Source organism: Nilaparvata lugens, chromosome 1 (assembly GCF_014356525.2).
Source record: "Nilaparvata lugens isolate BPH chromosome 1, ASM1435652v1, whole genome shotgun sequence".
Classification (NCBI taxonomy): Eukaryota; Metazoa; Arthropoda; class Insecta; order Hemiptera; family Delphacidae; genus Nilaparvata; species Nilaparvata lugens.
In genome coordinates this window covers 24,302,058-24,559,694 of record NC_052504.1, presented here as the reverse complement: position 1 = coordinate 24,559,694, position 257,637 = coordinate 24,302,058, and the positions used below count along the sequence as shown (strand labels likewise).

General features: G+C 35.1%; 3 protein-coding genes across 3 annotated transcripts; 2 read left to right on the top strand and 1 right to left on the bottom strand.

The window, feature by feature from the left end:
- The first annotated feature begins 14,652 nt into the window (after positions 1-14,652).
- LOC120350356 lies at positions 14,653-77,825 on the top strand. Its single transcript, XM_039423305.1, has 4 exons — positions 14,653-14,746; positions 36,501-36,602; positions 63,592-63,747; positions 77,748-77,825. Exons 1-4 carry the CDS (start codon positions 14,690-14,692, stop codon positions 77,817-77,819), a joined length of 387 nt encoding a protein of 128 aa, XP_039279239.1. The 5' UTR covers positions 14,653-14,689; the 3' UTR covers positions 77,820-77,825.
- Positions 77,826-83,829: 6,004 nt separating this feature from the next.
- LOC111053933 (chitinase-3-like protein 2) lies at positions 83,830-104,649 on the top strand. Its single transcript, XM_022340875.2, has 8 exons — positions 83,830-84,048; positions 86,819-86,985; positions 87,934-88,247; positions 88,831-88,955; positions 89,888-90,127; positions 91,183-91,398; positions 91,997-92,207; positions 100,565-104,649. The coding sequence occupies exons 1-8, from the start codon at positions 83,987-83,989 to the stop codon at positions 100,703-100,705; spliced, it is 1,476 nt and encodes a 491-aa protein (XP_022196567.2). The 5' UTR covers positions 83,830-83,986; the 3' UTR covers positions 100,706-104,649.
- A 4,119-nt stretch (positions 104,650-108,768) lies between these two features.
- Positions 108,769-152,687, bottom strand: LOC111053927. The gene is made up of 11 exons (XM_039423291.1): positions 152,169-152,687; positions 146,855-146,906; positions 141,305-141,433; positions 137,542-137,710; positions 135,540-135,720; positions 134,522-134,597; positions 126,985-127,206; positions 125,048-125,210; positions 116,511-116,682; positions 115,834-115,894; positions 108,769-108,964 (listed from the first exon to the last, which is right to left on the bottom strand). Exons 1-11 carry the CDS (start codon positions 152,347-152,349, stop codon positions 108,889-108,891), a joined length of 1,482 nt encoding a protein of 493 aa, XP_039279225.1. The 5' UTR covers positions 152,350-152,687; the 3' UTR covers positions 108,769-108,888.
- Between the last annotated feature and the right edge of the window lie 104,950 nt (positions 152,688-257,637).

The following is a 257,637-nucleotide window of genomic DNA, read 5'->3' as shown; positions in this document are numbered from 1 at the left end:
ACCAATCTAATACTCATTTAATTGCATTGGTTCGTTATTGCGAACTCCAAAGATTATATCCATAATTATAAATATGTTTCCCAAGGAACTTTACAGAACATTGATAAAGCTGAAACTTCCATAATCTCAAAAATTCTTAAAAAATGGAATTGAAATTGTAGCAGTAATTGTATAGTTTATATGATCTCAGTATATGTTAAATTTTGAATAAGATAATCATTTGACCCGTATTCTCGTACATTTTACTTCCCGTATGGACATTCTCACTTTATGTGATATCATCACACTTCCCTAGTTTCAATTCTCATATTAGGTTACATGTAGCCTACTCTTATGAGATAATACTGGAAGTCTTAGTATAAAACTCATTGAAGTCTTATTAAACTTTTAATGAATGATAGTAGCTTAACCTAGATTTTGATTTGGACTGTACGATGAATTCGAAAAGGGACAGTTTTGGGCATAAGCCTGTTGTGCATTCCCATATAAGTGTAAGTAATAATAATCGTACATAATAAAATAAACATTAAAAATTCAATTTCATCTTGGAGAAGCTTCCAATAGCAATTTAATCTGTATAATTTTATTACCTTAATTGATAAAATTTGAATCCGTTAATCAAATTATTTTATCATCAATCTCAATTCATGCACTACAATGGAAGTGTGTGGGGCTTGCAACTAACGATGGAACATGCATACATATGCATGAAAAAATTAGTATGAATGTGTTTTGTCAACGGAAAAAGGCTTCTAACAATGGATACACAACTGGAAAATTACAAATTGTAATCATAGAAAAATTATCCAATCTCAAATAGAGCAGCGAAGGCATAATGAACAACAAAAATTGAGGATACAAAAAATGTTGCTGTGTAGCATGCATGTTCAACCGTTAGTGGCCAGACTTACATTTGAATTGGCCGCCATTTAGTAAAAAACCTTCCTCCAAGCTATACATACATGAATCTATATTTATAAAATTCTTATCTCACTGATGCCCAGTTGCAGAGTCGTTACATAAAACCAAACATAGCTATGTGAGACAGAGTTTAAAATCACTCACATAAATGGTTGGTCGTTGCACAGTTGTTTGCGGAAGCCCATTTAGCTATATCTCGAATTAGCATCACACATGAGTCACACTGCAGCTCTATTCACTTTTTTCCGTACATGCTTCTATCCAACCAATGTCTTGGCATCGGGGAAAGTTTTAATCGAAATCAGTGTGAACATATCTAAAAGACCTCACATAAAATTGATAGTCCATATGGCGACCCTTGGCTTTTGGCGAGATTTCTCACCATATTTATTTGGTGCCATAGCGATTTGGAGCTTATAAACAATTTTTGCAATACTTTCCTTACCTATGGTAATAGGGCAAGGAAAGTAAAAAAGCTACCACAACCTCTAGAATGCATGTGGTGGGAGTAGATATTGGTTTTAACAGCACGATTTCGGGCCAATAACTTAAATGACCGGTTTTAGCGATTGGAGACATAAATAAGCTCTATTTGACGACTCTGCTACGAGTGTGATCATGTGTCTTAATTGGGCGTTCTGAGTTTTATGGGAGCTATAGTTTACTTTGACATCTGTGCAACGAAAAGTGGAGTTATGGCTTCATAAATAAGTTAAATGCCTGATTTTAACTTTATGTGACGATTATGCAACCGGCCATGACTCACTCACTCACTCACTGATCACGATTTCTGGAAAACTACTGGATGGATTGCAACAAAACTTGAATTGGGATTTCAAGATAATAAACCCCAATAATAGTTATATGGTTATATATTTATGTCCAACGGATCTCGAAAACGGCTCTAACGATTTTCACGAAATCTGGAACATAGTAGGTTTATGATACAAAAACTCGATTGCACTAGGTCTTATCCCTAGGAAAACTCGCTGAAAGACATGAAAAAGATTATTCATCCTTGGAAAAACAGATGGTAATTTCGTCGTCTGTCGATAACAGAAGATGCGTGTGCCTTTGTGGGAGAGAAACAGAATGTTCAGCTGTGTAATCAATCAGCTTATCTCACGAGAAATATTTTCTAGAAATTTTAATCAACTTGATAAAAATAATCTGATTCAAGTTTATTTATTTGCCATAAAAAATACATAATAATAAAATAAATATTCCAAATTCAAAAAATGGCACTACCTGCAAAGAACAACTTGTGCTCCGGCAGTGAGTTGGAACAACTAGGTTACAGCAAACCATTCTAGATTAAAGTCGATATCAGAATTTTCAAAGTTAATTTATTTATACATTTTACAGTTTTAAGTGATTAGTGAGTGTTACTTTGTTATTCAATTTGGTTTGTAAACAATCTAAACTAGAACTTTTCTGTTCCAAATATTTGGTTGGAAATTGGACTTGAATTCAAGTGTATAGAACATAACCTACTTTTTGGACTATTATAGTGTGTATAAATCGAAATTCGGGGAAGAAATAGTTTTGGGCTGTGCACATTAGTCCTTCCCCAATCATATAAAATAATTGTGCTCTGTATATCAATAAATAAATAAATAAATACGAACTATGCTTTTATGCTTCTATGTTTTTGTACTCCGGAGCGAAGTTCGATGCCCCGATATTTGAGATATTAATTGCATGCATCATTGCATGCAGTTGATAATCCACTCGACAGCTGATTTATGATGAATAATTCTAAAGTCTAATTTTCATGGTCCTATTGGCGTTCGAAGGAGACTCCTTTTCCTTTTGTATTATCCTTAAAATACAAAATTTCCAAAAAACCGTGATATAGGCCTATACGTCGACGCGAAATTCAAAAAGGAACATACCTGTCAAATTTCATGAAAATCTATTGCTGCGTTTAGCTGTAAATGCGGAACATAAATATAAACATATAAACATAAAGAGAAATGCAAAAAAGTCGACTTGAATCTTAGACCTTACTTCGCTCGGTCAATTATTATGAGACTGCAAAAAGCTGTCGAACATTCTACCTATCAAGTACCTTGTAATTGACTATAGAAGGTAAGCCGTTCAAGCAGCCACCTTTTGGTTGCCCGAGTGGCTACCCCCAGTCAAAAAGAAATGCTGTTGATGGACTACTCGACCTGACTGCTTAACAATCAAAACTAAAATAAAAGGTTACTCTTTAGTGGTCTGCTTAGTAAGAGGCCTGTGACTGACATGGACTAACAATAATTATTTTCAATACTCTTTATTTTTAGCTGCTATTTAATAACTGCAATCATGATTCTAGAACAACGGTGACTGGTCTGGCCAGAGCATTTTTTGAATTGTAGCGCCAATCCCAGACTACAGTTCTGCCCGTAGCTGGCTTGTGCGCTAGTGTCGATTCGTCCAGCTGTTTGCCTTGCCATCTTTTCTAGCCCAATCATTCTTGTTCAGTCGACCAGTCGTTCTTGTTCGTTTTGTCTTGTCTTGTTGTGAAGACCGAGTTGTAATTTGTAATGTAATTTCCATCGGAAATTTCTAGTAATTGATTTTTAAGTGTCGTGTGTGTGGATTATAAATATAACATCGTAAATAGTGTTAAATTGAATTAATTTGCATCAGTTTGAATTTATAAAGAATCAGTTTGAGCTTCGTTCGAAATACAGTATACAGAGCCTGCAAGTTGAACACGGAAAACCAGCCTGGAAGCGAAAACCTATCTTTTTCCCAGATTTCTTCCCACCTCAAATCTGACCAAAACACCTAATAAAGGCTTCGAAGGGCGAGTAGACAAAATTGGATTAAATCTGGTGAGTTTTTGCTCTTTTTATTGTTCATTAATGCAGAGTTTAACTGTACCAATAACCTGGCTCAAATTGAAGAGTAAATTTTGCTCCTTGTTTCTATTTGATAAATTGAATAGTAAATTACAGTCCACTGGTAGCTCTAGCCTGAGCTTTGTTCAGATCATTTTGATCCTCCGAACCGGCATGAATTTAAATTTGTAATTTGTTGATTAATTCACACACATTAGATTTAAGCAATTTCGTATTTGTCCAATGTTGGCATGTTCAGAATGGTCTGATCTATGCACAACTTTAGTTTGTTGTAGCCTTGTTCTAGAGCAAGGTTTCTTGTCAATTTGTATTTGTCTGAAATTAAATTTATTTCAGTTAAAATTGTAATTTTCCTGAAACTAGGCTCATTGTGCTCTTTTTCTCAGGAATTTGTTTGTTGGATTTTGTATTGTACATGTTAGTGAAGGTTAATCACAGCATGATTTTGTTTGTTCAATTCAACAAGTTATCGTTTGTTTGTGAGTTGTTGGAAGAACATTATCTAATCATATAGTTTTGTCTTCAGCAGTAACTTGTCTTGTGAATTGATAATCAAAGTTTAACTTTGATAACTTACTAGTCGTGATTTTTCCTTCCATTTAGTTTTGAACTCATTCTTGTTTTTTTGTCTGTTGTTTGTATTGTCGGGGCTGAATTGTTTTGTGTATGAGTTCAAGATTGAGTAAAAATTGTCGTAGTAAAACTCAGTGTGCTCAATGTCGAGAATCTCATCATTCTTTATTGCACTTTTGCAGATCAAGTTCCAATGAAGGTGTTGCGTCCTCATCGAACTCCAAGGCAGGTGGCACATCACCTATTAGTTGTTGTTCTACATCCAATGATGTAGAAAATTCGACCGTTGTGTTGTCGACCGTCACTGCACATATTCGAGATTGTAATGGTCAGCTTTGTGATGTTCGTTTCTTGATTGACACCGGGAGTCAGTGTCATTTTGTTACAGCCAAATTGTGTCGGTGTTTGAGACTACCATTCCAGCCCATGAAAACCGTTGTTCGTGGATTCGGTGGTGGTACTAGTGAAGTTCGAGGTCATACTTGTGTGTCGATTCAGTCGAAGTTGGATCCTACCGTCAAGTTTTCGATGGATGCCACTGTGGTAGATAAAATCATCGACAAGTTGCCTTCTTGTGAAATCGACAGATCCAAACTTCATCATCTTGAAAATCTCACACTGGCTGACGACAAATTCTACCTTCCTAGTAGAATAGATGGCATCATTGGTGCAGAGTTAGTTCCTCACTTGCTACGTGGGAGTCCTAGTACAGGTGAATTGCACGAATTGATGACTGTTAATAGTGTCTTTGGTCACATTCTGATGGGGAGAGCGCCGATTCTCACTTCAACAAAGAATGTGTCGAATTGTTTTACAGCCATCTGTAGTCCATTCGTTAGTAGTCCATCATTGGATAGTTTTGTGGAACGTTTTTGGGAGTTGGAATCGTGCCCTGCACCAAGCTGTCAACTGAAACCGGACGAGTTGGAGTGTGAGGTAAATTTTCGGAAGTCTGTACATCGTGTGAATTCTGGTCGTTTTGTTGTTGCCTTGTCATTTGCGGAGCCGCCCAGCAGCTTGGGGGATTCGTATGCTGTCGCCGAACGCCGACTGCTGAGTTTGGAGAGACGACTAGAGCATGACAGCAATACTCGTATTTCATATCATGAAATATTGATTGATTACCTACGTCAGGGTCACATGTCGTTTGTAGCAGATCAGACAGACCGAGGTGGTTACTACATACCGCATCACGCCATCGTGAAAGCAAGCAGCACTACCACGCCCATCCGAATTGTATTTGATGCTGGTTCCAGAACATCATCGGGTTTGTCATTGAACCAGGTTCTTCATGCTGGTCCCAAATTGCAGACTGACATTTTTGTTTTGTTAGTCAATTTTCGTTTGTTCCCAATCGCACTAACTGCCGACATTAAACAAATGTATCGACAGATATTAGTGGAGGACTCCGGCTGTCGTTATCAGCGTGTATTGTGGAGATTTTCGCCGGAGGATCCGATCGAAATTTATCAGCTCAATTGTGTTGTTTTTGGTGTTTCAAGCTCTCCATATTTGGCACTTCGCACCGTCCACCAGCTTGTAGAGGAGGATGGAAATCGTTTTCCAGCAGCCAAGGCGAGAATACCAAGAGACATGTTCATGGACGACTTAGTCACATCTGTCGCCACAGAGTCAGAGGCCGCGGAGCTGTATCATCAGTCCAAGCAGCTGTTTGAGGGAGGAGGTTTCTCGCTCACAAAGTGGACGTCAAATTCACCATCAATGCTGGAGAAATTCTCGGAGGAAGAGAAATCGTTTTCGTACAAGGATTTCGAAGCAGACAACTCCTTGGCTATCTTGGGATTGAATTGGCAACCTAGTACTGATCTGTTTCAGTTTTCCGTCAAGTGTGGTGAGGTCGTCACTACTAAGCGTTCTATTCTGTCAGTGATGGCTCGTATCTATGATCCTCTTGGTCTCTTGTCACCGTTTACGTTATTTCTAAAATGTCTTGTCCAGAAACTGTGGAAATTAGGAGTGGATTGGGACAAGAAGCCGCCTGAGTCTATATGCACTCTTTGGGAGAATTGTCAAAAAGAGTTGCCTCTATTATTAAAATTTGCTGTTCCACGTCACGTTGGTTTGTTTCAGGATTCTCACATCAGTTTGATTGGTTTTTGTGATGCATCATTGTCGGGTTATGGTGCAGTTATCTATGTGAAGTCGCAGAAGGAGAGCGAGGAGTCAAGAGTTGTATTATTGTGTTCCAAGTCCAAGGTAGCACCATCTAAAGTTGTTTCGATACCTCGTTTGGAGTTGTGTGCGGCACTCTTTTTGGCAGAACTCATGAATTCAGTAGTCACTATTATTAGTGAACGTTGTCATGTGTCTCGTATTGTCGCACTCTCTGATTCGACAGTCACCTTGTGTTGGATTAATGCTCCATCCGCAAAATGGCAAACTTTTGTTGGTAATCGCGTCGCAAAAATACAGGATTCTTGTATACAGGAGTGGATGCATGTTGCCGGAATTGAAAATCCCGCTGACTGTTTGTCTAGAGGTTTATCACCAGTTGAGCTTGTGAACTTTCCGTTGTGGCTCTCAGGTCCATCATGGTTAGCAGAGGACGAATGCGATTGGCCCGTCCGAACTCAAATGGAAGAGATCGTGGATCCACCGGAGGCGAAAAAACCGTCAGTGTTGACAGTCACAAAATCTCCTGATTGTAACAGCAATGCAGTATATTCATTGATTGGTCGTTGTTCGTATTATGGTCGTCTTTTGAGCATTGTAATTCTTGTTCTCAAATTCTTACGAATCTTACCCCAATCAGAGGAATCAGATTTCGATGTTGCTGAGAGGTATCTATGTAAAGTGGTACAGAAGATACATTTTTCATCTGAATTTGTGCAATTGGAGAAGGGAGAAGATTGTTCTATGCGCCTACGTCGCCTGTCTCCATTCATTGATAAAGGCGTGATTCGCGTCGGCGGTCGTTTGTCTCATGCTGGACTGGAATTTGAGACTTGTCATCAGATGATCCTACCAAAATCCGACGCTTTCGTATCGATGTTGATTGATTATCATCACAAGAAGAACTGTCATGCTGGACCTTCGTTATTGTTGTCCTTGATCAGACAGAAATTCTGGATACTGTCTGCTCGCTCTATTATTCGTATTTGTGTGTTTAAGTGTAATCGTTGTTTCCGTGTTCGACCTAGTAATGATGCAATCATTCCAAAAATGGGTGACCTGCCTGCTTGTCGAGTGTCAAAATGCAAACCATTTGAAAATTGTGGTGTGGATTACGCTGGTCCTTTGCATATTACTATGACGAGACGTCGTAATCCTTGTATTTTGAAAGCCTACATTTGTCTGTTTGTGTGTATGGCAACAAAGGCGGTACATATTGAGTTGGTATCGGATCTATCAACGCCCATGTTTTTAGCTGCGTTTCGTCGTTTTTTGTCACATCGTGGACCCTGTCGTGTGATGTATTCCGATTGTGGTACTAATTTTGTAGGTGCCAAGGAACAGTTGCGAAAGATATCTCAACTTTTGAATTCGTCCAAGTTTCAAACCACATTGACTAGTCAACTCGCCGAACACAAAATTGAATGGAAATTCATTCCCCCTGGTTCACCGCATTTTGGAGGTCTATGGGAGGCAAATGTCAAATCTGTAAAGTTGCATCTGTTCCGAGTAATTGGCAATCAACTTCTCACCTATGAGGAATTGAACACGGTGTTGGTGCAGATTGAAGGTGTCCTGAATTCCCGCCCACTGTGTGTACTGAGTGAGGATCCGTGTGAACCGCTCGCTTTAACCCCAGCGCACTTTTTGACGCTCACACCGTTGAAATCGTTTCCCATGCGGGACGTGGACAGTGTCCCTGTGAATCGTCACCAGGTATGAATTGATTGGTCAACTCATTCAATCGTTCTGGAACCGATGGAGAAGAGAGTACCTGCACGAACTCCAAAGTCGTAAAAAATGGTTGAAATCACCCACTTCTATCAGTGTGGGAACGGTTGTGGTAGTGGACTACCAAACACACCTCCAGTGCAGTGGCCACTGGGTGTCATCGAACAGGTGTTTCCGGGAAGTGACGGCGAGGTTCGAGTGGCGAGTGTTCGCCTGAAAACTGGTATTTATAAAAGACCAGTTACAAAACTGTATCCACTCCCAACTCAATAGTTGTTTTGCTTGTTGCATTTTTTTCTTTGTGTTGTTTTTTTTTTGTGTTGGTGTTTTTTGTTCTTCTTTGGCATGTCTGGATTTTTTCCTTTCTGTGGTTTTTTTTCAGTTTTGTAACTTGGCTGAAAAATAGTTTTTCAGAGGCGGGGGTATGGTCTGGCCAGAGCATTTTTTGAATTGTAGCGCCAATCCCAGACTACAGTTCTGCCCGTAGCTGGCTTGTGCGCTAGTGTCGATTCGTCCAGCTGTTTGCCTTGCCATCTTTTCTAGCCCAATCATTCTTGTTCAGTCGACCAGACGTTCTTGTTCGTTTTGTCTTGTCTTGTTGTGAAGACCGAGTTGTAATTTGTAATGTAATTTCCATCGGAAATTTCTAGTAATTGATTGTTTAAGTGTCGTGTGTGTGGATTATAAATATAACATCGTAAATAGTGTTAAATTGAATTAATTTGCATCAGTTTGAATTTATAAAGAATCAGTTTGAGCTTCGTTCGAAATACAGTATACAGAGCCTGCAAGTTGAACACGGAAAACCAGCCTGGAAGCGAAAACCTATCTTTTTCCCAGATTTCTTCCCACCTCGAATCTGACCAAAACACCTAATAAAGGCTTCGAAGGGCGAGTAGACAAAATTGGATTAAATCTGGTGAGTTTTTGCTCTTTTTATTGTTCATTAATGCAGAGTTTAACTGTACCAATAACCTGGCTCAAATTGAAGATTAAATTTTGCTCCTTGTTTCTATTTGATAAATTGAATAGTAAATTACAGTCCACTGGTAGCTCTAGCCTGAGCTTTGTTCAGATCAGTGACTTTTTTGTATAAACTTAATTATTATCTGGTACTTGCTGATTGCTAAGTAGAATACAGCGTACCTGTTTATTATACCTACAACTTGAAACTTATTATTATCTGAGAAATGATTCCGAAGAATATAATAGAGATCACTATTTTCCGAAGTAATAATAGAGATTATTACCATTTTTGCAGTCAGTAAGATTGGAGAGTGAGTCTTCATTCAGAGAGAGAACTGTGAGTGAGTGAGAACTTTCATTCAAATTGGAAAACCCTAGCAGGTTGTTTGGTTGACTTTGAGAAACTACAGAGTAATAATTGACGGGGTGTCAAGTAGTCGACTTAATCACTACTTGATGATTCTGTATGATAGACTATTTCAATATGGCATACCGGCTATCCTAAACCTTCATGTCGGGTGTAACTAAACACCGTGATATGGTATCTTGAATCACTTCACAGGAATTTTGAGGGGATTGTTAATATTTGAATAATATTTGAGGCAATTTTATAACGAAAAAATGGTAAGTCTCATGAATGGTCCAGCTCATAGAAAAAACATAGTCTTGCAGGCCTAAATCAGTCTTTCATATGAATTTATAAATTGGCTGAGTTATATGCAGTATTAACTATAGTCTGACTTCTAAAAATCCATACTGGATCACCACGTTCCAATTCCGTTAGAATCTAATTGAATCAAAAACGTATGAATATGTTCAATTGGATCCCCAGTTGCGCACTAGAGACCGATTTTAAAGAAGTCAGAGATAAGCCCAGAATCAGAGGTTTACTAGCGTTTTCTCAACTTTTATAAGAACCAATGAACAGAAAATGATAAAATATGGTTTAGGTAAGGCTCTATAGATGTATGCCCGGTTGCAGAGTCGTCACATGAAGTTGAAAATCTGGTGTGGCGCACTCACACAACTTTCCTTGCCGTTATGAAAATTGATCATCTGACGCTAGCTTTCAAGCGTATCTCAAGTCTATTATTCAAAGATCTGAGCCAGCTGGTGACAGGACAATAACGCTGGAGACACACGAGGTCAGCTATCTCTTCATAGTGATTTAACTATCTCTATCAAGTGATTTAACTATCTCTATCAGGTGATTTGACTATCTATTTCAAGTGATTCAACTATCTCTTCCATAGCCTTGCGTTCTTGATGATTGATATTTAATAGAATCATCAGTTGCTAACAGTTTGCAATTGAATAATCACATTTTCTTGAATTTCGAGCTTATTTACAATTTTAGCTGAAAAAGTTAAATCGATATTAATTGTAGAAATTTTCATGCTCAATCTTTTCCACTTAAATTTTTTTGTTCAAACTGTATCTGAAGCCTGATAATGGAAATCTAAAATCAACTTTGCATAGATGGGGCGGAGCTCCTGAAACCTTTACATATATTGAACTCGTGGCAGTTGATAGAGCTTATCAATGATTTTTTCAAGGTATAATGATTTGATCAAAATCGTTGGAGCCGTTTTTGAGAAAATCGTGAAAACCCCTGTTTTTGACATTACTTTGGCCATTTTAGCCGCCATCGTGAACTGCATTTGATCGAGATTGTTCGTGTCGGATCCTTATAGGAGAAGGATCTCAAGTTCCAAATTTCAAGTCATTGTTCCAAATTCAATGGGGAGATGAGATATCGTGTACACAGACACACATACACTCATACACACATACAGACCAATACCCGGAACCCATTTTTCGGACTCAGGGGAACTTGAAACGTATAGAAATTGGGGGTACCATAATCTTTTTCGGAAAGCAATTCTTTTCTTACCTATGGTAATAGGGCAAGGAAAGTAAAAACGGTCATTTAAGTTATGGGCCCGAAGTCGTGCTGTTAAATCCAATATCTACACTCGCCAAATGCATTTTTACTTTTCTATACGTTAACAAGGTCCCCTGACTCCAAAAAGTGTGTGTGTGTGTGTGTGTGTGTGTGTGTGTGTGTGTGTGTGTGTGTGTGTGTGTGTGTGTGTATGTGCTCTGTGTACACGATATCTCATCTCCCAATTAACGGAATGACTTGAAATTTGGAACGTAAGGTCCTTACAATATAAGGATCCGACACGAACAATTTCGATCAAATGCTATTCAAGATGGCGGCTAAAATGGCGAAAATGTTGTCATAAACAGGGTTTTTCGCTATTTTATCGAAAACGGCTCCAACGATTTCGATCAAATTCATACCTGAAATAGTCATCGATAAGCTCTATCAACTGTCCCATATCTGTAAAAATTTCAGGAGCTCCGCCCCATCCATGCAAAGTTTGATTTTAGATTCTCAATTATCAGGCTTCAGATACAATTTGGACGAAAAATTTCGAGTGGAAAAGATTGAGCATGAGAATCTCTACAATTAATGTCCAGTAACATTTTCACCTAAAATTGAAAATAAGCTCGAAATTCCACAAAATGTGATTATTCAATTGCAAACTGTTGGCAACTGTTGATTCTATTAAATGATCCACTATGAAGAGACAGCAGACCTCGTGTGTCTCCAGCGTTATTGCCCTGTCACCAGCTGGCTCAAATCTTTGAATAGTAGACTTGAGATGCGCGGGAACACTAGCGTTAGGTTATCAATTTTCATAACGGCAAGGAAAGTTGTGTGAGTGCGCCACACCAGATTATTAGAGGTTGTGATAGCTTTTTTTGAAAGATATTTATAAAAAACCATCTGTAATATTATCGCTAAATATGGTGAGAAATCTCGCCAAAAGCCAAAATTCGCCATATTGTTTATCAATAATATTTTATGTAAGGTGTTCTAGGTCTGTTCACAGTAATGTCGATCGAACTTTCCCCGATGCAAAGACATCGTTAGATAGAAGCATGTACGTGAAAAAAGTGAATAGAGCTGCAGTGTGACTCATGTGTGATGCTAATTCGAGATATAGCTGAAAGGACTTCAGCAAACGACCATCCATTTATATCAGTGATTTTAAACTATGCCTCACATAGCTATGTTTGATTTGATGAACGAATTTGCAACCAGGCAGTAGTGATGAAGGAACCTCCAAATTCCGCTGAATACTTGGCTGTCTCCTGCCTTTTCAATACGATTTTCTAGTTTCTCAGGATGTGCGTGCTAGAAAAAAACTGTTTTGATTCACAGGTCACAGTATTATTAAGGATTTATTCACTATACTAGTTTTTAATGCATTTTCGAAGATTTTCCAAGTATTTTACGACTTGGAGGGGTCTGATATAACTTTTTTTCAGAATTTCACTACAAAAATCTCAATTGAAAAGATAAGGGTCTCGAGCTCATAAAAGGTGTATCAATCCTACTAAATAGAGATTTAATTTCTCTTCCTTTTCTTTCCAACTTTATTCTTCCTTCTTGTTAGAAACTTTCAATTTGAATCAAGTTGCAGGGAATCCTATCTTTCACAAGCTCAATAACTATTGTTTTATACATTTTTTTCAGATTCGGTTGAGAAACACAGTTCTAATGCGCAAATATGTAAATCTCCTGTGATACGACAAAGGCAATCCGTTACCTTTCATACTTTCAGTAATCACAGTTGTTCTCATACTCTCAAATCTTTCAATGGTTCTCATCAAAGAAACGGACAATATCGAAAAGTGTATTCTAGCCGCGAAAGATATCGTTACAATTCTCATACTCTATTCGTGTATTATCAAACGATTCCTCAACCCAGAAGACAGTATTCGAGTAACTAGACTCATAGAGGAAGAGTTTATGATCGATGGTTCTCAGATTGTGAATGAAACTGAATGGAAGAAGATAGAAAAGCATAATGATGAGAGAAGAAAAGTTATGCAATCTTCAAGTCAGACTATAATTGTATTGATTCAAGTTGCGTTCTTGGGAATGGTTATGAGGTATTTATTTTTGGAACTTCTGGGAGCCAGTTCGGTGAACGATCCTAGAGGCTATCCAACTCCCCTCGTCTCCTTCATCCCTTCTCACTATGATTCTTTTTTCATCTACATTTATGCTTTGCACAGTTTACTTATAGTTTTTTTCGCTCTAGAAGGGTTTAGTGTGTATGTTTCGCTTCTACTGGGCGTTAATAGAATAATTACGAATTTTGAGATGATCTACATACTTCTTGATGGAATCGGCAATGATTATCCAGGTTTCAATGAGAGTGGTAGAGTTGATATAAGACAAAATAATAGAATGGATAATCTTGGCATGGAGAGACTTCGAAAATATTTGGGGCTGATAGTGCATCACCATCAGAATCTCAATCGGTAATAATTGATTCGTAAAGTTTATTGGATCACTAACGTAAATAAATAAATAAATAAACGTAGAGCTTCAGTATTTTCAATATATAAAATTAAAATATGAAATATGATTATCGATATCACTATTGATACGGTATCTGTAATAAAAGTTTTATAATTGGAATAATATTCACAATAAAATAATAATTGATATTATTATAAGTATAATTATTATCATTGATAATGGCAGAAATATGTACTGTAGAGGAGAAGAAGCTTAGAGTGAATATTGTGATGACATTTCGAAATTTTCAAAGCCATGAATTATCATGGAATCGATGGAAAAGGGTACTGTACTGGTTATTTTTTATTTATCTCAACTGTTTTTCTTGCCTCAATTAGAACCAGCCAAACTCTACAAAACACAGTTTCTTTATCATTGTTGTCTCCTGTGAGTATTGAATTCTGTGGGTACGTGCCACATGTTACATTCCAGTTTTACATTCCCTGTCTAAACGGAGATTTTCGACTGCCAGGTTAACTGTCTATAGTCACTAGTGAGACACACGTTAAAATGGCAGTATTTGTTCAAGATTGGTGTTATTATACTCTTGTCTATCAATCGACAAAGCAGATATAATTTCTACAGAAGGCAATGGCAAGGTAGAGAATCGGCAACGCTATTCTTCTATCTTCCTCCAGTCAAATGTCCAGTAAAATGTAATAGTAGTGACAAACCTGATCAGATTGAGCTCCACCATGTCAATTCTATAGTTCTTCTGGTATACCGTAGTTATATTGCCACGATTCAAGAAAAGAATATGAGTCATATGTAAAATTTTTTCTACGTAGAAAATTAAAGCGATTGCAGTTGAAAGAGAACCACTATAAAAAAGCAAGTAGCGACTCACTGAAACAAGATCTTAATAATGACTAACTAAAATTGCAGAGGGATGAGCACAAAGTATACTTTTCTCACATCTTTATATTTTTAAACATAATTTCTCCCAGATTGCCCAGTCATTTTATAAAACTAATATCTTAGGATCGTCCTGTTATCAAATCTGTCTGCTATAATAAAAAATTAACTCATTTCCATCGTTTAAAATTGATTATGTTTTTTCATCAGTTTAATGATTTTTTTCAGAATCTTCAATGATTGTGCTGCAGTCTCTTGGTATGGGTTATTGATGATAAGTCTTCTTATAGCGATTGATACGTGCTTCAATATCTACTTAATGTTGCAGGTGAATATCATGCTTTGAAATTATCACTTAAAAATAAGCAGGTGGAATTATGTATTGTAATCACTGGAAATAAGAGAAAACAATAATTATCATCCCAGAAAAACATTTCTATAGCTGGAAATTACTGAGATATTGCAATTATTCAAATGCAAATTTATAGAATTCAGTTATACGTGAAAAGGATAACGGGCAAGGTTATATGAGATTGTCTTTTGGGAAGAATTGATATTGTGGACAAAATAGTTAAAAAAATTTATATTATTGAACGAAAATCCAAATCAGTTGCTGTAATTCACCCCGAAGACTTCTGCTACTGCAAATTTGATATTGACAACAGGGTAAACAGCTAAATGGAAATTCGAAGAGCGCTACTATTCAAGAATCATTTGTCAGCCACGGAATTTCGAATTTCCATCTAGCTGTTCCATCAATATTTGCAGTAGCAGAAGTCTTCGGAGTGAATTACAGCAATTAATTTAGATTTTCGTTTAATAATATTAATTTCTATAACTATTTTGTCCAAAATATCAATTTTTCTCGAAAACCAATCTCATATACAGTATAACCTTGCCCGTTATCCTTTTCATGTATAACTGAATTCTATTAATTTGCATTTGAATAATTGCAATATCTCAGTAATTTCCAGCTATAGAAACGTTTTGCTGGGATGATGATTATTTTCCATTTCCGTACATGCTTCTATCCAACCAAGTCTTGGCATCAGGGTAAATTTCAATCGACATCACTGTGAACAGACCTAAAAGACCCCACATAGAATTGATAAACAATATGGCAACTCTTGGCTTTTGGCGAGATTTCTCACTATAATATTTAGCGATTTGGAGGCTATAAACAACTTGAAAAATCTGGTGTGGCGCACTCACACAACTTTCCTTGCCGTTATGAAAATTATTGATCACCTGACGCTAGTGTTCCCGCGCATCTCAAGTCTACTATTCAAATATTTGAGCCAGCTGGTGACAGGGCAATAACGCTGGAGACACACATGAGGTCTGCTTAGTGAATGATTTAATAGAATCAACATTAATTTGCAATTGAATAATCACATTTTCTTGAATTTAAAGCTTATTTTCAATTTTAGGTGAAAATGTTACTGAACATTAATTGTAGAGATTTTCATGCTGAATCTACTCCACTTGATAATCTTTGTTTCAATTGTATCTGAAGCCTTATAATTTGGGAATCTATCTGCATTGATGGGGCGGAGCTCCTGAAATTTTTACAGATATGGGACTTGTGGCAGTTGATAAAGTTTATCGATGACTATTTTAGGTATGAATTTGATCAAAATCGTTGGAGCCGTTTCCGAGAAAATCACGAAAAACCCTGTTTTTGACAACATTTTCGCCATCTTAGCCGCCATCTTGAATTGCATTTGATCGAAATTGTTCGTGTCGGATCCTTATAGTGAAAGGACCTTAAGTTCCAAATTTCAAGTCATTCCGTTAATTGGGAGATGAGATATCGTGTACACAGACGCACATACACTCATACACACACACACACACACACACCACACACACACACACACACCACACACACACACACACACACACACATACAGACCAATACCCAAAAACCACTTCTTTGGGACCTTGAAACGTATAGAAATTTAGAAATTCGGGTACCTTAATTTTTACTTTCCTTGCCCTACTACCATAGGTAAGGAAAGTATTGCTTTCCAAAAAAAAATAAGGTACCCCAATTTCAAGTTTTCTATACGTTTCAAGGTCCCCTGAGTCCGAAAACATGATTTTTGGGTACTGGTCTGTGTGTGTGTATGTGTGTGTGTGTGTGTGTGTGTGTGTGTGTGTGTATGTGTGTGTGTGTGTGTATGTCTGTGAACACGATAACTCCATTCCTAATTAACCGATCGACTTGAAATTTTAAACTTAAGGTCCCTATACCATGAGGACCCGACAATAAGAAATTCAATAAAATTCAATTCAAGATGGCGGAAAAAATGGCGGATAATTACTAAAAAACCATGTTTTTCACGTTTTTCTCGAAAATGGCTTTAACGATTTTCTTCAAATTTATATCATGGATAGCTATTTATAAGCCCTATCAACTAGCATAAGTCTCATTCTGGGAAAATTTCAGGAGCTCCGTAATATTCTTGAGAAAAATGGCGGAAAATGACTAAAAAACATGTTTTTCACGGTTTTCTCGAAAACGGCTCCAACGATTTTCTTCAAATTTATACCATGGATAGCTATTTTTAAGCCCTATCAACTGGCATAAGTTTCATTTCTGGGAAAATTTCAGGAGCTCCGTAATATTCTTGAGAAAAATGGCGGATAATGACTAAAAATCCATGTTTTTCACCGTTTTCTCGAAAACTGCTCTAACGATTTACTTCAAATTCATACCATGTATAGTTATTTATCAGCTCTATTAACTGGCATGAGTCTCCTTTCTGGGAAACTAATGGGGGGTCCACCCCATCCTTGAGAAATGGACTTTGTAACCTCCTTCTCGTGCATGAGGTAGGTAGGTAGAGCAGTTCATAAAAAGAACACATAGTCGAGATATTTCATCTGTAGAACAGCTGTTTTGACGACTTTAAAAAAATGACGACTAAAAAAATCATTGAATTTCACAATTTACACAAAGGAAAAAGTACTCTGAAAACAATTATATATACACATATACAAAAGTCTGATCGTAGTTTCGAATATGAGCAAGGAAAGTTGTGTGAGTGTACCAAAATAAAAATACTTGGACAATTTCCTGATATTCAGATTACCTCAGATTTGCTAGAGCTATGACCTTCCACTTTTGCTTTCGGAAGTGCTTATAATAGACAATATTATTCTCATATATAAATTGTTTATTTTTCTGTGTGGCGAAAAATAACGTTCTCACCATGGGCAAAAATGTTTTTCCGGCTCTCAATCTTTCTAGTCCTCGGCCTACGGCCTCGGACTTGAAAACCGATTTCGAGCCAGAAAAGTCTCATGTTCGGCCCTAGGTGCGAAATATACTATTACGGTTATATGAGGAGGCACAACAGGCTTATGCCCAAAACTGTCCCTTTTCAAATTTATACTACAGTCCAAATCAAAATATAGGTTAAACTACTATCACTCATCAAAATAAAAATTTATTTACACTTCAAACAAACACAATCATCATCAATTACAAATAGATATACTATGAATTCGATTTAGAATGATATATTATGTTTGCTACACTATTTGTTAATATACTATGTACTATATTCTACACTAACAGCATCTAGTTACCATTTTGGACTTTCTGAAATAAATATGCTTTCTAAAAAGAAGAGAAATAACAAAAATAAGTTTTTCTTGCTAAATTTTTTATCCTTCTCGTGAGATCAGCTGAGGAATAACCCACACATGCACTCGCTCACTCACTTCCATTACGGTATCGACAGATGACAAAATTTCTAGCTGTTTTTCCAAGTACTTATTTATCCTATTAATGTCCTTCAGTTATCCCAGGGTTGAGATCTAGTGCAATCAAGTTTTCATATCATATACCTACTTTGTTCCAAATTTCGTGAGAATCGTTAGAGCCGTTTTCGAGATCAATGCACATATAGATACTAGTAGTTCTGTGAACAGTAGACCTCACGCAGTATTCTCATCCACAAGTACCTGATTGAAACTATAGACTTTATGGAAATACAGCATTAGACTGGCTTCAACTCACATCTGTGTAATCACTTGTCAGCTGATTTATGATGAATAATTCTCTAGTCTGATTTTTACACTAATATTGGCGTATGAAGGAGGCTCCTTTTTCCTTTCATATTATCCTTGAAATGCAAAATTTCCAAAAACCTTGTATATACGTCGACGCGCAATTAAAAAAGGAACATACCTGTCGAACTTCATGAAAATCTATTACCGCGTTTCGCCGTAAATGCGCAATATATAAACATATAAACATTTAAACATTAAGAGAAATGCCAAACCGTCGACTTGAATCTTAGACCTCACTTCGTTCGGTCAATAAATATATACATGAAAACATCTAAACATCTAAACATATAAACATCTAAACATTTTATTAACATCTAAACAGAAATTGCTCGTTCAATAGTATAGGATGAATGATACTTTTATCTCTCTCATCAATTCACCCTGCTTCCAGGAGCTAGAATGATTCACGTGAGTGATTTCAAATCAAGCTTACGAGAAGATATCATTTTAAACTTTCTACAAACACCAGGATTACGACTTTTTGTGAGCTTCAGGTTTATAAAAATGGAAAATTCACTTGGAAGATACCGCATTAAACTTTTCCACTACGACCAGCAAAACGTCGTCCAGCATTGGGACTTTAGTCCAGTTAATATAACATAAAAAAGGGGGTGTGCTTGCAATTTATATTGTAGTTCTGATTTTTTAATATATTATGAGGGTACATAAGAGAAGTCCAGAACCAATTTCTTCATGCAAAATTTCCTTGTGCTAGATAAAGGGTGGCCCAAAAACCTCGTATTTTCGACTCATTTTCCAGTTTTCAGCTATTTCTGCCAATCTCGTAATCGGACAGAACAATTTGCTCTAGCTTTTCTTCTAGATTATGAAATTCTGAATAAAATGAGATCATTCGGAACTCTCTATCACCATTGAGTACGGAGTTATGATTTTTCAAAAATGAGTGAAATTTGAAGAAAAAATCAATTTTGATGAATTTTAGTTTTTGATTAACATATCTTCCGATTGTTACCATTTAGATGTATAATTCAAAATCCCTCTGGGCTTGTTTTTGTGCTCTACAATCTGAGATCAGGGAAGCGCTCTATCTCATTTAGATTTCCAGGTACACCTGACAAAAATGCTCCTTGTATTGTGAAAAACACCTAATTTTCAGCTTCAACCATCATCACCAACTACATTGTCTTCACATTGATATTTCGCACAATGACATAAGTTCATAAGATTATGTTCTATGGGAATCACCCTTTAGATTCACTTCATTTCAGTATTTCCTAGTGGAAAGGCGTGCTTGAGGACACCTCAAGGATCTGAATTTCAAACATTTATAACTTCTGACACAATGTTCAGATTTCATCGTACTACACTTCATTCTTCTCGGCTGGTCAGGGCGGTCCAAAATCATGCATCCATAACTTAATGCTATAGTGGGATCCACGTTATAATGACAGTGGAAAAAGATAGGGGAACAGCGTTGCCGAATCTCTGCCCCTTCTCTCAACCCCTCAAAAACTCCAGCTTTCCCAATTTGTGTGCAAAAACATAGCATAAATTATTGTCAGTTACTGCGCATGCGTAGTACCTACGGAAGAACCGTTGCGTGATGTGGAACTCGATATATAGGGGAGGTCAGAAGATACGCAAGCGGCAAAATAGCAAAATACATCCACCCTTCAAATCCACAAATACACGCACATACACAATACCCACGCAGACACATACACACGGTAAAAGTCGTTCCACTATCGGCTAGAAATCTAATAAATGACTTAATATCATCCAAACACACACACACATATACACACGCACTCTCGTAGACCTACTCCAGTTTATGATTTGCAGAGACAGCTTTAAGTAGGCCTATATTTAGGTTCACTTAAAAGTGTCAGCATACAGTATATGCAACAGCATTGCTCCCCATGCTAGCAGTGCTGATTGGTGAATCCGACAATACTCGACACGCAAGTGAGTTCCACTTTTGCTGACGAAGCTCTCGTTCTCTCTCTCACTGTCTCTCATACTCTCTCACTCTCTCTCTTGTATCGTGAATTGTATTGTGGGTTGAAGTGTAAGAGAGGGCCGGCTGCGCTCCAACTTCGCCCTCTTAGTAGGGTTTGAATAAAGACAGCTATTCAATTAAATTCAATTCAATGTCTTTCTCTCTCCCTATTTCTCTCTTTATCTCTCTCTCCCTCTTTGGTAGAGAGTTAGTGGTGAGGATATTTTGAATATTCTTTCCGAAGAATGGACATTGATATGTCCAAAGCTCCGCCAATTTATGTAGATGCATAACAATATAATTATCTATAGTTATTATACTACAAATTACTTTTTCATATCATAAACAGTTCAATAATTATTTTCTTAGTCTATATTATGTAAATTCATCTTTAATTTTGCTGTATTGTAAGCTATTGTATATAAGTGTATAAGACAGTATATATTGTAATCTACATAAATAAAGTACTCAATCAATCTCTTTGGTAGAGAGTTAGTGGGGATGATATTTTGAATATTCTTTCCGAAGAAAAATAGAAGTCTCTAGACTTGAATCGTACGACTCCAGTCTCTCGACTTGAATCCTATGACTCCAGTCTCTCGACTTGAATCCTACAACTCCAGTCTCTCGACTTGAATCCTACGACTCCAGTCTCTCGACTTGAATCGTACGACTCCAGTCTCTCGACTCGAATCCTACGACTCCAGTCTCTAGACTTGAATCGTACGACTCCAGTCTCTCGACTTGAATCCTATGACTCCAGTCTCTCGACTTGAATCCTACAACTCCAGTCTCTCGACTTGAATCCTACGACTCCAGTCTCTCGACTTGAATCGTACGACTCCAGTCTCTCGACTTGAATCCTACGACTCCAGTCTCTCGACTTGAATCGTACGACTCTAGTCTCTCGACTTGAATCCTACGACTCCAGTCTCTCGACTTGAATCCTACGACTCCAGTCTCTAGACTTGAATCGTACGACTCCAGTCTCTAGACTTGAATCGTACGACTCCAGTCTTTCGACTTGAATCCTACGACTCCAGTCTCTCGACTTGATCGTACGACTCCAGTCTATCCACTTGAATCCTTCGACACCAGTCTCTCGACTCGAATCCTACAACTCCAGTCTCTCGACTTGAATCCTACAACTCCAGTCTCTCGACTTGAATCCTACGACTCCAGTCTCTCGACTTGAATCGTACGACTCCAGTCTCTCGACTTGAATCCTACGACTCTAGTCTCTCGACTTGAATCCTACGACACCAGTCTCTCGACTTGAATCCTACGACTCCAGTCTCTAGACTTGAATCGTACGACTCCAGTCTCTAGACTTGAATCGTACGACTCCAGTCTTTCGACTTGAATCGTACGACTCAAGTCTCTCGACTTGAATCGTACGACTCCAGTCTCTCCACTTGAATCCTACGACACCAGTCTCTCGACTTGAATCGTACGACTCCAGTTTCTCGACTTGAATCCTACGACTCCAGTCTCTCGACTTGAATCCTACGACTCCAGTCTCTCGACTTGAATCGTACGACTCCAGTCTCTAGACTTGAATCGTACGACTCAAGTCTCTCGACTTGAATCCTATGACTCCAGTCTCTCGACTTGAATCCTACAACTCCAGTCTCTCGACTTGAATCCTACGACTCCAGTCTCTCGACTTGAATCATACGACTCCAGTCTCTCGACTCGAATATTACGACTCCAGTCTATTGACTTGAATCGTACGACTCCAGTCTCTCGACTCGATTCCTACAACTCCAGTCTCTCGACTTGAATCCTTCGACTCCAGTATCTCGACTTGAATCGTACGACTCCAGTCTCTCGACTTGAATCCTACGACTCCAGTCTCTCGACTTGAATCGTACGACTCTAGTCTCTCGACTTGAATCCTATGACTCCAGTCTCTCGACTTGAATCCTACGACTCCAGTCTCTCGACTTGAATCGTACGACTCCAGTCTCTCGACTTGAATCATACGACTCCAGTCTTTCGACTTGAATCCTACGACTCCAGTCTCTCGACTTGAATCGTACGACTCCAGTCTCTCCACTTGAATCCTTCGACACCAGTCTCTCGACTTGAATCGTACGACTCCAGTCTCTCGACTTGAATCTTACGACTCCAGTCTCTCGACTTGAATCGTACGACTCCAGTCTCTCGACTTGAATCCTACGACTCCAGTCTCTCGACCTTACGTTTTTTCACTCATTGTCACTATTCAGTTCCATGCTACTCTATTTTCTAACCATACTTTATTGGAAATATGAGATCTAATTCGACACTAATTTGCATGTAGCCTAACAAATTTTATATTAATTATTTTATCAAAATAATTCGTATTATTCATAGAAAATGCACGATACTATGCAACTCAAGACGAGGCTCGACCAACATGTCGAGTCGACGCTCGGCTCAGTCTCGAGGTCATGAGGTCGCGGAGACTAGAATCGACTGGTCTGAGTGTCACCATTTGAAAACAATTAAAAGATTGCTATGATTTTTAATTTGTATAGTACATGCAAGAAGCTTCTATTTGAATATATATAGTGAGATCCACGTTATAATGACAGTATTTGATCAACTTTGGTTTTGCTATCCTTGTCTATTATTCGACAAAGCCGGTGGTACTATCCTTTTCTAGGTTCACAACGATGTCAATTATGTTTTTGACAGTGTTGAAATATAATTAAATAATGCAGAGAATCGGCATCGCTATTCTCCAATCTTTATTCACTGCCTTTATAACGTGGACCTCACTATACACAATAATTTAATGCTTGAATAAGCTGAATGAAATAATATGATGTCTTAAATTGAATGAGTTCGATGAATTTAAGGAGAGCAGAAGGCTACTGTAGAAGGCTGTGAAAACGGAAAACCGGCAACAATTAATTCCTATAATCTCCACTGACTTTAACACGTGAATCTCACTAAGAAGCCACGTGTAGATAAAATTTTAATGTAGGTTGCATGAACATTTTACAAAATTTAACAGTGATTAACTGCTCATTAAAGACGTCATCCTCTACTTAAACAAAATTACTACTTAGACAAAACAAAATTACAAAGAATTACGAAACAAATAAAACACAATAAAATTTTACAAATATAAAAATCTGGTGTGGTACACTCACACAACTTTCCTTGCTCATATTCGAAACTACGATCAGACTTTTGTATATATGTATATATAATTGTTTTCAGAGTACTTTTTCGTTTGTGTAAATTGTGAAATTCAATGATTTTTTTAGTCGTCATTTTTTTAAAGTCGTCAAAACAGCTGTTCTACAGATGAAATATCTCGACTATGTGTTCTTTTTATGAACTGCTCTACCTACCTACCTCATGCACGAGAAGGAGGTTACAAAGTCCATTTCTCAAGGATGGGGTGGACCCCCCATTAGTTTCCCAGAAAGGAGACTCATGCCAGTTAATAGAGCTGATAAATAACTATACAGAGTATGAATTTGAAAAAAATCGGTCAAGTTATTTTGAAAAAATCGTGAAAAACATGGTTTTTTAGTAATTATCCGCCATTTTTCTCAAGAATATTACGGAGCTCATGCAATTTTCCAAGGAAAAAACTTATGTCATTTGATAGGACTTATGAATAGCTACCCATGGCTTGAATTTGAAGAAAATTGTTAGAGCCGTTTTCGAGAAAACCGTGAAAAACCTGGTTTTTGGTCATTATCCGCCATTTTTCTCAAGAATATTACGGAGCTCATGGAATTTTCCCAGATATGAGACTCATGCCAGTTGATAGTGCTTATGAATATCTATCCATGGTATGAATTTGAAGTAAATCGTTAGAGCAGTTTTCGAGAAAACGGTGAAAAACATGGATTTTTAGTCATTATCCGCAATTTGTCTCAAGAATATTACGGAGCTCCTGAAATTTTCCCAGAAATGAAACTTATGCCAGTTGATAGGGCTTAAAAATAGCTATCCATGGTATAAATTTGAAGAAAATCATTGGAGCCGTTTTCGAGAAAACCGTGAAAAACATGGTTTTTTAGTCATTTTCCGCCATTTTTCTCAAGAATATTACGGAGCTCCTGAAATTTTCCCAGAAATGAGACTCATGCTAGTTGATAGGGCTTATAATAGCTATCCATGATATAAATTTGAAGAAAATCGTTAGAGCCATTTTCGAGAAAACGTGAAAAACATGGTTTTTTAGTCATTTTCCGCCATTTTTCTCAAGAATATTACGGAGCTCCTGAAATTTTCCCAGAAATGAGACTTATGCTAGTTGATAGGGCTTATAAATAGCTATCCATGATATAAATTTGAAGAAAATCGTTAGAGCCATTTTCGAGAAAACGTGAAAAACATGGTTTCTTAGTAATTATCCGCCATTTTTTCCGCCATCTTGGATTGAATTTTATTGAATTTCTTATTGTCGGGTCCTCATGGTATAGGGACCTTAAGTATAAAATTTCAAGTCGATCGGTTAATTAGGAATGGAGTTATCGTGTTCACAGACATACACACACACACATACACACACACACACATACACACACACACACATACACACATACACACACACAGACCAATACCCAAAAATCATGTTTTTGGACTCAGGGTACCTTGAAACGTATAGAAAACTTGAAATTGGGGTACCTTAATTTTTTTTGGAAAGCAATACTTTCCTTACCTATGGTAGTAAGGCAAGGAAAGTAAAAAACCATGGGCTTTGTGTTTGGGTGTGATGGAGAAGAGAAAAAATCTGGTGTGGTACACTCACACAACTTTCCTTGCTCATTAAACTGGGAGCCTCATTCTTAAACGACAATAATTTAGAGAAATAACATAATGACGATTGGCGGCAACATAATTATTTGAAACTACGATCAGACTACTGTATATGTGTGTATATAATAGTTTTCAGAGTACTTTTTACTTTCCTTGCCCTACTTCCATAGGTAAGGAAAGTATTGCTTTCCAAAAAAAAATAAGGTACCCCAATTTCAAGTTTTCTATACGTTTCAAGGTCCCCTGAGTCCGAAAACATGATTTTTGGGTATTGGTCTGTGTGTGTGTATGTGTGTGTGTGTGTGTATGTGTGTGTGTGTGTATGTCTGTGAACACGATAACTCCATTCCTAATTGACCGATCGACTTGAAATTTTAAACTTAAGGTCCCTATACCATGAGGACCCGACAATAAGAAATTCAATAAAATTCAATTCAAGATGGCGGAAAAAATGGCGGATAATTACTAAAAAACCATGTTTTTCACGGTTTTCTCGAAAACGGCTCTAACGATTTCCTTCAAATTCAAGCCATGGGTAGCTATTCATAAGTCCTATCAAATGACATGAGTTTTTTCCTTGGAAAATTGCAGGAGCTCCGTAATATTCTTGAGAAAAATGGCGGATAATTACTAAAAAACCATGTTTTTCACGTTTTTTTCAAAATAACTTGACCGATTTTTTTCAAATTCATACTCTGTATAGTTATTTATCAGCTCTATTAACTGGCATGAGTCTCCTTTCTGGGAAACTAATGGGGGGTCCACCCCATCCTTGAGAAATGGACTTTGTAACCTCCTTCTCGTGCATGAGGTAGGTAGGTAGAGCAGTTCATAAAAAGAGCACATAGTCGAGATATTTCATCTGTAGAACAGCTGTTTTGACGACTTTAAAAAAATGACGACTAAAAAAATCATTGAATTTCACAATTTACACAAAGGAAAAAGTACTCTGAAAACAATTATATATACACATATACAAAAGTCTGATCGTAGTTTCGAATATGAGCAAGGAAAGTTGTGTGAGTGTACCAAAATAAAAATACTTGGACAATTTCCTGATATTCAGATTACCTCAGATTTGCTAGAGCTATGACCTTCCACTTTTACTTTCGGAAGTGCTTATAATAGACAATATATTCTCATATATAAATTGTTTATTTTTCTGTGTGGCGAAAAATAACGTTCTCACCATGGGCAAAAATGTTTTTCCGGCTCTCAATCTTTTCTAGTCCTCGGCCTACGGCCTCGGACTTGAAAACCGATTTCGAGCCAGAAAAGTCTCATGTTCGGCCTAGGTGCGAAATATACTATTACGGTTATATGAGGAGGCACAACAGGCTTATGCCCAAAACTGTCCCTTTTCAAATTTATACTACAGTCCAAATCAAAATATAGGTTAAACTACTATCACTCATCAAAATAAAAATTTATTTACACTTCAAACAAACACAATCATCATCAATTACAAATAGATATACTATGAATTCGATTTAGAATGATATATTATGTTTGCTACACTATTTGTTAATATACTATGTACTATATTCTACACTAACAGCATCTAGTTACCATTTTGGACTTTCTGTAATAAATATGCTTTCTAAAAAGAAGAGAAATAACAAAAATAAGTTTTTCTTGCTAAATTTTTTATCCTTCTCGTGAGATCAGCTGAGGAATAACCCACACATGCACTCGCTCACTCACTTCCATTACGGTATCGACAGATGACAAAATTTCTAGCTGTTTTTCCAAGTACTTATTTATCCTATTAATGTCCTTCAGTTATCCCAGGGTTGAGATCTAGTGCAATCAAGTTTTCATATCATATACCTACTTGGTTCCAAATTTCGTGAGAATCGTTAGAGCCGTTTTCGAGATCAATGCACATATAGATACTAGTAGTTCTGTGAACAGTAGACCTCACGCAGTATTCTCATACACAAGTACCTGATTGAAACTATAGACTTTATGGAAATACAGCATTAGACTGGCTTCAACTCACATCTGTGTAATCACTTGTCAGCTGATTTATGATGAATAATTCTCTAGTCTGATTTTTACACTAATATTGGCGTATGAAGGAGGCTCCTTTTTCCTTTCATATTATCCTTGAAATGCAAAATTTCCAAAAACCTTGTATATACGTCGACGCGCAATTAAAAAAGGAACATACCGTACCTGTCGAACTTCATGAAAATCTATTACCGCGTTTCGCCGTAAATGCGCAATATATAAACATATAAACATTTAAACATTAAGAGAAATGCCAAACCGTCGACTTGAATCTTAGACCTCACTTCGTTCGGTCAATAAATATATACATGAAAACATCTAAACATCTAAACATATAAACATCTAAACATTTTATTAACATCTAAACAGAAATTGCTCGTTCAATAGTATAGGATGAATGATACTTTTATCTCTCTCATCAAATTCACCCTGCTTCCAGGAGCTAGAATGATTCACGTGAGTGATTTCAAATCAAGCTTACGAGAAGATATCATTTTAAACTTTCTACAAACACCAGGATTACGACTTTTTGTGAGCTTCAGGTTTATAAAAATGGAAAATTCACTTGGAAGATACCGCATTAAACTTTTCCACTACGACCAGCAAAACGTCGTCCAGCATTGGGACTTTAGTCCAGTTAATATAACATAAAAAAGGGGGTGTGCTTGCAATTTATATTGTAGTTCTGATTTTTTAATATATTATGAGGGTACATAAGAGAAGTCCAGAACCAATTTCTTCATGCAAAATTTCCTTGTGCTAGATAAAGGGTGGCCCAAAAACCTCGTATTTTCGACTCATTTTCCAGTTTTCAGCTATTTCTGCCAAATCTCGTAATCGGACAGAACAATTTGCTCTAGCTTTTCTTCTAGATTATGAAATTCTGAATAAAATGAGATCATTCGGAACTCTCTATCACCATTGAGTACGGAGTTATGATTTTTCAAAAATGAGTGAAATTTGAAGAAAAAATCAATTTTGATGAATTTTAGTTTTTGATTAACAATATCTTCCGATTGTTACCATTTAGATGTATAATTCAAAATCCCTCTGGGCTTGTTTTTGTGCTCTACAATCTGAGATCAGGGAAAGCGCTCTATCTCATTTAGATTTCCAGGTACACCTGACAAAAATGCTCCTTGTATTGTGAAAAACACCTAATTTTCAGCTTCAACCATCATCACCAACTACATTGTCTTCACATTGATATTTCGCACAATGACATAAGTTCATAAGATTATGTTCTATGGGAATCACCCTTTAGATTCACTTCATTTCAGTATTTCCTAGTGGAAAGGCGTGCTTGAGGACACCTCAAGGATCTGAATTTCAAACATTTATAACTTCTGACACAATGTTCAGATTTCATCGTACTACACTTCATTCTTCTCGGCTGGTCAGGGCGGTCCAAAATCATGCATCCATAACTTAATGCTATAGTGGGATCCACGTTATAATGACAGTGGAAAAAGATAGGGGAACAGCGTTGCCGAATCTCTGCCCCTTCTCTCAACCCCTCAAAAACTCCAGCTTTCCCAATTTGTGTGCAAAAACATAGCATAAATTATTGTCAGTTACTGCGCATGCGTAGTACCTACGGAAGAACCGTTGCGTGATGTGGAACTCGATATATAGGGGAGGTCAGAAGATACGCAAGCGGCAAAATAGCAAAATACATCCACCCTTCAAATCCACAAATACACGCACATACACAATACCCACGCAGACACATACACACGGTAAAAGTCGTTCCACTATCGGCTAGAAATCTAATAAATGACTTTAATATCATCCAAACACACACACACATATACACACGCACTCTCGTAGACCTACTCCAGTTTATGATTTGCAGAGACAGCTTTAAGTAGGCCTATATTTAGGTTCACTTAAAAGTGTCAGCATACAGTATATGCAACAGCATTGCTCCCCATGCTAGCAGTGCTGATTGGTGAATCCGACAATACTCGACACGCAAGTGAGTTCCACTTTTGCTGACGAAGCTCTCGTTCTCTCTCTCACTGTCTCTCATACTCTCTCACTCTCTCTCTTGTATCGTGAATTGTATTGTGGGTTGAAGTGTAAGAGAGGGCCGGCTGCGCTCCAACTTCGCCCTCTTAGTAGGGTTTGAATAAAGACAGCTATTCAATTAAATTCAATTCAATGTCTTTCTCTCTCCCTATTTCTCTCTTTATCTCTCTCTCCCTCTTTGGTAGAGAGTTAGTGGTGAGGATATTTTGAATATTCTTTCCGAAGAATGGACATTGATATGTCCAAAGCTCCGCCAATTTATGTAGATGCATAACAATATAATTATCTATAGTTATTATACTACAAATTACTTTTTCATATCATAAACAGTTCAATAATTATTTTCTTAGTCTATATTATGTAAATTCATCTTTAATTTTGCTGTATTGTAAGCTATTGTATATAAGTGTATAAGACAGTATATATATATTGTAATCTACATAAATAAAGTACTCAATCAATCTCTTTGGTAGAGAGTTAGTGGGGATGATATTTTGAATATTCTTTCCGAAGAAAAATAGAAGTCTCTAGACTTGAATCGTACGACTCCAGTCTCTCGACTTGAATCCTATGACTCCAGTCTCTCGACTTGAATCCTACAACTCCAGTCTCTCGACTTGAATCCTACGACTCCAGTCTCTCGACTTGAATGGTACGACTCCAGTCTCTCGACTCGAATCCTACGACTCCAGTCTCTAGACTTGAATCGTACGACTCCAGTCTCTCGACTTGAATCCTATGACTCCAGTCTCTCGACTTGAATCCTACAACTCCAGTCTCTCGACTTGAATCCTACGACTCCAGTCTCTCAACTTGAATCGTACGACTCCAGTCTCTCGACTTGAATCCTACGACTCCAGTCTCTCGACTCGATTCCTACAACACCAGTCTCTCGACTTGAATCCTTCGACTCCAGTCTCTCGACTTGAATCGTACGACTCCAGTCTCTCGACTTGAATCCTACGACTCCAGTCTCTCGACTTGAATCGTACGACTCTAGTCTCTCGTCTTGAATCCTACGACTCCAGTCTCTCGACTGAATCGTACGACTCCAGTCTCTAGACTTGAATCGTACGACTCCAGTCTCTAGACTTGAATCGTACGACTCCAGTCTCTCGACTGAATCCTACGACTCAGTCTCTCGACTTGAATCCTACGACTCAGTCTCTCGACTTGAATCGTACGACTCCAGTCTCTCGACTTGAATCGTACGACTTCAGTCTCTCGACTTGAATCCTACGACTCCAGTCTTTCGACTTGAATCCTACGACTCCAGTCTCTCGACTTGAATCCCAGTCTCTCGACTTGAATCCTACGACTCCAGTCTCTAGACTTGAATCGTACGACTCCAGTCTCTCAACTTGAATCCTACAACTCCAGTCTTTCGACTTGAATCCTACGACTCCAGTCTCTCGACTTGAATCGTACGACTCCAGTCTCTCAACTTGAATCCTACGACTCCAGTCTCTCGACTTGAATCGTACGACTCCAATCTCTCGACTTGAATCCTACGACTCCAGTCTCTCGACTTGAATCGTACGACTCCAGTCTCTCGACTCGAATCCTACAACTACAGTCTCTCGACTTGAATCTCACGACTCCAGTCTCTCAACTTGAATCCTACAACTCCAGTCTTTCGACATGAATCCTACGACTCCAGTCTCTAGACTTGAATCGTACGACTCCAGTCTCTCAACTTGAATCCTACAACTCCAGTCTCTCGACTTGAATCCTACGACTCCAGTCTCTCGACTCGAATCGTAAGACTCCAGTCTCTTGACTTGAATCCTACGACTCTAGTCTCTAAACTTGAATCAGACGACTCTAGTCTCTCGACTTGAATCCTACAACTCCAGTCTTTCGACTTGAATCCTACGACTCCAGTCTCTAGACTTGAATCGTACGACTCCAGTCTCTCAACTTGAATCCTACAACTCCAGTCTCTCGACTTGAATCCTACGACTCCAGTCTCTCGACTTGAATTGTACGACTCCAGTCTCTTGACTTGAATCCTATGACTCCAGTCTCTCGACTTGAATCAGACGACTCTAGTCTCTCGACTTGAATCCTACGACTCCAGTCTCTCGACTTGAATCCTACGACTCCAGTCTCTAGACTTGAATCGTACGACTCCAGTCTCTAGACTTGAATCGTACGACTCCAGTCTTCGACTTGAATCCTACGACTTCAGTCTATCGACTTGAATCATACGACTCCAGTCTCTCCACTTGAATCCTTCGACACCAGTCTCTCGACTTGAATCGTACGACTCCAGTCTCTCGACTTGAATCTTACGACTCCAGTCTCTCGACTTGAATCTTATGACTCCAGTCTCTCGACTTGAATCGTACGACTCCAGTCTCTCGACCTTACGTTTTTTCACTCATTGTCACTATTCAGTTCCATGCTACTCTATTTTCTAACCATACTTTATTGGAAATATGAGATCTAATTCGACACTAATTTGCATGTAGCCTAACAAATTTTATATTAATTATTTTATCAAAATAATTCGTATTATTCATAGAAAATGCACGATACTATGCAACTCAAGACGAGGCTCGACCAACATGTCGAGTCGACGCTCGGCTCAGTCTCGAGGTCATGAGGTCGCGGAGACTAGAATCGACTGGTCTGAGTGTCACCATTTGAAAACAATTAAAAGATTGCTATGATTTTAATTTGTATAGTACATGCAAGAAGTTTCTATTTGAATATATATAGTGAGATCCACGTTATAATGACAGTATTTGATCAACTTTGGTTTTGCTATCCTTGTCTATTATTCGACAAAGCCGGTGGTACTATCCTTTTCTAGGTTCACAACGATGTCAATTATGTTTTTGACAGTGTTGAAATATAATTAAATAATGCAGAGAATCGGCATCGCTATTCTCCAATCTTTATTCACTGCCTTTATAACGTGGACCTCACTATACACAATAATTTAATGCTTGAATAAGCTGAATGAAATAATATGATGTCTTAAATTGAATGAGTTCGATGAATTTAAGGAGAGCAGAAGGCTACTGTAGAAGGCTGTGAAAACGGAAAACCGGCAACAATTAATTCCTATAATCTCCACTGACTTTAACACGTGAATCTCACTAAGAAGCCACGTGTAGATAAAATTTTAATGTAGGTTGCATGAACATTTTACAAAATTTAACAGTGATTAACTGCTCATTAAAGACGTCATCCTCTACTTAAACAAAATAACTACTTAGACAAAACAAAATTACAAAGAATTACGAAACAAATAAAACACAATAAAATTTTACAAATATAAAAAACCATGGGCTTTGTGTTTGGGTGTGATGGAGAAGAGAAAAAATCTGGTGTGGTACACTCACAAAACTTTCCTTGCTCATTAAACTGGGAGCCTCATTCATAAACGACAATAATTTAGAGAAATAACATAATGACGATTGGCGGCAACATAATTATATGAAACTACGATCAGACTACTGTATATGTGTGTATATAATAGTTTTCAGAGTACTTTTTACTTTCCTTGCCCTACTACCATAGGTAAGGAAAGTATTGCTTTCCAAAAAAAATAAGGTACCCCAATTTCAAGTTTTCTATACGTTTCAAGGTCCCCTGAGTCCGAAAACATGATTTTTGGGTATTGGTCTGTGTGTGTGTATGTGTGTGTGTGTGTGTGTATGTGTGTGTGTGTGTGTGTGTATGTGTGTGTGTGTGTGTGTGTATGTGTGTGTGTGTATGTGTGTGTGTGTATGTCTGTGAACACGATAACTCCATTCCTAATTAACCGATCGACTTGAAATTTTAAACTTAAGGTCCCTATACCATGAGGACCCGACAATGAGAAATTCAATAAAATTCAATTCAAGATGGCGGAAAAAATGGCGGAAAATTACTAAAAAACCATGTTTTTCACGTTTTTCTCGAAAATGGCTCTAACGATTTTCTTCAAATTCATATCATGGATAGCTATTTATAAGCCCTATCAACTAGCATAAGTCTCATTTCTGGGAAAATTTCAGGAGCTCCGTAATATTCTTGAGAAAAATGGCGGAAAATGACTAAAAAACCATGTTTTTCACGGTTTTCTCAAAAACGGCTCCAACGATTTTCTTCAAATTTATACCATGGATAGCTATTTTTAAGCCCTATCAACTGGCATAAGTTTCATTTCTGGGAAAATTTCAGGAGCTCCGTAATATTCTTGAGAAAAATGGCGGATAATGACTAAAAATCCATGTTTTTCACCGTTTTCTCGAAAACTGCTCTAACGATTTACTCCAAATTCATACCATGGATAGATATTCATAAGCACTATCAACTGGCATGAGTCTCATTTCTGGGAAAATTCTGTGAGCTCCGTAATATTCTTGAGAAAAATGGCGGATAATGACCAAAAACCAGGTTTTTCACGGTTTTCTCGAAAACGGCTCTAACGATTTTCTTCAAATTCAAGCCATGGGTAGCTATTCATAAGTCCTATCAAATGACATGAGTTTTTTCCTTGGAAAATTGCAGGAGCTCCGTAATATTCTTGAGAAAAATGGCGGATAATTACTAAAAAACCATGTTTTTCACCATTTTTTCAAAATAACTTGACCGATTTTTTTCAAATTCATACTCTGTATAGTTATTTATCAGCTCTATTAACTGGCATGAGTCTCCTTTCTGGGAAACTAATGGGGGGTCCACCCCATACTTGAGAAATGGACTTTGTAACCTCCTTCTCGTGCATGAGGTAGGTAGGTAGAGCAGTTCATAAAAAGAACACATAGTCGAGATATTTCATCTGTAGAACAGCTGTTTTGACGACTTTAAAAAAATGACGACTAAAAAAAATCATTGAATTTCACAATTTACACAAAGGAAAAAGTACTCTGAAAACAATTATATATACACATATACAAAAGTCTGATCGAAGTTTCGAATATGAGCAAGGAAAGTTGTGTGAGTGTACCACACCAGATTTTTTACGGAAAGCAATACTTTCCTTACCTATGGAAAGTGAAAACATATGGAGAGAAAAAATAATTCACTTATATACAGGTGGTTTTTAAACATCTTCCCAAAAAAGGTATCACAACCTCTAAAATGCATTTGGTGGGAGTAGATATTGGATTAAACAGCACGACTTCGGGCCGATAACTTAAATGACCGTTTTTAGCTATTGGAGACATAAATAGGCTCTTTTTGACGACTCTGCAACGAAGTCATGTGTTCAATATGGCGTTTTTACTTTCCTTGCCCTATTACCATATGTAAGGAAAGTATTGCTTTCCAAAAAAAATTAAGGTACCCCAATTTCAAGTTTTCTATACGTTTCAAGGTCCCCTGAGTCCAAAAACATGATTTTTGGGTGTTGGTCTGTGTGTGTGGGTGTGTGTGTATGCGTGTATGTGTGTATGTGTGTATGTCTGTGAACACGATAACTCCATTCCTAATTAACCGATTGACTTGAAATTTTAAACTTAAGGTCCTTATACCATGAGGACCCGACAATAAGAAATTCAATAAAATTCAATTCAAGATGGCGGATAATTACTAAAAAACCATGTTTTTCACGATTTTATCAAAAACTGCTCTAACGATTTTCTTCAAATTCATACCATGGATAGCTATTTATAAGCCCTATCAACTGACATGAGTCTCATTTCTGAAAAAATTGCAGGAGCTGCGTAATATTCTCGAGAAAAATGTCGGATAATTACTAAAAAACCATGTTTTTCACGGTTTTCTCGAAAACTGCTTCAACGATTACCTTCAAATTCATACCATGGATAGCTATTTATAAGCCCTATCAACTGACATGAGTCTCATTTCTGGGAAAATTGCAGGAGCTGCGTAATATTCTCGAGAAAAATGGCGGATAATTACTAAAAAAACCATGTTTTTCACGGTTTTCTCGAAAACGGCTTCAACGATTTTCTCCAAATTTATACCATGGATAGCTATTTATGACCCCTATGAACTGACATGAATCTCATTCCTGGGAAAATTGCAGGAGTTCTGTAATATTCTCGAGAAAAATGGCGGATAATTACTAAAAAACCATGTTTTTCACGGTTTTCTCGAAAACGGCTCTAACGATTTTCTTCAAATTTATACCATGGATAGCTATTTATAAGCCCTATCAACTGACATGAGTCTCATTCTGGGAAAATTGCAGGAGTTCTGTAATATTCTCGAGAAAAATGGCGGATAATTACTAAAAAACCATGTTTTTCACGATTTTCTCAAAAATTACTCGACTGATTTATTTCAAATTCATACTCTGTATAGTTATTTATCAGCTCCATCAACTGGCATGAGTCTCCTTTCTGAGAAACTAATGGGGGGTTCGCCCCATCCTTGAGAAATTGACTTTGTAACCTCGTGCATGAGGTAGGTAGTTAGAGCAGTCTATGAAAATAACACATAGTCGAGATATTTCATCCGTAGAACAGCTGTTTTGACGACTTTTTAAAAATCATCGGATTTCACAATTTACACAAAGGAAAAAGTACTCTGAAAACAATATTATATACACATATACAGTAGTCTGATCGTAGTTTCAAGTAATTATGTTGCCGCCAATCGTCATTATGTTATTCCTCTAAATTATTCTCGTTTGAGAATGAGGCTCACAGTTCAATGAGCAAGGAAAGCTGTGTGAGTGTACCACAACAGATTTTTAGTTTTATGGGAGCTATAGTTTACTTTGACATCTGTGCAACGAAAAGTGGAGTTATGGCTTCATACATAAGTTAAATGCCTGATTTTAACTTTATGTGACGACTCTGCAACCGGGCATGAATGTTGAAGGAGAATCTCATATTTATGCGGCAGCAAAATTAAACAGATATAAAATAAGAAATTCAATTCAATTAGACACCAATAATCCCATTTTTAATAGAATCGTGCAAATCTGAATCCAAAATTTATAGTCCTAGTTCATAAAATCATATGGATATACTAAAATGTGATCAAACATAAGAAGCAGTATTTATTTATTTTCAAATATCTTAAAAATGGCATCAATGTCCGAAACATGTTGTGACAAAGCAATCATTTAGAAGGGTACTGAGATTTATATTTTTATTCATATTAAAAGTAGCCCTAAAGAAAAAAAGACAACTGAATTCTATTTTTTCCATTTATGGAACTCCTATTCCCCACACTTATTACAGTATTTCAATTGAGCAACTATTGCCTTGAAATTCCAATGCACTTTGTTGAATATTATTCCATTTTTTCTCAGGCTCAAGATCCAAAGATTGCCATGAACTATACTGCATCATGTTTCTGTAACAATAGTCTCTTGCTCCTTTGCTACTACAGCGGTCAACGTATTTCCAATCAGGTAATACTGCTTTATGTATACCTATGTTCTCTAATTTATTCTTTTCATTTACACATGCACAAAATCACAACAATGATCGGGAAAGAAACAACTGTTCCAATATTACTTGAAACAATAATATTATTGCCGATTACTTGAACATAAGATACTATAGTCAACCGCACGAAAATAGTCCGATAGAAATTGAAACAGATGAGTCACTTTTTATCCCCCAGCACTAATAGACGTTGTCAATTCGCCAAGTGTATAATGAGAATACTAATGAATTCTCATTTATAATCAGGTGGGGACAATGTTGATTAACTCTTGTTTGGCAATGTTGTACTCATTTTTTCCAATATTTCCATGGAACTAGTTTCGTGTGATTAAATATTTGCTATGAGCACTTATAGGTGAAGGGGATTACAAAAGCGTCGGAATCGCCCGTGGTGGAATTTTCTCTAACTGAATTCGTCAATTGGGTCACAATTTAACACGAGGATGGAAATTTCAATTGAAAATTCAGAAAAGTTCTTATTGTAAAAACACTAAAACTAGTAAGGCCTTTTTTCTTTCACTTTTTTACTCTTTATCTTGATTTTTTACTGCATTATAGCATAGTTAAATCTTGAAGGTATGCAAAAATTATATTGAGGACACATTCATTTTATTTCAAACTGCTATTCACTTATGTTTTTTTCTCAAAAATGTTCTTTCATGTAAGAGTTATATTCTTCTTCTTCTGGCATTACAGCTTGCTGTGAGCTTTAGCCTCTCGCACTAGAGCCCTCCACACATCACGGTCACATGCCTTTCGTCTCCATGCCACAACTCCCATCCTCCGGAGATCATCCTCCACTTCATCTCTCCATCGATTGCGTGGCCTCCCTTGTCGTCTTCTACCCTCCATCCTGGCCATAAATTGCTTTTGGCATTCTTTGATCCGACATTCTCTCAACATGACCAGCCCAGCGCAATCTTTGTGATTTGATGAATCGTACCACATCCTCACCCTTTAGAATTTCATTTATTTCATCATTTGACTGTCTCCTCCAGACTCCATTGTCATTGATGCCTCCATATATGCGCCTAATAATCTTCCTTTCGAAAACTCTCAGTTTGGTGGCATCAACTGCAGTTAAATTCCAGGTTTCTGAACCGTATGTGATTATTGGTCTTACCAGTGTCTTGTAAATGTTGAGCTTGGTTGCTCTAGATAGTGATTGAGAGGTAATTAATTTAACATTCGCAAAGTAGGCACGATTTCCAGCTATCAATCTCTGTCTTATCTCGTCACTCACTTTATAAGCACTATTCACGTCAACACCCAGGTATGAGAAATGTTGTATGCTTTTAAAGGACCATTCTCCAGCTTCGAAGTAATTTACTCTTCAAGCAGCATTTCTTGTTATTATCATGTGTTTAGTTTTTTCTGCATTTACATCCAGGCCCATCTTCCTCCCTGCCATCAGGAGCTCCTCGAACATACCTTTTAGCTCTCTTTAGTTTCTGGCAATGAGTACACTATCAAATGCCTCACGGAAATCCACAAACAGCATGTGTAGGTCAATAGAATGTTCATATGCTTTTTCCATCATTTGCCTTATAACAAAAAGTTGGTCCACGGTTCCTCTTTGCTTTTGGAAGCCACACTGATACTCCCCTACAATTTCCTCTGAGTAAATACTCAATTTCCGCAGTAGGAGATTTGAGAAAACCTTATATGCCATATTAAGTAGGGTTATTCCTCTGTAATTAGCACAATTCATTATATCTCCTTTTTTATAAATTGGGCATATCACACCTACCTTCCAGCTTTCTGGCAGTTCTTCTTCATTCCATATTTTAACAATTATTTCATGAAGCTCTTTAGTTAACGCACTTCCAGCATTCTTTAATAATTCACTGGTCACTCCATCTTCACCAGGTGCTCTGTGATTTTTCAATCCCTTAATTGCACACTCAACATCTCCCAGTATTGGTGCCTGTATATCTGGCTCGACACTTTGATACTGAAACCTTTCCATTATTATATATTGATCATTTCTTTCTCTGTTGAGTAGTTCTTGGAAATGTTCTGTCCACCTCGCTGCCACTGCAGCTTCCTCATCCAGCATTGCACCAGTCTTGTCTTTGCATCCACTAAGACGTGGGCGGTAACCTTTCCTAAACCATTCATTCTCTTTGTAGAAATTTCTCATTTCATTTCGATCACTGAATTGTTTGATGGATTCCAGCTTCTCCCTCCACATCTCCTTCTTTTTCCACTTACATATCCTGTTTGCCTCTCTCCTCAACTGATCATATATTTCCTGTTTGTGCCTATTCGCTCTCTGCAGCAGTTGCTTCCCAGCCTGGCTCTTTGCCTCAACTGCATCCGAACATTCATGATCAAACCATTCATTTCTTGTCCTTCTTTTCTCTCCAATGACCTGCTCCGCTGTCCTCACAATGATCTCTCTCACAGATCTCCATCTCTCCTCAACCTGCATCTCCTCATTATCTTGAATTTCCAGCTCTTCCATCCCTGGAGCAATCCCGGAGTTGAGCAATCCCTGCTCAACTGACCTTCTGTATCTGTCACCTACATCACGGTCATTGAGTTTTTTCAAGTCCCACCTCTTTCTTTCCTGAGGACGTCTACTCTGTGAATTTGACAGCCTTTCCCTTATAACCGCTTTAACAAGAACATTATCAGAATCACAGTTAGGGCCTCGGCAAGCTCTAACATCGATAACCGATGGAGCATGCCGTGCAGAAGCAATCACATGATCAATCTGATTCATCAAATTACTTCCTGGCACTCTCCAAGTTTCCTTGTGTATTTTTTTATGACCAAAAGCCGTACTTTTGATGAGAAGATTGTGCGCTGCAGCCATTTCCGCCATTAATAATCCATTTCCGTTTGTTTCGTCGTGAAGTGAATGCTGACCAGCAATGCCCCTCACAAAGTCCTCTTTTCCCACCTTTGCATTAAAGTCTCCAAGGATGAGGGTCATGTCATAACGCGGTATTCCATCAATAGCCTTGTAAAGCTCACTATAGAAATCCTCTTTCACTAATACTTCTGCATCCTCAGTTGGAGCATATGCAGATATGAGTGTCATGTTTCTATAACGTCCCTTAATTCTCAATTTGCAGAGTCTATCATTTATTGGTTCAAACACCAATACACTCCTGGAGCATTTTCTTGTGACCAGAAATCCAGTGCCACTTTGTCCACTTTTTTGTTCATTTCTACTATAGTAAATTGTGTATCCCCCTTTCCTGATTTCACCTTGTCCCTTACATCTGATTTCCTGCAATGCTACAATATCAATACCAAACTGAATAATTTCTCTAGCAATTTCCTGCATTTTTCCAGGCATTAGCATTGTTCTTACATTCCACGTGGAAAGTTTCAAATCATATCTTTTAATCCTTTTCCTTTTCCATGATTCCGTTTCATTTCCATTCCAGTTATTTTCCGTGAGATCCATCCGTCCGAGGCTCTGTGCGAGTGTTCTTAACAAATTCATTTTTACAAGATGGAGGAGTTAGCCCCATGCTCAACCCCTAACCTGGAGAACCAGGGTCGTTTGTTTAGAGTTGCCCTCTCCAAGGCACTTGCTTTCACCACAGCTCTCAGAGTGTGCCTATCCTGGTGACCAGAAATCCAGTGCCACTTTGTCCACTTTTTTGTTCATTTCTACTATAGTAAATTGTGTATGCCCCTTTCCTGATTTCACATTGTCCCTTACATCTGATTTCCTGCAATGCTACAATATCAATACCAAACTGAATAATTTCTCTAGCAATTTCCTGCATTTTTCCAGGCATTAGCCTGGATTTCTCCTCATCCGGCCACGAGGCCGTTGACCGGGTGTCACCTAGTAACCCTAGGCAGGGGCGCAGTGGATTCTTAAAGTATGTTATTCACACTGCCTCTGGATGTTGTGAGGCTAATACACAGCATCCACCACTTGCTGGGGTTCCCGGGATTGCCACACCCTTTAACTTTCATAATGAAAGTTCCCCTGAGGGAACAAAGAGTTATATTAACAAGAGTAATTTAAGAGGTTTTAACTGACAAATTGTAAGTTATATTGTATTGTTTTTCATGCGGAATAGATAAATTGTTGAATTTTAATTTCTACCGACTCCTAGAAGATCATAGCTAATACAGTAGTGATGGTCCAGTCAATAAAGACATGAAGAAGGGGGTGTGCTTGCAATTCATATTGTAATTATAGTCTGATTTTTTAATAATTGTTTGTATACATAAGAGAAGTCAGAACCAGTTTTTTCATGCAAAATTTCCTTGTGCTAGATACAGAGTGACCCAAATCCTGTAATGGGCAAAAAATTCGCTCTCGCCTTTTTATATTATGAAATTCTTGATTACTGATTTACAATTTTTCAAAAATGAGTAAGATTTTGAGAAAAATTAGATTTTGATGAATTTCAGTTTTTGATCAACAATATATTTCGATAGTTAGGCCTACCATTTAATGTATAATTCAAAATCCCTCTGGACATAATTTTGTGCTCTACAATCTAATACCACAGAATACATATACATCATTTGACATACATATTTGTATTATGTGCTAATACCAAGTAGAGCGCTCTATCTCATGTAGATTTCCAGCTACACCTGACAACAATGCTCCTTGTACAGTTGTAGGTATTTTGAAAAACACCTCATTAAACTTTGAAAAGTATTATCACAATATTTTATTTACAAAATTAGAGGCAATGTAGGATAGAAATTTGACTGAGCGAAGTGAGGTCTAAGATTCAAGTTAACGGTTTTGCATTTCTCTTCATGTTATATGTTTTTATGTTTATATCTATGTTCCGCATTTACGGCGAAAGACGGTAATAGATTTTCATGAAATTTGACAGGTATGTTTCTCTTTAAATTTCGCGTCGACGTATATACGTTTCTGGAAATTTTTTCATTTCAATGATAATATAAGAGGAAAAGGAGCCTCCTTCATACGCCAATATTAGAGTTAAAATCAGACTATAGAATTATTCATCATAAATCAGCTGTCGAGTGGATTATAAATTGCGTGCAATCCAATATCTCAATGTAACTTATTGAAAAAACAGCTGTTGTGTGGACTATTAATTGCATGCAGTGAGGCATGAAGCAATTGATAACTTGAAGTAGCATAGTATTTTCTCCCGACTTTTCTCTGCTTTCAACTTGGTAAGCTTTTAATGATAGTAGCATATAGCTGTTGACATCAAATTATTGGCATTGTCGATACAACAACCCAAACAGCCATTAGTCGTTAATAAACTGATATCTCGCCTACACGACAGGACAGGACAGAATTTACTCTGATTGACAGTAAGAGAGGAGACTGTGGTCTAAAACTGCGCGAGGTCTACTGTTCACAGATCTACTAGCTTAAATAGGTTTTCAAAATAAATTTGTGCTACTGGGGAAATCTACCCGACCTGAATAGAAAATGAATTCTAATGGCTCCGCCTTTAACAATATCAACCAATATCAACAATATTAACATGGATTCAGGGACGATAAATCAACAGATACAGCTATAGCAAATTCCATCCACTTAGTTGCAGAGAACTGGGAGCAAAAAAACAGGGTCTCGGCGGTTTTCCTGGATCTCCGGAAGGCATTTTACTCCTTGGACTGGGCAATTCTGCTTTCAGAGATAGAATATATAGGATACGAGGACAGGCAAAGAAATGGCTGGAAAACTACTTAACAAATATGTACCGAATTGTGAAGCTCAAATATAAGAAATGTGGGAGAAAAATGACTGCTAGGTCTCTGCCCCAGTCTATGAGAAACGGAGTGCCACAGGGATCTGTGCTGGGGCCCTTACTCCTCCTCATTTATATTAATAGCTTGCCTAAAAAACTCCCAAGAGCTTCAGAATGCTTACTTTTTGCTGATGACACTACAATAATAATAAATGAGAAAACCTAGGACGAACTACAGTCACATTATAACACAACAATTGCCTCAACAAGAAAAGCCTTGTTGGGATTAAAATTGAATATAAACAGTTCAAAGAGTACCATAGTAAACTTTGAAGCACAGGCAAGGACCATCATGAATGCTGGTAGCCAGTTGAGTACTGAGGAGAAGTTCACGGGTTGAACAACATTCCTGGGCATAATATTGGATAGAAACTTAACATGGCGGGAGCACATTGAATCACTGTATAGCAAATTATCCACATCACTCTATGGGATAAGAAGAATAAGGAGAATAGCAGATAAAACACTGCAATGATGGCCTATCATTCATTATTCACTTAACACATCAGTTTTGGCATAGCCTAATAGCCTGGGGAAGCGCACCGCACACATACATAGAATAAAAACTGATATTACAAAAGAAATCAATAAGGATTATGAACTGTTTGTCATATGATGCTCACTGCAGGCATTATTTCAGGAGGGGCAGAATCTTTACAGTATTTACAATTTTATATATAAAAAAGTATGTAACGGTTAGGCCATGTAGACACAATATACATGAACATAATACAAGAGGAAAAAACGATTTTGACCTCCCATACAGTAGACTGCTGAAAACGCAGAGACAGCCACATACACAGGGCTTCCGCTTCCATATTTAACTGCCACACGATATAAAAAGTATAAAAGAGCCTAAACCATTTAAGCAAGCTCTAAAAAAATACCTTTTAGACAATCCACTCTATTCACTGAAGGAATTTCCAGTAAAGAATGTGATTGACAAGTAGCGACTTTCATTTTTACCTTGATGCGCCCTTCATCCTTGTGATCAATGTACCTAGAATACAAGGTAGTGGCCACGAAAAGATGCGCAGTAACAAATCCAAACCAGCTGGTCGGTGTGACGTTATTGGTGCTCTAAAAGTCTATTATTTCTATCTTTCCAATGTTAAATTTGGTTAATTTGTAAGTTTTTTTTTCAAAAAGTAAATAATTTTCAAGTCCCATCGACATCTCTTACGATTTGAACAATATTTATCTTCAATTTTTCTAAAAATTCAATACTTTTGGACGGACGGATCTTTCAGAATGATCGATTTTGTAAGAGCCTGCACATCGAATACCTGTTGCTCTCTTATTGAAAATAACATGCTTTCCTGGCTCTTTTATAATTCAATTACTCAATGCTAATGGATTTGATAAATCGATCATTGAATAAGAAATTGAAAACGTGAAAGCATTGATTGTACTATAATATTATTTCTCTCACAATCCTTTATCTTGTCTATGTACCGTATATCATTTATGTAGAATCAATAGAACATCTTGCCGGTTCAACATCTTCAATCCTTTAAGAGTGTACTCTCAATTCAGGAAAAAATGATATACATATATCCACATATTTTAACGAGGTGATAGTTGTCTGTTACGGTCATGTACAATATTTATCTTCATTTTTCCCGAGCAACTTTGTAAGTAATTTTCTAAAAAAGTACATAACTTTCTAGTCCCATCGGAATCACCTACGGTTTATAGGCCTACAATATTTATCTTCAATTGTTTTTAGAAATTCATCACTTTTGAACTCCTAGATCTTCCAGAATGCTCGATAATGTAAGGGCATACCTGTTTGGAGATAGAGAATTTGATACTACTAGGAGGGATACTAGAAGAAGGAATGAATAGATTCAATTTCGCAACATTTGAAAAAAGATGAATGGCTTCAAAGGTTTTCTACTGGTGGTTTTTCACTCAAAGTTTTAATATCTCAACAATATTATAAAGTTGAAAAAAGGTACTGAATTTATTTCTCCTAGTAATACTTTTTATGGCAATATAGGCCTATATTTTTCCAATCACTGTTTTATCATCATAATTCTAGGCTTGGCTTGAATACTTTAATAGTTATCTCAAGCTTCCTCGTTATTTTTTATTAAGTTGTACACATTCGAGCTGTTTCCGTTGTTCATTGTGATATTCTTCCGCAAACTCAACCGATATCTATCCTTTTAATATTGATTCCAATACCAATCTCAATGCAGAAGACATATAAAGGAAAAGCAAACATTGATCTTCTGAAACGGGACGATCAATTTGTTCAATTATACGAATCTATGCTCTTATCTTACGGTTGTAAGAAGGGTGTCTCTATTGTTACTAGGGAAGAATTCAGACAGGATCTGCTTACCCAGTCCTGTATTGATCACTTATTTATTCGACTTACTGATAATAGCCTTACTTGTCATACAGGTGTGATCAACTGGAAAATATCGGATCACTATATCATCAGTTGTAAAATCCTTCACAATTATTTATCAAAAGAAAATCAAAAGTCAGATACTTATAAAGAAATCATAGATAAAAATAAACTTATTGATATGTTGAAACAAAGTGAGTGGAATAGCTGCTTTTCACTCCTTTCACCTAATTTAATTTATGATAAGATTAAGCTGAACTTTGACATAGCAAGTAAACAATGTAAGAAAATAATTCACATTAAAAACATAAAACTCAATTTCAAAAATAATTGGATGACTGAATCGCTTCATAATAAACTCAAAATTAGAGACAGACTGTTTAGGCGCAGTAAGAGTAATCCGTCCAACATCCAGTATAGAAACGAATATCAAAGTTATCGTAACAAACTTAATAAAGAAATCTCTTTAAAAAAACGAGAACACATAATAAAAAAATTTGCCAACTCAAAAAATGACATAAAATCGAAATGGAAATGTATTAATGGAATTTTGGGTAGGGCTTCGGACGATTCTGGTAGCCGAATTCTAAGAGATTTATCCAATAAATTCAACAGTGCATCTGAACTCTGCTCAGCGTTTGCGAAATCTTTCATTAATAATATTAGAAACACGTCACACCTTTGTCCACTCATTCTTAACGACACTGTCCACATTCCACCTAACTCCAGCTTCTATTTAAGGAAGGCCCGGGTTCATGATATAGAAAAAATAGTTGACAATATGGACAAAAATAAATCGCCAGGTATTGATGGTATTGGAGTACTGGAGCTACAACTCTTGAAGGATCATTTGTGTGCTCCACTGTGTCGTATGATCAATTTGTCTATTTCTAAGGGTATATTTCCTGACTCCTTGAAAATCTCAATTATCAATCCAATTTTTAAATCGGGGAAAAGAGACAATCTAGATAATTACAGACCAATTTCGAAACTGTCTACACCAGAAAAAATATTTGAAAGATATTTACTCAAAAATTTAAATAAATATCTGTCTGAAAACGATATTCTGTCCAATGCTCAGTATGGTTTTCAAAAAGGAAAATGTACAGAAATACTTTTATCAAATTTTTCACATAAAATCAATACTTTCCTGAATAACAGATATCATGTGTTAGCCATATTTATAGATTACTCAAAAGCATTTGATACCCTTAACCATAAAATATTGTTAGAAGACCTTAATAGTATAGGAATAACTGGCAACAGACTTAGATTATTTGAGAGTTATTTGAAGGACAGATATTTTAAGGTTAAAATTGACGACAACCACAGTGATTTGATCAGAAATGATGATCTCGGAGTCCCTCAAGGAAGTATACTGGGTCCAGTTCTCTATAATATCTATGTTTATTCCATATCAAGTGTAATAAGACATGGAGAAATTTTTATGTATGCTGATGACACGGCTCTACTAGTCGCGCATAGAGATCCAAGGGCGGCGGAGCAATTACTCCAATCAGATTTCAATCGAATTCTCAGATGGTCTCATGATAGAAACTTGGTAATTAACAAGAAAAAAACAGTTTTAATTCATTTCAAATCACCCCATATTAGATGTGAAGGAACTCCAAAAATCTTTGTTCACAACTGTAAGTGCCTCTTCACTAACTCTTTTGAAAACTGTAGTTGTCCATCTCTGTCTTTGGTCAGTGATACACGTTACCTTGGAATAATGATAGATTGTAGTATGAGATGGCATTCTCAAATTGACAATATATCCAAGAAACTCCAGGCATTAAGCGCTAAAATATCTTATTTACATAAAAACATCACTGTTGATTGCATGTATTTAATTTATAAGTCGTTAGTAGAATCCATTATACGATATGGAGTTCAATCATGGGGAAGTGCTGCAAATTACTTATTATTGAGAATAAATAAAATACAGTTGAGGTAGAAGTTATTTCGTCTAGAATACCCCATCTAAACTTAAATTTGAACAACCTTCAAACCCTACAAATTTTTTATCAAACTCTGACACCAAGAAATTTTTAGACCTTCAAAATAATAGTATTTTTCAAAAATAATTCCCACTATAGACTTCTAGCTCCTCCTGCCCATTACAATTTCAGGTCACCAATAATATACCAAATTCCCCGGTTCAATAATATTTATGGAAAAAGATCTCTGCTCTACATAATACCTTTCCTTTTCAACAAACTACCTGCAAACATAAGAGACTACTCAAAAACGGATGTAATGATCTATGTAATAAACAATCCCAACTTGATTTCAACCCAGTAAAATCGAAATGAGAATAAAACATAGTGATAATTGTACTCTAAATTCTGAAATAAACAATAATTATTTATTATCATTATTTGAATAATAATTTCTAATAGGCCTGTGTACGATGAATTTTCTTTTTCATCTTTCAAATAGCCTAATAGCCTCTAGCCTAAATTATTATATATATGTTGTAAAGTCACTGCCGCCAGCCTGAACGACTAATAATTTAGTAATATTAATATTACATAAAACACTTCCTACTTTATTCCTCCTTTATTCCTTTTAGTTCTTAATCAACTCCTTATTTATTATGCTTATAATGTTATTTATTAACTCTATTACTTTTATTTCTGATTATTATGTTCTTTTTTATTTTCTCATTAATATTGTAATTCCTTTTTTTTCATTTCTTGTATTCACGACAAATAGCCTAATTTTATTTTATTTGTACTTTATGTTAATTTAAAGTTGTGAAAATTTTGTTTTGATATGGCACCTGCTGAAAAACCCATGGGTTTAGCAGGACCCAACATTGTAAAAAATTATTTTCCAATAAAAAAAAATATATAAAAAAAATTGTATGTTGTTTAGACTGCACTTACCACCTACATAACACATGAAATTAATCCCAGCAATTGTTGACATTAGAGATTTTTGGGAACTATGTAGCGTGTAGAGTGACACTCATAACTCTTATTCATGTATCTCATTTACCCAAAACATGTTATTTACCACCTTTATCCACTAATTCGCTTTACATCAATAATTTTTATAAATTGTAAACAGAAAAAGACTAGCCATTTCTGATGTTATAGTGAACGATTCAAGTAAGAGAATATTGAAAAAACAGATTTTGGTAATTTGTTCATTCTTTCTAAAGCCTGCATTATCAATTGGATTGATCAACAATTAAATTTCAATTGAATTTTCGATAAAGAAATCAAGTGACCAAGGCACAATCTAGAAACATAATTTTTATCACATGTACATCACACACACTCTATGTGATAGGAAGCCCCAATATGGACCAAATGAGAGTATGGGGCGATAGTATAACACTCACATCATGAATGCATTATAAACTAAATAAATTGCAATTTGAAAAAACATCTTCAAATATGCCCAACCTCTCCGGTTATAGGAAAATAATGTGGAGATTGAAAAGAATTGGAATTTACCACACATTATCCTGTTTTTTTTAAGTGTATGAGAGTTTAATTTCTGTAATAGAAATGCCCTCCGAGTTGGTTGAAGAGGTTGTCATCCTTTCGTAGTCTTTCAAACAGGCATTCAACCGATCACTACTTGTCTTATAGAATTATCAAGTTTATTAGAAAGAATATACTTTAGGATACTTACAGTAAGAATTCATACGTATACTTTTCAATTTATGATTCATATTTATTGAATACATTATCATTGGATCATGAAGAGTTGGTTCTCCTTTATGAATAAATAAAGAATGGGAGTTTTACAATAAGAGAACAAGTATCAATTGAGAATTCCTATTACATGTATGCATGCTTTGATATATTAATTGATATTTGCCCTTATATTTTGTTGTAGTTTCCAATTAGAAAGATTCAACCAGGAAACTTTTTTCTAATCAAGTATGTCGAAGCCATAATTTTCCTGAAAAAAGAATCCTCCTGAGGGATTAAGCAAGATGTTCTATTGATTCTACATTATATAATATACAGTACACAGACAAGATAAAGGATTGTGAGAGAAATAATTTTATAGTACAATAATAATGTTTTCACTTTTTCAATTCAATATTTAATGATTGATTTATTGAATTCATTAGAATTGAGTAATTGAATTACATAAGAGCCAGAGAAAGCATGTTAATTTTCAATAAGAGAGCAACAGGTATTCGATGTGCAGGCTCTTACAAAATCGATGATTCTGAAAGATCCAGCCGTCCAAAAGTATTGAATTTCTAGAAAAATTGAAGATAAATATTATATGAATCGTAGGAGATGTCGATGGGACTTGAAAGCTATTTACTTTTTGAGAAAAAGACTTACAAAGTTGCTCAATTTAACATTGAAAAGATGGGAAGAATAGATATTTAGAGCACCAATGACGTCACACCGATCATGTGACTCTGATCATTTAAAGATCGAGATGCGCGTGGCCAGTACCTTCATTCTAGGTACCTTGCTTGTGATGTAGGTGGTGAAATAAAAATGAAATAAAATAAATGTTAGAATCGCATCAGGACCCTCGGAGCAGCCCAACCTCAGCCCATTGATAGCAGATAGAATATCATTGGAAGAAGCCCCACTAGCAACAACTCTCTCATCTGACAAAGAGCACCCAGACATCTTCGGAATCCTCATTGGCACATCAGGTGTATTATCCTCATTAACAGACAAAAAGTATTTGAAAAAGTCATCTACGATATCAGCCAAGAGTAAAAATGGTCACGGCTGACTCCACAAAAGAAGTTGTTACTATCTTGAATTCACGTATTTCCAGAAATCTTTCACATTATGTCATTTTCCATGTTGAATTCTAATCAAATACCCATCTTAAGATAGTGAAATTTTAGTGCTAAAAGATGCACGTAAATTTTTCAATATATTGTCATGATAAGGCGAAGTTTTTCTTTTTCTTGAGCACTTATTGACCGAATGTAGTGTGGTCTATGTTTTAACTCGGATTTTCTTTTGTCTGTCGCTGTATGGCGACGGCAAAACGCGTTGATAGAATTGGCAGGAATATTACTTTTCTAACTGCGCGTCGATGTATACACAAGGTTTTTTTTAATTTTTCATTTTAAGGATAATATTAAAAGAAAAGGAGCACCTCCATACTCTGATATCACTATATATATCATCTACTTTGAGGATAGGTTTAATCAGACTATAGAATTATTCATAAGCATTCAGCTGACAATTGGATTATTCATTGCATGCATTACACAGATGTCTTGCCGTTTCTATTTCTATAAGGTGAGGTTTCAATATTTTTCATCTGCAAGCCCATCAGTATAAATATTCTCACATTTGGAAAACAAATTCAATATGTGATTTGAGAATAAAATAAAAAATGATTGAATGAACTAAATAATGCTAAAGAAATTATAATATTCTTGATTGAAAAAATTAATTTTAAAATAGTTGAGAGATATTTTTATTAGATAGAAAGATTATCACGGAACTGGATAAATTATCATATGGGATACAAATTCAAACATGAACTGCGTTTATTAACATATTAAGTGATTCTTTGATCTTGGAGACAACAAATAACAGTTTTTGAGAGTAAATTATAATTCAACTGTGAATTGTGATTCAACTGAATCAACTAGAACAGGTGACATCAGATACTTGTGGATGAGAAAACTGCGTGAGGTCTACTGTTCACAGAACTACTAGTTTTTGACTTTCAAATCCGATACATCAGATGTAAACCAAGGCGGATACTTATTCTTTGTAAGATTCAACCTTTTTCTTGGAATAAATTCATCAAATTCTTGTGAAGTAGGCTACTTCAAAAAATTTATCAAATGCGGAGTCAACATCACTACAACAGATAACAGTCTCAACTGCAATTATTGCGGAGTCCACAGAAATGTACAATACTGAAAAATTCATAGTCCACGATATGAAGAATAATTTAGGCCTTCTTCACAAAGAACGCCCAGGATGAGTATCACCAGGGTAAACCTCACGACCAAGACAGATGATGAGAGCCGAAATGAATAAAGTTTTTGTGATAATTGTATAATATTTTATAAACTATTAGTTCTGTCAACAGTAGACCTCGCGCTCAGTAACTTATATTGACCTGTTGTTATGTTTTCTCAATATTGAATAGTTTATCAATTAAAAATGTCTAGAAAAAATCCTGAATAAACATAGAGCTTTATGTCCTATCGTACCGAGACGTGAGTCCCGGAATGTGAGTGTGAGCGCTGTTATCAGGTCTGGCTGCCGTCGATACGCCAATCCAATCAACCCATCAGAGAACATTCTGTTTTCGTGTTGGCGAAAAATCGGTGTGTTGAAATTAACAAAATAAACTACCATAATGCTGATTTCCTTCAAACTTCATTTCTCACTTTTCATGATTTTAGAAATCAAATTCTTTTCAATAATTTTTTTGCAATTTTAATCATCAGATTAAAAAAAAAATGTATTCTATCAATAACTCCAAACTCCAAACTATAGTTCGTGTAAAACAAGTTGAGACTTGGCCCTCCATCCGAAGAAATTACAGGGTTGCCAAATCGTGTAAAATTGCAAATTTCCAATTCAACGTCAGAATTGGATGTATAATTATATCATCCCCGATATCCTAGTAGTGCTAAAAACGTTTCAGGGTTGAAGGATTAAAAGGAAATTTAACTTTCATGATAAAATTGGAAACATCGCGAAGTTTTGTTTTTCTTTTGAATAACACTTTTCTCAGAATCATGTTGCGTCGTAATGCGTAATAATTTTATATCAAATCAACGGGGAGACTGTCTTCTTTCTATTGGTGTCTGGATCATGTTTATCCGACCCATGGATATTTTTTAATTAATAATTATGTTCGTCAATGTCGAGACATTTCGAGCAGAAAACATGAAATTTTCGACATGTTGGAAACTGTTTGGTTTCGAAAGATAAGTTGGTGATGAAAGCAAGAAAGTTTCTCAGAAATAATTGAAATTGTTTTTTCAATTGTCAAAAGTAGTTGGAAGATCGTATTTTGGTCTTTTAAAGGAATTTTAAAGTTAGAAGAGTGGCTGCATGGTATGCATTGTGTACAAAATTGTATGCTAAAGGCTGGAAATTTACAAGATTATTTGACTGAATTATTTCAAACGCAAGCAGCTGATTGCCTCTAGAAAGGCTGTAATGAAACACCGCTTGGATTATTCAAGGCGAGGTTGTCATTTTCACTATTTATAATCATGAGGCTTGCAGTTGCTGAATTTTTCAATCGTTCTGTATTCTGAATTTGTTGATCCCAGCTATTGATAGCATATGGCGGCTATTATAGATAGCTTTTTTTTTTTTTTATCCCATTGCAATCTAGTCTAAAAAGACTAATGAGCAATTTTTTTCCTAATATAATAACGGGTTAAATATTAATAAGATAGGTAGTTCTCACCAGGACTACTACTTCTAGCAACTAACTTGGAATTAACATTAGATAATAATAGTAATATATATAAATAAAGTATCATGTATTATAATATACACATTCACACTATCAACACTGCTCTGCTTTTGACACTTTCACTCCACAGCACCACACAACTCGAAGGGTTTGGTCCGCTTCAATCTGCGCAGCATATGTGTGTTGTCAAGTAGCTGAGCGACTTCTCCATTTTCATGCCGTTGGATCCTGACTGCATGCTTGCGTGCGAAGCGCCCAATCTCTGTTGCAACGAACTCCACCTCCAGGTCTCTGTGAATGTCGGCGTTTCGGCTGAATCTTGGAGCATCGACAATGTTCCTCAAAACTTTGTTCTGGAATCGTTGGATTACATCGACGTTGCTCTTGCTGGCACAGCCCCAGAGTTGGATTCCATACATCCATATTGGTTTCAGGATTTGTTTGTAGATGAGTATCTTGTTGTAAGTTGAAAGAGCAGAATTTCGGCCTATCAACCAGTATATTTTTCTATATCTCATACCTAGTTCTTCTCTCTTCTTCTTCACATGTGCTTTCCAACGCAGCCTTGCATCCAGAGACATGCCTAGGTATTTGGCCTCGTTAGCAAATGGAACAGGTTTCCCATTGATGGCTAGGGGAATTTGCTCACATTTTCTGTTTGTGAAGTTGACTTGAACAGACTTGGTCTCATTCACTTTGATTTTCCACAGTTTAAACCCAACTGGAGATTTCATCAGCCGCATCTTGAAGTTTCCTCATAGATTCCTGACTGTTGTCGCCCAGAGTTAGTACAGCTGTGTCATCAGCAAATGTTGCCACTGTATCATTTTCCAACTCAGGTAGATCGCTAGTAAACAGTAGATATAGAATTGGCCCAAGAACACTACCTTGAGGTACTCCTGCTCCAATTTCTCTTAGCTCTGAATAGGCGTCTTCCTGCTTGACTCTGAAATATCTTCCCACTAAATACGACTCCAATATTTCAGTGTATTCAATTGGAAGCATAGTTCTTAATTTTGCTAATAGGCCTCTATGCCACACCTTATCAAATGCTTGGGCAACATCCAGGAATACTACACTACAAATTTTCTTCTCTTCAAGAGCCATCTCAATTAAATTGGTGATTCTGTGGACTTGCTCTATGGTGGTGTGTTTCTCTCTAAATCCAAATTGATGTTTTGGTATCAACTTCTTACTCTCTATAATTGGCTTTAATCTTTTCAAGAGCAGTTTTTTAAATAGTTTTGAGATTACAGGTAAGAGAGAGATTGGCCTGTAAGATGTAACATCATGTGGTGCTTTTCCAGGCTTTAAAATCATTATGACTTCTGCAACTTTCCAGTAATCTGGGACATATCTCAGCCTAAAATATGTATTTATGAGGAATGTAAGCTTCAAGAAAATCCTTCCTTGGAAGCTGTTTCAATACATCTCCAGTTATGAGATCAAACCCTGGTGCCTTCCTGGTTTTGATGCTACTATTGATCATATTTTCCACTTCAATTACAGTGACTGGTGTGATCCTCGCTGATTCTTGAACAGTATGTGGAAGATGTTCATCATCATCATAGCTGTCATCAGTTTTTAAGATGTTCTCCAGATGATTTGCAAACCTAGCTGATTTTTGTTTATTGTCTCTAGCCCACGTACCATCCACATTTTTTAATGGATGCATTTTGGCTTGAAGTCTTTTTAATGCACTTTGTAGCTTTCCATAGAGAGTAGTCAGTACTTTTTTCATTAGTCAGCTCAGTGAGATACTTAGAAAATGTTTCATTTTTTAGATTTTTTATTTCTCTTCTGAGCTGCTGGGATAAATTGTTCAGCACAGTTTTGTCTCTTGGATCCCTAGTGTTTTGCCATTTTCTTCTTGCTCTTCTCTTCTGTAATAGAAGATTTTTTATTTCAGAAGGATAGTTGTTGCCTTGAGTCCTCCTTTTTATTTCTGGTGTACTTGCCCAGGCTGCTTGCTGAATGGAGGTCACAAATTTCTCAATTTCTGCTTTAAGCTGATCTTTACTTCTAAGCTGTACATTGAGATCTATGCTTTCCTCCAGTATGAGTCTAAATTGATCCCAGTTTGTGTATCTATTGCAGAGAAATGGAGATGGTTCTCGTTCTATTACACTCTCGCTTAATGTGAGTATAATTGGTGAATGATCTGATGTCAAGTCACAGCTGTCTTCAATTTTGATGTAGTTTGTGGAGAAGTCCTTGATGATGAAAAAGTCTATGAGATCTGGAATTTTTCCTATGTCTGTTGGCCAGTATGTTGGGTTTCCAGTTGATATTGCTTCACATTTGAATTGCTGAATTGCACTAAACAGTTCTCGACCCTTTGTAGTGGTTATCCTGGAGCCCCAATGGGTATTTTTAGCATTGAAGTCTCCTCCTACGATGAACCTTCTTCCAAGATGTTTAAAGAATTCTACGTAGTCTCGATGTTTTAGTGCATGTCTTGGAGGGCTATAAATTGCTGCTAATGACACTTTGCATCCTTTGAGCTCCAGTGATACAACAGAAGCTTGAATTTCATCTGTTTGGTATTCCTTTTCTTCAGTGTGTTGTATTGTTTCTCTCACGATTACTGCACTACCTCTCCTTGCTGAATTATTTGGATGTGTAGTATGGTATGATCTATAGCCTCTGATTTTGAGATAGGATTGGTTTGTCATGTGTGTTTCTGAAATAAGGCAGATGTCTATTTTGTCGTTATGGAGTACTAATTCTAGTTCTTGCTTCTTCTGGAGAATGCCATTGGCATTCCATGTCATAATTTTCAGTGTGTGGTTCATTGCTTCCTTCTGCTCCCAGCCGGGTTGGTGCTGCTTTCCAGTTTCTGTAACCTTTTTTCAAAGGAGGATAATAGTGCTTCTTGCTTTTCCAGCTTGGTTAGTATCAGCTGTAAAGTTTGTAGCACTCCGTCCTCTTGATTATTTTTGTTCATCTTCTTATCGAGACCTTTTTTTGTAGTATCAGCATATGATAAGGGTTTATCGAATGCTGACAATCTCGTAGTTTTTATTTCGGTGGAAGAAACAGGTATGCGTTGAGTTGAATGCTCCTTGCGCGAATCCACTTGCTTGATTGGTCCTGAATGGGGCTTCATATTTTTGCTTCGCATCTTCTGCAGTTCGACAGCAACACTGCACCCACGATAGCTTGCTGGATGATTTTCACCACAATGAATACATTTCGGCTTTTCTGCAGCTGCCTTTGTGCAATCCTTGGAGCTGTGTTTACCAGCACATTTGACACAACGAAACTCTTTAAAGCAATATTTTTATGTGTGTCCATAAGCTTGACATCTTTTGCATTGAGCAATGAGCTTAGATTTCTTCATTGCCTCTATTTCTACCTTGCATCCCATTATGTTGGTGATTTTGTAAATTTTATTTCCATCTTCTCCTGCTTCAAACTCAAGCATGAACATATCTAGGGGCTCTTTAGTTCTCCATTTAAGCTTTATGCTTGCGTTCAGAATTTTGAACCCTTTATCTTTGAGGTCCTCCACAATATTCTCTGCTTCACATGAGTGATGTAGCTTCTTAGCCATAACTCTGATTGGCCTTGATTGCTTGTTCTCATAAGAATGCCAAGTAAACTTCTCTTTATTCAACTCATTTGTGAGCAATCTATAATCCTCCTCATTTACTAAGTTAATTTTGAAACTGTCTACTCCAAGTAGTTTCACACTGAAATTACGACTTGGCAGTAGCTTAACTAACTTTTCATGGAAGTTATTGTATGATTTAATGCCATCCACTATTACTGGTGGTAATGGAGGACTCTTTTTGACTTTGTGTTGCTGTACTGACTCATCCTTATTATAGTTGGTTGTTTTTCCTTCTGATGGAGGGGTAAGCGAAGTATTCAGCTTCCTCTTCTTAGATCTCCCATTTTTCACTCTCACCCATTCCGTCTCCTTGGCAAGTTCCTCCTCATCTGTGCAGTAATCTGTACATTACGCGATGTATTTTTAGCTGTAGCAGATTTTTCACTCTTGAGCTGATTTTTCCTCATTGGAGTTGATTGATGTTGATCAGAATTACTACTCTAAACAACTTTCGAATTGTCGGAAGATGCAGGGACCGAGTTGACGTTACAGCTCTCCAACTGACACAGCTTAATTTGAAGTTCATCTAGTTTCTTCTCAATCGAGTTGTTTTTTCTTTCTGCTGCCCGCATCCTATTATCAGCTTCTTTCCATGCATTATACAGTATTTGCTCTGCAGGAGTTTTAAGCTGGTCTGGTTGGATGAATTTTTCTGGAGATGCATCTCCTTCATTCATGGTGATTGTTGGTGGTGGTGATGATTCGCAGCTATCTTCAACTTCTTCAAATTCTGGAATTAAGAAAGTTGAAGGTTTAACTAGTTTCCAATCCTTTCCATTCATTCTGGTTGGTATCATAATTATTACGACGGCTCAGCAGTTCTTTTTCGCCAGTTCGTTTTTCGCGAGGTGACCGACCGCGGCAGGCGACGCGAACGCACGGACGCGAGCGCGCACACGCGAACTACTTCCACCAGAGAAAACTCCTATAATGAGAATAACAACGTAGTGCATTTATAATATCACGCATAAGTTAGCATAAGTTAGTTCTGCATTGTCCCACCAGATCGCATAAGCATGTCAACAGTCGCTTGTAACGGCTTGAAATGAGTGGAAGGAGAAAAGTGGGCTGGCATGGGAATATGGAAGGAGAGTGTCAGTCTTTTGATCCGGTTTTTTATAGCTGCATCTGGCAGCCTGCCAGGCTTTCAACTCATTTCTGAGGAAGCCTCAACAATAATAATTATTGCAAGCACAACCAAAGGCCAATTAGTGGCCTATTATAAAAGACAAACAATTTCATTCCTTTGTGACATGTAGCTTTCTGCTCTGACAACACTAGAGCTGAATTATGAATATATATAATTTCTATTTTTCTATAATCTGTTGATATGATAAGTTCTTTAATATGATAAGGAGAAGAAAAGGAGGATGATAAGAATAATGAGAAAAATAAGAAGATTTTATTATTATTCTCAGCTCTTCATCTTCTTCACGTTCTCTTCCTCTTCCTCCTCCATTCTCATCTTCATTTTCTTCTTCTTCTCCTTATTCTTCTTCTGCTATTTCTTTGTTTCTTCTTTTTCTCCTCCTCTTCTTCCTCCTCCTAGAAGAATAAGAAGACACGAAGAAATAGCAGAAGAAGAATAAGATGGAGATGAATAAAATGAAGATAAAAATGGAGGAGGAGGAGCTGAAGGAAGAGGAGGAGAAGGAGAAGAAGAAGAAGAAGAAGAGGAAGGAGAAGAAGAAGAAGAAGAAGGGGAAGAAGAAGAAGAAGGAGGTGATGGAGTAGGAGGAAGTGTGAGTGTTAACTATTGTTAACTATTATTAGGAGGAGAATCTCTTTTTTCAGAAAAATTATGGCTTCCATATACTTGATCAGGAAATAGTTTTCTGGTTGAATCTCTCTAATTAGAAACTACAACAAAATATAAGGGTGAATATAATTATATTAAAGCATGCATACCGCGTGGGGAATTTTCAGTAATTATTGAGAATTGTATTGAATACTTGCTCTCGTATTGTGAAACACATATTTCTCATTTATAATTTGTGAGAGGAATTCTCAAATGATACTTGTTCTCTTATTGTTAAACTCTCATTCTTTATTTTTTATTTGTGAAAAGAAAAACCAACTCTTCATGATCCAATAATAATGTATTTAATAAAAATGAATCATTAATTGAAAAGTATATGTATGATTATGAATTCATACTATAAGTACCCTACAATATATATTCCTTCTGAAAAAATGATAATTCTCTAAGACAAGTGGATTGGTTGAATGCCTGTTTGAAAGACTACGAAAGGATGACAACCTCTTCAACCAACTCGGAGGGCATTTCTATTCTAGAAATTTAACTCTCATACACTTAAAACAGGATAATGTGTGGTAAATTCCAATTTCTTCCAAACTCCACATTATTTTCCTATAATCGGAGAGAATAGTTGGGCATATTTTAAGATATTTTTTAAAATTGCAATTTATTCAGTTTATAACGCTTTTATGATGTGAGTGTTATCAAATTCAAATTCAAATATTCTTTACTCCATACAAAAAACAGATTACATTGTAATAAAGAGCATGTTTTACTGGAATACCCCTACAAGACTATTCGTCTGAGTGTAGGGGGTGGGTTCCTGTTACAGTGGGTAGCCAATAGTCTATTCATAATATTATATAGGTAATAGAATGTCCGACTTTAACAAGAAGAAGGTAAGTATAAGATAGTTTGTATTATAATTATGAAATTAAAAATTACCTATTACATTGTACATTGACGAAATTTCATAAACAGAAAAGAGTAACATATATATTATACAGATTCGAGAATTGGAATATGAATAAATTCTTGAGATTGCATGAGTGGAATATATTTTGTATATACTTATTGTAAAAAATAATGGTAGCTTCTCATATAAAAAGTTACCGAGGAACAGAAACCAGCCGATTCCACAGTGACTATTGAAAAGAATATAGTAATGAAGATGTGTAAATCTATAAACGATTAAATAAAGTATGTGGTAAATATAAAGAGAAGAAAGGTAAGTTATGAAAATTTATAAGCTCTCAAAAATGAAAAAAAAATCTATGTATGTATAAGAAAAGCTATCAAATTAATAGAGATGATCTTAGTGCCAATAAACAGACTGAAGCAGGCTTTCTGACGACTCCCAGCCCAGGCGGTATAGCCACCCCTCCACCTTACTCTTGAATGCAGCCACACTGCATTCATCCATATCAGTTCTTATCTCAGCGGGCAAATTACGATAGACCATTTGAGCCAAATAAAAAGGTGTCCTCAGCTCCACTCCATGAACCACCTGCGGCGTCGCAAAACCGAAGTTAGCTCTATACCGTGTAGGATAGGTATGTAAAATATCTGATAAAATTTTAAGTTTATTAGTTTTTATGTAGATCAATAAAGATTTAATGTACAATTGCCTTACATTTAAAACTGTAAATTCTGTAAAAAGTTGTGCTTTTGGATATCGGCATTCCTTATTTAAAACAGTTTTGATCATTATTTTATCCTAATAAATAGGATGCAAAGAACTTATAACAGCTCGTCTGGGCGCCTAGATGTCTTCTGGTTTTCTCGCGCTAAATTCCGGAGAGCGTTATATGATAATTAAATCTTGTGTAAGCATGATCTGATCAAATGAATAGTTGGTGTATAACTGCGCGAGGTCTACTGTTCACAGAACTACTAGCAGTTTTGTGAACAGTAGACCTCACGCAGTATTCTCATCCACCTGATTGAAACTATAGACCTTATGGAAATACAGCAATAGACTGGCTTCTCCACACATCTGTGTAATCACTTGTCAGCTGATTTATGATGAATAATTCTTTAATCTGACTTTTACTGTAATATCGACTTATGAAGGAGGCTCCTTTTACCTTTCATATTATCCTTGAAATGCAAAATTTCCAAAAACCTTGTATATACGTCAACGCGCAATTAAAAAGGAACATACCTGTCAAATTTCATGAAAATCTATTACCGCGTTTCGCCGTAAATGCGCAACTTATAAACATTTGAACATTTAAACATGTAAACATTCTAACATGTAAACATTAAGAGAAATGCCTAACCGTCGACATGAATCTTAGACCTCACTTCGCTCGGTCAAATATCAAGTTATGATGTTCATTTCTCTTCTTTTCTGATACTTTTTTAGCAGTCAGTCCAGTAGGAAATTCATAAACTAAAAAAAAACTACTCAAGTTTCATGATATTACGTGATAATAAATATTAATATGTTATAACAATAAAATAAATAATAATTTTATTAAGTGCAATGAAAGTGAAACGAGCTCTAATGTGTCTCCAAATTTATTATTAATCTTGGTAAACAGATCTTAAAATTAGCATTGCATTACGTTGATGATGTTTATTATTGTTATAAAATAATGATATTGAATGTTGATTGGCGAAATGGAAACATGGGTCTGATTTCTGATTACAAAGTTTCTTCCTTTAATTGACATCTAATGAATTGCGTGTGTTTTCTGTGTGAGTTTACCAAGGTTAATTGAATGGAACAATATGCCCACAACCCGGATGTTACACCGTTAGAGTTTTCTGTTTGGGGGCATTAAGCATTGGGGAGTCCGATGGTAGCAAGCATTCAAGAGAGACATCAGTGTTTTCAACACCACCATTGAACGATTCTTATAATCAACCGTGACAAGTCCTTTCTGTGTGAAACACAAAATGCAATAGCCAAAAAGGTATCAGAGAAACGAAGTTCTCCATTATATTATAATGGTACGATACTCAGTTTTCAAAAAAGTGACCAGCACTGATGCCGACTCCATAAGGTCTGGGTAGGTAGGTAGGTAGGTAGGCTGTGGAGCCCACCCAAAAAATATTTTGGGGGGGCTGAGTCCATAAAAAATTCTGATCAATTATATGGAAAAAACCCCTCCCTCCCCAGACCCCTAACCAATGAGCCCACCCAAAGATTTTGATAAGTCGGCGCCCATGGTGGCCAGGGTATAAAAGTGATAAATTCAGAATCTTCATGTTCAAATGCATGTTAAACATATGCATGTTAAACAATGAATAGCTCATTAGTTAATAATAGTCCAGTTACGAGATAGTAAAAAAGGGCAGTTTTGATAATTAGTTCCGAAAACGCAACATTTTTCGGGTAATGATTCTGGAGTATTGGATATCTTTACAAAAGTTGACCTTATAGAGCAAGTGAGAGAAAAATGAGTATATTGTAATTCCAGGCTATTAATTATGTATACTAACATCCTGCAAAAATTCAGCTTCACCAAATATTATGGATAAGGTGACTTATGTAGTTTAAATGAATGTAATAATAGTAATACATCAGCTTCTTCTTCTTTTCTCATGTTATCTTATTCTCTTCATCTCCTACTTATTTTTCTTCATCATCATGTTGTAGCTCTTCTTCTTTTTCTCCTTCTTCTGCTTCTTACTATTATCTTTTTGTCATCATGTTCTATTATTTATTCTTCTTCTTCTACTCAAAATCGTCATTTTATTCTTATCATCTACTCATCTTCTTCTTTTTCTTCTCCATCATTCTATTCTTCCTCTTCTTCTTCTTATTTTTTCTTCTTCTCATTGAAGAAAGAGAAGAATGGGAAGGAGTAGCAAGATAGAAATAAGAAGTGGTAGAACATGAAGAAGATTAGATAGTGGAAGAAGAAGGAAGAAATCTTCTTCTTCTTCTTCTTCTTCTTCTTCTTCTTCTTCTTCTTCTTCTACGAGGAGGAAGAGAAAAAGAAGAAGAAGGAGTAGCATATGAGAGAAATAAGAATTAGTGGATCATGAAGGAGGAGAAGAGGATAAGAAAGATGAAGATATACTATACAATAGTGATAGAAAATAATAAATATTTAGAAGATGATGAACTGAAAACTTCATATTTTCTTCTTCTTCTACTTCTCTTTTTCTTATTCCTTTACTTCTTCTTTACATAGAATTCTCATTCTTACAGAACACAGAGTAATATAAATGATACAGTCATGATTCAGCTGTGAGAATGTTGGGATGAAATGCAAAGAAAACAGAAGGCGGTTGAATAATATTATTATCACAATAGTCCTATAATTGCTATAATTGCTTCACATGTTGACAGGTGTCTGGTGCCGAGTTGACTGTGTGTTTGCATCTGTGTGGTGTGTGTGTGTGTGTGTGTGTGTGTGATAGTGTGAAGGAGTGAGGGGCGACTACCTGTCAGTGGAGTGGGTGATAGAGTTGTTGTGAGGACGGAGTGCGGAAGGGGGGTGAGCGAGACCGGAGTAGGGTTCTGAGCGCAGTCTACAATCTGGCAAAGGAACTACCTCGATTACGCATGAACAGTATGTCCTATTCCGCTAGCCTTCTGTAGTAATTCTGTGCTTCCACTCACAGCCGGCTCTATTTTTCTAGCGTAAGCAAATCTATTGTTCTATTGAATATATAGAACGACACTAAACTACACTAAACGACACTACTATAACTATGTATACTATTGCTGAAATACTATTAAACACTCTCTACATGTTACCGCTTCGGTGTCTAACCGCTGACTGACGATTATAGATAGCTACCAATATTTAATAGTATTGAATAATACAATATCAAAACTATTTGAATAAAAGATTAAAATACTTATTTAATTTTAATATTCAAGCTCAACTGTCAACATTCGCACGGGAAGGGAAACACACACACACACACACACACACACACACACACACACACACACACACACACACACACACACACAACACACACACACACACACACACACACACACACACACACTACGCTCCTTGACTTTGAAACTCCTGAGAGGCCAAAATACGTTCTTCCGAGTACGTTTGACAATTGGAAAAATAATTTCAATTATTTCTGAGAAACTTTCCGCCACCTACTTATCTTTTGAAACAAAAACGTTTCTAGCATGTCAAAAATTACATGTTCTCTGCTCGAAATGTCTCGACATTGACACAATTATTAATTATTGAAAAATAACTATGGGTCGGATAAAAATGATCCAAACACCAATAGAAAGAAGACAGTCTCCTCGTTCATTTTATATAAAATTATTACTCATTACGACGCTACATGATTCGGAGAGAAGTGATATTCAAAAGAAAAACAAATCTTCGCGATGTTTCCAATTTTATCATAAAAGTTAAATTTCCTTTTAATCCTTCAACCCTGAAACTTTTTTAGCACTACTAGGATATCGGGGATGATATTATACATCCAATTCTAACGTTGAATTGAAAATTTGAGAAAGTTTCAATTATACACGATTTGGCAACCCTGTAATTTCTTCGGATGGAGGGCCAAGTCTCAACTTGTTTTACAAAAACTATAAAATCATGACCTCAGCTTATGGACAAAGTTAGTAGACAAACTGTCTACTAACGTTAATGGAAAGATACATTTTCAAGATGTTCGATGCTTTTGAATGGGGAGTATTATAGTATAGACAGCTGATTTATGATGAATAGTTCTATAGTCTGATTTTTACGGTAATATTGGTGTTCGAAGGAAACTCCTTTTCCTTTTTTATTATCCTTCAAATGTAAAATTTCAAAAAAAAACGTATTTATACGTCGACGCGAAATTCAAAAAGTCGACATAAATTACTATATAAATATATACGTCGACAAAAATTCACATACCTGTCAAATCTCATGGAAATTTTTATTGCTGCGTTTCGCTGTGAATGCGCAACATATAAACATTTAGAACATAAACATAGAGAGAAATGCAAAACCGTCGACTTGAATCTTAGACCTCACTTTGCTCGGTCAATTATTTAACTGAGCAAGCGGCGCTTTGCGCTGTTTAGAGCAAATGCTATGCTGCTACCTAATATGCTGCTGAAAGACTTGCTAAATGAATGTATTTGTTACAGAATGAAATACTGCGTAGATGTTTAGCAGATCTTCCATGGACCAATAAGCCACTATGGTTCAAGCAGAGCATGCTCATAATGATGACAAGAGCTAATGTTGACACTGAAATCAATCCATATGGAGTTTTCGTTCTCAACCTCATGTCCTACACAGATGTCAGTAATAATCTATTATTTTATAAATTCATTGTTTTTTTGTGGTTGACCAGTTCTGGGGCTGTATTCATCCTCCTTAGCACCTCATGGTTGGTAATTCTATCTGTCCATGGAATCCTCAGGATTCTTCTGAACAGCCATAATTCAAATGCATTGAGCCTGGATACTGTGTCCTCCTTCAGGGTCCATGATTCTACACCATACAGAAGCACTGAATGCACATAACATTTAAGGAGCCTTAGCTTTGTACCTAGGGTAAGATCATGGCTCCTGAAAACTGAACGCATTGTTAAAAAAACACTTTTGGCTTTCCAATCCGACATCTGATCTCCTGAGAACTGTCCCATGACTCATTGATCATAGTCCCCAGGTAGGTTTATTGTGAGACTCGTTCAATTCTTGTCTGGTTGATGTACTGGTTGACCCCTCCGATATTTCCTTTGCTAATGACCATGAGCTTTGTCTTGTTAGTATTTATATCAAGGCCATAGACTTTACTTGTTTCTGTGATCCTATTCACTCTGTTTTGAGGCCATCCATTGAATCAGAGAACACTATGGTTAAGTTGTTAAGTTCGACTCCATTTATTAAGATTCCTTCATCTATGTCTCCAAGCACTTCCCCAAAAATGTGTTCTGAGTACAGATTGAAAATAATTGGTGATAAGATGCAACCCTGCCTCACTCCACGCAAGATCCTCACTGGATCTGTATGCTCTCCATCCACTCTGAGGACCGCGGACTGATTCCAGTACAAGCTAGCTATTATTCTCAGGTATTTTCTGTCAATTCCAGTTTTCTTCAGTACATCCATCATTCGCTCATGTCTAACACGGCCAAACGCTTTTTAATAATCAATTAGACATGCAAAAACATTACAACCTACATCTCTGCATCTTATGAAACAAAATCTACAAACCAAACAAAGGCTCACTCGAGCCCACAGCTTTCACAGAACCAAATTGATTTCGTGCAATTTGCTCCTCACATTTGTGATAAATTCGTTTGTGAATAATTCTTAAAAACAATTTGAGCATGTGGCTCATCAAACTGATAGTTCGATAGTCCTCACAAGATCTTGCACTTGACTTTTTCGGAATTGCAATAAACTCTGATTCTAGCAACTGTGTTGGAATTTGCCCAGTTGAGTATATGTTGTTAAAAATTTTTGTTGAAATCTTCAAATTCTCCTTGTCAAGTAACTTCAAAAACTCTGTTGGAAATTCATCTGGGCCTGTTGCTTTTCCATCCCTCATCTGTTCAATAGCTGGAGTTACCTCCTCCAAGAGAATTTTGGGTCCTGTGCTGTCTTCCATGGCAGGTGGTTGTACTCTGAGGTCATGTAATATATCTTGCAGATATTGCTCCCAAACTTTCTTCTTATCTTCCTTACTTATGAGCAAATTACCATCCCCATCTGCTATTCGGCCAATATTACCATTCCGGAACTTCCCAGCCACCTCCCTCACCTTGCGATGGACATTAAAACTATCATATCTGCTTAGATGGAACTCTATCTCCTGACACTGTTCACCCTTCTCCTTTTCATTGACTTCTCTTATCTTCTTTCTAATGATTATCTGTATTCTCCTGTATTCAGTGAGATTGTCCTTGTGCCACTTCCTCTGTTCCATGAGTTCCAGTATTTCATCAGTCATCCATGATTTCCGTTTCCCTGAGTGCTTTTCCAGATATTGATCTTTTATAATCTTAACTACTTCCTGCATGGTAGCAAGTCCTCCCACTATACTCCTCACATTTATAACACTTGCAAATTTTCATTCAAAGCATTCTACACCACTTGCTGTATGGTAGGATCTTTCAGTTTTCTAAGATTATAGCTCTTTGCTCTCCGGGATGTAACTTTCTTCAATCTGATTTTGAACCTTCCAACCAAAGGGGTGTGGTCAGATTGTATATCTGCGCCTGGGTATGTTCTGACAGATAAGCAACAGCTCCGAAATCTTCTATCAACCAGTAAAGAGTCTATCTGGTTTCTCACAATTCTTCCTGGTCTATCCATTGGAGATTTCCATGTGTACAACCTTCATGGGTGGAGCTTGAATCAAGTGTTCATCACCACTAACTGGTTCGATTCAGCAAAAGTTTCCAAACTATCTCCACGAGCATTTCGATTTCCCAGCCCAAAAGGCCCCACGGAACTTGATGTTCTGCCTGATCCAAGTTTTGCATTAAAGTCGCCCATGACAATTGTCGAGTCTTGCTTCTTGAGTTTACTAATTATTCCATTCATACTATTGTAAAACTACATAAATGTTCCAAATTTCGTGAAAATCGTTAGAGCCGTTTTCGAGATCCGTTGAACATAAATAACCTGATATAAAAATACATACAAATATACAGAAATTGCTCGCTTAATATAATAGGATACATACGCCTCATTAAAAGAATCCATTAATGAATTTTCAAATTTCTGGATACTTTTCATCCTTCATATTTTTTTTATTTGTTTAAGCCTACTAGTAGTTGGGGAGTGAAAGAGGAAAATCTCAATGGTAATGAATCCTATACTAATATGGCCGGGACACAGGTAACCGCACCGAGCCCGCACCGCGGTACGGCCGAGTGTCGGACATACTACGGCGAGTGAGAAAACAGATGCTTTCAAACGTGCTTTCATACTACCGCACCACGTCAGCACCGTCGCCGTGTTTGTTGCCCAAGCCGTGCGCCGTGCCCGCGCCGTCACCGACTAGCTCAGTTTACTTTTTGACGGTGACGGTGTGACCTCGTGTAACATGGAGAGTAGAGAACCTATTGAAGAGATACGTAATCTTCCAGTTATGTACGATAAAAGTGATAAGAAATATGGGTGAACGGAAAAAATAAGTTAAACCAAAAGAAAAAGTATAACCAAATAATAAGTTAAGCCAAAGGTATAATGGACATAATATAATAAATTATAAAATATACAACAAAAAGTATAAAAGAAGGAGCCCGTGACTGTGTCTTAAATTTTTAATTTAAAACTAATTACGTTTAGATACATTTTTTTTGTTATTTCTATTAAAACTAGTCACTAGGACTAACCATTAATTTTGTTCTGTTATTTCTTATCCTAAATTCATTTTTATTGCTAAAGTCTTCCAGTAAAGCCTACAGTTCCAATCTATAATTTCACTACTTTAAATTATTTCACTACACTTTTATTCAATATACTTTAATCACTCCACTAGCACTACACCAACTCGAAGGGCTTTGTTCTCTTCAACCTCCTAGTGAGTTCAGTGTTGTCTAGTAGTTGGATGACTTCGGTGTTGTCGTGTTGATGAAGACGTGACTCATGTTGGGCTGCCAATCGTCTTATCTCCCAGGTCACATAGGGGATGTGCAGATCTCGGTGCAAATCGCTGTTCCTTATGTACCAGGGCGCATTCACCATGTTCCGCAGTACTTTGTTTTGGAATGTTTGAATCTGACTGATGCTAGATGTTCTAGAGCAGCCCCAAAGCTGAATTCCATACGTCCAGACAGGTTTTAGAATTTGTTTGTAAATCAATAACTTGTTGTCCAATGAGAGTTGTGATTGACGGCCCAACAGCCAATAGATTTTACTGTATTTGAGTCCTAGCTCGCTCCTTTTTATCTTGATATGCTCTTTCCATTTCAACTTGGCGTCAAGAGTCATTCAAGGTATTTTGCTGTGTTGCTGTGTGGTACTACATTCCCATTCAGATTTATTCGAATCGGGTCATTGATAATTTTGTTTGTGAAGTTGATATGAATAGACTTCATCTCATTTAATCGAATTCTCCATTTTTTGGTCCAGTCACTGAATCTGTTGCTAGCATTCTGTAGTTTTGTGGCTGCTTCTTGTACTGTTTCCCCTTCTGCCAGTATTGCAGTATCATCAGCAAAAGTAGCTATTGTCACTGCATCCAATTCGGGAAGATCGCTTGTGTACAGCACATAAAGAACTGGTCCAAGAACACTACCCTGTGGAACTCCAGCCCTTATTTTCTTCAATTCGGAGACGTCGTCACCTTGTTTTACTCTGAATAATCTGTTGTTGATGTATGATTTTAAAAGTTTTACAAGTTGAGTGGGGAGAATTTTATGAAGTTTAATGATCAGTCCTTCATGCCACACTTTGTCAAATGCCTGTGCCACATCAAGGAAGATTGCTGAACATATCGATTTTTTTCTCTAATGACTTCTCTATTACATTGGTGATTCTATGTACTTGGTCCAGGGTTGAGTGCTTCTGCCTGAAACCAAATTGATAGGCTGGTATCAGATTCCTGCTACTTATGATGGGAGTCAATCTCTTCATTAGCAATTTCTCAAAAAGCTTTGAAAGTTTGGATACATGAAGCAGAAGATAACAATTTTATTTCTGATATATATTTACGATACATGACTGATTGTGGTATTGTTAGGCACCGAAATATATATACCAGCACTATGATTCTCATCTTCTGTGTCTACAGGTAATTAGTTTAAAATTGAAAAATATAAATTTGAATTGGATATAACAAGCCGCAATAGTGTTATATTATTGACCGAGCGAAGTGAGGTCTAAGATTCAAGTCGACGGTTTGGCATTTCTCTTAATGTTTATATGTTCCGCATTTACGGCGAAACGCGGTAATAGATTTTGATGAAATTTGACAGGTATGTTCCTTTTTTAATTGCGCGTCGACGTATATACAAGGTTTTTGGAAATTTTGCATTTCAAGGAAAATATAAAAGGAAAAAGGAGCCTCCTTCATACGCCAATATTAGATTAAAAATCAGACTATAGAATAATTATTATTATTAATCATAAATCAGCTGTTTGGTGGACTATAATACTACCCGTTCAAAAACATCGAACTTCTTGAAAATGTATCTTTCCATTAAAGTTAGTAGACAGTTGACTATAATACTACCCGTTCAAAAACATCGAACATCTTGAAAATTGTATCTTTCCATCAACGTTGTAGACAGTTGTAGACAGCCAGACCTGATAACAGCGCTCACACTCACATTCCGGGTCGACACGTCACGGTACGATAGGACAGAAAGCTCTATGTTTATTTAGGATTTTTCTAGACATTTTAAATTGATAAATTATTTATTAATTTTTGAGAAAACATGACAACAGGTCAATGTAACTTACTGAGCGCGAGGTCTACTGTTCACAGAACCACTCATTAACATGTTCAGAGTTTAACACATTCAGAAATAAGATCACAGTAGCACTACAGAACTGAGATACCGCTGCCTCTCGGCTGTCGCACGGATATGTGTGTTCTCCTACCACCATCACCGTGTCGCGGGCGTAGCTCGGCCGTACCTCGGCACGGGCTCGGTGTGGTTATATGTGTCCCGGCCTTTAATCGAACAATTTCTGTTTATATGTTTAGACGTTAATATGTTTGTATTTCACCAGATCTCGAAAACCTCTCTAACGGTTCTCACGAAATTTGGAACATAGTAGGTTTATGATATAAAAATTCGATATAAAAATTATTTAAATATGTGATATAAAAATTCGATTGCACTTGATCCCATCCCTAGAAAAACTCGCTGAACGCCATTAAAAAGATAATTCATCCTTGGAAAAACAGCTGAGACTTTCGTCGTCTGTGGATAATGGAAGTGAGTGAGCGAGTGCGTCTGTGGAAAATCAAAATATCTCATCCCCGAAATTCATAAGCTGACGTATAGCCAGCTTTAAAATATAAACACGACCTAGAAGATGAACAAACCTTAATAGTTTGAAAGGTCAAATTATTCATAATTAATAAAAAATAATAATAATATTCAAAATAAAAACATATTCTTGCGATGTTTTCAAATTCATCATTATTTTCAAAGTTAATGACTATTTAACAGTTTCAAGTAATTAGTGAATGTTAATTATAATTCAATTTGGTCTTTAAACAATTTTAATTAGAAATTTTCTGTTTTCAAATGTTTGGACTAAAAATTGGACCTTAATCCAAGTGTATGGAACATAACCTAATTTTTGGACTATTTATAGTGTTAAATCAAAACGTTTCGGGAAAGAAACCGTTTTAGGCTGTGCCTGTTAGTCCTTCCCCAATCATTTTGAAGAATTGTGTTCTGTTTATCAATGAATAAATAACGAGCGAAGCTCGGTGCCCCGATATTTAATACTATAAGAAAAAAGCCTATTGCAATAAATTAATATACTAAAAATACTGTACACGGTATTCTAGACATAATACATGGAAAAGTTACAATGAAAATAGAAGGAGGGTCCAGTTACTTCAAAATAAAAGTGGATGCAAATTGTTGAAGATAATTATCATACTGCATCTCAAAAAAAATGATTAAATTATGATTGTGAGCCAATTTTGTAGTTTGGATTAGAATTGAATTCCAATATTCTATTTAACAAATAGTACTGTTTATAAAACCAATGATTATATTTCATGATACTACTATGAAATCAGAATGATACGGTGCTCATTGAAAAGCAAACAAACACGAACACAAACCCATTCTAGGTTTAATTCAAAATTAAGCTCAAATTCTTAATAGGAGAAGATCTGATTAAAAATAATTACGAGATATCACACCTTCTATACAGTTTGTAACAAGATGACAATAAAGAGTTTTTTTTAAAAAAAGGCAGGAAACCAGCAGCATGCTCTACTCTCTGAATACTCTCTGTATAAACACAAGTATCAACCTTTTAATCCTAAATTCTATATATTCCACGATAGGTGCTCAAATCGATGAGTTGAAATAAATTATGCAAAAACTGTATGTTTTGTACAGTACTGTACTGTATGTATGAGCCGTTTCGGAGCTCGGGGCTCTAAGTACTAGACTTTAAACTCTGGAATCAGAAAATTGGCTTTCCGAGTCAGAGCATTAACGTAGTCGAGAACTTGAATACACCCTGGAATTAAGGATTGGATTCCGAGCTCGGTATCTGTAAGTTCTGGACTTACAGAGTCCAGGACTGAAATAAGCGCTCAGATCTGAATTGACTTTCTGAGTCACAATTTTATCTTCTAAACTCCGGGGTCTATTAAGTTCTCGACTTATTTGAGTCCAGGACTTTAACGCAGTAAACATGAGGGAAATTCACAATATTCTGCTGTTATATTTTTGGAATTATAGCAAAACGGAAAAAGTTTATTGCAGCGGAATAATTCAAATGAGCATGCTCTCCAAACTATTTTGTAAGAATACGCTTCGATTTCTTTGTAGGCCTATTCAAAGCAAAACCTTTGAAAGGCGAATGAATAAGCTTTTCATTTTACGTTATGCTATTATTGATCATTGATCCTAACCAGTGATCTTTGAATAAAAATTTCATTAGGCTATTGAGTTTAAAAACGTATTTGTTTTGAAAAAAATTAATAATAATTTTTTATTATTGTTATATTATTACCAGTAGTTCAGTGAACAGTGGACCTCGCGCTCAGTAAGTGACATTGACCTGTTGTTATGTTTTCTCAATATTAAATAATTTATCAATTAAAAATGTCTACAAAAAATCCTGAATAAACATAGAGCTTTATGTCCTATCGTACCGTGACGTGTCGCCCCCGAATGTGAGTGTGAGCGCTGTTATCAGGTCTGGCTGTCGTCGATACGTCAATCTAATCAACCCATCAGGGAACATTCTGTGTTGCCGTGTTGGCGGAAAATCGGTGTGTTGAAATTAACAAAATAGACTACCAAAATGCTGATTTCCTACAAACTTCATTTCTCACTTTCCATGATTCCAGAAATCAATTTCTTTTCAATAATATTTGTTGCAATTTTTATCATCAGATTGAAAAAGAAAAATGTAAAAAAATGTTCAAACTGAATCATGACCTCAGCTTATGGACAGACAAATTAAGTGGACAAACTGTCTACTAACGTTAATGGAAAGATACATTTTCAAGATGGTCGATGTTTTTGAACGGGAAGTATTATAGTTCACTAGACAGCTGATTTATGATGAATAATTCTATAGTCTGTTTTTTACGGTAATATTGGTGTTCGAAGGAAACTCCTTTCCCTTTTGTATTATCCTTAAAATGCAAAATTTTTAGAAAACCGTATATGTATACGTCGACGCGGAATTCAAAAAGGAACATACCTGTCAAATTTCATGAAAATCTATTGCTGCGTTTCGCTGTAAATGCGCAACATATGAAGACATAAACATAAAGAGGAATGTAAACCCGTCGACTTGAATCTTAGATCTCACTTTGCTCGGTCAATTAATAATATGTTGAATATGACATTGATTATTAACATCCAGATTGGAATATAGATTCTAAGGCTTAAACATACTTTTATTATTTTTCTTGAACATTTTTAGGTTATGTCACAGTCGTAAAATGAAGTTAGTTTTTTACACATAATAATTATGCTTCAATTTTATTCCAAAATGAACTTGCAAATTATAATATTTTGAATTTAGATGGACTACCGTAATCCAAATAATTTAGGTATTTCATGACATCTATTTGGCTTTTTATCTACTCTAAATTAATAACTGAATTGTGTTTGCTCAGTCAAGTCAAGAACTTGAATTTAATCCCTACCGAAGTCGAGGGTTTAAAATCATGCTGTTTCAAGTCCTAGACTGAACGATTTTTGATAAATCATTGACTCGGAAAGATGCGAGACTCTAATTCAAGTCCTGGACTTATAATCCCTTCACTCAGAAAGCGAAATTATTATGAAATCCAGGGTCTAACGTGATCTCTAAACTCCAGAGTCTATTTAAGTCCTCAAATACGTTAACGCTCTGACTCCGAAAGCCAGTTTTCTGACTACAGAGTTTAAAGCCAGTTAAAGTCTAGAACTTAGCTAAATCCGGCGCTCGGAGACCTGCCATAAGAGATCACGTTAGACTCTGGAGTTCATAATTATTTCGATTTCTGAATGAAGGGCTAATAAGTCCGGGTCTTGAATTAGATTCTCGCCTCTTCCCGAGTCAGCACATCTCAGTTATTGTTTTGGAGTAGATTAATAGCCAAATAAATGTCTTGAAATACTTCAATTATTTGGATTTGTATTTCTAAATTCATAATTTGTAGTTTGCAAGTCTATTTTAAAATAAAGTTCTATCAGAATTATTATGCGTAAAAAACTAACCTTATTATACGACTGTGACATAACCTTAGAATTTTCAAGAAAAATAATACAGGGATTGCCTTGGAATTTCATTTTTCAATGTGAATATTATTAATGAAAGTCATATTCAGCATAATATTAATAATACAAATTTAACAATCATAGATTATTATTCCAGTTTTTTCAAAACAAATACGTTCAAATAGTTCTCTATTTATCATTGCATTCATACAATATATATATAGTGTCATAAAACAATAAAATAAGATAATAATAATTTACAATAATCAGTTGAGAAAGTCTTGTGTAGAATAAGGACCAATAATTGAAATTGAATATCTTTCCAATCATTCTTGAAAATCGCACCATCCTTCTCTCTGATATTAATTGGTAGCTGTTTGAAGAACTTAGCTCCCATGTAGGAAGAACGTTTCTCGAAGAATTGTCTCCTATGTTGTTGAAGTCCATACGTTCTTCTTGAGAGTGTATTATATCGATGATTAACATATATTTCATTTTTATATTTTAGAGTCAGAATACATTCCATTATATAGAGTCCATAAACGGTCAAGATGTTGAGGCTTTTAAATTTCTCTCGTACAGTCTCTCTGAAACCTAACATCAAGATTATCCTTACTGCTTTTTTCTGTAACATAAATAATTTTTTTTTAGTTTCCAAGAGATGTTCCTCCATAGAGACCTATTCCAAGAAAACACATACGTTTTCCAACTCAATAGCCTACTAAAATTTCCATTCCAAAATTAGTGGTTGTAGCCCAGGCAATGAATGCTCAAAAGAGGGTATACAATAAAAAGTTTGGGAGACATTTTTCGACCCCGCAGTTCTTATAAGGGTAGTAAGGAGGTAAACTTATCAAAAGTCCCCACCCCAATCTCATGTGCTGAGAAGGTGGGGGTGGTTTGTAGGTACCATTTTTTTGTTTCTCGGATATAACCCGAAAACTAAGTATCATACGGAAATACCTGTTTCATACAAAATGAGAGCTTACATAATTATTTCCCTACAATATTCATCTCTCAACTTTTTCCATATCTTTTCTAGTTTTCGAGATATCCGCTATCGAAGGAGTGACATTTTTGAAAAAACGCGTTTTCCTCCATTTTTTTTTTATTTCTGCTAATATAACTTTTTAAAAATCGATGAAAATCGAAGAAATCTATACTGATTATGAGCTTATAGAGCATTGAATTCTCGTATAATATTTCACACTTTTACGCATTTTCCTACAACTATTGCAGCAGCTTTATTGTTGGGTGTGAAATATCCAGTTTTTCCACAATAGACCAATTTATTGACAAAGGAAGTCGGAGGGAATGTTTTGAACACAATTTTTGACTTTTCAGCTTTGTTGAGACTAGTTAAGAGGAGAACATATCAAAAGTCCACATTCTCAACTCATGTGCTAAGGGGATGAGGGTGGTTTAAAAGTTGAGATTTTCAGCTTTTTGCTTCCTCACTCATTTCTTGAGAACAATACGTTCAACCGACATAACTAACTGTACAAAAATTAAGATTGGAAATTCTTTGCCCCAAATTCAGTGGAATTTTGTGGTATTTCCCACAGTTCTCGAGATATTCGCTCTTGAAGGTGTGTAATTGTTAAAATAACATGTTTTTATCCATGCTCATTTGAATCAGCCTACTACAATCAGCTGTTCTGCTATAATGCCAACATTACAACAGTAAAATGATGAAAATTTCCCTCATGATTATTTCTTCAAGACCTGGACACAGTATACATACAGTACGGAAACTTGGCTATACCCTGACGCCAAAATCCGCCATCTTGTTAGGAAGCGCCGCATTGTAATAGTATTGATGGTAGGTTCGGATCACTTTAATGATCCGGATCAATTGATCTCGTTCACTGCCACGAGCCAATCAGAAGACCAGGATTGGAACTTCTCAAGGTCACGTAACGTGTTTAGTATTGGGGTCATGTAAAAAGCATTGGTTAGATAGGCGTTTGATTACAAGTTTCCATTCTGTATCTATTCTGTGACCTGGACTCAAATGAGTCGAGAGCTCAATAGACCCCGGAGTTTAGAAGATAAACCCGTGACTCAGAAAGTCGATTTAGACACGAGCGCTTATTTTAGTCCTGGACTATGTAAATCCAGAAGTTATAGATCCCGAGCTCGGAAACCGGCCCTAAATTACATTTCAAGCAAGGAACTAATATCGAATGAAGGCGCTGTTTATGCAATCCGCACTACACTAATGTTGGTTGCAATAAAAACAAACTTACCATATTGATTTTCAAACTTGATTTTATCAAAATAAATTGATTTTTTAAACATTATTGATAATTTAATATTGGAAAATCGATTTGTTAAAATATTTTTGTAAAGCCAGAACTCACTTATTTCAACAATATTATTCCAATCATCACTATTCACTATACGTTTTTTGTCTGGGAAAATATCACTGAGTGAATTTTTTGAGCAATGATTCAGGGGTGTTGAACTCAAATCAAGTTCACCTTCAGAATCTTTTAGTTTATGCAAAGTACCACAGAAATCTCGAAATTTTTGTAACTGCTTTATTCTGTTTGACTCAAATTCCAGCCAAATCCAAAGTATAATATTTCAAATAAAACCCCCCTTTTCCATTATACTTTGAATCAGTAAGGCAATGGATTATTCTATTAAACTCTCTGTTTAGGAGTACCAAATTTTAATTTTCCAAAAACATCACGGTCCTGCTCTCCCTCAGCTCTGATTTTGTTTTCTATGTTGGAACTGAATACTATTCAATATATATTTTATGCGTGTTCAAGAATATTATCAAATAACAGGAAATCCAATTCATAGACTATTTCCAAAAATAGGTCATAAAAATATTTTTTCTTTATAGCAATATTACTATATCTACCTGGTTTTTGTTTGACTTGGTTCAGTGAGTTGACCTTCTGAGCCTTCTGGCTCATATATCTTTGAGTGTCCAAAAAACCACAAGATTTTTATTTTTAGATGATATTATTTAATTGAAATTTCTATCAAATCCACCCTATGAACGAAAATCATTCCTGCTGGGATGATCCGTGTGAATACTGGAGTGATCCGTGGTCTAGTGAATAGACATCCCGTGTTCAAACCCTCTGATTACCAAAAGTTTTCTAACCAGATCATTTCTGTGTTATTGGATAAGCACGTTGAAATGTCGGTCCCAGCTAAAGTATAATAGTTCTAAGGCCCATTGACGGCTTAAATTATAATTCAATTTACGTTAATTTATTTCTGCTTTTTTTGCAGTAAACTTTACTTTATCCCTGCTTTTTGCTATAAACGTATAAGAGAATGAGATCTGATCCATCTTTCTATAATTATGTTCTATGAGTAGTGCATTTGTATGCTTTCAAGGTTCAATACGCTTGTTTTAAAAAATCAAAGAATTGATGAAATTCTTAACCATTTCACGGTTCAAGCAATACGTCAATTGAAAAGAAGGATCGAAGACGAATTCATGCTAACTCAGCTTGTAGTAGAAAGATTTGCCTGCAATTGAAAAATTAGTTTCAATCTTGCATCAATTCTCATTTGAAGGCCGTTTATCAATAGTGAAATCTTTAAAAGAACTATGTCTCATTTTTCATAATTGGGTATCTTCAATGCGAGCTCATCTATGAAGTTGTGCATTTGTGCTCAAAAAAGAAGAATTTCTACCCTACAATTTCAAATTCTCAATTCCGAATTTTCCAACAGCATTATTCACAGAATGAGAATGAGGTAATTATGTGTACTGGAAAAATTGTAATTATGTTTGAGTATTCATGTTCATTACTTCTCATTAGCTAAAATAATAGTTTTGAAAATGTCGAGATAAGGGAAAGGTATCCCTTTCAAACTTCTTTCATCGTTTCTATTGCGGATGATGTCCACATGAGCTTTTTGCTTGTGCGTGCCATCGGCGATATTCGAATCCACGAACCAGGCGATGCTAGCAGACCTAAGTTTGTAAAGCTCATAGCATCAAGTTCTAATTTATTAGCCATGAAATTGCAACACAAATAGGCACAGTGCAATAATTGAGATACAAATATAGGAGACTAGCCAGCAGTTTCTATACATATTAATCACTACTACTACTATTTCCTATACTATTATTTCTACTAAAGCAACCCGGCCGGAAAATGGTTAAATTGATGGGAGGTTTACATTTGAAAGTTACACCTGAAAAATATTGAAATTTTCATTACTAAATTCCCTGGATGTGAATAATTCAACATAAATAATACCCTCTAAATAAAGGCACCTCGGAAATTCTTCCTCCCAAACTATTTGAGGGCCATAATTGGACTACAGTGGACATCAGTGGTTTGCTCATTTCAGGAGTGTGGAAGTGTCTCTCAACCCGAGAACGAAACTCTGACGAGTTATCTATGAAGCTTTAAAGAAATTAAAATTACAAATATCTGGCTTCATCAAGAAAAAGCCACAGAAAGCACAAGGCTTAATAAATACCTTTATGCAATCTCGCAAGGTCGTCTTTATTTTGGCTCTATTCTTCAATTGAGAGGCGTTATTTGGACCTCTAGCTTTTTCATTGAACACGGAATTTGCTCGAAACAAGAAGAATATTTTGCATCACCATAATTTTTTACATTCCAATGACTCTGCAAGAAGTAGAGAAAAACTTCAATAATCAACTTCCCCACCGAATGCTCAATGGATGTCTACTCATTTTACTGATGTAATTTTGAAAACTGGAACTAAAATTGGGGTATAGTTTTTTAATTTTGAATGCATTTAATTCAAAATACCATTCAAAAGAGAAAGTTCATGAACAGTTTTTCCATGTACGCATTTCTCAGTACAAACGCATCCCATTCAGTAGTATTTACAGTTTGAAATGAATCTCACTGTTATAACATTTCTCTCAGATAGTTCATAAATAATGAGACTTTTCGTTTGTTACAGTTGATGAAAGCTGCTTTCTCTTTTGGAAACATTCTATACAGAAGAAAAAAATTGGACTCGATGAAAACTTGAATTTTTTGTAACATTCCAACTTTAATAAATATGCAATCATTTGTCACATTATTTTCCTTCATTCCAGAAGTTTTCTTCATGCATTATTTTCTCTAATTGAGATCACTGACTGAATTGATCCAATGAAATTAATAAATTGTTGCTAGCTGAATATTGTCCAGTTTTGATAACACAACTTATTAAATATTTTTTAATATCAAACTCATAGATTCAATAATGAACATAATGAATCATTTGATTTGATAAGTATCCCAGAATCCGATACTGATTTAATAATACTCATTAAACAAGCATAGCGATTTCTTACTTTTGAAGTTTGAATCGTCATTGGTCGTTTGTGGGTTCGTTTCTTTGTATATTCGGCAGTAACTTTTAGATGCTTTCATAAATAAACTTCAAATTTTCAACTCACATATATTTTGAACCATTATATAAATTGACTATGTTGGCCAATGGAATCGACTCACTCCTTTGACATTTTTTAAGATACTAGCTCACCCGGCGAACCGCCAAAAAGTCAATGTATCTCATGTCACACGACTTTATTTGGTGGATCATGAAATTTATCTGACAATCAATATCTTCATTCACATCTCAATACGGACTTCCTATGTGCTTAGTCATGCAGCATTTATTATTCCGAAAACATATTCTTCTCAATCATTTGGTACTAATATCTATCAGTAAAGTTTTGAATTAAAAAAGTATAGATAGGTTAAATCAGTGTTCAAAGATGAATTCAATGTTTTCATAGCTGCTGATTGTCAATAGATGGTCAAGAAAATATGCGATGTACGATGAATGACACAGAATTCCATCTTCTATTTTATGATGAATATAAAAATTCATACAAACAAACAGACATAGATAGATTACAATGATCCATAATAGACATAGATAGATTACAATCCATGAGACAATACTAAAGATTTTTGGAAATGTCAACTATTAATAATAATTATAATAAAATGTGATTTTTTTCACTTAAAAGTTTTATTAAATACGATAGTGATAATAATAATAATAAATTAATTAACTTGATTGCAAAATTTTTCATTGAATAATTATTTGATTAAATTCAAGTTCAATCGTAATGAAAACAACTTCCTTCAAAAAAAATTATAAAAGGTTTCGAGGGAAGAAATTAAGAACAAAAAAAGTTGAAGTCTTGGGATTCGAACCTAGAAACTTTTGCTTTAAAGCCGACTGCTTTACCAATACGCCACAACAGCGGTTGGAATCGGATGTCTTGTAACAACGCTATAACCTCCATCAAATTGCATTATCCTAATTCTTATTTTGCTACCTATACAGGGTGATTCATAATTATGGTGAAATAATTTTATAAGTTATAGAAGAGGTAAAAATAAGAAAAAAAGTTCTAGTAAATATATATCCATAAACGCTTCATTAGCGAGCTATACAGAGTGAAAGATTCCGCCCGGAATTCAGTTCCTCTGGTGAAATACACCGATGCTGAATTGTTTGGGGACTAGTTTTTGAAAAACTTATGCTGGATTCATATGGAAAAATATCTGAAAAATTGAATTAAACTAGTCTGGAAGCTGTAGTGTGAGTAGTTTTTGAGAAAAAAGTTGAAGTATGCAGAAAATTTAAGTAGAAAAACACAGACTTTCACATTTGATGTCCAATAACTTTCTTTAATGACCAGTGAACAAATAATTTTTCGTGATAAAAATTTTAGAGAATTTAATTCTGAAAAGAATTATTATGTAAGCTGTGTGAACTAAATTTAAATAAAAGTTGAATAAAATGTATTCTTATGTAGTACATTACACCACAAAAATTTGCTATTTTATGAGGAGAGAACTATAATAACTCATAGGTTGTAGCTGATTGCAAATAGAACATGGATTCAAAGAACAGCTGTTCCAAAACAGCTGATTTATTTTGTTTTGAATAAGAGAATATTTAAATAAAATTATCAGCTAATTATTAGCTTTACTTCAACTTTTTTCTCAAAAACTACTCACACTACAGCTTCCAGAATAGTTTTATTCAATTCTTCAGATATTTTTCCATGTGAATCCAGCATACGTTTTTCAAAAACTAGTCCCCAAACAATTCAGCATCGGTGTATTTCACCAGAGGAACTGAATTCCGGACGAAATCTTACACTCTGTATAGCTCGCTAATGGAGCGTTTATGGATATATGTTTATGAGAACTTTTTTTCTTATTTTTACCTCTACCATCACGTATTGAATTTTTTCACCATAATTAAGAATCACCCTGTAGATAAGAATGAAAATAGTGGTATATTTCATTACAAAAAAAAATTCAATTCGTTTCTGTCTTATAATTAATATAATTCATTATTTTTCATTATTTATGAATTATAATTAAAATTATTCATTAATTTTTGCATCTACTTGTAAAGTGATACAAATAGCCAAGAAAATGCTGGCAATATTCGAATAATATGCTGTTATATTTTAGGATGGACTGCGATTGAATTCGCCCCCAAAATAGAAGGAAAATGATTATTCATAGAACTTTGTTAAAAATAATTCGACACATATTATTTAAAATGATTGTTCAAAGAGCTGAATAATTTAGCTGGTAATTGGGTTCAACAAATTTTCGTTTCTGATACACGGATTTCAGTAGGCTACGTACGGTAGCCTACTGTACCTAACCTTCATCATACTTTAAATACATATCTTATGTTAAGAGAAAGTTGTCAATATTTCACCAATTTAGGAATTTGTCAGCGGAACAATATTGTATGTTAGATATATTATAGTATTGATTCCATTTAGAATCTAAATTCTTACATAATTTTATAACATAGGTAATTTAACTCACCGCTCGTACCGGCGGCGGTAGTGTTGTATGGTAGATGATTTTCAGTATTTAATATCATATTTAAAGATGAAAACAGCTTTTCGAGAATTTGAAAGATTGAGAATCAATAAAATGTTGTTATTCAAAACTTAACAAATTACAATAATATAATATTATCACAATCGCTATAAGCTGCCAGCATTTGTATCAAAACTCCTGTATCTAAACATGAGCATCCTGTATTGAAACACATCATATTGCTACACATTATTATCAGCGTATCAATTTCTCTTCCTTTATACAAACAAATTCTACAAAAATAGGTATGCCGTAATTATGATGTTCCATAAATGAAATTTCAACATTATTTCTGAAAAATCTGGAAGGAAAATTGAAATTTGGGCTACTAGGTGCACGAAATTGATATTTTAAGAATCTATGTGCAAAATTTGGAGATCTGAATCATTCCCGTTTTTTTGGTATACAATCCACAAGTTGACATGTTTTGATGCGAACAAACACAACCCGACTCTCTCTTATTATATAGATTATATAGATAACAGGATGTCATAGAAATAGCATAAAGGTGAAAAATGAATGCTAAACATTGCAGAATTAATTCTGATGAACAGTAATAGAGGAGGCTGTAGTTTATAACTGCGCGAGGTCTACTGTTCACATAAGTACCAGTATAGTGATTAGACTATTTCCATCCTTGATGTAAAGAACTAATCCCAACTCGCCCTCTAATTTATAATAACATCATTACTTGAATACTGAATTTTAATTATTTCAATACTTACTATGTTAAGAGTACATTACTGACCAAGTACTTCATGCATTTTGTCATTTTTACAACTGACATCAAATTAATTTATCACTTCAGGTGGTACGTGGAGCACAGCTGATGACTACAATTATTGCAAATATTGTAAGAAATAATGATAATATTAATTTTATGATAAAAATCGCAGGCGATTGAACTAGCTATAACTAGTAACTTGTAACTAGATTGTCTGCCAACTAGTAATAACTTCAGAATCATCACTAGGGCCCTGACCAACAATAGAATAAGAGATATCCAGTTGGTCTTGCTAGAGGGGCCGTTTGCATAAAAGCCTGTTAAATTTTAATCATAGGATGAAACTCAATGAGGACAAGTCATTTCATGTCAGCTTCACCAACAGGAGAACTGATGAGCACCATCCAAGATCCGATCAGCTTTAATAATATCGTCATACCACATGCAAATTCTGCTAAATAACTAGGCATGACACTTGATGCTAAGCTTCGCTGGAAAGAGTATATCAAGAAGAAAAAAGAAGAGCTCACCATAAAATACAAGAAAATCTACTGGCTTATTGGAAGAAACACATCACTTTCAATACCAAACAAAGTTCTCCTGTACAAACAGATCTTCAAACCTGTCTGGACCTATGGTATCCAACTATGAAGGTCCTCCCGCTAAGGAAGGGGTGGCCAAGTTCCCTCTAGGGCGCCCGGCCACCCCTGACTCAGCCTCTTGATTTGTGCCTGGAGTTTCACCCATCTCTGGTCTCTTGGGTTTTTCCTTTTTGCCCCTCTGAAACTTCGCAGGGCCAAAAGCCTCACCTCTCCAAAGACATCTTGCCTAAATAGCTGCCCTTCCTTGAGCAGTGGCGAGGTTTGGTCTCTGCACCCAAAACTCATGAGTTGGACTACTAGTTTTTTTATAGGTCCTTCCACTGAGAGAGGGGACGCCAAACTGCCTCTAGGGCGCCCAGCCACCCTTGAATCAGCCTCTTGACTCACATTTGTGCCTGGAGCTCAGCCCATCTCTGGTCTCTTAGGTTTTCCTTTTTGCTCCTCCAAAACTATGCAGGGTCTAAAGCCTCACCTCTCCCAAGCAGTTTTGCCTGGATGGCTCCCTTCTTTGAGCAGTGGTTTTCAACACATTCTTGAGTACAGTGTTCGATTCAAAACTCCCCCAACCCACAGGGGACTGAATCAGTGTAGTGCGAGTGGTTTCAAGTGAAAAAGCAGAGCAGTGATTAGTACAGTTATTTAATTTGAGTACATAATATTATAATTAGCAGTAAGAGTTCCTAGTGAGAGTTGCACTCTATTTTATTTTCATTTAGTAGGTTAAGTTCGATAACATTTTCTCATTAGTCTCATGACTAGATAGCAATAGTAAATTTAAAAAAAAATAATAATCATTAAATTCCATGAGAGCCGATCAGAGAATGTTTTCTGGGGTGAAGGCTTCTCTGATTGGCTCTCATGGAATTCAATCGGGATTTCCAACTTTTGTAACAGCCCATAACAATAACTATTTCAACTTGTATCGACATGATGACTGGAATACTGAGTGGGACCCATAGACCCCACAGAGCACTTATGTTAGAACAAGAGGCACAAGTTGTACTAGAGAGAATAATTATTGAGAATCTCGTAGTCTACGCATCTGCATGAATATATGATACTTCAGAAATAATTTTCTATCTACAATCTCCATTCAGTCCAATCAATTACCTTATCTTGAAAGACTCAAAATAATCTCAGTTAACTCAAACTTCTGGTGAACGGGCCTTCAAGTGACATGAGTGAGCACGTGCTGCTATTGCAATTCCTCCACCTCAAACAGAGTGGACACTTTCCTATAGTTAGGTCCACGTTATAATGGCAATGAAGAAAGATAGGAGAACAACATTGCTAATCCTCTGTCTTTTCAATGCCTTCTATAGACTGTAGCCGATACAGGTTTAGTAATGTGATATTAACTGTTCAATTTCGTCTAAAATAATCAACTATTGGTCTATTTTATTAAGCAAGAAATTATATTTTCCAATAATTTAATAATTAAGATAAAATACTTTGTTAATTTTTCATTAACTCTACATTGTTGAAAGATCTGGCAACAGAACAAAGCGAGAAAGAGATAGCACTATCCTCTTTGATGAATGTTAGACAAGGGTAGCAGCTAATCAATCACTGCCAATTACAACGTAAACCTCATTATAGCTAACATAACACTCACCTGTGGCTCTGTTTATATTATGCAGGTAAAGTTCAAAAATATGAATTTTTGGTCAACTTTCACGACGTAAAAATGACTCCACAAAATCTTTAGCTTACAGACAGGATGCTCTCAGAAAGTTTATCTTATATCAGTAGGTTGGTAATACGCATCATATTGGTTGAAATGAAGTTGGCGAAAGTGAAATAAATCATATGATTCAGTCGCAAAATCTGTAATTTTTTCATGTCTTCAAGCAAGTATTGAACTATAAACAATGGACAAATTCAGTAACGTTAATTTAATGTACTTGGAGCAATCTTATTGATTTTTTGTCATTCTCCACAAATTTAACACCAAAAATGTCTAATCAAAGACCAAATGCTGAAGTCAAGTATGAGCTATTGGAAGATTATTATTCCAGGTAATGTTCAATATTAACTACCTAACCTATAAAGAATTTTTGGGTTTGTAGCTAAACGAATATCTTTACACTGTACAATAAATTTGTTATTATTAATTTGTAGAAAAATACTGGTATGTTATCATAATTCTACTCAGCTTTGGCATTAGGTCTTCATTATTAGTTTATTTAAATTTGTTTGTTTTTTAGGCTTGTACCCAAAGCTTATACCTAAATTTCTACAAACATCTCTTAGTTATACTTATTATTTTATAAGTTCATTAAACAATATAAAATTGTAAATTCATTAAACGCGCGTCTATAATAACTAAACCGATTCGTTCAACAGTAATTTTTGTTACAAAACTGGTTTTCAATGTTTGGCTTTTTAAACAAATAGGCTACTAGGTCTATAATATGAAGGCTAAATTTGTTTTTTTGTATCGTTACAAAAGTGAATTATTATGCCTTTAGCCTTTTACCACACAGTGAGTAGTCCTTATTAGAAGGACGATTATTTTGACCTTCCACAAACGGACAAACCATATCTTCAAATTATTTCAAGATTTATTCAATATTAATAGTTTAAAAAACGATGGTCACGCTAGTAGGTTATCGCTCAGATAAGTTGAAACTCGTGCGTCTACTACTCCTGTTAAAGGAACAGCAACTCGAAGAGAAAACTCCTCCAAATATGATCTATTAAGGTGCGTACAGAAGATATACATGTTATTAATAAACACTAAAGTGTACGTCCAATGCCAAAATAACTGGCATCAAATTTTTGTTTGGGATCGATTTAGTATGTCATTTTTAACATAAAATCACAATAAATAAACGGCGGTCACTCATCATAAATTTTTAAAAAGTAATTTAACACCTCTAATAAATTAGGTTAGGAAAAGCTGTAGGTTAGAAAAGTTTTGGTTAGGAAAGTTTAGGTTAGAAAAAGCTTTAGGCTAGGAATATCATAATTTGAAGATTTTGAAGATCAAAATGGCTGCTACTTATAGGTTAAATGCATGTAAAATTGTGCTACTTTGAACTTGGTTTATTTTAAAAACAATAGTGACCGCCGTTTAATTTTTGTGCTAAATCGATCTCATCCAAAAATTTGATGACAGGTATTTTGGCACTGGACGTAGACTTACACCAATAATTATATCATTCATATTCAATATGTAATAATTATTATATTCTTGGAGCACCTTCAAAACGTTCCGCAATCGCTCCGATCATGAACGTTACGCGAGATGTTACGCAAGAGTTCGATAGAGGTTCGAAGGATGATCGCTCCGCTCTTTTTTTATTGACTTCAATAATAATAAACTTTTTGTCCATAAAGTGACCATGCAGGGCATGCTCACAAGAGACAAGTCAGGAGAAAAACATATAAGGCAAAAACCAGCAGCGGAAATCACAGCGCCAAAAAAGTCAAAAGTATCTACTCACCAGTGCACTGTCACATTCAAAGAATTCGTTAAGTGAGTAGAAAGGATTCTCCTGCACGAAGTGCTACAAGTGCTTCGCTACAACCTAACCTCACAAATGTGAAAAGTTCAATTCAGCTGATCGGAGGACAAAACTGAATGAAAAATTCTGACCAGGGGGTTGCTGGGTAGCCTAATAATGCATTATGATTATTGCATTTATTTTAATGTTTTATTATAAACAAAAATAACATTTCTGTCAATGTTTCAAAAGGTGAAAGGCTTGGTTGGGAGTTCGGCTTCTTTCTTCTAAATGCTAATATGCCGGTACCTAATATAATAAATGCTTTTATAACTTTATATGATATTCTTTAATAATTAATTATTGATTTTATTTGCTAACACAGAGATCGTAACACTACTATTAACAAACATTACAAACAAAAACGTTGATCACGCATGCGCAAGTATTGGTTAGTTCAACGTTCGACCTAGAAGCTAGACAAGCTCGAACTCTGTTACACGCTCTTCTCGCGTTCCACTCTTGCTCCCCCTTCGATCATCAAACGATCTGCTCGAGTGACGTTCGATTGCGGAGCAGAGCGAAAGTCTGTACGCGCCTTTAGTTTACTGGTGGTTTGGACATGGCTTTAGGTTCATGTAGCATCCATCTCTCATCATCCTCCCCCTTATTCATGATTGATTCATTCATTTCATTTAGAAAACAACTGGATCAACTTTATAAAAATAAATTTATATATTTTAAATCTACTTATTGTGATTTTTACTTCAATGCCGTAATTTATGTTTGTAGGCTATTTTCTTTTCTTAGCCGATCAATTTTAACATCACACTATAGTGAGGTTAACGTTATAATGGCAGTGTTTGATTAGTAATGGTACTGCTATCCTTGTCCATCATTCAACAAAGCGGATAGCGCTATCTTTTTCTCGCTTTGATCTGTTGCCAGAACGTCTTTTAACAATGTAGAATTAATAATTGATTAGCCTAACAAAATAATATTTCATCTTAATTATGAAAATTCATTATGAAATTATTAAAAATATAATTTCTTGCTTAATAGAATATAATTGATTATTTTAAACGAGAATGAACAGTTAATATTACATGAATAAACCTGTATCAGCTACCCTCTATAGAAGGAATTGATAAGACAAAGGATCGGCATCGTTGTTCTCCTATCTTTCTCCACTACCATTATAATCTGAACCTCACTATAGTAGACCAAATCGCGCGATTTTTTATGCATACTTTTGTATCGTGCAACGTGTCAACATTTTTTATCAAGTCAACATGTCAACATTTTTTAACGGTGAATACATTTCATGTGTTTGTTTTAGACCGGCTGTTAGAAGGAGTTATGTGTGGTCGGCGGGTGGTTTATTGCTACTAGTTTCATGTGTTTCAATTATTTCACTCTATGTCACCATAGACAGGATGTTGGCTGGCAAGGAGAACATAGGAGCTTTGGATTTTATTATGACTGGACCAGATAAAGTCATGACAGGTACTTTTCTTTGTATTTCATCTTAAACAGTAATCATGAATCATCATCTTAGCTTCGGCCTACAATAATTTTTTATTACTAGGTGTCAAGAATTTGTCTATTGTTCACCATAATGTTGAAATTGATACAGCCAGAGCAATTTCCAAAAGAAATCTGTTATTGATTTTGTCACGTTAACTTATATTACAAATAAGAATTGAATTTTTATCTCTATTTGTGTCTCTATTTGTGAATTTGTGTCTCTATTATATCTTGTGTAAGCATTGTCATTGGTGTATTTCTTGTTTGATCACTGGCATAACAACTTAGTTGTGAAACTGACTTGATTTGATTAGCTAGAGAGTATTACCAGAGATGAACGAATATCTTTTTCAAAGAATATGAGTTATCGAGTATAAGAAGTTTTCTTCTCTCTGGTATAAACATCTTGATAAGAGCAATATTATGCATGAGTTCAATTCATTTTATTCAAAAACTTCATACATTACATAGTATGTAAGAACGAAGTAAAGCGATACATTAGTTTGTAACATTAATATGAAAAACAAGTAAAAAGTTCATGAATAACTCCATGCGTGGACGATAAGTCCGTGTCCATGGAGGAGTCTTCTGACAATCGTGACAATCGATAAGAAAAAGAATAACTATACTTTATTGACACTAGATACAATAAAAAATCTAGTAACTAAAAAAATACATTAATTTAATTTGCGGCATTTAAGGTATCATACAATCGAAATATAGGTAAATTAAATGCTATGATAGATCAATATTATCAAACAACCACTTTAGCTGAATTTTTATTTGAACCTTTTTCGACAAATCAATGAATTTTATTCTTCTCTCATCAACTAACAGCATCTGAGCATAGGTTTACCGTTCTAATTGAAAAAAGGTATTTCAGTAGTTGAATACGGGGGAAATGACAATGCTTGGTTCCTTTTCTAGGACACGTAGAAATGTCGAGAATGAGAGGAGAGATGTATGCAACGGCGGTCTACCACAGCATCAATGCCAGTGCGCAAAGTTTTGCGATTCTTGGTAACACTGTTACTGTAGACAAAGAAATAGATGCTGTTTATACGATTGTGGAGGCAGCGCCGTTGAAGCTAGTCTGCTATTACTCGCTGCCTGACAACGAGTCGATGACCGATCAGCTGTGGCCCGAACTTGTCGACCCTCTTCTTTGCACGCACATTCTCATCGCGTTTGCAAATGCTGATAACAAAACAATACAACCAACCCATACATCCGATGTCGAGGTTGGTTGAATTTCGATGTACTTCTATTGGAATATGCTAATCACAAAATAATATAATACAGTAATAATATGCATGGAAAGTAACTCGAAATTATTATGAATAATGTATTATTGTCCTCAATATAATATACCATTTTCTTCTAACGTTACAGTATGTTGAATATGTACATAATTACTATTTCATCTTTGTCTGTTCCATCAAAAGTTGATCATTCGAATCTCAAAATGTAAGCAGTAATTTATAAACATGATGTCAGGAAATGAAATAGGGTTTCCACCCATTTATTATGAAACAATTCATATTCTGAACGGGATATTGATGACACACAATCCTAAGAACTGGAATTCCCATGTCCAATAAAATATAACTATAATTGTCATCAGAGTAAAACACTGGCGTTTTTACTTGAAAATCATGAATTCTTCAAGATTTTTTGAAGAAAACCAATAATTCTGTTCACAATAATACAAGTGAATGTCCTTTATTTTCTTTTCTATTCATGATCGTGAAGTCACTCCAATAATTATGATGTTTTTCTTATATTATTTCTGTGTTCTAATTGTTCATGTCGAATTATTTTCAGATATATCATCAAATAGTTGATATGAAGAAGCAGAATCCAACTCTTAAGGTAATGATATCCATTCAATGTTTCTCAAACAATGGTGAACTAGCTGCAGTTGTTGATACCAAGCAGTCGAGACAAACGTGAGTTTATTTCATTATGAATATTTTTAATAATATTAACTCAAGTTGAAAAATGTCTGATTCTTTTAATTTTCTCAATATATGTCATTTAGAGATTTCCGATTTAGATGCCATTTCTTGAGACACGTCGCAATCTATTAGCATCTGTCTTGTCTGTGTCAATGATTTGGTTTGAAGGGATAACAACTGAGGAGAAGCCAATTAATTGCTCATGCAGTTGGATAAAATATAGCATAAGAAGATATTGCATAGTATGGGTTGTTTATGCTACAAATTTCAAACCGAATTTGTTAACTCAACTTTTGTGTCTGTATTGCAATAAATCTTAGTTATTGACTAAGTTTCTTTAGTTTGATTATTTTGAATATTAATTTTTATTGAATGCATCATTTTAATTTTGTCATAGTGGTTTTATAATGATTTAGTGTTGGCTTAAACTTATGTTTAGCTAAAACATAGCTAATATTATTAAGAAATATTTACCACTGTAAATCATATATTATAATGATTTACTATAGTATTAGTGGTGTTATAATGATTATTAAGCAAAATAATTTAAAAAAGCATCTTTTCAATCAAAGATAATTAAAAAAATACACAACTTGAATTGAAACAAAATTGCCATTAACAATATTACTCTCTGTCTTAATTCGTGTTAAATTGACACATAGTCGATTACTGTAGACTACTATCTATTATTACTGTTTTGTTGGGGTGAGAGTGTAAGAACGGCACAGTATGAGAGACTACCAGCGAAACGAAAAGAACTACCATGACCATCGACTCGAGTTAACAGTGAAATATGGAAGATAAACGCTCTGCTCTATACCATGGGATATCTCCTTGTGTTATCTTTTCTCCATGATACTAGGTATCGCTTGTAATTTTTTCAACGTGTATTTCTATTGTATTTCTATTCGTTGTTTGTTCAGGTTCATCGCTAGTGTAGTGCAATTTTTGGTGATGCACAACTTCGATGGCATCGACATAGACTGGGAGTTTCCCGTGTGGCCGGGATCTGATATGAAACAGCTCAACGACTTCACCGCGCTGCTGAAAGAGCTGCGCACTGCGCTCGCATCCATCCAAGGAGACAGGAAGCTCATCAGTGTAGCTGTGGCTGCACCACAGACAATAGTAGATGCAGCCTACCAAGTACAGAAAATGGCAAAGTAATTAACTAACCGCATCCACCATATTGGCTCCATACTTCTATCCACTTCAAGATACTGTTTGATAATCCCAAACAAATAATAATAAATTACCAGTATTATCTCAAACCTGAATGAATGGTATTCATTCTTATTTGGAAAATATACCTAACATTTCACTATGCATGTCAATATTATCAGTGTAGGCCTACTATACATGTCAATATTGTTGTAAATTTGTGAAATGTTGTTATAATAATTGTAATTATGTACTTTTCATAAACAGTTTGTTTCCAGAACAATCACCTTGGCAACTGTGTTCACATCATAAGTATCCATGTAGGGCTAGCCTACATCAATATTATATATAGTAAATATTAATGAAATAAATTGTTAAAGGTTCCTCGTTTGAGTATGTAAGTTTTTAACTATGAATTCTTTCATAATGCTACATTAAAATGTTATTAATGCATAGTTTTGTACAAATTTTTATGAAATAGATTACTATTCATTTTGATAATACTTTGAAAATGATATACTAATATTCCCGGAGAAATTTACAAACATTCATGGCATGAATAATGTTTTTTTTTTTTCAATACAAAAATGATTTCTTAGAAACATTCTTTTCGTGTACAAACGTGATTTTCTTTCATTTGATTCTTTATATTCTTATACTTCTAATTCATCATAAATATTATTTCACTTATAATTCTATTGTCATCGAACTAGATTGACAATGATATCACTTATATGGTTTATCATCATCCCAATTCTACTTAAAACTTATTACTTTTTTCAATAATCTTGTATAGTTTGATGAATATAGTTCACCTATTTTTACGAAACAGTGGACTAGCAAATTCAATTTGAATTACCCTAGTTCCAAAATAGGATTTAAATCATATTTATCATACTATTTTGATCAATAAAACCTAACCTACCAGAAAACCTACTAGATAGTTAATTTGTGAACATTTATCTCATCAGCAGTTGAATCTCTTACAAATAAATTTATTTCAATTTAAAACAAGAATTTCAACAGATTGGACTAATATTTTTCAATATTTCAACAGGTACGTTGATTTTGTGAATTTGATGGCCTACGACTTCCATTACTTTACTTCGTACTTGCCAATAACCGGGCCGAATGCGCCACTCTATCAGGCATCGTTTGAGCAAGGAATATTTACAACTTTAAATACCAATTGGTCGGCCCATTACTGGCTCAGTAAGGGGATGCCATTGGACAAGCTAGTAGTGGGAGTCCCCACATATGGACATTCTTTCACGTGAGTGAATTTAGTTGGTTGACTGGAATATTATATTCAAGTATACTGTGAACTCTAGCCTATATGAACATTAAATCAATCAGTGGCTTTATATTGATTATTCAGCTAGAGATGGTGGATATATGGAATTTGAGCAGCAATACATTTTTCTTCAATACATGTACTGTATTTACATGTATAAATCTTGATAAACTTGCTTTTTTTTAATGGAGGTCCTTGGAACTCATAACCCGCATGGATGTATTTTCAGCAAAAAAATACTTTAAAAACATTTCTGATTGCACAGTTCCTAGATGTGAGAAATTTCAATGTATTCTGTAGTTACTTCAAGTCTATATTATTAACTCAACACCGTCCTTGAGGTCCCACCTAGCCGGATTATATGCTTCAAGCTAATACATAATATTCTATAATTCACGTTTTCAATTTCCATTCCTCCCTGAAACAGCCCACTCTTATATTGTAAAAAGTACTATCTTGAATTGAGAGTTCGTCTATATCTCTCAAGCATTTAGAAATATTGAAATTATTAATTATACATTTAGAAATTATTGAAAATTTTGAAATTATTAATTTCATTATTTGGTTTCAATTGCAGGTTATTGAACGAGGAAAACACTGGTTGGGATGCGCCCGCCACTGGTATCGGAAAAGAAGGATTGGAAGGATTCGTTGTTTATCCAGATATTTGCAGATTTCTGGACAGGGAAAATACAAAGTATGTTTTTGATTCTGAGTTTAAGGTGCCTTATACCTACAATGGTAGAGAGTGGATCTCGTACGACAATGAGCAAAGTCTGCAATACAAGGTAAATTTATATTTGTTCGACAGTTGTTCTTTCTAAACGAAATTGGATATTGCTATTTCATTAAAAAAATAATCAGGTTTTCTAAGGCTGGGGTTAGACAAAATGAACTTAGAGCTAGAGCAAGTTTGTGAAGCATAAAGCACACAGGAACAACCCAACATATGAGAAGGATGCGGGATGCATCAATAAGTGGAAGTGGTAGTTGAAGCAAATCATGTATCAATAGTGTATGAAAAGTGTATATTAAATTGGTTTTATCAAGATTGTTAATTATTTTTGTTCATAAAAAGCATTCGCTCGTTTGGTCTAACGCCAGCCTTAGAAGTATCGTTCAACAATCACTGATCTTGTGTTTGAAATATATATGTATTATTAATAAATAATTATATGGTTAAAGTTTTTGCGTACCAGCCTAGATGTTGTTATACAGAGTGACCACGAGAAACATTTACATTTTAAAAATGAAAAAACAATATCAATTTTCCAAGATAATATTCATTTAATTTGAATAAAATAAAATAGTTGTGAGTATATGTCATTCACTCTACGTAGAGAAAATTATGTCAGGAAGTTTACGTCCTTCCCCGAGTCAATTTGCTATTCTGTCCAGGAATCTCTTCCGCACTCGTTCCAGTGCGGGATCCATGCCACCTCAGTATGTAAGTCCGCTTTCAATTCATCCAAAGTACGGGATTCATGTCGATAAACTTGCTCTTCCAAATGTCCCCACAAACAAAAACCACACATGTTGAGGTCTGGAGATCGAGGAGGGCAGTGCACATCTCCATAAATCTTAAATCAGATGGCCTGAAAACACGTTTCGCAGCAGGTTCATTGAAATTCTAGCAGTAAGAGAAGTTGTTCCATCTTGCTTAAACTCCATCTTGATGTCATCTTGCAAGTTGAGCCTGTGCAGTTGTGGAAGAAAAAATTGTTATTATATCCATGTACCTGTTCGAGGTAACTGTTACCAGTGCTCCACCCTCTTGAAAAAAGGGCACCAATAACATGCTTTCTTGATATCACACATCATACGGTTACACTGCCTCCTCGATCTCCGGACCTTAACATATATGATTTTCATGTGTGAAGAGATTTGAAAAAAAACACGTTTATCGACATAAACCCCGTACTTGGATCATTTGAAAGCGACCATACGTACTGAGGTGGCATTGATCACTGAGGATGCACTGGAACGAGTGCGGGAGAGTTTCCTGGACAGAATAGAAAATTACCTCAGGAAAGAAGGACGTCACCTTCCCGAATGGCATATACTGTACTAACTTTACTCGAGTTGAATAAATAGTATCTTGAAAAATTAATATTGTTTTTTTATTTATAAAATGTAAATGTTTCTCGTGGTCGCTATGTATGAAATATGGTAGACATCCCGATTTATATGATAGAAAATTTAGCATTTTTAGTTCTATTGCTTACTCTCTCATTCTCCCTCTCGCTCTCCCCCTCACTCTCTCTCACCCCCTCCTTGGCCTCTCTCTATCACTCCTGCGCCTTTCGCTCTCGCTCTCACTCTGTCTCACATCCTCTCTCTCTCTCTCTCTCTCTCTCTCACTCTCTCTTCTCTCCTCTCTCTTACCGGTTGTGTGCTAATGTTCTCCTTTCTTCAAAACCCCTCAGGGTTTTGTTATTATTTCATAGAATGCTTCAGACATATTATCTTCAACCTATCTTGAATTTGACTTTCCCATGCCTAGTTTGTAATTTTTTTTGTGTCAATAATATTCATTACTATCAACTCTTGCTTGTAATATTGTGAATTCCCTCATTCCACTGAGTAGGATTGTATAATATAGTTAATGTAGCATCGTACTGGAAGTTTGATGGTTGAATGTGAGAGAGGGCCGGCCGTGCAAAAAAACTAAAACTGCAATTCAATTGAATCCTCACTTCTTCACTTTCTCACTATAGGCCTATATCCCTCAGAAACACACTCTCTTGTAAAATACTCAATCCCCTACACTGAAATAATTTGACTCCTTCAAGTTATGTGCTCCCAACTTGATAATACCGCCCGTTGTTCTCTCAATAATATTTGTTGAACGAGAGCTAGCAAGTTCTTACTTTTACTCAAGTTCAAAATGTTGCCAGTCTGTGGGTTGCTTGTTGTTTGAATGCACTACAATAACTTCAGAAAGAGTTGATCGATCAGCTTCAAATTTGAACACGCACTTTCGAACCTTTTTACAGATCAAGTTCGTTGAACAACAAATATTTTACTCACTTCTTCGTCCTTTTTCAGGATATAAAAGTAACATTGAAAGTACTACATGAGACAAAATAACTTGCTCCTGAGTGTCTGCCTGACTATTATCTTTCAGTAGCATACGCGTAATATTAATGATACAAATTGTGATGGCAGTTGCTATGTCGTTGGTATTATTAATTTGACAAACTTTGAATTTTGATTCTGAATCATCTACCCATACGGAGAAACCTATGAAGTTCTATGGATTCACGTAGGCCACAGCGTATTAATAGGAAAACAGTTTGATGATCCTTTCCCAAGATAATTTGACAGTGGGCTCCACTGGGATTCCTATTCAAATTAAAAAAATTCTGTAGGTAGCTTCATAATTTAGGTCTGCCATCTTCGTTCCGCCACATTGGATTAAACATTTTCTTTGGGAAGGTTTAATACAAGATTCAAATAAAGAATTTCAAGAGACAATGAATGGTGGAAATCGCTCATCAATGTATCAAACCACCGTTTCAAGATATTCACATTTAGTGTTGAAGTTTTGATATCTGTGATACAGAAATATTGCTCGCCTAGAACAGGATAGATTATTCATCACATTCTTATTATTATCGTTCCCTAGCAACCTATGTTAAGCGTTTATGTAGTCGCTGCTAAGAGAGATTATGTGATAGCTAATACTGAATAATAGTCAATAGTCAAAATTCTTTTACATATTCTTCAAGAATAGCAATTGTTGTCAAGAATAAAAAATTATATATATATAATTAAATATATTTGAATTGTTTGTATTCACAATTATATTTTTGTTCACTGCCAGTCTGTCTCCTGTTTCAAGAAATTCACATAGTTCGTACATGGGCCTTCCTTTGAGAAACTCACTAAGTCTTTTTTTCAATGTCACACAATCCAGCCTCTTATCTTCTCCGGTAGATGATTCCACAGTTTTCTGCCCACGTATGAAGGTTTCTCTTCGAAGATTGCAGTCCTGTGCCTTGGGAGATTTAATTAACAGACATTTATGGGATAGTATTTTCTGGAAAACACTGTTAATTGGCAATAATAATTTAGCAATATTGCACTAATAGTTTTAATTTAGATGACTCTCTCCTAGATTATTGAAATCTGTGCTGGAGATTCCTCAGTGATTGCTGCATCATCTGAGAAAACCCCGTGAAAGTGAGCTCTGTTCGAAATTAACAGAATGCTCAAGTATAGACATTTAGAAGTAAACAACCATTTCATTTAAATCGTTTAAATAATTAAATAAACCATTTCATTTAAATAATTTGTTCATTGAAATCGACCCCATCAGTATTTACTCGTGAATTACCGGTAGTGTATTGTTAATGTATCAAGATTTGAGAAGATAATATAAGCATCTTATTAGTTTTTCTCTCAATGATTGTAATGTATGGCTTAATTTCTTTTATATAATTATAAAATATCACAGTTTATTACATTCCAGTTCAATTATCTTGTTTCACCATCCATTTCTAAGTAGAGCTCATAAGTATCGTAATCTTGCCATACAATACCATACAATAATTGAAGTTGATTTCATTCAACTTTAGTGGCGCCATTTCACCAAACTGCTAGGGAGGGGGAGGGGCAAAAACCAAAAGGTATTGGGGGGGGGAGGAATACCCCCAAAGGATAGAGGGACCTGGGTTTTTCCCCATAAACGTTACATTCGAAGATGTTATTATATGCTTCATTTTTTTCCAGTTTTATATAAATGTGGTTGAAGTATCAATACAGACATATTATACATTATTACTTATTAAATTCAATCATGAAATATTTATTAGAAATTTAGGTCTACAGAGAGGCCCTAAAGTAGGAATACACTAAACAGATTTCTTAAAAATCATGGAAAAAGATAAATTTTTCTGTTACAATGACAATTTCATTGGGGAAAATATTCTTATTGGAAAATAACTTTTAGTTAGAAAGCTAAAGATACATCAAGCTGTTCCCATAATTCTCAACAACTCTTTACATACATTTGATTGTCTGATTGTTCCCTTTGTCTTGCTTTCACTGTGACATCTTGCAACTTGTTAATTCTCACATTGAAATTATTCAATAACTCACTTATTGTGCTCTGATCAATAAGTGTACCCATTCTGTATTCAAACTATACCACAGAGAAACATATATTCTTTATTACTCTGTACCCATACTTTCAAGGCAATTTTGCTACATTGTTTATACTGTAGAAGGAACTATACTACTGCTGTTAAAAAAAAGTATTACATTTTCATGAGACTCTAAGGATTCGTGTATTTTCATTATTTTTCATTATTATTTACCCGCATTTTCATTATTTATCTGATCCTTGAGGGGGGCTTAGGACCCCCTTTTCACTGTCCCCCTTATGACTGATCAATTTCAAGGCCTCTGACATGACCTAACGACTGTTTCCAGGCAGCTGGACTGGCAGTTTAACGTGTCCAACCGAAACACGGGAGTGGTATGAGAAACATATCTTGCCCGGGCCGGAATTTGTTATACATTTATAATAATAATAATAATAATTCATTGGATATTCTAATTTGTTATTATTATTATTATTATTATTATTATTATTATTATTATTATTATTATTATTATTTTTTATTCTAGCAGTTGGTCCTCGGCTGCGAGTTTTAGGATTGGTGATACCGCCGTTGTGCAAGAGGCGGATGATGTGGAACTTGCACCAATTTAAAAGAATATATTCTAAGTTATTTATTTTGTTGTCCAAGTTGTTTTAGGTAGTTTAAAATCTCTCAATTATTTTTTCATCCCATATATATTATAATAATTACTTTAAAAATGAATTGGTTGTTCACTATATTATACATTATTTTAAATATACAAGACCGTATGAAAATAGTCTCATGAGGGTAAATGCAACGTTGCCAAATAAGATTTGATCAACTTCGTCCGCAGCTGATTATAAGTAAGAATTAATATTGATATTTTCATATACAGTACACCTGAAGAATTGGCATAGTTTATGGTAAGGGGTGAGGAGGTACTCAGCTCTTCCAACTAACATCGGATTAGTTTTATGCAGTCTACTATAACAGACGTTCCCATATGGATGTTACTATAGACATATTACCATCGTATTCCATTTCTGTTTGTTAGTTTGTTTGTCAGTATGTCTGATGGAAATCGAAAACGGCTTTAACGATTTTGGTTAAGTTTGAAACATAGTATATAGTTTGAAATATAGTGAGTTTGTGATACGAAATCATCATTTTAATTAGGACTCATGTTTAGGATAACTCACTGAGGGAACTTAAAAATGATCAGGTAATAATATTCATCAACCGAGTAGCAGCTGACTGAGAGAGTTTTCCGTCGTCAGTTGAATACAGTTGATCAAGAGAGTTTTTCATCATCAGTTGAAAACAGCTGATCGAGAGAGTTTGCCATTGTCACTTGAAAACGAGACAGATGTGTTGAGTCACCAAGTTTGTTGACGTCATGTTTTAAAGTTATTGCATGATTCGAGAAAATAGTTGCAGAGAGCAGCCGAGTGTCAGCAACGCAACGCAAATTTGAATTTGTAACATAATGATGCGGTAATCAGGTAATGCTAAAGTAGTCAGTTTTAATACACCTGGGTAATTGAATTATAACAATCATTTACTTCTAAATTTCCATCTCTATGCCTTTGCAATTTCAACTCTATCCTTTGATATTGTTATATTCATAGACGTGAAGTAGATAGATAAGGGTGGGTGTCTACCATAAGTAAAATGAAATGTCTATTTCCGACTTCTGTAGTTGAATACTTGTAGCTAGTAGTTCTGTGAACAGTAGAGCTTGTACAGTAGTTATAAGTTTATAAGATCTCATTGTTTAACAGATCTCATTGTCAATATGTCACCCCAATTAGCCCTTCGGACATCGGAAAAAAGAAACCGGTACCGTGACGAGAAATCGGTAAGTGTTGAAACGGCCAATGACTGATTGGCGTGTATTGACGATGACAATATTACCTGTTATGAATGAAACCGAGAGCAGTGCCAAGCTGTAATCATCAAAAGCTAATCTACAAACATGCCAACGTACATATACTGACAAAAGCAAATCCCGTCGTTGAAACGTAGAAAAATCAATCATCAAATATTATCATGAAAAAATAACATTTTCCCGCTTTTTTGGGAAACGATAACTGTATATCTTCCAGTATTGAAAATGACATTCGAAATGAAAAAACAATACTGAAAAATTTTATTATATTCAAAATTCTCAATGTTCGAATATATTACCCCCCAGTAGACTACATTCAACACAGTAGAACCACTATAATTTGTAGCTTACGGGACCAAGCATTTAATACGAATTTTGGAGGGTGACGAATTATATATCAAGCTCTGCAATATCGAGGCTGATAAAATAAAATACGAAAAAATATATCATGGACACTGATCCCATAATTAATTCATGATATAGCCTGTATGAATGGATATTAGAAAATATTGTTAAATATTAATTTGACATACTTGTAAAGATTTCAGAGATCAATACAACCGTTCATGAGCGAGTTCTTCAACCAAGGGTGTCTCTAGTTATATTATTATATTGAATCCATAGAACTTTAAAGTTCACTCCGTATGGGTGAATAATTCACAATCAGAATTCAAAATCCCTAAACTAATAATACCAATTACTATAACGTTAAATGTATTGCTATCACAAGTTGTATTATCTAATACATGTGGGTGGGCTATGTTGAAAACAAACAATACCTAGACAGGCAGACAGACATTAAAGAAAGCGAGTTGATGTAAGTTTCGTATATTAATCAGCTGAATTCAGTGGAGTTATCAGTTACTATGGCATACCGGTACTAGTGTATTTATCGTTATAGGAATACTAGTTACAGTGTTTTTGATGGCAAAACTACGAATTATAGAGTTATCGAGAAGTTTCAGTGTACTCACTAATCTAGACTATTGAACTATTAAGTGAAGTTATTTTGTTTTGTGTCAAGAAATTTACTAATAGTTATATTATTCAAGCTCCAAATAACTGCAGAAAAGAGAGACAACTGCACAAAATAGGAATGATTTATATAACGAATTATACAGTTACAAGATAAGTCATCGCCTGATATTACTACGAAGAGGGATAGAAAAGGTGATAGGTTTCAGAAATAAATTGTCAATGGTCTTGTTAAGAATAGCCTACATGTGGGGATCCATCAGAAATAACCATTGTTTGAAAACCCAGACAGCTCTGCGTAGTACAGTCCGTCCAAGAAGTATACCTTTTGGAAGTGTCAGAGATTCGATGTGTCTGACTTTGTCGTGTCTGTACGAATGTAAAAGTGTCCGGTTTTGGCGCCTAACGCACACGCCAATTCGAGACTCTTTCAAAACAGTCTTTCCCTGTCGCTGGCGTACGGTGTCGATGGATGAGATAGTCGCTGTCCACTCCTGTCAGGTTCTGGGTGTGTCGGAGGACTAAGGTGGCGCGTTCCCCATCTTGCAAGTTGAGCCTGTGCAGTTGTGGAAGAAAAAATTGTTATTATATCCATGTACCTGTTCGAGGTAACTGTTACCAGTGCTCCACCCTCTTGAAAAAAGGGCACCAATAACATGCTTTCTTGATATCACACATCATACGGTTACACTGCCTCCTCGATCTCCGGACCTTAACATATATGATTTTTATGTGTGAAGAGATTTGAAAAGAAACACGTTTATCGACATAAACCCCGTACTTGGATCATTTGAAAGCGGCCATACGTACTGAGGTGGCATTGATCACTGAGGATGCACTGGAACGAGTGCGGGAGAGTTTCCTGGACAGAATAGAAAATTACCTCAGGAAAGAAGGACGTCACCTTCCCGAATGGCATATACTGTACTAACTTTACTCGAGTTGAATAAATAGTATCTTGAAAAATTAATATTGTTTTTTTATTTATAAAATGTAAATGTTTCTCGTGGTCGCTATGTATGAAATATGGTAGACATCCCGATTTATATGATAGAAAATTTAGCATTTTTGGTACTGTGTGCTGTTACAAAATTGAAAATAACCTACAGTTCAAGGTAAAATGAAAACTTGGAAGAAGAAGAAGAAGAAGAAAATATTTTTTAGAATTATAAATTCGATATTGTTGTTGCAGGCTGATTACATAAAGAGCAAAGGATTTGGAGGCGTGATGATCTGGTCGCTGAATGTGGACGACTTCAGAGCGTCGTGTGGCAAGAACGACTTCCCACTTGTGCGTCAGGTGAAGAACATCCTCGAGGACGACCAATTGTGACTCGTCGAGCAGGGCTTGTCCGAGGCCCTGCAGCATCTGCCATCAAAGTAAATGACAATTACTACATCTAGTCACTCAGATATTAGACAATCGAGCCTCTTTTCTTGTTAACACAATACCGAGCTTATCTTGTTCAAGTCAACAATGTAATTCTACATTCCATCCAGTAAATCTTGCTCAAAATAGTACCAATGATCATCTCGTAGCATAACCTGTTACCAAAATAACAAACTTCTTCGATGAAAACCTTCAGTTTACTGGATAAGTTGTCTACTCTTTTAAAAATATTCCAGTTCGATCCCCTACACACTTATTCTACATTAGAAAAATTTAAAACATCTAACAGTGTTGACTTTTACTGTTGATTGAAGTCAGTCATGAAATCCCACGAAAATTCAAAATTTCACCATCATATTTATATTATAACTTAGATTTGACTTGAATTATTGTGTGAAAAGAACAAGAGTTGTGTAAATTAGCTACATTATTGTTTGAAGTTTATGATTTGAAAAATCTTAGTCAATTGATTAGAATTTGTTCATTGATCGGTTTAAAAGTTACTATCCCATTCTGATACATTATTAACCAAAATTTCATGTCTTATTTTAATTTGGAGTTTTCAGAATGCAGCTACTAGATCTATAGTCATTCGCTTCATGCGGATCTCACTTACTCGTAGTTATACTCCGGAACTTTTCTAATCCTCTATGGACAACGTTTTGCAATGTAGAGTTGTGTGTGAACAACATTAAAAATCAATGAGAAACCCTATTATTTAATTTTGGGGGAATTTCGATTAGGAAACTTTCCTAAAGACTCATTCCAATAGAATAAAGCCAGTGCATCATTTATCTTTATTGGTTTGGAGCTGTGTTTCGTTAACCGATGCTTCATTATCTCGCTTACCCGGGTGTCTTTCAAATTGCATAGGAAAAAAACATAAAATTTATTTTGCAATCGGTATTGAATCCGATTGTCTGTTGGAAAACACGCTAGATCATCCAGTTCTTTACAGGTGTTGAAAGTGAATAAACATATCTGATGACAATGGCATCTAATATACTCCCGATCTATCACAAATTTATTTTAAATAGTTCTCACTCTCTTGGATGAACCCGTTTTTCTTTAACGTCAGTTCATTCCAAGTCAGGCCACTTAAGAAGCATCACTAGTTTTTATAGACTGTTGGGTAAAATTATTCGAATGTTTCACTCCTTGCAGTGCCCTTCCTATGTATTTGGCATCTTGTGACTTAGCAGCATCCGATGTATGTATAATTTTTTTTCTCAAGCCAAATTCTTGCCGAATTTATTCTCCAAAGCTAATCCTCTCTTATAGGTACAGTATAACATTCGTATTATTCAACTTTTCATTAATTACTATGCAAAGTTAATAGTATTTATTCTCAAAAACCTTGCACTTTCAGTCAGTTCCAAAATAATTGTTATGTTTGTAATAGTTTCATTGTTCAACTATTGGAGAAATATGTCGATTGTTTCATCATCCAAAACATTGTTTTTATTATTGCGTTATCAATCTACAATATACGTTAGGCAATTTCTTGACTATATTATTGAATATTCTTTTGAAATTATTCTCAAGGAATGTTACACAAACATCATGTTTTTGTGTGTTCTATTTATACGATTGTACTTCTCACATTCCTTTATGGTATAATCGCTGTATAAATAAATTAGTTGTTTGCAATTAATTTTATCAATGTCGATTGCTTGTAATGTATTGGTTGTATTACTAGTTACCTATTTATTTAGATGTATGCATGTAACTTGTTTTTGTTTAAGAAATTAGTATTAACTGGAATTCACATTTCCGATCTTTGGCATTGTGCCAAAAATACATTGTCGCTAACTACTGTACATTATAATAAATTATCTCTGTTTTCGAAATTATTGATTAATTAAAGACAAAATACATTGTCGCTAACTACTGTACATTATAATAAATTATCTCTGTTTTCGAAATTATTGAAATTAAAGATCTGAAACAGATTTATGTGACTTCAAAAATGATTCTAGCATTTTTGTCACGTTGTCGAAAACGCCAGCATGCTTCTCTGTGTACATTTACGTTTACATTTCATTTGGAAACTTACTGTTTAGCGTATTTTTTACTTATTCAAGTAATGATTGCTTGGATTTCCAATTCTAAGTGGTGAATCACAATGTTTTAAACTCTTCTCAAAGTGCTTCAGACGAACTGAATGTTCCTACTTCTTCACGAACAAACACCTTATTTAATTCAAACAAGCTAATAAACAATAGGCTATTTTAAAATGAGAAGCAGAAAATTTCAGAGATATACAGCCAGACAATGTGAATTCTGATTTGGTATCCAAATGAAATGACTTTCGTCCCTTTAAAATTTCAATTTATCTGTAAACACATTGCATTTCTGTATTTTTTAAGTAAAAATATCATTCTTACCCTGACTAAAAATTACATTACGAGTATGTGTTTGTTGCTTGCTTTAGGTTAGTTTCGAGTTGAACCTACTTTATATTGCTGAAGTGTGACTGTTGTAAGTAGCTTTTATAAGGGAAGTATTCTTATATGAGAATAACAATTTCAATTTTTTCATTCTCAATCTTCTCACATTTTTTCCATAGATTTTCACTATTCTCTTATCACGATAATCCACCTACATTGAAAAGTGTCTACTGTATTCTTAGAATAGTCGAAAAATAACAGCAATATCTGATAGCATTGCTGACTTGAATTATTTCCAGTCGGATATTATACAATTCCTGAAGGGTACTTAGTCAAAAAAGCTCAGTTTTAACCAATTCGGTACGACTAAATTCCATTTTTCTCATCTACAAAATTTCAAACCAACTTTGCAAGCTCTTAACTAATCAATTATCTCTAGAAAGTTATTCAATATTATTAAATAGCTCATGATATTCTAGAAAATCTCGAATATCGCCCTAGAATAAAACAATAGAATATAATGGAATATTAAACATGAGTTTGGAAGCAGTTGGGTCGATGGTCAAGCTGGTATCGTATGGCTTAGATAGGAGACTTGCGCCTGCTACTTCCGAATATTATTTATGAGCTCCACAATAATTGTTTAGAACCCACCTCAAATTGTAGGTCGTTCCATCTCTCATCATCATCCCTTCATTACCCACGTTCAATTTATAACTTGTGTGGGCATCACTTTCAGCAAAAAGCAAATGATTTGACGACCGTACTTTAAAATAAAATTAGATACTTGTAGTACCTGTACTCGTGAACTACCGTAATGTTTTCGACAAGTGTTCTAAGCCATCAGAAATTAATGGTTTTTCACTCTGCTGTATATTTGTTTTCCAAGGTAGTAGAAGCTTTAATTAACTTATGATTTACTTAATAATATTAGATTTTTATTATGTGAATGAATTCGATTAAATATATTTGAATATACATTGATGTTGAAATTCTATTTCAAATATATATATGTTCGAGTCTGTAATTAATGACGTTGTGCAATTTGTTCATGTAAGCAACAGAATGGTTCTAAGTTGCCATTTTTCAATAATATTATGTATCCAAAGGACTCAAATCGGTGCAAGTGAAAGAAAAATGCAATTCCATTCTACATTATTATAACAGCTGAGATGCAGATATTACTAAAACATGGCATACCAATTCCCTAATTATTACTCAGAGACAAATAATAATTAAGCGGATTATAAGTACTATTCTCAATCTTTGGTTTGTATGTGGTTGGCTAACGAACGTGCAATTCATTTGTTCTATTGATGTATTGAAATTACTCGTAGCTATCTTACCATTCTGTTGTTGCATTAGATTAAGTATATCACAAGAAGGCTGACAGTGGACTTTGAATATTGAACATAAATAATATATATTCTGTACAGTTATGTTAGTGCTTGTAAAAATATTATTGGTATAAATTATATTACTCGATGATTTCAAATATCAAAGTGCGTATTCAATATTTATTACTATTACCATACTATACATGATCTATTTTTTACTGAAACTATTTGCACGTTGAAGCTTGCCTAATTAAATAATTTGCTGCGAAAATTGAACTAATAAGTGTAACATAGGTTACTCAATTGAGTAAAAATAGCGGAAATCAAGAATGCAGTGATGATATTTTGGACTTGAATTACACATGAAATATTTCTTTACACTGCAGAAATAAAATAAACTAATCGTTGACTAAGGAACCCACACCCTCATATATATGTTCACTATCTATGCGTATAGTACACATTAGTAGTAGACCATGCTGCGCACTGCGCAACTGTCTGTAGACCGACTATAGACGGTCTAGATACGCAGTCTATAGAAGATCTATTTAAATAAGTAAATTGCCATTGCAGTTGTGTCTACGACACATTTATACACAGACTATAGATGGTCTAGAGACAGCACTGCGTCCACACTACAATGTATCGATTTAGACGAGACAAAACAATTATCATCATTCCTTACTTTGATGTTCACTTAGATGGACATTGCATTCAATAAAATAAATTGTTAATCAAGCAGTTCTTGTATTTAAGGATTTTTTTCAATCGATCAGAATTGAACAACTTTCATAAAATTACCACATACTCAAGCTCAAAACGTTTTCAATCTTAATTATGTATACAACAGTCCAAATGTAGCTAGGTAGGTTATATGTCACTTCTACATTACACGAAAATTCACAATTCAAAACAAACGAAAAACCAAGATTCTAAATTTTAAAATATTCTCTCATGAATTACAAACATTTAAAAGATTTCAAACTTTGCTCGCTCATCAAATATTCAATTTGGAATTTCAATTTCAATACACATCTCATTAAATACAAAATTCATATAATATATTTTAATCCCTCTAGCTTTAAGCTATTTGAGGGATATTAAAAAAATACAATTCCCATTTACTATGTTGCAATAACTTACATAATAAACAAATTAAATAAATATAAGTATTATATAAACAAATAAATATATAATATATTGAATGAATGTTATTAACAAAGCAAATTAGAAATTCATAAATAATAAAATGTAAAACCTTCCCATATAACTATTAAATGATCGCTAGTCTGACGAAACTATTGTGAGCTTGCATTTTTACTGTAAATCCTACCATTATGTCATATGTCAATCATCAATTATTGTAATGAAAAATAATTTCAATTTTGTTTGAACTTCACCTTTTCTTTGTAAATTTCGCAATTCCAAATGAAAATCTTATCTAACTAAACGTAAATGAACTAAAAAAATTTCTATCAAACTATTATAAACTAAAACAGTTCATCGAGTAAAAGTTTTATCGTATAAATAGTGTAACTATCCATTTTCTTAAGGCCTCAAATAATGAAAAGTCTTCAACTCGAACTATTCCCCTGAACTATTCTGGCTTGAAAAAATGAGACAAACTTTCAAGAAGAACTTAGTTATTGACAGAGGGAATAAAGATGAAGAGTTATAATAAGCTATGTTTACACATTCTTTAGGAAACCGTGTTGTTGATTATTTTATTGCCGTAAGAAGCAAACAGTTTTAGGTCTATTTTGTCTTGTTCAGTGGATGATCATCTATTTTGAGACGTTTAATCATCCCAAATATATCTTCACCACTGTATCCACAAAAATGACTTCTGCTACTGCGTGTGAATAATTGAGGGAATGAATAAAATACTAAAATTCTACAAAAATGAATGGTATACATGATTGAATTCATTGAACTTTGAACCAAGTAGCAGCAATTTTGAAATATTGTTAAGACATTTTATTGCACTTCTAGAATTCAATAATAGCAAATTGAAATACATAATAATTAAGTTAATGTATTATTTCGATTTACTATTCGTTCGAATTATCTGTGTCAACAGTGAATCAATAGCTTAGAATGCAACATGCACTAGATTAAAATAGAATGTAATAGTATTTCATAATGGATACCGTATTCTATTATAAAGATTTTAAAATATTACAGATGATTTTCCAACATCAATTATCTATTTATAGGCAAAGAGTGAGAGATTTATTGATTGATACATTTAATTATAATATTGTACATTTCAAGAAGCCTTTTCCTATTACTAGATCTAATAATAGAACCCCCGTTGTGATTTCGAAGAAGGATGATTGTCGATCTTGGAAACTAAACTCCCCTTCTGCAATCCCTCTTTGCTGAGCCATATTATGTGGATTGCATATAATATTAAAATACAGAGTGGGTGAAAAGTCCGAGAACGGCTCAATATCTTATACTCAAAGATAATTTGACGGTGGGTGTGATTGGGGATTCTACTTAAATTTGAAATACTACTTTACTATGACTTTGAAAATCTGGTCCGCCATCTTGGACCCGCAATATTGAATGCAACTTTATTTTTTCAAATGGGAAGGTGGTCATGCGACACATTATTTCGATACGAAATTTCAAGAGAAAATGAATGACGAAAACCGCACATCGATATATCAAACCGTTTAGAAAATATTCACATTATTAATCAATACTGTTCAAAGCAGAAAGGAGAGAAAAAAGTATAAGAACAGCTTAGTATCTCATTATAAAATGTGATTTCAAGGTGGGTGTGATTGGGCATCCAACTCAAATTGAAAATACTACTTTACTATGACTTAGAAAATCTGGTCTGCCATTTTGGATGCAATTTAATTTTTTTTAATAGTAAGGTGCTCATGCGATACATGATATTGAAACAGAATTTCAAGAAAAATTGAATGGCGAAAACCGCACAACGATATCTCAAACCGTTCAGAAGTAGTCCAGTCAAAGAAAGATTATAGAGGGAAAAGTTTGGAACACAATTTTCAACTCAACAGCTCTTTTAAGGATAGTTAGAGGATTAACATATCAAAAGTCCTCACCCCTACCCACTGTGCTAAAGGGGTGGGGGTGGTTTGAAAGTACCATTTTTTAATTTTTCGCATATATCGGAAACTATGCATCTTATTAACATTTATATCTCTTGCAAAATTGAAGCTTACATAATTACCAACAAGTTTTGTCCTTTACATTTTTTCCATATCTCTCATAGTTTCTGAGATATCCGCCCTTGAAGGTGAGACATTTTTTGAAAAAACACTTCTGCCTTCAAGTTTTTCATCTTTTCGGCCTTATAATTTTAATATATTTATATTTTTTGGCCGCTGATCAGCATTCAAAAATTATAAGGCCAAAAAGATGAAAAACTTGAAGGCAGAAGTGTTTTTTCAAAAAATGTCTCACCTTCAAGTGCGGATATCTCAGAAACTATGAGAGATATGGAAAAAATGTAAAGGACAAAACTTGTTGGTAATTATGTAAGCTTCAATTTTGCAAGAGATATAAATGTTAATAAGATGCATAGTTTCCGAGATATATGCGAATAATTAAAAAATGGTACGTTCTAACCACCCCCACCCCTTTAGCACAGTGGGTAGGGGTGAGGACTTTTGATATGTTAATCCTCTAACTATCCTTAGAAGAGTTGTGGAGTTGAAAATTGTGTTCCAAACTTTTCCCTCTATACCTTTATTTGAACATTCGTTGCCTGGACTAAAGATATTCATATTATTAATCAATACCATACAAAACAGAAATGACATACATAAGTGGTAATGATTAATAATGTGAATAACTTCTGAACGGTTTGAGATATCGATGTGTGGTTTTCGTCATTCATTTTTTCTTGAAATTCCGTATCGAGATCATGTATCGCATGACCACCTTCCTATTTAAAAAAATAAAGTTGTATTCAATATGGCGGACCAGATTTTTAAAGTCATAGTAAAGTAGTATTTTCAATTTTAGTAGGGTCCCCAATCACAACCACATTGGAATCACATTATATAATGAGATACTAAGCCGTTCTCATACTTTTTTCTCCTTTCTGCTTTGAACAGTATTGATTAATAATGTGAATAATTTCTAAACGGTTTGAGATATCGATGTGCGGTTTTCGCCATTCATTTTCTCTTGAAATTCCGTATCGAAATCATGTATCGCGTGACCACCTTCCCTTTTAAAAAAATAAAGTTGCATTCAATATGACGGATCCAAGATGGCGAACCAGATTTTCAAAGTCATAGTAAAGTAGTATTTTCAATTTTAATAGTATCCCAATCACACCCACCGTCAAATTACATTTGTATATGAGATATTAAGCCGTTCTCGGACTTTTCACCCACTCTGTATATTAATTCTAATTTCCCGTATTAACGCCAAAACATTGAAGAACTGCACTAATGACTTTATTCCTCTTTTTAGTTGTAACAGCACTGTAAAACCAAAAAATCAAGTATTAATCGTAAATAACACTGAAAATCACGAATTGAGAGGAATCATAAAATGTCTTTGCTCTATAGTATGTGAGATTCACGTTATAAAGTTAGTGCAAATCATGGAACAAACAGGGATACAGATTCTTTTTCTCCATTTATTAGATTAGGTGTGATTTAAGCTATTCCAGTATTGATTATTGATTCTTGTTGATAATAATTAATTCGATTATTGATTCTTGTTGATAATAATTAATTCTTTTTTATCCGTGAAGAAAATAATTATCATTTCTCATGATTTAATGATAAACTTTCATAATTGATACGAAACGATTTGGCAACAGCGCGGAAGTGGAGATGATAGAGCTAGCTGCTTTGTCTAATGATATACAAGGATAACAAACCAATGTTAATCAAGTGGCGACTTTTAAAACATAAGGTGAATCTCACTATACAGTATACGCTAAACCTCTAAGGGCCCCGGCGGCCAGGCCACACAGGCAACGATCTGCGATCCCATGAGTTTCTATATCAATATCTATATCGTAAATCGTAGATATAGCTAAAGAAACCTATAGGATCGCAGATCTCTCCCTCTACATCACTCTCAAAGTATATTAGTACATTATAATAGTTTCCTCACCTCAAATTTAACAGAACAAAAATACAAAATTTCATGAAATGAAAAGTACGCTTCATTATGTATCATTGAATGAGCAAAGCAAATTAGGCTAGCTTCACACGCTTTCGGTTTCTTTCGGTTCGGTTCGGCTCGTTACCGAAAACGAATGAGGCTTTCATACATGTCAGGTTTTAATTTGTACGGTTCTAATTAGTATTTTCTTCTCAAACACAGCTGTGTTTGGATTTTCACAGTTCATGCTGGTATATTTAAATATAACAGTTGGTGTCAAATTGTAAGATGTTATTTCTTGAACAACAAAATTTTAAAGTTAATTAAAAATTCTGAATTATTTGAATAGTTTCTTTTTGATCATGTTAATTTTGGAAGTTCAGAGAGATGTTTTTATAATTGAAAATTTGTTCCTTGTTTTCACACATGGTATAAAAAACTTCATATCTTCTCTCCATTGATGAAATCATGTAATATTCGTGGAAAAATATAAAAAAATAAAAATTCTCACCAAGTTTTAATTTATATCTTCCATATTTTTATAGCAAACTATTCATTGAGAAAAAATGTTTCTGTGAACTAACAGAAATGAATTGACCATATGATTTTGACTTGGAAAATTTTGAAACAGATAATCACGATATCAGGCTAAAATAAAAACAAAAAAGGCAAGCGTGTGTCAAAGACTTTATTTTTTCCTGTTTCCCTAGCAACGAATTCGAATATAATGAAACCTATTCGTGTCGTGGGGGCGTTCGGTGCTATGCGGTTGCTATTCGGTACCGAATTCAAACCGAATCATCGTTTCACACTTATCGGAATTTGCCGAATACGAAACGAACCGAACCGAAAGTGTGTGAAAGAAGCCTCTCGCTAGCAACGAATTGAAACCTGATGGAATTTATTAGTCAAGTGGGCGTTCGGTTCTATGCGGTTTCTATTCGGTACCGAATTCAAACCGAAATACCGTTTCACACTTATCGTAATTTGCCGAAAACGAAACGAACCGAAAGAGTGTGAAACTAGCCTTACAGCTTAGAGATGATTATTACTTTTCATATGTTTCACTGTAACTGACAGAATACTTTTACCAATCGACTTGAATTTTGAACATATTCTTGGACCATTTTCGCAGATCAAGTTTGTTGGCCAGCGAAATAGACTCAGGGCCTTCGTACTTTTTGAGGATACAACAGGATAACATTGAAAGATAAAAATGTAGAACATTACATAATTACAACATCATATCATATCATTACAAATCACATGTTTTGTAATCGAGTCAGTCTAATATTGTTGCATTATAGTTCGGTCCAATCACCAGGTACCTACTGGTAAAGGGTCTGTTTCAGTACTTGTAACGAATCAACTGAGTTTTTCAAGCAATGATTCCGGAGTATTGGACAAAAAAGGTGACTTCCAAGCCCTAGAGCTTGTTACAGGGGTATTTTGCTTTTTACAGATTTTACAGACAAAAAAGTTGACCTTCTAGCCTTGAAGCTTTTCACAGGGTGGTGCCCCGAAAACCTTGAAATGTAGTTCACAAATCTCTATTTTAAATGAGTACTGAGTTGAAACTTTTCAAAAACTAGTTGAAATTTCCGTTTTTGATCGACTTATCTTCTGATTATCACTATTTGAATGAATAATTCAAAATCTCTCAGTGCGTAATTCCGTGCTCTTAAACCTAGACCAAGCAGACGTTCATTTCTCAGATCCTATCAAGCGCGAAAAATTTGCACATAATTATTAACTGATCAATCAAGATTATAAAACATTAAAAAAGAAATAACTCATAATAGGCCTATACCATTTTGAATGTTTTTTTTCGAAAAGAATGAAGATCTTTTATACTGTACCACAAGATTTTAAGGCGGAAATTTCATATTGAATGAAAAAGACTAAGAAATTGTCAAAAAACCACTGATTTATTGATAATTAGAAAGACCGGTTTCGGTTATTACACCATTGTCAATCTCTGATAAACTCAACTACACAAAAAGCGGAAATTTCATTTTTCTTATATCTTATTTATTAACTTATAGGATAAGTTCCTATTTAATACGATAGGATAATATTAAACATTAATATTGCAAATATTAGTTGTAATTGAAACCCTTGTAGTTTTAAACTTCTGGGTGGTGGGGGGGGGGTCCAGAGGGAACGATGGAGACTATGACTATTTATGATGTACCATGCACACCGTGTCTGTCCCACGAAGAGGTTTACACGTTTGATTTTATATTACGTGCCCATTCATGCACCGAACGTTTTTAAATTTTACACAGTTTACAACCTAAAAGATTTTAAAAATATTCTGGTGTTTTTGGTTTTATAAAATATTTTTAATGCTGCACTTTAGAGCAATATGACTTTTAAATTAAGAAGCTTGAACAACCTAATGAAAAACCTCAAAGTCCAAAATTATTAAAAATTTTAATTTGCACTTACTTTTCTTAATTGAAACCCGTCCACAGCAACACACTGATAACTGCTCTTAGGAAATGATTCGAAAGCTTTTACAACGAAACTCCACGCTCCACGGTAGCGGTACCGTATCCAGAGAAGTTTCTCTTCTATTGATCGTTTCAGTTCTTTGTCATAATTGAAGCTATGGGTATAAACGTTTTCATTCAAGTAAGCCTATAAAAAGTAGTCACAAACAGTTAAATCTGGTGATCGAGGTGGCCAATCTAAAAAATCACTTCCACGACCAGTTCAACGGCCATGAAGTTTTTCATTTAGTAATTGCTTAACATGATTTGCGAAATGAGGTGGAGCTCCATCTTGTTGGAAGATTACTTGATCCATTTTTGGTACCATCAAATGAGGCTAGACTACCGCAACGTAGTAAACAAATCAGGTAATAACTCATGAAAGTTTTATAGTTTACAAAGTTTTATAAGTTTTTATAGGAAGCGAATTGATAAAATTTTGTTTCTACGAAGGTTAGGAAGCTGAAATTTTCCTAGAATATTTTCAGAACCTGCTTAGTAAACTTTAAAATTTAGAAATCTTCTCCGCATGAATGGGCACGTATTATATAAAATTAAACGTGCAAACCTCTTCGTGGGACACGGTGTATATTAAAACCCTGCGATAATTTAGCTTTTTCTTAATTAGTTGAGCAGAACCCTGTTTTTTATCCTCATTTTTTGACTAGACTAATTTTGAAAAATCGAGTCTCTGTAATATAGTAGATTTTAACAAAAAATCGCATACAATTATCAAGCACAACAAATATAAGTACTGTATTCATATACCGTGCCTTTGGGAGAACTCATCAAATGTTAAAAACTACAGTTTTGAGTTATGTACTTTGAAAAGTCTTCCTGGGAGTAAAGAAAAAAGAGCAAAAGCCTTTGCTACATATCATTCTAATTTGATAAATCACTCATATTTTTGTTCGCTATTCATATGGAAGAAATTACTACCTAATGAATATAGCCTACCAACTCATTAATAAATTTAATTGAAAAATAAATTGGAGTCCGTGTGGTTTGGAGTGATCCGTGGATAAGTGCTTGCGTAGCAGCCTTATTAGAGGTCCCGGGTTAATATATACGAACAAAAGTTTCTAGCTGGGTCACTCCCGTATCGGATGAGCACGTTGAATTTTTCGTTCCTGACTGAAGTATGACAGTCGACAGGCTCTTTGACGGCTCAAATTATAAATTCAGGCGAGGTGGGACCTTCCCGCAAAAGGGACTCCCCACCAACAAAAATCAATTGGAAACAAAGCCTGTATGTGAAACGGTAGATTTCTGAAAGGCAAAACTCACTAGGGCCCGTGTGCAGATACTCGGTTTTGACAAAGAAATGTCAACTGTTAGTTTAAACCCCGAAGTGAACGTGGTTTAGCGTTAGCCTAAACGTAGTGTTAGCATATGGCCCTAAGATGGCTAGTGAATTTCGCTTGCTGTGGCACGCAAAAAGGCATTTGATAAAACTACATTTTTGAAAATCATAAACTTATTGGTGATTGTTGATGCATTTTTCAGGAAAAATATATAATAGGGCTACATTATTATGATGTCTTTTGAGTCTATTTACCTTTGGTGAAATATACCAGACAAGAAAAGTGAATCAACTCAGTGATATTTCATAAACATAGAAAACGAGAGAGAAGTTAGAAAGGTATGACAGGTATTAGAAAGGAATTAAAGGTGTTAGAAAGGTGAGTTCTGTCTATTGTGAGAACTTAGTATTTCTAGCCTATTAAAAAGCTTAACATTTATGATGACCAATTTTTACTTTCCTTGCCCTATTACCATAGAATTTCTTTCCAAAAAAAATTAAGATACCCTAATTTCAAGTTTTCTATACGTTTCAAGGTCCCCTGAGTCCAAAAACATGATTTTTGGGTGTTGGTCTGTGTGTGTGTGTGTGTATATGTGTGTATGTCTGGGAACATGATAACTCCATTCCTAATGAACCGATTGACTTGAAATTTTAAACTTGAGGTTCTTATACCATGAGGATCTGACAATAAGAAATTCAATTCAAGATGACGGAAAAAATGGTGGATAATTACTAAAAAACCATGTTTTTCACGGTTTTCTCGAAAACGGCTCTAACGATTTTCTTCAAATTTCTACCATGGATAGCTATTTATAAGCCCTATGAACTAACATGAGTCTCATTTCTGGGAAAATTGCAGGAGCTCCGTAATATTCTTGAGAAAAATGGCGGATAGTTACTGAAAAACCACGTTTTCCACGATTTTCTCAAAAATGACTTGACCGATTTTTTTCAAATTCATACCCTGTATAGTTATTTATCGGCTCTATCAACTGGCATGAGTCTCCTTCCTGGGAAACTAATATTAGGGGTCCACCCCATCCTTGAGAAATGTACTTTGTAACCTCCTTCTCGTGTATGAGGTAGGTAGGTAGAGCAGTTTATAAAAATCTGGTGTGGCGCACTCACACAACTTTCCTTGCCGTTATGAGAATTGATCACCTCACGCTAGTGTTGTCGCGCATCTTAAGTCTACTTATGAACAAAGATCTGAGCCAGCTGGTGACAAGACAATAACGCTGGAGACATACGAAGTCTGCTATCTCTTCATAGTGAATCATTTAATAGAATCAACAGTTTGCAATTGGATAATCACATTTTCTGGAATTTCGAGCTTATTTTCAATTTTAGGTGAAAATGTTACTGAACATCAATTGTAGAGATTTTCATGCTCAATCTTTTCCACTCGAATGTTTTTGTTTAAATTGTATCTGAAGCCTGATAATTGGGAATCTAAAATCAAACTTTGCATAGATGGGGCGGAGCTCCTGAAATTTTTACAGATATGGGACTTGTGACAGTTGATAGAACTTATGAATTTCCATTTTTGGTATAAATTTGATCAAAATCGTTGGAGCCGTTTTCGATAAAATCGCGAAAAACCCTGTTTTTGACAACATTTTCGCCATTTTAGCCGCCATCTTGAATTGCATTTGATTGAAATTTTTCGTGTCGGATACTTATAGTGTAAGGACCTTAAGTTCCAAATTTCAATTCATTCCGTTAATTGGGAGATGAGATATCGTGTACACAGACGCACATACACACACACACACACACACACACACATACACACACACACACACACACACACACACACACACACACACACACCACACACACACACACACACACACACACACACACACACACACACACACACACACACACACACACACACACACACACATACAGACCAATACCCAAAAACCAGTTTTTGTACTCAGGGGACCTTGAAACGTATAGAAATTCAGAAATTGGGGTACCTTAATTTTTTTCGGAAAGCAATACTATCCTTACCTATGGTGATAGGGCAAAGAAAGTAATAATTTTTTTCGGAAAGCAATACTTTCCTTACCTATGGTAATAGTGCAAGGAAAGTAAAGATACATTATAGTCATGATATTTCATCTGTAGAACAGCTGTTCTAACGACTTTAAAAAAACATCGAATTTCATAATTTACACAAAGGTAAAAGTACTTTGAAAACAATATTATAATATTATACACATAATACAGTACAGTAGACTGATTGTAGTTTCAAATATGTAGCCGCCAATCGTCATTATGTTATTGCCCTAAATTATTCTCGTTCAAGAATGAGGATTACAGTTCAATGAGCAAGGAAAGTTGTGTGAGTGTACCACACCAGATTTCTACTTGAGTTTCGCCAGAGTGGGCATGATGTACTGTATAATGATTTAAAGCGTCTTACCCTTTCTTGGGCATGGGCATGGAAGTCATTGCAGGTGGCTTCACTATTTTTAGGTTCCCATCTGCGAAAACAGAATTCAAAGCAGAAGATCAGACTACAATCATACAACTGAGAAAAATTATGATACATCTTCATTTCTTTTAATTGAGAATCCATCCCATGTAGTGATGTTGTGGTTTGGAACTCACATGCCAGTCATAAATAATAGTAAATAGTCTAGTCAAGATAGACATGAGTTTATTTCTGTGTTTGCAAAAATTATTTGTTATTAAGTTATTATTATTACAATAATTATTTTCTATAAAATCGTCATTCTTATAGAAAATTGAAAAAAAAACTCAGTTTCCTCTATTTCTACGAATATTTTATAGATAATATATTCCGCTCTACACATTTTTTGCATTATAATCAAAGCAAACTAAATATTAACTAAAACTCAGCATTCCACATCAGAGTTCTTTATTAATAGTCCAGTCAAATGATCATTTTTCCGTAAGTAGACACAAAAGACTTTCTCGTCTGTTTCAATGTACCGTATCTGGTTTTCAATGTATTTTGGGGCGCTGAATTGAAATTTGAAATTTGCTGACACGCCAGAGGGCAACTTCACCCCTGAAAAAACCCTATGAAAACGAAATGAGTTCATGAATTAAAACAATAATATACGTTTAACTCACCATATTTTAAAGCCTTGGAAGTTGATGCACTCAAATATATTATCTCTTTTATTTGTACAACTTCAATACCATCACTGTTTTTACGAATATTCACACTGACACCATCAGCATATCTGATGGCATAAATTGGCTTCTTCATCTCCAAAAATGAGACCACTCTGATGAATGTATTCTGTGACACAGAAAGATAAACAAGATTTTCTGACTTGGGATATCAACTTTTCATTAATATTAGCCTATTTCTTAATCCTGAGAAACTTCTAAATCCCCGTCTGATGTTAATTTCTGTTTAGAATGTTTTAGTGTGTTAATGCTAATTACTATATAGTAATTGAAGTGATTATTTTGATAGATATGGTTTGGAAGAGTTTTCAAATTGTCATACATCACATCAAAACCCATTCAATTTTATTGAAATAATATTTTGTGAGTTGGAAATCTAGTCGCGGATTTAATTATTAAATGTAATTGATAAAGCGAGAAGATCTCCAATGTGCAAAGATGAAACGTGTGTTTTATCACGTTTTGTGAAGGCAATATTATGAATTTTAGCTCCATGCTATACAAACAAGAGTGAGTCGACTTATGGTCTTTGAATCAAGGCTGCATGTTTTTTTCACATAAATAGATTTTGAATTTTTCTTTTAAGGCCCGTATTCTTAAAACCGTTTGTGAAGTATAGTTGTTGAGTAAAGGCATTGCTTACCTGAAGAATTCTGTCTTAGGAATTCCATTATAGGCTGTCACAGTTCGTGCAGTTTAATAATTGTGTTTTCAGGATTTGAATCCTGTAGGGAAAGATGGTGCTTCTAATTCAATCAGCTGGCAGAAGTTTTTTTATATATTTATTTAAAGTCGGGAGTGGTTTAACCGGACCTTTGAGGATCAGGCCAAGGGACAATTTCAAGGTAAAGTTAAGATAATAGTTCATTCTTTTTCCAGACCTATAATTTTAAATAATAATTTGTTTTAATTTCCAAAAACCTGAACGACCACAGATCAGCTAGCGAGTAGCCCTTAAATCTTTATTATATTAAAGCCTCTTATTATAGGTTATTAAAGCTGCAAAAGACAAAAAATTACAAAAAATTCTCAGCCAATACGGCTAATTATATCGGAGAGCCAACCTCGAAATCAGTTAGAGAACACACTGGAGGCTATGGGGAAAACCTCCAAATCACAAAAATTTTACCCCCCTGGCACCCCTAGAGACCACCAAATTTTTTCGACACATTCAAATAAGCCTCACACAGAAAATTCAATAGAAGCTTTTTTGTTCAGCTCCCGGAGATAAACCTATATCCATAGTACAATTTCGATCAAATTCAAATGACGACCCGGAAAATGAGTTTTCATTGAAAATTTGAAGTTTTTCCAAATACCAAAAATTCTCAGCCAAAACTATGAGTTCGCTGTGAAAACTGAACACCAAATCTGTTGCATACTACTCTGGAAACTACGGGAAAACCTCCAGACCTTCCAAATTTTTCCTCCCGGCACTCCTGTACTCAACCAGATATTTGGGACACATTTAAATTTTTTTCCCACAAAAAATGTATTACAAGCTTTATTGATCAGCTCCCGGAGATAAGCCTGTAGCCATATTTCAACTAAATTCAAATGGCGACCCGGGAAATTGAGTTTTCATCGAAAATTTGAAGTTTTCCCAAATACCAAAAATATTCTCAGCCAAAACTATAAGATCGCTGTGAAAACTGAACACCAAATTCAATTCAATTCAATTCAATTTATTAAAAACACACAAAACAAGACAAAACAAAATTACAAAGATTTACGAAACAAATAAAACACAATAAAATGTTACAAATAAAAAAAAAACCATGGGCTTAGTGTTTGGGTGTGTTGGAGAAGAGAAAAAAAAGAGAGGAAGATACCTAGCCAACTATGGTTTCCCATGTAATAGGCAGGCAAAGAAGAGAAGAGAAGTAATGAGGAAAAAAGGAAGGGAGAAATGGGGGGAAGGAAGAAAACAAAGGAATAGGTACTAAAAATAAAGGTAAGCGAGTCCACTGAAAAATGAAAAAACTAATGAAGAAAAAAATGCTGGATCAGAAATCTCGATTTATATATCTAAATGGAAGAAGAAATTACTGTATGTCCAGTTTTTTATATCCAGTTTAATTTTTCCGCTGATCTTATTGTCCATGAGAAAGTGATTTGGAATGAGGTTTATTATTTTAGTACCTATGTAAATTAATTGCCTCCTTATACATTCAATATTAGTGTTATAGGTTACATATTTGTTAGCAGTGGCCCTTAGATTATAATAATTGAGAGTAGAGTTTATTGTGAGAGGAAAATCGGATCTATATTTTATTAAGTACTCAATTACGGTTTTTATGTATAATTGACGTATAGTCATGACCTCAAAATCACTAAAAACCATATCCGTTGGATAGAGCCTGGGTTTGCTTAATATAGTTATAATTATCAGTTTTTGTGCTACAAATAATTCAGCAATATGACAGGTATTTTTGAACTTATATTTTTGAACTTATAATATTTGAACTTATCTAACCACTTCCTTATTAAAAGCATATTATTTTCAGCTATAGTACGAACTTCATTCCATGAATTACCGTGAAAAATAGCTGCAGTATCATCAGCAAAGGATATCACAGTTGAGTTTAAAGTCTTAAATTTAAAAAGTCATTCACATAGAGTATGAATGACTATTTGAATTTAAGACTTCTAAAATCAACTAAGATATCCTTTGCAGATGATACTGCAGCTATTTTTCAAGGTAATTCATGGAATGAAGTTCATACTATAGCCAATAAATATGTTGCATACTACACTGGGGCTACGGGAAAACCTCCAGAACTTTCAAATTTTTTCCCCCGGCACCACTAGCCACCCCCAAATATTTGAGCCACATTTAAATTTGTTTGCCACAAAAAATGTATGAGAAGATTTTTGTTCAGCTCCCGGAGATAAGCCTAACACCATAGCTAAATTTCAACCAAATTCAAATGGCGACCTGGAAAATTGAGTTTTCATCAAAAATTTGAAGTTCTCCCAAATACCAAAAATTCTCAGCCAAAACTATGAGTTCGCTGTGAATACTGAACACCAAATCTGTTGCATACAACACTGCAGGCTACGGGAAAACCTCCAGAACTTTCAAATTTTTTCCCCGCCACCCCTGTGCTCCCCCAAATATTTGGGACACATTTAAATTTGTTTCCCACAAAAAAGGTATAGGAAGCTTTTTTGTTCAGCTCCCGGAGATAAGCCTATAATCATAGCAAAATTTCTACCAAATTCAAATGGCGACCTGGAAAATTTAGTTTTCATCAAAAATTTGAAGTTCTTCCAAATTCCAAAAATTTTCTGCCAAAACTATGAGTTTGCTGTGAAAACTGAACACCAAATATGTTGCATTCTACACTGGAGGCTACGGGAAAACCTCCAGAGCTTTCAAATTTTTTCCCCCGGCACCCCTAGCCATCCCCAAATATTTGGGCCACATTTAAATTTGTTTCCCACAAAAAATGTATGAGGAGATTTTTTGTTCAGCTCCCGGAGATAAGCCTGTAGCCATATTTCAACTAAATTCAAATGGCGACCCGCTAAATTGAGTTTTCATCGAAAATTTGAAGTTTTCCCAAATAGGAAAAATTCTCAGCCAAAACTATAAGATCGCTGTGAAAACTGAACACCAAATATGTTGCATACTACACTGGAGGCTACGGGAAAACCTCCAGAACTTTCAATTTTTTCCCCCGGCACCCCTAGCCATCCCCAAATATTTGGGCCACATTTAAATTTGTTTCCCACAAAAAATGTATGAGGAGATTTTTTGTTCAGCTCCCGGAGATAAGCCTGTATTCATATTTCAACTAAATTCAAATGGCGACTCGCTAAATTGAGTTTTCATCGAAAATTTGAAGTTTTCCCGAATAAGAAAAATTCTCAGCCAAAACTATAAGATCGCTGTGAAAACTGAACACCAAATATGTTGCATACTACAATGGAGGCTACGGGAAAACCTCCAGAGCTTTCAAATTTTTTCCCCCGGCACCCCTAGCCATCCCCAAATATTTGGGCCACATTTAAATTTGTTTCCCACGAAAAATGTATAAAAAGTTTTTTTGTTCAGCTCCCGGAGATAAGCCTATAACCATAGCTGAATTTCTACCAAATTTTAATGGCGACCTGGAAAATTGAGTTTTCATAGAAAAAAATTGAGTTTTCTTCGAAAATTTGAAGTTTTCAAAAAAAAAATGGCGACCTGGAAAATTGAGTTTTCATGAAAAAAATTGAGTTTTCATCGAAAATTTGAAGTTTTCCCAAATAGGAAAAATTCTCAGCCAAAACTATAAGATCGCTGTGAAAACTGAACACCAAATATGTTGCATACTACACTGGAGGCTACGATAAAATCTCCAGAACTTTCAAATTTTTTCCCCCGGCACCACTAGCCACCCCAAATATTTGGGACACATTTAAATTTGTTCCCAAAAAAAAATGTATAAGAAGCTTATTTGTTCAGCTCCCGGAGATAAGCCTATAACTATAGCAAAATTTCAACCAAATTCAAATGGCGACTTGGAAAATTTAGTTTTCATCAAAAATTTAAAGTTCTCCCAATTACCAAAAATTTTCAGCCAAAACTATGAGTTTGCTGTGAAAACTGAACACCAAATCTGTTAATACTACACTGGAAGCTACGGGAAAACCTCCAGAACTTTCAAATTTTTTCCCCCGGCACCACTAGTGACCCCCAAATATTTGGGCCACATTTAAATTTGTTTCCTACGAAAAATGTATGAGTAGCTTTTTTGTTCAGCTCCCGGAGATAAGCCTATAACCATAGCTGAATTTTTACCAAATTCAAATTGCGACCTGGAAAATTGACTTTTCATCGGAAAAATTGAGTTTTCATCGAAAATTTGAAGTTTCCCCAAATTGGAAAAATTCTCAGCCAAAACTAAAAGATCGCTGTGAAAACTGAACACCAAATATGTTGCATACTACACTGGAGGCTACGGGAAAACCTCCAGAACCTTCAAATTTTTTCCCCCGGCACCACTAGCCACCCCTAAATATTTGGGCCACATTTAAATTTGTTTCCCACAAAAAATGTATAAGAAGCTATTTTGTTCAGCTCCCGGAGATAAGCCTATAACCATAGCAAAATTTCAACCAAATTCAAATGCGACTTGGAAAATTTAGTTTTCATCAAAAATTAAAGTTCTCCCAATTACCAAAACTTTTCAGCCAAAACTATGAGTTTGCTGTGAAAACTGAACACCAAATCTGTTAATACTACACTGGAAGCTACGGGAAAACCTCCAGAACTTTCAAATTTTTTCCCCCGGCACCACTAGTGACCCCCAAATATTTGGACCACATTTAAATTTGTTTCCCACAAAAAATGTATGAAAAACTTTTTTGTTCAGCTCCCGGAGATAAGCCTATAACCATAGCAAAGTTTCAACCAAATTCAAATGGCGACCTGGAAAATTTAGTTTTCATCAAAAATTTGAAGTTCTTCCAAATTCCAAAAATTTTCTGCCAAAACTATGAGTTTGCTGTGAAAACTGAAAACCAAATCTGTTAATACTACACTGGAAGCTACGGGAAAACCTCCAGACCTTCCAAATTTTCACCCCCGGCACTCCTGTACTCACTCAAATATATGGGACACATTTAAATTTGTTTCCTACGAAAAATGTATGAGTAGCTTTTTTGTTCAGCTCCCGGAGATAAGCCTATAACCATAGCTGAATTTTTACCAAATTCAAATTGCGACCTGGAAAATTGACTTTTCATCGGAAAAATTGAGTTTTCATCGAAAATTTGAAGTTTCCCCAAATTGGAAAAATTCTCAGCCAAAACTAAAAGATCGCTGTGAAAACTGAACACCTAATATGTTGCATACTACACTGGAGGCTACGGGAAAACCTCCAGAACCTTCAAATTTTTCCCCCGGCACCACTAGCCACCCCTAAATATTTGGGCCACATTTAAATTTGTTTCCCACAAAAAATGTATAGGGAGCTTTTTTGTTCAGCTCCCGGAGATAAGCCTATAACCATAGCAAAGTTTCAACCAAATTCAAATGGCGACCTGGAAAATTTAGTTTTCATCAAAAATTTGAAGTTCTTCCAAATTCCAAAAATTTTCTGCCAAAACTATGAGTTTGCTGTGAAAACTGAACACCAAATCTGTTAATACTACACTGGAAGCTACGGGAAAACCTCCAGACCTTCCAAATTTTCACCCCCGGCACTCCTGTACTCACCCAAATATATGGGCCACATTTTAATTTGTTTCCTACGAAAAATGTATGAGTAGCTTTATTGTTCAGCTCCCGGAGATAAGCCTATAACCATAGCTGAATTTCTACCAAATTCAAATGGCGACCTGGAAAATTGAGTTTTCATGAAAAAAAATTGAGTTTTCATCGAAAATTTGAAGTTTTCCCAAATAGGAAAAATTCTCAGCCAAAACTATAAGATCGCTGTGAAAACTGAACACCAAATATGTTGCATACTACACTGGAGGCTACGGGAAAACCTCCAGAACCTTCAAATTTTTCCCCCCCGGCACCACTAGCCACCCCTTAATATTTGGGCCACATTTAAATTTGTTTCCTACGAAAAATGTATAAGAAGCTTTTCTGTTCAGCTCCCGGAGATAAGCCTATAACCATAGCTAAATTTCAACCAAATTCAAATGGCGACTCGGGAAATTGAGTTTTCATAGAAAACTGTGTGTGTGTGTGTGTGTGTGTGTGTGTGTGTGTGTGTGTGTGTGTGTGTGTGTGTGTGTGTGTGTGTGTGTGTGTGTGTGTGTGTGTGTGTGTGTGTGTGTGTGTTTGTCTGTGTTTGTGACAGATCTATGTAACGTGTTGCGCCTCTCCTGGCATCATTCCAAGTTGTTACTGACCAGCTGCTGTGATCAAATTGAAGAAAAAGAAAAGAAGAAGAAGAAGAGAAGAAGAAGAAGAGAAGAAGAAGAAGAGGAAGAAGAAAAATAAGAAGAATATACTAATAGACTCACTGAGTTCATAGAAGTTTGAGTTTTGTTTCTTCAACCAAAAATAATAATACTTTTGTAAAAAAGCTAAAAGTTGCTCTGTCCAAGATTCAACAATGTGAAGACCCAAAGCAATTTCCCCTATTCTCCTATTCTACGGTTTTTAGCAAACCATTCTGGTTCATTGCGGACGAATACTCTACCTAATCTTCACTTACCTAGCCTACCCTACCTAACCTTCCCCTAACACCCCTTACCTAATTAACCTTCCCTTCCTCGTACAGTCGTAAAAGGCAATTGCCCGCCAGCTGGAGCGCGAAGCGCGGAGGCTGCTTTCCAACCCTATATAGTCATAAAAGGCGATTGGGAGAGCGTAGCCCGCCTCCGAGCCGGAGCGCGAAGCGCAGAGGCTGCTACCCAACACTATACAGTCATAAAAGACGATTGGGCGGGCGAAGCATTACAGCTCGCTATACCGCCTTCCAGCCGGAGCGCGAAGCGCGGAGGCTGCTAACCCACCCTACTGGAGGTGCAGGGGGCGAAGCCCCCTACCGAGCGCGAAGCGCGAGTTATTATCTGATTATTATAATAAGAAATCTCGATTGTTTGTTATAGTAAATTTCATATTATTTTAGAAAAAAAAAATTATTTGCTTTTTGTACCAGTAAATTTTGATTGTGTTAAATGTGAATATATGATATAGTTTTCATAAATTATATAGTAAATTGTTCATATTTCATTTCATCTTTACACCCCACTAAAACCTGGTATTTAGTTTTTCTTTTCTTTATATAAATTACATTATAGTAGTTCTTTCCCCACCATCACATATTAGGTGAAAGCACATTAGATTACATATTATTTTGCCAACTGCGTTTACACCAAAGTTATTAAGAAAATGTTAATAACTTAATCCTTATTAATTCTAATAGATTGAACATAACTTATCATACACAATGATGAACATATGTGTTTGTCAAGTTCCATTCAATCTATAGAATCTATAAGGATTAAGTTATTAACTTATTTTGTTAATAACTTTGGTGTAAACCCAGCTTTAGAGGCGTCGCAAATTGCTTACAAAATGATTTTGGCGAATATCTAGAGGTGGGGAAAGTGTTATAGAAAAGTAAAATTATAACCTTATTGCTTTGAAAATTTTTTATACCTATCATAATTTGGGAAAGAGTCGGCAGTTTTGTTTTTTGTGTTCAATCTTGTTGTCTCCTCCCAATCATATAATACAAGAATACAGTATTGTATGAAATTATGACTGTTAATGAATAAATAATACCTAATAGTGAATGATATCCTGGACTTTTAAATTTGATTATTATTTATTGATGGTTATCCAGTTGGCTTTTTGAGGTATAATTATTCAATAATGGTTCTCTGACGAGTGACAGCTATAAGGGCTCGAGGCACTGCCCGCCCCACGTCAGCAGCGCATGCATGTATGCCAAATGAAATGTAGGCCTATACTATTATATGGGTAAAACGTTCCACTGTATTATATCAATCCATCTTACCATTTCGTTGGTACATATCCATACTTCGGTTTTATTTATCGCAAAATTACTATGGAATCCAACTTCATCCAATTCATACAACTTGTCATCAATATACTCCACAACTTTGGGAAAATATATCTCAGTATTCCTCAGTTTGGTATTGTATTCATCCAGTAGACACCTGTTTAAAATATCATGAATTTAGGTAAATTCTGAATTTATGTTAATTTAGGAAAATGCTTCAACCTTCGTTTACACTAATAAGTTGAGGAAACTAGCAGATTATTTTGCTTAATAGGTACATTTATAATTATTTTTAATTGCGATTTATACTTCCAGCCACTCTTTTGTGCAACAATAACAATGTTAAAGAATGTAAAACTATGATTTGATAAATCTAAAGGCGGCTTCATAATCCACATGTGAGAGCTTGCTGGTCCAAAGGTGGCTTCAATATTTAAGTAGGTCTAAGTATGCTTATTTTCTAGTTTTAAATATTAATAGACGACATGATAATCATTTTCATTTGATCAGTTGCATTATATCACGCTCAAGTTCTAAGTCAAAAGATAAAAAATATGACTCATGAAAGATCAGAAGCAGTTTTTATATAAACGATTCGATCAAGTATTAAGTGAAATAATGAATAAGAATAATGAAAAATTAGGAGCAAAGCAGTATTATTTATAAAAACTATTTGTAAGCGTGCTTATTAGTCAATAACGCTTTGGTGTGAATCAATCAGAACAATGCTAAAAGTCATGATGTGGCATAGTCTCCTAGAATGAGCAGGCCTACCCACTTATATAATTCTAGCTACCCACCCGCCAATAATACCAATTCAAAGTTTCAATTTACATTCCAATCGATTTATTATATTATATTATTTATTTAATATATTATACAAATAACTACTAGGGAAATGGTGGATGATTCATATAAGAGAGTTTTGCCTTGACCTTCCATTATTGGCTAAGCCTGATCAAACAGCAAGAGAGAATAAGACCTGAATCTTCAAGGAAGATAATCGTCAATCATTGACGTCCGCTATTAAAAATACCTTCTAGTTAACTAGATGAATGGTAAAAGTCGTTCATGGGTCGTTCATCCGTTTCCTTGTATAGTAGGTTTACCTTAATCCCACTCAATACCCACCCTGAATCCCAAAGGCCGGGGGCTGAATCGGCCGGCAACACGGCACGGGGAAACACTCTTCCCTTAAACTTGAATATCTCGCGACAAAAGCAGAGGGTACAGAATCAGGATAAGGGGAGAAATGTAGGTCCGGTATCCCCACCAGTCAGTACGGCTACTGACCCCGACCCATACCCGGCTGAAGCTAGTCCGCGTTGTAGTAATACTTCGCAATTATTAGGTAACCTAGGGGGTGGAATAGATGTATCTGATAAGACTTCAATCTTTCAAAAAATATTTATTATGACTATTATTACACTTGATTCTGAATCAATGAAGAACAGTACCGGTAATGTGTTTTAAGATAAATTATATAATTATACAAAATATTTTATACATATCAACTTGTTTTTCACAACCTGTGTAAACGCAGTCCACAGACGGGTTGATTACAACACACGCGGGAAGCTCTCTCTTCAGTGATGATTAAAACATTTTCTCACCCTCATAAACATATTTTTATGCTTTACAAACATAACAATTAGGTAGGCCTATATGTTATTTTGCAAAATAATGAGGACATTTTTAGGAAGGAGGCTCTCACGAAAAATATTTTTACATCTGCATGATAAATTATATTTTTTTCATGCATCATTCATTCTATCTGTTGACGTAAATAATCATTAGATGAAATCAATAAATAATAATAATATAAACAATTGAAATAATTCATTATTAGAAATTAATTATTAAATGATTAATAATAATAATATGAATATAATAATAAATAATCATTAGATGAAATTGAAGAGACTTATTACTTCATTTCGCCGTGTGTGGTTGAAAGTTCTGCCTCCCAAGGAGTTCCTATTTGAAGTATTTTGAGACCAGTGTTAACAATCCAGGTATTGAATCTTCTCTTAGAGTACGTCACTTTGTCTCCGATGTATTCTAAAGAAGCACTGTTTGTGAGGGCGAAATATCTCAAAGTATCTAATGGCCAGTTTTTGTTTGTTGATTTTGCATCACTCTGTAACACCTTACTGTGAGGGAAACACAACATTTATTGAAATCTTATTGTATGCAAATGTGAAAATTGAATTCGGATTATAAAACTTCCCAAATTATCTTGGATGCAATAAATTCACATGTACAATTAGTGCATTTTAAAACATCAATTCAATCATTTCATGTTGGCTGGAATGTTTTACCTCAGTTGAACATATTTATAACAGTATACTTTTTATCCGAGTTAATATGTATGTATTGCTTATTAAGTCGTAGAGGTGAATTTTGGGGAGACAAATTATTTTAAAAGATACCTACCTTCCTGCCTTCAAATACCACAATTGACATTTATTTGATATTTTGGCTGGAATTGTGATATTGCAGTTGTCATGATTAACGATATTTCTTATCTTTTAAATTCGAATAGTATTATAGCCTTTGCTCACTTATAAGTGAATAACGGAAAAAAGCTAGGTTTTGGTAACATTAAATCAACAATTTTTATACAGTAGGCATAAGAAATATCGATGATTCTCATAGACTCTTATCGAGACTCTGTCTCAAATAAAGCACCAGAACCAAGATAAGATATTATTACAATGTAGGCCTATAGGATCCGTATATTGATCATTCTCTTTTCACTGATCAAATCAATTTTATACATTCATTCTCACTCCTTGCAGCGATTCAAATAAAGGCGAACGCCCGCGCAGCAATGAGACAGACGTATGTAGACAGACGGATAAAAATCTAACGTCTGCATGCAGACGTGAGCAGACGGAAGGACGTCTGTGCACTCTAAAGGGCCCTACACACCTACAGATTTGGCTCGCTGATTTGGCCTGTGTTGGCTCGTTCCCTTGAACGACTCTGAGCAAAATCACTTCACACTAGTAGTAAGCAACGCGAGCCCGGCCTGCCCTACTAACAAAACGCTATCTATACTCTCCACCAGAATTTAATTCGTCCAATAATGGAGATAGACGAACTTTGATTTCAGATTTGAATTCAGCTACCCCAAATTCTTAGAAACGTGAGTCCCATTTTCCAAAAACCCGAAAACAAGGGAGTTATGGCTGTTTTTAATATAGCTTTCTATTATCATAGTACAAACGTACTAGGTTAATAAGATAATAATTTTTTTGCTCACAAAGGGAAAGAATTTTAGAAGTGTTTGAACACTTGAAAGTTTAGGTCTGAACATGAAAATTTTTAAAACTTTTTTTAAATTTTAAACTTTGAAAAGATGAATCCAAATATGAAATCAGAAAATCAAAAAACAACTATGAATATGAAAAGAGTTGAATATGAATTCAACTCTGACCATTTTCACTTCCATTTCCTCCTTATTGTTATCTTATCTGTCTCTCTCTACACACACACTCTCTCTCTCTCTCTCTCTCTCTCTCTGACGGATGTGAATTCAGTAAGCTTTTTGAGGTCCGCTGAAGTGCAGTTTCATTAACATATCTTTCAACGCCACTTAAAAGTAATTGTTCTTCATTTGTAGTTTCTTTTCATATATGTTTTACTTTTATTCTTCATCTCTTCTCCCTGTCCCCTTATTTTTCTCTATTCTCTTTTCCTCCTGGATAGAGCTTTCTGCCATCTTATAATTTTATTATAACAATTAATCTGTCATTTTCCAATTATCTACTAATTTCTCTTTTCGTCTTACTATCGTTTATTTTGTTTAATTATCTGGATATATATTTTGTAATCCTGTTTTTGTGCAATGGGTCTGTCGAAACCTATCACACTATCAATAAAATCAATCAATCTCTCTCTCTTTCTCACACAGACATACACTTAATTCACTCTTAATTCAACTCTTAATTCACACAGCGTAGCAGTAGATAGAGAATTGAACCCTCTATACTTAAAATATTGTAAAGCCTCAACCAGATCCCAATAAGTACGGTATAGAACTCTTTACATCTCATGTAAGATAGGATTTAAAATACTATGCCAATTCATTGATCGAAAAAGGTTATCATACTCAATATTAACCTGTTAAAAATAGACACAAAAAAATTGTGATTCAATTTCAGCTTCCTCAATAAAATTTCCCACAAGTAGACAAAAATAACATAAAAAAGTTCATTTTTATTAAATAAAAAATTGAAATATGTTTATTCTTCATTAATAACATTAAAGTGCTCACAGAGTTTTCATTTTCGACTATTTTTGAGCTCCCGCGAACCATTTTACTAATTCGAGGGCGCTGAATCCGAATCTGAAATCAAAATTTTTCTATCTCGATTTTTAAGCGATTTAGGTTTTTGGTAACTACACGCGCGCCCGGCCGGGAGAGCCTATACACACTCACGGATTCCTCCCGAGCCGAGCCGAGCCGAGTCGCGCCAGTAGCCCTGGACGGATTTGGCTCGGCTCGGCTCGGCCTGGCTCGGCTCGCAATAAAATCGCCTACACACTCACGGATTTCTCCCGAGCCGAGCCAAGACAGGCCAAATCCGCGAGCCAAATCCGTAGGTGTGTAGGGCCCTTAACACCTTGGAAAGGATTTATCGTCTGCATTCGTTCGGCTGTGTGCTTTCGTCTTGAAAAACTTCATGAAACCAAATATGGAGAGTGCCGACCTTATTGCTAGATTGCTTTTGAAAGATTTTAATTAATTGAGCTTTGTGCTGTGTTGAGGCTGTTTCTCGTTGAGAAACTACATTTTCATATAATGTTGATTTCTTCGATGAAAATTGAAAATTGTGAATTGTGTAGGACAGGTGTCAGAATTTCCTAGAACGCATGCATGTTTGCGAGTTGAACGCTGGGGAGAAGGCAGAACTAGTAGTTCTTTGAACAGTAGACCTTGCGCAGTTATAAACCGCAGCATCCTCTTATACTGTCCATCAGAGTAAATCCTGTCTGTATGTCATGTCGGCGAGATATCGGTGTAAAAACGGCTAATGGCTGTTGGGGTTGGTGTCTCAAAAATGCTAACATCAAAAGCTAATCTCCTTCAAGACATACTGGCAACAGGACAGCCCAAGTTCAAAGCAGAGAAAGTTCGAGAGACAATACTATGTTATTTTAGTTATTAATTGCATGCCTGTTTTGGCACGCAATAAATAGTTCACTATTTTATTTATTCATTCATTTATTCGTCACAATGGAGACAACAAGTTTCCCTAAATATGTCTCCTTAAAAATAAAAATTGTACAGATACAAATGAAAAAAGAGAAATAATGATAAAAATAATACGAGCTTATGCAATAATAAATAATACGAACAACAAAAATACCACTTAATTCAAAAATAAAAAATACAAAGATTTCAAATACTTATGGAAAAAGTAAAAATAAAACAAATTGAGAATTCAAAATTCTAAAACTTATATAAATTAAAGAATATAATAACAAATAACGAACAAAACTTATCAATAGAATAAATAACATTTATGACTGAACGACGTCCCAAACCATATGCACATCCACACTGATACAACAACTATTTATTTGATCAGATCATGCTTACACAAGATTTAATTATCATATAACGCTTTCCAGAATATTTAGCGCGAGAAACCCAGAATACATCTAGGCGCCCAAACAAGCTGTTATAAGTTCTTTACATCCTATTTAATAGTGCATAAAACTTGCATTCAATGAGGCATGCCTTTTATAGTCTACCCAGCTGCTGATTTTTACTTTCCTTGCCCTATTAACATAGCTAAGGAAAGTATTGCTTTCCGAAAAAAATTAAGGTACCCAAATTTCTAAATTTCTATACGTATCAAGGTCCCCTGAGTCCAAAAAAGTGGTTTTTGGGTATTGGTCTGTATGTGTGTGTGTGTGTGTGTGTGTGTGTGTGTGTGTGTGTGTGTGTGTGTGTGTGTGTGTGTGTGTGTGTGTGTGTGTGTGTGTGTGTGTATGCGTATGTGTATGAGTGTATGTGCGTCTGTGTACACGATATCTCATCTCCCAATCAACGGAATGACTTGAAATTTGGAACTTAAGGTCCTTTCACTATAAGGATCCGACACGAACAATTTCGATCAAATGCAATTTAAGATGGCGGCTAAAATGGCGGAGATGTTGTCAAAAACAGGGTTTTTCGCGATTTTCTCGATAACGGCTCCAACGATTTTGATCAAATTCATAACTAAAAAGTTCATTGATAAGCTCTATCGACTGCCACAAGTCTCATATCTGTAAAAATTTCAGGAGCACCGCCCCATCTTTGCAAAGTTTGATTTTATATTCCCAATTATCAGTCTTCAGATACAATTATTAAAACTAAACAATTTAAGTGGAAAAGATTCAGCATGAAAATTTCTACAATTTATGTTCAGTAACATTTTCACCTAAAATTAAAAATAAACTCAAAATGCGAGAAAATAGGATTATTCAATTGCAAACTGTTGGCAACTGTTGATTCTATTAAATCATTCACTATGAAGAGATAGCAGACTTCGTGTGTCTGAAGCGCTATTGTCCTGTCACCAGCTGTCTCAGATCTTAGAATAGTAGATAATGATATGCGCGGGAACACTAGCGTCAGTTGATCAATATTTTCATAACGGCAAGGAAAGAAGTTGTGTGATTGCGCCACACCAGATTTTTACTTTCCTTGTCCTATTACCATAGGTAAGGAAAGTATTGCTTTCCGAAAAAAATTAAGATACCCCAATTTCTAAATTTCTATACGTTTCAAGGTCCCTTGAGTCCAAAAAAGTGGTTTTTGGGTATTGGTCTGTATATGTGTGTGTGTATATATGAGTGTATGTGCGTCTGTGTACACGATATCTCATCTCCCAATTGACGGAATGACTTGAAATTTGGAACGTAAGGTCCTTACAATATAAGGATCCGACACGAACAATTTCGATCAAATGCGTTTCAAGATGGCGGCTAAAATGGCAAAAATGTTGTCAAAAACAGGGTTTTTCACGATTTTCTCGAAAACGGCTCCAACGATTTTGATTGAAGTTATACCTAGAATAGTCATCGATAAGTTCTATCAACTGCCACAAGTCCCATATCTGTAAAAATTTCAGGAGCTCCGCCCCATCTATGCAAAGTTTGATTTTAGATTCTCAATTATCTGGCTCCAGATACAATTTAAAAAAAAAATTCGAGTGGAAGACATTCAGCATGAGAATATCTACAATTAAAGTTCAGTAACATTGTCACCTAAAATTAAAAATAAGCTCGGAATTCGAGAAAATGTGATTATCCAATTACAAACTGTTGGCAACTGTTGATTCTATTAAATGATTCACTATGAAGAGATAGAAGACCTCGTGTGTTTCCAGCGTTATTGCCCTGCAACCAGCTGGCTCAAATCTTTGATAGTAGACTTGAGATGCGCGTGCACACTAGCGTCAGGTGATCAATTTTCATAATGGCAAGGAAAGTTGTGTGAGTGATTTTTATCCAGATTACACCAGATTTTTTATCAAGTTACTTTGAGATATTGAATTGCATGCGTCATTGCATGCGATTTATAGTCAACTCGACAGCAGATTTATAATGAATAATATTTTATAATCTGATTTTTACTCTAATATTGGCGTATGAAGAAGGCTCCTTTTTCCTTTAATATTATCCTTGAAATGCAAAATTTCCAAAAACCTTGTATATACGTCGACGCGCAATTTAAAAAGGTACATACCTGTCAAATTTCATGAAAATCTATTACCGCGTTACACCGTAAATGCGCAACATATAAACATAAAAACATTTAAACATTCAAACATTTAAACATTTGAACATTTTAACATTTAAACATTTAAAAATTTAAACATTTGAACATTTAAACATTTAAACATTTAAACATTTAACATTTTAAAAATTTAAACATTTAAACATTTAAACATTTAAACATTTAAAATTTAAAAATTTAAACATTAAACATTTAAACATTTAAACATTTAAACATTTAAACATTTACATTTAAACATTTAAACATTTAAACATTTAAACATTAAACATTTAAACATTTAAAATTTAAACATTTAAACATTTAAACATTTAAAATTTAAACATTTAAACATTTAAACATTTAAAATTTAAACATTTAAACATTTAAACATTTAAACATTTAAACATTTAAACATTAAAAATTTAAACATTTAAACATTTAAACATTTAAACATTTAAACATTTAAACATTAAACATTTAAACATTTAAACATTTAAACATTTAAACATTTAAATATTTAAACATTTAAACATTTAACATTTAAACATTAAACATTTAAACATTTAAACATTTAAACATTTAAACATTAAACATTTAAACATTTAAACATTTAAACATTTAAACATTAAACATTTAAACATTTAAACATTTAAACATTTAAACATTTAAACATTTAAACATTTAAACATTTAAACATTAAACATTTAAAATTTAAACATTTAAACATTTAAACATTTAAACATTAAACATTTAAACATTTAAACATTTAAACATTTAAACATTTAAACATTTAAACATTTAAACATTTAAACATTTAAACATTTAAACATTTAAACATTTAAACATTTAAACATTTAAACATTAAACATTTAAACATTTAAACATTTAAACATTAAACATTTAAACATTTAAGCATTTAAAACATTTAAACATTTAAACATTTAAACATTAAACATTTAAACATTTAAACATTTAAACATTTAAACATTTAAACATTTAAACATTTAAACATTTAAACATTTAAACATTTAAACATTTAAACATTTAAACATTTAAACATTTAACATTTAAACATTTAAACATTTAAACATTTAAACATTTAAACATTTAAACATTTAAACATTTAAACATTTAACATTTAAACATTTAAACATTTAAACATTTAAACATTTAAACATTTAAACATTTAAACATTTAAACATTTACACATTTAAACATTCAGACATTAAGAGAAATGTCAAGCCGTTGACTTGAATCTTAGACCTCACTTCGCTCGGTCAATTAACTGCCTCAAACTCGATGTTTCCAGAGCTCCGGTGTTTCGTTGGATGATGTAAATTCCTGAGTTTAGTGATATTTTCACACTTCTGGAATAAGTTATTCCATAACATAGTCAAATTATGTCCCTGTACGATTTTCTGAGGAGGAATTTCATAGACAGTGTGGAAGTCACTTCGGACCACTGAGTGCAGCGATCTTACGGCAAGATTCTTTCTTTGGAAAGGAACCATTGCTCTATAAACCAAAGAATTCTGGCAAATGACTATATGGAAGCCTGGGGGGGGGAAACCGTCCCGTCAGATGCGCATCTTCAAATAAGTTCTCTGACTCACCCTGAAGTTGCTTTTGATATATGTTTGTGTGAAGTTCTTTATGTTTAAAAAGTTGAAAAGATAACGTTCTCTCACCTTTGCTCTTTTTTAGATTCAGAATTCATTCTGAACAATTTTTCAACAATGTTTTCAGCTTCAGCCAATTTCCCAACTGGAAAAAAATGTTCGTTGCATGATAATAACGTAGAGAAAATAATAATATAGCATAAGTTATGCTAAGACAATATGGTAGGTTGCAAATTTCACTGTTAACTCAAGCCGATAGTCCTAGTAGTTCTTTTTCGTGGAGCTATGTGATGCTGGTATTCTCTCACACTGTCCCTACAAACACCCAACAAGACAGTGATAATAGACAATTGTCGACAGTAATCGGCTTGAGTTAACAAAAAAACGGCTTGCAATTTGGGACATAAACGACCTATACCATGAGATATCGTCTTATGCTATCTTTTCTCTATGATGATTCTCTATAGCTCACAACATTATTGTTGTTATATTATGCAGCAAAATCACTCATTTGGTAAATATACCACGTAGCTTACCATTTCTCTTTTTGCAAAATTCATTAAACTATGTATATAAATGAGAATATTCGACAAATTTGATAGCTGCCTTCACAAGTTATATTGAGTAGGCCTACCATTACCAGTATAAACCAGTTGTCAGCACATGGTTATTGAATGAAACGCAGGTATAATTTTCACGATTTTCAGTGTTCCAACGCTTGATAAATTTTTAATACTGTGCACGTTACGATAATAATAGTCAATTATAGTTACTGATTTATATTATACTCTCTCGAGGATGGAAGGATTTTCTAGTATATATGGCTAACCAAAATTGGAAACCCTAGAAATCCTCCCCTATTTTTTAGCTCACTCCACCACGTAGCCTGTTAATTTACTTTGTGTTTAATATTTGTTTGAATCTTTTTGTTATCATTTCGTGTATGTGAATAAATTTGAATTTGATTTTGAATAGTGAGGCAAAGTGGGTTTCTTAAGTACCGTACTCTTGTCTGCAAGCTCTTAAATAATGCTAGAGCATATAGTTTTGCTGATTTTGTTGAACTATTGATAAAGCAAAAACTCACCATAATTTACTAATCCCTTTGTTTTGGGATCCAAAAATTTCACTTGTGTTATTTGTAGAGCTGCTTTTTTGTTTGGAAACACTATAGTTTCAACTGATACTCCCGCAGGATAATATATTCTTCTCGGTTTGAAAGCATCACGCATAATCATTTTTTTCACCACCTTGTAAAATATCAGTGTCTGTAAAGAATTTGAGATTGAAAGTTATTTGTGTAGGTAAGCAATTTAAACTCTGACAAAAAGTGTATGTGGGCATTATCCGCAATGAAAATAAATTGATAACTTCTGTTTCAATATTATTGATGATGGTTTCACTATCCTGTCACGTGAATGTCTAGCTTATAGCCGGCTAGACTCTGCTGGAGGAGTTGGCTCGAGGCAAGGTCCGAGAGGATTCGCGGTTCTCACTTAATATCAAGCCTTATCACCTTTGCTCGGCTTAAACCGTTATCTTTCTCTGAAGGTGGCATTTTGCGTTTTAGTTTGGGGACAGCCGAGTGAGTAGCTGCTGCTTCACTGAGAGCGTTGTCTCCTCCCTCTGCCTAGATTAGGATTTTGGGGTACGTGATGAAGAGTTGTGAGGGGTGAGGATGATAGTTCACCACTGCCTACTCGGCAATGATATTTTCCTGTGCTGAGATTGAAGTATGGGGTATAGGATGAAAGACGGTTGGGGAGTAAAAGACAATAGGATACAAGGTGGTAGAGGACTGAAGAATTATAACACTATAGGAATTCTACTGGGTATGGTTGGAATGGTTTGGGGTTGGGCATGGTTTGTACACTAACCGGGAAGTCAATCACAGTCATGGTAACGAGTAACGAGTTCGAATACAGTACTTCCAAGTAAGTTGGTATGTTGATGCCCTATCAACTGGAGAGTGCATTTACAGCGTATCTGCTCGCTATGAGGGAACGTCAACGTCGACGATCTGTTTACTAGGCCTACCACTACTACGCGACCAACCAACTACTCGCTCTCAGCTCTCTTCCAAGAGGTGGTTCCACTCCTTCCTCTAAGATCAAAGTCAGAGATATTGACAACAGAACGTGCCAAGCTCCCATCCAAATTTGGTGAACGAGATTCTCAGCTTGAGCTACATTGGCGAGCACCATTCAGAATTCATAGGTGAAGAAGTTTCCATTGATGAATGATAACATAATTATGCTAATACTATTTATGTGAAATCAGTTAATATTACAAGTATTATTAGCTTAGGGATTTTGAGTTTTGATTCGGAATTATTCACCCATATGGGGTGAATTATTCAATTTCTATGTATTCACATACGATAATGTAATTACAAGTTACTGATTCCAAAGATCAAATGTGAGAGCACACTGCAAACAGTTATTTGTCAAAACTAGATTCATGACTGTCATTTCTTTGTATATAATACGTTGCTGTTGTATATAAAATTGAAGGGAACATCCTTGATTGTAACATTAATGTACACTATCATAATACGAGGAGCTATAGAAATGTAGGCTACATATTCCTCAAGCTACATAGCCTCAAGGCTATCAAGAACTTTGAGAAGCCATTCTAATGTGGGAATAAGACATTTTCTTTTTAATCATTTGCCATCATATGTTAGAGATCTACCTTAAAATCCTAGTTTTAGAAAAGCAATAAACAATTTTCTAAGTGACAACCTGATTTTATATTTTGACTGAATTTCATGAAAACTCCTTCATTATAAATGTTTATGTCTTATAAAATACTGTACGGTACATTATACTAATAAAATATGTGTATAAAATTGTATTTGTTACTTATGAACTACCTCTAGATGGTATAAGCTTGTATTGAGTGGGGTTTCAACCCAAATTATTATTGTAATGTTTCTATTAAATACTCTGACATTGTCTAATGCAGTTTTGTAATTGTTATTTGACAAAAATAAATTATTATCGATACAACAATTCATGGGCGGGTTCTCCAAGCTAGGGGGTTACTAGAGTCTAATCAATGTTTCATAGAAACTGTTATTATCTTACCTTATTCTTCATACATTGCGAAACTTCTTGAGCAGTATACTCAACAATTGTTGAAAGTATTTCCATTTTTTGCCATCTATTGGATTTCTTAACATCATTTGAATTCATTGTAAAGATATCTGTATCGATAGTGAAAGATAATCCAGCATTTTCTTCCTTTGAACATGATCTGGAGAGAATGTATAATCGATGTTTCTATTATTCAATCCACTGTCAACTATAATAACACAATGTAGCCTTAGTAGCCTTGGTCATTTATGTACCAGATGGTTCACTTGGACTATCACATATTTGTAATAGTCTCTTCATGAAAATACCGGTAGCATAGATTGAAACTCGAATAGGGTTATGAAATTGTTAGGTACTACTCCCATGTCTATATCAGGTTATAGTTCCTTATATAATAATTATAATCCTAGTGGCCGATCAAACACACTTCTCAAAGTTCTGTTTGAAAAAACTACAATTACTATAGTCCAGGCAAAGAATGCCCAAAAAGGGTATAGAAGGAAAAGTTTGAAAGACTCTTTTTGACCCAACTTTTATGTTTAGGAGGTTAACATATAAAAACACAATATGAAGTTTGCGGTTTCCGCAGTCTAAGGGGGTGGGGGTGGTTCAAAGGTAACATTTTTGGTTTCTCGTATATAACTATGCATCTTACAGACATGACTGTTCTAAACAAAATTTAAGGTTAGTGAATTTCCTTCCGTCATTTATCTCATTATACGACATATTTATCTCACATTCAGGCATTCCTATATCGTCCATAGTTTTCGATATAATTATATCCGATTTGGTGTGTTTTTTTCGAAAAAAACACGTTTGCTTCAAATTTGTTGTTATTTTTGCTCAATGTAACTTTTCAAAAAACGATGGGAAAAATCCTTGCTAATTATGAGCTAATAGGGCATTGAAGTTTCTCTAATTTGATGTATAATTTCACACTATTACCATAGCCACCTCTAATACAAGGCCCCGGCCTACGATATTGCAAGGTCGCAGTGTAGGCCTAGAATCTAATACATGATTGTAGAAAAGTTTTTTAAACATACCAGCTGATCTTTTTCACCAATCATGTATTAGATTCTAGGCCTACACTGCGACCTTGCAATATCGTAGGCCGGGGCCTTGTATTAGAGGTAGCTATGCTATCACGCATTTTCCTATGACTGTTGCAGAAGCTTTAGTTTTGAATGTGAAATCTCCAATTTTTCAACAATAGATCAATTGACAAAGGAATTTGGAGGTTGTATTCATTCGAATACATTCATTCATTTGTCATTTGAACACCATTTTTGACTTTACAGCTTTGTTGAGACTGTTGGGAGCAGAACATATTATCAAAAGTCCCCATCCTACCTAAAGCTAAAGGGATGAGGGTGGTTTAAATAATGCATTTTTCAGCTTTTTGCTTCCGAGCTTATATTTTGGGAACGATGCGTTCAACCGACATGTATAGCTATTCAAAATATTAAGTTATAGATAAATTCTCCACAATTGTTGTTCTGGAGTTTTGCGATACTTCTAACAGTTTTTGATATATCAGCTTTTGAAAGTGTAGAGTTGTTGAAATACGGTACGAGGATTTTTATCCGTTGTTGGTTATCCATCTTGTTTTCACTGGAATTATTACTATTGTATTCTTATAAAACTTCAAAGTGAAAAAACAGTCACATTCTTCGGTGTGGCGACGCGTTTCGTGCTGGTGTTGCTCATTCTCAAGCACAAAAACAGAAACTAAAGTATTTAAGGTTATGAGGGTGAGTATTTGGTCAGGGTGGGGGTGGAGGGGAGTTTTGGCGGTTGATGGAAGAGGATTTAAATGAGTTGGGAGGAAAAGTTGATTTGGTCATTGAGAATATTGTTTGGCTGTTGTTTGGTGTATTTGTATATACAGTATGAAATTAATATACTGTATATAGAGGTGCGTACAGATATACGCGCCGCGAACATGAGCAATTCACTTTTAATCAGCTGATGCCAAGCTTTTTATATCTGTGTCTTACCGTTTCTGTAAATATACAGATATAGTCAGCTGATTAAAAGTGAATTGCTCATGTTCGCGGCGCGAATATCTGTACGCACCTTAGTATGCAACACCAGCACGAAACGCGTCACCACACCAGAGAATGTGACTGTTTTTCCACTTTGAAGTTTGTATTGTATAAGAATACAATAGGATTCTATCCAATTTTTTGCTCTTTCAGAGCTTATAATTCTCCAACAATACATTCTAAAAAAATGTTCGATGTTGCGTTAGTAGAGAATTGAATTCTCCTTTATATGATGTACCGTATTACTTTACTATTCCAAGTTCTCCTTTCATTGTTATAGCATCTCTAATTTAGGGGGTAGGTGTCTCCTCCCAACTAGTTCCAACAAAGCTGCAAAGTTGAAAATGGTGTTCAAATTACTCCCTCCAAATTCCTTTGTCAATTTGTTTATTGTTGGAAAACTGGAGATCTCACACTCAATATTAAAGCTGCTGCAACAGTCATAGGGAAATGCGTAAAAGTATGAAATTATACATAAGATTGGAGAAAATTCAATGCTCTATGAGCTCATAATCAGCAAGGATTTTTCCATCGTTTTTGAAAAGTTATACGAGCCAAAAATTGGAAGCAAACTGGGTTATTTTAAAAAATTCCACACCTGAGCGGATATCTTGAAAACTATGAACGATATAGAAACAAATGTGAAAAAACATAGTTTAGGAAATTCTGAAAGCTTCAATTTTGTATAGATCAGTCATGTCTGTAAGATGCATTGTTTCCGAGTTATATGAGAGAAACCAAAAAATGGTTTGATCACCTTTGATCACCCCCACCCCCTTAGAAACAGCGGGTAGTGGTGAGGACTTTTGATATTTTCACCTCTCCACAACCCTAAACAGAACTTGAATGCGCTAGGCCTCCGCATTTGATTGCAGGAATAAGTATCATTTAATGATTTAATCACTAATATTAAAAAATTAAGTTTTCAAATGCTGTTTTCAATGAAAAACACAGTTTTCCGGGGGGGTGTTGAACGGGTTTCGTCCCTGGACGACCACCCCAATCGCCCCCCCAGGTTGGGGTCCTGGATCCGCGCCTGCACCTGCGCCTAGGAAAAAATGACCACCGTAGTCGGTGGACTTATAGGAATTTCGACTAAGAAAAATCATTAATCAACTGTTTGGAAGGGTCTCAGTATGCTGAAATCTCAGTTCGTCTAGTCCTCGTTTGCCGGCCACCACCTAAGGCGGCCATTTTTTTCTAGGCGCAGGTCCAGTAGTATATAATTATATTGAGGTACTAACTATAGTAAACCTCATGAGAATAATACAATGGAAATTGGAACAGATGAGTGTGACTTGGCCAAATAAGAGTTGATGGACGTTGTCCACACCTGATAATAAATGAGAATAATGAAATATTTTCACAATACTCCTAACGAATTGGCAACGTTTTTGAGTTCAAGGGGGGTCAGAAAATATTCAGCCGTTCCAATTTCTATCAGACCATCTTCGTGCAGTTGACTATAGTTACTTGCGCTTGTCTGATGTTCAATATACTGATGACATTAGGATATTATGATTTTTCAAATGGAGGATTCAACCAGCATTGGGTGAATTAAGCAGCATTTGAAACATTGACACATTATGTACAAATCCAGTTCTCAGTTCTAAATCACAACAAAGTTATGATTCCGATTTGACAATAATGAATAAGGCATTATAAAATTCGATGATAATTAAATATGAAATGTGTTTCATACTGACACTCTAATACTATCGTCATCATTTCTAATAGTTCTCTCCCATGTTGAATCAATTTCAAAAGTGCCTTCACCATCAGTATTTGGATTGATGTAGTTCAAACTTTTTGTATCCAAAAAATAATTGATGACCCTGGAAATATGAGTTATGACTATGAGATAATAATTATTGAAAAAATTAATGAATTCTTGAAATTCACTACAAATTAGCATTTTGCTTTACAGATTTTTTCATTTGGTGACTATTCCAATCACTTACAGTCGCACATTATATTATATTATTTTATTTTATATTTTATTATATACTAGCAGGTAACCCATGCTTCGCAAGGGTCTATTTTAAAACTTTACACACTGAAAACGTAACGTGAAAGAATATTGGAAAATTGATAATAGGCCTATAACCATCCTCGGGTCTATAACATTCCTTGGTTAATTAAGAATCTATATGCAACATTTCAAGTTAATTAATCCAGTAGTTCAGTCAGACGTGATGATGCGTCAAACATAACTTTCCTATCCTTTACGTGTATAAGCCAGTTCTTTACTTCATTTATTATAGATATATAGTTAATGACTGCAAGAGATAGGACTGTGGAACAGAATAGTGGTGAAACTATGATAGCGCCAGAAGTGGCTCAAAAACAATAGTAGGTAAAAGCTACATTAACTTTTTGAATGTGATTTGAAAAAAATGTTAAAACAACAGAACTGAAAGTAGTCAACCTTATCATTCTACCTCCATTTAGAGAGGCTTTCATCTGAATGTTAATCTATATAGATAAAGATGAATGTATGTTTGTTCCCTATAGACTTGAAAACTTCTTGACATAACGGCATGAAATTTTGGGAATATGTTGTGTGAATATTGGGGATGGTTTCTGAACAGAAATTTTAATTGAAAAATTATTTTCAATCATACGTTTCCAGGGAAAAAATGAAGAACAAAAAAAAGTCGAAAATTCGGGAATCAATTCATGAACACTCGCGCCAAAGCCGAGCACTCTACCGCTAGACCACGGCTGCATTCAAAATAATTATGATGTGTTGTACTAACGTTATAAGTTCCTCACTTATAAACAAACACATTTTACAACAATGTAAGCTATGCTGGCTGTATAAAATGTCATGTCTCATGAATGAAATTCGAACATTAATTCTGGAAAATCTAGGAGAATTAAAATTTGGGCTTCCAGGTGCATGAGTATGATATTTTTAGAATCTATTTGTAAAATTTGGCGATCTAACTCATTATCCCGTTTCTCCAGTATGCAATCCACAAGTTGACATGTTTCGATGCGAGCATACGAACAAACAAACACAACCCTACTCTCTCTCTTAGGGCTGTGCAAAGGCTAAAAATAAACTTACTCGTGATATTTTTCAAAGTTTTCTGATTCGTATATCATCAAGCTATCAAAATGAAAAAGTTATCTCAGGAAAACACTTTTTTCCGATCATTACTTTTTGAGATATGAGCGCTTAAAGTTTAAATTTTTGGGACAGAACATTTCAAATTCGGTAAGAGATAAATAAGCGAGGAGATGAGTTGGAAATGTTTGCAGCAGCCAATGAACTTGTCATTTTGAATACCTTTTTCAAGCAACCAAAGAGAAGACTCCAGACAAACTAGTACGGAATCAGATTGATTTTATCTTGATTAACCAACGATTTAGAAATAGTTGCACCTCAGTACGTGCATATCCAGGAGCAGACATTGGTTCAGATCACAATCCGTTGGTTGGAACATTCAAATTAAGGTTGAAAAGAGTCTATAAAAAGAAGAAACTCAGCTGTGACATAAGGAAATTGAAACATGCAGGTGTCAGAGAACAGGCAGCCAGGATGTTAAATGCCCAAATTCAAGGGAGTGAAAACATGAGTATTGAGGACAAACTTCAAAAAGTGCAAAAGACAATAGATAGAATCAAAAAAGAAAACCTTCAACCAGATAGAAGTTGCAGAAAATCCTGGATGACTGATGAAATTTTAGAGTTGATGGAGGAACGAAGACTTTGTAAGGATGATGCAGTTCTATACCGGCAAGTTAATAGAAGGATTAGGAATAAAATTCGTGAAGCAAAGGAGGCTGAAATCAAAGAAAGATGTGTGAAAATAGAGTACCATCAAAGTAGATTCGATAATTTCAATGTACACAAAAAGGTTCGAGAATTGAATGGCATTTATAAGAAGAAAAGTTGCAAATCTCTCATGTCAGAAGAAGGAAATCTAGTCATGGGGATTGAGGAAAAGAAAAAAGAATGGAAAAAATACCTTGAAAAATTATTTAATGACACAAGATCTGAGAATGAACCAAGGGTAGAGGAGCATAGTGGTCCAAATATACTACAAGAAAAAGTCAATTAGCTTAAAAATGGCAAGGCAGCTGGTCCAGACAATATCCAGGCAGAGTTTATCAAGCTGATTGATGAAGAGGGTGTGAAGTGGCTTACAGACATTTTCAATGTAGTGTACAGGTCAGGGAAAATTCCTCAAGAATGGCTCAAGTCTGAGCCATTCATTGCACTTCCCAATAAAGCTAGTGCCAAAGCATGCAACGATTACAGAACAATAAGCCTCATGAGTCACCTACTGAATTTGTTTCTCAAAATAATCCATAAAAGAATCTACAAACTGTGTGAGCAGCAAATTTCTCCTAATCAGTTCGGTTTCCTTAACGCTGTTGGAACGCGAGAAGCTCTGTTTGGTGTGCAGGTTCTCTTCCAGAGGTGTCGCGACGTGAATTGTGATGTGTTTGCATGTCTCATTGATTATCAGAAAGCATTTGATCGTGTCAAGCATGATAAAATGATAGAAGTGCTCAGAGACAGTGGCATTGACTCAAGAGACCTGAGCATCATCATCAATTTGTACTGGAACCAGACAGCAGTTATGAGGGTGGGAGATGAGCAGACAGAGGAGGTGAAAATCTTGCGAGGTGTTAGACAAGGATGTATCTTGTCGCCCATCCTTTTCAATCTGTATTCGGAGCGTATATTTGGAGAGGCACTGGAAGATCAAGATGAAGGAATATCAGTGAATGGCAAAAGATTGAACAACATACGGTATGCAGATGACACTATTGTGTTTGCTGACTCCATTGAAGGTCTGCAACAGTTGATGGACAGAGTGGTGGAAAAGAGTTTGCAATATGGTTTAGAAATCAACACTAATAAGACAAAGCTCATGGTAATAAGCAAGGAGAATGTAGGTGGAGTACAATTGTTTATTAATCAAAATGCAATAGAAAGAGTCTCACACTATAACTACCTGGGTACCATCATCAATGAGAAATGGAATAACACACAAGAAATAAGATGCCGCATAGAAAAAGCAAGAGTTGTCTTCAATAAATTGAGTAAGGTGTACAAGAGTCACGACCTTACTCTATTAACTAAATTGAGACTATTGTGTTGCTATGTGTTCTCCGTTCTGTTGTATGGGGTAGAAGCATGGACCCTCACAAAAGAAACAATGGTAAAGATTGAAGCTTTTGAGCTCTGGCTGTACAGAAGTATGCTGAAAATATCCTGGACGCAAAAAGTTACTATTCAAGCGGTTCTCAGGAGAATGAATAAAGAACCGGAGCTCCTGAATTCCATTAAAAGTAGAAAACTCCAATACCTCGGCCACATTATGAGGAATAGCTCAAGATACAGACTTCTGCAAGAGATCCTTCAAGGAAAAATCAACGGAAAAAGGGGACCTGGCAGAAGGAGAAATTCATGGCTGGCAAATCTGAGGCTATGGTTTCACCAGTCATCTGCAGAGCTGTTCTGTAGCGCCGTCAACAAAATCAGGATATTATGATCGCCAACATCCGAAACGGAGCAGGCACGTGAAGAAGAAGAAGAAGCGATAAATCCATGAGATTCAAAAGATGTTGATCTCTAGTAAAATGAAAAAAATCTTAAAATATCAATTTTTGAAAAAGTTATATAATTTACCAAAAATTATTCAACTGAAAGTTATCTTCCAAATCTCATGGATGTTGATCATAGTATTGTTGATCTCTAGTAAAATGAAAAAAATCTTAAAATATCAATTTTTGAAAAAGTTATATAATTTACCAAAAATTATTCAACTGAAAGTTATCTTCCAAATCTCTTACCGAATTTGAAATGTTCTGTCCCAAAATTTAAACTTTAGGCGCTCATATCTCAAAAAGTAATGATCAGAAAAAATTTTTATTTTGATAGCTTGATGATATACAAATCGAGAAACTTTGAAAAATATCAAGAGAAGAAAGTTTATTTTTAGCCTTTGCACTTCCTTAATAAAGTGCGTACAGACTTTCGCTCTGCACTGTAATCGAAAGTCACTCAAGCAGATCAATTGATGATCAACAAGAGTGGAACGCGAGAAGAGAGTGTAACAGAGGTGTAACGTCTTGCATAACGTTCATGATCGGAGCGATTGCGGAGCGTGCGCAGGGCGTGTTGGAGGCGCGTATATCTGTACTCACCTTTATAGAAGTCGCCCAGGAGGGCTACAAGGATAGAGAAGCGAAAATAATAGCAAACATCACACATGATACTCATATCCCATTAAGGAGATGTTACAATGTCGTTCCAGTTAATTGAATGAGTGTTAGCATTGTCCGTCTGTTTGTATATTCTACAATAACTTGAGAAAGAATTCTCTGAATTCTTTGAATCTGCTTCAAATTTTTAACACATATTCTTCGAACCTTTTTACAGACCAAGTTCGTTGAACAGCAAAATTGACTCACTCCTACGTCCTTTTTCATTATATAAAAAACATTTAAAGTGCATAGGAAAGAAATTGTTGTAATTTATCATTTATAAATTTAGTCAGCTGGTATTGATCGCATGCTATTTATGTAATTTTTCAATTCCATCCATTTAAAAAAGCTAATTCTATTTGGGAGTTATCACACAGACTGTCCCTTACGCTTTATACACATGATTTCAGCTGAATAATACACAACATATTCAATTCATGAGTAATTCTATATTAACTCGCTTCTGTCTGCCTGTTTATTTTCTGTCTGTAACATACACGTAATTAATAATACTACTTGTGATAGCAGTTGCTATGACGTTGACAAATTTGATATGACAATTTTTTTGTTCAAAGTGTTGAATTTGTGAGTAGAGATGAGCATATGATGGATCCAAGATAGTGGACAAAAGTTTTGAGGCGACAGAAAGAAGTTTTTTCAATTGGAATAGGATTCCCATGGAACCTACTGTCATAATATGACATCATACTTGTAGAAGAAATATTCAGCTGTTTCCATAATAATCCTGTATAATTACAATTTGCGTATTTCAGAGATCAATACAACAGTTCATGAGCGAGTTCTTCAACCCAGGGGGTCACTAGTATCTCTAAACAAGATATGTATATGTATATGTATTAGTTAATCTTATAAGTTGGTATATCTTATTTGATTTTTGATAGATCTTCAACTCAGTTGATAATTAATATCATGAAGAGTTCACAAGCCAAAAGTAAGGATGGAATTGAAAGTATTTTGTTCAAAGCACAATGGAATGAAATTATTCAATACTATAAAATGTCAACTTACTGATCTTCATTTTTATCAAGCTGCACATCTTTATTCAATTCGAGAAGACTATCTATGGAAACAAAAAGAAAATTGGTATCCAATGTAACATATTAAAATTTGATAGGCAAGCAAAATCCCTATTTGGAAGAATTTTATAGGTCAGAAGTAAAACAGCTATTCTATTATCACCAAATGCGATAACAACAATTGAACGATTAGATAATAACAGGTACCATGGCTAAAATTAGAACAGCCGAATAGAAAAGGAATGTTATTTGCTACTTATTATATTATATAAAGTATTGGAAAATGTGAGGTTAGGCTTAAAAATACTTACTGATCGACGACCTAATAATCGATCAAGTCGCATAATGTGAAATCTAACCAGACACCTTGGCAAAAATTTATTGTAAACAAATGGTATTCAACTAGAGGATTTTGGAAAGCACATGGCTAATTGTTGTAGAGGGAGAAACAACTTATAAATCCCAAAAATATTTATTATCTGTAATGAACATACATAAACCACCAAATAAAAATAAATTAGAATATTAAGGAAGTAGGATGTTCCTAGGCGCATGGATACAGTAGAGAATTTGCATGAACCAATCAAATTACAGTAATCGATGGGCGGCAATAGAGAGCCGATTCAAATGTATATATATATAAATATTTCTATAAATAAGAATTTGTAAATGATCACTACTCAGTTTATGTATCGGATATGGTCCAAGAAATTATGAAATGTTATACCTAAGATATAGGTAATAATTTAGTAGATTGGCACGGACTGATCCTTTTAATGGCGTAGTAGTGAGTTATTTGAATATATGTAAATTTGTAAGTCGGAAATGAAATTGTAGAAAATAAGGGTAGAACCTGCCCACTTGCCTGCCAGACGCCACTATGACACTAAATTTTGTAGAGCACAAGACCCTTTGTTAAATTGTACTTTTGAAAGACTCAAAGTTTAAATTCATTAATTAATTTTTTTATAAGACTTAGTGATGCTGCTTTAAAGAGAAAGTCATTAAAATATTTATTTATTCCCTTGGAGAGGACGACTTCGGCCACCAAAAATCCAGGACGACCAGGAAATTCAGATCACCACCAACATCTTGTAAAAATTCAGCACGTGAGTGATAAATTATCGAAATATATAAAGTTAGGGCGCCCTCAGTGCTTCGAGTGAAACAAATATAAAAAGCTAGCTCGTCGGAAAGGTTATAAATATTAAAAATTATTATAAAACTTGCGCAAGTCTTAAAAAGGTACAAAAAATATATTTTATTGGATAAGAGTTGTATCAAATTTACATATCCAAAGATGCACAGATTAAAGGAATATTTAATTTTAATCTTATAATATACATATGCCCACTCAATCATTGATTTTATTTAATAATTTGTAAAGATATAATGTAGCTCTTGTTCACTGGATAAATTGATTTATCTACTTCCATCAGAGGCCGAACCTTAAGCCCTGAGAGATATATAGACTATATTATTGAGGGATATACTGAGACCTATAGATATTAATATATTCATAATTTATGATTTATCAATTGATTTATTTTATGATTTTTGGAAAGAAGATATGCACTGAGATTTTTTAAATCGACAAGCAGCAGCAAGTCGATACCAAAGCTGCATGAAAATAAATGCATATTATTAATGAATTAAAAGCACATGGTAACGTTTCGTGCTAAAGAGTAGTGAGCCAATCTGTGAAATTTTATTTTTGATATGTTTGTTCTTATATCTATTGTGTGTGCCTGTTGCTCTATAATATGTATCCACATTTATTTGGTTTTTGATATTTACTTGTACAATATATGTATCAATTTTTTCATGGTGTATCCTTTATTTGATTCTCCACTTCCATGCATGACTAATCTCATATTTATTTATCGAATTATCAGTATTGAAATATTAAGGAAGTTACCATCCGATTTTATTCTTAATAGAATAAGCTGGTTTACTCAGCAATATTTTGCATTGATAATCAAATCTCTGGAAATAATACGTTCCAGAGATTTATATAAATTGTCCATGAGCAGTGAACTGCGGGAGCTCCTGAGCGAGCTTATAAGAATTTTATCTAAGTTGTATTCTAAGAACCATAACCAGAGTTATATATTTTTGCACTCATGCTTTACCGACTGCGACCAAGCCAGGCAAACCGTTATTCACAAAAATAACGTCAGACTAATAAAACCAGAACATAAAACATAAAACCAGAACATAAACCAAAACATGAACATAAAACTAGTATATTAACTAATATATTGTGGCTGCAATGATAAGGAATGAACATATAGGCTATGCTACATGCGAGTTTTCAAGTGTCATCAAGGCGATTATGGGCCAAAGACTGGGCGAGGAGAGGAGATTAGATTGCTGACTAGCATTAGTCAAAGTTTAGCTTCAGATAATAATGGATTCGGGAACTGGTTGTGGGTGGGTCTCGTAGCTGTTGCCACTGATTAAATTATAGGGCAAAAACATCTGAATAGATCGAGTATATAGTCCGGGCGCAAATGTCATGAATAAGGTACTCCATGGTCATTTTTGAGTTACAGCCGTGGAAGATGTCTTAATTTCTTTGTTAGGTCTATCATAATAAGGATCGTGATGATGATAAGTCGAAGTCACAGGCAAACACCTCGGAAACAAGATGGCCGCCACAATTCTCAGAGTTTTGCTATATCGCTTGTATTTACTGATAGTGAAAGTTGGTGGAATTGGATAAATCTTTCAGATATTGTAGTATGATTAATATGGAACATATTTGTTTAGTTAAAGGCCATTCCACACAGCACGTGGCGTGCGTGGCTGGACGCACGCTAGCTACTTTTCAAAACATCGCTTCCTAGCTAATCAAATGAAGCAATTCACATAGCAGCCACGGCCATGCGGCAACGCTTGCTATACTAGCCACGCGTGGCTACCGTTCGCTCTCTGAGCGATCTTTTCAATCGTGTCCGGCCACGTTTTGGTCCGAGCATGCGCAGAACGTATACTAGACGTATACTATCGTAGATAACGTATACTATCATTGTCAGCCTCAAGGTCGCGCATTAAATTATGGAATTCGCCATAGGTCTTCCTTTTTTTATTGATTGGATGTACGGACCCACTGGTTAGCTGTCACCGAATACAATAAAACCAGCTCATTATCACTACTACTGCTGCTGCTGGAGTCATCAAACCAAGGTAAGCCACAAGAAAATCCAGATTCACACCACGGGACCGTCGGAGTTGACATCTTCCTGCATACTGACGGGAAACGTGGCCGGTATAGCATCGCAACAGTCGTGGCGGTGCGAATTGGCATGTGGCTAGCGTAGCCGGAGTGGCGTGCGTCCAGCCACGCACGCCACGTGCTGTGTGGAATGGCCTTAAAGCTTTCAAAAGCCCAAAAAACTTTTTTTCTTTATTTGTTCAAATTTCATTCCATTATAACTTTTTTTAGGGAAAGAGATACAGAGAAATTTTGAATCTATAAAATTTAGAGCGTTTTTCAACTTTGGAACGATATTACTTCATGCGCTGTACGTCAAAATATGAGTTTTCCAGCACCCTCCAAAGAAAACCCTGCATGATTTCTGGTTTCGTTTTTCCATACGCCTGAGGTAACAAGCTAGAACTATAAAATCGTTTTTTTTCATGACTACTTTAAGATGGAGACATGCAAAAATGGTCTCAATCTCTTCGTTACAACAAGACGAATAAGAATATTGATGGAAACAACGGAAATATTCCACATCATTGAAAAATAACAGATGGCGGTCATTATTGACAGAAATTTTTAAATCGCTTGTTATCCAGTTATTGTGAGAGATATCGGATTGATTTTACCACCAAAGTGTTTGGAATCAACCAAACAGTGATGCTCGAAAGAATCATCAAATTTCGACCACTCTTTCCATTATTTTTTCAACTTCAAAAACTTGAAACATACATTTTTCGGGGACAATATTTCACTTTCCACTCTGTATATGTATTCGCAGTAGACAAAAACTAGTATATTTGGCACAGTGTTGTAGAATATTTCCAAAGCTTCGAAATGACATCTAGTTGGAGGCTGTAAGTCCATATTTTACGGCTGGAGCGTTATCGGAAAAAAGTAAAAAGTACTGTTGAAGCGGAAAACACGCTTTTTCCACCAAATGCCAATACCAACAATTAGAAAACCGTGTAACTCATGACTCCTTGAGGGTACAGACTTGGGAATGGTATCAATCTTTTTATAATGATGTGTGGAAAGAGATTATCCATGATGGCAATCAAAAGAGCAAAAGAGAAAAATCTACTGTTTGCAGTGGAAACCTGAACAATTAGAAAACCATGTAACTCATGACCCCTTGAAGGTACAGACCCGAAAATGGTATAAATCTCTTCTTAAAGGAATGTGAAAATAGATTATCCATGATGGCAATCTCAAAAATGTTTGTCATCATAGAAAAATTCAAGATGGCGGCCAAAAATCTGATTTCAAGAGTTTGAAGTTATATTCACCATAGTAAAAGTTGTTGGAATTGGACGTCATGACTCCTTGAAGGTACAGACTTGGAAATGATATCAATCTCTTTCTAATGATGTGTAGAAAGAGATTATCCATGATGGCAATTTCAAAAATGTTTGTCATAAAAAAAAACAAGATGGTGGCAAAAATATGTCGATTTTCAAGAAATCGTCTGTAAGTCTAATAATGTCGAGGATATCGGATCAATTCAGCCAGTTGGAATCTCCTTATTAATCATACTACAATATCTGAAAGATTTATCCAATTTCACCAACTTTTACTATCAGTAAATACAAGTGATATAGCAAAACTTTGAAAATTGTGGCGGCCATCTTGTTTCCGAAGTGTTTGCCTGTGATTTCGACTTATCATCATCACGATCCTTATTATGCTAGACCTAACGAAGAAATTGAGACATCTTCCACGGCTGTTACTCAAAAATGTCCACGGAATGACATTTGCGCCCGGACTAGTATAGAATAGACATTAAACTAATAAATTATCATTCACTAAAGGCCGCGAAACAACGAATTATTAATGTAGATAGTTAATGCCATACCATGCGACTTTTCTACAAGAGCTGCTAAAAACTACAGAAACCGTCTTCAACAATGTATTGATGCCAATGGCAGCCATCTTTAAGACATTGTTTATATAACATAATCAATATAAAATGTGCAGTCTTACAGATTTAGAAATAAAAACTGCATTATCAATCCACTCGAATCAAGTCACAAATTATAGCTCCTTAAAACTCCTTAATCGGTTCTGCCGCACTCTGTATTAATATAGGCTACACATTTACCTAATAACTTGATCAACGTGTACTTGTGAATGTTATTGTAGTAATATTTTGTCTCCTTGATGCGAACTCCTCCACTCTTATGAATAATGACTCCATCATAATGATAGATATGGGCCACTGGAAGATCTGGCTTCACTTTCAATTCATTCACTACTCTTAAGAACTTCATTTCATCATTCATTGTATCCTGTAAACAATTTTTTCACATAATGCATGTTGAGAAAGTAAAAAGATAAGCGCAGTAACAATATTGGAAACAATATCAAACTACGTTTAAAATGAAAATGATGGAAACAAAGTTCAATTTCCTTGAAACACTCATTCAAGAGAATCAAAGAATGCGTCAGTTGCTTCAGGCTCTGAGCACAGAGGCGTTTTTTCAGACAAGTCGGCACGGCACGACAGGAAGCTCTCCGATTGACTGACGATACACGACACGCCAACTCAATAAGCCAATCGGATAGCTTCCTGTCCTGTCGTATCGTGCCGAAAAATGGTTCATTTTTACCCTCGTTTCTATAAGGCCTCCAACTAAACTCTGGCTAAACTTAACTAAACTAGACTACTAAACTCTGCAACTAAAGATTCAACGCAGCAATATGAATAGAGGTCGAATTTCGGGAACTTGTAGAAATGGAGACTGTCTAAAATTTTGAAACTCAGCAGTTTTTCCACAACAAATGCGCCAGGAGCCTGGTTTCCATTCTGGCAATTTACAATATCACAACACGAAGAGCTGTGCTCGCTAGCTTATTGTTGAGCGATTTAACAACTTTTCCTGTATTGTTTCTTTTTCGGCGCAAACTGCATGAGGCTGCAATGACAACGTAGAGGCTAACTTAGCACTAACTTGATACCTTGCTCTATAGACCTTGAGCACTATAAAGATTTATAAAAAGTGACCAAAATTCACCTATTTTTGGGTTATTTCGAAAATCTGACTTACACTTTTAGTTTTTGAGGATCCAAATCTGAAAACAGAATCTTTCTATCTTCATTTAAAAGGAAGTTAGAATTTGAGAGAAAAATATATGAGTGACTTAATTAATTGGGAAATAGGCTACGAATCCGGCTCTGCAATAACACTTGCGCCGCATCACATTGGGCTGGTGCAAGGAAATGTAGAGTTAAAAATGTTGCAGCCTACCTATAAACCATTTCCAATATTACAAGTTCCCATCACACAATCTCTAATCATGTTGCAACTCTGAATCCGTTGAAGATTAAAATTTGGATCCAACACTCTCAAATACTAAAGGGTAGGCCAGGGATTTTTTTGTAAAATAGGCTAGGGTACCTTCAATTTGGTGCGATGTTACACAATTAAATTCGAAAACAAGCAACTAAATTAATATTTTTTCGTGCTCAGTAGGCTACTATTTCGAATTTCTGTTGAAAATAGCATTAGACGAGGTAATTTAGATTAAACGGTACCTGCGCTTCGCAAGGGTCCCAATTAAACAAAAATAGATTGAATTTATAGTTTTATAGATCTATACTATTTAGAGCGGCTGTGAACTGCCATGATGATTGCCATGATGATTGCCATGATGATTGCCATGATGATTGCCATGATGATTGCCATGATGATTGCCATGATGATTGCCATGATGATTGCCATGATGATTGCCATGGTGATTGCCATGATGATTGCCATGATGATTGCCATGGTGATTGCCATGATGATTGCCATGGTGATTGCCATGATGATTGCCATGATGATTGCCATGATGATTGCCATGATGATTGCCATGATGATTGCCATGATGATTGCCATGATGATTGCCATGATGATTGCCATGATGATTGCCATGATGATTGCCATGATGATTGCCATGGTGATTGCCATGGTGATTGCCATGGTGATTGCCATGATGATTGCCATGATGATTGCCAAGATGATTGCCATGGTGATTGCCAACCTCCGAAATGGAGACGGTACTTACAGGAGAGAGATCTATGCTGAAAATTGAAAGTATTATCCTAAATTCTACTAGGTTAAAGAATTTATAAAATGACAGTTATAATTAGATAATCATGACAGTTTTTACAGTGTGATGTGTGATATTTTTGTATGTTTTTTTCAGTTTATTGGGACAAAAGAACACTTCGAGCGTATAAAAAACCAATAAACAGAAAGAGGATACAGAAATATCACACATCATACTGTAAAACTGTCATGGTTTCCAATAGATTTCTTTATAATAAATATTTTTATCTCAGGGTGCGAGATTCGGCACCTGACGGAATAGATAGATCAATTCATCTAGTGAATCAGAGCTACATTATATTATCGCAAATTATATTGCAGAAATTAATGATCATATGAATATTGTATTAACAGCCTAGAACTTAGTATTCTTTGATTGATGGATCTTTTGATATATGGATTGATTCGTTACTATCTAATAAAATACCTTTTATACTATCTTTACTTGCGCAAGTATTTTTACCAAATTCTTAATTATAAAAAAACCCTTTCGACGAGCTAGCTTTGATTCTTATTTCATTTCGAAGCACTGAGGGCGCCCTATCACTATTTCGAATATTTTTCACTCACTTGCTGGAATTTTCTATGAGCTGCTGATGTCGATCCAAACTCCTGGTGATCCTGGATTATTTGTAGCGGAGTTGTCTCTTCCAAGGGGTTAAAAAATTATTTAAAATGACTTCTGCTTTACATTAGCATCACAAAGTCTTATGAGAAAATTTAGTAATTCAATTTAACTTTAAGTTATTGAAGGTATAGTAAGATATTACGCTCTATAATTTTTGGTGACATCTCATGGTGGTCGCTGGCAGGCAAGTGTCGAAATTCTCTTTTCTAATTCACAATTTTCATTTCCGATTTCCAAATTTACATGAAATTTAAATACTCTGTTCCTCCGCCATTCATGGCTCAAATAGACTGTACCAAACTATTAAATTATTACTTATGTTACATCTTTAATAATTTATTTGCCTTCAGGCCGTATCCAAAACATAAACTGCACAATAATAATTTATAAATTCTTATCATTTATAGAAATATATACAATATATTTGAATTGGCTCACTATTGCCGCCTATCAATTGCTAACATTTGATTGGTGCATGCAAATTATTATAGTATTCATGCGCCTAGTAACCTCCTACTTCCTTAATACATTTAATTATTTTTGTTTGGGTTTTTAATATGCTTTTTACATGCAAAGTAATTTTATAAAGGTTCTAGATTGATTCTTATATTACAACAATTAGCCACGTGTAACCTTTGTTTCCTCAAGTTGAATACTGTTTCGCTACAATTATTTTCATTCCTATTCGGCTGTTGTACAATTTGGCCATGATGCCTGATATTATCTAATCTTTAACGTTATCATCTTTGGCGATATTAGCCTATTATTTCACTTAGAACTATAAATTTCTTCAAATAGGAATTTTTATTTATCCATTCGGATTTTTGAACGTTACAACTTTTAGTTTTTGAGGATCCAAATCTGAAAACAGAATCTTTCTATCTTCATTTAAAAGGAAGTTAGAATTTGAGAGAAAAATATATGAGTGACTTAATTAATTGGGAAATAGGCTACGAATCCGATCCGCAATAACACTTGCGCCGCGTCACATTGGGCTGGCGAAGGAATGTAGAGTTAAAAATGTTGCAGCCTACCTATAAACCATTTCCAATATTACAAGTTCCCATCACACAATCTCTAATAATGTTGCAACTCTGAATCCGTTGTAATGAAAACGAGGCTAGATCACACCAATTTACCACAAAACAATAAGGTTGCTGTGGCTTCGTACCTATATCACTAGAGCTAGGCAATTGATCACTTATCTCTTTGTTCTTAAATTTCATATTCTTATAAGTATTGCCGTGCTACCAATTTATCCTAAATAGGTTGAATAGCATTTCTCACCTATTAATCCAAAGGAAGTTATCGGCTCCAAAATGGTAGATTCTTTATAAATTATGAATGGATCTATTGCTTAGAATGAGAAATCTAGTTTTCAGAGCAAATCAACTTATAATCTTCATAAGAATTTTGCAATATACAACACAAATCCACAAAACAATACCTTACACACTTAAACATCTAGCATCATTACAAGCTGAAAATACTTATCCATTATATAGTTGAAAACAATGGCTATAGGCTTGTAGACACACAAATCAAATTACAGAAACTTAGAACACCATAAAACTGTTCAAATCTCAAATTAAAACATTATAAACTTCAATTAAACAGAAAAATATTCAGAGAGCACAAAATTAGAACACCATAGCCAGCCATCATTTTTTAGAGAGAAGCTAACAAGTACAGAGCAAAGCCACACCTCAATCAGTGACGACGTTATGAACACGTCATTGATATTAAATTCCAAAAAATTATAAATTACAAGTTTAGAATTTACATTTTACATTTGTTCTCAATAAAACTTTATTTCGAATCTGTTATTTTAAATTTATATATCCTCTATATTTATAATGATCTGTTAATTCTGTTAACTCTGTTTCCAGTGATACCATGGAATGTGCAACACAATTATTTACAATAAATTCTCAGTTAAAAGTTGTCCGCATATCGATTACTCTCATATTTACTATCAAGTTTTATAGATCTCGAATTGAAGATTCGATTTTAATCAAGAAAAAATGTAATATTACAAATACCCCCTCTTGACATGAAAAATTTTACTGTTTGAGAATTCAAAGAGAAAAAATTACATTGGAACAATTGGAAATTGTTGAAATTAAATTCGAGAACAGTAACAATTTTTTCTATAAAAACATTACATGTCAACTATAATTGAAAATTATCATAAAAATTCATCAATAGCATTTGTTATATATTTCTAAACAATATTTCAAAATATAGAATATCAAAATTACTTTTGATTTAGCTTTATAATATCTCAATGGAAAGTTTAATATATATAAAGAATAGTTTTTGAAATTGCACATGAATTTAATAGATAGAAAAATTCAATTTTTTATTGCATGAAAATTTAGTATGTTGAAAAAAAAATTTTTTTTTTAATGAATTGATGAATTGTTACATTTAATTTTCACATAAAATTTCAATAAATCAAAAAATTTTCATTTCTTTCACTATTGACGCGGTTGATTTTATCAATGCAAATTTTGGAAAACAGTCCGTTAAGGCACTCAGTATGAATTTCAGTTAAGTGTGACTCCAGTGTGATGACATCAGTGTTGGGCTGATCCGAATACTCGTAGTGTTGGGCTGATACTTGTAGTCAACTGATGCATACCAAACTCGATACAGGTGACATCTCAGTTAGCATTGCCTCATGCTTGTAGTAGACGGCTGCATACCAAACTCAATACAGGTGACATCTCAGTTAGCATTGCCTCATGCTTGTAGTAGACGGCTACATACCAAACTCGATACAGGTGACATCTCAGTTAACATTTCCTCATGCTTGTAGTAGACGGCTGCATACCAAACTCGATACAGAGTCACGTAAATTTTGTATCATATAATTATACAATGTACATTTCAGGCTTGAAATGACAATGTAATTTGTTTTTTGGAAAAGAGATAGACGCTGCATACAGGATTAACTTAGGTGAGGATTAATTTAGGTGAGGTTTGGTTTTTTGATATTTTCAGCTTTCAAGGTTTAGAGTTCTGCATACAGGAATAATTTAGGAGAGGATTTTTTGAATCAATTCTTTCATGATACTGTGACTGTTATTCTGAATTCAAAGTTGTGAACGTGAACATGGATGGCAATCACCTCCAGGTAATGTGGTAGTGTTGAAGTTTGAGTTACATGGTCAGCAATAGGCGTTGGCATTGTCATTGGCGTATGCATTGTGTCAGCATTGGCGTTGGCATTGTCGTAGGCATTGGCATCAACATTGGCGCAGGCATTGTCATCGGCATTGTCGGCGCAGACATTGGTGTAGACATCAGTGTAGATATCGGCGTAGTTATTGGTGTAGATATTGGCGTAGATATTGGCGTTGGCATTGGTGTAGGCATCAGCGTAGATATTGGCATAGATATTCAATTAATGAGTCACACTAGTTCGAAAATCACCCAAATGTTCTTAACACTCTTCATGGCGTTCACTTGTTGTTGATTTCGAGATTCACGTGATAATTATTTTGATGTTAATGTCCATGCTGTACTTGTTATTTTAAAATGCTTATAAACTGAAAAGAAAATTTTGATTAGGCTACCAATACAAACTAATACACATGAAAATTATTTCTAAGTATATAATCAATATGAAAATGAAATTTGTTAACAACTTATTATACAGTCAGCAATACATAAATTGTGAAATTTCCTCGAACTCTATAGAGATATCAATTACAAAATTTTAATAAAAAAATAATTTCATTTTCATTTATTCACTGTTCAAATATTTTATAAAAGCAAATTATTCAATATTATTAATCATCGTTCATTGGATACTATAGTTTATTTTGACTTTTCAATGTTCTAAACACAAACTACATTTCATGACAAAACTTTACTATCAATCATTAAACAAGAAATCTTTCAAAACATCAATAATATTCTGCTTCAAAGGCAATCAATATTCATAAGTAATCATCTGCATCTATGGCAATCAACATAAGTAATCTGCATCTATGGCAATCAACATAAGTAATCTGCATCTCTGGCAATCAACATAAGTAATCAACACAAAAAATATTATCTCATTACTGCCTCTCTAAGTCATAACCTCTGTTATTCCTTCTTTAGGCAATAATGGGTTCCCATCTCAAAAAACAATCACATACCAGCAAAATTCTAATCAACAAACCCCACTAAAAATTCTACATACACTCCAGCATCCATTTCAAACGATAATCAAACATATCAAAATTTATAGAACAAACAGTTTTTTTTTAATTTAGAAAAAGACATCAATTACAAAAACTTTAGAGAAATTTCAACCTTTAACTCATTTCAATTAATAATATGACAATACGTTTTTGTTTAGTTAAAGGCCATTCCACACAGCACGTGGCGTGCGTGGCTGGACGCACGCTAGCTACTTTTCAAAACATCGCTTCCTAGCTAATCAAATGAAGCAATTCACATAGCAGCCACGGCCATGCGGCAACGCTTGCTATACTAGCCACGCGTGGCTACCGTTCGCTCTCTGAGCGATCTTTTCAATCGTGTCCGGCCACGTTTTGGTCCGAGCATGCGCAGAACGTATACTAGACGTATACTATCGTAGATAACGTATACTATCATTGTCAGCCTCAAGGTCGCGCATTAAATTATGGAATTCGCCATAGGTCTTCCTTTTTTTATTGATTGGATGTACGGACCCACTGGTTAGCTGTCACCGAATACAATAAAACCAGCTCATTATCACTACTACTGCTGCTGCTGGAGTCATCAAACCAAGGTAAGCCACAAGAAAATCCAGATTCACACCACGGGACCGTCGGAGTTGACATCTTCCTGCATACTGACGGGAAACGTGGCCGGTATAGCATCGCAACAGTCGTGGCGGTGCGAATTGGCATGTGGCTAGCGTAGCCGGAGTGGCGTGCGTCCAGCCACGCACGCCACGTGCTGTGTGGAATGGCCTTAAAGCTTTCAAAAGCCCAAAAAACTTTTTTTCTTTATTTGTTCAAATTTCATTCCATTATAACTTTTTTAGGGAAAGAGATACAGAAAAATTTTGAATCTATAAAATTTAGAGCGTTTTTCAACTTTGGAACGATATTACTTCATGCGCTGTACGTCAAAATATGAGTTTTCCAGCACCCTCCAAAGAAAACCCTGCATGATTTCTGGTTTCGTTTTTCCATACGCCTGAGGTAACAAGCTAGAACTATGAAATCGTTTTTTTCATGACTACTTTAAGATGGAGACATGCAAAAATGGTCTCAATCTCTTCGTTACAACAAGACGAATAAGAATATTGATGGAAACAACGGAAATATTCCACATCATTGAAAAATAACAGATGGCGGTCATTATTGACAGAAATTTTCAAATCGCTTGTTATCCAGTTATTGTGAGAGATATCGGATTGATTTTACCACCAAAGTGTTTGGAATCAACCAAACAGTGATGCTCGAAAGAATCATCAAATTTCGACCACTCTTTCCATTATTTTTTAAACTTCAAAAACTTGAAACATACATTTTTCGGGGACAATATTTCACTTTCCACTCTGTATATGTATTCGCAGTAGACAAAAACTAGTATATTTGGCACAGTGTTGTAGAATATTTCCAAAGCTTCGAAATGACATCTAGTTGGAGGCTGTAAGTCCATATTTTACGGCTGGAGCGTTATCGGAAAAAAGTAAAAAGTACTGTTGAAGCGGAAAACACGCTTTTTCCACCAAATGCCAATACCAACAATATTAGAAAACCGTGTAACTCATGACTCCTTGAGGGTACAGACTTGGGAATGGTATCAATCTTTTTATAATGATGTGTGGAAAGAGATTATCCATGATGGCAATCAAAAGAGCAAAAGAGAAAAATCTACTGTTTGCAGTGGAAACCTGAACAATTAGAAAACCATGTAACTCATGACCCCTTGAAGGTACAGACCCGAAAATGGTATAAATCTCTTCTTAAAGGAATGTGAAAATAGATTATCCATGATGGCAATCTCAAAAATGTTTGTCATCATAGAAAAATTCAAGATGGCGGCCAAAAATCTGATTTCAAGAGTTTGAAGTTATATTCACCATAGTAAAAGTTGTTGGAATTGGACGTCATGACTCCTTGAAGGTACAGACTTGGAAATGATATCAATCTCTTTCTAATGATGTGTAGAAAGAGATTATCCATGATGGCAATTTCAAAAATGTTTGTCATAAAAAAAACAAGATGGTGGCAAAAATATGTCGATTTTCAAGAAATCGTCTGTAAGTCTAATAATGTCGAGGATATCGGATCAATTAAGCCAGTTGGAATCTCCTTATTAATCATACTACAATATCTGAAAGATTTATCCAATTTCACCAACTTTTACTATCAGTAAATACAAGTGATATAGCAAAACTTTGAAAATTGTGGCGGCCATCTTGTTTCCGAAGTGTTTGCCTGTGATTTCGACTTATCATCATCACGATCCTTATTATGCTAGACCTAACGAAGAAATTGAGACATCTTCCACGGCTGTTACTCAAAAATGTCCACGGAATGACATTTGCGCCCGGACTAGTATAGAATAGACATTAAACTAATAAATTATCATTCACTAAAGGCCGCGAAACAACGAATTATTAATGTAGATAGTTAATGCCATACCATGCGACTTTTCTACAAGAGCTGCTAAAAACTACAGAAACCGTCTTCAACAATGTATTGATGCCAATGGCAGCCATCTTTAAGACATTGTTTATATAACATAATCAATATAAAATGTGCAGTCTTACAGATTTAGAAATAAAAACTGCATTATCAATCCACTCGAATCAAGTCACAAATTATAGCTCCTTAAAACTCCTTAATCGGTTCTGCCGCACTCTGTATTAATATAGGCTACACATTTACCTAATAACTTGATCAACGTGTACTTGTGAATGTTATTGTAGTAATATTTTGTCTCCTTGATGCGAACTCCTCCACTCTTATGAATAATGACTCCATCATAATGATAGATATGGGCCACTGGAAGATCTGGCTTCACTTTCAATTCATTCACTACTCTTAAGAACTTCATTTCATCATTCATTGTATCCTGTAAACAATTTTTTCACATAATGCATGTTGAGAAAGTAAAAATATAAGCGCAGTAACAATATTGGAAAGAATATCAAACTACGTTTAAAATGAAAATGATGGAAACAAAGTTCAATTTCCTTGAAACACTCATTCAAGAGAATCAAAGAATGAGTCAGTTGCTTCAGGCTCTGAGCACAGAGGCGTTTTTTCAGACAAGTCGGCATGGCACGACAGGAAGCTCTCCGATTGACTGACGATACACGACACGCCAACTCAATAAGCCAATCGGATAGCTTCCTGTCCTGTCGTATCGTGCCGAAAAATGGTTCATTTTTACCCTCGTTTCTATAAGGCCTCCAACTAAACTCTGGCTAAACTTAACTAAACTAGACTACTAAACTCTGCAACTAAAGATTCAACGCAGCAATATGAATAGAGGTCGAATTTCGGGAACTTGTAGAAATGGAGACTGTCTAAAATTTTGAAACTCAGCAGTTTTTCCACAACAAATGCGCCAGGAGCCTGGTTTTTACATTCTGGCAATTTACAATATCACAACACGAAGAGCTGTGCTCGCTAGCTTATTGTTGAGCGATTTAACAACTTTTCCTGTATTGTTTCTTTTTCGGCGCAAACTGCATGAGGCTGCAATGACAACGTAGAGGCTAACTTAGCACTAACTTGATACCTTGCTCTATAGACCTTGAGCACTATAAAGATTTATAAAAAGTGACCAAAATTCACCTATTTTTGGGTTATTTCGAAAATCTGACTTACACTTTTAGTTTTTGAGGATCCAAATCTGAAAACAGAATCTTTCTATCTTCATTTAAAAGGAAGTTAGAATTTGAGAGAAAAATATATGAGTGACTTAATTAATTGGGAAATAGGCTACGAATCCGGCTCCGCAATAACACTTGCGCCGCATCACATTGGGCTGGTGCAAGGAAATGTAGAGTTAAAAATGTTGCAGCCTACCTATAAACCATTTCCAATATTACAAGTTCCCATCACACAATCTCTAATCATGTTGCAACTCTGAATCCGTTGAAGATTAAAATTTGGATCCAACACTCTCAAATACTAAAGGGTAGGCCCGGGATTTTTTTGTAAAATAGGCTAGGGTACCTTCAATTTGGTGCGATGTTACGCAATTAAATTCGAAAACAAGCAACTAAATTAATATTTTTTCGTGCTCAGAAGGCTACTATTTCGAATTTCTGTTGAAAATAGCATTGGACGAGGTAATTTAGATTAAACGGTACCTGCGCTTCGCAAGGGTCCCAATTAAACAAAAATAGATTGAATTTATAGTATTATAGATCTATACTATTTAGAGCGGCTGTGAACTACCATGATGATTGCCATGATGATTGCCATGATGATTGCCATGATGATTGCCATGATGATTGCCATGATGATTGCCATGGTGATTGCCATGGTGATTGCCATGATGATTGCCATGGTGATTGCCATGATGATTGCCATGGTGATTGCCATGATGATTGCCATGATGATTGCCATGATGATTGCCATGATGATTGCCATGATGATTGCCATGATGATTGCCATGGTGATTGCCATGATGATTGCCATGATGATTGCCATGATGATTGCCATGATGATTGCCATGATGATTGCCATGATGATTGCCATGATGATTGCCATGATGATTGCCATGATGATTGCCATGGTGATTGCCATGATGATTGCCATGGTGATTGCCATGGTGATTGCAATGATGATTGCCATGATGATTGCCAAGATGATTGCCATGGTGATTGCCAACCTCCGAAATGGAGACGGTACTTACAGGAGAGAGATCTATGCTGAAAATTGAAAGTATTATCCTAAATTCTACTAGGTTTAAGAATTTATAAAATGACAGTTATAATTAGATAATCATGACAGTTTTTACAGTGTGATGTGTGATATTTTTGTATGTTTTTTTCAGTTTATTGGGACAAAAGAACACTTCGAGCATATAAAAAACCAATAAACAGAAAGAGGATACAGAAATATCACACATCATACTGTAAAACTGTCATGATTACCTAATTTCAACTGCCACTTTATATTATTATTCTTTAGACTTTTAAGGATAAACAATTAAGGATAATTAAGGACAATTAGACAATTAAGGATATTACCATAGCCACCTCCAATACATGTATATTAGAGGTGGCTATGATAATACTCGTACTAATACAGAACTATAATTCTATTTATGTTTTAATTGGCACCCTTGCGAAGTGCGGGCTATTCCGTTTTATCTAAATTACCATAGGCTTATACTATTTTCGAGGGAAATTACATATTAGGTGTCCTAATGTAATACAGGCCTTCATACACACCTTGAAACAAAATAGGTCATTCTCCAATTTCAGGATCAACATAGGTACTCGTATAAAATATTAAAATTGCAAATGACTAAAATTCAAAGTCAATACTACTTTTTCCTAGTAAAGACTCCACATTAAACAAACATCAGTAAGAGAGGACACTGGAGGCTGAATAAGTCATTAATTAAATAATGATGTTATTTTATCTATTCTTATGCTGCTTTTATCGGCAGAGAGATCCTTTTGGATGTTCTGCCTTGCCGTATTACCCAATGGCATTTCCTATCAACACTCAAGTTAATAGGTTATGTATTCGGTTCTTCATGTTTTCTCACTAGTAATAAATTGCACTTTAACTTCCTGATTTTTAGTCCAGGCAATGAATGCTCAAAAAAGGGTATAGAGGGAAATGTTTGGAAAACAATTTTTGACCCCGCAGTTCTGTTGAGGGTAGTAAGGAGGTAAACATATCAAAAGTCCCCACCCCTACCCCCTGTGCTAAGGAGGTGGGGGTGGTTTAAAGGTATCATTTTTTGGTTTTTCGCATAAAACTCAAAAACTGTGTATCTCAAGGACTTGACTGTCATATAACAAATTAAAGCTTACATAATTTCCTACAATATTTATCTCACAGCTCTTTTAATATCTCCTCTAGTTTTCGAGATATCCGCTCTTAAAGGTGTGACATTTTTGAAAAAAACTCGTTTGCCACCAATTTTTTTTTTGAGCTTATGAGCATTAAATTCTCTCCAATTTTATGTATAATTTCACGCTTTTACAAATTTCCCCACACCTTTTGCAGCAGCTTTAGTGTTGAGTGTGAAATCTCCATTTTTGCAGCTTTGTTGAGAATAGTTAGAAGGAGAACATATTAAAAGTCCCCATTCCTAACTCATGTGCTAAGGGGATGAGGGTGGTTTAAAAGTTGCATTTAACAGCGTTTTGCTCATATCTTGAGAACAATGCGTTCAATAGACATAACCACCTATTAAAAAATGAAGCTTGATAAATTATCTACAATTTTTTTTGAGTGGAATTTTGTGATATCCCTAACAGTTCAGGAGATATTCGCTCTTGAATGTGTGTAATTGTTAAAATAACAGGTTTTTATCAAATGTTTTGCTCTTCCTGGGCTTATAACTTCCCAAAAATGCATCATAAAAACTGATGCTCACTGTAGGTTTGTAGAGCATTGAATTCTCTTTGATATGATGTATTATTTTACCATTTCAAATTTTCCTTTCATTGTTATAGCAGCTTCAATGTAGCGGGTGAAATTTTCATTGCTGCAACAATTGATCGTTTGACAATGACATTTGAATGGGGTGTCTGTGACACAGTTTGGAGCTTGATTTGGACTAGTTCGTAGGTGAACATAGAGGAAGTGCGCATCTTTATCTCATCTGTTGAAGGTGTGGAACCGCTGAGTTGAATTCTCTTTGAAATGATGTATTATTTTACCATTTCAAATTTTCCTTTCATTGTTATAGCAGCTTCAATGTAGCGGGAGAAATTTTCATTTTTGCAACAAGTGTCAACTCAGCGGTTCCACACCTTCAACAGATGGGATAAAGATGCGCACTTCCTCTATGTTCACCTACGAACTAGTCCAAATCAAGCTCCAAATTGTGTCACAGACACCCCATTCAAATGTCATTGTCAAACGATCAATTGTTGCAGCAATGAACATTTCACCCGCTACATTGAAGCTGCTATAACAATGAAAGGAAAATTTGAAATGGTAAAAAAATACATCATATCAAAGAGAATTCAATGCTCTACAAACCTACGGTGAGCATCAGTTTTTATGATGCATTTTTGGGAAGTTATAAGCCCAGGAAGAGCAAAACATTTGATAAAAACCTGTTATTTTAACAATTACACACATTCAAGAGCGAATATCTCCTGAACTGTTGGGGATATCACAGAATTTCACTTAACAAAAACTGTAGACAATTTATCAAGAAGCTTCATTTTCGAATAGTTTAGTTTTGTCTATTGAACACATTGCTCTCAAGGTATGAGCGTGGAAGCAAAACGCTGTAAAAGGCAACTTTTAAACCACCTTCATCCCCTTAGCACATGAGTTAGGAATGGGGACTTTTGATACGTTCTCCTTCCAACAAGTCTCAACAAAGCTGCAAAGTCAAAATTTGTATTTGAAATATTCCCTCCAAATATTCCTTTATCAATTGTCTATTGTTGCAAAAATGGAGATTTCACACTCAACACTAAAGCTGCTGCAAAAGGTGTGGGGAAATTCGTAAAAGTGTGAAATTATACATGAAATTGGAGAGAATTTAATGCTCATAAGCTCAAGAAAAAAAATTGGTGCCAAACGAGTTTTTTCAAAAATGTCACACCTTTAAGAGCGGATATCTCGAAAACTAGAGGAGATATAAAAAGAGCTGTAAGATAAATTTTGTAGGAAATTATGTAAGCTTTAATTTGTTATATAACAGTTAAGTCCTTAAGATACAAAGTTTTTGAGTTTTATGCGAGAAACCAAAAAATGATACCTTTAAACCACCCCCACCCCCTTAGCACGGGGGGTAGGGGTGGGGACTTTTGATATGTTTACCTCACTAACCTCAACAGAACTGCGGTGTCAAAAATTGTCTTCTTAAATTTTCTCTCTATAACCTTTCTTTCCATGACTGGACTATTTCTATTTTATAAAGTTCAAAAACGAGATAACTATTTTTAAACACAAATTCACATTTGAATAATGATGTTACAAAAACTTGAAAAACAGTGGCTGTTACTTTTGAGCTTCAAATTGGTGAGCTCAACTAAGTTTAGGAACTCAATAGGCTACTGCAATTTCACTCCAGCTGAAATGCGCCGGGGGGGGGGGTTGATTGACAATGGTGTAACAACCGAAACCGGTCTTTCTAACTTTCAATAAAATCTGTGGTTTTGACAATTTTTCAGTATTTTTAATTGATCTCCAGAAGACATTCTATCTCTCATGTCGGAACATAGGCGCCGACTTCATGTCGAGCCACTCGGGCCCCCCAAAAATTTAGTTGGGGGGCTGAGCCCCCCCCTCCCCAATAATTTGTCAAGGAGGATAATTTCATTTAGCTTGTAAGTTTAAGGCATTCCTTGATACTGTACATAAAACTCATTAAACAGTTCTAAACCTATTACTCCCAACACAATGTCATATACTGTGTTATACTTTCACGAACTTAATACGTCGTAAAACTGAGTATAAGTTTAGCCAAAGAGAGAGGAGTTACAAAGCATGAGGATAAGGGGAAGCAAAGTTATAAGAATTTGGAACTGTGCTGCGCTCACAAATGGATCTCACATGATGTTCAAAATGAGGTAATAATCGATATATTGGGCAAATCTGTTGTGCGCTCAGTGCTAGCTCTAAAATCAAGAGCAGTGAACACTTTCCAATTATTGTGGACGAAGCAAGTGATATATTGATTCATGAGCAAGTGTAATTTTGTGTTCGAACTGGAGGAACTCTGAAGGAGCTGTAAAGCTTATTAGATCTTACTTATCTAACAGAATGCAAGCTGTTTGCTTCCAGGGAGTCATATCACAGAGATCGATATTAGTGCCCTTATACTTTTCATAATTTATATGAATGACTTATCATCCAATATTGAAGATGAAAATACTACGTGTTATATGTACGCCGACGATGTATGTTTAAACATTAAAATTGATCAGCAATTGAGTGAAGCTTTTCTAAAAGAAAAAGTAGATTTTATGACTGACTGGTGTAACGCCAATAAATTAGCTCTTAATCTGAACAAAACACAAAGTCTATCAGTGTCATTATAATGATATGAATTTTTCGCACTCTGCTGTCAAATTTTTAGATATTTACATCTTGAAATGGAAGTCTCATATCGCCTATACTGTCTCTAAAGTTACCAGAGTGTCTTTATGTTGAAAAAATTGAGAGAAATAGTATCAGTTGAAATATTATTGAATGTACATCATGGATTATGTCCATTCACATCTGCTTTATGGCGCTAGTATAATGTGGGCGAATTGCAGCTACTCCTTAAACCTTTTTGTATTACAAAAGAGAGCAGTTAGAAATATTTGCAATAAACCACCTCTCTCCCATTGCAAGCCTTAATTTCACTATTATAGATCTAGTCATACTATAGTTTTAAGTCCTGGGCAATCAGATTTTATAACCACCTACCATTAGATATAAGAGAACTACTACCACAGAAGGAATAATACAGAAGATTAAAAAGCTCCTATTGAATATAATTATGTTTTCATAGTTTAGAACAGTAGTTTAGCATTAGGTTGGACAGCAAAGAATGATGTGATACTTTTTATTTATGCTTAGTGTTAAGTTGTAAGATTTTCTATGTTACAGTATTAACATTGACAGTGCCTGTACAATATTCCATTATAATGTGTCTTGGGCAATGATGAAGTTCGATTTTGAATTAATTTTTGTAAGTGACGATTTAATAATCAATGAAGACTTTATTGGCTTATATGAGCTAGACTCCTAATCCCGAGGCAAAAACTCTTTTCAAAATTGTTAGGGACATTTTTGCACGCTTTAATTTACCAATTGAAAACTTTAGAGGACAGTGCTATAACGGAGTGCCAAACATGAGAGGAAAATGTAAAGGCTTGCAAAAGTTACTTTAGGATATTCAGCCCCAGGCACACTACGTGCACTGTTCAACCCATAGTAACTTGAGCAGTGCAGGACAGCCTTTCTTGCCTCTCACGCATGAGGGATGTTATGGTCTTAGTCAAAGATCTAATAAATACAGTTCAGGAATCTTATAAATTCAAAATTATTCCGGGGGAGGACCTTCGGACCCCCCGGTTAGAGCCCCCCTAATAATTTTGTCGGGACCCTTTTAGTCCCAAAAAGCATTGGTCCCAAAGTTCCTGGCACCTATTTTTCAGATTCAAATTAGTGCTTTCGATTTCCATCAAGTTAAAGAATGGCTGCCTCTTTTGTCAAGAGCTGGCCTGATGTTAATCTGAATCCATCTTAAAGCGAATGATTCTGCAATAGTTGAAAACCATGTTGTACATGTTCCTACTCCCATCCAATTGATTCTCCATAAAGATTTGGCACATGGATCATTCAAATCTTTCATCGGCATGGCTAAAATCCTCGACTTTTTTAACCAAAACCAGACTCAAATGTAGCCTACCCTTTTCAAATTCCAAATGGCTGCATCCGAGCTAACCAACCAAAGATCTAACAAACATACCTTGAAAGTAATTATGCGGCTTTCCTCCAATCATTCCTTGGCCAAAAATACCGTACTTTTAAATTTCATCAGAACAAAAGATAAATAAAAGAAAAAAGATAATTTGTGGAAATGTCAGTATTCTGAAGACATTTGAACTGACACTCACCAGCATAAAATATTTTAGAGAACTATTTTACGAGCGTCAGCGAGTTCCACTTTTGACTTACTGAAGGTCAATAAAGTCAAAGTCGTTATCCGTCTGTTTGTATGCTATAAAATAACTTAAGAAAGAATTGATCAATCAGCTTCAAATTTTGAACACGTATTCTTCAAACCTTTTTACAGGTCAAGTACTTGTAAACCAAATTTTATCCAAATCGGACAATAACTGTGACTGTAGGCCTAACTGCGGTAAAAACAAACAGATACAAAAGCCGATCGAGTCGAAACTATGGGCCTGAGCTTCGCTTCAGTCAATGAGACAGGCCAAAGAATTAAAGAATTGATACAGGCCAAAGAATTGAATTACAATTGCAAGAAATAACTTGCTTTACAAAACGATGAAATCAACAGGTCGATAATTCTGGAATATCTACCTATGTCTAGAAGTATTATACTATACAGAGGGTATGCTTCAGATGCAACGAGAAAACGTAGTAAAATGAGCATCAGTAATTCATCAAGATGTGTACGTAGCAATTAACAATAAATTTCCAAACTGCATGAAGCACTTCTTTCATTTTTACAATAGTAATCTCAACTTACATTTTTAGTCTGGACATTAATTTGATATCACTTCTGTAAAAATAAAAGAAGTGCTTCATAAACTTTATTAATTTATTGCTAATTGCTACGTAAAATGTATGATGAATTATTGATGCTTATTTTACAACGTTTTCTCCTTGCATCTGAAGCATACCCTCTGTATACTATAATACTTTTGGATATACTCCAAGACAGCTGGATATTTCAGAATTCTCGACCCCTTGATTTCATCGTATTGTAAAACTAACAAGTTCTTTCTTGCCTTTGTAATTCGAGTCTTCAATTCTTTGGCCTAAAACTCATTTTTAAATATGAATTCAATTTCTCAAATATTGAATTGAATTGAGTTTATTTCGGCAAAATTATACATGATTGGAATATTTTGAACAGGGCACAATAATTAATAGTAAGACATCATGACAATAGTTGAAGTAATATGATAAGTTTATATAATAATCATAGTAAATATTATTTTTATAAGGAATAATAAAGATTGGACGATTATATTGAGATTGAATCAATGCTTGGTACCGTCTGTTATAGTACGGTACTGTGAATATCTGTTTAAAAGTCTTCAAAGTACTGAAATTTTCACAAATTATTTTTTAATCATCTATTCATCTTTTGCTTTGATGAAATAAAATAAGTTCGGTATTTATTGGCCAAGAAATGATTGGAGAGCCGCATAATTACTTTAGAGGTATGTTTATCAGACCTAATAATATAAAGTTAGGATGAGAACTTCTGAAGGAAAAACAATGAATTGATAAGAATTAATTAAAAAATTTGATGCTATATAGGTAGGCCTACTAACCTTATGGCGACAAGAGCAGTGTATGTATTCTCATATTTTTCCTGTCCCACCTCTAAGATTAATCCTTCCTCTCCTACATTCGTCTTATGAATTTCGTTCTCATTCAAGATATATTTTATATCTGTTATCGAAATGATTTGAGACCTGAAATTTGATTTCATGACTCCTCCATTTACAGGATTGGGCAATAAAATACGGATAATTTGAAATAGCAGTTATATACACACTCATTTCTGAACGTGAAATCGTAATCGTTTGGTTTTGAATTAAAACTTTTTTCTTTTTAACAGTGATTTTCTTAAAATATTGAAATAATTCATAAAATAGTGTTGATAATGAATAATCAATAACGAGTCCCATCACTAATAATTATTTAGAATTCTCATTCTATGGAATGAACTCAGAAAATGATTCAAAGAAACACAATAAATTGTTTAAATTCATAGTTTTAAAAAGAGAATTATCACTTCACAAAGTATCAAATACATGATAGAAATATTATTCAAAATTAAGAGATGGATCCACATTCGCTTGATAGTCATACATGATGATATTATATAGATGATGGGTAAATATGAATGCTCATCCACATTAACCCAGTACCTAAAGTTACGTTACGTCGCAAAGTAGATGATTGACTATTTCGTAATGTGGAATACGGTACTATAGGCCTACAGTTTGGCAATCTGATCTGGTATTCATAATGATGGGCCAGGAGTCCCTCATCTCCTAGTCATAATATGCCATAGACGGTTAGCATGGATACTAGAATTTAATTTTGTTAGAAAATTAGATAGCGTTATCCGGCGCTATTAGCAGTTATTCTAGGACCCAGGTCATTCTCTTTTCCACCCTAGGGTTGAAAGTGAACATTTTCGGCCCTAGGTCTGTGAAACGAATTTTGATATGAATCAAATTTCATTTCCCTTTCTTTTATAATATGGCAAATAAATATTAACATTTAGGAAGAAGAATAAGAACAAATAGAGCATTTATTTATTTCAGCTTACTCAGCCAGCTGTGGGTGAGTACCCAGCTAGTGCTTGTATTGGTAGAGGGGAGAAATCATTATTCTCTCCTAAGCTATACTCAAACCCGCTATGAAAGGTAAACTATTTGTTATACTTTTTTATTATATTTTAGGTACTTTTCATTGTTACTTTCATTAGAGCAGATTGATAGATTATATGCGAAATTGATATTAAAATTCTTGTTCATTCTGAGAGTTGACTAACTTCAAAAGTAATTCACTCAAGTAAAATAGAAATGTTATCAATTTTTTTTTTTTTTGATAAATATTATGTCATATACTTCATTGGGAAAAGTAATTATCAATAGTTTTCTTGAACGTTATAACTGGATTATTAACTTAATGTAAAAGTAGAGTGTATAATTAGACTACGTTACAATTCAAAGGGTTAAAGTCTGAATGTACTTGCAATAATCGTTCACACTAATGTAATAATTGAATTGTTCCTTTTAGAAAGATAAATATAAGGTCCGAGATAGAAATTATTCTTGGTTTTTTTATTTTACGGCGGTCCATGTTTGTGGCAATAGTATATTTCGCACCTAGGGCCGAAAATGAGACTTTTCTGGCTCGAAATCGGTTTTCAAGTCCGAGGCCGAAGGCCGAGGACTAGAAAAGATTGAGAGCCGGAAAAACATTTTTGCCCATGGTGAGAACGTAATTTTTCGCCACACAGAAAAATAAACAATATATATATGAGAATAATAATTATTCTCATTGTCTATTATAAGCACTTCCGAAAGCAAAAGTGGAAGGTCATAGCTCTAGCAAATCTGAATATCAAGAAACTGTCCAAGTATTTTTATTTTTTATTCTGATTTGTCTAAATAACCTAAAAGATTATGTTCAATTATGTAAGAGGTTGAGTTTATACTTTTTATTATTCCAAATGACAATAAGATGATATTATTATAAATGTTTTAATTATTGAATGATAAACACAAATAATGAAAAGTTTTTGATCAGCTGGTTTATCACACTTGAAAAAGTTTTTGATCAGCTGGTTTATCACACTTGAAAAAGTTTTTGATCAGCTGTTTTAGCACACTTGAAATTCGGCCAATCTGATGTGATCTGAATGTCAATGGAAGTTTAGGTTAGAAGTTCTATCCTTCTATGAAAATCGAATTATTTGAATAGTTTATAATATATATCTTATCTGTATTTATTCATTTAAATAAAATGATAGTATATTATTACAGAATACTTCATTGAATTCTAGAAGCATAAAATGATTCCGTTTATCCACCATGTTCCGTGATAAACGCTTTACTAGGAGGTTTGAGGTTAGATTCTATTATACTCTGAAAATTGAATTTGAATAGTTTATAATATCTCATTTGTATTTCATTCATCCAAATAAAATGATAGTATCTTATTGCAAAAACTTTATTCAATTCTAGAAGCATAAACTGATTCCGTTTCATAAACTATTTTGTAAACACGTTCACATCAAATCAGAATCAGCTGACTTCAAGGTTATTTTACAGCCCTAGGGCCGTAAAAATTTTACCGGCCTGGTCAGAAAACAATCACTTTCGGCCTCCATATGACGCACGTAAACCAGCTCATTACATCCAAGTGGGGCGAAAACTAATTTACGACTGACTATGGAAGAACGATCCTTGTCAAGTCAATCCACAATTATGAATAGGAGACAAGGGACTCCAAGTACATCATACCAGGAACAGGTTAAAACTGATATGGAGGATAGGAAATAATTGCCAAGCTGTAAGGGTGGGAAAATGAAAACAAGAAAAAATCGTACAGGTTTTTGATATTAAAAACAAATCAATAAATTATTTTATTACGAAATTAGAATTATAATTAGAATTTATTACGAAATAATAATAATAAGATGAATATTTCAGGGGCTACTCGCTGTGCTGATCTGTGGTCGTTCAGTTTATGATAATAAAAACAATAAAAAAAACTAAATTTCTATTTAGAATTATAGATCTTACTTTACCTTAACAAAAGTCCCTTGGACTGCTCTTCAAAGGTCCAGTTAAAACACTCCCGAATTTAAAATAAAAAATATAAAAAAAAACTCTGCCAGTTAATTGAATAAAAAACACTAGCTTTCCCCACAATATTCAAATCCTGAAAACACAATTATGTAGGTTTAAACTGCCCGGACTGCGACAGCCTATAATTGAATTCTCAAGACAGAAACCTTCAGGTAACCAATGCCTCAACTCAACAACTCACTTCACTAACGGTTCAAGTATACGGGCCTCGAAAGAAGAATTCCAAATCTTTTTATGTGAAAAACACATGCAGCCTTGATTCACAGACCAAAAATCAACTCACTCTTGTTAGTATAGCATGGAGCTAAAACCCAAAATATTGCCTTCACGAAACGTGATAAAACACACGTTTCATCTTTGTACATTGGAGATCTTCTCGCTTGATCAATTATATTTAATAATTAAATCCGCGACCAGATTTCCAATTCACAAAATAATATTTCAAAAATTGAATAGGTTTTGATGTCATGTATGATATATCACCCGCCCACCGGCAGACTGGACCCTCAGTCTTAAACCTGGGCTCCGAATAAAAAAAAAAAAAAATGAACAATTAATAAAAACGGCGAATATATGAAGGAAATCCATGCTTTACAAACAATAGTGTAAACCGCAACCACAGATCAACTTTATGCTATCACAATCCAATCCATACTAAATTATAAGATTATATCTTGACTTGAAAAATGCTGACAGCAAAATTTTCAACAACAACAATTGGATTAACAAAACATTTACTGATTCACATGGAACAGTCTATGTTGATCACAACAACAAATTGATCACAACACAAAACTATAACAAACATTTTGCCGTGACACAGTTACTATGGAAAACAATCATTACAAGATCTACTAGTCAACTAATCATCACACCTGCAATGTGCAGCTCTAAAAAAATGAATGATATGATCAAATGACAAAATAGGGATATGACAACTTAGGTAAGTACCTATACAATAAGACAATTCAATGAGGAAACTACGTTTTGAAAACATGAAAAAATCTTTGAAAAAAACTCGAATGTTAGAAGCTCAATTAAGTACGGTATCCCTAATAACGATACTTGGCTTAGCCGTGTTGAACGTTACGAGATTGAAAATATACAATTTTATAGTTGAATAAACACATAACAAAGAAAGTAACATTAACCAGCGGAAAACAATATAAAACACAAAACTAGTAGAATTAACTATGTTATCCCAATTATTTGGTAATTCAACTTTTTGGAAAATATTTTTGAAGAGATACGATCATGAACAATGAATTCAGGAATCTTTAAATGAATATCATCCTTAAAAATTTCACAAATGTTATTGAAAGATGGCCCTTCATGTGGTTTGAAAACATTAAAATCGAGGGATTTGAACTTTACCCAATGTAAAGGCAAATAATGTTGACTTTTTGTGTAGTTGAGAAGTTGATATTGTGGTAATTATTCATATTGAATGAAAAAGACTAAGAAATTGTCAAAAAACCACTGATTTATTTATAATTAGAAAGACCGGTTTCGGTTATTACACCATTGTCAATCTCTGATAAACTCTTATCTCAGTTTATCAGAGATTAACAATGGTGTAATAACCGAAACCGGTCTTTCTAATTATCAATAAATCGGTGGTTTTTTGACAATTTCTTAGTCTTTTTCATTCAAAAACATGTTGAATTTGAGGAATACTAGAGGCTTTAGAATCACAAGGAAATGTAGCACGTACCACTACACGATCTTTCTCCTCCACAGAACAGCTATATGGAAGATCTATATAAGTCACTCCGGGATGATGAGGTTCTAGTACGTGAGACGATCCATTCTCACATGATATACAAGATCCTTGTTGAATATTAGAAATGATGTATTCCATAGGTGAATATTCCACAACAGTCATCGCCACTCCTGAAGGACTACAGTCCAACCGGCAAAATTGGTGTAGCACCTGAAGATCCGGCAACGACAAAACGTGCTCCATACACCGTGATGAAATGTGACCATCCCTCAGGTTCCGCGGTAAGTAGCAGAGGAAGTCCTTTTGCGGCTGACAGACAAATGACGACCGGAGATAAGTTGCATCCTATCTCGCACACCCTTAGCCAGCCCGAAGTCCTTCATCAGCAGCTGACACGATTGGTTCCTGAAGTACATCGGCGCCGGGATATGATGAAACAGCTGATACTGCCCGTCTGTGCTTATTAATGGCACCTTCAAGCTCAACACAACTGCCTCATCCCTGAAGATACATGTAGTAAGGGGAAGCTCATAGTAACGCTGCAGCTCCTCTAACGACACAGCTAGATGATATCCTTCCAATGTATCCAGCTTGAATAAATCCGTTCGCAAAATAACTGGATTCACTATGATGGGTGATAGATGCTTCTTATTGCAATGCTTTCGCGCTGAATTAATGAACTCCTGCCTTGCCAATACGTTAATGTGTGAATAAAGATGAAAAACATATGCGAGTGTAACCAGTGCAGAACTCCTCAAGGCTACTCTTACAATGTAGTGAAGTTAATGACTAAGACGCAATAACCAGGACACAAGCTGGGATAAAGATAAATTTATTACCAAATATATTGATAAGAATATCATTTGACACTAGGTCATTTGTCGTTACTAATCCCCACGGTTTCACACAAGTTACAAGCAAGTTTCAACTGAAAATTATAAATTTTAAACATAAAATCCGTTAACAATTGGACTACATTTCATTGAAGATCAAATTAAATTCCATAAAAGAATCAAACTAAATTCCGTGAAAGATCAAACTAAATCCCACTGAAAGATCAAACTTAATTCCATTAAACAAAATCAACTAAGTTCTATAGAAAATCAAATTGAGTTCCATATTCTCAGTTTACCTAATATGTGTCTCTCTGAGCACTACTTAAAAGCAAAAGTTCCCAAAGATTAAAGCAAAACATCAACAACCAACATGATCAAGTTTTCTGTCCCAGGACTCCTCTTTCCCCTCAACTCATAAATATCGAACACATAACATAAGGAAATTTCAATAATTTGCTCATTATGTAAGCAAAACTGAGAGTAAGATAAACTCATAATAACAATAAAAGGGACAAACCTGAACAATCTGATAGTTATCAATAGCAAAACATTGCGAACAGTGCAAACAGCGAAACATTGCAAAACAGTGCAAACAACAAGTTACAGTAAAATCTTGATTAATAAACAAATCTCCTTCTACATAACACAAAACACATTCAATAAAACAAGCTCTTTATAGAAAACAAAACTGGGAGTAAGTAAAAATCATAATGGCAATAAAAGGGACAGAGCTAAACAATCTACTAGGCATCAATAGCACAACACTGCATTACTGAGCAGTCAATAAGTTACAGAAAAATCTCGATTAATTAAACAATTCACACTCTATGTAATACAAAAAAAAAATTTTGCCATCTCTCTTGCTCTCTCTCTCTTTCTCTGTATACACTGGAATTTGAAGGTAATAACTTTTTGGAATGAATTTTGATAGCAGTGTTGTCCTGCTATCCTGGGTGATAGCAGGTGAAAAGCTTGTCTTAGAGTTTGAATAATGAATTCTGTAATGAACTGAGCGATGGATCTGATGAATTTCCATAGTTTATTATCACTCACCCAAATGCACAATCAGAGTAAATGAAACCATAGCACCGTACTCAAGCACTGCTCAACTACATCTGACTACAATTCTCAATCCAGCAGGTCAAATCAATTTAAAAATGCTAATAACCATGTACAGTAACTCTGTAGCCTTTACTAAGACAATAGGTGTCATCCAACACCAAGTTATAGCGACTGCAATGGAAGAGACAGTGAGAGAGTGAGAGAGAGAGAGAGAACGCACGGGAGCGGGTCAAGCCACTCTGCATTGTCAAATTATCAGGCAATATTCATCAATTGTTTTCACACTATTACACTACCCCCTCCTTGAAAGAAGAGGGTTACACTAGACGTTCCTCACTTGCACTGATCACTGGTAAGGGGCACAAGAAGTTCTGGGAGTTGTTCTTAGAAGTTGGTTGGTGGAGGTACCACCTCGGGCATGGAACTGCCCAACTCAGGCTCAGGATGACGCTTGTGATTCCTTTGCCATACCTTTAATCACACCAGAACAGTTCCAAGTAGAGTGACCCCCAGGATCACCAGAGCTGCTACCGCCAGAGACCCCATTGTCTCAGTCTGCTGCTTCTGCTCAAAGCTTGTTGGAGATGATCGAGAGTTGTTTCTGCATTGTCAGATGGACTTGGCCAGTAGTGGCCCTCCTCGCGAGTCTGGATCAGGGCATCCAGGATGTCTTGGGAAGATGGCTGAGCCTCTCCTGTCTCCAGCAAGAGCATAGGTGGGATTGGAATTTCCACCACTTGCTTCAACAACTCAGTTTGGCCACTGAATCTGGTGTTTAGGAGCAGCTGGTAGGTGTCAGTGGATACAGTGCACCCTGAAGCTGCTCTTAGCTCTCCACTGCCCTGAATGTTAGTCTGGGTAACAGCAGATCCAGTAGGAGTTTGGTTGATCAAAGTACCAGGTGTCAGATAGTCGGTCAATGACGGCAATCTTGGGGCTCAGCTGCCACAGCATCCCCCAGGAACATGACACTTAGGCATGATGGTTCGTGCCTCCAGAAGACAGCTCTGGTGATGGGGCATATGGTCATGATGCCCTTGCAACACAGGGCCACCTCCTCCTCAGAAAGGACCGCATAATGCTCCCGGTCTTGGCTGATCAGGAGATAGTCAGACTGCAACACATACTTTAGTGCTAGACCAGAACTACTGGACATGATGGGGACAGACAGACCCCAGAAAAGTTCGAACCGTAGGCCTCCAGTTGACAGAGGCAAGTCCACTAGTATTTTGATGAGACCACCAATGGCCAGCGCACTAACTTTGGCAACCCAGTAAAATGCATACACACTTGATGGACCAGTCTCAGCAATGAAGTTAAGGTCTTGGGGTAACTCACTTTCCACTCGTTCCAGTAAGTTACTCAACTCGAGAGGAGAGATCAGGCTTACAGTAAATTTTCCCTTTGCAATATCCTCGATAGCTTAAAGGATATTTTTCAAATCAAACAAGGCTTTCATGGCTACTAATTCTAAATCATGAACTATTGATGATGAGTTTACAAAATACTCAAAAGATTTTTCTAACATGATACTTTTATTGAGTAGCCTTGTGGACCATTGGATGGCTTGAGCCGTTTCCTTCTCTATCCTCATGGCCAGGTGATGAAGCTGTTCGGTGTTTTTCAGTGTTTGGTGACTCAGCTGACGAGTAATAGTGAGATGCTCTTGCTGAAGATGGATGATATCGCCTGTCTGATGTTCAAGCAGTTCCAAGGTGTGTTGCGCCTGTCTAACATTCTCCCCCTCTGCGGTACCAAACAACAGCTTCAGGACCTTCCCTCCCAGGTTGATGAGTCCCCTCTCAGCTCTCTTGTGAGGCAAGAAGTCATGGAGGGTATTGAGGACTTCACTCATCTCGTTTTGTAGACCCCATACTCGCCTCATGGCATCTGAGTGTACATCAAAGATGGGATCCTGGAGGGAAAGTTTGACGAGTTGTTCCTGGGTGGCTTCTGTTCCGAGTGTCAGCTGATGCAGGCCTTCTCCAATCTCAGTGACATTGATGGCCACCATGATCCTCCATTGGTTGCCGGTCAAAAGGACATCGCCCTGAGGGATAAGCCACACCCCCATCTGACGAGACTCCTCCCTGGCAGCCATACTACACCACAGGCCTGGAAAACATTAAGGGCAATATTACCCGTTGCTACTTTGTCGGTATTTTTCCCTCTCGAATCATTAACGTTTTAATTCTTCTCTTAGTCTATTTCTCAACAATATTCTCTAACCTTCCATGAAATGTTTGATGACCCACTTGCACTTGTTTGCATGCAGAGGTACCCTTCATCCGTCCAAGTGTCACTCTGCTTACCTATGGAGGCCTAGGTCAGGGTCCTTGCTCAACTCCTCAAGGAGTAAGGGGAAACTCGAGTAGATGCTTGTCCCCTTCCTTTTGGTACATAGGCCGTGTCCCCAACTAGCTGGTTGGGTGAGTCAGGGCTTGGCAGGAACAGATTCTCAAAAACATCCTCTTCTCCTTCTGCTTCTATGGCTTGTTCTTCTTCCCCTCCTTCTTTTTCTTCTTCTTCCTCTTCTTCTTCTTCTTCTTCTTCTTCTTCTTCTTCTTTCCCTTCTTCTTCTTTGACCAAGGGATAACCTGTCCCTGCTTCATCGTCATCTGGGGGTGAGCAGTATGTCTGCTCCTCTTGACCTTCTTCACTGGGATCATTCAAGGTCATTTCCTCCTCCTCCTCCTCTGGATTTTGATCATTGTTGTTCTCTATTGGTTCTTCCCCATCTCCCCACTGGTCAGGCTGGAGGCAGGGTTTCAAAGGTTTATTTAAACATTGACCTGTTGCCCATCAGCCAAAGTCAACATGTAATTGACTGGTGACATCTGTTGGCTGATCTGGTGAGGGCCCGTCCAGGGTCGATGGAACTTGCTAGCATCTACAGGTTTGATTGCGGGTTCAAACAGGTAAACTAGTAAGCTTGATCAGTTCAATTTCAAAAAGTAATCATTATAATATTCATGAATTCAAAATATACACATCCTATTCAATTCTTAACTGAACTCTAATCATTCAATATCACATTGTGAATGCATGTAATATGAAGACATCTATTGGAAATTAGTTTTTTTCTCAGTGAAGTGAGAAATTTATTAGATGGTAGCATGCATTCAACCTAATCACTTCAAATAATTATATTTCTTGATTTCATAAAACAACATAGAAGTAGCTCAATTCAAATGAATATATTAATTTCAATGTAATCATCATATTCATGAACTCAAATATACATCTTATTCAATTCTTAACTGAACTCTAAAGTTGAATAGTTTCATTTCCTATATTACAATTGTTATCAAGAAATAATTCTTGATTGAAATTGTCTTTCAAATCTAATCAGATTCATCAATTTCTCACAATAAATTGAGCTCTAATCATTTAATATCATAATGTGAATACATGTAATGTGAACAGATCTATTGGAAATTAGTTTTTCTCAGTAAAGTAAGAAATTTATCAGATAGTAGCAAGCTTTTAGAAGCAAGCTTTCAACAAATTGATGACAACATATAAAGATTTAAAATTATCTGTTCACATTACAAGTTAATAATATTTGAAATAACTAACCTTTGAGGGTACAAAGTTGGTATCCTCCTCCTCCTCCAGAAAGTGCAGCTTTCTCTTTCCCTGTTGCTTGTTGGAAATCATCGTGAGCGGCACATGTCTTGGTGCCCACTCCAGATGAGATGGTGGAGTGTCCGGTACAATGAATTCCTCACTGCTCAACCCCCTCTCCACAAAGACACCACGGCTCTTCAGCGGTGAGTCCTCGCAGTCGGATGCAGCAGCAGCAGCAGCGGGAGCAGCACTGGTAGTGGTGGCTGGAAGCTTCTTCTTCTGTGCAGCTTGCACTGCCCAGTAAGATGGGAAGGAAGTGCTTTGTTGTTGAGGAGGAGTATCTGGAAGAATGTAGTCCTGATGCGTAGATGATGAGTCCATGATGACGAGGATATGTGTAACAGGAACGTGACTAGTGCTCGAATGAAGCTGGCAAATCCAATAAGCACTACTTATATACTCATTCGTTTCTCTCTCTCTGTTTTAGGATGAGTGAGAGATAGTGCATTTTCCCGCTTATCACATCCTTGACATGCAAAAGCATTCTAACATGTACAGCAAGGTGCATTCGGAGAAAAAATATCAAATTCTCACAATGCACTAATATAAAATTTCTCAGTTCCAGATATAATATCATGAATTCAAAATATACACATCCTATTCAATTCTTAACTGAACTCTAATCATTCAATATCACATTGTGAATGCATGTAATATGAAGACATCTATTGGAAATTAGTTTTTTTCTCAGTGAAGTGAGAAATTTATTAGATGGTAGCATGCATTCAACCTAATCACTTCAAATAATTATATTTCTTGATTTCATAAAACAACATAGAAGTAGCTCAATTCAAATGAATATATTAATTTCAATGTAATCATCATATTCATGAACTCAAATATACATCTTATTCAATTCTTAACTGAACTCTAAAGTTGAATAGTTTCATTTCCTATATTACAATTGTTATCAAGAAATAATTCTTGATTGAAATTGTCTTTCAAATCTAATCAGATTCATCAATTTCTCACAATAAATTGAGCTCTAATCATTTAATATCATAATGTGAATACATGTAATGTGAACAGATCTATTGGAAATTAGTTTTTCTCAGTAAAGTAAGAAATTTATCAGATAGTAGCAAGCTTTTAGAAGCAAGCTTTCAACAAATTGATGACAACATATAAAGATTTAAAATTATCTGTTCACATTACAAGTTAATAATATTTGAAATAACTAACCTTTGAGGGTACAAAGTTGGTATCCTCCTCCTCCTCCAGAAAGTGCAGCTTTCTCTTTCCTGTTGCTTGTTGGAAATCATCGTGAGCGGCACATGTCTTGGTGCCCACTCCAGATGAGATGGTGGAGTGTCCGGTACAATGAATTCCTCACTGCTCAACCCCCTCTCCACAAAGACACCACGGCTCTTCAGCGGTGAGTCCTCGCAGTCGGATGCAGCAGCAGCAGCAGCGGGAGCAGCACTGGTAGTGGTGGCTGGAAGCTTCTTCTTCTGTGCAGCTTGCACTGCCCAGTAAGATGGGAAGGAAGTGCTTTGTTGTTGAGGAGGAGTATCTGGAAGAATGTAGTCCTGATGCGTAGATGATGAGTCCATGATGACGAGGATATGTGTAACAGGAACGTGACTAGTGCTCGAATGAAGCTGGCAAATCCAATAAGCACTACTTATATACTCATTCGTTTCTCTCTCTCTGTTTTAGGATGAGTGAGAGATAGTGCATTTTCCCGCTTATCACATCCTTGACATGCAAAAGCATTCTAACATGTACAGCAAGGTGCATTCGGAGAAAAAATATCAAATTCTCACAATGCACTAATATAAAATTTCTCAGTTCCAGATATAATATCATGAATAACAATATTTCGAATGTGAGAGCAATGTAAAATCAAATCTCCTCATTAATTTTCATAATTAACATCACATGTTGACTTGCTAAATTTCTTCTCAATATTATTGTGATTTTCATTATGTTCGTTGATTTCACAGAGTTCGAGTGTGCACTACTGCATAATCACTCCAGTCTTTGAGGAGGAAAGACGTATGAAGAACTTGTCTGAGAGTTGGAGTGTAAGCAGAGAGAGAGACAGTACAGCACATCATTCATTGCATGTAAGTATGATACAATTCTTTATTTTTCTAATCATGATTTTTTCAGAACTTACTTCTTTCCTGATAAATTAATACTACCACAATGCACTTATTCCTAACAAATCACTCATATCTCGATTCCGATTAGGAATTACTTCTACAAAAGAGTGCATATTGTACAATATCCAGCTTGTTTTCCCACAGCATCTTCTTCTTCTTCTTGAACATTCGTCTTTTCTTTTCCATTATAGCTCATCTTTTCATATAGACAAAATGAAACATGTATCACTTTTTCATAAGGACTTTCAATAATATATTTGCAATATACACATTGCAGATATGATTTCTCATGTGAAAAATATCCATTTATTGCAAAATAGTCTGCTCTATTAATAAATACCGAGAGCTTGAATGGTTCTGGACGATGGAAAGTTAAAACTCGTTCTTCATATTTTCGTAGAATATTATTATCGAAATTCTCCTCTTCACATGAAATATTATCTTCTTTGCGCCATCCACAATTTGGACTGCATCGCTCATGTTCCTTACTAGGATCGTCTGTTGCCAACCATTTTTCTAAATATACTGAACAAAACACACATTGAACAACGTCAGGTGCTCGCACAAATTTAAAACCCTGTTTAGCCATATTTTGAGGTGACAACAGACTCGATTCTAATTTCCAACAATTATCAAATGTTAATAACCTCAATCGTTCGTGCATGAAAATCTGATCCTGAGATAACATTTTTTGCACTGTACTTGCAGCTTGTCAAATCACAACTGATATTTTGGATTAATGTTTACTTCTTTTTATATCTAATTCTGTGCATTAGTAATATATTCTTTGTTTGTTTTCAGCACCACGCTAGTAGCAGAGAAGGAGCATAGCAGAGAACACAGGGTTAGAGGCGTGAGTTCGCGAGCAATTCGCCATCGCATTTCCTTCAAAAACGTAGCACCTGACATTGAAAATGTGCTTCTAAAATCAAAAAACTCGTGTTTTTGAGATAATAAGAGAACACGCTGCATGTTTCGAAGGAAATGTGAAATAGTCCAGGCGCTGGCTTACATTGAGCATACATGAGAGAGGCAGAGAATTTGACTTCGGATTATTGTTAGGGGGTCTTTAGTGTATATGAAACTCGATGTCGTCACGTCCCAGGGTGGTCGACAGCTTGGGGGGGAGGGGGGTAAGTTGTAAAAAACGCGCGTTTATAAAATCGCCTGTCCTGCAGTTACTATTCATAGTACAGCTTTCAATTTTCTCTTAATATTATGTACACATAACTGGCTTTCAATGTGGTCATATACTTTTTTGCGATAAACCGCATAGTTTTTCCGTAAAAAAATAAAATATCTCGAAAAATGTATTTTTTTATTATAAACTTTTTGTTATTTCTCGAATATTCGAGTAATTAGCCGACTTAGAGGAAAAGGCTACCAATAAACGTTGTAGGCCGTTTCTTGCTGAATCCAATGATATATATAGTTTGGGGGTTACGATCATAGATGCGGCGGTGGGAGGGGGATAAGTAGCACTGTTACGCTGCGGCGCGGTCCTCCCCCATGATTAATGTGCGTAATGGCCTGTCTATCGCATCGCTCCTACTAGTCTATGCATTCAAATTATGTATTTCAGGAACGCTATCTTATGTATTTTCGGTCGCTGAACACGATTTTTCAACTCTCAAGCCTTAATAATTGATAATTCTCATCATAATATACTAATTATGGTCAAAATTACAAACTTCATCTCATTCTGCAAGGAAACTAAGAAATGACTGTTTGAAATAAACGAAACTTGGGTTTCAAGTAATATATTAGGATAGAATAAAGTTAATATTTATATATGTTTATGTTCTATTGTTTTTATTTCAAATTAATTTATTGTGATGCGCTGCAGGCTAAATTATATTATTAATTGCACACTGGCCACACTTACTAGATATAGTGGTCAGTTAGTTTCCAAGAAATATTTGTGGAATTTCTTAGTTCTTCATGGTGGAAATGGAATTCATCATTCATTCTTTATCATAATGATTATGTTTAGTATGAAAATGTTAATCTTTCGTGAATCTTCAGTTTGTCGTGGACTTTTGAGAAATTATATCCAATATAATAATAGATATGTGTCAAATCAAAATGAAATGAAAATTTAAATATTCATTCATATTATTTCAAACAGTATTATTATAATAATATTTCACTAATTTTTGATTGATTCATCCATTATGGTATTCCCGTTCAGACTGTTTTGAAATGGTAACAAGTTATTCAGTATCAAAATTTGGGATTCGAATAGTTTTGGGCCATGCCTGCTATTCTTTCCTAAACATATTTATATGATTTGTAATTTTATCCACAAATGAATGAATGAATGTATGTATTCCTGCACGTAGCTAACGTATGGATAATTCCTTTATAGATTTTTGCATGTCACATTAATCAATCTCTGCCACAGATTTAGAAATCAAGTCTCGATGGTTTGGAGAGCATATAATTGGAGTGATTCTTTTACTCTGCTGCTTCTAATATGTTCACTACCTTTGTTTGATTTTAGACCATAGACATAAAAAGCTATGTCCACCTGTATCACTCCATCTTTATTGAGAATTTTCATAACTCTTCTTATCACAAAGTTTCCATAATCTTGCAGCGTATTGAAGTTTTGAAAAGTGAAGTAGGAGTTGAATTCAGGAGAGCCATGTCATCATTATGCGAATTTGTCAACGATATTTAGGGATTTAGTTAAATCCACAACTAGTTTCACTTACAATTTCATAGGCCAAGTGAGATTAAGAGTTTTTTTTTCAAATATCCATCAGATGTTGACAGAGATTGCGGTTATTGTAGAAATGCATGCTGCACTAAAACTTCAATGCTGAATTATCTTTAAACAGCTACCTAGTAAAAATACAGAGATCAGATCTTTTTGTTCTAGAATTAACTAAGACTAGGATTTTTGTTTGATTGCATCGTGGAGAATGAAAGAACTTTGTTTCTTTTTATAGGTGAGAATACACTTTTACAATTTGCCACAACTATGTTCAGATAAAAATCGTTGGAGACCGAATAACTATTTCTTTCTATACGTTCAAAAGAGAATCACACACTTCTTCACTTGCTTCCAGACCATTGATAACATTATGCAGATTCTGTTGTCCATCAGAGTCTTGAAGAAAAATGTTATGTTCTCTTGAGAAGATTATGCTTCTGGAAATCATTCTCATCTCTCATTATTCTTGTTTTACTTCATTATATGACTTTCTTCACAGTCTCCAGTGATATCCATAATGATGTCAACAAACTTGAACAGAATATCTTTGATGGAAGATTTATTGATGTAGTAGCAGCCATTTTAGGAAAGCCTTTGAAGAACTAGCTATTCCAATCACTCAGTTTTGGATGATCTAATGAGGGTTTGCTCTAAAGCATGATCGGTTGTCACATTTATTAAATTTTCAAGGTTTCATTTGACAGAGAGTCAATGTATTGACTGTATAGAGTTAATGTTTTCTTATTGGAAATTATTTTTCACTTCTATGGGTATTTTTTATATTTTCTAGATATGACACAGACTTTATAACATAGTTTGTGTGATTGAATGAAAAAATTATGGGATCTTTTCTCGAACAGTTTCTATGTGCGATACCAGAGTCCATCCTTATGAGCATGAATACAATTTAAGATAATTTAAACTATGTTACAATAATCAGTCATAAATATTCCAAGTAGTCATTGATTTTGATTCTAAAAAAACTCTACAAATAGCTCCTGACTTCTTTCAAATATACTTTGACAATCTCTCATATTTGAACCGTTCATGAGTCCTTGTAGTTGTTTCATTGAATTGATTGCTAGCTCTCACACCTTAATTATAATGATCTCCCCTCAATAGATTTCCAACAGTATTCTCTCCAAATATTTCAAATTCAACAAAGATATCTATCATTCCACTTTCATTCAAGTACCACCTCAAGACAATCAGTCAAACTCAGTCAGATGAGTAGATATAAGTTACAGAAATCAGTTGATAAAGCTGCGTTTACACGTAACAAAATGTTAATAACTTAATCTTTATAGATTCTATTAGATTGAACAGAACTTGGCAAACACATATGTCTATCATATGTATGATAAGTTATGTTCAATCTAATAGAATCTATAAAGATTAAGTTATATTAACATCTCCTTAATAACTTTGGTGTAAGCTCAGCTTTAGAGTTGTATTTCCTTTGTAATCAAATATTTAGTCATATAACATGGGAGTAATTGGCATTATTTGTGTTTCAACTGTCAATTTATATTAAGAAAATATTTTACTCCTGTTACACGGTGCTCTATATGGGGTAGCCTATATTATTGTTTAACTTACTCCATTACTTGACTTTCGCAATTCCAAAGTGATCATTGAACTAAATCGAATAATTATTCTCTCTTAATGGAATATCAGTTTTTTATCGATTGAGAAACACATATAGGATTCCTAACAGGATGGTTTATCATTACAATGTAATCATAAATAATGATAATGAGATGAAGTTTGTAATTTTGACCATAATTAGTATATTATGATGAGAATTATCAATTATTAAGGCTTGAGAGTTGAAAAATCGTGTTCAGCGACCGAAATACATAAGATAGCGTTCCTGAAATACATAATTTGAATGCATAGACTAGTAGGAGCGATGCGATAGACAGGCCAGGCCATTACGCACATTAATCATGGGGGAGGACCGCGCCACAGCGTAACAGTGCTACTTATCCCCATCCCACCGCCGCATCTATGATCGTAACCCCCAAACTATATATATCATTGGATTCAGCAAGAAACGGCCTACAACGTTTATTGGGAGCCTTTTCCTCTAAGTCGGCTAATTACTTGAATATTCGAGAAATAACAAAAAGTCCATAATAAAAAAATACACTTTTCGAGATATTTTATTTTTTTACGGAAAAACTATGCGGTTTATCGCAAAAAAGTATAGGACCACATTGAAAGTCAGTTATGAGTACATAATATTGAGAAAAAATTAAAAGCTGTACTATGAATAGTAACTGCAGGACAGGCGATTTTATAAACGCGCGTTTTTTACAACTTACCCCCCTCCCCCCCAAGCTGTCGACCACCCTGGGACGTGACGACATCGAGTTTCATATACACTTAAGACCCCCTAACAATAATCCGAAGTCAAATTCTCTGCCTCTCTCATGTATGCTCAATGTAAGCCAGCGCCTGGACTAAAATGGTTTTTAGTATTAAATGTATTATTGTATAAGATGGTAGTTTTAGAATCAGAGGAATCCGAAGCTGTTTCATCCATTGTGAATCTACATAGCTACTTGGCCATAGGCTTGAATGTCTTGGAGAGTTATGACAAATTGAATGAACATTTTATGTTAGCGGTTAGGAAAATTTTAAGTTCATTTGATAACTTTGTTCGATTTGGGAGTGGGTGGGTGTTGAAGAAGATTGACTCGCTTGATGTAAATGTGATTAGATATAATCCAATATACACAAGCAGTTATATTCAAACACCCCAGTTCATCAAGAATAAGACATGTGTTATCAATATCAAAAATCTTTCTGATAAAAAGTGTTTTCTGTGGAGTGTTCTAGCCTATTTTCACCAGAAACTAAATAATTCGAAATTAACAGTGAAATATTTGAGCAAATTTGCTCACAGGTTGAACACTCACAGAGTTAATTTCCCAACCACCGATCATGACATAAAGAAAATTGAAATTCTTAATACAGACATTGCAATTCATGTTATCGCATATGACAACAAAAAGTTTTTCCCCTATTGAACAAGCATATTCCATACGCATAAATACAAAATTAATCTTTTAATGTTGGAAGGCGATGCAGGAAAAACACATTTTTGTTCAATTAACACCGCAAATGGGAAAAACCGATTGTAGCATCTTCTTTCTACCCTTTCAAAAAATACTCGTCATGTAGATGTTTGTAATTTCTGTTTTCACAGATTTACAACAAACAAATCTAAAAATTGTGATGGGAAAGCAAATTTGATGAGACATCTAGAGCTTTGTTCAAAGTTCCAGTCTCAGAGAACTTTGTACCCAAAACGAGGTGAGACAATCATATTTAAAAAACTCGGACCAACTTTGAAAAAAAAGTATACAATCTCGTGGATTTGGGAACATTTGTTGTGAATATGTATGGTAACGAATCTGATTGTGAGGATGTACCTATCACCAGAAGTTACACCAAGAAAACAGCGCGTCATATTCCGTGCGGGTATTGTTTCATTGTAATTGATGTGAATGGAGATATCGCATATGGCCCAGTACTGTATAGATCGAGTAATATCAATGAAAAGATCATGGAGAAATTTTTCAAGGAAATAATCAGACTGGGCGATTTATTGAGTGCGGATATAAAATGTGAAATTCTGATGGAGCATTTAAGTGAGCGTCAGCAACGCGAATTTCAAAACGCTGATAAGTGCGGCCTTTGCGATGAAGTTTTTACCGAAACAGACACAAAGGTACGCCATCATGCACATGAAAATGGAAAGTTTTTGTGTGCTGCTCATGTGTCATGTAATTTAAATACTCGAACTGACGATACAATTAGCTGTTACTTCCATAATTTTAGCAGATTTGACAGCCATTTTATTCTGAAAGCTCTCGGAAAATGTAAAAAAGAAATTTCCTGTATCGCCAATACATCAGGAAGATTTTTGACATTGACAGTGAGAAAAATTAAGTTTTTAGATTCATATAAATTTATGAATGAATCTTTAGAAGTATTAGTGTGCAACTTGGTAGATAGTACAGATATGGAATCGAAGTTCAAACTTCTGTTTTCAGTATTTAATGACCCCGATCTCGAACATAGGCAACTCTTGTTAAAAAAAGGAGTATATCCCTATTTGTACATATCTTGCCCTGAAAAATTCGCTGAGACTTCTCTTCCTCCAATAGAATGTTTTTATAATGATCTTAACGATACACCCCTCTCCCCCAAAGAATATGAGCACGCACAAAGAGTGTTCTCAACATTCAAGTTGAAATCTTTCAGCGAGTATCATGATTTCTATCTGTGCCTAGACGTCATGCTATTAGTTGAGGTTTTCGAAGAAATGAGGTCAATGCTTTTTAGGTCATATGGCCTCGATGTGACTCATTTTCTTTTGCTTGCTCATTACACTTGGAATTGTATGTTAAAGTTCACCCGGGTTGAACTTCAATTGATTAGCGATCCCGATATACATCTAATGTTTGAATCAGGAATGCACGGTGGTGTTTCATTTATTGGCAAGCATTATTGTGAAGCCAATAACAAACACATCCCTGACACATACGATCCCACAAAACCAAGTAACTATTTGCTTCACATAGATTGTAATTTTTTGTATGCCCACTCTATGAATCAATTCTTACCTTATGGGAATTTCAAGTTCCTCTCAGAGGAAGAAATCCATACTCTTGACTACAAATTTGGAGAGTGAATCAGAAACTGGTTATGTAATTGAATGTGATCTCAAGTACCCACAGGAGTTACATGATATGCATGCCAATTTCCCTCTTGCTCCACTTCATCAAATTCCTCCTAGCGAATTGTTCTCCGAGTACCAAACCAATGAGAACGGTCAAACTCTGACTAAAAAACTCATGAACACACTTTTTGATCAAGAGAGGTACATTGTTCATTACATGAATTTGAAGCTGTACCTTCAACTCTGATTGCAATTAACAAAAGTACATCGCGTGATTAGCTTTTCCCAATCACCTTGGTTGAGGAACTACATTGAGTTCAATACCTGTAATAGGCAAGCCGCGAAAAATAAATTTGAAGTTTCATTCTTTAAACAAATGTCTAATTTATGCTATGGAAAATCGATTCAGGGAAATTGGCATCAATGTAATGTTCAAATTATCACAGACGCCAAGTGTCTAGATAAGTACATTTCAAATCCCCTATGTAAATGCTGGCAGATAATAAGTTCAGATGTGATTGCAGTTTTCTCACGTAAGTTGGAACTAAAAATGAATAAGCCAATCTATTCAGGTTTCTGCATCCTGGATTTGAGTAAACTACACATGTATGATTTTTCTACTGTAAATTGCAAAAAATCATACCATGGCAATGCATCCAGCTTTGTATGACTGATACAGATAGCTTCCTCTTATTGTTGGAGTCACTACAAAATAGCAAACTGATTGCACAGATCAGTGTGTGTGTAACGAGGTAGTGACCAACACATCGAATTCTGTTTCAAGCGTGTCTTCACACAAAGAAGAAGAAGAATGAGTAATATTAGAGCAAAATTAGCAGCAGAGCTTCACTCTGCTGCACGTGTAAATTACCCCACACATAGATATGAGTTGAAGAATGAGAACAATTTATATCAATCAGATCTGATTGAGATGGGTAGCTTATCTAAATTCAATGAAGGATATTGTTATATTTTAGTTGTTATTAATTGTTTTACTAAGTACGCTTATTGTATACCTTTAAAGAATAAGACTGCACAAAGTGTTTATAATGCACTCAAACCCATTATTCGTAAGAATAAACATATGCATTTTTTCCAGACAGATGGAGGGAAGGAGTATTTTAATAAGCATGTGAAAGATTTGTTAGATAAGTATAATATCAAGCATTATTCTGTTTTTACTGATAAGAAAACTAGTATTGCTGAGAGATTTAATCGTACAATAAAATCAAAAATATATCAATCTTTAACTGAACGTGGGAGTAAAAACTGGGTTAATAACTTACAAAATATTGTAGATGATTATAACAATACAGTACACAGTACCATTGGAATGCGACCTAAAGATGTAACTAAAAAACATCATAAATGTGTTTTAGAATCACTAAACTCTGTATTTAATAGACGATTCAAATTAAAAGTGTTGAAACGAAAATATAAGCTAGGTGATATTGTGAGACTTTCTAAAAAGAAACAGATATTTGATAAAAAATATCTAATGAATTGGTCATCTGAATATTTCCGAATTGTGAGCATACATCTCACAAGACCTATCACTTACTCATTAGAAGATCTTAGTGGTGAGATAATACAGGGTAGGTTTTATCAAGAAGAAATTAAAAAAACACATTTGAATGAATCTGAAAGAAATGTTTATTTGATAAAAAAAATATTGAGACGAGATAAGGATAAGTTGCTTGTGAAATGGATTGGATTTCCACAACCATCATTCATAAATCGAGAGAACTTATTAGAGTAAGATTGTAAATAATTAGAGTAAGATCATATGTTAGATCACATGGTATAATTTTATCAATTCACATTTGTTGTAAATAATTAGAGTAAGATCATATATGATGTAAATAATGTACATTGTATAGTTTTATCGATTCACATTTGTTGTAAATAATTAGAGTAAGGTCATATGATGTAAATAATGGACATTGTATAATTTTATCGATTCACATTTGTTGTAAATAATTAGAGTAAGATCATATGATGTAAATAATGTACATTGTATAATTATCGATTCACATTTGTTGTAAATAATTAGAGTAAGATCATATGATGTAAATAATGTACATTGTATAATTATCTATCCACATCTGTTGTGGATAATCATTGTAATATTCTTTACATTGTGTGTTTTTTAAATAAAAACAACTTGAATTGAATGTTCGCTCTTTCATTTCTCATTTTTGTCATAGAGAAGTGTGAAGTAGTAGTAGCATGTGGCACAAGGTGTCTAGATATTGAATGGGTGAGTACATGTATGTGTGTCACCTAGAAACGCTTCATTAGCGAGTGAACCAGACACATGAAACAGTTTGTTCTGTTTGTATATCTCACTTTCTCAACATGAACAAACTCGTCATTGTAAATTTCGATAAGTTAATTGCACAAGAGGAAAAGCCTGTATGGTGTAAGAATGGGGCATTGATACCACATAACGCTAGAATTCTCATTGTGGGCCTATCTGCATGCGGTAAAACAAATTTATTGTTCAACTTGATTTTTTCCAAAAATGGATTGAGATTTAAACATATTTATTTAAATACTAAAAGTCAATATCAAGATATGTACTTGTTTTTAAGAAAAGTCTTTTCAAAAATGAAAGGTATTGAATTTCATGTGAATGATAGTCCCGATAGCATTCCACACCCAAATAATATACCACAATATTCTCTAGTTATATTTGACGATTTACAACTTAGTCACACACCTCAAATTAGAGATTATTTTACTATGGGTAGACATCGTAATATTGATACAGCATATTTAATTCAAAGTGATGGTGCAACACAAAAACATTCCACCAGAGATAATGCAAATATGATTGTTATATTCAAAATTGATCAATTATCACTCAAATTAATACATAGAGACTATGTGGGTGAAGATATTTGCTTCAGAGATTTCAGTAAATTGTGTTCAAATGTGTGGAATTCTAAGAAGCATTGTTTTCTTACTATTATGACTGAATGTGTAGCTAATAGTGGAAAATATAGGCAGGGTCTGGATAACTTCATTGACATTCAGTAGAGAGTGAGTAGCAGTGAAAGAATAAGGATGTCTTGTAGAAGACAAAATGCTAGCGTTGCTCTAATCGATAAGATTAAGAAATTGAGGAAAGTTATTAGAGATAAACATAGAAGCATTGTACATTTTGAAAAGCAATCTGACGATTACAGAGAAAAACTTTTTAAACCGATTATCACACCTCTAGTTGAAATGGGGAAAACTAAATCTTCTCACCAATCTGATCAGAGTTTTATACCAAAAAAGGAGGAACAAGAAGAAGAAGAAGAAGATGAAGACGAAGAAAGTATGGAACTAGGAGAGAAAAACATGATGATATTAGTGAAACAATAGAAGTTGCATCACCATCAGCAGCTGAAAAAGATCTAAGCATGAACGATTCAAGTATATTTAATTCAACTAGGCTTGTGAGTGATACAAGCAGCAAAATAAAGAAGATAAAGAATCAAGTGCTTGCACAATATTTGTATACATTTCATAGTGAAAAATTGGATAACTCGATTCCTTATGAAATTTCCTATGATTCTGACCGAAAATTATATTTTATGGGTGAGATGGTTGTTAGCTTTGATAACTACTTCTTTTATATTGATAACGAAAAATTCCAAATTACACATGGTCTATTAGAACTGTTATTTGCCCCAAGACCAAATTCATATCTCTTTGATGAAAAAGATCTAAATAAATACAAGAAGATTTTATCAATAACAAAAGTTCATTTGGATAGACGAGGATATGTGAAACGTAACACTGGTGTAAAGTCTCGCTCAATTCAAATGCTGTTTCCTGTTAAAAAAACAAGTAAGAGAGGTTCAGGGTTATTGAAATTTGCAAAAAATACTTCTAGCAATAGAATTTACCAATATTATGACAACTATGATGAATTGGTTCAGAGACTTCATTTATTAAAATCATCAAAACTTGCTGGACACTCGGCTCATGATGTTGAGATTGCATCAATTATAGAGGAATTACGTGAAGGTAAAATTATTGTTTAGTTGCAGAATGAGCGTGCACAGATTCGGAGGTAAAAGTGAGAGAGTCGCTGCGAAGAAAGAGATTGTATGGAATGAACCAGATTTTGACAGTTTTAGTGAGAGAATAATCCAGGCAATTAATCAACAGGGTGTTAGTGAATCTCTGCATTCGTATTTAGATTCACAATTATCTAATATAGTTAAGAATATTGGATTGAACAAGATCGAAAAGGAACACATCTTCAGTACATTACAACAGTTATCTGACAATATTGATAGGGGAGTTAAAGAGAAATCTATCAATTTGGAGAATTCTCTACATGATCTCAAATCAACAACAGAGATATTCAGATCGCACTTGAATATGATCAACAATAATAAAGTTGACAAGAATTATTTTGGAGGTGAAATGGATGTGCGAGACAATAGTGCTAAAACTAGTGTCAAAGAAATCGAAGAAGTTGATTGGGAAACGAATCCATGGAAACGAACATCAAGCATAAGAAACAATGTTTAAACACTGTTAGAAGCAAATAAGGCTGGAAACAAGTTTAAACAAGTTAGAGTAAGGTGTTTCTCTGACAGTCAGGGAAGACAGGTCACAAATAGGATCAGGTCAAAGAGTAATTATGAAGTGTTTAATATGATGGAGCCAGGGGCGAAATTTGAAAGAGTCACAGAGGAGAGTGAAAGTATGTGCTCTGATATGGGTAATGGAGACCTCGCTGTGTTTATCGCCGGAACAAACGATGTGGCATGTAACGAATCTAATCGTCTGATTCAATCGTGTAAGCGGAGACTCACAAATATGTGCCACACCAATGTATTGATCTTCTCAGTTCCACATAGATATGATCTACCGAGATGGTCATGTGTGAACAAGGAGATTAGAAGAATCAATGAACGCTTGGAAAAAATAACCAAACACTTCTCCAATGTGTGTTTCTCAGATTTAAGTTCTTTAGGGCCAAGATTTCATATATCACACGGTCTTCACTTGAACTATCTGGGGAAAAAATTCATTGCCGATACCATATTGAACACCGCTTCGAGAATCACGAAAGCCATGGAGTCACCTAACCAGCCAATCCCTTCAGGACAACAGAGTGAGAACAAAAGCATTTTTTAGACTGAACGGCTCAACTACTGACCTATCGCCACCTTCCAGGACTTCAAGATGCAATGCAAAAGCAACAGTGAATAATAATTATATAAGAACTCAAATTGAGGGTTGCCAGAGCACTGAAGTGAACATAATTTCATGGAACTGCCAGGGTTTAATGAATAAAATCAACTACCTAGAAGTAATTGCTCTTGAAAATAAATGTGACATGTTAGCACTAAGTGAGCACTGGATGAGTGATGACGAAATTGTCAATATTGGCTTCGAAAATTTTAAATTGAGATCATACTCTTGCAGATCCAATAGAATTCATGGTGGGGATGCTATTTTCATTAAAAATAAGTTAGAGTTTGATGTGATCCATAAAATTAGAAATATGTCTGTGGAAATGGTGTGTGAAGGTTGTGCAATCGAAGTACCTGAATTGAATGTAATCTACATGTCATTATAAAGACCCTTTAACATAGATAGTGCAATCTTTAATAATTTTCTAGTCATTCTTAATGGCATGTTAAGCTATCTGTTTACTTTTAAAAAATTCAATGTTATCCTATGTGCTGATTTCAATGTTAATTTTAATCAAGAATCTAGTCAAAGAGATGATCTTCTCAATTTACTAAATAGCTTTAATATGCGAATAACAACAAATGAGATAACAAGACCTAGTGCAACTGGTGGCTCTTGCATTGACAATATTGCTACTGACATTCATTTTAGTAGATGGGAAAGTAAAATAATAAACACAATTTTCTCAGATCATTTCGCTATTGGGATGTCAATAAAACTGGAAAATACAATAAATTATGACAAGAATAAGAATATTATTTTAAGCACAAATAATAAGGGTGAAGGCTTAAAGACTAAAACAATGGGTAGGAAGATTGGGAAGTCCCAAATTCAGCGCTTTATAAATGATCTAGATAAATTGGATTGGACTGAACTTTATCAGAGTCCTGTAGAAAACAAATTTTCATACTTTTACAATTTGCTCAAATATTATTTTGATCTTCACTTTCCGTTTGGTAGAATAGTAAGAGCGAAACAATGTAGTAATAAGTGGATTGATAATGAGATTGTCGATGAACATAAAAGGCTAATTGAAATGCATCAGCGATACAGGAAAGACCAAAGTAATATAAACTTAAAGAGAACTATAAAAGCACATAAAAAGCATCTGAAAAGAATTATCCTCTACAAAAAAAAGAATTATATTGACTCAAGAAAAAGAATTATATTGACTCAAAAATAAAAAAATCAACAAATGTAAACAAAACAATATGGCAGATATTTAACAATGAAACAACAAACAAAAAGGACAAGAGAGTTATTAAAAATATTGTACTTAAAGAGAATGGTATAGACATAGACGATCCATATAAAATTTCAAACATACTAAACAATGATTTTGTAGGGATGGTTGACACTCATGTCATCCCTTATCTAACCAAAAGTGACGTAACAGATGAGAAAAATGAAAAAGTTACAAAATTATCATTTAGATGTAAAACAATTGAAGAGAAGGACTTAAGTAAAATAATAGATTCGATAAAACCAAAATGGTCAGCCGGCTATGATGACATACCAATAAAAATAATGAAGGATGCTAAGTCATCACTCATCAAACCTCTTTTGCACGTAATCAATGCCTCAATTATAACTGGAGTGTGCCCAAATGAATTAAAGATATCAAAAGTAATACCAGCATATAAGAAAGGAGATCCATCTGACCCTCTCAACTACAGACCTTTGGCCATCCAACCTGCCCTATCTAAAATATTTGAAAAGTGTGTACTAGTTCAGTTAATTGATTATTTTGATACTAATGGTATACTTGACAAAGAACAACATGGCTATAGAAAAAACAGGTCAACCATTACTGCTTTGATAGAGTTCATAGAAAATATTTTAGAAAACTTAGATGAGGGATTAAATACTGTGAGAGCATTCCTGGATCTAACCAAAGCATTTGACAGTGTGAATCATAAATTATTATTAAATAAACTTCAAAATTACGGAATTAGAGGTAAAGAGCTTAGCTGGATCAAGTCATATCTAGAAGGACGGCAACAGTATGTAAATATAAAGTATACAAGCAATAAAAATCAGTACAATATGGATCAAACTTAAAATGTAATAACTATTCTGTACCACAAGGATCGGTGTTAGGTCCATTTTTGTTTCTGTGCTACTTAGGGGGGTTGCCTAAATACATGTGCGATTTAGTTGAAAATAGTAAATTATGCTTATACGCTGATGATATAAGTCTGTGCATTGCTGATAAGGACTGGAACACAACAGAAATTAAATGTAACAGTTCTATATCATTAACTAAAAAGTACCTAAATCACAGACATCTGCTACTTGATGATAACAAAACAAAGTTCCTCCATTTTACTTGTAGAAATTCAGAGGTGAAACAACTTAATTCCGTAGATAATAAGAAAGAAATTAAATTTTTAGGCCTATATCTTGAAAACACACTCAGTTGGTCCGTTCACATTCAAAAAATATGTAAAAAATTAAGCTCAGGAATTTTCGCGCTGAGACGACTAGCAAAAATTTCCAACTTAGAAACGTTAAAAGCAGTGTACTTCGCAATGATCCACTCCCACATTTCATATGGAATTGAAATATATGGAGGAACAAGCATCTCAAACTTAAATAAAATACTCCTATTACAAAAAGAAGCAATAAGAATAATTCTAAATCTTGATAGAGAGCAATCATGCAAGCCATTCTTCAGTAAGTTAAAGTTCATGACGGTGTACAGCCTGTACATTTATAGGACAATATTATATATAAAAACTAACGAATCTAGATTCCCACGGCAAGTAGATATACATAATTACAACACAAGAAATGAAAATAATTTTACAATAAAGAAACACAATAAGGAAAAATATAAACAAAGTCCAACGTACATGGGAATAAAATTTATTGGTTGTCTCCCAGGTTGCATAAGACATGAACCTGATAGATCAAAATTTAAGGAATTGCTGAGAGCATATTTGATGGATTTAGCATGCTACAGTATAAATGAGTTTACTGTAAAAAAATGAATTTTATACAGTCACTAATTTCTCTTTAGCTTTAAGTTAGTTTTAGTTTTTGACTTTTTCATGTACATTTTCATGTATGTTTTGGAAAGAAATAAATGATTGATTGATTGGATGAGAATTTGAAAGTTATCTCAGACAAGATTAAAGATTTGCAAGTATTAGATAGAAATGATCTAAATACCAGATTGAAACAGCTTAGCACAGAACTTTTTACTAGAGTAAATGAAACTCATTCATTATCAGTTGATAAGGAATATTTGGATAGAACTGTGGAGGCATTGAATAACATTGTTATAACAAAACAAGAGTTTGAAGATCGATTATCCGCAATGACTAATACGATAAAGACAAATCTTATGGAGGGGATTGAACAATTTGTTTCAAAAAACGATTTAAATACATTGCTAACTACTAGCAAAACTAGCGTTTAGCAAAACTTATGTATTGAAAAATGATCTGAGTAGTAAAATGCAAGCATTTATTAAGAAAGATGAATTACAAGCTACAGTCAAATCAATTTGTGAGGAAATAGCATCTTCAATTAAAAATACTGAGAATGATGAAGTGACAAGATTACAATGTTCAGCTGCATTCACCAATTATCTCACTTTATTTATACATTGAATAGGCTACCAAATAGTTGGAACTAGCCAGAGTTAGCTTTCATATGAATTGGATTGAGGCAAAACAGCATAATTTGACAGAAGATCAAGTAGGTGATTTAATTACAGATAAAATGGGTTTAAGTATCTACGGGAATGTTCTAAAACCCTCAAGTTAGAATCACATCAATCTTTAACCAATTTTCACTATGCAAATTGCTTGGGAGAAATTGCATGAGAAATAGCTACATTCTATTTCAACGTGAGAGAGTGTTCTCTACTTCACAACCATTTTTTTCCAAGGTGAAACAAGATTATGCACGAAACGTGTTAATGGTCGAATTTGAGATGAATTAGAGCAGAGATGCATTCGTCCTTGTGAGCTCTGTGAAGTAAAATTGCAAACGTGCCAATGATCGAGTATTGAATTAGACTGGAACCGTATTCGTCCTTGTAAAGTCTCTGAAGTGAAATTTTGAAACGTGTTAATCTTCGACCGAGAGGAGAATTGTTGGGTGATGATAATGTCCAAGGTTGTCTCACGGGAAGCTTGTATATGATTGTGACTAGTATATCCTTATCTATAAACGTTGCTACATTGTGCTGTGAGATGAGTGAAAACTACAACAAGAAATGACACACTTTGAAATGCCAATTTTCAATGAACTTTCATTGGAGATATATCCCATTAAAGCATTACATAATGTTTTCCAGTTTGATTGGTTCTATGTTAAGAATGTAAGATTTGGTGAGAATGATTCAATTTATATCAATATAATTCAGAAGACAACTTTGAATTCACTATTATTCTTCCAAAAGAGTATTCAACTGTGCTGAATACACACACAACATAAAGAGTTTTAAAAGGAAAAGATGGGATTTGAATGTTACTGCTGGACGTGTATTCTTGAAAGAATATTAAAAATATCCTCCCCACTAACTCTCTACCAAAACGTTAATTTCGTTATTTAAACCAAGGATTTATTATTAATGGAAATATTGTAAAAGTTTTAATCAATATGAATATTAAAGAGAAAAAAACAGAAAATTGATAGAGTAAAATAATTATATAGGTAGATAAGATCAAATAATTGATTAATAAAATGAAGTAGGCTGAAAGTAGATCAGGGTTATCAACTTTCAGTAATATACAGCATTATGCAGTGGATAATTGAAATAACATGAGTTTATATATAATATATATATATATATATATATATATATATATATAATATATATATATATTATATATATATATATAATATATATATATACAATTCGTTCTATAACATGGTTTAAAGGTTTGTATTTGTGGGATGGGTGGGGGATGGATGTCATGTGATCGTTCTAGGGCCGGACAGTTTCAGTCATTTGTTCCAAAAGATGTTTTTTAAAGTTAGGATGAAGCTCGCTCGGCTCTCGATGGACCTGATAGAAACAGGAAGTGCATTCCATGCATGACAGGCTCTGACTAAGAAGGATTTTGTGAAAATAGTAGTTCGATGATTGGGTATCCTTAAAGTACTTTCTCCGGTTCTAGTATGTGAAGCATCTATCCTCCTACCTTCAGAGACAAATTTGAAATCATCTTTAAAATAGTTCGGATTACCGTATATCAAGATATCTCTAACAAGCTTGACTATTCGAAAAAGCCTCTGATCGGGAAGCTTTAATGTTGAACTAGCAATGTGGGCTGGGGTGATATGATCATGGCGTTGGAGAGAGTAGACGAAACGTAGACAATAATTTTGGCAACGCTGTAGTTTATCATTCAGAGTGACTTGCATATCGTTAAGAACAGAATTACAATACATTAAATGTGGGAAGATGAGAGATTGAACCAATAATAATTTAATGTTTCTAGGGAGGATATCGTGCATTTTCTTCAATGCATGCATGGCTGAGAATACCTTTTTACAAGTTTTGTTCACTTGTTCTGACCAGTCAAGAGTATTATTCATAATAATGCCTAAATTTTTAACTGAGCTACAGTAAGGAATGTCATTACCGTCTACACTAATTTTGTGAATCGATTCAAGGTCAATATTGTTTATAAGACGAGAATATCCAATTATAATGGGTTGTGTTTTGATGGGATTAAGCTTAAGGCCATTTTTCTTTGTCCATTCCACTATCTAATTGATATCCTGATTCATTATTCCAACTGTTTCATTAATTTTTGTTATGGGACAGCTTAAATAGATTTGAAGGTCGTCTGCATAAGTATGGAAACTGGAGAATTTGATAATGGAAGAAAGGTCATTAGCATACAAAGTGAAGAGGAGAGGGCCTAAAATTGAACCTTGTGGTACTCCATGCATAACGTTTTTCCAAGTTGACTTTTTGTCACCGACAGATACACATTGTTTCCTACCTAATAGATAGGATTTAAACCAAACTAACGAGTTGTGACTGAAACCAAGAATAGCCAACTTATTCAGAAGGACTGTATGATCAACAGTATCGAATGCTTTAGAAAAATCAAATAGGGTGAGGATGGTGCATTTTCTTTGGTCCATAGCTAACCTTATATCATCAGTGACACGAAGCAGAGCTGTCTCAGTTGAATGGAATTTTCTAAAGCCTGATTGAAAGTTATGAAGCTTACTATTGTTGTCTAGAAATTTTACAACTTGAGCATGAATGAGTCTTTCTAGCACTTTGGACAATGCAGGTAAAATACTGATTGGTCTAAAATCCTCAACTTTATTGGGTGATGGAACTTTATTTAGAGGGCGAACCAGAGCAAACTTCCAGTTTTCAGGGAAAATGCCTTCTTCAAGTGACTTGTTGAAAATGTAAGTAATGGTTGGTAAAACAGCAAATAACATCTTCTTGATAAATTTAATAGGAATTTTGTCTACACCCATAGCATTACTATGAATACGTTGAATTGCTCTGAAAGTGTCTTCTTCTGAGATTGGATGGAAATGAAATTGATCAGTGATTGGTAAATATAAGTTTGTAACCTGCTCTTCAAGATCATCAATGTGATTAGCAATGACAACTTCGTCGCGTTGGTTAGAGTGTGAAACGAAATGGTCATTTATATTATTCAATGGTAAGTCAATTTGTGGATTCGATTTCTCTTTGCCAAGCCCGAATTCTTTTATTCCCTGCCAAAGTGATTTAGAGTCTTGTCTATTGTTTGTCATAAACGAATTCAAGTACCTAATCTTTGAGTTCCGTAATTCCTGTTTAACCCTATTTCTAAGGCTTTTATACTCTATCAAACTGTCCAAGTCAAATGTCTTTTTAAATTTTCTATGTGCTTTGTCTCTACGTCCCATCATCTTAAGTATGTCTTCAGTCATCCACGGTACTCGTCGTTTTCTATTAATCCTCCTTGTCACATAAGGTGCATGTTTGTCATACAAAGTCAAAGTCCAATTCTCGAAAGTCTTGACCATGTCATCAACTGAGGGTAATGCTTCAATTTGATGCCATGGAGTCTGAGCCACATCAGTCAGGAAGGCGGCTTCATCAAAGTTTTTGAAGTCTCTATAAGTGATAATTTTCTGTTCTGGCTTGGGTATCTTATGGGAAAGTACACAGTAGATCAAATCATGTCTAGAAATAGCTGGGACTGAGATTTGGCCTGCTTGAACAACCTCATTGGGATCACTAACAATGAGAAGGTCAATGAGTGTGTCTGATTCATTAGTATGATGAGTTGGATCGAGAGGTAAAATAGTCATGTTTGGGCATTGGAAAATTGTAGTCAGTTGAAAGTAGTCAAAGTTACGATTTGTCATGTTCAAGTCGGTGTTCATATCCCCCATAACTAGTATACGGTTATAACAAGGCATAAGAGAAAGCAAGGCACTTTCAAAATCTGTGAAATGAGAGAGAGAGAGGGAGAGGTTCTTCTCCTTGTAAGGAGTGGCGGAGGGGGCATGGGTGGTGCGGCAGGAGCGGGGGAGGTGGGGGTATGTAGGATGGGTGCGGGGGGAGGGGGGGAAAGTCGTAAAAAAGTGATGGTACATACAAACTGCTTGCATCTACTACTCACCCAAATGCACAATCAGAGGAAACAAAACCATAGCACCATACACAAGCACTGCTCAACTACGTCTGACTACAATTCTCAATCCAGCAGGTGAAATCAATTGAAATGCTAATAATCATGTACAGTAACGCTGTAGCCTTTACTAAGACAATAGGTGTCATCCAACACCAAGTTACAGCGACTGCAATGGAAGAGACGGTGAGAGAGAGAGAGAGGGAGCGCATGGGAGCGAGTCATGCCACTCTGCGTTGTCAAATTATCAGGCAATATTCATCAATTGTTCTCACACTGTTACATGAGAAGTCGCTGTTTAAAAAACGAATCCTCCTCATACTGATTTTTTTGAATGTACAGCCTGACATCGTCCACCACTCTGTTGTATGCTTCATGAAACTGCTGCAAAAATTTGCCTGCAAACAGCTTTAAATTGTGTGACATTTTGATGAGGTCTTCATGATCGTCAGCCACCAATCCTTGAAATGCATTCAAGTGATCAGCAACCTTTTCCTCATTGAACTGAAGTTTATGTAACTCGCCATCCGTAGCGACTGAGCAACAGAAATGCAGAAAATCTCCTAAAGCTGCAATGCCCCTTGTCTTCCGAGAAAGCGTCCAAGTCGAGGTATTGAAAGCCTGCTGTCCACTCATTAGTATCCAATTAGTTGAATTGTGGAGCATCTCGACAACCTCCGACAGATGACAGTCTGATCCCTCACAAGATGGCTAGAAGACCCCTTCCGCTTCTAGAACCTAGAACCTCCTGTTGAGCCCCCGGAAAATCCACCTCATACCTGAGAGGAACCGATGACTCATAGGCGACCCCATGATGAAGTTCCTTGAAGAACACTCCCGAGAAAATTTTGATAGCTCCTACATGTACATGCGACGTGAGGAAAACTACAGATATAGATACTGGGTAATACATATTGAGAGATGAAGTACAAGGAAGATTATAACAAGGTAGGGGAAAAAAGGAGAACCTCTTTACAAATGAAAGTACTCTACTCTGACTGAAACCACATTGACCCTAAATCTAATAAAAATTAGTGTTATATCCTCTTCAGTCCTGAGACATCCTTGATGTTCAGAAATTATTTAAATATACTTTTTGGGGTCCTAGTAGTACATTTAGGACCAATTGGGTGTATTTAACATTTTTTTTTTTTTTTTTTTTTGGAGGAGCGCAGCAATTTGTACATGAATGTGTACATTAGGTCCCAAGGACTACTTTGTCCAAAATGAATAAAAGCCAAGAACGGTGTACTATTCTGACAATAATTCACTATTCACAACTTGAAACAATCTCATTTATTGTAATTTATCTTTTTTCATGTGTGATTAATAATAGTTTTTTTGCAATCACCAACTTATTAAAAATAAAACTTCAAATACTATACTAAGATACCATAACATGCTCAAAAGAAGTTTAAAAAATTATGAACTTAGTGGATAGATAGTTTTGAATTTGTTAATCCATTACATTCTGAATTGTTTAGATTATAATTCAATAGATTGATAATTATTGAATTTCATAAAAAAACTATGTCCTATGTAAAAATGTCTTATGTGTCCTATTTTCCTATGTGTGAGATTCAAGAAAACAATTCCTTTCTTTTAGAGCACAAAGAAACACTTTACATGATATACACATCATTCTTGTTCTTCCTGAGCAAGTAGAATGTCCACAACGTTGTGCAACTGGAAGATCCATGGAATTTGGAAGATGTAATGCTTCTTTTGTTCTCTGGTCATGATGAGGAACAGGAACATTCCCTGGTCTTCCTGCTGATCTTTTCTGGGCGGGTCTCACAAAGCCCCAAAAGGAAAATTTTTGAAAATACTTAACTCGAAAACTACTGCCCCAACCGAAAAATGTTATTGGACATAAATGATTTAATCCATCACTACCTACAAGCTCATTGGAAAAAAATCATAGAATCCCAAAATTTATTTTTCCTGTAGGACTATCATCCCAATGGGAAAAAACTCAATATTTAGTTTCAAAGATCAAATTCTAGATTATAGACAACATTATAAGAGATTAAAATATAAAATAATAAATTATAATTATTATAATGATTGAAATCAATTTTTTCACTTTTCTACAACCTGCTTTGACACTCGTTCATGAAAAAGTTTCATTCTCCTTACATGAATAATTTCTGGAACAATATTTCCTCGCTTTTCTAATAACATTTCATAATTTAAATCAGATAGCTTCCTTGAAACCACAAAAGGCCCATGAAAAGGATTATTAAATTTTCTACATGTATCAGCCTGAAACCTGGGATACGAAACTAAAACCATATCTCCTTTATTGAAAGCTACTAATCTATGTTTTTTATCAAAACTATCTTTTTGCCACACTTGGATGTAATGAGCTGGTTTACGTGCATCATATGGAGGCCGAAAGTGATTGTTTTCCGACCAGGCCTGTAAAACTTTACGGCCCTAGGGCTGTAAAATGACCTTGAATAACAGCTGATCGTGTCTGATCTCACAAATCATAGAGAGATAATCTCATAACGACTGTAATAATTTATATAATTATGTATCGTAAATCGTGGTATTATGTCCATAATATATTTTATAAATTACTGTTTCATAATTTAATATTTATAAATAGCCTCAACAATAAATTGTTGGCTGCATTGTCCATTGTCAGAAAGGTACGTATCGCTAGTATCGAAAAGTGAAGAATCAAATTTGAAATCAAAGTACAATAATTGTATCAATATTTAAAAGTTATAATAATTATTAACAATTATTGTTTATTTCTATTATCAAATTCCACTTCTTAATGCAATACAATCAACAATAATAATAAGAAAATACAGCAGAGTTCTGAAGTTTAAGGTAAGCCTACTGGTAAAACTCATCCTTGACTGAAAATTCCTAGTAATTTTTCCGAAATTCATCATTAAAACTGTTAGATAGTATTTCTCTTCAATATTAAACCATATAGAGAAAACATTAGGCCCACTCAAGAAAGAAATCGTTGAATGTTTTCTCTATGATTTAACTATTTTCAGAGCAATATTTTGTTGTGAAAATGCTGGCAAACCGGCTTCAAATTTGCCACTATACACTATATTATAGTAGTAGCCTACATACATTACCTGACTTAATTCAGAGTGAAAATTTTATTGTGAGACAGATAATATATTAATAATTTTAATAATATAAGTCATGAGCCAAAGTCGCTGTACGCTTTTTAGGAGTGAAGTAAACTTTACAAGTCTAGTTTACAGTACAGTATTACATGTCTGCTAAGTCTTATGAGTCAGGTCTCCATGTTCAACAATATGCAATGGCCGAGAGTGTAAAGGCGTAATACATCAGAACTCATAACTCGACGAATTAACATGATCAAGGTTCAAATCTCGGTCAATGACATTTTTTTTGTCGATGAATTTCGACTTTTATTAGCTATTTTTTATATTAGTTACTGTACTTACTTTTTTTTTAAATTTCAATAAATTTTTTAGATATATTTTGAGTAATTTGATACAAAACTGTGAAACATGCAATTATATTATTGTTTTTCATCACATTATTTCAAAATAGTAATGAAAATTCATTATTTTATATTCATATTATTTATTTTGGAAGTATTATTTATAATACTGTATTATAAGGCCAGATTGCACAAAAGTCTGTTAAATATTTGAGATTAAATGTCATGAGAACCAATCAGAATAGGCTGTAAATACAAACAATTTGAATGTACATTTGACCTCTCACAAAAAAGTAGTAGAATCTGCTAGAGGATGTTCTCAAACAATCATAACTGCATATTCAACTTCTATTTGAATAATAAAGAATAAAATAATAGAGATTTGTTGTATAAAAAGTATAATGATTGTATAATTCATTTTATGTGAAAAACAAAGAATTAACTGTCAATAATGCATATTTTTTATAATTTAATATGTATTTATGTATTTAGTATAATTAAATAGGTATTTAAACTATCAATAAATGATCATTTCTATAACTTGATATGAATTATTTTGTAGTTTTGATACCGAACAATAGAATTCAATGATACTCATAACCTCATTAACATTGTATGATTTAACATAACCTTAGCATAACCTTGAAATTTTGCTTTCGAAATTGCCAACTTAACATTATTATTTTTTTTTTTTTTTTTTTGGTGTGGCGAAAAATAGCGTTCGCAACACAGGCAAAAATGTTTTTCCGGCTCTCGAGCGCTTCAAGTTCTCGACTTCGTCTCGAACTTGAAAACCGCGATCTCGAGCCGGAAAACGTACATTTTCGTCCCTAGGTGCGAAATATACTATTCTGTTTTGTCTGTGCTTCCTGTAATAATGCAGGTAATTGCTCACAAACATTCGCCAAAAATTTCAAGTCCTATCCAATCCAATCTATCCTATCTCTACAAACAGTAGAGGGAAGAAACGCGATATCCACTGGACTACGTGGAATAAATCCAAAAACTAAATAATAAGGAGCGTATCCCAATGAATCTTGTACTGCAATACTATAAGCAAAACATACATGTTTCACACATTTCGCCCAATTAGATTGTTCGGTATTTATAAAACATCGTAAGATCGTGATAAGAGTGTATCATTAAAACGCTCTGTCTCACCTTGAGTTGAAGGCATATATGGAGAACCAATTTTCTGCTCCACTCCTAACGATACACAAAAATCTTTGAGAACTTCTGCCCTAAAATTAGTACCATTATCCATGTGAATAACACGTGGTAATCCATACAAAGAAGCAAAATCTAAAGTGAAGTTTGCTGTACTTTTTGCATCAACGGTACTCACAGGCTCACAGAATGCAAAACGAGTTGTTCTATCAACTGCTACTAAAATAATATAGAAACAGTTATCACTCTTTGAAATCGGACCTACTACATCCACGCAAATTGTATGAAATGGTTCATCTGAAACTTTAATAGGCTTCAACACCCCAGCCGGTTTTAAACGAGAAACCTCAGCTTTTTGACAAACCTCACAAGATTTCACATATTAAATAACATCTTTTCTCACTGTAGGCCAATGATACCTTTCTTTTATCTTTGATAACGTCTTATCTACACCCATATGTGCTCCAAACTGTAATGAATCATGATATTGTTTCAAAATTGTAGGCACTAAACTTTGTGGAACTACCAATAAATAAAAAGCTGCTGATTTAACTTGCGATTCCTTATAATACAAGATATCATCACGCAATGTATAATTTCTAGATTTCCATGCAATGCTGATCTCAGCCGCATCCAAATTCAATAATGCATCGTATATCTTTTTGAGAAATGGATCTTGCTTCTGTAATAATCCTATATTAACACTGGAAACAACATTCGAAAACTCTTGCAAATTTTCTACTAGTACTTGCTCATGTAACCACTTTATTTGATCTCTAGTAATAACATTATTTTTTGAATTCCTGCCACTCATGTTCAATGAATTTCTCTCCTGGAGCGCGCGATAATGCGTCTACTATCGAATTCAAACTGAACCAATTTTGTTAGAAGCTTAGCTAAACGAGAACTAGGTTCTTTAATGTTCCCGTAATATTGTAGACAGCTGTGATCAGTTATGACTGTGAACTTCTTATTCAACAATAAAGAACGAAAGTGCATAATAGAATAAGTTATAGCCAATAATTCTAATTCCGTCGCCGACCAATTAGCTTCACTTTTCGTAAGTCTTCGTGATACAAAAGAAACTGGATGAATCGGTCCATCTTCTAGCGTCTGAGAAAGACATCCTGAAACTCCAATAATTGAGCACGCATCCGTGTATAAATACGTAGGCCTATTATCACAATAATGAACCAAAACTGGGCTTGATATCAAACACTGTTTTCAATCTTCAAAAACCTTCTGATGTGTCTCAAATCATTCAAAATTCACATCTTTCTTAGTTAACTGTGTTAACAAATAAGTTCTCTTTTATAATCCAGGTATGAATTTTCTAAAATAGCTGACTGCTCCTAAAAACCGTCTTAACTAACTCACTTTGGTTGGTACCGTACTGGAAAATTCTTAAATTGATTCTACATTATCCTCCAAAGGTGCTATGCCTTTGTCGGAAACTATATGCCCCAATATTTTCAACGCCTGAAAACATATTTTAGACTTATCTGGATTTAATTTCAAATTACACTCCCATATTCGTTCGAGAACTTCCTTGAGTTCTATTATGTGTTCTTCAATTGTCTCAGAATAAATATATAAATCATCAATATATAACAGCATACTCTTATACAATTTATCACTGAACAAACTCGTGATTTCACGCTGAAAAGTGTTAGGACTTATTGCCAGTCCTTGTGGTAATTTCTTGAATTTGTATAATCCTAAAGGTGTGGTGAAAGCTGTTAAATGCTGTGACTCTTCAGCAATAGGCATAGAATAAAATGCAGAAGTTAAATTCAATGTAGTAAGGTATTTAGCTCCACTTAAAGATTCAAGTATGGTTCCTGGGGTTGGTAACGGATATTTATCTTTCACAATCTTAGAATTTAACTTTTTATAATTAATTACCATTCTTGGCGGTTTGTTTTTATACCTAACTAAAAACGCCGGGGAAGCATACCCTGATCTACAACTTTCTATCACCTTAGCTTTCAATAAACCATCAATTATGTCTTGTAATTCGTTCCGTTCACTAGGTGAGAATTTATAAGGAGAACTAAATATTGGACTATTATCTACTAACTGAATTGTAACTGCTGGCAACTTGGTATGTCATATAATTATACTTGGTATGTCTTGGAAATTGGTATGTCATATTTATCTTTAGCAAAAATATCGTCAAAATCATTAACCATATTCCTAAATTCCTCTTGGGCTGACTTAGCTAATTTATCATTTATACCTTACCAGTAATTTCATCAACCATATTAATCATCCCATTGTCCTTGTCTTCCATGAACAATATTCCAATGCATACATTTCGTTTAAGAAAAATCGGCTTACACCCTTTATTTTGAATAATAAAAGAAAATCTTCCATCCATTTTTTTTTTTTGACTCCATCTCAATTAGCATATGCTTTGAATTAACTGAATTCTCATCTGGCACAAAATGTACTACATTTTTGTCAAACAAGCTATTCAGGTCTGTGAAGAAAACATCAATATTTTTTTGCGAATTGCCCATTAAAATAATATCGCCATGCAAAATAACAGCTTGCTGTATGCCCTGTGACCTAAATCCGCTTGCCTTAGTAGATTGCATAACATCTCCTACAATAGCATCGCCAATTGATTGTTGATCTAATAAATGAATCACTGAATCTGACGAGTTTGCAATTTCTAGCATGCAACCATCATCGCATAATTTTCTTGTATTAATAATATCTAGCTCCGAATTTCGCAATGAACAATTAAAATCACCTCCACACTGTTCCATTTTTTATCAAATTGCACAGCAATAATAGCTGTTTGCTTTGGTTTAACAATCAATTGCATATCATGTTTTAACTCAATAAAATTAAGATTTGTTAAATCATTATCTCCAGAAAATGGCACAGTATAATCTTTGTTACTGTCAGACCAATCAATTTGTTGATTAAAAAAATCTGAACACACTCCATAGCTTTTCATAAAGTCTGTTCCTAATAACAATTCAACCGACGCTGAATTGATAACAAAACATTCCCATGTGATATCAACATTTGAAATTCTAAATTCAACAGTAATTTTACCAATTATATCAATAGGTTACCCATTCGCAGCTATGAGATTCACTTTTTTACTATCTCTGGTCCGACCTTGACAATGATCCAACAAGTTAATGTTCAAGAGCGAAACTGAAGACCCACTATCGAATAGAATATTATTTTTTATCACACAAGTCTCATGTGATTAATACTGGAGATTTACATATTCATTCATTGGACAAATAAGAATGAATTGAGATTTCTTCATCCACACCATCACTTTCTTTACGTATTTTATCTTGTTGCAAAATAATATCTTTATGACTTTTCTCCATTACACTTTTTGAAACTTCCTTAAAAGTATCTTTTTCGTTACAACTTTTCAATGCTTCATCTTTTATAATAATATCTTTATGGATTTCTTCCTTAATAGCTCTTGAGACTTCTTGATCTTTTTTGAAATTTTCTTCTCTTTCACATAGGCTATCATGCTTGAAAATAATATCCTCTTGGGTTTTCTCCTTAATACTTCTTGAGGTTTCATGTTCAGCACTAACACTTTTCCTCTTATCACCTATTTTATGCTTTTCCAAATTATCTTCATGAATTATTTCTACCTCAACACGATTACTTGAATTAATAAAAACTTCTTTGTCATTTGAAAATTTCGTGTTGAAAATGTTATCCTTATGTTTCAAAGAAATTTCCTCTCTTTCAAAACTAGCTCGAAACATATTCCGATTGGTTGTGAGGTTCTGAGCATCCACAATAACAGAACCAAGAAACCCGTCTACTCGTTTTTTGACTCAATTACTTTCCCATTGAACTCACAACTTTTGATAGAATGCCCTTTTACTTTGCAAATTTGACAATAACTGTCTTCTTTCTTTTGATTTTTCAAGTTGAATCGACAATAATTGTCGCTATTATTCATTTCGCAAATACCACACCACATTTGATTTTGTTGTCTTTGACCATCGTTTTCTCTACCCTTTGGTAGAGGAAACCTCTGAATATCTGTCCGCCGTTCCATCAAACCTATTATTATTATTGAACCGATTATTTCTATCGATCCGCGGGTTTTCGCCAAACCTGGGATTTCTATCAAATCGTTGAGTGTTGCCATTGTTATTTTGCCCATAAGTAGACCTATTCGAGAAGCTGTGTTGATTATTATTAATCAATTTGTCGATATTTTCACTGATTCACATAATATGATGATCGGTTACATGATTAGCACGTTGACTGTCTGTTGTTACTCTATCGCCAATCATACACTTGGAAAGCTCAAACCGATCTAGATTATTTGATAATTCCGCTATTGATGTATTCGGAAGCATTACTATCCTGTCAAAAATGTGTGGCAATAATCATTTCATAACATTCCTAATTTTTCGACTTTCTGACATATTGACATCTACTTTTGGACATAAAAACATGACTTGAGTCATATAATCGCGGATAGAGTCATAAGGTTTCATCCTATAATTCGCCAATTCTAACTCATACCTGTCCACATGAATAGTTTTCCAATTCCTGCTTGATGTTATTGTATTCTATTTTAATATTTGAAGCGGCTTTTTCAGCTTTGATCATTCCTGAATATTTGCGCGGACTGCCATCCAAATAAAAAGAGAGGTAAATCAACTTATCTTTGTCGTCCCAATAATTGGCCATAGCTACTTGTTCAAAATATTCGAAAAATTCAATAATATCTTCTCCATCTTTTCCACTGGAAGGTTTTGGAGCTAAATAAGGACGTTTCTTGCTTTCAGACATTTCAGATATTTCCTTTAAGATTACTTTATCTGTTTGAATTTCTACTGTGTCACCAGGAATAAAAGTTGTTTGATTTGCTTCACTTTCGTGTTGAATATGTTTAAGTTTAGTCTCAGAATTATCTTTTGAAAACTGATGTCGTAAATTTTTTTCCAAAAAAGCAAGATTTGGATATGTAGTCGTTAACTCTTCAGACAATTTTATATTATCAATAATGTGCTGAATTGCCCTTTCCTGCTCTCGCCAATAATCTTCTGGAGCTGTCAAATTTAACTTCAAAATTCTTAAATGGGACCTAACAAAATCTAAATCAGCGTTAACTGGGATAAACAACCGATATCTTTCTGCGAGATCGGATTAAAATAACCCTTGAGCCTCCACCAAATATGTAAGGGTGGGAAAATGAAAAACAAGAAAAGATCATACAGGTTTTTGATATTAAAACAAATCAATAAATTATTCATTACGAAATTAGAATTATATTTGGAATTTATTACGAAATAATAATAATAAGATGAATATTTCAGGGGCTACTCGCTGTGCTAATCTGTGGTCGTTCAGTTTATGATAATGAAAACAATAAAAAAAACTAAAATTACTATTTAGAATTATAGATCTTACTTTACCTTAACAAAAGTCCTTTGGCCTGCTCTTCAAAGGTCCAGTTAAAACACTCCCGAATTTAAAATGAAAAAAAATATAAAAAAAACTCTGCCAGTTGATTGAATCAAAAACACTAGCTTTCCCTACAATATTCAAATCCTGAAAACACAATTATGTAGGTTCAAACTGCCCGGACTGCGACAGCCTATAATTGAATTCTCAAGACAGAATCCTTCAGGTAACCAATGCCTTAACTCAACAACTCACTTCACTAACGGTTCAAGTATACGGGCATCGAAAGAAGAATTCCAAATCTATGTATGTGAAAAACACATGCAGCCTTGATTCAAAGACCAAAAGTCAACTCACTCTTGTTTGTATAGAATGGAGCTAAAACCCATAAATTATTTTTTCCTACAGTTACATTGCAAAAGTGGCCATTGCTGCACTGATTACAGAACGCAAAGAATCACTTTTCCGCTCTAGTGCGGCAAAAATGTTACCTGCACTCCAGATTTGCAACATGGCAACACAAAATGGTTAGTAGGTTACATGGAGCACCAGTGCAGCAAAATCAAAATTAAGTTGGTAACTGTGGTATAGTGTGGTGGTGCACGTTATAAGAATCTTGAGGTGGTGGACAACAGTGGATCACAGCAGTTGACAGCACACAGCCGCCCCCCCCCCATTCAAACACACATACATTATTCTATTTTATTTATTAATAATAGAATTACACAGATATACATTTGATGCATTTCAGGGAATTTTACCCAAAATTACCCACTTTTCATATTCAATGGTAACTGTAGGAAAAAAAACTTAATGTGAAATAAGTGTGCAAAGTTCGTAAACGTAAACGTTCGTAAACGTTCGTAAACGTTCGTAAACGTTTCTTTCGGTGCAGCAAACTGTCACTTTGCGCACTAGTTGCACAAATAACTATTCCCGGCATTGAGATTAATGAAAGACTTTATTAAACAAATAAATGGGCCCATCAACAATTTAGAATAAGGATATTGTCATGTATATAATATTTTGTAAAGTGGTAATCCTTTTTTTTAATAATGAATTTCTAAACATTCATTGTGTTTGATTGATTTTTTCCTGAATTCATTCCATTAGATGAGAATATGGAATAATTAGTAATAGGGTTTCCTTATCACTGATTATCAATAATTTATAAATAATTTCAATATTTTTAGAAAATCGTTTCTTAACAAAAATTTTTTTATTCAAAATTTCTTTTCAAAACCCATACGACAGCAATTTCAGCTGGAAAGAAGGTGATGTCGTTGGAAACTGATCTCTTTCGACCTCTATATAAGGTTCGAAATAGTATATTTCGCACCTAGGGCCGAAAATGAGACATTTCCGGCTCGGAATCGGATTTTAATTGAGAAAGTCGGTTTTTAGAGAAGATTGAGAGCCGGAAATACATTTTTTCGCCCCACTTGGATGTAATGAGCTGGTTTTCGTGTGTCATATGGAGGCCGAAAGTGATTGTTTTCTGACCAGGCCGGTAAAATTTTTACGGCCCTAGGGCTGTAAAATAGCCTTGAAGTCAGCTGATTCTGATTTGATGTGAACGTGTTTACAAAATAGTTCATGAAACAGAATCAGTTCATGCTTCTAGAATTGAATAAAGTATTTTGCAATAAGATACTATCATTTTATTTGGTTGAATGAAATACAAATAAGATATTATAGACTATTCAAATTCAATTATCAGAGTATAATAGAATCTAACCTCAAACCTCATAGTACTGCGTTTATTACGAAACCTGGTGGATAATTTTGGAACTACTTGGGCAATATCCATGGTGCTGAACGTTTTCACAAATAGTTTACAAAACGGAATCAGTTTATGCTTCTAGAATTGAATAAAGTATTCTGTAATAATATACTATCATTTTATTTGGATGAATGAAATACAGATAAGATATATTTTATAAACTATTCAAATTCGATTTTCAGAGTAGGATAGAACTTACTTCCGAAGTCGACAACAAGCATTGTTGACATTGACATTCAGATTGGCCGAATTTCAAGTGTGCTAAAACAGCTGATAAAAAAACTTTTAATTATTCTTCTTTATTATTCATTAATAATTAAAACATTCATAATAATATCATCTTATTGTCATTTAAAAGAATAAAAAAGTATAAACTCAACTTCTTACATATTTGAACATAATCTTTCAGGTTATTTAGACAAATCAGGATAAAAAATAAAAATACTTGGACAATTTCCTGATATTCAGATTACCTCAGATTTGCTAGAGCTATGACCTTCCACTTTTGCTTTTGGAAATGCTTAAGTAGTAAAAATGACTTTATTGATGATTCAAACATATTACAAAAAATGAAATTCATATAAAGAAATAGCAAAAACTAAATAAAACACCTTTAACATAATAAGAAAAAACAAGACATTATTATGGCATAACCTGTAAGGCTGTCTGCCAGGAGTCGATTTTAATAGTTGAATTCTTCTATTAAATCTTTTCTAAGTTTAAGAGCCAATTTCAAGAAACTCGTCAATTTTCCCCAATCTTACCCATTTAGCCACTCAACTACTTCTGCCTCAGTGAGTACATATTTACCAAAGTATACTCTACAAACACCACCTAACATCGGGCAAGCCCCCATAAAGTGGAGCATATCCTCTATCTCGCCCCTGTTACATAATGAGCATCGCCATTGTGTTTCTTCTCTGCCGTGCGAAAAATTGAGGTGGAAAAGAGACCCCCTAGCCTTAACTAATAAACTTATCTTCCTCCTATAAAAATGACCTTCAAGATAAGATCTACTATCGTTCTGCCGCTCTAACCGTTTATAGAATCCGTGAAACTGGGCTTCATTCATCCTTCGTACCCACTCAGCTCTCATTTTCTCTTTCATTTTCTCACACAAATAACTAAATTCATTCCTCCATTCACTCTTTTCATTCAAACATCTCACTAGATTACACCCAAATTCATCATCCCATCTCCTCCATTCCTTGTACCATGAAATCTTACTTATTAATACTTTCTCTGCTAATACTCTAGGCAGCCTTCCTCGGGGCAATTTCATAACTATTCTAAAAATAAATTCCACGTGTAACTTTATTATAAGAAAATTGGTTCAATATCCAGTTCTAAGTGAACTATGTAATTGGGAGTCGATTGCGGTAACATAAAAAGTTTTTTAGCAAAATATCTTGGCAAGGTTTCTGGAACATCATAGTTTTTACAACCCCAGACCTGTGCTCCATATGTTGCCACTGTTCTTACTACTGCTCTGTAAACTTTCCACTTCACCTTCATATCTATGTTATTGTTAGCAATGAAGTTTCACCAGACACCATTCATTCCAAATTTTGCTAGTGACGTTCGCTCTCTAATATGTTCGGCAAATGATAATCTTGATGTTAGGATAACGCCCAAATATTTGTACCTGTTCACCACTTCTATCTCCTCACCACCTAGATACCATTTCTCATGCTCCGCCAAGCGTCCTCCCTTCCTAAACACAACTATTTTAGACTTTCCTCTATTTATCACCAGACCCCACCTTTCACAATAACACTGGATATCATCAACCATTCTCTGCAAAGCCTTTGGTGTAGATGCTAATAAAACTAAATCATCCGCATACAGCAGAACCTTTACGTTTAAATCATCCAACCAGATTCCCTCCCTCAAGCTATAACTCAAATCATTAATAAACAAGGAGAAGAGCAACGGGGACATCAAGCAACCTTGTTTTAATCCGCATGTTGTCTCGAAAAAATTTGACATCTTTTTTCCACACCAAATACTGGCCTTTGTGTCTACGTACAAACTAGAAATAATTCTAATTAACTGGTCTGACAAGCCCATTGCATAAAGTTTCTGTATGAGCGCTACTCTATCAATTTTATCATACACGGATTTCAAGTCTACGAAAAAACAATACATTTTCTTCCCTCTACCTTTAAGTTTCAAGTTAATTATACTAACAAGGTTGAAAATATTGTCAGCAGTCGAATATCCCTTTCTGAAGCCTGCCTGATACTCACATAACACTCTATTTACGTTCACCCACCTTTCTAGTCTTCCAAGCATCACCCCTGCAAACCATTTAGCAATCGAGTTTACAAATGAAATCCCTCTATAGTTTTCTACATCTGATAAATCACCTTTTTTGAATATGGGGGAAAATAACTGTTTCACTAAAACAACTTGGTATTTCTGCGTTTTGGAGTATAAAATTAAATAGCGACAAAATAATATCCAACAGTTCAACGGGAGCTTTCTTAAAAAATTCTATCGGTATTCCATCCATACCAGGGGCTTTTCCATCTTTACCTCTTTCCAGCGCTACCTTTAACTCATCCCTTCCTATAATTGCATCCAAGATCTCACTCCTATTGCTAGGGCCCACATGTGCCTCAATACCTCTCAGAGCCTCTGCTGTAAACTGGCGCTCAAAAAATCCTATCCACTGTTAACCTTCTTGATGATTTGAATAAACTCACAGTTTCCCAAAAGTTTCTGGAGTCTCTTACATTAGCCAATTTTTCTGCCCCATCTTGATAATACTTCTTCTTTTTATTATCGCACAATAATTTATAATTATATTTTAATTCTAAATATGTACGTCTAGTGATCTCGGAATTACTTTTTCTAAACAAATTTAACATTTTAAAACACCTCACTCGCGCTCTTTCACACTGCCAATCATACCACAACTGTTTAAATTTACCATTCACTCTATTACTCTCCCGCTGTGCATTCATACTCTCCTTAATTATTACAAATATTCAATTTGTAGCGCATTCAACATCACTAACCTCAATCACATCTGATTCATTCAATTTATTTCTTATACGCTCTTGATACTGTCACTCTATATTTCCTGGCCAACCATACCTCGGTAGCGGCAACAAATAATCCTCATTCACTCGCAGCTCACTCAAAATGACTTCTACCTCTACAGGGAAATGATCAGAAAATATTTCTTGTTTCACCTTAAAATCATTAATATCATTAAGCATACCTCTAGACACACAACATAAATCTATTACTGATGCACCTGAACCTCTCGTGAACGTAAACTCTCCTAACTCATCACCCATAGTTCTTCCATTTAATATAACTGAATCATATCTTTCACAAAAGTCTAAAATCAATCTACCTCTACGGTTCAATACTAAATCTTTTGATCTTCGATCCCATGTTATTCTACATTCTGGATTTAATAATTCCTCTGGTATTACCTGGCTATTCCCTACTCTACAATTAAGATCTCCCAATAAAATAAAATTACCATTATTATAATTACTATCCAAACTCTCCACTCTTTGCCACAAATTCAGTAAATCCCCATCCCACCTATCTTCCACACAATTTAAATATACAGGAACTATAACCGCACTTGTGTTAAGGAAATTAATTTCTAAACCTTGAAAATCATCAAATAATTTAAAACTAGCTTTTCCCCTCAATTTACTTTTATTGTACCCATATACCAGACCTTCACTTGCCCTTCCAAACAAACTAGTTCTTACTGCAGTAACAAAACGTAAATCAAATTCATTAAAAACTCTCTCAAAAATTATATTATCGGCTTGTTCCAAAAAGGTTTCACATAAACAAAATATATCATATGATTTAACGAATTGTATGAGATTTATTTCCTTCATCTTCCCTCTCAGTCCAGCTACATTATAATCAAGTACTTTAATAAACTGACTTTCGGAATTTACGGAAAAATTATTTGTACTGGACTCGTGACAGACAACACTTCCCTATCCAGTCACACACTCGTCCTCAGCCTCGTTGACTTCTTCATTCGCGTTCACCTCGTTCCGTCCTCCTGCTATAATTTTCCGGATACAGTCAGTCAAATCTACACGAAACATTTCCTTCAGCTTCCCGATTTTATCCAATTTTCCTGCTTTCAGCCCATCCTTGTCGGAATACGTGAATACTTGTCCATCCACATATAGTCGATCCACATTCAGATGAATCTTTGTATCACAAACCGCCCTAATGATTTCTCTTCTCAAAGCTAGAAGCACCGAACGTTTCTTTCGCGTTTCATAGCTGAAGTCCCTATGCACTACGTACGGGGTGTTTCTAAGTCTATTAGTGTTTTCCAGTATGCATTCGAGGTCACTGTCAGCTGGAATGTGAGCAATAATCGGCGCACCTGCTGTTGTTGGTCCTAAGGGATGTGCTCGATTTATATTTATCTGCTTTTTACATTTCAGCACATGGACACAAAAACTCTTTATCACTCCACTGCAGTCATCTTCCCTACCATATTTTAGTCCTTTAAAAATGAGATTATTCCTTCTGGATCTATCTTCTAAATTAATGATCCTACTCTTAAGCTGAACGTTCTCATCTCATACAACTTTAAGTTCCTTTTTCAGTTTTTCATTCTCCGCGCACATATTTCCTAAACTGTTCTTCAAATCCTCAATATCAGATTTAGAAGCTACCATTTCAAGTTTTTGATCCAATAACCTACTCAAAACCTGCTCGATATTCTGAGATTGAACCGCTTCTGTTGACGAATTTCCAGTTATTGTAGTTGTCGATTTTTTGGGTTGTTGCTTTCTATTTCGTCTGGTGAACTCAATGGTCTCTTACCTTCTCGCCTTCCACTCGTAGATTTGAAATATTTGTCCACTGTATTGCTCATTAAACCCAAGCAAAAAATAAAATTAAACACTTCACAAGTCCTAACACAGTTGACACGATTTCTAGGATAAAGGCGATAAGAGAGCTCGTCAACAAGATTCAAGATTCAAGATTCAAGATTTCTTTATTGCGAAAAACATTTATATACAAATGCATAGCATCGTCATAATAAATTTAACATGGTAAATAAAAGGTATTTACATTCATAGAAATAAAAATTCAAACACAAGCATACAAACAGCAAACAAAAATGCCCTCAAATTAAAAACTCCTCTCTTCTATACGGGCATTTTTCTATTAAAATATTTTTCATGGTTCTCTTAAATTTACCCACTTCTAGCTCCTTCAAATGTGCAGGAAGCTTATTATAAGCTCTTATACCAAACTCCTTAAAGCAGTTCAATGTATTTGCATAATTGCACTGGTTCACTCTAAGAGATTCAGAATTTCTTGTGTAATGGTTGTGAACGTTGCTATTTACAGAAATACTTGCTAAATTAATTTTCACATACATAAGACATTCAAGAATGTAAATAGCTGGTACTGTCAAAATGTTGAATTTTCTAAATAAATCCACACAATGAAAACGACTATTCACATTAGCAATAACCCTTACTGCTCGTTTCTGTAACACAAATAGTTTCTTTACATTCGTATCATTACCCCAGGCAACAACACCATAATACAAATGAGAATGAAGATAAGCAAAATACACTGAAATTAAAACACTCTTATCAACAATGAACTTCAATCTATTCAATATGAAAATTCCCTTCGATAGTTTGCCACATAATATTTTGATGTGTAGGTCCCATTTTAAATTGCTTTGAACTGTTATACCAAGAAACTTTGCATTGTCAGGTTGTAATCTAAATCCAAATTCCAAAAGTTGAGTTTTGTCCTTATTAAGACACAATGAATTAGAAGCTGTCCAATCTTCAATTATCTCATTAACCGTATGCAAGCTACCAGAAAGACTATTATTTTTTATTTGAACAGCTAAATCATCAGCAAACATAAAAGGTTTTACATTTTTACAACTGATTGCTGCAGGAAGATCATTAACGTATATATTGAAGAGGATAGGGCCAAGTGTGGAACCCTGTGGAACACCTGATGATACTTTTAAATAATTAGAAAAACAGCCATCGTAAAAAACAGTTTGATATCTATCACTCAAGTAAGAGGCAATTGAATTGGTTGACATATCATCGAAACCATAAAATTTGAGCTTTTGTAATAGGATGGGATGAGATATTGTATCAATAGCTCGGCTCATGTCATAAAAGCTGCCTAGCAGATTACACCTCTCATCAATGGAATAGATACAGTTTTCCATGAATTCAGATATAGCTGTATTAGTGCTTCTATTAGGTCTGAACCCAAATTGACTATCGGAGAACAGTGAGTTATTTTCAAAGAACTCAACAATCTGACAATACAAAATAACCTCAAAGATTTTAGAAATAACTGGAATGATAGAAATTGGTCTAAAATTATTATACTCACTTGCAGAACCTTTCTTGAAAAGAGGAATTACTTTGACAAATTTTAAGCTATTAGGAAAAACGCCATCAAGAATACAATCATTAAACAGAGAGCTTAGTACCTCACAAATATGAGGAGAAGCCAGTTTCAACAAATGAGAATTCAAGCAATACAAATCAAGGCAAGCACTATTCTTTAAGGAAAGTATAACACTATGAACCTGCTCAACACTCGTAAGATTAAAAGAGAAAGATGGTTTTGAATTTGAAGAGTTTGGCAATGAATTTTTGTAATTGTCAAGATAATGAAAAACGTCATGGACAGGATCTGCTATTGAATGCAATTTTTTATCTACACTGTCAATAAAAAAATCATTGAATCCATCTGATGTATGACTAGATATTTTATCACCTTTAGCCACTTCATTCCTATTTAAATTTTCTCTGACTATTGACCACAATTCCCTTGGTTTATTTTTAGCACGCCAATTACGATTGTTATTGTAATCGAGTTTAGACTTTTTTACCATCTTTTCAAAAGATCTTTTCAACTGATAATACATGCTTTTATGAGTGGCAGAACCGGAAATCTTATAGAGGTCGTACATAAGTAAGCATTGTTCCTTTATATTTTCAATCTCTTCAGTGTACCACAATAGTTTTACTGGAGGACATCTGCCACTTTCTACACATCTGATGGGAAGAGCTGCATCAGCAATACAAAGAAATTTATTTAAAAAATGAGCAAATTTATCCTCAATACTATTGAATGCATAAACATCTAACCAATTAGTTCTTGAAATTATTGATTCAAATCTAACAATATTAGAGTAGTTAAGTGGTCTGATAATTCTTTTGGACTTATTATTACCTCTTGAAGATTCTGAAGCTGTATGATCAGTCACATCAAGTTGGCAGCTAAGCACTAAAGCAAAATGATCCGAGACAATCATCGGCTCAACCTTTGCTGAGATAATCCTTTCAAAATGAATTGATGTGGCAATATTGTCAATACATGTCCCCTCACAATGAGTAGATTCACCTGGTCTAGTAACTTCATTGATTGTTAAATTGAGATTGAAACTTGACAGCAAATTTTTAAAGACCATACTGTTGTTAGAATCCATCATCAAATTTACATTAAAATCCCCGCAGAGGATAATGCTAGCATTGGAACTATTATTGCTATTTAAAACATCAAGCATGCCGAAAAGCGTCTCTGTGAAAGCCTCGAAATTACTCGCCAAAGGTACACGATATATTTCAATGCAAATAACATTATATTGCTTAATCAAAACAGCCGAAATCTCACAAACCCTATCGACGGATAATTCAACCAAAAATGGAACTTCAACTGCAATTAAGGATGACTTTACACAGATCAGAGATCCACCTCTTTGCCCTGTAGGCCTGCAATATGCGCTGATGCATTTATAGCCACCAATTTCAATATCAGCCAGCTCATTTGAATCCAACCAATGCTCAGAGACACATAATATGTCTTCGTCAAATTTGCAGTTGAAACTTGTGAGTTCATCCAATTTATTTATCAAGCCTTGAACGTTCCAATGAGCAACTACTAAATTAGATGACTGATCAATTATGAGTAAACTATTACAATTAACATCTGTTGATTTACGTCTGTTAGTTTTAGTGCTAGTAGGATATCCGTTACTATCTGAATTTATGCAATCACTATCAAGTCTACTCAATCTGAATTCATCAGATTTTGTCCTAAAAAACAATCGGTATCATTGTTCTTCAAGGGGATTGGGTCAGGTATCAGTTCCTTATTGCTGTCTAGCTTATGCACAAATTGCAGAATTCTATCACATACAAACCTTTTACCTAAAGAGTTCAAGTGAAGTCCATTCGATGTATGGATTCTCCCTCCTATATTGTTAATATTAACAAATGATACATTATTAAATTTTTTACAAATAATAGAGTTCTCGTTGTTTGCTCTTTGGATTTCCTCATTGATTGCCGACCAGCTTGGGAGGTCATGCCTGTGAGGTACCGAGAACACCAGAACATTCCCCGAACGACGGCTCTGCAGATCGCGTAGTTTGCTTCTAAGAGCAGAATGTAACTCCTTCCTTTCATTGCAAGCTAGATCGTTTGTACCGGCTAAAAAATCACTTATATCATTGGCGTTCACTTGACTGCTCTCCTTCACCACCTCCCTGAATCGAGCTCCAGGTTTAATCATACTTGTGAATGTATGAGTATCATCTTTGAAGTATTTGTACAAATCCCTCCCTTGGCTATCAGCATAAAACTGAATATTGAAGGCCCCAGTCCTAGTAGTCCTTCTTCGCTGTGTTGGAGAAGCAGCTGACGAAGAGCCGCGTGTCTGCGTTCTATTCGGAATAACTCTGCTGGCAGGTGAACAATCCAACCGTTCACTTCGGCAGCTGATAGCCGACTATGGAAGTGCTTAATAAACAATATTATTCTCATATATATATTGTTTATTTCTCTGTGTGGCGAAAAATAGCGTTCGCACCATGGGCAAAAATGTTTTTCCAGCTCTCAATCTTTTCTAGTCCTCGGCCTAAGGCCTCGGATTTGAAAGCCGATTTCGAGCCGGAAAAGTCTCATTTTCGGCCCTAGGTGCGAAATATATTATTGCCTGTGGTGCAAACGCTATTTTTCGCCACACAAAAAAAATTGAACAATATAATATATATGATAATAATTTTGTTTATTAGGCACTTCAAAAGCAAAACTGAAAGGTCATAGCTCTATAGTGAGGTCCACGTTATAATGGCAGTGGATGAAGATAGAAGAATAGCAATACCGATTCTCTGAATTAATTAATATTATATTTCTACATTGTCAAAAACATAATTGGCATCGTTGTGGACCTAGAAAAGGATAGTACCACCAGCTTTGACAAATGATAGACGAGGATAGCAAAACCAAAGTTGATCAAATACTGTCATTATAACGTGGACCTCACTATAGCAAATCTAAGGTAATCTGAATATCAGAAATTGTCAAAGTATTTTTTTTTTTCATTTTCAGTGGATACAATTACAAATCATATTATAATAATATGATCGGGAAAGAACAACAGGCAGGGCCCAACACTATTCTGTTCCCAAATTTTGATAATGAATAACATGTTCGAGAAAATAGTTTGTTTTTAGTAGTTTTATGTAGTTTCAAAATTATCCACCAGGTTTAATGGTAATCGCAGTACTTAAGCTGGGTTTGATTTGGGTAGATTTCAATATGTCTTAATAACCCAAAAGATTATGTTCAATTATGTTTTAATGTGGGAGGTTGAGTTTATACTTTTTTAATCTTTTAAATGGCACAATAAGATGATATGACTATGAATGTTTTGATTCTTGAATGATAAACACAAATAATTAAAAGTTTTTTTTGATCAGCTGTTTTAGCACATTTGAAATTTGGACAATCTGAATGTCAACAATGCTTGTTATCATCGACTGCGGAAGTAGAGGTTAGAAGTCCTCTCCTACTCTGAAAATCGAATTTGAATAGTTTATAATATTTTATTTGTATTTCATTCATCCAAATAGAATGATAGTATCTTATTGCATGTGATGATAAAACAGCTGTATTATTTATAATCTGTTATCTCTGTTACTAAGACACATATTTAATGTCGAATAAAGCTCGTGTTGAGTCCAATTCTATTACAATTTATTCGACATTAAATATAAAATAAATGTGTCCGAAAAGAAAAACGAGTAAACGTCAAGATTTAGTCAGTGAAGGAGAAAACGATTCGCAAAACCAAATGCTTGGAAAAATACTGAAACCAACAGTTTTATTGATTGACCAAGATTCAGATGAAGCACCGAAAACGTGGAGACATTGGAAGGTAACATTTTTAAACTTCTTAAAAAACAGTTCAATCCCGAAAAAGGATGAATTGAATGTATTGATCAATTATGTGTCACCGAATATTTTTGAAAGTTGTAACATATTGAAATTTGGGTAGATATAAAAAATCCCTAGCTGAAATACTAATAGGTCTGAGTAAAGTAACTGGCTAATATCGCCAAGGAGATAACATAAAGATTAGATAACATCAGCTTGTTCTGGCTAAACGGTACAATAGCCTAAAATGAATTGAAATAATTTTTTGCTAATATATAATATTATATAAAATATTGAAGATTGAGGTTAGGCATAAACATTCAGTGATCGGCAACCTAACGATCGACCGAGCCATGCAACGTAGAATCTGACCAAGCATCTTGGCAGAAATCTATTGCGGCAAAACAGTATGCAATTTGGAGGACCAAAAGGTCACGTGGCTAACTATTATGATGCATTAAACAAATAGTAATATATAGAATATTAACTAGCATGTAGAGAGCATACTTAAAAGACCTAATAAAAATAATTAAATGTATCCAGGAAATAGGAGGTTACCAAGCGCATGAATACTGAAACAATTTGCATGCACCAATCACATAATGGCAGTTGATAGGCGGCAATAGTATGCCAATTCAAAAATATTTATATATATTTCTATAAATGATTGGGATTTATGTAAAAATGTTATATAGTCTTTGTTATGGATATGGCCCGAAGGCAAAGAAATTATTAAACATACAACATAAGTAATAATTTAATATTTTAGTATGATCTATTTGAACCTTAAATGGCGGAGGACTAGGATATTCAAATTTTATGTAAATTTGAAAGTCGGAAATAAGAATTGTAAAATTGAGGAAGGAGAACCATCACACGCCTGCCAAATGCCACCATGAGAGGACCCTAAATATTTTAGAGCGTAATACCTTGCTATAACTTGTAAAAGCTAAAGTTAGATTGAATTATTAAATTTCTTAAAAGACTTTGTGATGCTCCTATAAAGCAGAAGTCATTTTCAATTTCAAATAATTTTTGTAACCCCTTGGAAGAGACGATTCCGGCTACCATAGTCCAGGACCACCAGGAGTTGGATCGACATCAGCGGCTTATAAGAAGATTTCGACACGTGAGTGAGAAAATTGAATTAGTGATGGGCGCCCTTAGTGCTTCGAATTTATCTAATAATCAAAGCTAGCTCGTCAAAAGGGTTTTCTTATAAATTGAGAATTTAATAAAAAATACTTGTGCAAGTAAATATAGTATTAAAGGTATTTTATTATAGGAATAATGAATCAGTACATTTCAGAAAATTCTAATAAATCAAAGAAGTATAAAATCTAGGCTATTAAAACATATTCATATGATCATTAATTTTTACAATGATTTGCGATAGTTTGTTGTAGCTCTGATTCACTAGATGAATTGCTCTACTTATTCCATCAGGTGCCGAATCTTGCACCCTGAGATAAAATATATATTCATTACAAAGAAATCTACTAGATACTAGAGAATTTTAATATATATATTTGGATTATTGGTTGCCAATTTATCAAGTTGATCTTAAGGAACCTATTTTTAATTGAATTGTCCAAGTCGACAAGTATTAGCAAGCTTATATCGCAGCTACATGCAAAAAGATGCATATGATTTAAAAATAAAAGCACATGGTAACGTTTCGTGCTATAAATTTAGAGTATAATGTTTAGCCTGTGATATTTTACTGATTTCAATTATTGTTCTATTTTTATATTATATATTTTTATCGCTCTTTATATTTTTTGCCTTGATCTATTTTTTGCAATATTTGTTAATATATGTATCAAATTGTTTATGGTGTGCAATTTATTTTAATTCCTCAACACTATAGGATAAGTATCATATATATATATATTTATTTTTTAATGAATTACAAGAGTTATGGGGGAAGCTCATACCTGGGCCTATAAAGATTTTTATGAGACTGTATCCTATTAAAAAACCACGACCTGATTATTATAATTATATCAGATATTTCATGCTCTACCGACTGATGCCAAGCAGGAGGCTAATCGTTATTTAAATATAAAGAATAACGTCATAGAAACATGTCGCCCAACGTGATAGGCCACGGATACGACATAGAAACATGCCGTACCAACGTGGGGCTGATGATGAGAGCTGAGCTCATTAAATAATTATTTGAAACTAAGTCAAGACCCATATTGAAGATAATAATTAAAGACAAGTCTAGTCATATTAAAATTTGTCGTGGATGGATAATGAAACTATAGATATATGAGTATTGAGAAAAACAGGCGAAGTAAACTTTGTATTACTTTTTGGGGAATCAATAGCTTTAAATAAAGAGAAATTATATGTTTTAAAGAAAATTTTATATTATTGTTATTGTAGAAAATATATTTTATAGAGAGAGATTATATTTTATAAGCCTAAACTGCTATTACTTTCTAGTCAAGAATATATTATGTATAAGCCGGTTGGAAAATAAGTCACAGTCTGTAAACTAGTCAGGAATCAATATTCAATATGGGGGCGCTAGAGCATTATAAAAAAACTTAAGTATAAATACCTTCTTTTGGATATCCAAACACTTTGCACATAACTGTTTCACTGTAAGTCCCGGTTTGTGTCTCTTTTTTAAGCATTTTTTGCATATTATTCAGCACTTTTTTAATTAGCATTTATCATATTTGACACAATGAATCACACTCCCGCAAACTCTGAAGTTTCATATATGTACGGCGGTTGCACAGATCCCACTTTGTCGACTCCCAGCACATCAAACCCCACCATGGTAGATGCCAATACGCCACAAGAAAGGGAACCAGGAAGTGTCGGGTCGATAGTCTTCGATCCACAAGGTCTGCAACCTCTATCATCCACTCGAATCGACGCCGCTGACACACCATTGAATCAACGGATAGCAGAGATCAACTTTGAAGGGGGCGAGGAGCAGCCTGCAAAACCCGCATCTCCAGAGGCCGAGTCACATCTGAGCAAACAAAGTCTATTTTCAGTCACAGAGCTAGATCCATTTAAAAAGGTAATAATGGAACAAACTAGCAGTATGTTCAATATTATGTTACAAAACACAATGGATAACATGATGCAGGAGATTAAAAAAGAGAATGTGGCAATAAAAGAGGCAAATAAGCAAACAGTGGAACAGGGCATGAAAGAGACAGCAGGCGCTATAAAATCAGTAGAATGACGGTTAGATACTAATGAGAGTAAAGTAGAGAATCATAGGGAAGAATTAAAAGCAATGATAAATCTTGTGAAGTTCTGGATTGTAAATCCTTCACAGATAATACGACGTTCCTGATATTTATAAGAGCAGTCTCTAAATTCCCTCTTTTGCGAATAAATTCACAAAAAATTAAGGCCGTCCGGCTCGCAAAATTACTGGGTTCAAACCTCAGCTCTAGCTCAGTGGTAGAAACATGAATTTTATAAATACAAATAATCACCATAAGGTTCAGTGACCGGTGATTGATAATTCTTACCGCTGCTTCTGTGAAGTTCTTGAAGAATACCAGTGAGGAAATTAAAAGAATATTTGATGACTGATTATCAGTAACCATGCACCACTAGAGAATGATAAGAACCAACTATAGTTGTTTCTAGTTGATTCTTAAAACGCTTGCCGTGAATACAAGTATTCACCAATATATCCTTCCAAAATTCCTTGGAACTTACAACGCCAGTTCTGGAAGCTCTCTGGATCCTTATATGATATAACTGGAACCTTATTAATATAATTTCTTAATATACTTGTTCTGGTAGATGAAATGAATATCATCAAAGGATGATAAATATTGAGTGCTCTGAATAAGATTAATATTACTCGATTCAATAATTTTAAGTGCTGCTAAATATTTGTTGGTATTAAAACAGCTCAAACTGTATATCACGAGATGAGTTAGGATATAATAAAAAATGCTATGAGTTTGTATGCTGACATAAAACACAAAATATATTCCCATAAAAAAGATGTGCATAAAAATATTCGATATATCTATAATTCACTTAAATAATCTATTTCAAAAATCTGAATAATTATCACAGGCTTTGCTAATATTCACAATAGTGAGTTTCAAATTCATAAATATATTATATTTAATACTGATACTTATACTTCCAATCAATACAAAATTCTGCAAACAAAAACCTGTTCGGTCTATAAGTTTGATATGATATACTTGGTTCAATTAACAAATTTATAATTAATAAATCAATATTCAAACACGAGATCTCAGGGATTTGTATGAATTCGGGCCGTGCATGGAAGTAAGCTTCCTACATATATTAAATAAATTTATAAAATGTTCTTATGAACTATGTGATATTATACAACACGTGGTGATTTTTAATTTAATTCAAGTTAATTTGAATAGTGCTTAATTTTATTAATTTTCACTGAACGTAGAAAAAACGAGCTCGTTTGAGTTATCACTCACTAAATTGAAGTTCTTGATGGTCTCGTGGATTGAATTAATTATTTCCAATAATTAATTAGGTGGGCTCCTTTTCGTCACTGCTGGGCTAACACGTGATCCAGATTTTTATAAGTTTCTTTCGAATTAAAGCTATTTTTATGGGAATCTTTACAAATTATGAACTCTTTGACAGCACTGAGTTCACAGATAATTGACATTCAATACAAATACTTTACATTAAAAAAGGGTTTGGCTTAATAGTTTTTAAAATTTTAAAAGGAAGATGAAAGAACCCTAAACTCCATGTGCATCCTCTCAGGTCGGGATCTTAAGCCAGAAGAAGGAGGTTTTTAGAAAAATTTGTCTCTTCCACGAATAATTCTGTAAGCTACTCTCTGATTGGCCTTCAATTTAATAAACTCAATACAATTGGTTGCCTTGGGAATCAGGGCTTCCTCGGCTTTACAATAGAAAAAATTAAATAAAAAAGAGTTTTTATACAAATGTATGGAGTGTTTATCTTAAATTGATTTCATAAATAAATCCTAACATGCGATTTTAGTACATTTAGTTTTTTTTTTATATGAGTTTTGTATACTCTTGATTATCATGCTTTTTTAGATTATAATAAATATTTATACAAAAATAATGGGTGTTCGTATTTCTACACATCGACTTCCTTTAGTATACATAATATATCCTTTATGAGTAAATTTTATATAATTCAACCTGTCATATGGGTTGATCGAATAATCAGCTGGTTCGCTCAGTATTGATTCTAATAATTATTGATTTATCCAAGATCGACTAATTCTTTTCAAAATGTAAACAAATAACTCTAACCTCAATGTTCATGCATTTTATTTTTTATAATCCGCCAATAATAAGTAAGCCGCTTTATAATTTTTTGATCTAACCAATGGGTTCTCATAATTATTAAATCACAATTATACATGTTTTCTTATCATTGTTGATAATGCTATTACTCCTAATCGCTAATAATACTTGATTTGAGTTGATTTATCCTTTGACTAGGTCTAACCTCCTTTCCAATTTTATAGTTCTATTATATTTCATTGGTTCATTTTAAAATAGTTGGTGGTATTAATTTACCACGTGACAATCTACAGAAAGAAAGTCAGGATAAAGTTACGGCAGGATTATCGGAAAGGTTGGATACGGTTACCTGTGAACTAAACGAAAGGATAGATAACCTAACCACACAAATCACTACACCCATTCAGGATTTAACAACTAACATTAAGGCCGATTGCCATCAAGAAATCAACAAACAAATTACCGTTGCCAATCAAAATTTAACAACTACAGTTGATAAAAATATTAACAGTATTAAAGATATACAAAATAAACAGATTAATATGTCCACAAAAATGAACCAACTGCAAGGTAGTATCAATCAAAACACAGAAACCTGTAAGGCTTTAAACGGAACTCTACTAATTCAAAGATCCACTCTGACTCAATTAGATCAAGAAGTAAATGCTAATAAAATTACACATAATAGTCAATGGCAGATGGCACAGGAAAAAATAACAGCATTAGAAAATTATATCCAACAACAACCTCAAGGAATTCAAGCAGATAACATCAACTCACATAGTATATTGCAAGGACTGGGTAAATTTGATAATACTGATCGCCATTTGCAACCTCAACCATTCATTGATCAGATAAAATTAGTACAAACTCTTGCACCTACCTCTTGGAGCATGTGGCGTCTTCGTTTGACTAGTTTATTGATTGGCGAACCCCTGATGTTCTTTCGGAGTAGAGCCCATGAATTTACATCATTGGATGAGTTTGTAGCTGTCTTCCTGGAACAGTATTGGAGCAGAAGTAAACAGTTGGACGTGCTAGCGGACATCATATCATGCGATTTCAACCCTAACTTAGATGGTGCATGTACCACTTTCGTCACTGCCCTACAGTTCAAAAATTCTCAATTGAGCGAGCCCATTAACGAATCGGCATTAGCAAGTATTATTCTGAAGAAACTACCATATCAAGTTAGAATGGCACTCGCCACACAACCCATTACTGATTGCAAACAGCTAATAAATCATTTATATGGCATACAGTCTGTGATGGCAATGTCTAACCACCGATCAGACCAAAGATACACACGGAATCAACATAACTCAAAAAGTAATCAGTATACCAGCCAAAATTATGAACCGGTATCATATGATTGCTACCGATCTGCCCCTCAACTTGAACGCCACTATGAGCACAATCAAAATAGTAACTGGAATAATAGAAGTTTTCAAAATCGCCAAACAAAACCATTATCCACAGCAAACTTATCAAAGAAATTATTATTATGGCCGTGATCGATTAAACTCAAATAACGGTTACACTCAGAATAATTACAACAGAAAATACAAACCGCCACCTCAACAAGTAAGCACAAATTATACATTAGCGCACGCAACAGGATTAAACCAACAAAAAACACAGAAACCAACACCAAAAACCGCCGCCCACCATGCAATTAAAGCCAGCCGCAAACATCAACCCATTTTAAGTATATTGTTTCCCGCCGAAGACCCATCACCGCCAGAGAACACAAACAGCCGCCAGGAGGAGACCGCCACCATACTACCTGTTTTGAACACCACCATGCACCCGCGCACAGAATCTATGCACCCATATCATTGTACCCCACCGAAGCAGACCAAGGACCCGGACCGAGAGGACAGCATACAGGACCGTAAGAACCAACACCGCAAGGCCCGGAGGCAGAGAAAGAAGCAAAAGAAACGGAGGAACCGCGCGCGCGCATACCGGCCGCATGCACGTTTTAAACGCCCGAGGAGGACACCGGACCGGCACCGAGGAGGACAGGAAGAGATCACCGACGGCATGCATCCGCGGCACATTCGTTTTAAGGAAGATGATCAACGATGTTACCGGAATAATGGGCCAAAGAAATGGGATAAAAACGGAGCTACTAAAAGGACTATTACGGATTCGTGCATGGGCAACAATAAAGTGGACTACTTGTGGAGGTTAATTAAGGATAAACGGTGTTTGAGAAGAATGGAAGAGATAAAAAGTAATATAAAGAAAGTGAAAGTACCTGGATATTATATGATGAGAGATTATGCTATTAAATAGATAATAAATGTTTTGATATTGTGTGTAATGTTGGTTATGGCTGTGATATGGATAAAAGACTGTGTTGTGGATAGGATGGAAAATATTGTATTATTATTGATAAATGAAACTACTATTGATGATTGGAAATTTAATATTATAAGAATGTTTATTGTTGTGAGCCTACTAATTTATAAAGAACTGAAATCAAGAATATTAGATGAAAATAAGAGGAAAGATGAATTAAGACTACAGGATGAATCGGAAAAGAACAGATTAAAAGAAACTACCATTAATGAAACAAGGAATTGTTTAAAGGATACACAAGATACAAGGGCTTTAAATTTATGATGAAAAAATTATCAATTAGGACAGCCTCAACAATCAACAAATGGATAGCAGATAACCCAACTGGCCTACAGCAGTATAGCTACAAGCAGAAAGCCAAAGATACGGGAAAGCCACAAAATTTTTTCATGCAATATTATCAAATTTGAAATAAATATGATAAGTAGTCAAAGGAAAACACCACTATCAAGCCAATTACTGACCTTTCTTAATAAATTTAATATTGATGAAGCAACCTCGTGTCAACAGATTAAAAGAAACTACCATTAATGAAACAAGGAATTGTTTAAAGGATACACAAGATACAAGGGCTTTAAATTTATGATGAAAAAATTATCAATTAGGACAGCCTCAACAATCAACAAATGGATAGCAGATAACCCAACTGGCCTACAGCAGTATAGCTACAAGCAGAAAGCCAAAGATACGGGAAAGCCACAAAATTTTTTCATGCAATATTATCAAATTTGAAATAAATATGATAAGTAGTCAAAGGAAAACACCACTATCAAGCCAATTACTGACCTTTCTTAATAAATTTAATATTGATGAAGCAACCTCGTGTCAACAAATCAGATTTTCGATTCCTTCCAACCGTTAGAAGCCTGGAACAGTCAAAAGAACAATTTTTAAGTATGTAATTTAATAATATACATCAGATAAAAAAGGACACAAGCGGGGATAGTATATTTAAAATTTGTTAATTACCTTTAAAAAGAAAAAATGTAGCAGTTAGGTTAATTGTGAGATTCAACAACCAGTTCTGATGTAAGCAGTATGAATATAGAGACAGCGACCAGCTGAGCAAAGCCACCTGAATCGAATGTAGCGCTCAACATATGATTATAAAAAGAAAAGCATTGTAACCCAAAATGTTATTTATTACTGTTATTTATTATATTTATCAATGTTAGTATATTTATTCATATGTTTTATATTTATTACCGTTAGTTATGCCATGTTTGTGCCCTGAAAAACCTAAAGTGAATGCTAGTTACCCAAAACCAAAAATTATTTATATTAAGACCTAGGAATTACTATAAAATATAAGCCCAGAAATTTGTACATCGAAATTATTGTTTGTAAAGAATCAATTATGATAGAATCAAGAAATGTGTGTAGTTAGGTTGGCGGCCCTGCAAGCGGCGAATTTAAAAATACTATGTTCTAAGTGTTGTAAGGAGGAATGTGTCTAGGGGATTATGTTTATGATATTTTTTGTGTGTTGATGAGAAGAATTTGTTATTGTATTTGAGAGAGGTCTAAGGGAGGTGCAGCAGATAGATCTGCGAACTATGATAAAAATTTGAGAGTATAATTTGTAAACAAAGTATGGAATATATCGATGTATTGAAGGGTGGATTTTCATTAAAAACATTGTGATTCTCAAATATTTTGAATTCAAATCCAGGGGGCACATGTAACATATTGAAATTTGGGTAGATATAAAAATCCCTAGCTGAAATACTAATAGGTCTGAGTAAAGTAACTGGCTAATATCGCCAAGGAGATAACATAAAGATTAGATAACATCAGCTTGTTCTGGCTAAACGGTACAATAGCCTAAAATGAATTGAAATAATTTTTTGCTAATATATAATATTATATAAAATATTGAAGATTGAGGTTAGGCATAAACATTCAGTGATCGGCGACCTAACAATCGACCGAGCCATGCAACGTAGAATCTGACCAAGCATCTTGGCAGAAATCTATTGCGGCAAAACGGTATGCAATTTGGAGGACCAAAAGGTCACGTGGCTAACTATTATGATGCATTAAACAAATAGTAATATATAGAATATTAACTAGCATGTAGAGAGCATACTTAAAAAACCTAATAAAAATAATTAAATGTATCGAGGAAATAGGAGGTTACCAAGCGCATGAATACTGAAACAATTTGCATGCACCAATCACATAATGGCAGTTGATAGGCGGCAATAGTATGCCAATTCAAAATATTTATATATTTCTATAAATGATTGGGATTTATGTGAAAATGTTATATAGTCTATGTTATGGATATGGCCCGAAGGCAAAGAAATTATTAAACATACAACATAAGTAATAATTTAATATTTTAGTACGATCTATTTGAACCTTAAATGGTGGAGGACTAGGATATTCAAATTTTATGTAAATTTGAAAGTCGGAAATAAGAATTGTAAAATTGAGGAAGGGGAACCATCACTCGCCTGCCAAATGCCACCATGAGAGGACCCTAAATATTTTAGAGCGTAATACCTTGCTATAACTTGTAAAAGCTAAAGTTAGATTGAATTATTAAATTTCTTAAAAGACTTTGTGATGCTCCTATAAAGCAGAAGTCATTTTCAATTTCAAATAATTTTTGTAACCCCTTGGAAGAGACGATTCCGGCTACCATAGTCCAGGACCACCAGGAGTTGGATCGACATCAGCGGCTTATAAGAAGATTTTGACACGTGAGTGAGAAAATTGAATTAGTGATGGGCGCCCTTAGTGCTTCGAATTTATCTAATAATCAAAGCTAGCTCGTCGAAAGGGTTTTCTTATAAATTAAGAATTTAATAAAAAATACTTGCGCAAGTAAATATAGTATTAAACGTATTTTATTAAAGGAATAATGAATCAGTACATTTCAGAAAATTCTAATAAATCAAAGAAGTATAAAATCTAGGCTATTAAAACATATTCATATGATCATTAATTTTTACAATGATTTGCGATAGTTTGTTGTAGCTCTGATTCACTAGATGAATTGCTCTACTTATTCCATCAGGTGCCGAATCTTGCACCCTGAGATAAAATATATATTCATTACAAAGAAATCTACTAGATACTAGAGAATTTTAATATATATATTTGGATTATTGGTTGCCAATTTATCAAGTTGATCTTAAGGAACCTATTTTTAATTGAATTGTCCAAGTCGACAAGTATTAGCAAGCTTATATCGCAGCTACATGCAAAAAGATGCATATGATTTAAAAATAAAAGCACATGGTAACGTTTCGTGCTATAAATTTAGAGTATAATGTTTAGCCTGTGATATTTTACTGATTTCAATTATTGTTCTATTTTTATATTATATATTTTTATCGCTCTTTATATTTTTTGCCTTGATCTATTTTTTGCAATATTTGTTAATATATGTATCAAATTGTTTATGGTGTGCAATTTATTTTAATTCCTCAACACTATAGGATAAGTATCATATATATATATATATATATTTATTTTTTAATGAATTACAAGAGTTATGGGGGAAGCTCATACCTGGGCCTATAAAGATTTTTATGAGACTGTATCCTATTAAAAAACCACGACCTGATTATTATAATTATATCAAATATTTCATGCTCTACCGACTGATGCCAAGCAGGAGGCTAATCGTCATTTAAATATAAAGAATAACGTCATAAAGTATTTGCAATTGTATATCATTTGAAGAAGCTATAACAACTCTTGAAGAAAGCTTTATAAAACCTCAAAATGTAGTACATGCACGTTACTGCTTATCTAAAGCAAAACAAACCCATGGAGAATCAATTGATCAATTCTATAATAAACTAAAATGGCTAAGTTTACCATGTAACTTTCAAGCAGTCATGGCTGACGTTAACAAAAGTGAATATATCCGAGACGCGTTCATCTCCGGATTAGAATCATCGAAAATCAGACAACATCTTTTCAAAATGAAATCGCTAACTTTGCAAGACGCTATCTCACAAGCACGAATGTTAGAGAATGCTGAAAACATTGCTAAAGAATACGAAACCAGTTCAGAATATGTTAACACAGTCCTAGCAAACGAGAATAAAAATACCGAGAAAACGACTTTAGTCCGTAATTCTTACCAAAAGAAGATTCAATGCAGATTTTGTGGCTATAATAATCATACTGATAATAGCCAATGCCCAGCAAAAGGACAACCATGCCTAACTTGTAATCGAATAGGCCATTTTTCAAAAGTATGCAGAGCACGAAACGATAAAAAAAACCAAATGGTATCTGCCACAGTAATTTCAGCAGCAAATACCAGCACTGACCTCTCAAAATGTCTTGTTCCTATACGTGTTAATGGAATAGATACATTGGCACTATTAGACACTGGGAGCACAGCAAGTTTTATAGATAAGAAACTAGTAGTACAATCGAAGATGAAAACTATGCCATATTCCAATTCGATTACATTTGCTTCAAGTGCCTGCAACACTAAAACAACTGAGTGCGCTTTGAGTGAAATATATTTCCAGAACGAAGAATATAATGATTTTCCTTTGATCGTATTGAACAAATGTTGCGCTAGTGTAATTTTGGGACACGATTTTCTAAAGAACTTTTCATCCATCACTTTTGATTTCGGTGGATCTAAAGCAGCACTACAACTGAATGAAGACAATGACGCAAGAAGGCCTACTTATGAAATTAAAAAGTGCGCTCTAGCCCAAGCTACAGTAGAACCTGTCTCATTGTTTCGTGATCTTCAACCGGACTGTCGGCCTATAATAACTAAATCGAGACGACATTCAGAAGAGGATTACTTGTTTATGATGAATGAAGTCAAACGGCTTAAAGATGCTGATATTATAGAAAATAGTCATTCTTCTTGGAGAGCTCAAGCATTTGTTACTTCAAGAGAGAACCAAAAGAAACGTATGGTGATTGACTATTCACAGACCATCAACAAATTCACGAATTTGGATGCCTATCCACTACCACTAATGGAAGAATTAGTCAATAAGGTAGCGCAATATAAAATATTCTCATCTATTGACCTGAAATCTGCCTATCACAGATACCAATCTTGCCTGAGGAAAGGCATTTCACCGCATTTGAAGTTGGACACAAACTGTATCAATTCAAAAGAATTCCGTTCGGAGTCACGAATGGAGTAGCTGCTTTCCAGAAAGTGATTGATCAAATCATAGAACAAGAAAATTTGACATCATGTTATGCCTATTTAGATGATATTATTGTATGCGGAAGGACCCAAGAAGAACATGATGAAAATTTAGAAAATTTCTGGAGAGCAACAGAAAAATATGGCCTCACGATTTATGAAGAAAAGTGTAAAATATCTATGGAGAATTTAACCTTTCTGGGATTCGAAATTGGTCAGGGTATGATTAAGCCCGATCCAGATCGATTGAAACCACTCCTTGACTTACCAGCTCCAAAAATCAGAAAGAATTGAAGCGTGTCCTTGGAATGCTTGCACACTACTCCAAATGGATAAAAGAATTTTCAAAAAAGATCCATCCACTTGTGCATAATACTCACTTCCCGTTGAATGAAGAATGCAGAAATATATTTTAATCATTAAAGAAAGAAATAGGATCTGCAGTTCTAGTGCACATTGATGAAAAAGTCCCGTTCACTTTGGAAACTGATGCCTCAGATTACGCTATTGGAGCAGTATTAACACAGAATGAGAGACCAGTGGCGTTTTTCTCAAGAACTCTTTCCACATCTGAAACTAGGCACTCTGCAGTGGAAAAAGAAGCTTATGCCATTGTGGAATCAATCAGGAAATGGCGACATTACTTACTTGGACGAGAATTTACACTTATCACAGACCAGAAATCAGTTTCATTCATGTTTAGTAATAAACAAACCAGCAAGATTAAGAATGACAAAATCCAACGATGGCGCCTTGAATTGTCAGAATATAAGTTCAATATATTTATAGAGTTGGAAAAGAGAATATACCAGCAGATACACTATCAAGAGTCTGTGCCACTGTTGGATGCCATACAGATATAAAGAAACTGATAAAAATTCATGAGGACCTGTGTCATCCAGGAGTTACTCGACTCCATCATTGGACCAAAACAAAGAACTTACCATATTCAATAGATGATGTAAAAGAAGTATGTTCCAAATGTATTACATGTTCTGAAATGAAACCACGCTATGCCAAGGAACTGGCCGCCTTATCAAAGCAACTCGACCATTTGAACGTCTTAATATGGATTTCAAAGGCCCACTACAATCAAGTTCAAGGAACAAGTATATTTTAGTTCTTATAGACGAATATTCCAGATTCCCATTTGCCTTCCCCTGTCCTGACATGACTACTAATACAGTAATAAAACACCTTACATCACTATTCTCTCTTTTTGGTGTACCGTCTTACATACATTCCGATAGAGGAACATCGTTTATGTCATCAGCTTTGAAAAATTTCCTACTATCAAAAGGAATTGCCAGCAGCAGAACATCGCCCTATAATCCAGCCAGTAATGGGCAAGTCGAACGGTACAATGGAGTTATATGGAAAAGTGTGATGCTAGCCCTAAAATCGAGAGGTTTGAACAACAGTCACTGGGAACAAGTTCTCCCCGATGCCCTTAACTCTATTCGTTCCCTATTATGCACAAGCACCAACTGCACACCACATGAGCGGATGTTTTTACATGCAAGAAACTCAAGTAATGGAAAACCATTACCAACCTGGCTATTGACACCTGGACCAGTATGGTTGAAGAAGATGACAAAAAATTCAAAACAAGAATCGCAAGTTGAAAAAGTTGAATTAATCGAGAGTAACCCTGAATATGCGTTTGTTCGCCACAACGACGGCAGAGAATCGACAGTCTCACTTCGCCAGCTCGCCCCATACCCCACGAGTGCCGATTGATATTAAGGGGGGGAAGATTGTGATGATAAAACAGCTGTAATATTTATAATCTGTTATCTCTGTTACTAAGACACATATTTAATGTCGAATAAAGCTCGTGTTGAGTCCAATTCTATTACATTGCAAAATACTTTATTCAATTCTAGAAGCATAAACTGATTCCGTTTCATAAACTACTATTTTGTAAACACGTTCACATCAAATCAGAATCAGCTGACTTCAAGGCTATTTTACAGCCCTAGGGCCGTAAAAATTTTACCGGCCTGGTCGGAAAACAATCATTTTCGGCCTCCTTATGACGCACGAAAACCAGCTCATTACATCCAAGTGGAGCGAAAAATACTTTATTTACATTCTAGTGGGGCGAAATAGATATTCTATATCTAGAGCGAAAAAATACGACGTTTTCTCCCTGAGGGGAAAGTTTGATGCCTTAGACGAGGCTGTGGGCAGCAATTTCCCTAAAAAGTATTGAATAAAGGAAATAGTTATTATTTGGTTATAAAGTAAAAAATACAGCTTTTTCTCCCTGAGGGGAAAGGTTGCTCGGCTTCGCCTCAGGCAATAATTTCTCTGAGGGAGAAAAAACTTTTTTCACTCGTGATGTACACTACATTTTTCCTCAACCTAAATTTTATAAAAACTGCAAATAATTTTCAAAACTTACGTCACAGGTGAAAATGTTCTACAACTTACAACATACCCTAAAAAATGGAGAACTTTGAGCTCAGCTGCCAGTTGGCTCAATGGATCAACTCTACATGGTTACTAAGTTCTGACCCTTAACCCTATTCCCATAACAATGCAAGCTCATCAAATAAAGATGCTTCCCATTTTATTTAAATGGGGTTACTCTTATAGTACCTTGAGAGTTTTTCTATATATTTTTAGTCACGAGAGCGAAAAAGTGAAACTCTAGTACTATGTTTCAGGGAGTAAAGTAAGTACTTTAGACAGTAGGTGGAAGAAAAATAATAATTTATTTCAAGTCTATGGGTCGCTTATTGCTTTACAGCTTATTGCTGTTTCTCAAATGGCCGATTTTTATCTAATTGTATACTGATTTCGAAATCTACATCTTGTAGCAGGATTATTAGATTAACTGTTTGCATTCTTTATATTAACGCTGTCCAATTAAGGCTGTGCAACAGGCTACAAAACGTTTTTTCTTACTTATCTTCCTACAAACCAACGTTAGAGACATACTGTCTACAAACTTTGCCTACTAACTACTTATTACAACAGGCTACACAACCAAAGACCTTGAAGATGCATAGACTCACATGCAGCGCTAGTGTCGTACTTTGAATTGAAATCGGCCATTGAGGGGGCAACCTATAAGATTATCACATACCATCAAACCAATGCCTTTGTAATCTATAATATTACAAAATATATTATGTATAATATCTCGTGCTAAAATACCCCAATGGCGGCCTTCAATTTCAAGTAAGAGCTATCAATGGGAAGGCATAGGCATTGTGGGTCTATATCTCTTTAAGGTCTTTGATAAGTTGTGTATATCTCTTTAAGGTCTTTGTACACAACTGTAGTAAACAAAATATCATAGACACTGCGGTGGCCGCAGCTGTTTAGTCCGGTTTGCTGGCCTGTTGTTAATAGGTGATATTATATTGTACGATAATATTGCAGGTCTATTTCTTTATAATAGATCTTTATAATATTTCAGATATTTCATGCTTCAGTCGAAATAATTTTTAATTTTTCAGCGGAGGAGAAAACCGTTGAGCTGAAAGCACACAAGAGAGGCGTCGGTGGAGGTGAATGCCAAGGAATTGTTCTTCTGTCAGTAGCATAGGTAGGCTACTGAAGATGCCATCGCACACAAAGCACAGACACATATTACAAGAAAACTTCCACTGTGTATGCTCATAATATGCACATTGGGAGAGTTTCAGCAGAGGAACAATTCCACACCTGTGTGCTTTGAGCTTCTCAGAGTCTTATAAACTGGTAAAAAGACCTCTGACTTATGTTATTTATGGAGGGAATTAATGAGTTAAATCATAAATAATTTTTATTGCATTGCTTAATCAATTTTACAGAAAAATTACTTAGAGCCGGTTTCCGAGCTTGGGATTTAGCTAAGTTCTAGACTTTAAACAGCTGGAGTCAGAGAACTGGCTTTCCGAACTGGGGAGTAGTCGCAGTAAAACAACTAAGGATTTTTAAATTATATTTCGAAAACTAAAAAATTGAACACAAAATAAAATGAAGAAAAAATAGTGGCAAGTTTCAGCTATTTAGAAATGTTTTATTTCTTCAAGGAAAAACGTTTCCAATTATAGAAATGAAAAACTAGAGATTATCATAAAAACTGCGACTATGCCCTGTTTCGGAAAGCCAATTTTCTGACTCCAGCTGTTTAAAGTCTAGAACTTAGCTAAATCCCGAGCTTGCAAACCGGCCCTTTATGTTGATTCTTAAATTTATTTCTTAGATTTGTTCATGAGTGAGCCCAGGGTCTCACTAGTTATTTATTAAACATGAGAGCAAAATTTTATTCTTGTATAAGATGACTTCTGAATTTTCAGCAAATGAACATTTTTTTGAGTTAGAAAATCTCTCAGTATGTAGTTATACAAATTTCTGATTAAGTGGACTGTAATTTTAATCGATTTAATATTCAATATATTCTGGCAGAAAAATACTAATGAATCCATTCATGATGCAATGAAAAACTCTATTATTAAAACTTACCCCGGCTGATGATCTATGCTGTAAGTCAGAGTGATTTTTACCTATAGGTTTGGGTGGTAAAGGGTAAAGGAAAGAATTAAGGAAAAGAGAAATGTAAATAAGATCACTTGACTCTGATGATTTACAATGTAGCCAGGCACTGCAGAGAGTTGTTGAATCATGTATGAAATTCTGCTTCTCAATTTTACTAGGTATTCACTACTACTTTCAATATATAAAAAATACTCAAATTCTCACATGTACTTTAAAATCAATTATTACTCTCTACGATCGGAGACACGGAATTAAAATTAATAATTTCCAATAGAAATACAAACAAATCAATGAACGAGTCGAGCTATCCTGTCAACGAAGGCAGCTTTTCGAACCGACTGACTTGAAAACTCCAAAACAAACAATTAAACAATTATGCACTAGAGTGCGTCAGTAGATGGGGAAGATTGAACCTAACTACTCAGGCGCCAAACTCCATTAAATTCAAACGGCGTCAACAGTATGCCTCAGAAGTATTTTATCATATAGGATTAAAGAAGTATAATAACTTACAATGACGAATCAAATTTGAAGCTGAAATAATCTTTTCCAATGAATTCAACTTTCCCCTCTGAAAAATAAACAAGAATTCATCTGAAGTCTGAAGATAATAGCTCAATTATTTATGAATTGAGCAATCTCATTTTGAATAAATACAACATGAATAAAAAGAGAAAATTAAACTAAATATTTTTACTTATAATTATTGATGATATACTTATTTATCCCAATTTTTTTTAATTATATACTTTTTAGTTATTCAATTATTTCCATTTATTCAATTATTAGGCCTAATATTCTATAAATTATTATTCTCTGAAGCAAAACAAACTGAGGTCTGCCTTCTTCTTCGTCATAGTTTGTGATGCGTGTGCAGTGCAGACGGACTCAAGCTCAAGCCATGCTTCCTCTAGAACTGTATGTGTCTGCCTATATTCTATTATACAGTATATAGGCTACATGCGTTGTCATGGCAACCGCGTTTTTCACTGTACTATTCTATTCCTGTCGGACTCCTTTGGCTATCTATATGCCTCCTTTGCTATGCGATGCATTCTATATACCATCACGCTTCCCGCCACCGTTTAAAGCTTTTTTCTACATTCTTTCCTACATCGTGAAATCTTATGAATTATTCATACCATCAATTAATATACCTAAATTGAGAATCAGCTGAATAATAGGCCTAACAGCAATAAAATATTAGGGAAATATGACCGAATATCAGAGGAAGCCCGGCTTCCCTTGCTTCCCCTGACGGGCCGCCACTAATCCAATTTAATCAATGACCAAATAAACTTCAAATCAAATGCAATTTTTATACATTTTGGCCACACAGTCCAACCCATCGAAAGCAAGCGCCCCTGGTGTCAGGCTGATGAAGCTTCTCCTCAGAAGTGAAATTTATTCCTCAATACTCCATGAGAAGTAAGTGTTTTTCAAATATTTACAAGTAACACAGTGTCTGAATTACGAGGTTATGATATTTCTGTTTGCATGTGGAAATAACTCTCATGAGCAGAATCATGTAATGCATTAATGAAATATAAAACATAAGAAGTTGACATGATATTTCTTATTTCAAATTGTTTAGTTTTTTTTTTAGATACCACAGCTTTAGCAGAAAACGACACTTTTTGTGCAATTTTTAACCTTTTAAGTGGTTTTAAGTGGAACCATAGGGAAAACTAAGGTTTATTTTTTTAATAAAGTGGAACCTATAGTTAAAGGTACGGTAATGATTTATGGCATACGCCATCAATCCAACTTGAAAACTCATCAATTTTGGTCTTGTTAAAGTACCTAATCACAACAGAATAATGATTCACATAGAAGATAGATCATTTTTGTTACAACTTACCAAATCTCATAACAACGTTTCCTGCTTGATTGAGGTACTTCACTTCTTCTATTTGAATAAAGGGTAGATTGTGAAATTGGTTGAACGTTCCAACATACTTAGCCATTGAAAAAGTAACTCCATCATAATATACATATTTTTCTATTTTTACTTCAGCTATTTTTATCACTTGAAACTGATTAAGTACTATTAGAATTTGAGTTCCCACCTGCAGAAAGAGAAATCATTTATACTGGATCTTTGAGACATCAGAATGGAAAATAAATCTATGTGGGGTTCCTCAGGGAACTGCAACTGAAGGGAACTTATCATCTGCATTCTCTATGCAGATGATAAGTTACCACAGTGATTGTGAAGGGTTGAGATGATGATGAAATCCAGCGGAATTCAGTGCAGTCTCTTAACTAGCTTTGTCATTGGGGCTGCACTTTAGTATATGGGCCGCGGAATCTAGCATTGAGACTTACATAGATCGATAGAGGAGATCAAGACGAGATCAACCATGTATAACATTGTTGTCGATTTCCAAGGATTAGCTGAAAAAAACATGGCGGAAAGCTCAACATTTTTATATCAATTTTTATTTTTAATATTTTTTTTATGGCTACAATATGTTCAAAACTAGTGCAATCTGATGTATAATTTGACGAGGAATCCAATGAAACTAATTTCAGGTTCGTAACTTCAGTAGTTTTTGAGATATTGCAAAAAATGTGCGAAAAAGTGCAAATTTTGGGTTTAAAAGAGGTGAACCTGTTTGCATGGTGATTGATAGGTATTTTAAACTATTGGATTTAGTAGAATGATAAATTCTAAAGAAAAAATGACCAGTCACTTGATTGTCTAAACTCAAAATTGTTTGAGATATTTGGGCAAATAAAAATATTGCAACTCCATTTTTTGCTACCTAGGGAGAACTTAGGTTAGAAAAAGCTTAGAATGGGGAAAGCTTATGTTAGGAGGAGCTTTGATCAGGAAAATATTAGGTTAGGGGAAGCTTAGGTCAGGAAAAGCTTAGATTAGGGAAAGCTTAGGTTAGGAGAAGGTAGGGTCAGGAAAAGCTTAGGTTAGGGAAATCTTAGTTTAGGAAAACCTTATATAAGGAAGAAAACTTGGGTTGGGAAAAGCTTGGATTGGGAAAAGCTGAGGTTAGGAAAAGCTCAGGTTGGGAAAAAGCTAAGGTTGGGAAAAGCTCGGTTAGGGGGAGCTGGGTCTGAGAAAGGTTTAGGTCAGGGAAAAATGGGTTAGGAAAACTTGCATTAGAAAGAGCTCAACTTAGGAAAAGCTTAGGTTAGGAAAAAGCTTAGGTTAGGAGAAGCTTAGATTAGGAAAAGCTAAGGTTAGGTAAAGCATAGGTTAGGTAAGAGCTAAGGTTAGGAAAAGCTTAGGTTGGGGGAAGCTCGGTCTGGGGAAAGCTTGGGTTAGGAAAAGTTTGGATTAGAAAAAGCTTAAGTTAGGAGAAGCTTAGGTTAGGGGAAGCTGGGTTTGAGAAAAGCTTAGGTTAAAAAAAGTAGATAAGGAAAAGCTTAGGTTAGGAAAAAGTTGAGGTTGGGTGAAGCTTGGGTTAGGAGAAGCTTGGGGTGGGTAAAGCTTAGTTTAGGGAAAGCTGGGTTTAAGAAAAGCTTAGGTTGGGGAAAGCTTGGGTTAGGAAAAGCTCAGATTAGAAAAAGTTTAGGTTAGGAAAAGCTTAGGTAAGATAAGGCTGGGTCTGGGATAAACTTAGGTTAGGAAAAGATTAGATTAGTAAAAGCTCAGGTTAGGAGAAGCTTAGGTTTGGGGAAGCTGGGTCTGAGAAAAGCTTAGGTTGGAGGAGCTTGGGTTAGTAAAACATTAGATTAGAAAAAGCTTAGGTTAGGAAAAGCTTAGGTTAGAAAAAAGCTTAGGTTGGAAAAAAGCTTAGATTAGGAAAAATCCAAGGTTAGGAAAAAGCTAAGATTGGGAAAAGCTTAGGTTAGGAAAAACTTAGGTTAGGGCAAGCTACGTTTGAGAAAAGCTCAGGTTAGGGGAAGCTTAGGTTGGGAAAAGCTTAGATTAGGAAAAATCTGAGGTTAGGAAAAAAGGTAAGATTGGGAAAAGATTAGGTTAGGGAAAACTTGGGTTAGGAAAAGCTTACATTGGGAAAAATCTTAGGTTAGGAAAAGCTTGATTTGATTCAATTATTTTTACAATCTTTTAAAGCTTCTGAATTGCATTGGAAGTTGAATAAAATGTGATCCCAAATATCGGTCTGCACTATGCCTATATATTGAACTCTTCTAAAGCTAAAATACTACATTTTCTTGTATTTTTTCCAAATATCTCAATAATCTATAAAATTTTCTAACCTCAAATCTATTTTAAAAAATTCCATGCAAAAATCCCAATGAGATTTAGCCAATTTAGTAGTCACTAAAAGTAGTAAAAAAATTAAATATGAGAATTGAAGAGTATTGAGTGTGCAATTTTTTTTTATTTTCCCAAATATCTCGAGCAATTTTGAGTTTAGGTTATAAAGTGACTGAACATTTTTCCTTTAAAATTTATGATTCTACTGAATCCAATAGTTTAAAATACCTATTAATCATCATGAAAACAAGTTAACCTTTTTTAAACCAAAAAATTTGCATTTTTCTGCACATTTTTTGCAATATCTCAAAAACTACTGAAGTTACGAACCTGAAATTAATTTCATTGGATTCCTCGTCAAATTTTACATAAGATTGCACTAGTTTTAAACATATTGTAGCCATAAAAAAATTATTAAAAATAAAAATTTATATAAAAATTTTGAACTTTTCGCCATGTTTTTTCAGCTAATCCTTGGAAATCGACAACAATGTTATACATGGTTGATCTCGTCTTGACCTCCTCTATCGATCTATGTAGGTCTCAATGCTAGATTCCGTGGCCCATGAACTAAAGTGCCCCCGTCATTGGTTCAGCTATAATCAACTGTTATTTTTAAATAAAATTTGAAGAAAACCCATCATCACCCATCAAATTTTCTAGTGGGGGCTCTGGAAGTTTTGCACATACTCTTTACTCAGCAACTAGAGAGGAATGTTGCGCTACTGAGTTGATTAGATTTCTTGGTGTTGACCTGCAGGGAAATGTTAAGTGGGATGATAGTCACGTAAAAGCATTGGATGTGGAATTGTCCTGTGCTATCTTTGCCCTGAAAACAATATTCAGAGTGGCAAAAAGAAAAACAGCACTAACTGTCTTATCAAATGCTATAAAACAGCACTTACTCAGATACAGTATCTTATTTTGGGGTAGCAAACAAACAAACCTTTAGAATATGTCTCGAAAGCGAAAGAAAGCAATCTGGGTTATTGAGGGGGCCGAATCTAGGGTTTCATGTAGGCCAATTTTCAAAAAACTTGATTTATTAACAATTCCAGCCCTTTATTTATTGAATATTGCATCTTTTGTTTACAGTAATAAGCGGAAATACATGGAGGATAACATTTCACACAGATATCCCACGAGACATAAAATGGTCACCTTGCAAATGCCATAATTTATCACTCTTATACTATTCTGACCCTTCTGCCATCTGAACTGTTACAGTTTTTGTTGAATGTGTTTTGTACATGTTTTGATTTTTTGACGCCATCGATCCCACATATGTGGGTAATAGATAAAGCAGAATGTAATATGGTACCCTTCTTGCCCTCCCCCATCAACTATTTCTGACCAAATCATCAAAAAGTTTGCCCCAAAGTCCAAAGTGAACCCAAGTCTCTCCCAGCCAGCTAACCTGTTGAAATCTTCTGCAATTTACTCCTCAACAAAGTCAGCTCCAAAAAATACATTGAATCCCCAACTCCAACCCACAACCTCACACCCCTTTAAATCTATCAAAGACCTTTGCTCTGACCCCAGTAGGCTATTCGTTTTACCAAACCTGACAAAAGCTCAACTATAGTGTTACTGAACACCAATGAAGCCAACCAGCAACTCACCAAACTTAAACAATATCAACTCCTTCCTTCTGATCAAACTCCACGAATCCAAAAGAAAGTCTTCATATTTCTGATGCAATATGGTCTATCTGAAGGCCTCTCGGACTCAGACATCAACATCCTTTCTCCAGACTCTCCCAACACACCACACTTTTATCTTCTTCCAAAAATTCATAAAGAACATGCAACTAGCAGCATGAAAGGACTAAATCAACATGAAAAAATCAATCACCAACAATAGAATCATACATAGCAAGGGGTGGTGAAAATTATGGAAATAGCTTGATATACTATTAGCAAGGATAATTTCACAGTGGATCTTATTGGAGATCATAAAACTACTTGAATAAAACTACTTGATTCAAAAATCTAATTTAAAATTTTAAAGTAACTTTTTCAATTCCATAAAGATCCTCCAATGAAACTTACTGTCAAACTATCCTTGTGAAAGAAATATTGAGCTGTTTTCATAATTTTCACTAACCCTATTGTCACGATGTGTATCGTAACTAGTGAAAGGAATTGAGTTTAGGGCTCATTTATTTGACGCTCGGTTATCTTTGATAGAATCAAAGGGGTCAACGAGCAAGCCAGCCGCTGGCCTACCGCTCAGCGGTGCTGCGCATCCTCTTTCCCCTCCCTCTCGGTCACTGAGGGAGGCTCGAGAAAGGCTAGCAGGAGGCAGTCGAGTTCGGAAATCCAGTGCGAGCGGTCGAGAGAGGTGAGAAGGAAGCAGCGTGCAGCTAGCAACACAGTACAACTCGTAGTAGAGTGTACTCCGAATCCTTCAGCGACCGGGAGTTGTGTTTGAGATTAAGGACGATTAGTCTCAGGCACTGTAAGCTCCACTGCTCAACATCCATTTGGACGAGTGCTGATCGACGTTTAAAACGTATTTAGATGACAGACTACCAGTTTCGACCAACGGCGACACGTCAGGTTTTGGTCGAAAACTGACTACACATTGGAACATCACCAGCGGAGCATCGAAGTGCAAGAGGACCTCAAGGAAGGAGAGGAAAAGCCTTTCCAACAACTCCGAGACCGATCCGGACCCTAGGAGGACACCTGGTGCCCAAGGACTTAGACGCGGCGTGCGCGAGAGAAGTCCAGTGAACGGGCCCCTGCAACGTGTTGATTCCTTCAGGAATCGAAAGAGGGCCTCAATTAAGGCTAGGGAAGGCCTTTGCGAGAGCTCCGAGACCGATCTGGACCCCAGGAGGACACCTGGTGCCTGAGGACTTGGACGCGGCGTTCGCGAGAGAAGTCCAGTGAACGGGCCCCCGCAACGTGTTGATTCCTTCAGGAATCGAAAGAGGACCTCAAGTAAGGCTAGGGAAGGCCTTTGCGAGAGCTCCGAGACCGATCCGGACCCCAGGAGGTCACCTTGTGCCCGAGGACTTAGACACGGCGTTCGCAAGAGAAGTCCAGTGAACGGGCCCCCGCAACGTGTTGATTCCTTCGGGAATCGAAAGAGGACCTCCAGAAAGGCTAGGGAAAGCCTTTGCGAGAGCTCCGAGATCAATCCGGACCCCAGGAGGACACTCGGTGCTCGAGGACTTAGACTTCGCGTCTGCGAGAGAAGTCTAGTGAGTGGGCCTCCGCAACGAGTCGGTATCATCCGGAATCGAAAGAGGACCTCCAGAAAGGCCAGGGAAGGCCTTTGCGAGAACTCCGAGACCTATCCGGACCCCAGGAGGACACCTGGTGCCCGACGACTAGGACTTAGAAAAGTGTGGAGCGCGAGCCGCCACAACTTACTGATTCCATTCGGAATCGAAAGAGGACCTCTAGAAAGGCTAGGGAAAGCCTTTGCGAGAGCTCCGAGACCAATCCGGACCCCAGGAGGACACCTGGTGCCCGACGACTAGGACTTAGAAAAGTCTGGAGCGCGAGCTGTCGCAACTTACTGATTCCATTCGGAATCGATAGAGGACCTCTAGAAAGGCTAGGGAAGCCTTTGCGAGAGCTCCGAGACCAATCCGGACCCCAGGAGGACACCTGGTGCCCGACGACTAGGACTTAGAAAAGTCTGGAGCGCGAGCTGTCGCAACTTACTGATTCCATTCGGAATCGATAGAGGACCTCTAGAAAGGCTAGGAGCCTTTGCAAGAGCTCCGGGATTAATCCGGACCCCGGGAAGACACCCGGTGCCCGAGGACTAGGACTTAGTCCCGACACGAAGATCTTTTTCACTGCTGACACTGCAACGTTTCTACTCCCTTCATTCCACAACCAACCCTGTTTGGCAGTGCAAAAGCACGGCCCCTCTTTCCTAAAAGAGGGAAACATTTCTCTAAAGCACTCAAGATCCTGTTTCAACCCCCGACTCGATCGAGGGTGGTTGACGGACGCCCCACCAAGACTCCCGTCCCCTGCTGCGGCCCACCCCAGTCGCCGACTGAGTTTAGCCGGCCCAGAGCGACACTGGGAACTCTAGTAGAGGAAGGTGTGGGCAAAAATCTACTCAGACTATCTATAATCTTCACATCTCGTTGGAGGTTTTTTTCACCTAATATTACTATTATTTAAAATGTTTGCATATTTAGACAAGAAACTTGCTTGAAAATCAACATTCATTAAATTTCCAATTTGCTGTGATAATTTCCTTTTTCCTAGGCTCTGTACATCACCACATACTGATGAGAGTGAGGAGAGAGAAGAAGGAGATGTATAGGAGAGAAAGCTTAACATGAAGTATAAAATTGTAAATATTATACCAAAAATTATGATTTTTTATTTTTTAATTGAAAGTATGAAATTGTAAGTACTACTGTATCAAAAATATTAGTTTGTCATTTTATTATAATTTTTATTAAAATTGGTCCAAAGGATTATTATTTCATGTATGTCTATATAATTATAGAATTCACAGAATTACAGATTTTTGTGGAACTTTTTATATTTGTTATATATTAAAATTTTGAATCTTTTATTAATCAAATTTCTATGTTTGTTACTCTTTTCAAATTATATAATTAAATCAGTTTAAATTCATCCATGCTCATATTCTATTGATTGATTATTATCCTTTCATCCTCTAGCCCCTATAATATATTGTAATATTAACATTTTCAAATTGAATTCTGATACCTGTGAAGTATAAAACTACAAAAATGTGATAAAAAAATATATGTACAAGGTGATACATATCTGATAGGTATATAATATGTACATTGTTGACCTATCTGGAACATATCTGGTACATACCTGATCTATATCAGTTATGTATCAGATAAGTAGAAATGTCTGCTTTTGTGATATGTACCAAGAAGTATCAGTGATACATATGTTATGCTTATGTTTGATTGGTGTAGAGTAAAATGACACATGACACAAACATTTTACTGTTACAAAATGGACTGTATTACGCAAGAAGATCAATGAAACAAAAGATATAAATATTATGAGTGTTTCGCACTTTCACTCATTACACAAGAAAATCAATGAATCAAAAATCTTAATATTATGAGTGTTTCACACTTTCACTCAAAAATAGTCAAATTGTCTGTACTTCATAGTTCACAACTCATCACCAACTCACCAACACCCAGTTCATGCATAGGCAGCATGGCCAGATGGGTTTACACACGAAGCTCTTAACAGAGCGCTCACAAAATGATACAAAACGGTGGTAACATACCCCCCACCATGAAGGTATGCCTTCTAAATAGAAAAAGAAAAAAATAATTCGAAAAATATACAAAAAAGAATAAGCAGTAAAAAGTTGAATCAATTGTTAGGAAATGGTAATAAACACAATTTGTTTACTGGTCTTTTAAATTCTCCATTGGTGGTTTTTACTGTAGCTACTCTAACACAATTGTCACGTCCAGGATGAATTGCAGTCACTCTTGCAAGTGGCCATTTGAAGGGTGGTAGGTTGCCTTCCTTGACAACCACCATACTGCCTGGTTGAATAGCAGAGGAGTTGGACTGCCACTTGTAGCGCTGCTGCAGGTTGGAAAGGTAGTCCTTTGACCAGCGTGCCCAGAAGTGCTGTTTCATTTGCTGCACATGTTGCCACTGATTGAGCCGATTTTGTGATATGTGTAGAAGATTGGGTTCTGGAAGGTCGGTAAGAACACTGCCAATCAGAAAGTGTGCTGGAGTCAGAGCAACAAGGTCTGATGGCTCTTCAGACATTGGAGTAATAGGCCGGGAATTCACACAGGCCTCTATTTGAGTAATTAGAGTGATGAACTCTATTATTGTTAAGCATGATTCACCAATAACTCTTTTCAGGTGAGTTTTCACTAGTTCCACTGAAGATTCCCATAAACCGCCAAAGTTTGGTGCACTTGGAGGCTGAAAGTGCCACTTTATACTCTCTTGAGCAATTGAGGTTTGGAATTTTTCACTGTCCAAGATGTGGTGAATCTCTCTTTGGGCTCCTACAAAATTAGTTCCATTGTCAGAGTACATTTCTGATGGTCTCCCTCTTCTGGATATGAAACGTTGCAGTGCAGCAATGAATGAAGCAGTTGACATGTCTTCAGCTAGCTCAAGATGAACTGCTTTGCAGCTGTAGCAGATGAATACACAAATGTAGCACTTTGTTCCTTGTTGTCCTTTTTTGACAAAAAATGGGTCACAGTAATCGACTCCGGATACTGTGAATGGTCTCAGAGGTACAGTCACTCTGGGCGTTGGAAGATTACCCATCAGCTGCACCTGTAGTTTTGGGCTGGTTCGGAAGCATCTCACACATTGGTGAAAAATACGACGTGTAAGATTTCTGCCTCCTAAAGGCCAATATCTCTGCCTAATTGTGTTCAGCGTTGCTTGAGGTCCACTGTGTTTTGTTCTCACATGAACATCATATGAAATCAGTTCAACAATTTTGTGTTTTTTGGGTAACACAATTGGATGTTCTTGATCCATTGGAAGATTGGAGTTTTGCAATTGTCCTCCTACTCTGATTATTTCATCTTCATCTAAGTAGGGATGCAATGATAAAAGTTGACTGTGCTTGTTCACAGACTTTCCTGCCTTGAGCTCTTCTAGCTCCTTATGGAATGACTCACTTTGAGTAAGTTTAATTAGTTTCACTTCTGCAGATTGCAATTCTGCTACTGACAGAGCCCAAGAAACTTGTGTTCTATGTGAGGATGAGAGACAATTTTTGATGAATCGCATACAATAGGCTAGAATACACAACGTCTTTGATAATGATGAATATTTATGTATGTTGATAGCATCAGTCACAATAAGATAGGCAATGGTTTGAGATTTACGCCTCTCAGGAATTTCTTCTTCTCTTAGATTGATTGTTTGATTGGAAGCAAATTCACTGCTAATATCTTTGTTCTTGAGAAAGGCTGGCCCTTCCCAATATAAGTCGTTGTTCAATAATTTTTCATGCTCAAGACCTCGAGACAAGAAATCTGCTGGGTTAGAAGTTCCCTGAATATGATTCCATGATTGTACGTTGCTCAGATCCTGGATTTTTGCTACTCAATTAGGAACAAATGTAGTCCAATGTGATGATGGGGCCTTTATACATGCCAGAACAATCATTGAGTCAGTATACAGATATATGTTTTGTATTGGAAGATGCAGTGCATCAACAACAGTCTTTGTCAATTCTGCCAATAGGAGAGCTCCACACAATTCTAGTCTTGGAAGAGAGACCTTTTTTATTGGTGCTACTCGAGACTTAGAAGTAACGAGACAAGATATGTTTTGTGAAGAACCAATGCATCTTAAATATACACATCCACCATATGCCACTTCAGACGCATCAGAAAATCCATGAATCTCATATTGATTTGCAATGATTTTGTTTGTGATACACCTGGGAATTTGCAATTGAGTGAGAATTGGTATTGTTTGTCTGAATAACATCCATTGATTTGCAGGCAGGGGATCATCCCAGCCAATCTTACATGTCCACAATTTCTGCATTAATGATTTTGCTAACAAAACCACAGGGCCAATGATTCCCAAAGGATCAAATATTTGACCAATAGCTGACAAGACAGATCTCTTTGTTAACTTGTGATTGGATTGTTTGTTTTGGAATGTGAATTGAAAGACATCTGTTTTGGGATTCCAAATGATACCTAATGTTTTGTTATTCTGATCTTGGTGCAAGTTGAAAGTTTTTTGTTCAATATCTTCATCAGGAACATTCTTCAAAACTTCTGGGTTGTTACTACACCATTTCCTCAAATGGAAACCACCACTTTTTGCTAATTTCCTTAAGTCATTCACAGTTTTTTGAACTTCTTCAACTGATTCACCACCTGTTATAGCATCGTCTACATAAAAATCATGAAGCATAGCTTGTGAAGCCTTTGGAAAATTATAACTCTCATCATAGGCCAATTGGTTCAATGTTCGTGTTGCAAGATATGGTTCACTAGCTGTTCCATATGTGACAGTTGATAATTTGTATATTTTGATAGACTCCTTTGAATTTTCACGCCACAGAATCAGTTGGAGATTGGTTTGATCAGGATTGATCAGTATTTGTCTATAAATTTTCTCAATGTCAGCTGTTGTAGCAATCTTGTGAGTTCAGAATCTTAGGATGATATTTATCTATGAAGATTGTACAGTTGGTCCTACAATTGAAATGTCATTCAATGAAGTTCAAGTAGAAGTTTTACATGAAGCATCAAATACAACTCGAACTTTGGTTGTTGTAGAGGTTTCCTTGATGACTGCATGGTGAGGAATGAAGTAATTTGTGGATGAATTAGCTTCTTCTTCAGTTGTCTGTTTCATGTGTTGCATGTTCTCATATTCTCTCATGAATTTGATGTATTCTGTTTTGAGATGTTCATTCTTTTCTAACCGTTTTTCTAAGTAGATAAATCTCTTGAGTGCTGTGTCATAGGATTGACCTAGTTCACTCAACTCTTCCTTCAATGGAATTTTTACAGAGTATCTGCCATCTTGATCTCGTTCTGTTGTCTTTGTGTAGTATTCTTCACAATATCTGTCATTTCCACTAAAGAGCCTGTTACCCTCTAATTCTCCAATTTTCCAAAAACTGTTCATTGTGTTGTTAAGTTCCTCAATTGTTGTTAAGTTGCACACTGTTGATAGGTATGAAGTTTCAATGTTGATGTTCACTTTGCCAGAAACTATCCAGCCAAATGTTGAATTTTGGAGAGTTGGAGATGTCTCATTGACCAAAATTTTTCCATCACAAATTATGTCATAGAATAGTTCTGCACCAAGAAGAATATCAATGTCACTAGGTATGTGACATTTAGGATCTGCCAACTGTATGTTTTCATAAATGTTCAGCCTTGATATTGGTATTTCAATGATTGGTAGCTTCTGAGTGATTTTTCCAAGACAATACATTCAATGGATGCCGAAAATGAAGTCATTCTGGATTGGATGTTGCAGTCAACTGCGTGACATGTCTTTGTAGAAGATTGTCCAATACCACTAACTTCAATAGCTGATTTCTTTCTTCGAAGTTTCAGGAATTGTGCTGTCCTTTCAGTTATGAAGTTTGATTGAGATCCACTGTCAAGCAAGGCTCTGCATAGGTGAGGAGTCCCATGACTGTCCTTTACTGTGATGATTGCTGTTGAGAGCATGATGTGTGTATTTGATGGCTGCTTCACATCAGATGTTGATGCAATTGTGTGTTGTATAGGAGGTAAAGATTTTTCCTTTTGGGTAGACTGATCAGAAGATTTGTTGGGCCTATTGAGTAGTGTGTTGTGTCTTCCACTGCATAGTTTACATCAGCCTGACTTACAGTCTGCAGCTGCATGACCATCCTGGAGGCAGTTGAAACACATGTTAAGTTTTTTGACCTCCCTTTCACGTTCAGACACAGATCATAATTTGAATTTCTTACAATGGAATAGTTGATGGAAAGGTTCAGCACATAGTTGACAATTTGGTTTCACTGCAGCATAGAAGTTGTTTGAAGTAGGCTCCTTGTTGTGAACACCTTGGTGAGGTCGACTAGATGAAGATCCTTGAACACTTGAGGAGGATTTGCTTGTTTCAATGGACTCAAGCACCTGGTATTTATGCTTCGAGAAGTCTTCAAGTTGCTTCATGGTGGGTAATTCTGAAGTTTCTAGAGAATTTTCCCATTCACAGAGCGTTGCAGCATCCAATTTTCTTGTGATAATATGAACTATCAGAGTGTCCCAGTGCTCTGTGGGTTCACCAAGACCTGTTAATGCTCGAATGTGCTTCAATGAATCATCTAGGAGATGTCATAGAGATGTTGAAGAAGCCTTGTCACATTTTTTCAGATTGAAGAGTGCATTTATATGCTTGTTGATGAGAACACATCTATTTTCAAATCGATCAGTAAGTAGCTCCCATGCTACTTGGTAGTTTTCAGCTGAGCTCTCTAATGACTGTAGAATCTCAGCAGCTCCACCCTTCAATGCTCCCTTTAAATAGTGAAATTTGTGAGTCTCTAACAATTTTCTTGGATGAATTAGGGCAACAAAGGTATCATGAAATGATGGCCCCTCATCATAATTTCCACTGAATATTGGAAGTTTTATCTCAGGGAGTTTGAATGGAATATCGTTGATTTCAGGTATGATGTTTATTTTTGTTACTTCATGTTTTGAAATTAAATTTTCAGCCTGAGCACTCAAGTCAAAAAATTATTTCTCGAAATTTTCTCTTTCACTTTCATCATCAGATTCATCTGATATTTCTGCTAACTCAATTTGTTTCTGTATTCTATCAAATTCTTGCCAATATTCATTCAGCTTTGACAATCTGATTTTCAATTCAGTAATGTCAATGGTACCTTTAGAAATTGCTGACTTAAATCATGTTAGTTTTGCCTTCACAAGACCACGTTCCTTTATCAATTGTTTTGTTCCAGCCATGATGATGAAAGATCAAGATGTATTTAGCGAATACAACAAAAAA

Bases quoted from the DNA above. Each gene is read 5' to 3' on its own strand.
- LOC120350356 (XM_039423305.1), top strand. From the start codon at position 14,690: ATGATAAGTCTTCTTATAGCGATTGATACGTGCTTCAATATCTACTTA. The intron at 36,603-63,591 runs GTAATACTGCTT...TATTTGTTACAG, and splicing joins GTCAACGTATTTCCAATCAG to AATGAAATACTGCGTAGATG. The intron at 63,748-77,747 runs GTCAGTAATAAT...CGTTTGTTACAG, and splicing joins ACCTCATGTCCTACACAGAT to TTGATGAAAGCTGCTTTCTC.
- LOC111053933 (XM_022340875.2), top strand. From the start codon at position 83,987: ATGTCTAATCAAAGACCAAATGCTGAAGTCAAGTATGAGCTATTGGAA. The intron at 90,128-91,182 runs GTAATTAACTAA...ATATTTCAACAG, and splicing joins CAAGTACAGAAAATGGCAAA to GTACGTTGATTTTGTGAATT. The intron at 92,208-100,564 runs GTAAATTTATAT...TTGTTGTTGCAG, and splicing joins AGCAAAGTCTGCAATACAAG to GCTGATTACATAAAGAGCAA.
- LOC111053927 (XM_039423291.1), bottom strand. From the start codon at position 152,349: ATGAATGATGAAATGAAGTTCTTAAGAGTAGTGAATGAATTGAAAGTG. The intron at 127,207-134,521 runs GTGAGAGAACGT...TTTCCCTCACAG, and splicing joins GAATCTAAAAAAGAGCAAAG to TAAGGTGTTACAGAGTGATG. The intron at 115,895-116,510 runs GTGAGTTAAACG...CTGTTTTCGCAG, and splicing joins TTCCAAGGCTTTAAAATATG to ATGGGAACCTAAAAATAGTG.